This window comes from Drosophila sulfurigaster, chromosome 2L (genome assembly GCF_023558435.1).
Source record: "Drosophila sulfurigaster albostrigata strain 15112-1811.04 chromosome 2L, ASM2355843v2, whole genome shotgun sequence".
NCBI classification, from domain to species: domain Eukaryota; kingdom Metazoa; phylum Arthropoda; class Insecta; order Diptera; family Drosophilidae; genus Drosophila; species Drosophila sulfurigaster.
In genome coordinates, this window is record NC_084881.1 from 20,724,117 (window position 1) to 20,968,803 (window position 244,687).

The 244,687-nt window shown below is 38.5% G+C and overlaps 34 protein-coding genes and 4 long non-coding RNA genes across 60 annotated transcripts; 23 read left to right on the forward strand and 15 right to left on the reverse strand.

The window, feature by feature from the left end:
* The first annotated feature begins 11,060 nt into the window (after positions 1-11,060).
* Positions 11,061-15,500, forward strand: LOC133839355 (uncharacterized). The gene is made up of 2 exons (XR_009894095.1): positions 11,061-12,046; positions 14,886-15,500. It is a non-coding gene; the product is annotated as an uncharacterized LOC133839355 (long non-coding RNA).
* A 258-nt stretch (positions 15,501-15,758) lies between these two features.
* Positions 15,759-84,817, forward strand: LOC133839274 (zinc finger protein chinmo). Its single transcript, XM_062270701.1, is given in 6 exon segments — positions 15,759-16,026; positions 66,204-66,945; positions 73,526-73,743; positions 73,806-74,647; positions 76,082-76,229; positions 76,302-84,817. Coding segments are annotated over 5 exon segments (2,634 nt in total). The 5' UTR covers positions 15,759-16,026; positions 66,204-66,827; the 3' UTR covers positions 77,610-84,817.
* LOC133850822 (uncharacterized) lies at positions 28,545-32,119 on the reverse strand. The gene is made up of 2 exons (XR_009895707.1): positions 31,895-32,119; positions 28,545-28,900 (listed from the first exon to the last, which is right to left on the reverse strand). It is a non-coding gene; the product is annotated as an uncharacterized LOC133850822 (long non-coding RNA).
* Positions 84,818-86,824: 2,007 nt separating the features above from the next.
* On the forward strand, positions 86,825-88,504 carry LOC133839303 (F-actin-capping protein subunit beta). Of its 2 annotated transcripts, XM_062270733.1 has the most exons (3): positions 86,825-86,843; positions 86,928-87,060; positions 87,361-88,504. In XM_062270733.1, the coding sequence occupies exons 2-3, from the start codon at positions 87,058-87,060 to the stop codon at positions 88,186-88,188; spliced, it is 831 nt and encodes a 276-aa protein (XP_062126717.1). In that variant the 5' UTR covers positions 86,825-86,843; positions 86,928-87,057; the 3' UTR covers positions 88,189-88,504. The 2 variants fall into 2 exon arrangements, with proteins under 2 accessions (XP_062126717.1, XP_062126726.1); XM_062270742.1 differs by lacking the exon at positions 86,825-86,843 and having other exon boundaries at positions 86,912-87,060.
* A 483-nt stretch (positions 88,505-88,987) lies between these two features.
* Positions 88,988-91,714, reverse strand: LOC133839294 (transmembrane protein 87A). The gene is made up of 7 exons (XM_062270722.1): positions 91,545-91,714; positions 91,221-91,382; positions 90,871-91,154; positions 90,598-90,813; positions 90,418-90,538; positions 90,202-90,355; positions 88,988-90,148 (listed from the first exon to the last, which is right to left on the reverse strand). Exons 1-7 carry the CDS (start codon positions 91,572-91,574, stop codon positions 89,910-89,912), a joined length of 1,206 nt encoding a protein of 401 aa, XP_062126706.1. The 5' UTR covers positions 91,575-91,714; the 3' UTR covers positions 88,988-89,909.
* Positions 91,715-92,564: 850 nt separating this feature from the next.
* Positions 92,565-92,970, forward strand: LOC133839347 (general transcription factor IIH subunit 5). The gene is made up of 2 exons (XM_062270837.1): positions 92,565-92,723; positions 92,784-92,970. The coding sequence occupies exons 1-2, from the start codon at positions 92,689-92,691 to the stop codon at positions 92,968-92,970; spliced, it is 222 nt and encodes a 73-aa protein (XP_062126821.1). The 5' UTR covers positions 92,565-92,688.
* A 48-nt stretch (positions 92,971-93,018) lies between these two features.
* LOC133839346 (zinc finger HIT domain-containing protein 1) lies at positions 93,019-93,531 on the forward strand. The gene has a single exon (XM_062270821.1). The coding sequence runs from the start codon at positions 93,019-93,021 to the stop codon at positions 93,469-93,471; it is 453 nt and encodes a 150-aa protein (XP_062126805.1). The 3' UTR covers positions 93,472-93,531.
* A 250-nt stretch (positions 93,532-93,781) lies between these two features.
* On the forward strand, positions 93,782-113,367 carry LOC133839316 (reticulon-1-A). Of its 7 annotated transcripts, XM_062270796.1 has the most exons (7): positions 93,782-94,234; positions 94,278-95,419; positions 99,658-99,693; positions 112,094-112,301; positions 112,381-112,589; positions 112,651-112,756; positions 112,828-113,367. In XM_062270796.1, exons 1-7 carry the CDS (start codon positions 94,149-94,151, stop codon positions 112,892-112,894), a joined length of 1,854 nt encoding a protein of 617 aa, XP_062126780.1. In that variant the 5' UTR covers positions 93,782-94,148; the 3' UTR covers positions 112,895-113,367. The 7 variants fall into 7 exon arrangements, with proteins under 7 accessions (XP_062126780.1, XP_062126790.1, XP_062126736.1 ...); XM_062270806.1 differs by lacking the exon at positions 99,658-99,693; XM_062270752.1 differs by lacking the exons at positions 93,782-94,234; positions 94,278-95,419 and adding an exon at positions 99,035-99,246.
* Positions 97,117-98,868, reverse strand: LOC133839363 (uncharacterized). Its single transcript, XR_009894098.1, has 2 exons — positions 98,317-98,868; positions 97,117-98,245 (listed from the first exon to the last, which is right to left on the reverse strand). It is a non-coding gene; the product is annotated as an uncharacterized LOC133839363 (long non-coding RNA).
* Positions 113,368-115,261: 1,894 nt separating the features above from the next.
* Positions 115,262-122,965, forward strand: LOC133839283 (glycogen phosphorylase). The gene is made up of 4 exons (XM_062270712.1): positions 115,262-115,767; positions 120,322-120,850; positions 120,915-122,521; positions 122,588-122,965. Exons 1-4 carry the CDS (start codon positions 115,525-115,527, stop codon positions 122,735-122,737), a joined length of 2,529 nt encoding a protein of 842 aa, XP_062126696.1. The 5' UTR covers positions 115,262-115,524; the 3' UTR covers positions 122,738-122,965.
* Positions 122,966-127,015: 4,050 nt separating this feature from the next.
* LOC133835066 (uncharacterized) lies at positions 127,016-128,641 on the forward strand. Its single transcript, XM_062264928.1, has 6 exons — positions 127,016-127,527; positions 127,584-127,838; positions 127,891-127,938; positions 127,993-128,025; positions 128,105-128,134; positions 128,191-128,641. The coding sequence occupies exons 1-6, from the start codon at positions 127,016-127,018 to the stop codon at positions 128,573-128,575; spliced, it is 1,263 nt and encodes a 420-aa protein (XP_062120912.1). The 3' UTR covers positions 128,576-128,641.
* A 96-nt stretch (positions 128,642-128,737) lies between these two features.
* On the forward strand, positions 128,738-134,275 carry LOC133835057 (probable cyclin-dependent serine/threonine-protein kinase DDB_G0292550). 2 transcript variants are annotated; one of them, XR_009893511.1, is made up of 3 exons: positions 128,738-129,105; positions 129,168-133,181; positions 133,250-134,275. XR_009893511.1 is itself a non-coding variant. In XM_062264916.1 (2 exons), the coding sequence occupies exons 1-2, from the start codon at positions 128,763-128,765 to the stop codon at positions 132,191-132,193; spliced, it is 3,369 nt and encodes a 1,122-aa protein (XP_062120900.1). In that variant the 5' UTR covers positions 128,738-128,762; the 3' UTR covers positions 132,194-134,275. The 2 variants fall into 2 exon arrangements, 1 of the variants encoding a protein (XP_062120900.1); XM_062264916.1 differs by having other exon boundaries at positions 129,168-134,275.
* Positions 134,276-134,898: 623 nt separating this feature from the next.
* On the forward strand, positions 134,899-135,979 carry LOC133835070 (large ribosomal subunit protein uL4m). The gene is made up of 2 exons (XM_062264931.1): positions 134,899-135,652; positions 135,707-135,979. The coding sequence occupies exons 1-2, from the start codon at positions 134,976-134,978 to the stop codon at positions 135,924-135,926; spliced, it is 897 nt and encodes a 298-aa protein (XP_062120915.1). The 5' UTR covers positions 134,899-134,975; the 3' UTR covers positions 135,927-135,979.
* On the reverse strand, positions 135,917-137,010 carry LOC133835069 (NIF3-like protein 1). Its single transcript, XM_062264930.1, has 2 exons — positions 136,763-137,010; positions 135,917-136,705 (listed from the first exon to the last, which is right to left on the reverse strand). Exons 1-2 carry the CDS (start codon positions 137,000-137,002, stop codon positions 135,980-135,982), a joined length of 966 nt encoding a protein of 321 aa, XP_062120914.1. The 5' UTR covers positions 137,003-137,010; the 3' UTR covers positions 135,917-135,979.
* A 684-nt stretch (positions 137,011-137,694) lies between these two features.
* On the forward strand, positions 137,695-152,193 carry LOC133835060 (NF-kappa-B inhibitor cactus). 2 transcript variants are annotated; one of them, XM_062264921.1, is made up of 7 exons: positions 137,695-137,836; positions 138,625-139,578; positions 140,360-140,537; positions 140,634-140,844; positions 149,988-150,076; positions 150,142-150,399; positions 151,852-152,193. In XM_062264921.1, the coding sequence occupies exons 2-7, from the start codon at positions 138,791-138,793 to the stop codon at positions 151,921-151,923; spliced, it is 1,596 nt and encodes a 531-aa protein (XP_062120905.1). In that variant the 5' UTR covers positions 137,695-137,836; positions 138,625-138,790; the 3' UTR covers positions 151,924-152,193. The 2 variants fall into 2 exon arrangements, with proteins under 2 accessions (XP_062120905.1, XP_062120903.1); XM_062264919.1 differs by having other exon boundaries at positions 137,789-137,937.
* Positions 152,054-154,143, reverse strand: LOC133835061 (cell division cycle protein 20 homolog). Its single transcript, XM_062264922.1, has 3 exons — positions 153,664-154,143; positions 153,283-153,604; positions 152,054-153,224 (listed from the first exon to the last, which is right to left on the reverse strand). The coding sequence occupies exons 1-3, from the start codon at positions 153,973-153,975 to the stop codon at positions 152,275-152,277; spliced, it is 1,584 nt and encodes a 527-aa protein (XP_062120906.1). The 5' UTR covers positions 153,976-154,143; the 3' UTR covers positions 152,054-152,274.
* Positions 154,144-154,678: 535 nt separating this feature from the next.
* LOC133835074 (protein cornichon) lies at positions 154,679-156,020 on the forward strand. The gene is made up of 4 exons (XM_062264937.1): positions 154,679-154,978; positions 155,037-155,149; positions 155,430-155,573; positions 155,643-156,020. The coding sequence occupies exons 1-4, from the start codon at positions 154,829-154,831 to the stop codon at positions 155,668-155,670; spliced, it is 435 nt and encodes a 144-aa protein (XP_062120921.1). The 5' UTR covers positions 154,679-154,828; the 3' UTR covers positions 155,671-156,020.
* On the reverse strand, positions 154,753-158,170 carry LOC133835063 (syntaxin-5). Its single transcript, XM_062264924.1, has 2 exons — positions 157,194-158,170; positions 154,753-157,129 (listed from the first exon to the last, which is right to left on the reverse strand). The coding sequence occupies exons 1-2, from the start codon at positions 157,846-157,848 to the stop codon at positions 156,381-156,383; spliced, it is 1,404 nt and encodes a 467-aa protein (XP_062120908.1). The 5' UTR covers positions 157,849-158,170; the 3' UTR covers positions 154,753-156,380.
* Positions 158,171-158,454: 284 nt separating this feature from the next.
* LOC133835072 (BOS complex subunit TMEM147) lies at positions 158,455-159,602 on the forward strand. The gene is given in 5 exon segments (XM_062264934.1): positions 158,455-158,644; positions 158,725-158,863; positions 158,931-159,039; positions 159,102-159,184; positions 159,186-159,602. Coding segments are annotated over 5 exon segments (684 nt in total). The 5' UTR covers positions 158,455-158,570; the 3' UTR covers positions 159,465-159,602.
* LOC133835059 (uncharacterized) lies at positions 159,467-161,927 on the reverse strand. Its single transcript, XM_062264918.1, has 8 exons — positions 161,694-161,927; positions 161,487-161,632; positions 161,074-161,339; positions 160,863-161,016; positions 160,426-160,801; positions 160,068-160,369; positions 159,874-160,008; positions 159,467-159,817 (listed from the first exon to the last, which is right to left on the reverse strand). The coding sequence occupies exons 1-8, from the start codon at positions 161,843-161,845 to the stop codon at positions 159,693-159,695; spliced, it is 1,656 nt and encodes a 551-aa protein (XP_062120902.1). The 5' UTR covers positions 161,846-161,927; the 3' UTR covers positions 159,467-159,692.
* A 74-nt stretch (positions 161,928-162,001) lies between these two features.
* Positions 162,002-163,283, forward strand: LOC133835075 (glia maturation factor beta). Its single transcript, XM_062264938.1, has 3 exons — positions 162,002-162,172; positions 162,345-162,438; positions 162,518-163,283. Exons 1-3 carry the CDS (start codon positions 162,170-162,172, stop codon positions 162,835-162,837), a joined length of 417 nt encoding a protein of 138 aa, XP_062120922.1. The 5' UTR covers positions 162,002-162,169; the 3' UTR covers positions 162,838-163,283.
* Positions 163,034-165,154, reverse strand: LOC133835064 (zinc finger and SCAN domain-containing protein 21). The gene is made up of 2 exons (XM_062264925.1): positions 164,695-165,154; positions 163,034-164,642 (listed from the first exon to the last, which is right to left on the reverse strand). The coding sequence occupies exons 1-2, from the start codon at positions 164,824-164,826 to the stop codon at positions 163,416-163,418; spliced, it is 1,359 nt and encodes a 452-aa protein (XP_062120909.1). The 5' UTR covers positions 164,827-165,154; the 3' UTR covers positions 163,034-163,415.
* A 99-nt stretch (positions 165,155-165,253) lies between these two features.
* Positions 165,254-167,880, forward strand: LOC133835068 (ubiA prenyltransferase domain-containing protein 1 homolog). The gene is made up of 2 exons (XM_062264929.1): positions 165,254-166,237; positions 166,296-167,880. The coding sequence occupies exons 1-2, from the start codon at positions 165,791-165,793 to the stop codon at positions 166,932-166,934; spliced, it is 1,086 nt and encodes a 361-aa protein (XP_062120913.1). The 5' UTR covers positions 165,254-165,790; the 3' UTR covers positions 166,935-167,880.
* An 809-nt stretch (positions 167,881-168,689) lies between these two features.
* Positions 168,690-171,290, reverse strand: LOC133835062 (probable cytochrome P450 303a1). Its single transcript, XM_062264923.1, has 2 exons — positions 170,799-171,290; positions 168,690-170,110 (listed from the first exon to the last, which is right to left on the reverse strand). Exons 1-2 carry the CDS (start codon positions 170,881-170,883, stop codon positions 168,696-168,698), a joined length of 1,500 nt encoding a protein of 499 aa, XP_062120907.1. The 5' UTR covers positions 170,884-171,290; the 3' UTR covers positions 168,690-168,695.
* A 304-nt stretch (positions 171,291-171,594) lies between these two features.
* Positions 171,595-173,843, forward strand: LOC133835073 (uncharacterized). 2 transcript variants are annotated; one of them, XM_062264936.1, is made up of 3 exons: positions 171,595-171,658; positions 171,833-172,653; positions 172,712-173,843. In XM_062264936.1, the coding sequence occupies exons 2-3, from the start codon at positions 172,643-172,645 to the stop codon at positions 173,277-173,279; spliced, it is 579 nt and encodes a 192-aa protein (XP_062120920.1). In that variant the 5' UTR covers positions 171,595-171,658; positions 171,833-172,642; the 3' UTR covers positions 173,280-173,843. The 2 variants fall into 2 exon arrangements, with proteins under 2 accessions (XP_062120920.1, XP_062120919.1); XM_062264935.1 differs by having other exon boundaries at positions 171,627-171,697.
* On the reverse strand, positions 173,758-176,287 carry LOC133835058 (A-kinase anchor protein 10, mitochondrial). The gene is made up of 3 exons (XM_062264917.1): positions 175,982-176,287; positions 175,642-175,875; positions 173,758-175,511 (listed from the first exon to the last, which is right to left on the reverse strand). Exons 1-3 carry the CDS (start codon positions 176,007-176,009, stop codon positions 173,896-173,898), a joined length of 1,878 nt encoding a protein of 625 aa, XP_062120901.1. The 5' UTR covers positions 176,010-176,287; the 3' UTR covers positions 173,758-173,895.
* A 400-nt stretch (positions 176,288-176,687) lies between these two features.
* LOC133835056 (endoplasmic reticulum transmembrane helix translocase) lies at positions 176,688-181,552 on the forward strand. The gene is made up of 7 exons (XM_062264915.1): positions 176,688-178,894; positions 178,954-179,863; positions 179,925-180,121; positions 180,180-180,322; positions 180,384-180,516; positions 180,976-181,119; positions 181,185-181,552. Exons 1-7 carry the CDS (start codon positions 176,873-176,875, stop codon positions 181,302-181,304), a joined length of 3,669 nt encoding a protein of 1,222 aa, XP_062120899.1. The 5' UTR covers positions 176,688-176,872; the 3' UTR covers positions 181,305-181,552.
* LOC133835065 (gustatory and pheromone receptor 32a) lies at positions 181,485-186,672 on the reverse strand. 2 transcript variants are annotated; one of them, XM_062264926.1, is made up of 5 exons: positions 182,894-183,459; positions 182,161-182,840; positions 182,043-182,105; positions 181,897-181,986; positions 181,485-181,833 (listed from the first exon to the last, which is right to left on the reverse strand). In XM_062264926.1, exons 1-5 carry the CDS (start codon positions 183,297-183,299, stop codon positions 181,738-181,740), a joined length of 1,335 nt encoding a protein of 444 aa, XP_062120910.1. In that variant the 5' UTR covers positions 183,300-183,459; the 3' UTR covers positions 181,485-181,737. The 2 variants fall into 2 exon arrangements, with proteins under 2 accessions (XP_062120910.1, XP_062120911.1); XM_062264927.1 differs by lacking the exons at positions 182,161-182,840; positions 182,894-183,459 and adding an exon at positions 185,564-186,672.
* Positions 183,662-185,139, reverse strand: LOC133835071 (E3 ubiquitin-protein ligase RNF185-like). The gene has a single exon (XM_062264933.1). It carries the CDS (start codon positions 184,919-184,921, stop codon positions 184,067-184,069), a length of 855 nt encoding a protein of 284 aa, XP_062120917.1. The 5' UTR covers positions 184,922-185,139; the 3' UTR covers positions 183,662-184,066.
* Positions 186,673-188,171: 1,499 nt separating the features above from the next.
* Positions 188,172-191,092, forward strand: LOC133850574 (alpha-L-iduronidase). The gene is made up of 6 exons (XM_062286697.1): positions 188,172-188,443; positions 188,498-188,994; positions 189,053-189,467; positions 189,915-190,106; positions 190,160-190,917; positions 190,977-191,092. Exons 2-6 carry the CDS (start codon positions 188,532-188,534, stop codon positions 191,054-191,056), a joined length of 1,908 nt encoding a protein of 635 aa, XP_062142681.1. The 5' UTR covers positions 188,172-188,443; positions 188,498-188,531; the 3' UTR covers positions 191,057-191,092.
* Positions 191,093-191,383: 291 nt separating this feature from the next.
* LOC133850575 (coiled-coil and C2 domain-containing protein 1-like) lies at positions 191,384-195,105 on the reverse strand. Of its 2 annotated transcripts, none has more exons than XM_062286698.1 (6): positions 194,900-195,105; positions 193,210-194,820; positions 192,721-193,152; positions 192,512-192,663; positions 191,625-191,769; positions 191,384-191,562 (listed from the first exon to the last, which is right to left on the reverse strand). In XM_062286698.1, exons 1-6 carry the CDS (start codon positions 194,954-194,956, stop codon positions 191,437-191,439), a joined length of 2,523 nt encoding a protein of 840 aa, XP_062142682.1. In that variant the 5' UTR covers positions 194,957-195,105; the 3' UTR covers positions 191,384-191,436. The 2 variants fall into 2 exon arrangements, with proteins under 2 accessions (XP_062142682.1, XP_062142683.1); XM_062286699.1 differs by having other exon boundaries at positions 191,625-191,715; positions 194,900-195,104.
* Positions 195,106-195,372: 267 nt separating this feature from the next.
* On the forward strand, positions 195,373-200,529 carry LOC133850572 (ralBP1-associated Eps domain-containing protein 2). Of its 2 annotated transcripts, XM_062286695.1 has the most exons (7): positions 195,373-196,032; positions 196,099-196,530; positions 196,603-196,922; positions 196,983-197,800; positions 197,860-198,335; positions 198,950-199,033; positions 199,228-200,529. In XM_062286695.1, the coding sequence occupies exons 1-7, from the start codon at positions 195,883-195,885 to the stop codon at positions 199,783-199,785; spliced, it is 2,838 nt and encodes a 945-aa protein (XP_062142679.1). In that variant the 5' UTR covers positions 195,373-195,882; the 3' UTR covers positions 199,786-200,529. The 2 variants fall into 2 exon arrangements, with proteins under 2 accessions (XP_062142679.1, XP_062142680.1); XM_062286696.1 differs by lacking the exon at positions 198,950-199,033.
* A 791-nt stretch (positions 200,530-201,320) lies between these two features.
* Positions 201,321-207,219, forward strand: LOC133850571 (enhancer of mRNA-decapping protein 4 homolog). 3 transcript variants are annotated; one of them, XM_062286693.1, is made up of 12 exons: positions 201,321-201,567; positions 201,634-202,038; positions 202,108-202,316; positions 202,378-202,796; positions 202,863-203,116; positions 203,177-204,610; positions 204,680-205,023; positions 205,085-205,334; positions 205,393-205,633; positions 205,699-205,864; positions 205,923-206,430; positions 206,492-207,219. In XM_062286693.1, the coding sequence occupies exons 2-12, from the start codon at positions 201,668-201,670 to the stop codon at positions 206,682-206,684; spliced, it is 4,389 nt and encodes a 1,462-aa protein (XP_062142677.1). In that variant the 5' UTR covers positions 201,321-201,567; positions 201,634-201,667; the 3' UTR covers positions 206,685-207,219. The 3 variants fall into 3 exon arrangements, with proteins under 3 accessions (XP_062142677.1, XP_062142676.1, XP_062142678.1); XM_062286692.1 differs by having other exon boundaries at positions 201,652-202,038; XM_062286694.1 differs by having other exon boundaries at positions 201,878-202,038.
* Positions 207,220-208,657: 1,438 nt separating this feature from the next.
* Positions 208,658-212,276, reverse strand: LOC133841211 (GATOR2 complex protein Wdr59). Its single transcript, XM_062273599.1, has 6 exons — positions 211,797-212,276; positions 211,530-211,740; positions 211,179-211,462; positions 210,945-211,118; positions 208,963-210,891; positions 208,658-208,896 (listed from the first exon to the last, which is right to left on the reverse strand). The coding sequence occupies exons 1-6, from the start codon at positions 212,124-212,126 to the stop codon at positions 208,819-208,821; spliced, it is 3,006 nt and encodes a 1,001-aa protein (XP_062129583.1). The 5' UTR covers positions 212,127-212,276; the 3' UTR covers positions 208,658-208,818.
* Positions 212,277-214,414: 2,138 nt separating this feature from the next.
* LOC133841297 (uncharacterized) lies at positions 214,415-224,564 on the forward strand. Of its 6 annotated transcripts, XM_062274135.1 has the most exons (4): positions 215,436-215,578; positions 215,651-216,514; positions 216,577-217,302; positions 217,367-218,018. In XM_062274135.1, the coding sequence occupies exons 2-4, from the start codon at positions 216,476-216,478 to the stop codon at positions 217,496-217,498; spliced, it is 897 nt and encodes a 298-aa protein (XP_062130119.1). In that variant the 5' UTR covers positions 215,436-215,578; positions 215,651-216,475; the 3' UTR covers positions 217,499-218,018. The 6 variants fall into 6 exon arrangements, with proteins under 6 accessions (XP_062129864.1, XP_062129956.1, XP_062130119.1 ...); XM_062274053.1 differs by having other exon boundaries at positions 215,651-217,302; XM_062273880.1 differs by lacking the exons at positions 216,577-217,302; positions 217,367-218,018 and having other exon boundaries at positions 214,415-215,578; positions 215,651-215,885.
* On the forward strand, positions 221,191-223,905 carry LOC133841612 (uncharacterized). Of its 2 annotated transcripts, XM_062274349.1 has the most exons (4): positions 221,191-221,487; positions 221,550-222,275; positions 222,341-223,674; positions 223,728-223,905. In XM_062274349.1, the coding sequence occupies exons 1-3, from the start codon at positions 221,449-221,451 to the stop codon at positions 222,449-222,451; spliced, it is 876 nt and encodes a 291-aa protein (XP_062130333.1). In that variant the 5' UTR covers positions 221,191-221,448; the 3' UTR covers positions 222,452-223,674; positions 223,728-223,905. The 2 variants fall into 2 exon arrangements, with proteins under 2 accessions (XP_062130333.1, XP_062130247.1); XM_062274263.1 differs by having other exon boundaries at positions 221,201-222,275; positions 223,728-223,904.
* Positions 224,565-224,785: 221 nt separating the features above from the next.
* Positions 224,786-227,360, reverse strand: LOC133850320 (uncharacterized). Of its 2 annotated transcripts, none has more exons than XR_009895622.1 (3): positions 227,084-227,357; positions 226,841-227,011; positions 224,786-224,855 (listed from the first exon to the last, which is right to left on the reverse strand). It is a non-coding gene; the product is annotated as an uncharacterized LOC133850320 (long non-coding RNA). The 2 variants fall into 2 exon arrangements; XR_009895621.1 differs by lacking the exon at positions 224,786-224,855 and adding an exon at positions 226,289-226,765 and having other exon boundaries at positions 227,084-227,360.
* LOC133850319 (uncharacterized) lies at positions 224,798-226,260 on the forward strand. The gene is made up of 2 exons (XM_062286377.1): positions 224,798-225,961; positions 226,034-226,260. The coding sequence occupies exons 1-2, from the start codon at positions 224,909-224,911 to the stop codon at positions 226,148-226,150; spliced, it is 1,170 nt and encodes a 389-aa protein (XP_062142361.1). The 5' UTR covers positions 224,798-224,908; the 3' UTR covers positions 226,151-226,260.
* Positions 227,361-244,687: the final 17,327 nt, after the last annotated feature.

Sequence of the window (244,687 nt, forward strand, 5' to 3'; positions counted from 1 at the left end):
CAACTAAATATATTGACATTTACAGCCCTGCAATAAACGACGCTTTCAATGCGCTTTTAATACTTGCCGATCGCCATTTTCGCGCATCCAATGGGAAACCAGTTGTGAGTCCACGCTATTGCGCTCTCTGTCTAACGCACACGTAGCGACATACTGCAGTTCTGTGCGATAAGCGAAAGCGCGCAAAAGGAAAAAAACAAAACAAGAAGAATTGCAATGTGTGTGACAGCAGCCGTCTCGCTCGCACGCATGCGATCTTTGCGGCGAATGCTCAAAGAAAACTAATTAGCTACAAATTGGCAGACATGTTAGACAATTGCTGTTGTTGTTGTTGCTGTTATTGCTTTTTGCACATCATGTAATGGCTAAAATGATTGATTAACTCGAACTATGCCCCCCCCCCCCCACACTCCCTTCCTCTAACGGCAGATGCGCCAAATCAAGTCGAGTTCTAATTGTTGTTGTTATTATTGTTGTTGTTGTTGTTGCCCATTGCGGCAACTTAACCAAAGTCATTAATTTGCAATTAGTTTTTGAGGCAGCGGCACGCGTGGGAATTCAACTTGGAATTGGAATTGGGATTGGAATCGACTGCGATTTGCCTTTCTTACCACAGACACAGGGAAGGGGAAAGAATGAAGGGCAAAGCAAAGGTTCGCTAAAGGGCAGCAACAACAACAACAGCAACAGCAATAGCAAATGTTCATAATTACAAGCGACTTCAAACCCATCCCAAATGCAAAACGCTTTCTTTTAATATTCACAATTGCCTTTTCGCTCTTGTTTCTATCGTTTTGCCGCCACGCCTCCCCCGTTTCCGTCCCTCGTCTGGCCTAAGAGCGCTTCTTACACTCAATTGAATACTTCCAGTTGCTGCAAAACTTCGCTCCACATTTACAATTCATGCATAATAAACAAATAAAAAAATATTGCTGGCCACAGAATGCAGAACTTTTAAATACCCTGCAATGTCGTTCTGTTCTTAAATAAATAATAATTTAAATTTAATAAAATATGAATATATGTATGTATTAAAAAAATACAAATTAAAAGCGAAGAACAAAAAATTTAACTTTATTTCAGTTTCCCAACTTAACATTAATGATAATAAAAAGCTTATAATCAAAGTTATATATTTATGGTTAGATTAAAAAAAGTAAAAAGTGAAATCAATTTTATGGAAAAATAATAAATTTCCACAAAACATGAAAAGTTAATTAAAAGTAGCATCAAATGAAATCAAAATAGATTTTTGTAATTTATGAATTTTTCATTAATTTCACTTTCCATAGTTCTCAAGTTCAAGAATAATTTATGATCATCAAAACCATCTTTTAAACTATCCTTCCTCTGCACTTTACTGGGTATAAAGGCGCTGAAAATTTCGGAAAAACATTTGGCAGGCGCATCTTCTGCTGCCTTCCATTTCATTTTTGTTTTTCTGTCTGTTGTTTTTTTTCTGGGGGTTGCTCTAGCCATTAGATTGTGCAAGTTTTTCAACATTTGTTCTGTTTATTTTCTTTTTATTTTTGGTTGTGTTCCTTGTGTTTTTCTCATTCCTTACGTTATTTTTTTTTCTTTCTTTTTTTTTTTTGCATAAAATAAATATAAATAAAACATTGCCAAAGTGAAGGACTGAAATTGTTGTGGACATTTGGTGGATCGACTCATTTTGGTGGTTAGTTTTCTGCTGGTTTTTGCTTAATTTAATTTATGGTTAACCTTTTTTGAAGGTCTTGTAATGGAATAAAGTACTTACAGTTATGATGTGATTATGCTTTAGTTTCGTTTCCCCCCTCTTTGCGTATTCTTGTGTCTCGTAGCAGATGCTGCCGCAAAAGAAATACAATCGTATTTGACATTTGGATTTACACATATTTTTGTGATGACTGCAGCGATGTTGAGCGGAAATTCCTTATAGACAACATCAATTGATTTTGGGGAGTATTTATTGCAAATTAATGGCAATTGTGATTAGACCAGTTATCGATAGATTTATGGAAATATCGACAAGTATTGTCGTAGAATTGTTAGTGAGTAGGGAGACAATGAATAAAAGAAAGTAAACCAAATGTTTATTAAAAAAGTAAATATATCTTTGCAGTAAAGCTGGCTTTTATTTTAATTTATTTTATTGAAGTCAGTTTTTTTTTTAAAGCGTTCTGCCTAAGTTTTACAAATAATCATAAACATAAGTAGTAGTTTATGTTTTTTGTTTATAATTTATCAAATTTAAATTTATTTTTTAAATGTAAAAGTTTTTACTCTGAATGCTTGATTTTAAATTGCAATTACTGTATTACAATAATTTTTTTTACTCTATCAATATACTTAATCTAGACTTCGGTATATTCTTGTATTTTTGTGGTATATTAATTTGGTATATCTGAGTATTTTAGTGGTACATTAATTTGGTATTTTTTAATTGATACCGATTTTTATCTATTTTAATATTCTTGCGGTATATCAATTTTTATATTTCAAGAATAATACCGCTCTGTTTTGGTATATTTTTGTATTTTTCGGTATTGATATCTAACTATTTTGCTTATATTCAAATCTCATTCCTACTTTCTTTAAATAAACTGTATTTATTTAATTTTATTATATTATATATATATATATTATATTGGTTTATATATCATTTTTATAGGTATACAACAAATATTTTTTTATATTCCCTTTTTTTAGTTGCTTAATATTTCTTAACTTCATTTCAAAAGTTGGATACTTGACAAACCCTTAACAAATGTTTTTTTTTATTTTCTTAGTATTTCTAAGTTTTATTTTAAAGTTAATGCTTTACTAACCCTTAATAAAATGTTTTCTGCTTTTTTTATATTTTCAGATATTTCCTGCAACTATTCTATATTGATTTTCCTCTCATTTAAGTACTGTATTCAATAATGGTAAGTGAATTTCTATACTTTTTTCTTCTTACTTATTAATAATTAAGTATTTCCCCAAAGACTTTTAAACTCATAGTATGAATAAAGCACTTAGTTGTGCTTTTCCCAGAGTCTCAATTAGGAAAACCTTCTATTTGTATGTGTGTGTTTTTGCTTATGTTGCACACATTTCTTCAATGCCCCCCCAAATGGTCAACAATCAGCATCAGCAATCAGATTTGAGATTCCTATTCTTGGGCAAATTCTCGCAGCGGGTTTCCAAAGATTACATAATTGCTCGGTGGTTGCACACGATGTTGTTGTTGTTGTTAGTACATCTGTTGGCATTGCGTTTGATGGATTGCATTCTGAGTGTTGCCACACAGACTGACAGACAGACAGACAGAGAGAGAGTCGAAGGGGGGAGGGAGGTGTTGGGCGGTGGGTGGATGTTGCGTGCTGAGGCAGAGGAGCGAAGATCAAAGGCACAAAATAATTTACAGAAATTACAGCAGCAGCAACAGCAGCAGCAACTGCGCCATCAGCAGCATTGCAACATCCACAAATACACGCAGACAAAAGTGAGGCACACACACATACAGAGTGAGGCACACACACACACTCATAAATAGTTTGCGGCGAGACGCACTCCAAATTATATGCATTGACCTAATTTGTGTGACCGAAAAAACAACCAACGAAAATGTGTTGAACAATTTTTTACAGAATTGCATAGCATTGAGAGCGAGACAACTGAGGTGTGAGAGAGAGAAAGAGAGCAAGAGAGAGAGAGAGAGAGATTGAGTGATAGATAAGGCGAGTACCGAAAATCAACGTGCGTCAATTAGAGAGCGAACACAAAACAAAAAAAAAAACGAAACGCAGCGCCAGCCACCCACCGCAACTGCCACAGCAACCGCTGCAGCCACTGGCAGTTCAACAATTTTTGGAGTAGCTGCTGTTTCCGCATGTAAATGTCAAACGTGAGCTACAGTGAACTGTCCATGAAAGCGATAAGCGTTGTAAGTAAAGCAAAGGTTAAAGAAATAAAGAGACTTGAGTAGTGAAAATACTATTAGACTTTTTTCTGCAACACATACCTCACTTAACGGCCACTACTGGAAGAGGGTAAATAGGCCGCTAAGTTAAATGACGTTAAGCAAAGCAAATGAAAGTAAGTTTAGTCACTGTTAAGTAGTGAATGTTGAGAGGCGCAGAAAGAATTAAATACTGAAAATATTAAACATAGTTTATTCTTACTTCTATTAGACTTCGCTCTGTACTCTAAACTCACTTAACGGCCACTACTGGAATAGGGTAAATAGGTCGCTAAGTTAAATGACTTTCAGTAAACAAATGAAGTTTAAGTTTAAGCTTTGTGAAATAGTGAAGGTTCCAAATAGCAGACAGATTAACAAAATAAAATTTTTTTAAAGATTTTTCTCTCAAAGTTCTATAAGACTTTTCCCTGCACCCTCACTTAACGGCCACTACTTGAATAGGGAAAATAGGTCAATAAATGTTTTTAATTTCGAACTTTTCTCAGAATGATAGCAAAGCGTAATATTTAACGACTTAATAATGCCGCTTGGCGTATTTTTGTACACAATTTATCGTGACCGCTAAGTTGAAAGAAAATTTAAAGCGCAGAGGCTGTTAAGTGAAATTTAAATGTAAGTTAAACACTGAAGATTCATTATTTCAACTTTTGATTAATTTTGGTCCGTATGTTATACTTTTCTCTGCAATCTTACCTCACTTAACGGCCACTACTCGAATAGAAAAAATAGTGTGGCTGCTAAGTCGAAAGAAATGAGATTTAAATGTTGCTAAAATGTGCTTTAGGTCTATTACTACGTCTTTCCGTCTGTACACTTAAATGTTAACCCACTATCCTCTCTTTTTTTTTAATTTAACTTTCTTACTTTTTTGTTAATTTGTCTGGAATTAATAATGAATTAATTGTTCGCTTAGTGCTTAATTTTACTGTGATACTTTTATTAAAATATGTCTTGAATTTATATACATTTGTTCTGCATTTCCAGGACCTTAGATTTCCTCAAGATTTATCTTCCTTCTGCGTTAGTTTAGTTGGCTTAAGGCAGTCACTATACTTTTATTTTCTTAGACTTTGTACATATTTTTCAGTTGCATTTAGGCAGCTTTTGCTGTAAGTTTTTCTATAGTTTTTCCTCGTAATTTGCATGCGTAACCGCATCGCTTACCTTTTTGTCTCTCAACTCTCTGCAGTTGCTCCACTCTCCCCCCTCTTTCTCATGTGTCTTCTTCCCGCATGACATCACGATGCGTCGCATTGTCTGCCACATTTTGTTGCCATTGTCGTTGTTGCTGATGATATCGCGTATCTTGTAACTCGACTGCCACATCTGTCAGTTTTGTAGCTGCAACAAACAGCAGTCGACAGCAGTCGCGTCGTCACATGCGTGCGTGACCCAATTTTCGCCCCATTCCCCCTTCCCCACCCGCTCTTTCCCTATTGTTTTTCCTACCTTGCCTCGCTTCGCTCTAGTTCACAAATTGCCCCCCAAAAAAATGGAATCGCGACGCATTTGTTGTTGCATTCATTGTTCTCTCTCTCTCTGTCTCTTTTTTAGTCATATTTATCGATGCAGCTGGTCACACTGCGCAGCTAATCCTTCATTGTATGCAAATACCTCAAGTCGTTTTGTGTCAATTTGCCTTCTTTTTTTTTGTAGCCCAGTTCATTCACCCAAAGTGTAATAATCGATTGGCCCGGCCAAAAAGGTAAACAAAGTCGTAGTCCCAAGCTGCTTTCGGTTTGGAGAGAGTGAAGCGGGGAAGGGGAAAGCGACTGCTAAAGGTGAAAAGGCAATCAATGTCGTCGTCCTAGAAGTTTAGCTCTCCTTTTCGGTTTTTTATTATTTCATTTGATTTTTACTACCCCGCGTGCCGTTGAGCTGATTGTGCGTAATAGAGCGTTAAACTCTTCTCAAGCAACAGCCTTTTACAATGCTCTTTCCCGTCGTAAGAGTTGTATAATTTTATTACACGTTCCGCTGCGACGATGCTCACTTTCTTGGAGGGTCTGTCTGGCTGTCTGTCCGCCTGCATTTTGGCCTTTATCTCGCTTCATTTTAAAGCTGTGTTGCTCAGACTTGGCAGTGTCTTACACATAAAGAAAATACGTGCTTAAATCAAGAATAAATTCTTGGATCAAGATCGAAAAGTTCTTAAATCAAGATTGGAAATCTTCTTTTCAATCTGGAGTAAAACATTCTTGAATCAAGATTTTTAATCTTAAAATAAGATGTTTTTTAATCTTAAATTGCAAATTTATAATACAACTCTTTATTTAAGATTTTCTCAACCTAAAAATCTTACTTCACTTTTTTTTTTTTGTGAGATCAAAAAAATCATAAAGTTTTTTCAATCTAGCTTTTTTTCTCTGTGTAGATTATTGCTAAATGCAATTAATATATCACAAGAATCTGCTTTATATATCTTTCAGAGCAAACATATATTTGCTTGATTAACCGATTAAAAATCGACTATTGTATTTCATATTTGTAATCATTTTTGTTTGCTAGTCAATAAACAATTTCCATTTTTTAAATTATTTACTTTACTATCTTTATTATGTCGTTTTCAAAATATTTTCTTTTATTTAATTTGAAGATATGCTACTAAAACTTAAGTATTAAGAAATGGGTTTCTAATTTTTTTAACTCCAATTTAATTTTATTGTAAATTTAAAGTGAATTTCGAATTTATTCTAAGTACATTCCAAGAAAAGTTTGACCTAATTTCAATTGAATAATTTCTTCACTTAGAGTGTGCTTTCTTCGTCTTAATTTTCATAAATTTTCCAACTTGTTTATGCATGATTCTTTTTGTCGTGTTCCTGCTGCTTTTTCCTGCTTTATGCCTTTCTTTTTGCTGACTGTGAATCAGGACGCAAGGACGTTGAGAGCGCGTCCTGGCGCACATCTTGAAAATTATTACATTAGCATGAACGCTTCGGGAGGGTCGCGACAAAGGGAAACGCCGGGGAGGGGACAGGCTGAGGGTGCAGGACGTCTTTGTCTGCGTGGCGAGTGTGTAAGGTAGTAAAAATTATGTGTAAAATGTCCTTGAACCCCTTTTGATTTTGTTTTTTTTATTTTTTTTCTTGGTGTTCTGTTGTTGTTCTTGTCTTTTGTGCAGAGCTCTTTATTTTCCCTTCTCTCTCTCTTCATTGAGTTTGCTTAAGGATTATTTCGACTGCGTCATTGTTTTGAAATTATGCTGAAATTTTTACTCATTTTTATACAATATTTTCTCCACTCAGTCGTTCTTTTTTTTCTTCTTTTTTTTGGCTTTTCTGTGTCAACGTCACGAATCTCTTTCCCCTTGTTTTCCCTGCTGAGTCTCAGCGGGTTTTTTGGCGGTTTTCTTTAAATTGTTGTCGTTGTTCTGTGGTTTACTTTCCATCCTCCCGCTCTTGCTCCCCTGTTTGTAATACATCAATTTATGTTTTTTTTTGGTGTGTTTTTGCTTAGCTTTGATGTCAGTCAAAACAATTTTTGCTTCTTGGTTTTTGCGGTTCACTTTTTCTTCTGCCTTATTTGCGCTGTAAAAGGATTCGCAGTCAAAAAAAAAAAAAAAATGATTGTTAAAGGAAGATGACTAAACACTTGTTGATTCCAACATTTATGCTTCATTGTTTTCCCTCGCTTTTGATATCAAAGCTCTCTTTTCCAGCTAAGGCAATTTTTTGTTACCAGTTTTGTGAATTAAGAATGAACGTGTCACTGAATTGTTGAAGGATATGGGAAATGATTTGGCGAAAATACGAAAATTGTGAATGAAAGATGATATATGGGTTTATTTTGAGATTCAATTTAGAAAATTCTCAAAATTTTTCTTTTTTTATTGTATCAGTTTAAAGTTCATATGAAATATTAACTCAAATGATTTTTAAAGTAATAACAACTAATAATGTTTTAAAATTTAAACTGTTGTAATTTGTTTTTTACTAAGTTGTGTCATCACGACAGCAATTTAGCAACATTTTTGTACTTCACTACTTTACATAACCTCAAAGCACATTTTACAAAACATAACCTCAATATTAAAGTACTTAATTTTATTTATGTTATATTAAAGTTATAAAAATAAAACACTTATTATTTTACTCATCCTTTAATCTTCGCTTCTATATTAATTATTTTCATTTCAATTCCAAATTGTTCAACATAACCTCAATTGCACATTCATAACCTCAATGTCTTGCATTTACTTTAATAACATCTACTTTTCGTATGTGATTCGATATAAATTGTTGGTTAACAACGTCATATTATTTATTCCCCAAGCGCTCTTCACATATTCCCCGCTCTATTTCTTGCACTCTTCCATCTCTCTCCCACTCGGTATCTTGCTCTTCCTCTTTTATGTTATTACTGCAATTACTTGTTCTAATTAGCACAATTACTGCCCTAGACACGGTTCGAATTCCTAGCCCAACATATAGCATTTTTTCATTGTCAACTGTGCGAGTGTGTGTGTGTGTGTGTGTGTGTGTATTTATTTTAGGTGTATGTGTGTGTGTGTGCGATAACTGGTTCAAACCAATTGACATCGAAACAGCAAAAGAGCAACAAATAAAAAAGCATAAAACGCAGCCATTGCAAGCATCAAAATTTGGGCGGCAGCCAGAATGCGTAAATACACACACACATACATATAAAAGATATATGTATGTGTGTAACGAATACAAATTTAATGTGCGCCAAATGGCACAAAAACAAATGATATCATCTTATCTGAAAACGCAACGAAAAATCCATCGAAGCATTCAGCTTTTGCCAGTGCGAGCTTCATGAAAAATACATAAATGTGAGTAGTTAGCAAGTGTGTGTGTGTGAGTGTGTGTATACAGCAAGCTAAACAACATTTGTTTTTGTGCAATTGAAAAAGCTTTTCGGGTAGTAAGCGAAAAAATGCAGTATACACACGAAGAGCGATGGCAGGGTCACAAGCACACTCACGCACACACACACACATAACTCTACATAATTGCCAAATAGTGTATATAACGAGCCTACGCAGCAGCAGCGACGCAGCGTCAGCAGCAACAGCAGCAGTCAAAGTGCGAGTACATAACAAATAAATGCTAAAATTTCACAAAAACGCACACCCAAAAAAGCACACACACACACAAAGCAACGGCAAACGCAGGCTGCAAAAGTGCGTTCATTTAATGGACAGTGTGGGAGTGCGATAGAGAGCGAGAGCGAGAGGGAAGAGGGGCGCACTGTGGCCTGGCGCCAAAATGTGGAGCATATAAGCACAAAAAAAAAACTGTACATAGGCAGCAGCAGGATAGGGCAGCATAGCAGGCAGTTGAAAGTGCGTGCACACACTGCAAACGCGCAGCGACGTCGACGCGTCGCCAAAATACGCAATACATATATAAATACACGCATACGCACTCACACACACACGCACACGCATAGAGCGACATGCATGTACAGCGCAACGCAATACCATCATCATGCAATATACACGCATATAATGGCCTGCATTGGTGTGCGCGCAGCAAACGCACAAAGCTTTTGCTTATTGGATTTCTACAGCACGCAGCAGGCAGCAGCAGCAGCCGCAGCCACATAAGCGCCAACTCACAAACACACACACTGACGTACGCACATCCACACAGCACACAGAGTGTGGTGAGAGAAGAGCGCCAAAAAATAAAATGCTCTCGACGCTGCGCTTGGTTGCGCCGGCAGCGCTGCCGCTGCTCCACGTGTTTGTTTGGCATTGCGTAAACTTGCTGCGACTGCGACGTCGTCGACTAAGCAAAAGTTTTTTTTTTTGTGTGTTGTTGGTTCTCATTCTCGCAGTTTTTATTGCGGCTGCAGGCGGCAATAAAATGGCAGCGCCTCGCTTTATGTTTTGCGCGCGCTTTACGCTCTCTCAGAGAGAACGAGAGATTGCTCCATGCGCGCGCTCTCTCGCTCTGGGCTGGGGAAGTCAATTGCCGAAAAAGCTCAAAGCGCTCTCCACACTGCAAAATGAATGCGTATTGTTATGCTGTGTGTGTGTGTGTTTTTTTTTCGTTTTTGTTATTGTGCGTTTTTGCTTTTGTTTTGTCACTGGAAGCGCAGGAGAAACGAGTTTATTTTTTGCTCTATTGTCTCTTTGAGCGCTTTTCGCATTGAGTGCTTTTTGGGACGAGATCTTTTTGGATTTCGGCTGGTTAATAATCAACTTTTAATTAACAATAAAGGCGCACATTCTATTTTTTTTAATTTTTTGGGATAGTTTTAGATGGTTTTCTTGTAGACAATTGTAAATTAATTTGAGGAATTTGATATATTCGCTGGGAAAATCATTTGGGTAAAAAGGGAAAATTAAAACGCATTGTTTTGTACACAAAAGGATTCGAAAAGCTTCGCTAAAAGCAACAATTGCATCCTTAAAGAGTTCAGTTACCCCCACCCCCCAAGAATGAAAAGCAAGTTTGTAATTTCTGAAAGTATTTCATTTTTACCCACGAGTATTTTCCACATGAAGGAATCGAGGACTTCACGCAGTTATTAGCTCATGCGACTTATGCAATTTGCCTGCACACAAAGAGAGAGGGAGAGGGAGCGACAGAGAGTGAGCTAGCTAGAGAGAGAGAGTGTGTGTTGAAAAGTAACCCCCAAAAGCAAAACAAGAAGAAGTCCTGCATTGCATACACACACAAATCGCATGCAAAGTTGCAGCAATGACATCATAGCTGAATCAGCACAAAACAAGCTTTTAAAAGCTGCTGCAACAACAGCTTCGAGCTTCGTCAAAGGATTAATCTGATACGAAATAGAAATTCGCACTCAATTGGGAGACCATTTTGCACACACTGCAAGACCTACTGCATTCCAATTGGATTAAAATGGCAAATCAAACAACACATTGCACAGCCGCTGCGCAAGAGGGAGAGAGAGAGAGTGCTAAGAGAGAGATCCACAAGTCCAATAAGAGCATACTCACTCGCTCTCTCGCGCACACCAATGCAAATTCTGCATTTGCAAGCAAACAAAATCAAAAACAAAAGCACAAACACACACACACGCACACAGCGCAGAGAGCTTCAAATGCAAAATGGGCGCACTCTCCTCGCAGTGGCAGCGACAGCGACGTCAGGGCCCCAAGCAGCACAAAACTTGTTTTTGGCTGCGACAGCGAATGAAGAGAGAGAGAGCGCGCGACGCTTTATGCGAGAGAGGATTGTATGCGAGTGTATGTGTGTGTGTGTTTTTTTTCGCTGCGCTTTGCTGCGTTCGGTTGCGTTTTTCTCTTACTCTCTTGGAGCTGTTGCGCTGCTTGCGGCTGCTGCTGCTGCTGTTTGCTGCCTTTACTGCTTGCTGCTGCTGCTGTTGCTGTTGCTGGTGGTGGCTCTGCTCGCGCTGTCAATGTATGCGTGTGTGTGTGAGTGGTTGAGAGACGTAGCGCTGTGTGTATGCGTGCATTTTGTGCGCTTGTGTGCGTCGTCCGCCGCCGCCTGCCTGGTTGATAGGCCATAAACGCAATTTTTGAATTTCATGCTCGTCTATTCGGCGCTAGGTTTCGGTGGTGCGCAGCTCGCAGCAGCAGCAAGCAGCGTTCGTTGTGTGCATTTCTCGTCTCGTCTAACACTAAAAAAACAAAAAACATTTCCCCACAACGGCAACACGGCCACGGCAAATAACACAGCAACACTTTAGCAAGCTGACCACACAACCAACCAATTTTTATTAATTTTCTAAATTATTACGAACAACAACAACAACAACAACAATACTAACAACAAATATCAACAACAACATCAACAAAGCAACGACAAAGCGGAAATGCATAAAAAAAATAAATACAAATTCAGTTTATAAAAATTGCAACTCGAGTGCAAAAGCAAAAAAAGAAAAGTTTTGAAGCAGCCACGAAAAATTGTGTAAAGCAGAAAACTGCTTTTCATTTATGATTTAAGTTTAGTTTACGTTTGTGTTCGAAGCACACATCAAATCCAATCAAATCATAAAATAATATATAAAAATCAAAATTCAACCACACACATACGTCCAAGGCCGGCAAACAAATACAATAACAAATGCGTGTGTGTGTGCTGCGTATGTGTGTGTAAGTGTGTGTGTACATTTGACAAGTGATTGAAGGTAAATTCATTGTTTATTGTTGCTAATCAATGCAATGCTAAAAGTATTCAATATTAAAAAAAAAAAATCTAGCAACATTTTGTGGAAAGTTTTCCAAAAAAAAAGCAAAATTTTAATAACGAATATAATAAATGTGAAATGAAATAAAATACAAGTAAATGGATAAACGAATTAAATAAATAAAAAATAATATGTATAATAAAAAAATACAAAAAGAATTCAAATACAAATTAATGAAATAAGCTAACTAAATAAATAAAAAAATATTGTTACAATAAAAAAATATGCTAAAGTGCAGTTTGCAATATAAATGTGAAATTGAATAAGAACAAATGTTAAAACATTAAAAGACTTTTTCACAGTTCAAAATATATTTAATGCAACATAAAAATAATCAAATAAACATTTTCAAAATAGTTGTGCATTAAAAAATAAACAAAAAGTATTTAATTTTAATTTATAAAGACTTTATTGTGAATATTCTAAAAAAAAGAAAACTAAAATAAATGAAATTCCTTGTTAAAAATCATAAAATTGCAATTCAAAATGTTTTGAAGCCTCTTAGAAAAAGTTTGCTATATTATCGTACTATAAACTACAAATGTATCTCGCAGATACAATTTCAACTGTGCGTGAAGAACAAGCGAAAAGTGTCCCGAATTTCCGATTTCCCAAAAACTGCTTCAACTCGTTCATCAACTCAGTTCCGGGACAAAAATCCATACAAATGCAGTTTGTATCGATGTGTGTGGGTATCCTGAGTGCGTAAAATGAAATGTGTGTGTTTGTGTGTGTGTGTGTGTGTATCAAATGGGGTTGCTTGACTCGATTTGGATTTGATCCGCTGCTCGTAACTGCAACTGAAACTGGAAAACGCAAATTCGAAGCGAAAACTTTTATGCAGAACATGAAATCGTCTGCATTTTTAATCAAGCAACAACAATGCCAAACAACAACGACAACAACAACAAGAGGAACAACTACAACGATAACAAACAGCTATAACAATAACAACAGCAATCCATAAACAACCCTGCCACCCTTCATCCCGCTCCTCCTCTCTTGCTTGGGGCGCCAAGCAAAACTCGAACCCCTTTTTTCCACCACGTGATTGTGTGAGAGTGTGTGCATGTGTGCATATGTATGTGTGTGTGTGTATGTGAGAGTGCAACATGAAAACTGCATAAGTGCCACAGCAGATGAAACATAATCTGCAAAGACAACAAGTAGTAGAAACTAATAAGAAACTCTTTAAGAAAACCGAAGGAACAATTGCAAAAGTTAAATTAATAAAATATTGCACTCAATAAATAAAAGAAAATAATAAAAACAAAAATTTTAATAAATATTTCATATATTACAATAATAATATATAGAAATAATGAAGCAAATATAAAAATAAATAAATATAAAAACAAATATATATAATAATTATGAAATAATGCTATTAATAAATATATCATGCATAAAAAATAAGAAATAAAATAAAATAAATTAATTTACAATTTTTGAACATATTTATGGAAAAAAATAAAGATAATTGCATTAAAATGATTTTGAAATATTAACAGTATTAAAGAATATTTCACAAAAAGAATTTCCAACAAAAAAGATTATAAAATATTATTGTTGAACCCGATACAAATACATATACGAATACGACGAAATTTGTTGAAAGCATAAAATATAATTCTAAGAAACTTTCTGATAATGTAGCTCATTCATTTTGTAATTGAAATCATAGTTGACATAGGCAAATAGAATAGTTCTTTATAAAATTTGTTCAAAGAAATGTTTTTTCTATAACTATACCTTATACTAAAACATGATTTAATGTGGTCTAAGTTCCAAGAGATATATTTTAAAGAAAACCACTTTTTAGAATAGCAAGAAAATCAAATTTATATATTACAGCTAATAATCTTTCAACAAGAATTTTACAAATAATTCATTTGAAATTGTTTCACAACATTGTTTATGGTTTACTTAAATGAATTTGTCGCTGGTATTGCACATGCATATAATACGACTCCGATTAGAAGTGTTTTCCACATGCGCGATAAGAAGACATTGACAATTTCCTGATGCCACACACATGCCTGATGCTCAAGTGGCGCGTGTGTTGTGTTTAATGTTGTGTTGTTTCAAAACTGTAGTACAACCGACCATCAGAAAAGTGTCAACTCTTGGCAAGAGATTATGAATAGAAATTAGAGTAGAAAACAATTGTGTTTCAATGCAATGAGAGGTTTTTTTTTTGTTAAGATTAAAATGCGAACACTGAATATTTTAAAAGCTGATAAGCTTCAATATTTTGTTGTGACATTATTTTGCTCATGAATGAAATGTCTATACGGGCAATCTGTTAAACGGGTGATAATTCAAAATGCTAGATTAAATGGGAAACTAAAATTATAAATTTTTCAAGTATATTTTGCATATTGCAATTCGTATACGAAATTTCACAACTTAAGATCATAAAGATCCTGAGATATTTACAAGTTCCAGTGAAGAACTTGAATAATATAATAAATATAATATAAATTATATATATAATAAATATAATATATAATAATATAAATAATATAATAAAAAATATAAATACAAAAGATGAAATAAAACAAACAAGTAAATTCACTTTAGTTTTTTTTTAGACATCTCTTTCATCTTATAATCATAAAGATCCTGAGATATTTACAAGTTCCAGTGAAGAACTTGAATAATATAACAAATAATTTAAATCAAAAGATGAAATAAAACAAACAATTAAATTTAATTTACTCTTTGTTTCATTGAGTATCTCTTTAATCTTATGTTTTCTTTCCATATATATTTGCAGGTCCAAATGTCACTGTGAAAATGTCTGAACAAACTAATCACGACAACAAAACCAACAACAATCGACAGCAGAATCGGCGCATGCAACAAAATGCACACTTTGAACATTTAACTAACTAGACTACAAAAGCAACAACAACAACAAATAATAACATCCATTTTTATTATGTTCGAAAATGAATAACTAAACAAACAAAAAATGAACTGATTCAGAAACTTTTGTAAATGCAAAAAGCAACGCAAAAATTCAAATTGGCAAACATCATTTTGGGCTAAACACATAAAAAATTAAAACAAATACAAAAACTATTTTGGCAAGCTGCGTGCAAAAAGAGAAAATATATAATTAATAAAAAATATATAAAATTTTCAATTAAATAAAACACAATTATTTGGCAAACACATTGAGGAAATCGAAATCGGCAACCTACACACAACAACACCGTAAAGGAAATTCAACGAGTAACAAGCAAGGAAAACAACAATAATTAAATGTAACATTTAATTAAAAGCGACAAACAACAACAACAAATAGCAAAAATCGTCTAATTAAAAAAAAACAGACGAAAAACCGCAAAAATTTAAGCCAACAACTAAATTGGAAAACTCTTCAAAATTATTGGTTCGGACATAACGCAATACTAAACACAGCAACACAACATCAACAACAACAGCAACAAATAGAAGTCACTACAACAATAACAACTACTACAACAACAACAAGCAGCAAATCGTGTGTGTTAGTTTGCATAAAAATTTCGTTTCGATAACAAAATATATAAAAAACGTAAAAATTATTAAACTAAAAATATACCCCAAACAAAACAAAAAACAATTAAAATATATATTAAATATTTATATATATATATATATATTAATATCTATTTGCTTAAAAATTATATAAGCAAACTATTTGGTAAACATTTTGAAGTGTAAAAATCAAACTGCAAATCAATTCGAAAATTATCGAAAACAATTTTCAAAACCTAACTTTTCGGCATAAGTGCAGTGCAGTGTGCTAAAATAAACTAAAACAAAAAATATTATAATTAAATTAAACAAAATTTGTAAACATTTTTTACAAAAAAAAAAAGGAGAGGAACATTTTGGATTAACGCGAACATTTGCAATTGGATTTTAAGGTGAGTTTTTAAAAGAGATTTAAGATTTTGAAGTGTGTAAAACTTCTTTGCTCATGAAACAACTTTAGCAATTGTTCAGATTTTACAAAAAAACGTTATAAAATGTTCTTTAATATCAAATTCATTTTACACAAATCTTTTAAATTCAAATTCTTTTCTAAAAGAAAATAATCCTTACATTTCAATTAAGTTTTTAACTAGTTTTGCATATTTTCTGGGCAAATTTCTCGTAAAACTTACAATTAGTATTACATTTATAGTAGTATTTTTTTTTTTATGCAATTTAAATTTTCTTTTTTAAAATATGAAATTTAATTTTCGAAAATTAAATTTGTTTTAACCAGCCTTAAATTTTTCTTTACTCTAATGCTTCATCTTTGAAATCAATTGGTATTCCCAATTCCTGTCACAACTGCAGCCAACTTAATGTTAGGGTATAAACTGTTAGCGATCTGGCAACTCTTCGGTTGAGACTGCAGCGCAAGCTCAACAACTAACTTGATGTGTAATATTTTACGCATTTTCACTTATTACTTTGTCTGCCATTCGTCCCCTGCTTCTTCCCCCATTTTCAGCTCAACTTTTGTCACAGTTAGTTAAAGTGAACTTTTTCGAAAGTTTTTTTTTTCTTGCAAAGCTTTGCAAACATTTGGCAGACGCACTTTACGCACACATGTAATTGTAATTATAATTACATTTTGCTTGTAATTGTAATTTATGCAAAAAGACGAGTTGAAAAATGAGTTTATTCCATATTTTCTACGCACTTTTTTTTCGAGCCTTATGATTTATGAGCGTCAACGTTGCACATATTAATAACAATTAGGCGTCAAGTGAACGAACAGTGAAGAAGTGAAAAAAAAGCAAAAGTTGCTCACAATAACATTTTTTTGTTTGCTGGGTTTCTTTGCATAAATTAAACTTTTCTTTACGCTGCGATTGTCGCTGTTGTTGCTGCTGCTGCGGCGTCGCAGTCGACGTCACTGACACGCAACCCCCTCGCTCAGTCAGCGCTGCCGGCGTCGCTGCCACTTTGACCTACTTTAAGCGCAGCGCGTTCCAAATTTTTTCTTGTGCGTTGTGTGTACTATTTTATTTTTTTTTTTCGTTTTCATTGTGTTGCTGCTCTAACACATTGTTTGTGCAGTGCTAAAGCTGTCTCGCTTACGCACTGCGTGTGCTTAAATGTAGTTGTTGTTGTTGTTGTTGCGTTTTTCGTGGGTCTTCCGCATTTAATTAAATGCAACAACAATTTGGTAATTTCGAACATTTGCTTTATGCGTTTGCTTCTTTCTATTTTAGTGTTTGCGTGCGTATATTTGTTGTTGGCGTCCTCTTTGTTGCATTTTCACTTGTCGGAAGTGCGTTTTTGTTTTGGTTTTTTGTTTTTGGGGATTGGCCTCTCACCTCTTAATCAGTGCATCTCGCTCGCACATGCATTTGCACAATCGCTCAGTTCAGTTTCCTAGAATAGTCAACACACCACTATAGAAAGCTCACCCCACCCACCACACCACATTTGTCTCTCTTTCTCGCTCTCGCGTGTGCAGCGCAGACTGCGCGGTTTTCGGTCTGACGCAACGTTGCGTCGACGTCGACGTCGTCGTCGTTGTTGTTGTCGTCGTTTGCAGTTGCGCAAAGTGTGTGACGCAGTTGCTGCGCCTATGCAGTCGCCCCTCCCTCCCATTCCCCCAACCGAACTGAGTTGGTTCGTGTTCTGCTTCGTCTTCTTCTTTTACATCTTCTTCTTCTTCTCGTGCTCGTGCTGCTTTAATAATTGTGGCATTTTTTATGACCTGCCACTGCAGTTGCTTGAATTTTAATGTGGCTACCAAGAAATGCGATCTACAGAAAAAAAAACATATATAAAGCCCGCCAATAGTTGAGTTGAATTGTTGTTTCAGTTGTGCAGCTGTTGAGTTGTGTGGGGGGAGGGGGGAGGGGAGCTGTCATAATTGAGCGCGCTGCGTATGCACTTTTCATAGTAATAATAGTATACAATAACGAGAGCTTGTTTATTATTTAAAGTGCGCTTCCACCGAAATGTCAACAAATGATGCATCATTAATAATTACGACACTCAGAATACTTCAAGAGTCCACTCAAAGAGCACTCTCATGCATATACATACATACATATATAAATATGCAAAACTTTGCTGACTCTCTTTACTCAAAATGGCAGCCAACTGCAGACGCGTCTGCCCCACACACTCATTTACTCACTCACTCTTTCCACCCCAGTGCAGATAATCCAAACGCAAAAAGCGACGCCCATGAAATGCGTTTTCTATTTGTACACTCGCACACACACGCACACATGCATACCAAGTTAGGCTCACAATTGTACGTGTATGTGTGGGCAATGCATGCAAAAGTTTTGCGGGAGAGCGTGTGTAAGTTGGGAATGCGAAATAAGCAGAGAGCAAGTGCTAGTGTGAAAGCGAGTGCGAGTGAGTTGGCGAATGCGATTGCGTATGCGTCTGTGTGAATGTGTGTGTTTGAGTGCGTGTGTTGCTTTGGCGAAGTGGAGCAAAAGGCAACTGGCAACTGGCAATTAGCAGCTGGGGAATAAAAAGCTACATACAATAGTTTGCCAAAGCATTGCACATAGGCTCGCCATATCTACGAAAAAAAAAGTGTGTACACACCACACACACGCATACATCTATACGTATCAGCCAATGTTTATGTGTGTGTGTGTAGGTTTAGGCCTAGGCAACAAACTTATTTAAGTGCTACAACAACGAGCGAGTAAAACAAATATTTTTACAATGAGTGACACTGACAGGTTTTCACTGTACTTAAATAATATTTTAAAGAAATATTTGCTTTTCGCCGCACTTTTTGTTGCTATTATGACTGTGGATTTTTATAATGAAATTGTCTAGCATTTCGTTGATAAGCTTAATTAGCACCACATAAAAAAAGCGCTGAAACCTACAAAATGATATAAAACACAAAACTACGAAACTAACTGCAAGACTTAAACCAATGTTTGATGCGTGTGTCGTTTTATTTACTTATTTTTTTTTTGTTATGGGTCATAAAATTGCGTAGAAATTATAATGCTTATAAAATTGTAGTAAAAAATAAAAATAAGTTTGAATTGAAAATTCATTGAAAAGAAATTTTTAGAATTAATTTCAACAAAAATTAGAAAAATAATCAAAATATGTGAAGGTAATTATTAAAATATAATTCAAGCTGTATCGAATTACATGAAATATATTTAATAGTTTTGTTTTGACAATTTGGCGATTAGTCATAGACACATAAAAAAGAATACGTTCTCAAAGATCAAGGTTAGATCTTGTTAATTATTTGAAATTAACTCTGTAGACAGTTTTTAAGAAGTCTTCATCGAGGAAATATGAGCAAGAAATAAGTCAATTTGTCGCAATTACAACACAGAAATTGTAAAAAATGCGCTGATAATATAAATTTATATTGAATGCCCTCAAACACACACACACACCTACATTGAGAAGGGCGCAGCTAACAAATAAAACTACAGCTATGTATAGAGCTTTATATATGTATGTATAGAGAGAGAACTATTTACATATGTACACACTTGTCAGCCCATACAGAGTATGTGTGTGTGTGTGTATGTGTGTGCAAACGCAGCGCAAAAAAAAAATCATGCGTACACATTTTTGTTGTTGTTGTTGTTGAGTTTCGTTTCGTTTATTTGTAGATTGTGTCAGAGTCGCATCTAAATTATTGCGGCCTACAATTGGCTGAAAGTGCGTGCGAGGGGTTCAGCGGGAGTGGTGGGGAGGAGGGGGGGAAGCGGCAGCGGTAGCCGCTACGCTCTATCGCCAACGCCTGCACAGCAACGAACACACAAAAAAAAAAATCAACAGCAGCGATAGAAAAAACAAGTAAGAAAGTTACAGTCGAGTGTGCTCGACTGTGAGATACCCGCTACCCATTTTTAATAGGGGCAAAATATTGCGGTATTATTTCAAAATATACCGAAAATACTAAAAATACTAAAAATATACCAAATGGTATGTTTGGTATATCGATACAGCACACCATTCAAAATATACCATAGACGGCGCAATGTACCAGATTGTCAGCCAAAGCAACTAAGAGCCCTAGTAAGTAGGCGTTATTGCCCATACAAAAGTATTTCTTTAACAACTTCCACAATTTTTATCTGATCGCAACCAAATTTTCAGGAATGATAACTACTATAGCAATTATAGTATATACCAAAATTCGCAACTCCAGCTTTAAATTTACGCTTGTTATTCGATTTTTTTTGATTTCCGGGGGCGGAAGTGGGCGTGGCAAAAATTTGAAACAAACTTGATCTGCATGCAAACATAACAAATGCTGTCGAAAAAAAATTATAGCTCTATCTCTTATAGTCTCTGAGATCTAGGTGTTCATACGGACAGACGGACAGACACACAGACACACAGACGGACAGACGGACATGGCTATATCGTCTCGGCTGTTGACGCTGATCAAGAATATATATACTTTATAGGGTCGGAGATGCCTCCTTCTACCTGTTACATACATTTCCTGCCGGCACAAAGTTATAATACCCTTCTACCCTATGGGTAGCGGGTATAAAAACCTTGAGCTCGCACAACATAATTAAAAAATGTGCGTAGACACACACACACACACAGACACAGAGACAGACACGCATACATGCGTATTTGCAGCGCGCCAAAAGCTTTTCCTGCTTTTATAAATGACATTCACGCGCAATAAATACACATATACATAGCAACAACAACAACGAAAACGAAAACTAAAAAAAGCTCAACTGCAAATACAACAATGCGCAGCAAGAAGAAGAAGAACAAGCAGCAGTAGCAGCCGCAGCGAGCTAAAAATGGTTTTCGCCTCATTCACTCACCAACCGAACTATTTGCGCCTCTCTCCCTCTCTCTCACGCAGTTCAAAATGCAAAAGCTTTCACGTTCTCTCACTCTCACGCACTGTTTTGTGCGTAAGCTTTGTAATGGCAAACGCAAAAGCTTTTGCAGTTCGCCGCAAAGATCAGCAGACAACTGTCAAATGGCGTAGATCAGTTCTCTCTCTGAACACTGAACTGAACGAAGAGAGGGGAAGTTATATTTATACGAAGCACTAATAAGTCAATTAGTTCAATTATATTGTAATTAAATTAACCTAGTCTATTCAGCTAAATCAAGTCTTCACTTCACTTCACTTCACTTTTTTTTTTAGAATTTCCCTCAGAAATGTTTATTTAATTGCGTGAACCCTTTTGCTGCGTTTTCCCCCTCAATTTGTTTTTAATAACACCTAATTAAGTCAAGCTCAAGATACGTTATGTTAAACACACACTCTCGAAAAACAAAAACCAAAAAAAACAGAAGAGATTGACTACGTAGCTCTCTTCCTCTTGTTGCTTGTAAATTGGCTCAATCTTGAAGCGCCGGCGTCACCACTTCAAGTGTGTATGTGTGTGTGTGTGTGTCACATGAGATTCCCCATCGCACAAAATATGTATATGTATTTATTTTGTCGTTCTCGTCGTTTGATTTCTCCCCTTCCTTTGGCTCTCGCTTGAGCTCTTTTCATGCCCCTTTTTGGGACTCTTGGGAGGCAAGTGAAGCAAAGACGTTTGGAGTGCACTCGTCTCGCAAACACACACGAATACAAAAAGCACAAAAGAAAATGGTTAAGGAAATTAAAAAGCATAAAAACAACAGCAACAGCTTCCGTTAAAACAAAGCGCAAAGAATGCGACCAAAAGAGGGCCACCAAAATCACAACAACAACACAAGGAATGAGAATAATATCACAAAAAGGGGTTAAAAAAAAAAAAAAAAAACAACACGCAAGTCGTTCGCAGCATATGCAGCATTTACCGTTAGCAAAGGGGAATGCAACGAAAAGGAAACAACGAAAAAAAAAGAAGGAGATGGGGCGGCAACTCTGGTTAATTGCTGGGTTGCCAACGCTACGCGATGTATGCATATCCCAAAGCTTGTCTTTGATCGGAAAAGACTCATTTCATCGGCAATCGCGGGGGGGAAATGCGGAAACCACTTGAAGTGGAAATCAACTAAGAGTCGAATTAAATGCAGATAGCCGGGAAATGTGCTGGAAAAATACGAGAGATATCATATCTGAAGTGTGATTTCAGCAATAAATCATTGATTGATGTGCATATCAAAAATATTTGTATTATTTCAGACAGTTATCTTAAGGTTCTGGCGGGGTATTTAATCCAGAAAATTTTAGAAAATTGCTTACCAAATAATCTTTAATTAATCTTTATATTTTATTTTACTAAAATTATATATTAATTATATTATATTAATTACAATTTGATATTTTGGGATTTCAATTTTTATACTTTCATATGTTTCGAGTTTAACAATTTAAAGAATTATTTGTTTTAAGAAATAGTTAAGAAATGGAATTCAACATAGGTACTTTACTAAGTTGAGCTGTGAAATTTGAGAAATTTTTAATCAATTAAAGATAGAATTTTCTACTACAATTGATGACTCTAATATGTTAAGAATTTAAGCATTTTAAGCGAATAGTATGATTTATGATTAATTGAGAAAGTTCAAATGCGCTGATCATGAATATATCGAGAGTATTGGAGTATTGAGTATAGATAATTATTGCTAAAGTCTTAATTACAAATTGAAGTTATTTTTACTCCAAAATATATATAGGAAATCGAATATTATTATCCAATGGCTCCTTTTTTGTTTTGGGTAACAAATATCTTTAGAATTGTTAGTTAGTATTGAAGTAAGAGAATATTTAAATAGTACATTTACTATCATTTTATTATACAGAATCTAGGATTATTACCAAAGGGTTTATATTTTTATTTAGACAATTAAAGCTGTTCTTCAAATTTCTTTGCTATTTATTTGCATTACATTTTTGACTTATCAATTTCTACATCAACTTAACTGTAATTTTTCGAATTCAACTCTTTCTTTGCCACAATCTCGATGCAGTCTCGTATAATTTCACTGACATTGCATAGTTTTAAACCGTTTGTTTTCTTTGTTGTTTTTGTCGACCCTCTTGCACTTGCTCTTCCGCTTAAAGCCAATGAAATAGAAGCGAAAAAAAAAACCCGCTTAAGCTTTGTTTATTTCTGGCTTTTTTCGCTGTGCCTCTAATGAACTCACCAAAAAGAGTGCCCCCCTCCCTCGACTCTTTGCACCACGGGGGGCACTTGCAACAACGTCAAAGTGAAGCGTCGCGTTGCCGTGGCTGCATTTCGATGTGGTAATTAGAGTGGGTAACTAGGTGGCTGCCAGAGTTGCCCCCCAACTTCAACTATCTATCAGCCGGTCAGCCATGTGTGCAGTTAACCCTTGCCCTTCCCCTCACTCTCCCCCCTCTCTCTTCTTGCCATGTTGAGTGCACTTCAAAGTAGCAATTCAATTTCATGGTTACCAACGTTGTTGCCATCTTCTCTTTTGCTAACTACTTCTTTTTCTTTTTTTGTTTTGTTTTCTGTGTCTTTTTTCTTTGTCTTTTTTTTTGTATTTTTTCACTGCTTCTGTAAATCACGGCCATAAAATGCACGTGAGTGCAGGCCAAGAATGGTTTTATGGGCTCATTCACACTGCGCAAGGGCTCAAAACTGCATTCTAATTGGATCAGCCAACTGTCTAACTTACAGATACATTTATTACACTCTTCAAGTGTATAGGAAAGATTATTTTTTTGTTCAACTACGGGTTATATGGTATAAAATAAAATATTAGAAAAACCGCTTTACCAAAAGAAGAGTTATTAGGTTAATTTGTTAAACTATTTTAAAAATAATTTTCAATACTAAAGATTATATTTTTAAATTAAAAAGTATTCAATCTTCAGCTCTCTTCTATAAAATTAAATGAACTAAAATTCAGACTCTCATTACATCTCTTAAACTTACAAAAGAAGCTTTTAAAATAAAACTCTTTTGTGTAAATTAAAAAAATTAAAATTATATGTAAAAAAAATTAAATAATATTTTGTAAAGAAATGAAAAATTATGAAAAAATTAGGGATATTAAAACATTATCTGTGTTTTAAACAAAACTAATCTCTACAACATAGCAAAAAATAAAAATCTATAAAGGTCTTAAAATAAATATTTTTTGTGAGAATTAAAATATGGAAATGATAGGTAAAAGCATAAAACAATATTTTGTAAATAACAAAAAAATATACAAAAATTAGGTATATTAAAAGATTTTATATACTTTAAATGAAATGCATCTAAAAACATAGAAAAATGAAAATCTAAGGAGCTCTTAAAATAAAACTCTTTTGTGAGAATTAAAATATTAAATTTATAAGTAAAAGCATTAAACAATATGTTGTAGAAAAAAATATGAAAATATTTGGTATATTAAAATACTATTTTTTTCTTAAACAAATGCAAATTCGAGAAACAGTTCTGTGTAGCAAAATATTTTAGAGATAGGTCTAAGTCACAGTTTTATTTAAACATAGCTAATATATGCATTTAATATACCATTTCAAATGCTAGAGTATCAGATCTTCATAGTTATCTTTATTATACTTGTAGTTACAACAGTCGCATCGGCAGTCTCATTATCTCGATCAATGAAACACCTTGCAGTCTGGTGTCTCTAGACAATAGTTTTTGGTTTTATTTTTGGGCAAACGCACCCACGCATAACGCAAGCCACGAGGCCTGAGAAAATGCATAAATTTTCGAAAAAAAAGCATTTCGTAAGACTCCTCCACACTCTCCTCGCTTCCCCTCACTCTTCGTTCCACGCCCTCAACTCCACACTTTACAACTGCATTTCTCTCTTTCAGTCTCAGTCTCAGTCTCTGTCGCTGTTAAGTGTGACTTACAACCGAAATTAGGCAACGAAGCGTAAGAAGCAAACACGTTGCCAACTTGGCTTTGACTGTTGAGTCAACAGAGCGCAAAGTGGCCCAAAGCGGGGGACTGAGGCGGGAGGGGGAGGGGGATGCGTTAACTGCACTCTTGAATCTCCGCAGTTGACTTCGCTTTTGCCCAATTGCGTTACAGCCAACGGCAAACACTGTCTGCAATGCTTTAGATAAACATGAGGTTCGCTTTTGTGGTTTTTCACATGCAGACTTGGCTTTAAAAAGCAGCACAAGAAATGTGCATACTACAAAGAAATACTATGTTTCATACTATAAATAGAAAAGGAAGAAGTCTACTTAATTTGTGGCTAAATATATTTCATATATATATAAATTATAAGAAAGGAAATATTTTATCCAGAAACAATATTTATATTTTGAAAAAATTCAAATTGTATTTCAAAAAGAGGAATATTTTATCTAGAAATAATATAGAAATATGAAAAAAACTTAGTATTTTAACCAAAAAAAAAATATTGAAAAAAACATTATTTCTTGAAAAAAAAAAAGAAATCTTTTATTTAGAAAACAAATTTATGCTTTGAAAAATTTAATATTTTATGAAAAAAACTGAACTTTTTAAAATAAAAATATTTTTTGTAAATCAAATATTTCTTTTAGTTTATCCTTTTATTGCTCGAATTTCAAAAAAATAAATATATTATTTCTATATACAAATTTGAATCAAAAAATAATATTGCCAAATACTACAGTTCATCTTTTAGTTATGAAATAATGACAAAGAATGTTTGTTTAGGTAACTAAAAAAAAATTAAATATTAATATAAATTTTCTTTCAATTTCAATATCATTTAAAATTACTATATTTAAATTTCTTTATTTTTAGTTTATTTTTAATCCAATTTTAAATTCAAGATATAGTACTACAAAGTTTAGTAAAGAAAATTACAAAAAATTTTTTTTTAATTTTATTTAATGCTACAAAATTAAAGTACTGAAAATTTATACCATTTTGTATTAACTATTAATTGATTGTTCAAGATTTAAATAATTATAGCTATACGTTTTATTTGTGTTAACGATCAATTGATTGCTTTCAATTGTAACTAATTTTAATTTATCATGTATTTATTTTACTTGAAATATTTCAATAATGATATCTAAGCTGTTAATTTTGTATTTTTATTTATTTTACTTTAAATATTTCTATAATGATATCTAAGCTGTTAATTTTTGATTTATTTTACTTTAAATATTTCAACAATTATATCTAAGATATTAATTTTCTTTTAAATATTGAAATAACTATGGCTAATCTAAAATTCAGAAGTATTACAATACTTATTAAGACATTAATGAGAAACCCCCTTCAAGTGCTCTCTACTAAATAATTACACAATCTTCATAATAGTATTAAGAATTACACAACTTGAGCTTATTTCCGTGATTAATTTGTGGCATTTCCTTTTTGCATTTTCATTTTCATTGCAGGTAAGCAAAAGACTAACACAAACACAGACGAATCTTTTTGTGGCCCAACTAATTAGGCCTTCTAACCGCAAGAACGTAAGTCGACTTGAGTCCAAGGCAAGTCAAATTTTAGCCATTTGCTGCCAGGCTGCAAATTTCTCTTACTTCCTATGTATTTTGCACATTTTTGCATTTAGTCGTTTCTCCGTTTTAGCCATCCTTGTGTGTGTGTGTGTTGCTCCGATTTCTGGCCATAAATTTCGCAATTAACGACAAATGTCACTTTGTCTATGCGCCAGGGGGCTGTAGACTGTAGATGAGAGAAGAGACTGAGAAGACTGCAGGAGACTGCGCGTTAACCCTTCGTTGTCCCTTCCCCTCTCTCTACACTCTCAACTGAATGCTTTTAGCCTGGCCAAACGAAGCGTGGCTGCCTCCTTCTGGGTTGTTTTTCTCCCATTTGTGCCTCCCACTTACGGTCTGGTTGTTCGTCCTGCAATTGCATTAAAAAGCATAAATTTACTTTAGCATTGGACGTTATAAAATCCATTTATGCACTTCACTTGCCGCTTCTGCTTTTTGCCATTTCTTTTTCTCTTTTTCCCCTTTTTTTGTATTTGTATTTTTGCCAGGACTTGTTTCGGGTCCTGTGGCCATTGCATGCTGGTCAGATATTGTCCAGTCTCGGGCCTGCAATCTACAATAATTTCTGATTTCTTTTGCTGTCCCTTTTCGTTCTTGTTGTTGCTCTACAAAAAATGCCAATTTCTGCAGCTAGGAAAAAAAAACAAAAACAAAACACAGCACACAGTCTATGCAATTTTTGTAGGGTGAAGCAACAAACGCCCATTGACGCTGCCACGCCCCCATTCACTATACACTTCACTTTACTCCCATCGTGTGGCGCTTTGTTTGCTTGCCTCCGTTTTGCGTTGTGTTGATGATGATGAAGTTTAATTTAGACACGACTCGAGTGCCACAGCCACAGCCTCTGCTCCCATCTCTGCCTCGGTCGACGTCGACGTCGCCTGCAGGCTGCGGTGCCCGCATGGCTGAATTACCTCCCTCTTCCCCCTTTCAGCTGGCATTTTATTGCATGTCATGCCTCCTTGCACCCAACAACAACAACAAGAAGTCCAGCTCCAACTTTTTGCACAAACCAATTTTTGCATAAGCTTCTCAAATGCCGAATAATTTAAATACTCTTTCACAAGCTAAGGGAAAAAAAGTTGAAAATACGTTTATATATTTTGACAACTTTAAAGACATTTATTGAATTTAATTCAATTAGTTGTGGAACACTTTTAATCTTCAAAGAAGTAATTATTTATTTTTATACAAAGCAAACAAAAAAAGAATTGAAGAGTTAACTCTTCAATTTTTGTTGGAATTTTTGTTTTAATAATATTATATTGTATATACTTCAGCCACTCTTCAAATATAATCTATATTTCATCAACTATTGACAAACTTTGTTATTGAGTTCGATTATTGGATTTCTATATAATTCATTCAAATTACCTAATGTTCAGTTTTAATAATCAGTCATTCCTTATTTTTAAAATATTCAACCATTTTTCTTCAAGGAAAAACTAAAATATAATTTAATTAATTCTTGTCTTTTCTTATTGAATTTCATTATTGGAATGTTCTCAAAACAAAATTTAAATTCTGTTTCTTCAGAACAGCTTGTTTCAAGTTTGATTTTCAAAGCTTTAAAGTCGGACTTTAGAGAGAGAGAGAGAAAAAAATCTAGATTGAAAAAAGTAGAATGCAAATTTAGATTTAGATTTCTTGAAATAAGAGATTTAGGTTACAAAAATCTTAAATAAAGATTTCTATGCTAAATTTGCACTTTAAAATGATTAAGATAATAAAAATGAACCCGAGCTCTTATATTTTTCAAAGCTACTCTAAACAATTTATTAGTTGAAATTGCTTAATTTCAATAATGAAATTGAAGCGCAGCAATTTGATGTAATTTTGAAAAGTTTTTATCTATTTTCAATTAAATATTCGCTGAAGTTTAGATAAAAGTTGCAATAACAATAAAATCAAAAATTTTGCATAGTTTCCCCCATTTTGCATTCGTTATTTCTTTTTTTGCAATGATGCCGATTAGTCGCTCGCTTTATTTTAGCTTTTATTTTAGCGCATAGAATTTCCTTTATTGGCCAGTTTTGATATTTGTGCAGCTTGCAATTGGCCAAACAACGTTTGCAGCATTTCCTCTAAACCTTTTTTTTTGTGCTCTATGCATATTTATCGTTGCACACTTTTTACAACGCTCTTTCTCTCTCTTTCTCTCTCTCTCTTTCATATGTTGTCCATCTATTTCCATTGCACACTTGAATCCCTCTGTGTCCATTTCCGCTTTTGCTGTTGGCTAATATAATTTCGATATTTGGCTTTTTTCTCCTTTCTGTTTTTTTCTTCTTTTTTTTTACTGTCGCCTAAAAGTTCATTTCCTCTGCCTCCCCGAATGGGGCGTGGTTCAGCTTCAAAAAATACTGCACTGCGACTGCAGCGACAGCCCAAAAACAATTCGCAAACTGCAGCAACAGCATAAACAAAAACAAAACAACAAAACAAATATTACAACAAAAAGCAAAGAAATGTTTTTGTGGCGCTTCCTGTGAAATTTGTGTCTGGCGCTTTTTTTGTGTTGTTTGCTTTTGTAATTTGCTGGCTGTGCATGTGTGTGCATGTCGGCACATGTTTGTGCATGTATGCTTTTGTTTGCATGCGCTTTTCTACAGAATTTTCGGCAATATTCCATTAATACTTTTCCTCTCTCTCTCTCTATGTCTATCGCTCTTATCTTCTTCGTCTCGTGTTGTTTGTTTTGGGGCAGCTTTTGATAAATAAATTTGACGATAAAATGCATTGCAGAATTCGCTGCTTTTGTTGTTGTTTGTATTTCATGTTGTGAAATCGCCAGCCAGACTTAAACTGAGACTGTCGCTTGGCTCTATGCAGCATAAATAAATCATCAATGCATTGGGGGGGATTTATTTTCGGCGCTTGTTTTCAATTTATTGAAAGTCCCCCTACACGAATTTGCTTTATTCCCATTCTCTCTCTCTCTCTCTCTTTACTCTGTTTTCAAATTCATATAGAAGAATTGCAGTTTTGTGCAGGCAAACATCACAAATTTATTAGCAATCGGTTATGGAAATGCACGTGTCCAACTTTTCGTTTTTCTAAAGCATTTTTTGTGAAAATAGTTTTCACTATTGCACAGAAATTGATTAGAAAACATTGTAACATGGAAAAATATCCATTTCAAATAGTTATTGCGGAATAAATGTTAATTGTGGCATAAACCAAAGTAAAGTTAATTGAAATATATTTAAAAATGAAAGAAAAGCAAGAGTAAATAAAAATTCTTAATTGTTTGCTTGTTTATAGTGTGAAACGTAATTAAATTCTAAAATACCTAAATAATATGCAACTCTGGTAACACTTTTTCTGTTATGCAATCTGAACTTGAATGATGGAAACTTTTTCAGCAACTTATTTCAAGTAACAAAAAGTATTTCAAGAAAGTTTTTACTTCAGTTTTAATGCTGCATTTATTAATTATTTTTATTTGCAACTTGACATTTTAAAATACCTAAATACTTTGCAACTCTGGTAACATTGTTTGTTTGTTTTATTTGCAATATAGTGAAGGATTATGTTAGGAATATTTCCAATAGTTTTGTTCGGAAATAGTAAAATGAGTTAGTATTATAATTCAATATTTATTTCTTATTTTAAACTTCAAATTAAAGTCTAAAATACCCAAATACTTTGCAACTCTGGTCACACTTTTTTTCACTAAAATTAGAGAGATAATCCATCTTCATTGAATTTAATTTGAACTTTAAACCCAGACATTGCTTATTGCATTCCTTCTAGCTGCTCAATCAGCATCGCAATCACGATTGACCAATGCCAAATAGCAATTTCTCCTCCTCCCCCCAACCAGCCACGCCCACACAGGAAGAAGTTGTAGCAATTGGCTTCAGAACTCGCACCAGCAAAAACGAAACGAAACGAAACCAAAACTCTGACAGCCAATGCAGCAAATCACACAAATTAACTAGACAAAACTGCCGCAGGATGCCACACAAAATTCTAATGAAAAATACAACGTCAAGCGAGGGAGGAAGGCAAAAAGAGAGAGAGGGGGCAGCTATCTGCAATAAATGCTATAAATTGCTCAAGTGCACAAACCGAGAGTTGCCCGCAAAACAGGGCCAAAAGCGAAATGCAGGCAAATTATGGCCTCGAAAGAAGCGAAAGACAACAAGTCAGAAAGAGTGTGTATCAGAAATAGTAGTAGTAGTAGTAAAAAGGTAGTAGAATAGATAGTAGAGAAGAGAGTGAAGAGTAGAGAAAGGGCCAAATGAATTTTCACTCATTTCCTTATCGTCTGTGATTTCCTTGCCAGACAGTCAAGGCACACACACACACACAACATGCTGACAATTTTAAATGAATTTTCTATGCAGGCTGGCAAAGCTATCTAACTGCCACACCCCCTCCACTCCCCGCCTCCTCCACGTCTGTCGCATTGTCTGCCATATAGAGAGAAAGAAAAAGAGAGAGAGAAAAAGGCAAAAATGCAGTTTGTGTGTTGGCTGAAAGTTTTTTGCGCAAAAAATCAATGAAAGGCAGCAGAGGGTTGATGATGATCATGACGATGACGATGACGATGACGATGATGATGATGAGGCAGCATCAACGTTTTTGGCTTGTCATCATTATGAAATACACACAACAACCCTCGCAAGTGCACAGCTGACTGCAGCACAACCCCCCAAAACAAAAAACCAAAAAAAAAGTGAAAGAAAGCAAGAGGAACAAGCAAAACTGCAGAGCCCAAAAACCAAACTCAACCTCCCCAAAACAGCACCCCCAATATAAAAGCATAGAGAGAGGGTGAGAGGGAGGAAGGCAGCGAGACGTGGCCAAAAAAGGAGCAGCAGAAACTTTCACTTTTTGCAGTCGAGGAAAAAGCAACGTCGCCGTCATGCGGCAATTCGTTTGCAGTGCAATGCGCCAAAAAGCAGACACGAAGAGAGCCTCCGAAACAGAGAGAGAGAGAGAGAAAAGAGTGAGCGAGAGAGATAGCTAGGCAATGCAAGAGTTTTTGTTGCAATTATTTCATAATACGCGTGCTTATTTCCATTTCCATTTGCAAAGTGCAGCAACAGCAGCGGGCAACAAAAACTATAGCATACTTTGTGGCGCTGTCTAGGCAAAAGCGCCCTCTGGGGGTTGCAAATTGCAGCTAGCACATACAAACACACACTCACTCTAGGGAGGGGGTGGGCACAAAGCGAGTGAGAGTTGGGATGAAAACTTTTGCACTTCCCAGAGAGTGTGAGAAGGAGGAGTGGGCAAAAGAGAAGGGAGATGTCGGAAATGCTAACGCTTGGAAAAACTTTGCCACAGCTGGCAGTATGTGTGTGTTAGAGTGTGTGTGTGTGTGTGTGCTGTTGGGGGTTGCATGCTACGTGCACGAGTGTAGATAAAAATATTTTAATTTATTTTACTTGCGACTGCAGTGAGACGACAGCAGCAGCAGCAACTGCTATTTTCCTCTACTCTCCTCTCCTCTCCTCTCCCTTCCTCTTGCCTTGCAACTTGGCTGTTGCCGCAGTCGAGTTTTGTGGCGCTTCTTTTTGCTTTTGGGTTTCTGCATTCTGTCTGCATGGCTATACTGCATATGGCGCTAGTCTGCATGTGTGTTATACCCTATAAGTTTAAATAGACTGAAAAATGACTAGGCAGACGTCGAATCGATTAAGGGAAACATTTGGTTTACAACATTTTGTACAAAAATAAGATTAGGAACTTTTTCTTCATTTTTAACCTTACAAGATTGAAATTAAGGAGCATATTTGGTGTAGAAAACTTCAATGGCATATTCTTCAAATATGAGATTCTGAAATTTTTCTTGATTTTTTACCTAAAAAGGTTTAAATTATTTCGATATCTTAACTTTACAATAAAACACTTCATTTTTATATTATTATAAGCATATTACTAGCACAAATGAACTATGTTAGAACTAACTTTAATTATATCAATTCAAGAAATTTTTCTATTAATTCACTTTCAACTTGAAATTGAACTTTTAATCTAACAATCTCAGAGTTAAAGATTTTTCTTGAATATTTTCATTTATTTTTTCAAGAAAAATAAATAATAACACATCGCTCAATAAGTCCCCGGCCTGACATAAAGGGGGCAGTAGTAAGCAAACATCGATATTTTTTATGGATAGTGTCAATTATCATAAGCTCTGTGTAAAAATTTTACAACTCTGCGACCACGGGCTTTTAAGTTACAATTTTTAAAGTGAAACAACCTTTGAGTTTTTCTACAATATGGAAAAAAGGGAATTTCGTGTCCTCATTAAACACTGTATTTTGATGGGAAAAAATACGGTAGAAGCCGAAATTTGGCTTGATAGGCATTACCCGGATTCTTCTCTAGGAAAATCAACCATTTAGGATTGGTATAATGAATTTAAACGTGGTCGTGTGGTCACCGAAGACGCTGAGCGTAGCGGACGCCCAAAAACAGCAGTTAGGCCAGAAAATTTCGCAAAAATATGAAAAATGGTATTGGCCGATCGCAAATTAAAATTAAAGGAGATAGCTGATGCCTCAAAGATATCAGAAGGCTGTTTGTTTACGATTTTGCATAAACATTTGGATACGAAAAAACTCTACTCAAAGTGGCTGCCGCGATTGCTAGCACCGGACCAATAGCAACAAAGTATCGATGCTTTCGAGGTGTGTTTAAGCATGTTGAAGCGCAAAAGAACCGATTTTTTTCGCCGTTACGTAACCATGGACGAAACATGGATACACTACTATACTCCAGAATCCAGTCGTCAATCTTCTGAGTGGGTGGTAGCCGGTGAAAGCCGTCCGAAGCGTCCCAAAACACAAATATCGTCGGGTAAGGTTATGGCGTCCATATTTTGGGATGCATATGGGATTTTGATTATAGACTACCTGGAGAAAGGTAAAACAATCAACAACGAATATTATATAAAGCTCCCAGATCGACTGGGCCAAGCGATTTAGAAAAAACGTCCACATATGGCAAAGAAGAAACCGCGGTTTCATCAGGATAATGCACCGTGTGACAAGTCTATGGCAAGAATGCTGAAATTAAGCGAATTGAGGTTCGAACTAGTGCCACACCCATCCTACTCTCCAGATTTGGCCCCCAGCGACTACTGGCTTTTGGCAGATCTCAAAAAGCACCTCCAAGGCGAGAGATATCGATCAAATGAGGAGGTGATTGCCGATACTGAGGGCTATTTTGAGGATAAAAGTTCATCCTTCTACAAAAATGTCATCGAAAGGTTGGAGAAGCGCTGGACTGACTGTATAGCCTTAGATGGAAACTAAATTGATGAATAAAAGTAAATTTTTAGAAAAAAATGTGTTTTTCCCTCTCAGGCCGGGAACTTATTGAGTGGTGTGTTATTTGAAGTCAATTTGATTACTTAAATTACAATATAAATAAAATATAATATAACGAAATAATATACAAAATATTTAAAGTAAATTAGATTACCTAATTTACAATTTAAATTATTCTTCAAGAAATTTCATATTTTCAACTATTTCTCTATTAATTTGTTTCACATTTCACTTGGTTAACAGTCGTATAAATGCAACTATTTTTTATTTATTAGGAATTGAGAGTCTTAAGCAAATTGTTCTTGAATAATGACTTCTAACAAACATTACAAATGTTTATATTAAAATCTATTACCTAAGAAAAACACTAAAGTCTTCTACTACAGAATGAATATTCTGGAACATATTCTTATCTCAACTTCACCTAAGTTTAAGTTCAACTTCTTCATTTATTTCCCTTTTAAATTCAACTAAAGGGTATCAGCTCGTCGTGCACATTCCTTACCTTAGCTTTGGCAGCTGCATTTGTCGCCTGCAGCCAGCAAAACGAAACGAATTCCCCAACGAAGCATTTTCAGTCTGGACGTTTTTTGCATATTCCTTTTTTATGCTCTCTCTCTCTCTCTCTCTTTCGCTTTTTTTGGGTTTGGTTTTTGCCTTTGCAGTCATTTTATTTATCTTTGATAAAAGGTTTTAGTTTTAGCGTCTAACATGAGTGTACTTCATGTGTGTGTGTGTGTGATTTGGCCAGCGTCAATAGTGGCTTAGGTTAAAAGGTTTTTCGTTTAAGGGATTTTCAGCACGAAAATCGCTTGCAAAAAAATGTGTTGTCGATGCAACTGAAATTCAACTTGACAGCATGAAAATTGGACAGAAATACTATAAATGAAGTTTGGAGAATAGTTTTTAATTGAAAGCAAAATATTTTCAAAATTTAATTGATTTATTTGAGACTAAAAAAGCAGCAAGATTTAAAGTATAAATATAAAACACTTTGCAAAGAATTTATTCCCATATTTGTATTCTTAGCTTTAAGCTAAAATTATGTTATTTGACTTGATGTATTTAAGTAAAGCTAAGTATAACAATTTTGAAATAAGTTCTTTACATTAAGTCAAATAACATAATTGCAGCTTAAAAGTCAAGAAGACAAATTGTAAAATAATTTTATAATAGTTTCTTATGCAAATATCGAGTTCAGTCGTATAAAACATTTAATCAAATGCCAAATTATAAAAAGTAAACAACAACAATGCATTTTTTGCTGTCTACTTCATGCTTTTATTTATTCAAACTCGAGTGACCATAAAAAAAGGCAACAATTTGATTGTGACAAATGCCAAATGTTGATAAAAACAATTGATGTTTAATTTATTATGCACAATACACAAAAGGCATATAAAGCAAACATTTCTTGAAGAAAGCCACAAAATGCTGTGACTCAGTAAGTGGACGCCTACGAAGCAAATGCAACAACAACAATAACAACTAATAACAATAATAATAATAACAATAGCTGCAACAACAAAAGCACCCACAAAGCAGCAGCGAAAATAAAAAAGAAGATTGAAATTTTTGTAGATACTTTTGTGTTTATAATATGCACACAGAAGGTGGGCTATATAATGGGGCATATATAATAATATATACATATATATAAGCGCTGTGTTCCAGACGCGTTTGTCACGACTTTAGCTGACACAGACACACAAAATAAAAGCGAGAGATAGAAATGAAACCAAATAACAGAAATGTCGCATGCAATTTACTGCAAAATGTCAAAAAGGAGAGAAGAAAAAAGAAACATACATATATATTTCGCTTTGTCGCATGACTTTTACTTTTTACACAGACAGACTTATTGTATATATTATTGTTGTTGTTGTTGTTGTTGCTGCTGCTGATTGCGTGCAACAACTCGACAAGACTCTCTTCTGCAAAAAAAAAAGCGTCTCCCAACTTGGCAGCGCGCGTCTCGAAGAAAGCGAAAGTTATGACATTTCGCTGCCTTTTTTTTCTTTTCCCCCTTTTTGGCAGTCAACGAAAGTGTGACTCGCTATTTGTGCGAGTGTGTGTGTGTGTGTGTGTGAAATGTGTATCTACAAATTGCAGTTGACATAATATTAAATGGAGTGGAAATGTTCAAGATACTCTAACCACAACACTTGGCGTGCAAATTACTTTCCGCCAAGCAAAAGCTTCGAAATATTTTAAATCTGCTCATTCTTCGAAATATTTGTTTCATATTTATTTTATACAAACACAAATATTTCGAATTATTACTAAATTTTCAATTTATTTTGTTAGACTTGAAAATTATTTAAAATTTTTCCAAGCTTTTGCATATTACTTTCCATTAAGCAACAGCTTGCAAATATTTTAAATAACTCATTTTTGAGTCAAACAAAATAAATTGAAAATTTACTAATAATTCGAAATATTTGTAAAATATTTGTAATATTTGAAAATTTTGCAAAAAAAAATACCAAATTATTTTCATACAGTTTTTGTTTTTCAAAAAAATAAAAATAAAATAAAATTTAAGCTATTTAAGAAAACAATTATTTGAAATTGGAATTTTATCAGATATAAAATATTTCAAGAAATGGAAAATTTCAAATTCCATTAAATTTCTTGTAATCAAAAAGTATTTATAAACAAATTTGAATAATATTCTATGGCAAACTGAAAAAAATAGAGTTAAGAATAATACACAAATTTCCAGACAACAAAAAATATTTCAATTTCAATAAACTTCAATAAACTTTTTTGGTTTTTTAATTTTCCAAAACATAAATGATATGGCAGATTCAAAATAAATAAGGAGAAGTCAAAAAATTAATATAAAAATGTCAAAAAACAAAATGTTGAACAAATAATACTTTTTGTTGCTAAAACAATTGTACAAAAATAACTGATTCATATTTTTTACTGAGAGAAGATTTAATAGACAACATTTCTAAAAAGAAGACTCTTCGAAGATAAAAATAATTGTTATTCAAATTTATTTAGCTACAAATTATTTCATTTTAAATATATTTTGCACACACTCAGAGAAAAACTCTTAAGAAAAGTGCTACACAAAATTTAACTGGCAAATTCGCTTCACGCATAAATAATTGTGAGCAGGAAAAGCTGTCGAAAGATGTGTTCAACAAAACTACCTTAAAGAAGCAGCTTCAAAACACTCAGCAGACGTCTTAATATTTATTTATTACTCGCACTTACATGACGTATTAAATACCTCAAGCTTATGTGAATCACGTAAATGTGTTACAGCTTTCCCCTCTCCCCTTCCCCCCATTGAAAATTAACATTTGCGAGGGAAAAGCTGGAAAAGAAAAGCGAAGCGAAGCATCTGAGCTGTTTGCCCGCAGTTCATTGAGTGAACAGCGTTTCTCTTTCGACTTGTATGAATGAAAATATTTATGCATATAAAGCGCCAACAAGATACAGATACAAACACACACACACACATACACACAGATACAAATTCACATCTGTGTGTTGGCATGTAAAAAAGTAGCGTAAAAAGAAAAGGAAAAAAGGCAGCTGAAATAAAATAAAATAAAATTTATCTTGAACTTGAACTTGAAATGAAGACATCGAAGTCAACTTTTTTTCTCTCTCTTCTTTTATTTTTTTTGGAGGGGGAGTGGAGTGGAGTGGGAGAGGGAGAGGGAAAAGAGAAAGAGAAGGGGACAGCGACAACGACGTTTTGTCTGCTTTTGTTGTTGTTGTTGTTGTTGGTAAGACATTTAACGGCAATCTGTTGTTGTGGCTAAAGGCAATGATGATAATGATGATGATAATGATGATGATGATGATGATTGTGGATGCTCATGATTGTGATTGTGATTGTTATTGCTGTTGCTGTTGTTGTTGATGAGCAGCTCGTTAATGCTGCCATCTTTTGTTTATAATTATTACAAATGAAGCGCATTTGTTTAACTTATTTATTCACATCAAATGTGCACTGCGCAGTTTTTTTAATGCAATTACGAATCGAGTTTCGCTGCTCGACTTCAGGTTACTACGTAATATGCAAGAATTTAAAATATTAATATTACAATTTTCCATTATGTAAAAAAAAATGATATGATAACAAAAAAATAATATTGGAATTTAACTAGCAAGAATTTATAATCTAATAAAAATTGAAAATATTTAAATAATCTATTATATATAAAAGAAAAAAAAATATTGTAATTTATCTTGAGAATTTATAATAATAATCTAAAAAAATTTAATAATCCATTATATAAAAAAAATAATCTAGGAATATACATAAAAAATAATAATAAGAATAAGAATCAAAAATACTATTTTATAATACTGAATATAATATAATACTTGAAAAATAATTATAATTTACTGTACAACTTAAAGTTCTCTTAAAATTGGCAAGAGTTTATAATAAAATTAATCTAAAATATCAAAACAATCTATTCAATATCAAAAAGAAATATACTACAAAATTTACGACGGAAAAAGATTTAAAAGCCAATCCAAAATATTACAATAATATAAAAATAAATGTAAATATTAAGAAATTTAAATGACAAGAATTTATAATGAGAATAATTCATAATAATAATCTAAAATGTTCTATAGCCTATCATTTTAACGGCAAATATTTTTTTATCTAGCCAAATTTTATAGATATCAAGCTGATAAACTGCTTTATTCAAGGCCCACTTGCAAAGCTTAATTAGTATTGCTTGCATGAATGAATTTTGTCACTCGTTCTATAAATAAATTGTTTGCTTAAACAATTTAGTAAATTTGCACTATATATAAAACCAATTAAGCTTTAAAGATTAGAGTTATTGATTCAAATACGGAAAGGGAAAAAGGCTAAACAGCTTTTTATATAAAATTTATTTCGCTATTTAATTTTATTGAATGAATTAAAATTTATAAAAGGAATATGTTAAAAAGCTTGTATCAAAAATAACTTGATTGAAAACATTTTCATATTCTTAAAATAGTTTTGCTGAAACTTTTTTTAATTCACCGAAGGAATTGAAATTTAAAGAACTAAATTGTTAAATAACTTTTATTAAATTTCTTAACTTTATTTATTTCAAACAGATTTGTTGAAACAGTTTTTCGAATAATTCGAAATAGTAATTTATAGATTTACATTTTTCTATATTTAAAAAAAAATTACATTCTTATCCCCAATTGCAACAGGGTATCAAAAAAAAGAAAAGCAACAAATTTCGGTAACAGCAAGAGAGAAAAAAACCCGCATTTTTGCAGCCGCAATTTGCAATTAATTTGATTTTATTTTGTGTACATTTGTTTTGCACTTTCCTCCCCTTCCTCAGTTCCCCCCTCTGACCCCTCCAGCGTCACCCTTGCTGTCTGCCTTCTTTCATTGTCTCACACAGCGAATGCTTCTGCTGCTGCTGTTTTTTGTATTTTTGCGCTTTGTCTGAATGTCATCAGCTCAAAGTCGCCCAATTGTGACTTTGAAATTGCGCCAGACACACAACAAAACTGCAGCAACAACAACAGCAACAACTACAAGAGCAATAACAAAAACTTGTATTCGTTTCATTTGCACTGCAAAAAAGCAAGAGAGAGAGAGAGAGAGAAAGATAGCAAGAGAAAGAGGGAGAGGGTGAGAAATACAGCCGAAAATGGTTTTCAAAAAAATGTCAGTCAGAGTTGTCAGGCACAGCTTTGGGTTGGGTAAGCTTAGCTTAGCTTATAGAGGAACCCCCGAGGGGTGGAGGCGGGGGAAAGGAGAATTGTGTGAAGCAAAAACTGAATGCATACAAAATGTATTTCAATGAGATAATCGCTAAATTCAACAACTAAATAAAACGGCAAGCACTCAAATAACATATATGTATGTAGATAAAAGCTTCAAAAATGAAATGCAAAAATGCAAAAGCTGCATATTGTGTGCGAAAAAAAACAAATAATAATACTGAAATAATACCAAAAAATTTATAAATAAAACTAAAACATTGCCAATAAATTATTATTAAAAAATAATGAAAACAATAGTAAAATAATATAAAAATAAAAACCTAAAATTCATGAATACCATTGAAAAAAAATAATACCAACAAAAATATAATAATACAATGTAAAAAGAGAATACTAAAATAAAATAAAGTTAATACTAACAAAAGTATAAATACAATTTTAAAAAATAATACTAAAATAATATCATTTTAAATAGCAAAAAATAAATTTAAATAAATAAATAAAATAAAAAATAAAACTAATATATACAATCATTTTATAATTAACCAAAAATATATATAAATTTAAGAAAATAATACTAAAAAAAATATACAGATAAATACAAAAAAATTATAAATACAAATAAAAATTAATATTAAAGTAGTATCAAGATAAATTACAATAATATATATACAATTAAAAATAATATTCAAATTGTATCAAGATAAATTTTAATAATATATATAAATATACAATTAAAATTACAAATACAAGAAATATAAAAATGCAAATTCAAAAGTAAAAGTAAAGGCTGAAAAATATTTAAAATAATTAAAAATAAAAGGAGTATATTTAGCATAAAATACGTTAATAAATTTAAACTGCCAAAAGAGTTTCTCTTTAAACTTATTTGGAGAACAGAAAAAACTAAAGCTTAAGCGAAGATATTTTGTCTGGTCACTTGATACAACTTTTAAATGTTGAATCTATAAATTCCAGAAATGAAAATATGCTGTAAAAGAAAACGATAAGAATCTCTAACTTTATTTAAGACAAATTCATTCACTAGCAAAGTATCAGAAATCATGACTTTGAAAGCAACTGCAACAACCTTTAAAATCAAAAAAAATTCCCGTCAGCTTGAAGCTCTTAAGTTTATTTTTTTTAATTTTTTTGGCAGCTAAGCGCTGCTTACAGGGTATCTCAAAGATACTTCCGCAATGTAGAAAGAGATGGCGCACACATTTGAAGTAGCTACGCGAAAGAGATGCAGAAATAAAATAAAAAGCAAAATGCGCCAACAAAATGTATTTGTGTATATAAAATGACATAACAGTGCAAATAAATTTAACAAACACACAACAGCAAAATATGAAATAAATGACAAATTCAAATGCGAAATGCAAAAGTTCATAAATTAAATAAATAATATGAAATAAAAAAACAAAAACAAAAAAATAGATACTTTATGTACTTGACTTTATGCATACACACATACATATGTACATAAAATTGCACGACGCCAACGCAGCAGCAACAGCAGCAAAATAAAATAATAATTTGTATCTTGCGGCTGTGTACGAAAAATGTATCTGCAGCTGTCTATCAGTCGCGCCATTGTATCTATAAGTGTTTGTGTGTGTGTGCGAATGTTGATGCCGCTGCTGTTTTTTGTTATTATTGTTGTCGTTGTTGCTGTTGTTGTTGTTGCCGTTGTTGTTGCTTTTGCTGTTATTATTATGTATTAGCGTTATTATTTACTCGACTCGACTCGCGTATCTTTCGCTTCGCTTCGCTCTCTATTCGCTTTTCGCTGCTCGAAGCAGCGTAGAATGAAAGATTCGTGGAATTGGGACACTTGTGTGCAGTGTGCTGTCTGTTTTTTCTGTTTTTTGTTTCGTATCTGTGAGATACTTTTACGTTACTTTTGTTGAGTTGACTTTTTGCAATGCTGCAGCTAGTTTCTCTCTCTTTCTCTCTTTCTCTGCTTTCATTTGCGTCTGCTCTGAAAATATATCCACAATAAATATAAATAAATTGACTTTTTTTTTCGTTTTGCGCGTGGCTTTCAATGTCAAGCGGAAAATTTGTGTATTTGTATATTCGTGTTAATCGCTTGCACTCGTCTCGGTGCCGTCTGTAATTTTATTTTATAATCATTCCATTGCTAATGCGGCGTATGATTAATATTTTGTTTTGTTGTGACTGCAATTGACGCGCTTCCGTTTGGCAGCTGCAGAGTTGTTGTTGTTGCTGCCGTTTGCATATCTAAAATGCAAATAATAAATGAAAAATTAAAAACTTGAACAGCATTTATTTCTTTTTTTTTTTTTTGTGTTTGCCAAATACTCAGTCAAGATTGCAACCAAGGTCAGCAATGACGAATAACAGCAAAATGCGCTGCTGCTGCTCTTGCTCTTGCTGCTTTTTTGTACCAGTCACAGATCAAAGCAAACAGCGAGCGAAAGAGACAGAGCAAGCGAGAGAGAGAACCGAGTGTGTGTGTGCGAGCGAGATGGCGCGCTTTGAAATGCGCCTTTTTGGTTTCGCCGCACACACGAAAAAAGTAAATAATTTTATTTGTCAGTCACCAAGTCAGTCGGAGAGTCCGGGTTCTGTGTGTTTGAGCACATAGAGCTTCTATGGATATACCCAAAGCACACTCACACTCACACACACACACACGCATACACTTGCACATATGCACACGATCCGCATTTGTAGTTAAAGCAGCAGCAACAAAAAACTTTGCTGTTATTTTGTGCATTTCGCGCGAGCAACCAACAAAAAAATATTTATCGCACTCGTCGCAGGTGCCAACCAAAAAACACAAAAAAAAAAACAATATCTAGCCAAGCGAAAATCTACAATTCTACTAAGTTTAAGTGCTCAACTCAAGCGTTTAAAATGCAAAAACAAAACACAAAATATAGAGAAGTGAGTTAACAGCAATCAACATTTTAAATTTCAATTATATAGTTCCCATATTATACAATTAGACAACTGAAATGTTTGCATTGAAAAATTAACTGCATTTCCAGTGTTGCAAAATGCTTAAATACGTGTTTTAAGTGCTCAAGAAAACTGCAGTGCCTTCACTATTTGTTTGCTTAGTACACAAATATGAATTTCTAGTTTAAATACTATATTTACAGTGTTGTAAAATGCTTACTAACAAGCATTTCTCTCAAGATTGGTTTGCTTAGCACCCAAAACTATTTTTTTAAGTGTTGTAAAACGCTTGCTCACATGTATTTCCTTCACTATTTGTTTGCTTAGTACACACATATGCATTTCTAATTAAAAAAGTTTATTTGCAGTGTTGTAAAACGCTTGCTGATAAGCTTAGCAGTGCTTTTAAGTCGGTTAAAATCATGTCTAGCAAAATGCATTTTTACTTACTGTAGTCTCGTCTTAAATGTCAACAAAATTGACTAAAATAAAACTTTCATATTTTCATTTATAAATGTGCCACAAGGAATTGAATGTTTAACTAAATATAAGGTAATAAGGGCTTAAAGACATTTTTGATTTTAAGGGTACTTCTATTGACAGTGATGAACGTATTAGGGAAAAATAATGCAACAAGTGCTTTAAATATCTGTGTTTACTCTTAATTAGTCTTGTTTAGTATCAAGTTTATTTCATAGTTTATTTCACAGTTGCCAAGCATAAATTTCAGTTGCTTTTATCCACTGACCAGCGCACTAAGTTTACTCAATTTTATCAGAATTTTATGGGCATATTTCTTATATCTTTACAAACCCTAATCAATTAGCAACTATAATGCGAAAATCAGATAATGCATTGGTTTTTTTTTTAACAGTCATTCTTCATAAAGGTTATTAGCAAAAGAATAAAAATTGTGTTTTTTTAATTTAGTTATAGTTTTTGTTTATGCTTCTCAGAAATTAATTTGTATAGAAAGTTCTTATTTTTTTTGTATATTTAGAAAAAATTTTTTTTTTTAAAAATACAGTAGAGGAAATATAATTAAAATTATTTAGTTAAAAAAAATATTGAATTTAAAAGTTTATTAGAAAAAAATCAAAATTTGTATATAAATTAATTACCTGTTTAATCCATAATCAAGTTGCTTCAGTTACCTTTGCTTTTTTGTATGCCAGACGAAATAAAGGTAAACTACTTAAGTACTTGCTAAAAGCTTAAAGAGAGAAGGAGAGAGATATGACTATATTAGCGACATAACTCTTTTTTTGATGGCCGAGTCCGCTCGAAAGTCTAAAATTCCACTTGAAATTTTGCATATTTCACATTGCATTAATTGCTTAATTGATGCCAATGTGCAAAACGCGCATTTATTCAATTCATTCAATTTCGCATTCGCAGCAAGAATGACAGACAAAGAGAGCGAGAGAGAGAGAGAGAGAGAGAGAGAGAGAGATGAAGGCACACATTCATAGAACGATCTTGAAGTTTCATTTCTCACCTCCTCGCAAAGGCAGCACAAACAATTCCTGGAATTCCTTTGACTAACTAACACGAACAACTCATCGTTTCTCGTATGTTGTTGTTGTTGTTGATGTTCTTCTCACACGCGCAGCATACAAATTGCAAAGCAAAGCAAAGTAAACGAAAACAAAAGCAGCGCGGCGCCGAATATCCTTGAAAAAGGCAAAAGCCGATAATAATAATAATGGCAAAAGTAAACGCAGCAGCGGCAAAAGCTTGTGGCGCAGTCGCAGAGACTGCACAGCAGCAACAACAACAGCAACAACAGCAGCAACAACGGAAAAGATAAATCAAACAGTAACTAAACACTCACACTCACACACACTCATATACTTATACACTTACACGCGCACTCACACCGAGAGAGTGACGCGCAAATATGCAGCGCAGCGAGCAGGCGACAACAACTGCCAGTAAACCGTTTTTTCGGCAGTTTCATACTGATACCCTGTAAGCAAGCAAAGCTTAACAATGGGTAGCTTAGCAAGTGAGTGCATTAAGTATGTAAAAACAGCTTAATTGAAGTGTAACAAGTGTTATGTTACTGCTTAAAAAGTTGTTGATTCTTAAAGTTAATTTGTCTCAATCAAAATTTACAAAATGCTGTGTAACATAAACTAGAAGTAGACAAGAGTGAAGAATTGTATTTTTTCTTTGTTCTTGTGTGTTTATTTATGAACAAATTACATCTTGAACTTGAATTTAAACTTTATCAAACATTCAAGACTAAAACTCAACCGATTCTTGAGGTAATTCTTTAGTTAGATAAAGCAGAAACAAAATATTGTTAAGTTATAATGAAAATAACATATTTTTATAGGAGAATCTTTAAATAAGTTAATTTATTCATCAGAAATATTTCTTTTCGACTCTAGATTTATGAGCTTAACATTCATTTTAGACTAATTCTCCTCTAGTTACTTCTTACATATTATTAGGTAAATTAAAATGTTATATTCTACCAATAAAATATATCTCACTCATTTATTTTAGACTTAATTCTCCACGAGACTTAATTCTCTTTTAGACTTAACTCTCCACTAGTTACATCTTACATATTAAAAACTAAAACTCCGTCAATTCATTAGTTATATGAAAATGTTAAATTATAGTTATAAAATAAATCGAACTCATTCATTTTAGAATGTTTCTCCCCTAGTTACATCTTAAGCAGAAGCGATCACTCTTATTATATCAACTCATGATCACTTCGCCAAGTTTTACAGCGCAACTATGCGGCGAGCTTTCAACTCTTTGTGTGTTGTTATTGCTGTTGTTGCGTTTCATTTTTTTTTTGCAAACGCCAAATTTGCTGTTGTCGTCGTCGTCGTTGTTGTTGTTGTTGTCGTTGTTGTCGACTGAGCAAATAACTGCATTTGACCTTGTTTCGCAGTGCGCCTGTGTTGGTAACTTAGAACAAACAAGATATGCCGATTGTTGTTGTGTGTGAGCTGCTCCCTCGCTCTATCTCCCTCTTCCACGTTCTCTCTTCTCCACTGTGTGTTTGTGTGTGTAAATATATTTTTGATGCTTGTTTGCTTTGCTTTTAATATTCGCAGAGAACTCAAACTTGCTTTGTCCCAGTGTGTGCGTGTGTGTGTGTGTTCGTCTGGCACAAGTGTATTAATTCAGCTGCGCATGGCATTCACACACACACACACACACACGCAGACAGTGACTCAGCCAACGCCTGCATAGCGCAAAGAAAGCTTTTGTGAACTACAAAACTACATAGAAATGGAACCCACACAAAATACCGAAATTTCCATTAGCCCGGCATTTCTCACTCGCTCTCTCTCTTTCTCACTCTCTCTTGTTCCCGCTCTGCCTGCACTTTTTTTTTCGGCATTTTGTTTTTCGCTATGCTTCGCTTTTTTGCCAAAATACAAAATGTAGGTTAAATTTGCGGAAATCACGCGAGTGCGCAAAAAAAAAAAAAACAACAACAACAAAATAAAGAACCAAGAGGTATACAAATATATATAATGGCTATAAAAAAAATACGCAGATACGTGCGCAGATAGCACACACATACATATAGGAAATAATTTGACTAATTTGTTGTTGTTTATTATGATGTGTGTGTGTTTTCTGGGTCTGTTATTCTGTTTTTCTTTTTTCGCGCGATTATGCAATACACATACTACATATATTGACCGATAGTCATTCATTCAATTCAGTCACTCAATCACTACGTCGTACTACGACGTCACTCAACACTCGTCGTCACTCGAACAGGTGCTAAAACGTTGAGCTTCATTATTATTGTATCTGTTCTCGCTTAACTACTCACGGCAATCATCATTTTACGAACGCTTCTTTATCATTTCTCAATCAATATGGTTATTATGAATTAGCAATTTAAAGCACATTTAACATTGTCCATTGAGACAATGTCGCGCTCGTGTCATAATCAAAAGAAATGAATTAACTGTCTTGCATTCTAATTAGCCGCAACGCCATTTTTGCGCATTTCAATGCGTCCAATCAGAAGTGCACAACTGCATGTGCTACATACTAAATGCGTGTGTGTGAGAGTGAGATCGCAAGTTACTTTTGTGCTTGACGTCGTTGCACTGCTGTTGTTTCGCATGCGCTTTTTTGCAAGTGCGTTAGAGTGAGAGCGAGTGACTTTCACGACAACGATGATAATCGTCGGTGCTTCGGCTTCGGCTAGCTTTTGTTTCTGACTGCAATTGTATTCGGCGCGTCGTAGCGAGAGCGCAAGTTGTGCCGATCGTTTAGTTCGGTTCGGCTGCCTTTGTTGTCGCTGCAATTGATTCGCATGCGCTTTTTTCGCTTCGTTTCAAGTTCGTGCAATGCCATGAATTTTAATTCGTCGTCGGTTCGTTTCGCATCGTTTTGCAATGCACGAAGGTTAGTCAATAGTTGTTGTTGTTGTTGTTGTTGTGCTTGTGTTAATTGGCATTACATGCGCGGTTGGCTATTGGTCGGCATTGATTGTTGTTCGTGTAATGCAAGTTCGTGTAAGTTTGCATATGAAATGCATTCTGATTGGTTGGTGATTGTAAGAGAAGAAATGCATTAAAAAGTTACATTAAATATAAAATGCAGTAGAGATAAACTAATAATAATAATAATAAATAATATGAATGCAGTATTTTTATTATAATTTATATATTTTTGTATGCATTAATTGATATATTCCATTTAGCTACCAAATAATTATAGTATATAACTAATTGTACGATTTCTTCTATTTCTTTGCAGGTAATTTCACGTTTGCTTAATACATACTACAATACAAGTTGCCGTTTTAATTGTAAGTCTTATCGATTTTATTATCGTTGCCTATTATCATTAACATCCCCTGGCTTAGATTGCTTTCCCTTTTTCTCAATCTACTGCTTATCGCAGCATCATGTTGTCGAAGTAATTCCGGCACTAACATATGCCCAATTCCCGGCAACTGCAATTTCATTGTGTCGAATTGTTACTTTCGAGTTTGTTAACCCCACAACCCAGGGCAACCCAACTGAACCACCGGCTGTGATGCTGTTCAACAGCTGAATGCACACACACACACACACACACACACACCACCTCAACCCCATGGCGTTTCCTGCCACTTTGACATGCAACCACATCAACAACAACAACAACAACGACAGCAAAAACGAAAAAAATGCAATTCCTTTTGAAGAAAATTCGAGTGTAAAACGCCGACGTAGTTGGCAACCACCTAAGCTCAACACACGCTCGACTGGCCGTGGAAAAAAGAGGAAAAATCTCGGACACGAGACTGCAGCGCAGTCTGTTATCCTGCCTGTTGTCCTGCCTATTAGCTGTTCCCTTTTTGGGCACGTGCTGCAAATGCGCCGCTTGATAATGAAGCCAGTGTGCAATGCACACACGTTGCAACCCTCTCATGCCACAGTCACTGTGCCACCTCGATCCCAAGGGTCGAGTGGCGCCCAAGGGGTGAGTTGGCATGTTCGCATCCGTAATCCTTGTTTTGTGTTGCAGCTGCAACGTCATTCAAAAGCAACCCCCGACAAAACTTGCTTCAAGTGCAGCGCGGCTTGCAACAAACCTTTATACTTCTTCTTCTTCGTTGCTTTTTTTCCACTACGCGTCCAGTTAATTAAGCAACGTCGTCAGCATCTTTGTTGCAATTTGGCAAGGGTTGTTGTTTCCCTCAGTTTCCCTGGTTTCCCAAAATGCTGTTAAGCTGTCAAAATTGCTGATGTGACAGGCGTGTGCCATTGACGGCAACACAACACAACAGAATACAACAGAACACAACTAATTGCAGTTTCCACAGCAGCAGCAGCCGCTTCACTGAACTTTTCTTTAAACCGGTTTCGTCTTCAAAGCAAGCAAACCTTATGTCGCAATATGTTATTAAGGTGTATTTTACCTAGGCCTAGATCCCAAAAACTCTAATAAATAGGGTTGCTAGAGACTGGAAATTACATTTCAAGTGATACTTGATAGAAAGGCATTTGGAAAAATTTCTCGTTATGCAGCCATAAGCTGAAAAATCTTCTATTTAATGCTCAATTGAAGCGTATTCGGCTTAAAGATATTTGCATAAACAATTTAAGAGGCATATCTTCTAAGATCTCTGAGTTCGGTTGAGTTGGTTTTAATACGGTTGTCATATTAAAAAGATATCTACAGTGCTTTCGAAGTTAAAAGGTTTTTGTATGTGTATAACAATATTTTATTTCAATTTCTCGAGTTTTTAAGATTTTCTAGTAATTTTTTAAATGTTCGTGACTGATTATATTCCAAATATAAAGCAACTTTTTGTTTTCCTTAGTTTAATTAAGCTTGTATACCAAATTTCATATAGTTATGTGCAATGACTGTTGAGTTCATTGGGTTAACATTGACAATGATGCACAAAAGTAGGCTCTTCTGAAGCGCTGCTTTAAAATGTAATTCAAATTCCATTGCTTTCTGTCTAAAATTGTGTCAAAATTAATAAAAATTCAAAATTCTTCAAGTTTTATTGCATATATTATTACTTTTTAATTATTATAATGTTTTTGGCTACACATGCGCCATGTTTCAGGCTGCTCTTAAGTTTCTTAGTTAGTACAGCAACTGCACAACAAATTTCAACACTCTACACCATAAGCTGACTGAGTTCACTGGGTTAGTTTAGCTGTCCAAGTCTAATCAGACACTACTTTAGGTCTTTTATGAGTTGCCTTGTATTGTAAAACTTTGCCATTGCTTTTGCACCATATTAAATCGCCTATAAGAGCACTTTCGTTGGCACTTTTTGCCAAGCACTTGAATTCGATTTCATAAAAGTTGCAGCACAACACGCCACCTGACAACGCAAATTACAACTTGAAGCAGCAGCTGCAGAGTTTGTATCCAAGATGCTATTATTCTTGTGTATGTGTGTGTTTGTGTGTGTGTGTATGGGGCATGCCACAGCAAACTCCCAGAGCAATTCCAAAGCCAGCTCCAAGTAATCCCAATGGCTGCTGATGCTGCTGCGGCTTCTTCTATGCTCTGTTGCAAATCAACTCAAGTAAAAGTGTCAAAACAATACAAACGACGCACAAGCGCAAGAGAAAGAGATAGCTTAAGAAAGAACAAGAGGGAGAGAAACGAGAAATTTTTGTGGGGTTCGAGGAGCCGCAACGCACATAATTTATGCCCATGTAGCTGGGACCTCTTCGAGAATTGCGTTTTCCACACATAAAACGCAGACTGCAGGCCGAAAAACGAAATAACTGCGGAAAAATCAATTTTCTTTTGTTGCTTAAGGGTGGCTAAGACAAGCTGGCAAGGATAAGGCAGCAGCAGGGGATGTGTGTGTGTGTGCGTGTGTGTGTGTGCAGGGATGACAACAACAGCCCAACAACAACAAAAGCATAAACATGCTACGTATATTTGGCATTTGGGGGTTGCACACGCACTCGCACACACGCACACACACACACGCACTTGTGCAGCAAATTGTCACCCAGTTTTTGGCAAATATTGAACCAGCAGCCCTCGTTTGCCCCTCCCCGTCGTAGAGCCACAACGAGAGAGAAAGTGTAGAGAAAAGTGGAGCTAAGGCAGCGCTTTGAAGTGCAAAAGTGCAGCATAATTTTGGGGGCTAATGCAATTAGGCAATTATTTAGCGTCGAATAAAATACATACTACATAAAAGAGAGAGAAAGACATATGTACTATGTGTGTATATTTAGTAGGTATGTGTGTGTGCGTTGCGACTGCTAATTACTCATGCCGCACGCATTTTTGGCGCACTGAGGCGTATACACAATAATTTACAACAAGGCCAAAAACGTGCACTGAATGCGCAGACAGAGACGGCAGCTAAGCAACGCTGTACGCCAGACAGAGACAGTGCTACAGCAAGTCCAAAGTAAACAGTGAAGAAGCAAGACAGAGAGAGACAGAGAGAAAGAGAGAGCTAACTGCAGCGATATTACACAAGCGCCTAAAATAATGCTATGGCCAAAAAATGTCATTAAATGCCGCACCAAAATGCCTGACTGCCTTTCTGTGTGTGTGTGGGTGCGTATATTTGCTTGCCACTGTGTGTATGTGTGTGTGTGTGCCACGCAATTGCCAAACGAAATGTGTTTTGGGGCCTGGACAATGCCAAATGACGTCAGCAGAGTGAAAAGCACAAGTCAAAATTGTTGTTATTAAAAGGCTTCGAGCAAAGCCAAGAAATGGGAGCAGCTTCGTTATTGTTGTTGTTGCTGTTATTTTAGTTGTTGCTGCTGCTACTGCTGGGCAATTGAAAGCAGACGGCGGCAGCTGCTCACTAAATTTGTTGCAAGCCGCGCACAACTTTTGTTTTTTCTACCGAAACCAAAAAAATCGTTTGGGCACACAAACGTGACTGGAGATTGTGCTTAAATGGTGTCTTTCTCTCTCTCTCTCTCTCTCTCTCTGGTTCTTTCTCCCACTTTCTCTCTTCCTCCCCATAACAACTGTAATCGACTGACTTGCAGATTGATAAGGGTAAACCTAAGGGGGACATCAAGAATACTGAACAGTGAACGTCCACTTGGAATTGGAAATGTGTCAAATTGATGCGCAAAACGGACTGACAAACTGACCAGCAAAATACTGTTGAAATCGACGCAAAGATTGAGCTATTAAATGCTTTATATAGTACTTCGAACTGAAGCCCAAGGGAAGTCTATAAGTAGACAGTAGCTTTGGTTCTCTGAAAGTGCAATCTGAGCTACATTTATGCCCAAAGGAGTTGCACTAATTACTAAAGCTTCACTCTCATTATAACTTACATATGAAGAACTTTTGCAGCTTATTATTCTGGAGAATAAGATGAGAGATTATTATTTTTTGTGTTTTACAATTGACTAGACTTCAGTTGATAATTAGCTGGAAATCAGAGAATATATTACTGAAGACTTATATGTGAAAATGCATAAAAAATTACTTGAAAGATAAAGTAAAATAAAGTAAGGGAAATTATATGAGAAATTTAAAAGAAAACATAAACTCAAATTGCATATACAATTTTGTATGGAATTAATTTGCTTCAAAAGTTGTAAAGCAAACAACTTTGCCTAAAAATACAATTGAAGCTTAAAAAATGAATGCTCAAACAATCGCAAACTTGGCTAAAACAAAGGGAAGTCGTTAATCAGACGCATATATCAAAGTCTAAACAGGCTGCAGTTCAGTTCAGTTCAGTTCTGTGCTATGCTGCGTGTCCTTTGATAACCCTTAAAACAACTCCTTAAACTCCAGCTCCTTGTAATTTTTTTTTTTGGGCACGCATAGCTGCATTAATGCGTATGGAAAACAATTTTTTTTGTGGCGCTTTATTGAAAAAAAGGTTATGAATTTCTAGAGGGTTGCAATGTGCGTGTGTGTTCAGTAGTGTGTGTGTGTGTGTGGGAGTGTGTGTGTTGCTATTGAAAAGAAATTGAAGCGAGACTCGCGGACTCGCGATTTCTATACTATATATGCATATATCCTTTTTTGGTAAGCCACATTTTGCGTGTCTCAGTTGACGCAGCACCCACAAAAAAAAATTATGAAATTTAATAGCATAGAGTGAAAAAAAGGGTTCAGCTAGAAGCTAATGCCACAAAAGAGAGTTAAGAGGGGGCAGTCGATACTCCACTTGAGCTCTTTTTGGCCATACTCCAAATTTATTAATGAAAAGTCAAGTGATTTGCCTGCCAGACACGCACAACTCGTTAAGGGTTGTCCATTCAAATTCTCTCTCTCTCTCTCTCGCATTTTTTGGAAGAAACTTTAATCCAAGTTAATTCTCACTTTTGTTTATACTTATCAACTTGTTGCAATAGATCATTTAAACTTGTTTTGCATCCCACAATTGTTCAACAACTTTCGCTCAACACGCTAAATTAATTTCATTTTTGAATGTCACTTGCAAACAACAATTCTTAGTGACTCTCTAATCAAGCTCTAGAGTCCACTCACAAACAACACACATACACTTTTGCAATTGCCTTGAAATCTGATCACAACTGCATATAAAGCTGATAAAATTAATGGCAAGCGCTCTTGAGTTATTTTTAGCATCATATTTTGGACTTTTGTTTTTATCAAGTTGTGATGCAATGTTGCTCTTTAGCTTAAAGTTACTTGAAATTATTATTGTTTTTATTGCTTGTTCAACATTTTTTTCTTCTCTACTTAAATGCAGGCGTGTTTAGCTAGAATTTTGATTCCCTTGAAATGCACACAATGTATTTTTAGCAACATTATTTTAAGCGGGATTGTGATAAAATATTTGCGTCAGACTGTGATGTAAAATTTGAAAGCATTTGCGTAAGGGAATATTTTAAATTTGCTATGGAAGTAATTTAAATTTGTAGGAAGTTTTACTGTAGAATATTTTAAATTTTTACGTTGTTTATTTTCATTTTGAAAATATTTGAAATTTGTTAGCATTTATTACTATGCAATTAAACAGGTAATAATATATATGATAATAAATTTCAATTAAATAAGTAATATATGATAATAAATTTCAAATAAATTCCAAAATGAGAAATAAAGTAAATCTTAAAATCATTTTAACTATAGAAATATTTAAAATTTCTTAACTCATTTACTTTTAAAATAAGTAGTTTTGCAAACAATATGTTTGTTATTATTATAAAGGGTTTTAACTTTGCTTTGGATTAAAACTAAAGCCTTCCTAAACATTTTCTCTACATTTCTGACATCCCAAAACTTGATTCTTCTTTCTCAACTTTTGTGTAAGAATTCCTATTTCATATAAGCTTAATAGACTTGCCAATAACTAAGGACTTTGCTGGCAACCTTATAAGATGCATAAAATTGCAAAACTGCATTAATTACAAAATTCGCTGCAAAGTATTTCAGAAGCAGCAGCAAAATATTCAGTTCTCAGTTTGACTTTTGTTTCGACCAGCAAAACTTTGTTTTTTTTTTTGTTTTGTGGATGCCACAAAAGTTGTGTTGAAAAGTTGTGCATGAAAGTTGTGCTGCAACACACAAGCTGTTGCAGCAGTCAATGTCTGTTGCTGCTGCTTCTTGTCTAGTCAAAAATAGTTGCAGGTGAGTTGCGGAAAACTCAATACCCCGGGGGAAGGGAAGAGTTCAGTGGGGTTGCTTTCAGATCGCTGTTCAAAATTCAATGAGCAAAGTGCCGCATGGCTGTTGAATTTATTGAAAAATCATGATATGTGAGGGGGTAGAGTGGGGGTAGGGGCTGGGTTAGCTGACGATATGACAGCTTGAGTGAACTAGCAAAACGCGGCTAGACAAAAGCTGCCCAGACACGCATACCACGCAAAATATGATTTTTCTTTCTTTTTCTTTTTTTTTTTTTGCGTTGTCTACGCAGATGGACAGAGTTGTGGCTGAGTGAAAAGTGGGAGGAAGGGAGGCAGGGAGGCAGGGAGGCTGGCAGAGGGGTAGTTAGTGAGGCTGTTGTATTAGTCTGAGCTGAGCCTACCCCCAATGCTGATTGACGTGCCTTTTATTGATGCTCTTGATTGGTTTTTACCTTTTTACAAAAACACACATGCGGGTGGCGCACTCGCTACTCGTTACTCGTTACTCGCTCCATGATGCCATGTTGTTGTCCTGCCCTCCGCATGGTCGTTAGTTCAATATGTGTGTGTGTGTGTGTGCGTTGGCGTCTCGTTTCGAGTTATGATTTTTATTACAGGTAGGCAGCAGGCAGGCAGGTAACGCTGATGAATTGTGTTTGTATTTGAACGCGAATACGAATGCGAACTCGTATTTGCTTTGCCCATTCGTTGTTGTTAATTTTTTATGTCCTGCCTACCACACAAGTTTCCTTTCCCTCTCTCTCACTCATCTCACTTTGGACTGTTTGCGTTTTTAATCAAATGCTAAAAAAGCTGAACGCGTATCGTTTGTTGCTTGTTTAACTTTTATATATCGTAATTGCATATCGCTAGCCCGCCGAGTGAATAGTGTGAGTGTACTCGTTTGAGTGCTCAGTGAGTACTCAGATCGCTTCGCTTCGCATCGCGCATCGCATTGCAAACAAACTAATCAAATGTCTGCAATCGTTGCGCTGGCTACTTTCCACTTCCACTTCCGTTTCCGCTATCACTTTCTGCCCATCTTCTTCCTCACAGCTCATCCACACTGCTAATGCTTTAATCCTTCGGCTGCCAGGACCTTCGCTGTGCGTGTGTATGTGTGTGTGCTGTCCGCGTGTATTAAATCGATGAAGTATTAACGACTTAATTGCATGTTTGTTGGACATTTTGCAACAGCTTCTCCCACTGTATTTGTTTCTTCTTCTTTTTTTGTCGACCAATATCCTTGTTTGAAGTTTATGAAATTCCCGGCTGAAGCTGAAGGCGTTGCAGGCCTCTCTCTGTGCTGCTGACGGCAGCTCATTTCATTAAATGCGAATTCGATTAAAGTAATGGCTTTTTGAATACCTGCGTGGTTGCCAAAGACAGCTTCGTTTAGGGGAAGTTGTGGGAAAGTGTGGCGAGGGAAAACAACAGCTAAAGCATCGCATTATTAGGAAATTAATCATTTGATTTGCGTGCGGTGGATTCTCAATGAGAACACACAACCAAAACACACAGAGACACACTTTCGGTCTCACTTCGAAGACATGTTAACAAGCTGTTAATGCGATGCTTTTAATGCAATGTTAACTAAATGTTATTGGTAGACTTTAATATGAAGTTGAAATAATAGTTAAAGACGTAAATTTACAATAAAACTTATAAAGAAATGACTTTATTGACAAACTAAAGTTACAAATGAAAATCTGCTTTATTGGCTGTTAAGTGAAAGGGTGTTAGCATGCATGTTAACAAGCTGTTAATGCGATGCTTTTAATGCAATGTTAACTAAATGTTATTGGTAGACTTTAATAAGAAGTTAAAATAATAGTTAAAGCAGTAAATTTACAATAAAATTGATGAAGAAATGACATTATTTATAAACTAAAGTTACAAATAAAAATCTGCTTTAAGTGAAAGGGTGTTAGCATGCATGTTAACAAGCTGTTAATGCTATGCTTTTAACGGAGTGTTAAGTAAATGTTATAGGAATACTTTATGAACAAGATGAAATAATAGTTGAAGCACTAAATTTACAATATAACTTATAATTAACTGACGTTATTAACAAGTTAAAGTTACAAATGAAAATCTGCTTTATTGGCTGTTAAGTAAATACCATAGCAGACATGTTAACAAGCTGTTAATGCTATGCTTTTAACGGAATGTTAAATAAATGTTATTGGTAAACTTTATAAAGAAGTTGAAATAATAGTTAAAGGATTAAACTCACAATAAAACTTATAAATGAGCTACGTTAATAACGTGTTAAATGAAATCACGGAAATAGTTAATAAATAGTATGTTGAACTTGAAATTGAACTAATATTATATGTATAACATCAATTAGTTTTCTAAACTACTTTCCAAAATAATGAAATACATATTTTGAAATGAAATTGTATTCCTTTATAAGTATATACATACTACTGAGACTTTTATAATCAAATTAAAAATCCATTGAAAGTATATACTACTAATAATCAAATAAAGTAATAGGTATTAATAAAATTATATAATTCATTTAGAAAAAAATTAGGATACAATTACTGTTCATATTCTTAAAGATCTTTCAACTAGTTTCTAAACTCTCAAGATATAAATTTCTCATAAATAGCTTGGTTTAAAATTAATCCCTTCATTACTTGCCCTTTCCAAAGTATCAATTTCTCTGTAATTTTCACACTTCTATGACAGCCTTTAAGTTGTTAAAGATATCACTCGGTATTAGCCCAACTCATCGACAGTGTGGCAATCCCTTATCATATGCGAACGTTTTCGCTCGTTCCCCCAAATTGAATTTTGCGCTTTTGCGCGGCAGCAGCAAATTAAATAAAGCTCAATGACAAACTTCATTAGCCAAAAAATCAACTGGCCAAATGCCAAACAACAAAAATAACAATTTGCCTTTTAGTCTCTCTCTCTCTCTCTCTCTCTATCCAAAACGTTAGCGAGCTCGTTTACTTCTCCATCCACTCCATCAAATTGGAAAAATAAACCCCACTGAATGTTGTCTGAATCGGATTCGAATTCGGATTCGGATTTGGAATCGGATGGCGATTGACAATGCCTGGGCAAACGTTATGCTAAAAACTAAATTAAGATTGAAATGTAAAACTGAAAACGTTTTACACAATTATTGAACGCTGTTGGTTGAAGAGAACGAAAAGTGGGGAACGGGGGCAGGGGACAGGGGACAGGACTCTAGATCGTACAGCGAAAACCACTCGTGTTAACCCTTTGGACATTTTTGACGATTTGTGCGAATCAGTCGACTGCATAACTTACAATGCCGTAAATATAAATTCTAGCCAACGAAATGTTTTGTTTGTGCTTGGGGGACTTCCTTTTTCTGTACTAATGAAGGATTGACTCTGGGAGGCTTCGGCCCGCTTAATATTATCACTCCAGCATGCATTTTGTAAATGAAACTGACAAAAAAACAAAAAATGTAGAAAGCAGCCCCCAAAATAAAAGAAAATAGAAAAAGTCAATGTATGGAAATTTTTGTTCAATCACAAATCCAATGATGTTCGCTTCGACGCATTTTGACAGTTGCACAGCGAAGGAGAGCAGAGCAGAAGGGGGGATAGAGGGAGAGGGAGCGTGTGATGGACAGACTCACACACATATGGAGGGAGGTTTTAAAAGCGGGGTTTCGGTTTTGTGGTTGGGGGCTCACTTTGATGAATTCTCCTGTTCCTGTTGAGCTTGGTGAAACGATTGTTGTTTGTTTGAAAGGCTTCTGCTTCTTCTTTTTTCACTCTGCTTCTTCTTTGTACTACTGATAGGCCTCGCCTCTGTATTTGCCCATTGATTTGGCATTTTCTTCTATTCGATTTCTATTTTTTGTAGCATCGAGCCTTTGTGCTTTTTGCCTTGGCCTCGACCAGTGCATTGATTAGAATGTTTGGACTTGGGAGCACGTAAATATTTTTGCTTGCTTGTCAATTAGTACGTTAAGCTGTTGTTGCCCATGTCCATTTTCCATTGCCACTCGACGAGAGAAGCTCTCTCAAAAGGCTGAAGGCTTAAAAGCCTCGATTAAAGACAGTTTAAAGTAGCTGAAGTGCAGTTTTAATTTTGGGAAAAAACGTGCAGCAAATGTTGAGTACATTTCTATAGAAAAGAATGTTAATATAAATTTATCAATTACACTTTCTTATTTAACTACACTGAGAAATAATCTTGAAAGTTTTGTCTTGATTTGAGTTTTTGCAATCTTGATTCAATTTGAAGATTTTTTCATCCTGGAAACAAGATTATAAGCTTGATCTTCAAGATTTGGCCATCTAGATTTTTGGAGGATTTTCTATCTTAATTTAAGAATAAACTTTCTGGGTTAAATTTTAATATACAAACAATCTTGATCCAAGATTTTATAGTTGATTTTAGCAAGTTTTTCTTTATGTGTAAGTTTATAACAAATTTTCGAACTCTAATTGAGTAACAGGAAACTGAAATTCTTTGTTCGATTTGCTAATCGATTTTTTATCGATTTCCTAAAAAATTGTCAAACAGATAAGCGAGAACATAATTTTATGCTTCCAAAAAACTAATTTCAGTTTGTGGCTAATAGAAATTTAAAGGATTATTTATTCATATCTTAAGAAGACTGTCTATTCCTCGAAAAATAATATAATATTTATTTTTTTATCATTCTCTATTTAATAAAGAATCCAATCGCAAGTATTCGAATTTCATATAGTACAATTTAACTATTAATCTATAAGGTCATTCATTCTCTCTAGCTGTTTATAAGAACTGTACTTTCCTATTGTATTCATTTAAAATGCAGAAAATTAATTTTCTAATCCAATGGCAACTTCATTTGCTAATTAGTTTAATTTGATGGTTGACAAAGCTTCAGCACAATGCTTAACCGCATTGAATAAATGTTTTAAGTCAGGTCAAGGCGGTCAAATTTTCAATTACCGCTGTGTTAATCAAGTGACACTCTTTGACGTGTCTTCTATTTGTGTTTTTGGCCTGCATAAAACATAAGGAAATGCATTTGAGCTGACAGACAGTTCGGACAGATGGACGGATGGTCAAACGCTTTTCCTTGTCGTGCTCAACTTTGTGACAGCCTCCAAAACGAGAAGACAATTTGAGCTGTCAGTCAGGTGTGTGTGTGTGTGTGTGTGTGTGAGTGTTGGTTTGAATGGCAATGAGGGTCATCAAGTTTGGGGTCGACAAGTTGGGTCAGCAAGGAGGCGGCGACACTAAAACAATTGCGCATACGCCGCATTGTACGCGCGTGGACTGCGTGAAAATTGCAACATTACCGCATGTAAAGCTAGAAAAGAGAGTGAGAAAGAAGAAGCTTCGTTGCTGCTCTTCAGCTGTCGCAATGGCTGTCGAATGTGGCGTCTGTTTTGTGCGTCTGTCTGCCTGTTACCTTTTTGACATTTGATTGAGATTTGTTATCGGCGTATTCATCAATGATATATACAATAAAAATACACCGAAAGTGGGTGGCACAACTCTTGGGCCAGACTGCAAAACAATCGAGAAAGAGAAAAAACCTGCTCACACATTCTGTCTGCTCGTCTCTCTCTCTCTTTGTCTCTCTCTCTCTCTCTCTCTCTCTTTCTGCTCCCCGCTCTGAAATCAAACCAAGGGCTGGCAATTCACAGTAGTTATCGTGCGGGGCCCAGTGACATTTTTAGGCATTTGTTCAATACACCAGGATACGCTATTCCAAAAAAAAAAAAAAAAGCAGAACAAAAAAATAGCAGTGAAAACAAAGGCAGCAACAACAAGCAGCTGCTGTTTGAGCTGTGGCAGCTCCCGGCTCGACATTCGGCTCGTTGGCTGTTGCTGTGTATTTTTGCAATAAACCTGGCCAAAAAGGGAGGAGAGAGGTGGGAGGTGGGCGGTGGGCGGTGGGGGAGGCAGGACGTTGCAAACTGGCCATGCGTACCTTTCGATCCTTGTGTGACATTTGAATTCACCGAATGAAAATAAACTCGCTGGAAGGAGACAGAGGAGGGCATAGAGCCAACAACTCGGTGTGCGTTGAATTTCTTTTATAGAAGTTGTGACTCCCCCTCTTCATTGCCCCCATTCCCTCGCCTCGCTTTGCGTATCTATTTTTTAATTTTGCTGACGAGGCACATGAGAAAACATACAAACGCCATTGTTCCTCGTCCACAATGCACATTCCATGGGCCTGGTCTGGCTCCTGACATGTGTGCGTCTCCTGCTGATAAGCAGCAACAGCAGCAGACGTCCTCCCTTTCCCCTTTCCCCACTCTCTTCACTGCCCACTCTTCGACACTTCTTGTCCAGCTCAGCCGCGAAATGAAAAGTTAAACTGTGTGACGCGCTTCAGATGCGTGGCAAACCCCACAAAAGTGCCAAAGGATTCAGAATTCTTCACTCTGAGTATAACTCAGTTTGAGGGATTGGCATAGAGCAAGAGTTAAAGGGGAAAAGGGGAGGAGGAGCAGGCAATGTGGGCTGTCTTTCGCTTTTGGTTTTGGTTTGGCGTGATGAATATTTACTGCGTGCGCTAACTGCTAACTACCTACAGGTATTTTCATTTTTTGACATTTTTAATTGGGTTTGAGCAATGCACACTCACAACAAAACACACACCACATACTACACTCGGTAAACTGACAGTTTTTTTTTTGGCGCTAGCAACTTCCGGAAGTTTGGAAATGTGAACTCTTGTTAAAGTTGCAAAAATGAATTTTCAAATAGCGAAAATGTACAGGAAGTCAAAGGCAATAAATATTTAAAAATTATTTAAAACAAGCTCGAATTTAAAAATAAACTGAAGAATGACCAACATAAGATTCATTGAAAAACACATTCTTAATATTAGAAATTGAAACTATAATAAATCTTAGCTTTTGCAAACTGTATTTCCAAAAAGAAGAATAGCTTGACATATCTTGGAAGCAAATACAGTAAATATTTAACAATGCTTGAAGACAATACTAAATAAAGTTCATTACCAAAGTCTATCAAAATGATGAATAACATTTATATTAAAAATAGAAATTACTAACAAAATATTACTATAGCTTACTTAGTAAAGCAATTTCCAAGTACTATTTTTTGTCATTTTTAGTTGATAGCTAATAATAAAAAAATATTGTATTCCCAAATGTTACGAAGAATATTTAATTCATAAAAAGAAATTAAAATTTAATGATCAACTTTGTTTAATGTAGTTTTCTAAATATTGTAAATGGAAAGTACAAAATTTAATCCCCAAATATTATGAAGAATATTTAATTCAAAAAAAGAAGTTAAAATATAATAAAATATAATCAATGTATATTTGCAAATATTACAAATAGATTATAATTAAAGATTCATTCCTTGTATCAAAAACTTTATGGTATATAGTTTATATACAAAATATGTTGCCTAATTTCACTTTAATTAACCATATACTTTATTCTTTTTCTATTTGCAAATATTGTAAATATATTATAATTAAAGACTTTTATCTTTGTATAAATATTTTCCCTAATTTCACTTTAATTAACCATATACTTTATTCCTTTTCTACTTGCAGGTAAATATGCATTGCCCACACTTAGATTCTACAAATTATTCCCACAACTGCTGCATTTCTGCTGTGTAAGTGACCAAACTACAATCAGAAACATAAATTCAAAGCACTGCAACACATTCCCATACTAATTATGTTTTCATAGGCAATTAATTGGTTTCCCATTTAAAAAGGGATTCTTTTTTACGTACAAGTAGAGCAGGCAAGAGCTATGACAATTACAATTACCAAAATGGTAATTGCGGGCAAGGCAAGCGTATCTTAAAGATACACACGTACTCAAAAGGGTGTTTCCACTTTTTAGATACTTGCTTTTTTTCTGGGTGTGCAGCGAGGCGTGAACTGAAATGCAACAATAACTGTCTAACTGTCAACTATTTGTGTTAACTGCGTTTGCTTTCGGTGGCATCATTTATTACGCTCATCATGCACTTGCATTTCCTATTCGACCCAAAAGTGCATTGCATAACTAATTTGTTGAAATGTTTCGAGTTTCTATTTTGTGGAGCAGCCAACTGAGATATTTACATAACTAAACATGCAACAAGTAAAGTAGAAATATAGATATAAATATAAGTTATTCATTTGACAAGTTTACATTTCAAATTTCAAATTTTAAGATATAGTTAGCTTAGAAAAGAATAATTCTTCAGCAAATGATTCTTTTTTGGTAATTGCATTCATTACAATATGAAAACCACCCACAAATGTTGCTTGCAGTTCTCCTTCTTTAAATCAATATATGCATGAAAAGTCAGCACCCTTTCAGGCACCTTTTCCGCACATTCCTTCAACAGACTTTCAATCAAATTAGTCAACCGACAACAGATGTCGCTTTCAGCATTATTCTTGGAACTCGCACGAGAAGTCAAGTGATTTGGGGGATGAGTTTGACAGGTTGCATCAATTATGCAATGCAAGAAACTCACTTGGTATTGTGCAACCCGACGACAGATGGCGCTTTGAGACTATTTAGACGTGCCTTCTTCTCAGTCAATTGCAGCATTCGAAAATTGTGCAATAATGCCACACATAATACACAAAGTAAACACATGCTACACTAATATGCAATCGCTGAGATTGTTATCAAAACAGTTGACAGTTGTTTTATCTTCTGCAATGTTGCAACAATACATGCACCACGGGGTGGCGCCACCGTTAACTGTGCTGCGATTATGCGATACTTGTCATATTCTTAGAAATATGTATATTCTGAGATATTCTTATGCCACATCTGCAAAGACTGCAACATGTTAGCGCAGTTACAACACCTTGCAACAAACTTTAGCCCGCAGCAAGCACTTGTCAAGTGCAGCAATTGTTTTGCCACACATTCGCCCAAAAAGGGTGCAAAGTCTCACAGACTTCAGTCTTCAGTCTGTCTTTGACAGTTGCCGCAACTTGTGCGGTAATCTGCCTGCAGCTTCCTGCCTCCAAACTTGCCACAAACACACGCGGCATGTTCAAAGCAAATGAAGTGAGTGCGCCTTCTGTACTTGCCCCCTTTTGATGGCCACGCCCTCTTTTTATTATTGTCTCAATTGTTGTCTCTCAAGCGAAGATCAAAGGCAAAGCATGCTAAAGACATTTCACTTAATATTGCGGAATTAGTTGGGGGTTAAGATTAAAGATTTAGCTTTTTTATTAGCTCTAGTATTTTGGCTTTTATTGACTAGAAAAACTTGTGGAAAATATAAATTGTAAAATATAATTGTAGAGTTTTTAAAAAGTGAAATTAAAACAAAATTTCTAAAATTGAAGAACTTTTTAAAGACAAAAATTCAACTCAATTCGCATTTAAAAAAAGATTGCCACAATAAAAGTAAATAAATTTCGTCTGAAATAAATAGTTTAAAATTTCAATATAATATTTCATACAAAACTCATCTACGATTTTTATTTCAAGATAGTCTTAAAAAAAAGGGTAAACGAAATTCAAAATGTTGTTGTTCTTTGATGAAGAGGCGGAAGTTCAAACACACGATTTGTTGGAAGAATTGCAGTTTGTATTGATAACAGTGTTGATAATATTGATGTGCATATTTCTGTGTTTCTTTGTTATCAGCAAATTGAAAAGATTGCCAGTCATACAGGTAGATATAATAGTATATAAAATATAAAGAGCATACTCTATCCTGATGCTTGAACAGATAAAGCTGCATCAAATGGAAGAGGCGCGAAGTAAGTGAGACGTGAGAAACCGCGAGAATGCGAGAAGTGAGAAAAGATGAAGACAAAAATGCAAAGAAACTGACATTAAATAAAACAGTGCGTCATTTGTTTGAATTAATTGCCATTCAAATCAAATTAAGCGAATATAACAAAAATAAAAGACAAGGCGACAACACGTACAGATGAAAGACAGAGGGGGAGAAAGAGATAGAGAGAGAGAGGAGTAGCGACACACTGCAACTATCGAAGCATGAATCACACGGAATCGAATATCGCAAAATAGTGCACAAGGTCAATTAGTTGAAATACCAGAAAAATATAACAATTAAATATTGAATTTGTATTTCTTTTTTTTTTTCTTTTTTTCGTTGTTTATTTATTGACATGAAGTTCGATTTGAGTTCGATTTCGATTTCGATTTGGATTCCAATTCGATCGTTGTCGCATTCAATTTGTTTTTGTGCTGCATTTGCGCATATTTCTATTTCCAACTTTATTGCGTAATTTCTCAGTTGTTGTTTGGTTTTTGTTTCTTCGTATTTGTTGTATTAGAAAAGTGCGTTGTCAGTAGTTTAAAAAGCGAACAACCCCGAAACGCAATCCCTTCCTGTATAGAAAAACAATAATAAAATCATAATAAGAAAGAGCAAGAAAAAAGCTGCTCAACTTCTTTGTGTGTGCGTCTTCCAGGAACACATTGCAAAGCTCTTTGTGTGTGTATGTGTGTGTGAAAAGGATTTACGCGTTCTTTCGCACATACAGAGATAGCTCAACAGATACCTGAGCTATTTTGCCAAAATAAAAAACAACAACCACAACACAAACAAAACAAAATAAAAATTCCAGCTTCGAACTCCCTTCAGGTGTCGTCATTTAAATGCCCCGAAAAGCTAAAAGAACTCAACGCAACTTTTGAGAATTTGCTCTATTTTTTCATGTAGTTGTTGCTTTCATTGTCTGTGCTTTGTGTAATTGAGAAATTAAAAAAGCATTTGAAATGCAGCTGCGTAATTTTTGTTGTTGCTCAACAAGTACAGTCGCATGCAAAGCACTCTCTTTTGACATAGGCCCAAGTTGAGAGCTTAAGGGAAAGGTCTTTGTGGCAAAAGGCAGCACAAGATGTAAAGGCTAGATAGCAAAAGCGGATTATGACGAATGTGAGGAGAAGCAGGGGCAAAATTGAAAGAGTCGAAAGTACTAGCAAAGTGCATAGAGGAGTAGCAACAGGGAGATTGCAAAGAGAAGCACAGCACAAAGAGAGTCACAGTTAATTCAAATTGTCGAGCTTCTTTTGCTATCTTTACTAGTGAACGTAAGCTGGACTCCCGCAATAAGTGCCATCGTATGTTTTTCTCTTCGCACAGCTAAGCCTAGCTCGTTGCTCTTAAGCACTTGCCTAGTTAAGCACGTTTCTCTTCGGCACTTTGTGTGGGCAGTTGATCATGCTGGGCTTCAATTAGCAGCGCGCTTACTCATGTACGCTGTTAAGCAGCTGCCTCTGCATTGCTGTTAGGGCTATGTCAAAGTCCAGCTGTTATGTTAAGCTTAGTCCGTAATAAAGCGCTGCAGTTAACAGCGACTTGCAAACAGCATTCTTGCATAGCCATGCAGAGTGGCGTGACCATAATGTTAATGTTAATATGTTGCTCTCTTTGCATAGCTGTTAAGGCAAGCCCTTAGTTTAACCTTTAACTGCCTCCTTTACAAATAGAAATAAAAGCAGTCTTATAGCTGTAGTCCTTGAAAGCATAAAGAACCCCTTGTTAAAAGTGGCAAAGTCAAAGTTTTAATTTACTGACTACACCCAATGACTAACCAATTTCGATGCTCCGCAACACTCAAACACACACAGTGGCAAAATATCCGCTACCATTTGATCAAAAAATTCCCGCTGCCACTGCTGCTACTTCAGTTAACAAAAAGAAAGAAAAAAAAACAACGCAGAGCAAAAGCAAACAGGCAACAAAAAATAAAAGCAGCCAAAACTGCAAACTTCCCAGGAATTTCTTAATAGCTTTTTACCGATATCTTTTTTGGGGCCAATTCAGTGAGCGAGCGAAACCGTTGATTTTATAAACACACATACACAACGTTTGCCCGAAGGCTTGAAGGTTCTGGCTGCTACGTAGGAAAGAGACAGAGAGAGAGAGAGGGGGGGGGGGACTCAGTTGCGCGGTCGCATTTTTCTAACGATTAAACAAATTCGAGGAAAAAAAGCGCATCTCATGCAACGCGCAGCCGCAGCCGTCGTCGCATCTTCTTCTTCTGACTTCATAGCGTCCGTCACCTGCAGTTTCCAGGAATTGGAATTGACCACAACAACAACAACAACAACAAGAAGGGGAAGAAGCCAAGGCTAAACACGCAATGTTAGCAGATAGAGTGAGAGAAAGAGAGAGAGAGAGAAAGAAGGAGAAGTTGTTCTGGTTGCAACGTCGGCATTTTTGAGCGCCTAATTCCAGGAATTAAATCGTATATCTTTTGCGGGCCACTCTCTAAATGCTCGATTAATTTCTAATAAATTGGTTGCCAATGCCACAGGAAATGCTGCAGTCGCAGTCGCAGTTGCCAACACACACACATACACATGTGTACATATATTTATATATAGAGTTACCTATACAGTTGCATTGCGTTCGATTCGCCTCACTTTGAAATTTGAGGCTCGCAAAACTTTTTTCTTGGAACTTGCAAAAGCGATAGATGGCGCAAGAGAGAGCGAGCAAATGAGAGAGAGAGAGAGCTTTCTGTGCTAGAGAGCGAGCTTTCAGGTTGTTGCATTTCAAGCTAGGAATTATTATTAGAAAAGCGAAGCAAATCTGAGAAAGTGCAAAGCAGGCATTGGATTTGTCTTCTTCTGAGACATTTCCTTACAAACGACAGCAGCAGCAGCTACAAAAGCAAAAAACAACAACTACAAACAGCAGGCATGCACAAAAGCAATAACAACAACAAAAAATAACATCATAACTAATCAGAAATTTTCTCGTCATTCTCGTTGCAGCATTTGTCGTGTTCGGAGTGCGCGTCCTGAATTTCAAACTGCTTAGAAAAACACACAACAAACTAAAAACAAAAAGAACAACAACAACAAATCCGACAGCTCTCATTGCAAGCGTGTGTGTTGTGTACATATGTGTGTAGAAATCTCTACAACAACACACAAATAATAATAATAATAATTTATTTATAATATATTCTTATTATTATTATTATCGATCATCTTGGATAGAAAGCATTTGATGCGAAGAAAGTCAACGCACCACAAACTCAACAAACAACAATTGCAAAATTCCCTTTGGCTAAGAATTTGCAGCGGCTACTTGCAAAATATTATTATTATTATTATCATTGCTTTTATGCAAAGTCCGCTAAATAATTCGACGAAATTCCATTTTGGCAACATTACAAAAATCACAAATCGAAAGCAATTCGCAAAGATTGAGACGCATCACAAATCAAAGAGCAGCTTCTTCCATTTGCTTTGGTCGGTAACGGTTCCGGTTCCGGATCACTGTCATCATTATCATTCTTCCGTTCTTATCAAACATAATAACGACGCCAACAACAACAACAACAATCGAGCGAGTGTAAAAGAGCAACAAGTTGAAGAACAACGGCCTGCAACATGGATCCGCAACAACAGTTTTGCCTCAAATGGAACAGTTTTTCCTCCAACTTGGCAATCACATTCTCCAATCTATTCAAATCGGATCTATTGGCCGATGTCACATTATCCTGCGATGGTAAGTCGACCCTTATTTACTCTTTACTATTTTACTATTTTTATGTGAAGATAAAATTCAATTATTTTTGATTTTTGTCGATTCATTTCGACAACTAACACAATGCCAATTGGGTTTACAAATGAATTGCAATTCAAAAAAAAGTTATATAGAAATAAACCCTATTTAACTTTTCATGATTTGCAATCTACTTTTCAATTTAAATTGTTTTTCTATGTAGTTTAGTCTAAAATATTTTAGTCTAGTAATTGCTTCGATTTCAACTAAAAATGCATATATGTATGAAAATTGGGGAATAAAATTGGATTTTTTTTAAAATAGTGAATTTAAGGAAATCTTTTAAATTTTAGAATATTTGTGTATTCTTTTCATATAAAATTTAAATTTTTATTTACAAATATTAGAAATTTTATGTATTTACACAAAGAAAAGAAATAAAACAAGGAAGCATCAATATTATATTGAAAACATCGATGCAAAATTTTACTAAATCCAAAGAATAATTTAAAATCCGTAATATTTTAGAAATTTTAGATAAAAGATAGGCTGCTTGACATTATAACGATTATACTATAAAAAGAATTGCTAGTAATAATCTGTTATAAGGAGTGTTTTGATTAGGCAAGTTATGATAATATCAAATTATATTTAATTTCAATTTATTTCACATAGGAAAAACGCCTAAAATTATGTTTATTTTGTGTATATTAGATGATTCAAGTCAATAAGCTCGAATATTTATAATTAGTTGTTCATTAAGAAGAGATATTTTTCGGAAATATATTTCAAATAAGTCCAAATAATATAGTGATCAACATGAAAGTAAAAGAGTTATGCAGTTAGCAATAAATAACTTAAACGTTGTACAAGCAAAATATGCAAAATATTTAAATGTTTTGCGAAATTGTTGGAAAATGTATTTCAAATAGATTCGAATAATTCAATTATTGATTATATTAAATGTTTAGAGAAATTGTTGGGAAATGTATTTCAAACCGATTCGAATAATATTAAAAACAAAATAAGTGTAGAAGAGTTCTGTATTTTGCATAAATAACTTTGAACACTTTAGTAAAATATTCAATTTGATTATACTAAATGTTTAGTGAAATTGTTGGAGAATGTATTTCAAATAGATTCGAATAATATAAATTTGCATTTTGCATAAATAGCTCAGTCTTTGTTCGCTTTAGTTGAGCTTTAGATGACTGAGACACCTGCGTCTAATTCCGAGTCCTGGAAGAGTTTGTTTGGGCTGCAATCAATAAATTGACTCGCTGTGTTTATGTAATAAAGCAAAAGCAGTGGGAGCAGACAGCAGACAGACAGACAGACAGACTAAGGAGACAGATAGAGAGACAGATACGCAGCAAAGAGACAAAGATAAACAGACAATGAAGACAGACGCACATAAATTGAGTTGAGCTGCTTTTTTTTTTGTTTTGCCTCCAACTCCCCTCTATACATAACTTATTCTTGGCTAATAAGCCGCTAAAGTGGCATAAAAGGCGAAAAAGCGACCGGCAAATTTAGCAAGCGAACAGACATTGATTTTTCCTCTGGCGGAAATCGGATAAGAGTGTGTGAGAAAGAGGAAAAAGGAAAAGCGGGAACACAAGCCAAAAGACGCGCTGCCACATTTTATGGCTCCGTCTGTTGCTGTCTGTGTTACCCCAAATGTGTGTGTGTGTGTGTGTGTGTGTGTGTGTTACTATTTCATTTACAGCATTTTACTACAGTTTTATGGCGGCTTATTAAATGAATATAAATGTGGGCGAAAGCCACGCGGCCAAAGCATTTAGCCCAGTTACTCTTGTTATGTATAGCCGCAAGTACATATCAAAAAATCTTTGTATATATATAGTATATTTATATGTGGGACAATGTGTACGTCTTTTGGGCCAGGTCAGTAATTGTTTGAGGGTTTCTTTTTTTTTTTGGTTTGTTTGGCGGCGCTTGCTGCTCATTTTCATTGCCGGGACCTTTGTTGGCCTTTTTTATGCACGCATTTTGATTTGGGTTTAAATATGCCTAAACACCCAAAATCCCGTCTCTGTGTGCGTGTCAGCATCTTGGGCGCATGTATTACTTAGGCTTATGCTTTTATTGGCAAATTGTTGCGTCTATCTACGGTTTTAAAGTCGCATCTTTAAGGTTAGCAAAAATTGCGCATACGCCCCGCTTCACATGTTCGCTTTTTGATGTTCTTTTTTTTTGTGGGATTATGAATCATCAGACGTGACTGCGTCTCTAACTCTCCGCTCCAAGGGATTCCACAAATCCTTGCCTGTCCCTGGCTAGCCAAAAATACAAACAAACCAACAACACGAAAATAAAAAGCAAATGGAAGGATAAACAAAAGCCCTACGTCCGTTTTGTCAGCCATATCAATCGAAGTGCTACTACTTTTGATTAAAATTTCCAAAAACTCGGTGAGCCTTTTGAAAAAATTCCAAAAAAAAAAAATGGTCGCCAGGCAACTGAAATTGTTTTTTTTTTTTTGCTGCTTTTAATTGTGGTTTTTAATATTTCGAATATATGAAGAATTCATATATTCATGCTATGTTTGATTTCCCTTTTGCTTTATTTATTTTTGCAATTTTATTCGGATTCAAATCTGTCTCTTTTTTTTTTGTGGTACATTTCGAAATGAAGCATTAAATATTTGCCAGCCCTTAGCGTATGTTTTTGATTGTTTTTTAATATGCACATGTGTGTGCTTTGCTTTTCCACTTCTAATAGAGAAAAAGAGAGAGACTGAGGAAGAGGGAGAAGGAGGACTGCATTGGTTTCGGGCATTTTCAGCACTTGAGAAATGAGCATTTTTACGAAATGAACATTTGCTTGGCCTTGGGCCATTTCTCTTCTCTACTCGAATCGAATCCAATGTCTGTCTGCGTATTCGAGCTGTTGCCTTATTTTCTTTCCTTTTGGGGTTGCTTTTCATATCTGTGATTTTACAGCCATTAACGAGTATTAGGTGTACTAATGGATTCCAGCATTTTTCACTCCATTTCGCATTCTCTTTTTGCTTCGTTTTCTTAGACAAAGTGAAGGAAAGAAAAAAGGCTTTAATTTTAAGCTTCAAGCTTCGAAAGCACATTAAAGTTCGTATAAAATGCTTAACTCAAAACTTTTTGAATATCAAATACTTCGTTTACTTTATTTGCACAATAATAAAGGATAAAATCTATGAATAAACTTTCGCTTTTATTTAATGTATAACTGTAAGCTTGCAAAGCATATTAAAAGCTCTTCATAGTTCATATCAAATCTTTACATTAAAACTATTCAAATAACGCATATTTCCTTCAATTGATTGTTGCAATGATCAAAGATAAAATAGTTCACCTTTAATACTAAACTTTGAAAGCACTTTAAAATATCTGAAAAGTTCATCTACTATGCTTAACTCAAAATTATTTGAATATCAAATATTTACGCGATGATCAAAGACAAATTTTTTAGAATAAACTTTCATTTTAATTTAATGTTTAAATGCTAAGCTTCGAAAGCACATTAAAAGCTCTCCAAAGTTTCTTCAGAATCTTTAAAGAAAAACTATTTAAAATAGCAAATATTTCTTTAAATTGTTTGGCGCCATGATCAAAGATAAAATTCTTGAAATTGTTTTTTAAATGATTCAATAAACTTTCACTTGCCGACTGCGAACTTTGAGAATATTTTCAGCGTGTGTTTGTATGTGTGAATGTGTTCAATCAATAAGATATCGCACTTAATCTACCACTTGTTCTAGGAGTATCAGCATAATAACCTTGAAGTGTTTATGGTTGAATTAAAATTCAGCCATCGCGACATTCTATGCATTTCACAAACACATAAATGAATCATCGTCACAACTTATGCACGATAAGATTAGAAATTTTCCCCAAAACCAAAAAAAAAAAATAACGAAATAATAATAACCGCAAACAACTTTCAATTGTTGTCATCAACTTAATCAATTTTAAGAGTGCACTTAATACAAAATCAAAACATATTTTTCAAGAGTCGCGTGGAAGAATTCTAAATCTCTCTATATAGTATACTATATACTATAATTTATATACATAATATGTTATATACTTATATAGAAACAGAACGTAAACAAGCGCAAACAATTAGCATTGGCTTTGTTGTTGGTATTTTTTTTATTTCTCAGTTTGTTTATCAGCTCAGCGCGTATGCATATAGAAATAGTAGTATGTGTAGGGTCTTTCATTTATTTCTTTTTATTATTTTTTGCGTTTTCTTTTTTGGGGCATTTGTGACCCAATTTCTGTTGTATCAAGTGTTAGAAATTCGACAACAAAAAATAAAGAAAAACAACCTGCAAAAATAAAACGAAATAAAGATTATAATCAACAACAACAATTGGCGATACGAATGCAGTTGTATGCGTATTATATAAGAGCTTGAGAGTTTAAAAAACCTTAAACCGAATTTGTGAAACGAAAGTATTCCAAGAAAGTTTGCAAATTTGTGTCACCTTATGATTAATAAATACAATTTACGTATTTTTGCATTATGAATTTCTCTTAATCAGTTCGATGCTTAAATATTCTGCGAAATTTCTGTAGTTGGGGAATATTTTTGAAATAACTAATCAAGGAATGGAAATTCCTCAAGCTTTACATTGAGGTAAATATTAAGTAATCCAGAAAAAACCCTTTTATTTGTTCTCAACATAAATTACGCATATTTCCAGAAGTTCTCTCGCTCTCACTTTTCTCCTTTTGATTTCATAACAATAAGCTGTATTCGCTTTTTGCTGATTGTGGTTGTTTTTTGCCTTATCAAAAAGCCGTGCGCCGCGTGGCGAGTAACCAACGAAATTGACACACATTTCTAAAGAAATATTTCGTCGTATGGCGACGCTGCATTTGGTGATTAGATTAAAGACGTGCACACTTTATAACATATTTAAGTAACAACCGCCTCGATGTGTGTTGTGTGTGCAGCTGCGTCGCAAGTCATATGCGTCGTATGAGTATTGTTGTTATATTTGTGTTGCCAAAAAAAAACTTGTGAGGCGTAAATAAGACACCTACAAACACACTCTTGGCTCCCTCGAGAGGAGAGAGAAGGAAAGAAAACGAAGATGACTCCACTGCGTGTCTGTCGTTTCAATTTGGCTTAAGTAACGCGTCACCAAAACACAACAAGTGCCCCATAAAGTCAAAAAGCGCCCCACACACACACTCAAACAATTCCCCAGTTCTGTATTTGCTTCTCTGTGCTATCTGTGTCGCTTTTGTGTCTTTGGCCAAAAAAGTAAAAGCGTGAAAATTGTTGTGAAGCACACAGAACTCGAGACCCAAAAAAAAAACCTTTCCTCGTTCCTTTGCATCGTGTACATAACAAAAGCGAGCGACCGAGTCAAGAAAACACATAAAAATATACTTATACAGCGAGCGAGGGTGAGGAGGGAGGGAGAGAGGGGGAGGAGTTGCCGGCAAAAAGGGATATTGCGTATACGCCACAGTAGCAGAAGCAGCAGCTGGCTTTGTGTGTCACAGGTACACACATACATACACGGAGACAGCAAGAAGACGACGGCCAAGACGTTGATGTTGACGTTGAATAATAACTCAGACACACACACATACATACAGTTGCCAAAAGCTCTTAGCGTATGTGTGTGTGTGTGTGAGTGTGCTTAGTCAAGAGCAAGGAAATCATTTCCTTGCTGACTTTTATTATGCTTTTCCCTCACAGTCAGTGTTTGTGTGTGTGTGTGTGTGTGTGTGACATGATTTTTACGAGTTCAAGGTCTCTAAACGATTTGCGCTTGCGGCGCCACCTGTTGGCTGCATTTTATAGCTAGTAACAGCGACCCGCCCGAAAGTATGCTTTAATTTCTATATATTACAACATTTGCAGTGCCGACAAAACAAAATCGACTTGAAGCAGTTTCGTTGTTTGCTCAGCTTTTTGAGTCTGCATAAAAAAATGAAAGCATTCTTGATAACAAGTCAATAATGTATTAAATATAGTATTCTTATTTAATACATTATTGATGTTTGATGTTTATTATTAATACAAAAAATTAGGTTGGCGTAATGATTAACTTTTCGACAACATTTATTTTAAGTAATTCATGATGAAGTTTAAAAATTGAAATAATTTTGTTGTGCCTCAGATGAGCTGCTTAAAAAAGTATTATTTGTCAATGATTAATGTATTAATATAAAATACGAAATTATATAAGTTATAATTCAATGCCACATAACAAGACATTAAAATATTCAATGAATTAGCAATATTTAATTAGCTTAGAATAGAATTATATATATAATAGATAGCAAATGTTCTACAATTTGAACAAGTTAAGCAAATACAGTTCCCTACACTTCTTTCTCTTCAATATTAAAACAAATACAGCAAATAATTTATATTCATTCACATTGAATTTAATCACATTGTAAAGTATATAATAAATATCAAAGGTTCTACAATTCAAACAAATTAAGCAAATACACTTCTTTTTTTTTCTCTTTAAACAAATTAAGCAAATAATTTATATTCGTTTCATTCACAATGATTTTAATCGGATTTTCTTCACTCTTTTTCTTTATAGGCGCCGTCTTTAGGGCACACAAATTAATCTTGGCAGCCTGCTCGAAAAAGTTCGCCGACCTGTTCGAGAACACGCCCACAAATGGCCAGTGTGTCATCATACTGGAGGCGACAACGCCGGACAACATGGCCGCGCTGCTCGAGTTCATGTACAAAGGCGAGGTGCACGTCTCCCAGGAGGCGCTCAACAGTTTCCTCAAGTCCGCCGAGAGTCTACAAGTAAGTATCTTTTAAATACTATCCATTGAAATACTTTGTCTTACACTCTTGCTTCTCTTCAGGTCAAAGGACTGTCCACTGAGACGGGTCGCTTGGCGGCGCAACAGGCGCAACAACAACACATGGGCGGCGACAGTTCGCCGCTCGATTCGCCGACGGGTCGTCGCAGCATGCGCAACAGTTTAAGCGGCAGCAGCGGCGTTGCCATTGGCATTGGCGGCAACAACAACAACAACAACAGTGGAAGCAACAACAGCCCTGGCATTTCCGGCAACAATGGCTTGAGCCTGGCCGGCGCCCTCAGCGGCATGGCAGCCGCTGGTGGCATGGCTGCAGCGGCAAGTGTGGCCGCCAGCGGTCTCAGTGCATTGGCCACAAGTGCTGGCGCCTTGGATCGTTGCGGCAGCGCTGGTGGCAACATCATTAGCGGCTCTGTTGCTGGCGTTGGTCCACTCAGCGCTGGCGCCGGCGTTGGCAGCGGCAGCGGCGGCGGCAGCGGTGGCAATGGCGTTCATCTTGGCGGCAACAATGGACCGATCAGTCTGAGTGGCAGCGGCGCTGGCGCCGCCATGCATTTGGGCGGCGGTTCAACGGGCAGTCTGAAGCAAGAGTGCGATTCGCTGATGCATCCCAGCAGCAGCTCACAGCTGGGCATGGCCTATGTGCCGCCCATGTACCACCGTCCCATGTCCTTCAACGAACCGCTTCGCAAGCGCGCCCTCCGCAGTCCCTATGCCGAGCAGGAGCTGCGCGGCAGCGTCCTCCGCGATGGCTCCAAGAACTCCTCCGAGTGCCCCAGCCCCATCAACAAGCAACCCTACCATCGACCCTCGTCCAGCGCCAGCTCGACAGCGCCCACCGAGGCGGACACCATGCACTCGGAACGCGCCTCGCCACAGTCCAGGTAAGTCGGCGGACTTTTGTTGTGCCTAGTAAACAAAAAGTAGTACACTTCGTTGATAGTTGAGGATGTAAGAACAGTTCCGTTTATATGCACCAATATCTCTGAGAATTTAAGGACCAATATCACTAAATGTGCTGGCAATACTCACATTTAATCTTGCCTTTCACTTTGCTCGATTTTATTTCACAATTTAAGCCCATCCCATCCACACATCCTAAATACCTTCGTTTTATGACTACGTTTGACAGTACACATATTAAGCTTATATTATATATAATAATATATATGCGTTACAAATTATAAATGCATTAAAAATATATATACAGTAACAAATTGTATATGGATTATGATGAAACAGTTTCCCAGCTTGAATATTTCCTTTTCAATTTTTCAACACTTTCAAACGAAAAGTGTGATAAAAAATCTTACATTTGAATAGTGCAATTCAAAGATGTGTAAAGTGAAATAAGCTCGACTGTGATATAAGTGAATGTAGTTCAACAAATTGTGTACAGGGTCTCACGCAGTCAAATGTTCTGACTTGTATAGTTCTTCAGTGCTTCGATTTTAAACATATATCGTGCCCTTCACAAAGGAATAAGAGATGTCCAACAATGATTTGGATAAATTTCTTACATGGATCACAAAATTAGTAAAGGGTCTCGCAAAGTTCAATGTACCCACCTTATAGTTCCTTTTTATAAATTTGTGCTCACTTTTACTTCTATGTCACTTGTGATATGATTGTATCTAGACAGTATTGTTGGAAGAAGTAGAAAGGGTCTTGCAAAGTCAAATATGCTAACTTTTAATTCTGTAGTCGTAATTTCATTATCAATTTATATATAAGTGGAATCATCTCGCTGCTTCTTCTATTTCTGATTCTGATTCAAATATAGTATTGCTGAGAAAGATGTGAAAGGGTCTCAATAAGTCTAGTGTGCTGATAGTTTTTGTGATTTTTATATTGTAAATCTCTCATAGTGAAATGATCTCACTATTACTTCTATTTATATTGTAATTCAAATATAGTTCTGCTGAGGAAGGTGTACAAGGGTCTTAATAAGTTTAGTGTGCTTGTTAGTTTTTGTGATTTTTATATTGTAAATCTCTCTATTTATATTGTGATTCGAATATAGTATTGCTGAGAAATACGTAAAGGGTCTCACCAAGTCGAATGTGTTTGATAGTTTTTGTGATATAGTGCGATTCAAATATAGTATTGCTGAGAAAGGTGTAAAAGGGTCTCAATAAGTCAAATGAGCTTGATAGTTTTCGTGATTTTTATATTGTAAAACTCTTATATTGTGATTCAAATATAGTACTGCAGGGAAAGGTGTAAAAGGGTCTCAATAAGTCAAATGCGCTTACTATTTTTTCTACTCTATTTGTTGTAAATGGATTGCTAACGCTCTAATCAATACACTATTGCAGCAGGTATGAGAACCACAGTCCCAGCACTACGGCCGGCAATGGAAATGCGCCGAGCGGCCTGGATCGGATTGTGAAATCGGAACGCAACAATGGCAGCGCCAACGAGGCTAATGACGATGAACGCGAACTGATGGACGAGTCAACCGATGTAGGATACCCTCATATACGCAATCGAAAATCAGATGCATCAAGCTCAAATTTCCTTTCGATACTTTTGCAGAATGGTGCCGAGGATTTGCGTGTGAAATTGGAGAACTCAAACTATTCGCCGCCACCCGCCAACTCGAACACCTCGTCGACCACACCGAATGCGCTGCTGGAGAACCTGAAGAATGCGGACGGATCGCTGTCGGGCAATTTGGCCGCATCGATTGCACCCGCTGACATGTTGAACGTGTGGAATGCCACCAAGATGAACAACAAGAACAGCGTGAACACAGCGGACGGGAAGAAGCTGAAGTGTTTGTACTGCGATCGCCTTTACGGCTACGAGACGAATCTGCGAGCACACATCCGGCAGCGGCATCAGGGCATCCGGGTGCCCTGCCCCTTCTGCGAACGGACCTTCACACGCAACAACACGGTGCGGCGGCACATTGCACGGGAGCACAAGCAGGAGATTGGTTTGGCGGCGGGCGCAACAATTGCGCCGGCGCATGTGGCAGCAGCGGCGGCGGCAGCGGCGGCCGCGAATCATTCACCATAGGAAGCGGCCGCAACGGCAGCGGCAGCAGTAGTCATGAGCGCGCACAAGGAGGCGGCGAAGCAGCGTAAACGTAAATCACTCAAAATGGCATTGGAGAAGTGCATGCAGCGACGCGATGCGATGGCATGCACTGAGGTAGCGGGCGGCGAACAGGGGGGCGTAATGGGCATGGGAGGAGCAGGAGGAGCAGGAGAAATGGGCGAAACAACAACAACGACGGCGACAGCGGCAGCGGCTGCGGCAGCGGCAGCAGCAGCGACTGCAGCAGCAGCTGCGGGTCTGCTAAGCTTTGAGCATCAAGAGATCGCAATGCAAATCAAAGCAGCCATGGCAGCCGAACAGCAGCAACGCGAACGAGCCGAAGCTGAAGCAGAAGCCGAAGCGATGGACACAACGGCAAACACAACAGCGAACACGACGACGACGACGACATCAACAACAACGGCGACAACAACAACAACAACGGGCGAAACATCAACCACCACCGATGAAGGCAGCGATGCCGAAGCCGAGGCTGATTTGAGCGGCAACGAAGCGTTGCCGAAGGCCACAGCCATGGATATCGATGAGCCCGAGTCGGAGCTTGTTGTTGTTGAGCCAAAGATCGAACCGTTGTCGGACAGCGAACCCGAAGACGAAGAAGACGACGAACAACAGCAGCAGCATCATTATGCAGCTGCCGCTGTGATGCCCATCGATGAGCCTGTTGAAATGCAGCGCACGCCCACGTCCACGCCCACCAGCCAAATGTTGATGATGGCCCATGAAGCGCCCGCTTTGACCTCTACGCCCAAGGTCAATGTGGATGTGAATGAGCAGTAAATGAGAAGAAGAGAGAAGTAGAAGACGAAGAAGAAGAGGAAGAAGCCCCCACCCGCCCACAACAAAAAAAATGAAAAACCAAAAACCTATAACGAATTGAATGCCACAATTCAACAAATTGATTGATTAATTGATAGAGAGTGATTGAGTGATTTACAAAGAGAAAGAAGAAGAAGTTTACGTTACGCGCTACGAAAATGATGATGATGAAGAAGAAGAAGAATGACTACTGTTGCAACTGTCGTTGCCCTCGGAGACCACCTATAACAAAAAAAATGCAAGTCCCAAGCAAATCGCTTGGGCAAAAATGTCTACTATAACTAACTATAACTAAATACTAACTTTATGCACACAACAAACACACACACACACACACAACACACAAGTACACAAAGGCAGTATTTGATGTTCTTTTGATGTTTATTATTTTTGATTCCTTTTTTCTTCGACAAAAACAGACCAACAACAACAACAACAATGCTAGCGAAAAATGAAAATATAAATATTTTTAATTTATTAGAAGAAAGAGTCTATAACACAAATCCGGCTGAAAAATCGTTTTCAGTGTGCTAAGAAATCGTCTCAACAAAAAGAATAGTGAATGAAAAAAGAAACGGAAAATGAAACAAACTCACTAGACTCGCTTTGCTTTCATCAGGCAAAGGGTCGAATGAGCTAAATGAGCGAAAATAAAATATGAAAAGAAAGAAATATGAAAATAGTTATGCTTGCACAAAACAAAAAAAGTTTGAACGTTTTTGATTGGTAGCTGAAAATATAATTGTTTTTAATATACTTAACACAAACATATATATTTATTATTTTTTTGAAGAAAGTATTTCATTTTTTTTTTAAAAACACTGCAAAGTTGCCTCAAATCAAACATTAAACAAAAACAAAAACAAAAACGAAACAAAAAAGGAAGAAGAAAAAAAACGAGAATGAAAATACAAAATAAATACTTAACTGAATTTAAATAGCTGCAAATCAACAACTATAAACTACAAACTACAAAACAACTACAACAAAAACAAAAACAAAAAACCAAAAAACAGCAACAACAAACTACAAAGCAACAATAGCAACAAAACCGCAACCACAAGTACCTGCAATAAATAAATAGTATAAAAACAAAAACAAAACATAAAATATTGAAATCGAAAGAAAGCATTAAAAAATCGCCTGCGTCGTCAGCCAATTTGGCATTTTGTTTGTCTAGTTTTTTGTAAATAATTTTATTAAATTTATATAATACAATGACAGCAAAATGCAGTTGGCTGCCACGCCCCCATGCTGTGCGTTCACATTGCTTTTAAACAACAACGTTTTTAATTTACATTACATTTTTCATTTCTGTTTTCTTTTCACCATTTAGGGCCTCAAAATTTGAACAATCGAAACTCACGCACAACTTTTGGCCAAATCCAAATGCAAAAAAAAAAACAAAAAAGGAAAATTCTTATGTTTTTAATTTCAACATTCAAGCAACAGAAGTAAAAATAAATATATAAACAATTGGTAAATTGGGTGCCTATAAACAAAAGTAAATTAATTAAACAACTATTAGTGAAATTTTATAAAGAAAACCTAAAGAATAAAATCTAAAATAAAAACGTATATATTTAAATAAAAAAAAAAACAAAGTAAACAATTAAAGATAGTAAAAGAAATGCAAAAAACGAGAAACTTGTTATAAAAAGAAAAACCACTCAAAAACGTTCTCAACAAACTTGAATGAAAAGCAACAAACAATTAAGAAACAACAACAAAACAGAACAGAAAACAGCAATAATTACAGCAAACAAAAAGAATTACAAAAACAAAAATTCAAAATCAAAAACACTTTTGGCACACCTTTGGAAAACATTTTTCATAACCAAAAAAGAAAAGAAAATTATGATTTTACCCCACGAACCACAAAAAAAAAACAAAAAAAAATGAAAAACTTTTCTTAAATTCAAAATTCAGTTCTTTCGGCTTTTATGATTTTTGTACAAGTAAGAAACAAAAACAAAAAACAACAACAACACGATGAAAATGCTGTAAAAATAATCTGAGAAATCTTGTTGTAAACGCCTTAAATAAACGCAAATGGGCGTGTCAGGCACTGTAAATACAAACACACACACACATGCACACACACACACACCAACACACAGTTTAAGGATCAGTTGTAAAATGATATAATATTGATGTAGGATCTAGCATATATATATATTATATATATAAATATTAAGCGCATATGTAGGAACACTTAGGCTCGCCAAAAGTTGCTTGCAAAAAAAAAAAAAACAAGATTAGGGTTTATGTTCATGTTTAAGTTTCCCTTTTTACATATTGGACACAATAGTGCAAGTTTTTCTTTTACATAAACTACAGGGTGATAAAAACACACACACACATAAACAATAGTTAAAAACAAATAAACAAACACACACACACAAACACTCAAATAGTATTCAACGGAATGATTTAAGCAAATAGCCAAATGTTAAAGATCTAGTTACATATATCAAATGTTAAACATGCTCTCAACGATTTTTGAGAATCGCAGAGAGCGCCGCCGACACACACACACACATACACGTACACACACATTTCCCCCCTCCCGTTCTTACTTACGTAATCTACCCCAAAAACCAGTTTGTTCTGTGATGTGCAACGTTCAAACCACGTTTGGCGTTGCAAAGTTTTTGTTTTCTTTATTTTTGTAATAATTAAACTAATAATATTGTATGGTTTTCCCGCATGCTTAACACACTAAACTTAACTAACTAACCGTATATAACTCGAACAGCAAAACAACAAAACAAATCAACAACAAAATGAAAGAAAAACATTTAATGAAACAAATTATGATAAACGTAATTAATTGCAATAATTTACTTTAAAACGAAAGATGAAAATAACAAATTTATTATTAATAATAATAATCCCACCCCCCCTTCTCCTTCCCCTCCTTCTGCATCCCCCAAGCAACCCAACCACGTTCCATTCGCAAGCAGCGATTTGTCTCTCAGCAACGTTCTCTGGAGTCTGAATTACATATTATTTTTTAAGTACGTTGTTGTTGCACTCATCGCCCATGCTGTGCGAATGGGGGGCGTGGCATTTGTGGGTATGCTGCTCAATTGAAAACAAGAGAAATTACATTACATTTTCGTTTTTTAACAATAACAATTATTATAATAATAATAATGATAATATATTGTGTGTATACAACATAATACAAAGTAAATTAATTTTTTAGGTTTCTTTTGAATTAGAGCTTAGTTTTATATAACGACTATGTTTAGACTTATGTACTGCAACTTAATTGTATGTATGGAAATCAAACTCAGGAACTCATATACCTCAGAAACTACCTCTTTGTTTTTTATTATTATTATGTGTTTACTGCAACAAACAAACAAACAAACAAGAAAACATCAATAATAATAGTCAACAAGTCAAGCTAATTTGAAGATGCTACAAAACAGCTTTAGTTCTTAGTAGATTTTTTGTTTAGTTCTTAACTCCTTAATAATAATGATGATGACTAATCTTACGTAATATGCAAAAGACAACTTGCACACACACCAACACACCAACACACACACACACACCAATACACACATGCAATAGCAACAATATCGAACTGCAATAGTTAACTAAACTACCTCAATGGGTCCCCATAGACTGCGCATACTCGTAATATTCGAAATGAAACAAAATGAGAAATGAAAACTTACAACTTAATACTAAATGCAATTTTAATTTCGTTTGTAAAATGGTGACACACACACACACAGAGACGCTAACACACACACACATACACCCACACACACCTTTTGGCTTATAATTTCGAAATATTTACAAAAACAACAACAACAAACTTGAGTAAATCCTTATAAAATTAGAAGAAAAAAACTTTGGCAGATACTTTTTTTAGATAGGTTTTTGTAAATATGCGCTAAATTACACACACACACACACAAAACAAAAAAAAACACACACACACATTTAATGTAAACATTACAGCAAATTCTTTGGCTATAACTATAAATAACTATACGACAAAAACGAAAACAAAAACAAAAAAAAATATTAAAAATATCGAGAAAAATTTTACTATGTATGTGTAGAGGCAAATAAGGAAAAATGTGTATACATAATTTTCGGCAAAGCAACTAAATGAGGCAAAAACAAAAAACAAAAAAAAAACACACACACACATTATATTAACTAAATATGTAAACAACAACAAAATACAAAGAAATTATTTTAAGGCTATAAAAATTATGAGAACTAAAATAAATTTCACAAATTAATCGTAAAATAACGGTAAATAACGGTATACTTTTGCTAGAGCTACGCGTAACTGTTCAAACAAATTTTGTTGACAGCCAAAAAACATAAAGCATAAAAACATAACATAACTAAGAATTGAAATTGAAATTTAAATTAACAAAAAACCTATATTAAATTCACAATTCAATTCACGAAAGCGAAACCCAATGGTTATAAAAACAAAACAAATGTAAAAAAAAACAAACACACGAAAATTGAATTCAAATTATTTAAATGGAAATTCTTTCTTAAAGAATTTCGTCGCATGCATATAAGCATTAACATAAACAATTTTAGGCTTAAACTTTCGGCTAAATATTAACAAACAACACAAAAAACAAAAAACAAAAAAATGGGGAAAACAAAAACAAAATTACAAACATATTTTTATGTAAAACTTAACACGAAAACCACATTTGGCACTCGCAGAATATATAAATGAAAATTACGCAAAACTTTGCATAAATATTTATTTATAGCGTTCAGCTAATAAAAATTATAAAAATAATGATAATTTTAGGCCCAACTTTCGACAAAAGCGGCCTAAAATAATTTCTTTGTAAAATATGTTTGCACACAACTACAAAATGTAAGTGAAACACGAAACGAAGCGAAAAGAGAAAACAAAACAAAACAAAAGATGATTGCATAAGAAATATCTAAATTTAACAACAAAACACAAATGTCGCCATTTTGCATTTAGAGCGTTAAAAGTTACAAAAAAAAATGCTGCCAACTCACTTCAATGGAATTTATCGATAACACTTTATCGATCGATTTCATTTGAAGTGAGTCGAAGGCAGAAAACAAGCTAAATACATTTTCAAACGCAAAAAAAAAACAACACTTTTAATGTACATAATAAAAACAAAAAAATATTGAAGAAATTTAATAATGAAAACAAAAAATGCTAAAAACAAACTTGTGTATGTATCATATATGTAATTTTTGTGTTTATAATTGTTTTAATTTTCCTTAATTTTCAGTTGTATAAATTAATTTATAAGAAATATATTAAACGAAAGTAAAAAAACAAAACAAAACAACATTGTAAAACTTGAATATGTGTAATGTGCACAGGTACAAAATGCTAAGTTTAAACAAAATAAAATACAAATTATGCAAATGAAAATGAAAAAATTATGCTATAAATTTGATGAAACAAAATGAAAAAAGCAAAACACACACACATAAATAGCGATCGTTGTAAGTAATTTTTGTTATATATTTTTGTTAGTACTTGTTTTCTATTCTATTAATATTTAGTTGAATAACAGAAAAGTGAAAGAAACAACAACAACAACAACAACCTCTTCAACAACAACAACAACAATAACAAGCCAATTGTACTTATATCAAGCATACACAACAATTTCAATTCGAGTTTTCCTTATTTTGTTAATTTGCTCAAAAGAAATACAAAGAAACAAAAACAAAACGAAAACGAAAATGAAAATAGAACAAATCGTAGGATTCTGCGATTTTAATTTCGAGAGTTTTTTCCTTTACGAAATATCCAAGTTATTTGAAATAACTATAAAATGAAATATCAAGAAGCTGAAATTGAAATTGAAATAAATTTAAGTGTCAAAATGTATGTAAAAAATATAATATATTATTTTATTTTAAACATTACCTTTTATGTTGTACAATTTAAATTTGTTTAATCATCACAACAACAACAACAACAACAAAAATTGGCTTGTTTCCACTTTTTAATTTTTAATGTTTATGTTTAAAAACTAAATTTATAATACACAAACACACACACACACACACACAATATATATACATAAATATATATTTACGTAAATGCTAAATTAATGCAACTAAATAAATGTTAAAAACCAAAAAAAAAAAAAAATACAAACAATTGGCAATTTTAATTGGCTCTAAATTCGAACAAAATTTATAATAATTATAATTTCAATTTTCAGTTCTTTTTTTTAGCACACGGAAACACACACTTAAGTATATCGAAAGAATTAAAAAAAAATAGTAATTAACAATTGAAAAACAGAGTAATGCAAAATGTGTTTAGGCCTAAGCGAAACAAACAGTTCAGCAGTATACATACACATACATGTATACCTATATATGTATATATACATAACATATATATTAGATTTATACCCTGTGAAATCGGTGTTCCACACACACACACACACTCACACTCGTCTCTCTTTCCCCTTTCTCTAAATGTGTAAATCAAGTTGTTGTAAATTTGTCTAAACGAAAATCGAAGCGAGTACAAATTAAATTAAATATTTTATTGGTTTCCTTAACTTTTCATTTATTTCATTATATTTAAATGTAGGTCACACATAAATGAAAAATATATGAAAAAAAAGTAAAAAAAAATTAAAGCAAGCTATACAAAAAACTTTTGGAACAATGACAAGTACAAAATTTCAGGTAATACAAAATTTAGCAGTTAAATTAAATTAAATTAACAAATATATTATGAGAAAACGTACAAATTTTTCGGCATAAAATATAACATAAAATAAAAATGATTGAATGAATGAAATGTTAGACTACAATTGCCAAATATTTGGCAAATTTGGTGTGACTTTAGAATGATTCAGTTACTGGCAAAATGAATTTAATTTAATTTCCTTTTTTTGGTTTCAAAAGTGGAAATATTGCAACAGAACTTGAGTTACACATGCACATAAATTAAACAATGAAAATTTGAGCAATGTGCTGAACTGCAAAGTGTGCAAAATTAATGCATTCAAAATGGGAAATTACAAAAAACAAAAAGGTTTAATTTTATTTTTAAGGAATGAGCAAAAGAAATATTCAAGACAGTCCACATAATAAGAATGTACGCTAAAACTAAAAAAAAAACTTACTTATACGATGTATAGAATATACATGCCTATAAGTTATAAATTTAAAAACGAAAAACGAGAATAGTTTTTAAAAATGAATATGAAAATGAAAATAAATCCGATTGGAGCAAACTCAGGGCATTATGAAGACTCACGACGATGTATACATGCATTTAATACAAAAACCAAAAACCAAAAAGAAAAGGAAAACAACATTTTTTCGATATGTATTAACATTAATGAATAAATGATAAACGATGTAATAATCATGCAAAATGGATTATGAACAACTCAGGTATTAAATATTAAATGAAATATTTTTAAAAATCAAGCAAAGAAAACGACCGTCAAAGTCAACAATTTCAAAGTTGTGCAATATTCTTAAAGTTTTCTAAATACGTAATAGTATTAATCAACTAAAAAACTAAAACAAACAAAAACGAATGGCAAAAAATATTGAAGATTGTTCATAAGAAAAGACAAAAGAAAAGAGTTTGGCATGGGATTTAGCTGGGTGAGAAGAGAATGGTGAGTTTTTGATACATTCAAGTAAATACTTATATTGTCTACTTGTTTATTGGAATCTTATGTTAGTATCAACCCACAGAACACATCACAACAACAACAACAACATCAAGCAACACCAACACACACACACACACACGCAAACACACACAGACACTCATACACACTGACACAAAATAGTGAAATAAATAGCTAAATGAAAATGAGTTTATATAAAGAAGGAAAACATAAAACTGTGATTACATTTGATTGTCGATGCGTTGATAAACAAAAAAATGTTGCATAATTAATGAAATACGAGAAAAAAAAATACGAAATGAATAATTGAAATGGAAATGGAAAATGAAAATACATGAAAACCGCTTATGATTTTTCAGTTTAGTTTTTTTTTTGTATAACGAGTATTGGCAAATTGTCTATAAAATGCAAATATGCATAACTAAATAAATATTTACTTAATTAGCCGAAATATTGAACTTCAAAAGAAATACAAATTATATTTACGTACTTGTACATTTATTTGAAAATTAGAAAATAATTAATTTCATATGCAAATTATTTTCCAGACTATTTCATTTTTACATAACTTATATCTCTTAACAATTGTACGATCTACGATTTAGCATTCAATTTAGTTTACGTTTCACTCAACAAAACAACATTCTGTATGTAGTGCACTTTAGTTAAAAATTAAAGTCTGAGATTTTACATTTATATGGTCAAAGTATACACCTAATTAAAAATATATAAAAATAACAAAACAAACTTAAAAACCAAAAAAAAAAAACAAAAAATACAAAAAATATTAAAATTGACTAAGTTTATGGTTATTGAAGAACAACAATCTCAAGAACACCCACAAACGCATACATTTGTATTTGGCTATACATGTGTATATAAATGAAAACCAAATTGGAGAAAGGGTGTAACTAAGTAAACTGTATTTTCACACTCTGTGCGTATGATTTCAACATATATGTATATGGTATCTGGAATATGTGCAAGCGAAAGAAACATTTAAGACAAAAACGGCTTAAATATATTTTTAACGACGATTCGGATTAAAAAATTTACGATTATGGCATAAACTTTTGTGTAAAATATAAAATCTAAGCTATACAAAACAAAACATATAAAAGAAAAAACTCACAGAAAAAAAAACGCATTGTAACAAAAACTCACACAGCATGGAAATGGGGAAAACAGATAATGAGCATAAAAAGTATATGAACGAAAAATCTAAATTCAATAAACTTGTTGCTAAAATATAATAAAAGAAAAAAATCACGATTGTTTTATTTACTTCAACTGCAGCTGACATAAATTCAAATGCCTTAATATCGCGCGAACGAGCCATTTCGATACGCCTTGATATCTCTCGATACTATCGCTGGTTATACATATCGTACTAACTTATCGTAGTGGATTATCGATACTGACACGCCTGTATCGCGCGGGTCACACTAAATGCTAAACAGCTGATTAGCTGTGCACGCAACCTGTGAATGGTCAGACGCCATTGTGTTACGTGCTGACGAATCGAGTAAGTGCAAATTTTGTTATTTATCTGACGAATTGTTTGTGCATTTTCGTTAATCTATAAGTGTTAATTGTTGTGTGTTTTAAGGTATAATTAAATTGCAAAACAACACAGTAATAACAAGGAGGCTCAAGTGATTGCAAAGCAGAATAGTACGCGCAAAAAGGAGACGTAAAAATCAAAAGAAATCACACAGTCACAGTCCCAACATAAAAAAATGGTGAGTAATACAAAACGATATCACATCAATACAAATTCGAATTATTTCGGCGGTGACCGCCCTGCTGCGACACTATAACCATGAAAGTGCACATATGGTGCGCAAAAAGAGACAAATCGGTATCAAGAATTTTTGCCCATCGGCCTGTGACCTAAAACGTATGCCCATATATGGTTGTATTCGTGGCGTGCCGGTTGTTGAATGGAAAGGGGAGAGTGGTTTGTGAGTAAAGGGGATATCAACATGAGTCAATTTCAAATATAAACAACAAACATAAATGCTTTTCGCTGTGTCTTGTAGACTGAAATGCAAATGGATTGTGCACTGGATCTTATGAGACGACTGCCGCCTCAACAGATCGAAAAGAATCTGATTGATTTAATCGATTTGGCGCCCGATTTGTGTGAGGATCTGCTGTCGTCGGTGGATCAACCGTTGAAAATCGCCAAAGACAAGGAGCATGGCAAGGACTATCTGCTGTGCGACTACAATCGCGATGGTGACTCGTATCGTTCGCCCTGGTCCAACACTTATTATCCACCGCTGGAGGATGGCCAGATGCCATCGGAACGTTTGCGTAAACTGGAAATCGAAGCGAACTACGCGTTCGACCAGTACCGGGAAATGTACTACGAGGGCGGCGTCTCGTCGGTGTATCTGTGGGATTTGGATCATGGATTTGCCGCTGTGATATTGATCAAAAAGGCGGGCGATGGCAGTAAAATGATACGCGGCTGCTGGGACTCTATACACGTGGTGGAGGTGCAGGAGAAGACAACGGGCAGGACGGCGCACTATAAACTGACGTCGACGGCAATGCTGTGGCTGCAGACAAATAAACAGGGATCGGGCACAATGAATTTGGGCGGTTCGTTGACCCGACAGACGGAGCAGGATGCAAATGTGAGCGAATCGTCGCCGCATATCGCCAACATTGGCAAAATGGTCGAAGAGATGGAGAACAAAATGCGCAATACGCTGAATGCCATCTACTTTGGCAAGACCAAGGATATTGTGAATGGCTTGCGAAGCACACAATCGCTGGCCGATCAGCGTGATCAGGCGGCCATGAAACAGGATCTGGCTGCAGCAATATTGAGACGCAATGTCAAACCCGAATCGAACTGAGCTGTTAAGTTGTTGGCGCCCCTTAAACAAAAACCCGAAAGCGAAAGGCATTACAAGTATATATACAAAATAATAGGGACAATTCACGACACTTGGCCGCGTCATTATTCAAGATTTATAAACTATATACGCATTTCTAGGCATTAAATTTGTTAATGAGAGAGAATCATAAATGAAATTGTTAAATGAGAAAAACGTATTAATGTAAATTTCCACATTTCCCGCCCCATGTTGCAAATTGAAGTCCACATTTGAATGTTTTGTTTGCCCCAACTAAAAAAAAACGAAAAGAAACAACGCGCCAACTTTAACCGCCCTTTAGACACAGTATCTTTAAGTATTTGAGTATTTGTATCTGCGTGCATAGTGCAACATTAATTGTATCTGCAGCAATTGCGATTGTAATTCAGATTCAGATGCAATTTGTTTGCTTATGGCATTTTTTTGATTTTCTTTGGAAACGTTTGCTGCGTTCGAGTATAAATAATGTGTTTATAAATAAATCAAATATAATAATTAAATATGTATGTATGTATGTGTATTCTAAACAATAAGAAGCTCGAAGCATAAATTTTACATTATGTACTTTTACTGAAAACGCTCTGTATTATGTAAAAAATACACATTACGTACCAAACACCGAAACAAGGAACTTTTAACTATTATTCTCTCGCTTCATTTCATATTCAGCTTTTTAAAAATTCATAGAAGTCATTATAATGCACTACATTTTTTAATTGCAGATACAAATTTGTAGATTTTGTTGCAGGTGATAAATAATTAATCAACATTTGGGTGATTTTTTGGTATGGCTATGCTTGTTTATTATTTGTTATATGAAAAGATCGCAAACTACGCTACATTGTATGTATTTAAATAAGGTAAGTGATTGTTGTTGATCTTATATACTTATAATACATGGATACAAATTCAATTGTAGTTTATTTTATAAGTTATATTGCAACATTTCTTTGCCGTGAATCGTTTCATTTCGCTTCCGTTCTTTTTCTCCTTTATCAAAATTTTGTTTATATATATATTAATTAATATTATTTCTTGTTTGTGTGTGTGAGTGGATGTTATCAAGTATTTACAAAGAGTGCGACAACATTAATGCCACACATTGTTGATAGCAACACCTACAAGTGTGTGTGTGTGTGCGTGTGTACTATATTTGTTTAGAATGATAAAAAGTTTACAAGTACTAGAGTTTTTTTTTTGTGTTTTTCTTTATCATACCGAAGAATTGTTGCACGTTATTTGTCACGCTAAATATCTACAACTTAAGCTAGCGTTTACAAATAAATTACGATTTATTTTAGGAGCTCGATAATAAGATTAAGATTTTTACGCATCACCATTTTAAGATTTACGATATTACATACAATATTTTACACGGGCTGCTCGAAAATAAACCCTGTGACCAGACCAGACATTATTCTGGATAGCTGAAGGTGAGGGTGAAGGAGTTGACTTGAGGTTGAGGCTGGAGAAGAGAGAGAGAGTTGAAGAGCTGGGGAAGGGAGGGTAAAAAACAGCCTCGATTGCCAACCACAGACTGCGTCAGGTTGTTGTCCAGCAAACAGTTGCTCTTCGTTTCTCTTTAGTGCGTGATTTTTGTTTTCTTGTTTTGCGTTTTGATTAATAAGTCATAAATAAATGTGTGTGCATGTAAACACAACATATGCAAAAGTCTCTTAGGTCATACAGCCAGCTGCAGCTTATTGCATTTTGGAAACTTCAAACTTTGTGCTGATGATCTCCTCATCGGAATCGATTACCGGCAACGGCGTGTCGCCCATTGCCGATGGTATATTCTCCTCCACCCAACGCAAATCATCCTCCTCATTGGTTGTGGCGGCTGTTCGTGAATTATTCGTTGGTGTTCTGCTGCCACCATTCTGATGTGAACTTCGCATCTTAACGCCATAGGCATCGGCCACAAATTGATCTTCTTCATCTGCGAATTTAAGTGTTTACAAAGTGATAACTTTAATTCTGCATACCGCTTACCATCATCGTCCTCATCCTCGGGATTGTCAAGCAGCGGCGTGAAAGCATAACGCTGATTATTGTTTGTGGGTCGCCAAAGTATCATGATGACCAGCAACAGTACCGAGAAGAGCATATGCCAGAAGCAGGTCTCAACCCAAATATCTTGCCAACCCTAATTGGAAGTGTAAACTGTATTGGAGAGTAACCATAAATCAAATCGGATTGTAAACTTACAGGTGTGCAAGCTTCGGTACGACGCAAACGCAAAGCAAATAGCATAAAGATGACGGAAGCGACAACGGCGAAGATCAACGTATTGGTAAAGTGTCTATACAGCAGTAGTTTAACCATGTTCCTGCAATAAAACATATTGATAAAGACATCGTTCAGCTGTCGCTTAAGTGCCAAACAAACCTGCGCAGACGCAGTGTCCTTGTGGTCTGCACTAGTGATGTGAATATCCACCAGAAGATGCCGCAGTCCAGCACCATCAATGGAATGGTGGCCACCAGCTGCTTGCTGCGATCGCCCTGCACCTTGGTGATGCGCAAATAGCTCTCTACACAGGCGAGTAGAAAGTACAGCGCTCCAACACCCACAACTCGATGCAACATGGGTCCCAAGCGAGGTCTATAAATCAAGATATGGATCAACATTGAAGTGAAGTATAACATTCAATCAACTAACTTGACAATGCCAAAGCCCAGACTCATAATAATGACAAGCATACGAGCCAATGTCCTCTTAGCACACGAAACAAATTCGGCAACGATTTCGGCGTGATACACAGGATAACCAGTGTTGGCCACCGTTTGATATTCGGCATAGAAGAAGGCCTTCTCAAGCATTCCGAGTAGAATGACTCCGCCAATCCAGAATTGTATGCGCAGCAGATCACGCCACTGGGCAAAGGAGACAAATAGCCAGATGATGCCAAAGAACACATACACAATGCACATGGTCAAATAGAACTAAGGAGAAGAAAGTGTTTACAATGATGTGATAAAGTAATGTTTTTCTTTATAGCTTTAGCTTACTGGCAAGAAAGGCCAATCCGTGGCAGAAATATACCCATGTGGACCCCAGTAACCAATTTGTACGGTGGCCTGGAACTTTTGTCCAGCTGGCGTTGTGATTATCGTCAGCTCCAGCTCATAGATGCCATTATCCGGTATTGTGGCAATGGGCTTGGAAGTCGTCTGCAAATAGAAATTTGTGTTTATCAACAAATGCCAAATACAAAATGTGTACTTCGTAGAACCAAAAAAGAGAATTACGATAACTAAAGTTGCTGATAACGTCAGCATATTTCTACTTTTTTGCTGTTGATTTTGCCCTTTTGTGAGTCATTGTGAATTTACCGAAAATGGATTTTTTTCCCAGCGGCGCATTTTGGTTTTGAGCTGTCACAGCAGCTCCCAGTGTCTTGTCATTCAACACTATCAGATGGGTGCAATTGATTTTCGTTTGTGTCGTTTGAATCACTTCGCTTAGACTGATATTTTGCTGGGCACTCGGATTATCGTTGAGTTGCTTCAGCTGCAAACAAAACAAATGATAAATAAACGAAGCGGAAGAAAAGGTTTCAGTTTCATGTTGCTTACAAAACGTCCATCGAAGAGACAAGGATGCTTCGTCAGCTTAAAGTTGATGGTTAATGGAACAACTTCTTCTGAACCGCATTGAACTGCACGTATGTGTGTGTGTGAGTTAGTGGTTTATTTGTTTGTGTGCGTGTGTGGGCGGGGGAAAGAGGTGAGAAAAGTTGTTCAGTTAAGAGCGAATTTGTCACGTTGCAATTGTGTGTGCAGTGCATTACTAACGTTTAATGTAGATATTTGTGCCACCCAGCAATGGACGCTGATCTATGAGTGGTTGCAGATCCTAAAATTATAGCATATTAAATGTATTCATATTGTTTTCATTACTGTTTTTTTATTGGTACCTGGTCTATTAGCAAATTGAGTATACCAGGATCAGATTTGCCAGCCGCCAGAGTGGCAGCAAGCGCAATAAGCGCCAGCGCGACTGTAAAATGTTTCGACATTATGTATTGTGTACACACACACGTTTGCAGCTGCCAAATAAATAAATATTTATATGATTTTTTTCGTTGCTGGCTGGCTTTACGATTTTAGAACAATACTGTGAGCTATCGCGTATCGAGCTTATCGATTGTTATTGTTTATGCGCAGTCGAAACGATTGCCGGTGTCCACCGACAAAGCCCTAACACATGTTAACCCAACATGCATTCAAGCAATTGCATATTGTGCAATTTAAAAACGTTTAAATTCATGTGAGAGAAATTATATTAATTTTTTAAACAAAAAACAGCTGTCAATAAGCAAATTGCACTTGACAACGTTTCGCTGTGAATGGCAAGTTGTATGAGGTATCTTTTGAGTTGCAAGTTGCGGTCACACTGGCAGAATGAATAGTCTTTTTTAGCATGTTGGATTTTTACTTCGCCGCGCGCTATTAATGATTTTAATTGCCATAAACAATGGTAAATGTAATGAAAGGTGTACTTGTGGAATGGTAAATATGTGTTTTTATTGTTGGTTGATCAAATTATAACATATTCTTCGATTGGTGCAGTGATCCGGCTATGAAACAATTTTTACTGCATTTAGACGAGAAGCTGGCGTTGGGTCGCAAATTTATCATACAAGACTTGGACGAAAATCATCTATTCATCTCAACGGACATTGTGGAAGTGCTGCAGGCTCGTGTGGACGACTTAATGGACCGCATCAGTTTTCCGCTGCACGAGAAAGACGCCTAAAGCACGTACAACAACAAACCAACTCAAACTACAATCAAAATCAAAATCATGACAGGACGCGAATCGCATCGCATCAAAGATGCCGAAAAGAAACGTGTCTTGGACGAAGCAGCGCGGCAGCGACGCGCGCGCAAAGCTCTCGAAGCGTTGGAGCAGGACAATTTCCAAGATGACCCACATGCCGATCTCGTAATGTCAAAGAAGTTGCCCAAATTCCAGGACAGTATCAAGAACAGCAAGGAGAAGAAGGGCAAACGGAAAGGTGCTGAATATTTTCGAGCCAAGTACCGCAAGAATTTCCAACAGCTGCTGGAGGAAGAAAAACAAAAGCCCAACTACGAGACTGCAGCAGCTCCGGCGCCAAAGAAGCCCGTGCGTCATTTTTGCGCCGTGTGCGGCAACTTTTCACAATATTCGTGCACAGCATGTGGCACACGGTATTGTCGCGTTCGCTGTCTTCGCACGCATCAGGACACCCGTTGTTTAAAGTGGACCGCATGATTTTGGTTGTAATGCAGCAAAAGTAATTAGTGGTAGAATAAATTGCAATAAACAAAACAAGTAACGGCAGTGTTTTATATACAAATCAACGATTGATGAGTGGCAGCAGTTTAAAGCTCAAAAAATACCTTGCAAGAAGATAGTATTTTAATACAAAAATATTGCATTATTGCTCATCGGTTTAACTTTCATATATCGATAGCAGCAGGCCCAGTGTTGTCAACCGTACTAAAGTGTACATATTATTTGTTCCACATTTTTTTGCGTTACGCCTTGCGGTCACACAACCGCGCAGTCTCACATCATTTTTCAAACAGCAGAGTTGCGGCGCTCCGTCGAACGTATTGTGTGAAATTAAGTTTAATTTGTAGTATCTTAACGGCCACTGCAGCAGTCGCGAAATTCAACCAAAATAGGAACTGACGAAAGTGCTTTCCCAATATTTTAAACGTATTTAAAATCAAGCTATAAGCAAAGCTCAACGAAGGTCAGCAGCCAACGACAAACAGCCGGTCGTGTGCGTGTGTGTGTGTATGTATGTGTGCGCACATATGAATTAAAAAAAATCCCAATCAGAAGAAGAAAAAAGGATAACGACACCACAATCGAACAACTGACTGTTATTAGATAATTTATTTAACCAAATAATACAAAAAAACATAAAACAATTCGAAAATATGGATAACAATTTTGCGGAGCTTAAAAAGGAGGCAGCTGCGACAGCTGAGGACATTTTCCAAGCAGCCAGCAAAAAAGGTGACAGGCGCCTACGACGATTTGCTCGGCGATTTCAGCGGTGATGGCAGCAGTGCAGTCAACGCGGGCAGCGCAGCTAACGTAAGCGCAAGCAGCGACGGCGCGCAGGACGATAATGCGCACACCGAACACTATTTTGCCAACGAGCAGAAGAACGTGGACTTCGGTCTCGGTGACCCGCAAGCATTTGTGCAACGCATGTCCGCTGGCGCCAAGGAAGCCCAAGAGCAGCTGGACGCCAAGTTTGCCGCTGCCCAGCAAAGCACAGTGGATGATTTCAGTGATTTCCTCTCGCAGGCAGGCAAAAACACCAAGCAAGGCATCAGCGATTTGACCACTGACTTTATGAACATGGAGCGTGGCTACTTTGGCGATTCGGCACCTGCTCCAGTTCCAGCTCCAACAGCAGCTCCCGTTCCAGTTCCAGCTGCAGTTCCAACTCCAGCTGCAGTTCCAACTCCAGCTGTAGATCCAATTCCAGCTGCAGTTCCCGCTCCGGTTGTGGCTCCAACTCCAGTTGTAGCTCCAGTTCCAGTGCCGGCTGCAGTTCCGGAACCGCAGCAGCAGGATTTGCTGGGCAGCTTCAGTCAGCCAACTTCCGCTACGCCGCTGCAGCCTTTTGAGCCCACAGCGCCTGCTAAAACCAATTTCTACGACGATGACGATGATGATGATGTTGTTGAAGATAATGATGATGATGATGATTTGTTGAGCAAACCCGCTGTGAGTGCTTCCGCTGCTGTGCCTGCTCCAGTCTCTGTGCCTGTGGCAGCTGCTGTTGCTGCAGCCAACAAGGACTCGGACACAGATTCGCCTTCCGTCTCTTATACAACGTCGCCGGCCAAGAAACCCATTACCGATGCCCTCAAGGAGCAAGACAATGACAAGTTTATTTCTTCGGAGGATTTGTTAAGCGATTTCAAGGAGGAGCCACGCATTGCCACGCCTCCAGTGGCAGTGGCAGTAGCAAAGGCGGCAGCGCTAATCACCGATCTGGATGATGACGAGGTTGTCGCTAAGCCAACCGTTCCGATTCCATCTCCAGTGGCAGCCAAAGTGGAACCCAAAGTCGAGCCAGTCAAGTCCGTGCCCAAAGTGGAGCCGCCCAAGCCGAAAGCAGCAACACCACCACAACAACAACAACAACCAAAGATTGTGTCCGTCGAGGAAATCTTCTACAAATATGGACTGGGTGAGTGGAGACTTAGAAAAGCTTAAACTTTGTTCACATTTCCAATACGCTTGCAGCACATGTCTAATTCGAATAGTATTCTAATTCAGTAGTCTTGTAATTATCTAATTAGATTCGAATGCTCTTGCAGCTGATGACTGATTAGATTATCAACGAGATTGCCGGCAAACCAGGCACGCTGCAAGCGTATTTAGCATATAATTTAACTGTCTTATCATTTGTACCTAATTTGTTTTTGTATCTGACTAGTTGTCATTGTTTTATCATTGTTTCGTTTTATCCTCTCTTAAATGCCGCACCTTGCATCAACATCAACGTCATCATCAGATGCTCTGGTCACTCTGTTACTGAGCTTAGTTTGTTGTTGTTACGTTACTTAGTCATTGCCTTTTTTTTGTTTTGAGTAGCAGTAAACACAAGCCGCTTACCCGCTCTCTTCTCTTTCTCTTTTTGTTTTGCGTGTTTTGCCTCTCCACATGATGTCATCGGCATCCAGTTTGAGGCAAAAATAATTTCATACTTAAATTTTATTTAATGTACATGCCAAACAAACGTAATGTATTTGCAATGGGTATTCGCAATTCTTGCATGCCTTTCTACCTCCCTCCCCCTTCTCCCACCCTCTTATTGAGAGCTTTTGACTGATCGAAGCAGGGGAAGCTGGGAAGGCAATCGTCATCGATTTGACGCGTGAGTCACGACCTCTCTCTCGATCTATCGAATTAGTCAATAAGCAACTATTTTTTTGTTTTATATTTGTGAAAACTGAATGTCGCAATTATTTTCATCTTATGAATCAGCTGCGAGTTGTGTTCAAAATTCATAATTTTTCTGTTGGGTTTTATTATATTTTTTGTTTTAGTCTGCAAATCTTTGTAGTGCTAGCATGTGTGTGTGTATGTGTACATTCTAGCGTGTGTCCATTAAAGCAATTATGGGCAAAACAAATATAACAAAAATAAATAAAATAAAGCAAAGTAGACTGACGGCGAGCCGAGCGGTTGCGGCTGTCTCGCTCTATTGTTGCTTGCTACTACTATTTCGGATTGGATTTTAGTGCCCTCCATTAATTTAAGCCTTTCGTCTGCATAATCCAATTGTCTGCTTGCACGCTGAGAAGAGGCCGCAAAAAGGGGGAAGGGGGGCAGTTGGGGTGCCGCTTCACTGCGCAAAATCATTTTAATATCGTTTTGCTCCTCGTTTTCTCCTTTCTCCTACTCTTTCAATTGCGCCTTCATTTTTGAGGCGGTGAAAATTTTCCAATTAGTAATGTGCTGTACAGCTGCAGTCGCCGATGAAAATGCCGTTGCTTTGTCTTTTTGCTATTTTTATTACAAGTACATGCTAAGTATTTGATTTTGCTTCCTCTCCTTTTCCAATTGGCATTGACTTTGCTTTGTCTCAGTGTGTGTGCGAGTGCTTGTCATCGACCCAGCTGGAGGCAGCATTTCTTTCGATAACGATACTGATTTCACGTCTTCTACCAGTTGCTTTTCGCCGTCTCTGCTTTTGCCCTATGCATCGCACGCATGTATGTATGTGCGTGTGTGTGTGTGTGTGAGAGTGTGAGCATCAGCATCAGTGCTGTAAATGATATTTTTCCGTTACATCTGGCTTCGTTGTTTTTTTTGTGATCGATTGTGGGAGAAACTTTGTAAGGTGCGCAAGTCGAAAGAATTTTAATTTACGATATTAAATATTATTAAAAGTAATATTCTCTATTCCTGATCTTTGAAATATTATAAGGATAGTCTTTTCAAGCATTCTATTACAAATTATATAAAATACTTTATTACATTACTTTCATAATTACAATGCGCTTCCACTTTTTATACTTATTCTGTAATCCTTATCTGTTTTTTGCTACTGCTGTTCGCAAAGTTGGCATCACTGAGGCGCCCTTTGCTTTGGCTTCCCTTTCTCTCTTCCTACGCTCTTTTCAATGCTGTCGCTTAGCTCAGACTAACTAAGCTGGCACTTATCAGCGCCTTTGCTTTGCGTTTATCGCCTGCCTTGGCAGTCAGTCAGTCAGTGGCCACATGTCTATCAAATGGCAATCAAGTGCTTATGCATAAATATAGACTTCATATCGTCGAGTAGTTAATTACACACATACGAACAAACAATTGCATACACTTTGTAAGTGTGTATAAGCAGCATATGCTGGTGTAGTGGAAAAAAGTGCTATAAAAACTGATCCAATTGAGTGTATTTACGAGGCGTAACGAATTTGTGAAAGTTCCCTAAGGCGACACGCTGTAAACAAAGTGTGAATAATACTTAACAATTGTTGTAGACACATGCTTATATACAAGTATATTCTGTGAGGTTTTTGTCTTTGTTTAGTTTAGCGTGATCAATATGCGATGCAACGGGAAAACTGCGTTGTCAGATTCCACATTGCACAGCGTGCACTCTTGATCCACATAGAATCCATTCGATCTCTTCTTCCTTTAATTTCCCTTTACTCTTTTCTCTGTGCTCTCTTTGAACCTCATATGTTCTACTTGCTAAATCAGGTCATGAATATTGTGTTTATACAAAAATGTATCCCAAATGTATCACATCAAAATGTGAAATTAAGCTGACATATTTGGGTCAACGTTTTTGGGGAAATAGTTTTCGCAGAAAGAAATCTGCCCAATGACGCATAAGAATTCTAGGTTAATTGCACTTGGCCCAAAGAACTTCCGCATTGCCGAGAGTTGCACAACTTTTCTCCCACTTTCATAATAGTTCCATATTTCGCATCGTCAGTTGGATGCTGTTCAATCGCATCGATTTGCTCTCGTAACCAAATACGAAAATCAATTTGATTTATGACCACTGCAAAAGAAAGCAGCATTAACTAACTTTACTTCTTAAAGAGACGCGTTGTCAGCTCATTGATTTCATACATATATAAATTTCACACTGCAACTTCCCCCAAGGTGACAACTCCTCATCAGGGGGTTGACTGCACTTTGTTGCAATCCACACCCAAAAATACGAAACGCCGCCGTCCGGTAATTTCCGGGCCTCAGACCCGCCACCCACAGTGGAGAAACAAAAGCAGGCAGCGACTGGAGATGCAATTCGACGCATGCGTTATGCGTTTGGCAAACGAAAGTCTCCACGGCTGTCGTCTCTACAAAGCTCTCTACACTCACCTCGCTGCTGGTCAGCTGCAAGTCTGTCTGTCGTGTGCCAATCGATAGACCATAAACTTTTGCACTGAGCTTGAGCTTGAGCTTTTGCTATGCGGCTGTTGTTGTTATTGTGGGGTTCAGGGCTAAGCGCGGTTGCTCAACCCACAACTAATCGATAATTCGACTCTTACATTGCGCTCGCTCTCGCTCTCTCTCTTTGCTGCGCTACTCTCTCACTGCGGCGTCGTCGTTAGACGTAAGTTGGGCTTTTGTAGTGCTAGAAGTCTGGTCCTTTGTGTGGTAGGTAGGTGACCGACAGGCTTTCCAAAAAAGCTTACGGTCTCCGTTCAGTCTCTGAACGCGTCGTGTGCTTGCTAGACGGAAGCAATTCTTTCTCCAACAAAATAATATTCCGTAAAAGTTCTCAAAACGCTACGTCGTAATTTGTGTATTGCCCTCTCGTTCGCACGCGCGCTGTAGTTTTGTTTGTTGCCCCCACAAAAGGAAAAAAGAAATACAGAAAAATACATATAAATATAAATACATATACTGCAATTTTTACAAGCAAGTGCTGCAGTAATTGAAATTGTGTAAAAGTTTTAATAAACAACAACAATAACAAAATGTGCACAATTGGCGAAACCGGACAAAATGGCGTCTGCAAGCAGCGCCCATTGATTTGCTCCATTTTGGATCCCAGTAAGTTCCACATTCTTAATACACACACACACACGCACACATCAAAAGCAAAAACAAAACTAACCTCTGTCAATGGGTGCGGAAATGTGTCTGGAATTAAATGCAAATGCGTTGTATAATACTTCTTAATTTGGTTTTGGTTTTGGTTTCGGATTTCTTTTGTGCTCTTTATTTTCCTTGCATGTGTATTTGTAATAATTTGCTTCTTCTTTTTACGCCTGCAAGCGCGCTTTCATCTAACATTCAAACACCGCCTAATGCACTCTTAATGCGCTCTCTTGCACGCACTCGCTCTCTCTCTCTCTCGTACTCTCTCTATGTCTTACACTCTCTGTCTGCCTTGCACAAACACAAACACACATACTAAACGCTAACTAACGAAAATCAATATTGTCAATCGCCTATTTGCAGATGCCTGGTTCAAGCCCGAACGTTTGCACCCGCAAGGTAAGTCTCCAGCGCCTCTCAAACTGCGACTTGCCGTGAACTGCTTGCCAACTGTAGTGTGGGCCATGGGCAGTTCCTGCACAACTGTGTCTTCAATATGCGTTCTATGCGCATTTCCCTAATGATGTCAGCGTCGCCCCCGCCTCGCCTAACTTACGTCTCCTTTCCGTATGCCTCGCCTTAAGCCTAAAAGTATACCACACTTTTTATTGTCATTGTTGTGCACAAGTTGTTGTCTGTCTGTCTGTCAATCTTTTGTAATTGCGCTCAGCTTGCAACCCTGAAAGATTGCTCAAGCGTATTCATATTGTTCAGAGTCTCTCCCCCCGCCTTTCTACTACCCCAGTTGTTGGTGTTTTCATTGATTTGTATTCGACACGCCTTGCAAAGTGGACAGCGCCTAAGAGCGCACTACACAATATTGTGTATACGCCGCATAGTGGACACAAAAACGAGCCACGCCCCCTCGCAATTAGTAGGACTGCAGTTCAGTTACCTCAGCTCGCGTTGGCACCGAAGCGGCAAAAAGCGGCAGCAGCAGCAGCGTAATCGGATCGCATGCTAAGCGCTTTCATGCAACCGTCAGTTGGCCATATAAATATGAAAAGTTTTCACTGCTGCAAGCTGATATGGCTGATGGCAGAGGGAAGGAAAGGGGAGACGGGGGCAACCCCTTTCACACGAGGCTCGCATGCAATTGGCATGAGACATACTCTCTATATATACACACAGTAGTATACAGTTTACAATTTAGGAGGTATAGCTAAGCACCTACTACATTACACATGTCAAATTGTCGCAGTGCATTTCATCAGCTTACGAAAGCGACGATTAACTGACGTCTTCTGAGCTTTGCACCCAACTGTAACTGCGAATATAAACCCCTATAAAACACACACACATACTTTTAGTATATACTTTAATCGCGTCTGGGAATGAGCTGTACATTTTCGTTTCGTACTTCACAACTCGAGAACATTCGCAATGTGAGCTGTGCAAATATATTTGTAGTTATACTGAACATATCAAATTGCTGAGTTAATAGAACAAACAGTTTCAAATAGCTAAACACACAAGTAACGCTCCAGGTTAAGCGGTTATGATAATTTACTATAGAGATTTCTAGTTTCTTTTATTATTTTTATTAAATACGAATTAAGCTGAATCATTGAATAATTACGAGAAATTCTGTTCGTATTTAACATTTTAACATCGATAATGGCAACTCCATTTAAGAAGTGTATCAATTGAAATTTAATTACAAATTTCAATTTCATATTTCATTTAATTGCAGTTAAGGAATTGTCAATAAATGCAACTTCATTTAAGTGTTCATCCAATATACATAAGTGCATCAATTAAAATAGAAATGCACTAAATTCAAATTTTCATAATTCAGTTAATGAAAAGGCTATTAATAGTAGATAATAACTTGCTCTTCTTTATTATTCTATTAAATAAAGGAATTATGTACTTTATTTAATCTTGAAATTTAAAACTTAGTTGTGTCTAGTCATTCAATTCATTTCAAATTCCCTTTTATGACTATTAAATTCCCCTAATTTAGATATAGTTCTCAAATCTTCAGCACAATCTCAATTAGCCTTAACTACTATTTCACCATTTTAATAGTATTTCTATTTTCCACACATATACCGTTATTCTTGACTTGGCTTTTCAACACTTTGCATACAATTCCACCCCCGGTGAAATCAGCTCACCTGCGGCTTGTTTGAAGCCACCCGCTTGGCTGGCATTAAATGGCTCATAAAAGCCATTTCTCGTCTCGATTTTGATGTGTACTTATGCCCAATTTGGCAACCGACCGCTACTTGACAATTAACAGCAGTCGCCTCTCAACCCTCGGCAGCAGCGCAGGTTGCAAAACTGTCGAGACAGAAAGACAGCAAGACTGCCCACTGTGCGAGCACTCAATGCTCCATGGGCATAGCAGGCAGTCAAACCCCCTTTCTCTCCCTCTGAATCAACTGTGAGTCACTCAACCCTCACTCAATTCTACAGCAACAACTGGTCTGGTCTTGACCATAAAGAAAGCCCCGAAAGCAACGTGTCTGAACTTCTAAACAGCTCAAGCCTGTCCGTGAAATACTTTTTTGCTTACAACGAAAATAGTTTGCAACAAAAAGAACTTGATAATTATTTGCAAACTTGTTGGAAGAAATCTTGCAGCACTTCTAAATGAAGAGAATAGATAATTTTAGAAGAGATCATTAAGAAAATGTGTGGAAGAACTTTTGGGATTTACTTTCTACATTTAGAAGGTTGATAATAGAAATTAATATAATATTACAGCACTTCTAAACGAAGATAATAGATATTTGTTAAAGAGATCATTAGAAAGTTAAGAAAGGCTTTGAATGAAATACGTTAGAAGTGACAAATTGGAAAATTATGTTTAGAAAGTAGAGATGATAATATAAATATTTGGAACTGCTAAATATTGAAAGTATAATGAAATTAGGGGAATGATATTTATAAAATTTTACCTTAGTAGAAAATTTATTAAGAATGTATAAAAAAATGGTATATTTCCATTTATAGATTAGTTGTAATTGGAAAAAAATAAAATAGGCTGAACATGTCTGAGATTGATTAACTTGATTGCGATTATATGAATTGTCAGTTGAAATTCATGTTGTTAGCTATGATGATAGCATAGTTAACTATAGAAATTTCTGACTAAATGTCCGAAATACTTTAAGCAAAGTTAATAACAACGCGATAATGCAACTTGCGAATTGAAGGTTGCTGCTGACTAACGATATAAATATTCAATGCGATTAGTCCAATTTTGGTCATGACTGCATGCAAGTTTTTTATGCACAATGAATTTCAACAAATGTTTTTAACGAGTCTAATGCTGACTAAGAACACAATCAAGTCGTTGGTTTAGTCAAGTCCAACCGGCTTTTTTTTCTTATTTGCTGCTTTTGCCGGCCGGCTTTTGTTATGGTTATATGAATGGCCAAAAATAGAATGGGAAAGCAAGATAAAAGGAAATGCTTACGTGCCTTACGTGTTGAGGCCGCCAACTACGCTACGTGTCTAATTCGACCATTATTTAATATATATATAAAAAAAATATATGCAGTACACACAATAAATGTATACATACTTATAATATGTATTCTACTTGATTCCAGCCAAGCGAACTGAATGAACAACGCGCATTAGATCATCGCAATTTTCGCTGGCAAAGAGAAAAAAACACATAAAAAAATTTGCATTTATGTGCGAAACAGATTTCGCCAATTGATAACTTGAATCAATAGATAAAAAACAGAAGGTTGTCTGATATTGACTCATCGACATTTAAATACGCTAAAACAGGAAATCAAAATGAATTAATGTTTAGAAGTTTACAGAATGGAATACTACTACATATATCTAAGAAATTGGAATATTATTTGAGACAAAACATTTCTTGAGAAGAAAATATCAAAATTTGAAAGTTTTACTTGAAAAACAATCAGTTCTGTTCTGCAATTATTCCATTTCTTATAAGTTCCTATAAAAAAGAAACTATTGTGAAATTTTCTTTTAGTCATCGATCACTTCTTAAGACAGCTTTACCAAAAGGGTGACTCCCTTGTTCATTTCTCTACACAATTCCGAACTTGCACTCGTGTTATCAAAAATATACTCTTCTTATCTCTGCCGACTGCAGCGCCGTACGAAAGTGAAATCAAGGTCTAGGCAACGCCTTTGATAACGAACTGTTCTTTCAGTCATGTGCCATGTGAAAATAGTTGGAGAAAATAAACGCCGACGTCAGTGACTGGATTTTGCTGTGACGTCACGTCTGGGGCATGACTATTAAAATATTCCCACGCCTACACACTACAAAAACGAACAAGACAAGACATTTAAAAGCTAAATCGAATTTGGCGCGTCTAATTGACAAGCAGTGGAAAGCTCAGCGCTGATTGAAAGCAAGCAGTGCAGCAGCAGTCGAACGTAACCTTGAAATTGTAGAACAGCTGCAGAAGGGGAGCATGTGCGTGAGAGATTGAGAATGAGAATGAGAAAGGAAGCATGGCATCTGTAGAGCTTGATTGTTGTTGTTCGCACTGATGTTTGCTGCTGTCATTGTGTATGCAGCTCTGTCTCTCTATAGCTCTTTCTCTCACTTATTGTTTTTGCTTTTAATTTCTTTGAGCACTTGGCTGCTCTTGCTCTACCTTGCGCCCGGCCGGCGAACTGCGACTCGTTCAATATTTGCCTGCTAAATTTAGCTTTTTAGCTGTTTCTCAGCCATTGTTGTTGTTCTTGTTGATTTTGTTTGGTTTAGTGAAGTATTTTGCGGATTACGTTGTGGGCTGCAGCTAGACGTAGAGCAAACAGCAAAAGCAGTCGCAAGTCGTAAATGTGAGCTTTTGCTGTTTGTATTAAGCTTAAGGGCTTTGCTATGTGCAAAGCTTGCTAGCACAGCTGATCTGCGTAGCTGCAAATCTTGGCTGTACTTGCCAGCATCTTCTTTACGTTCCTTTACACGCTTCCTCTCTCTCTCTCGCTCTCTTTTTGTCGCTCTCTCAAAGTGTACCTGCCTTGCCAGCTGCTGCTTACCTGCGCTTTAGCTGCTACTGCTTCTGCATGCAGCGACATGTCGCTTGCTGAGGGATCGCTACCTAAGTGCAAAATGCAGACTACAACTACAACTACAATGGCTGGCGACAACAATGCGTGTGCTGAGAGTGAGAGAGCAACCCGAGAGAGAGGGCGACGCTTGTTGCTCTCTCTCGTGCGCTCAGTGATGTGTGTTCTATGCGGAATTTGCCGTAGCCAAGGCACACAAGGGGTGCTTATAGCCCATATGCCCCTATGCCTTGGTTTACCTATAGCCCATATGAATGCGATATATACACAACGCACACATGTTCAAGTGTGTGCTTGTGTGTGAGTGTATGTACACCTATATACTAGAGCTAAGGCAATGCTCGCCCTGTGGCTGAGCGCATCTGAAATGAATTGTGCTCGGTGCTCGTAGTTTTTAGTTGATGTACGGCCTTTGTCAACGTCACACACACTCAACGTGTTGTTCGAGTTTCGTTTCGCATAACGTCGTGTTTTGTCTCCGTAAGCAACATACTTGCAACTTTTGTGTCTCTGCCACACATGGTTGCCGACTCGCGTCGCTTCGTACCGCGCCATCAGCTGTTGACCCCGCTTGGTCTTGCCACTCAGCCCCCCTCACAGCCCCTGGTGACAAGCACCGCCGTAGCCAAGAACAAGACAGCTACACAAATACTTTCGATTCTTTGGCATTTACACTTCTCGACAAGGGAATACCAATATCAGTCTATATATAACGCATGTGTTTATCTATATATATGCACACTGCATATATATCTAATTGTGATTATCAGATATTTGCACTTATATAACTTTCTCGATCTGTCAGTTGTCGCTGGCCATATTTCATAATGTCTTAAATCAATTTCTACGTGCCTATCGAATTTGTTAACGCATACACTCAGCGAAAAAGTGAATAATAGCGAAAGTGAAGAGCATCTTAAATATATAAATAAAGAATACGATCATAAGCATTATACCAAGAGTGCTATTAAAAACACAGCACCTTAAAGTAGACTGTAAAACGGTAATTTAAATAAACCAGAAAAAAACTACAAAAAGTTCGCGATAATTAAATTTGTCTTTTAGTAAAATAAATCAAACAAAACAAACTACAAATGATTTCATTTTAAAAAACAGTTTTTCTAATTGAATTTAAATCCTTTATTTGCACGTAATATCTGTCAATACTTTCGTCATCCAATTGTGTATCAACTTTTTCGCTGAGTGCACTGTGGCACTTATCTATCATGCAGTTGAGCGATGCGTTGTCGCTTCGTCTATTTTCATATCAGTGGCGAAAAGAAAAAGACGAGCCACTTCTTTCGGTTCTCTTTGCTGGCTGATATTTCGACAAGTCATTCGCCACCTATATAGAATATAGAGGGACGATAGAGGGGGCTATATAATCTGAGGTCTGTTGGCGCTGGGTTCGCTGATCGTGCGGTCGATTGCCTCGTTTCAGTTAACGGTTAATGTTAATGCCGGCCCGTTTGGCAAATATCGCGTGTGTAACTTCCTAATTCCGTTTCGTTTCGTCCCGTTGCAGTTGTTTAGTTCTAGATATATATACAAATATATATATATATATATACCTCTATATATAATCCTAATTCATACTACAAATATATAAGAAATGGCTGCCGCTTTAGAAACGCTACAGGCGCTACTGCAAACACTGAATGAAATCAAAGAGCTGCCCTTTAATCGGGAGTCTTGTAAGTACTTTCCCTGCAAATCGGACATTCCATTTAAGAGATAATCCCCTCCTTCCTCAGTCTGTCAGAAATCTTGTCACGTTGTTACCAATGGTCGCTCTGATTTATTTATAAACATTTCTTTCTTGTCGCCAGAGAGAGAAGAAATGACAAAATTTGTATTTAAATTTTCCTATGTTAATTATTTATTCGACTCTACAGACTTTCCTATCACCTAGTTGAAATACTTTTGGTTTATCTTTGAAGCACATTTTGATTTATACAAAAAGTATTTTGTTATCTGCAGACTTCAATAACTTAGCCAGCCATTTGTACTTGAGAACTCATTTCGTTTTCTATTATCAATAATTTACACATTGATTGGGTATTTATTCGTTTCCGTTCTGTGGTTTGTGGAAGTGTGTAATCTCGATTGAGGTTTATATTTGAAGAAGATTAACTTTGAACTAAATAAATTGAAATCATTGTTACATGTGTGTATTCTATTGTCAACTGTTCTCACGATAACAAGAGATAACATTTTATTGGCTCAAGTATTATTTGTGTAAGATTTAATGCACTTGCATTTAATTTCTTTTATATACATATTTCTAAATATTTATATTATTATTATTTTATGTAGAGACTACATGTTTATCAGAATTTTAATCAATTTCATGTATTTAGGTCTTCGATGTATTGAATACCTTTAATAATTATTATAAGATGAAATATTAGTTATTCGTCACTGCAGTGTATTTAAAAGTCGCATTCGCCCAAGTGCATGCTGCATTCTTTTATTAGTAGACGTCGTTGTGTCTGTGAGTGTGTGTGTGTGTGTTTGTGTCTTCAATTTGATTGTTGCCCGCTGCTGCTGTGGTGACTTTTGCTCTTGTTGCAATTGCTGTCTTCGTTCTCGTTGTTGTTGTTGTTGTTGTTTCTCTTGTCGCATTTCTTATAATAATTGCATTATTTCATTGGCTTTTTATTGCATCTCACATTTGCTGCGTGCTGCGCAGCTTATGCAATTTCGTTTGCCGTCCCCATTTTTGACAATGTCAGGTGCAGAGATTTTATACGCTGTTCATTATTTACCCCGAATACTAAATACTGAATTGAGAATTATGTCAGCTTGCCTCGTTCTTGCTGCCCACACCCGATAAATTACCCCGACTCTCTCTCTCTCTCTCTCTCTCGTTCACACTTACGTTGTTCGATTTTGGGCGGCATGATATCATTTGAAGCAAAGCTTTATTATTACTCACTCGCCGCGCCAAAAAAGAAGCAGCGAAAAAAATAAACGCAATACATAAATCTGCGTTACCAACGAGGGGGTTGCTGTTGTATGCTATGATGTCACTATCATCATCATTTACAAATGTTCATTTCATTCGTGGAGTAATACGTAGTTTGTTTTGGTTTTGCGTTGCAGTGGAAAGATAGTTCATTGAACAATTGTAGTTGAAACTGCGCAGCTTTCCAGACATGAACAGTGCTGCTCAAACTGTAAGCAAGCAGTGCATTGACCACACTACCTTTGTTGTTGGGCTGCATTTAATTAGCTACCCAGGCGTTGTGTTATTGATTCACAATGCAATTTGCTGAGTGCGTTCACCACACTTACACCGTTACACACTAACACCTATAGTTTGGCTATTGTTCGTCATGCTTGAAGCACATTTAGACATGTTGGGTCGCACTTTATGAATCACACACAACATCAAATCCCATCGAACGCCAACCGCACCCACTACGTTGAATACAACAAAACCAAAAAAAAAACGTAACTCAACTCGAACATGAACATGAACTTCGGGCTTTTGGCCGAGTCATCGGTTGAGACGTCGCGTCGTCGTCGTGTGCTTGACACGTTGCTAATACATTCTTACGACGCAGCGAAGCAAGCGATTTCAATGCGCCTACGTAGTCAAGTTTGACATGCTGGTCTGCCGCAGCGCAGTTGTCGTTGTGGTTGTTGTTGCTGCAATTGCGCGTTATCTTTTTACTTTCATGCGCTTGGATCGCGCTCTCACCGTTGGCGCTGCTCTCTTTTTGCTCTCTCTCAGTTGCTCTCTGCATAAACTTGCTCCATTCCAGAAAACTTGTTTGTCATGCAAGCGCGTAGCGCGCTTTCTCGCTCTTACACACTCAAGCTCCAATGCGCAAGCAGTGGCAGCGCAGCAGCAGCAGTGACTGCGACGGCGACTGCGGCTTATTGGTTTGTTTGGTGTTTGAACTTCTTCCAGTTCTTTTACTGCGTTCAGAGCAGACGGCGGTCCGCAGTGTCGCCCCTCAAGAGTCCAATATATAAATTACACGATAGTGTTTCAGTGTGTGTGTTTGTGTGCATTAGCCAAGTTTAATTAGTGCTAGACACGCTAGTTCCGTTTTGCATACAATTTGGGCGCCAACTTTAACCCCGCCCTCCCCCACATAAATAAAAAAAGCGTTACAATGGCCGGTGGCAGCAAACGTTACTCACGCAACAACTCTAACGGCAACTTTCAACCACTTCCCGAACGTGGCCCAGGTAAAAATGACAACAACAACAGAGCATAGAGCTTATCACCTGTCTTGTCCACTTTGATTTACCTCTGAGTGTTATCTATGCTGCTGCTGGTGCTTCTTCTTCTGGTCGTCGTTGCCGTTTGCCAACGTCAGCAGCGGCGCCAACGTGGCCATTAAATCGCTGCAAACCCAAAACAGACGTCAGCAGCAGCAACAACATGAAACCACGACGACAGCATAAACTTTTTGCATAATTTGAATTTTATTTTCGGTGTCTGCGATCGTTTTTTGAATGTGTTCGATTGCCACGTCGTGAGCACAACAACAAAACCATATTGGAAAGGTGCAAAGCCAACGAACTCGAGCTGGAAGAGAGCTCAGCAACAACAATCAGCTTTATATTCCCATATACATTTCGAGTATTCCATAATTTAATGCATGCACTTCCAATTTGCAGGCTATCTCTGCGAGTGCATGTATGCATGTGTGTGTATTTCTGTGTGTTTTGTCTTGTCTAATTCAAGGTTATCAATGCCGCGTGCCAGCTACGCATACAGAGGCAAACACACTTAAGTGTGTGTGTGTACGAGATGTGCACGTGATAATTAAAGCACATAGATAATCACGCACGAAACTCATTAATTTCGATCCTCCTCTGCACGCAATCGTATTTGCTCGGCAAGGCAACCGAAGACTCTCCTCTCTAACAATGGAAGGTGACAAGTCAATGAGCGAGTGGGTGCGCAAGTGGGAGTGGGGGTAAGAGCGAGAAGGCTAGTAAACACAGGACGAGAAGACAGAGACAGGCATAAAGTTTTTATTGCTGTTTACACGATGATTGGAATACAGGAAGTTTTTGTTTGCGCGAAAGGAAGAAGGAAGAAAATGACAAAGTGTTGAGCATAAAAAAGTTTCCAACTTCATTTATGAATGTCATGCAAAAAGTTGCTTGTAACATTTGATAGACAGCCAGCAAAGTTTATTGATTTACATGCGGAAATCATTTTATTTGTAAATTTCAATTTAATTTCATTTATTTGGAATAACAATTTTAGCTTTGGTAGTTCTATCCTACTAAAACTTTCTCTCGCTATAAGTAGCCAAATAATCGACAATTCTAATGCTCACGCTGATGAATTTATGACGCACATCTATAAAAGAGACAGAGGGAAACAAACACTTGTCTCTTATCTAGACAATTTCATGCGCTTCTTCTTTTTCTTGGACGGTGAGAGAGTCGATTCCACTTCACTTTCAGCACAAACTTGTTTCAGTTGAGTTTCAGTGCAAACCAGTTGCCAGTATTCAGTATTGCCCCCACTTCTTCTTCGTTCTCATCGCTCCCTCCTTGGCCCTTTTGTGGAGTTGACATTCCAGTGAGAAGGGATTGCATTTATAAACAAGCTTTCAATACGCTTAATTGGAACAAAGTCTCTTTTCAATTGATAAAAAAGACGCAACGCAAAAAGAGGAAAAACTTTCTCTCGCAGCGCTTTCTTTATAATGCCAGACAGAAGACAGACAATACGTATCATATACATGGGTATACTCGTATTGTATATGTGTCGGTGTATCTCTTATGCATGCTGGTTAACATGCTCTCGTGTCTTAACCCAGTTTCAATTTGTAGCCCTCTCATCATTGTCTCCTTTCTAATTTGCCGTCGATTTACATAACCTCCAAGCGATTGCCGCTTGGCAACTGCCTTAGGCGGCACTTCTCTCTTCCTCTCCCACCTCCCCCTGTGGGCTGTAAAACGGGTTTCGTCGTCGACTATTATAATAACCCGAAACTGATATTTGCTTAGCTGTATCACTTGTAGTATTATTCACCAAAAGTCGTATATCCGCTATGTAGCTCATCGGGAAGCACACGGGAATGATTTTGAGCAGTCTCTCAAAAATCTCGTTTATTTCGCGTGGGTTTTTCTCTCTGAATGCATTTTCCGAATATTGTATTCGACAAGCAGCTGTGATTCCTCATGCGAGAGATGCCAAACAGCCGACTCAACACTTAATTATGCATTTCAATTTTCTTCTACAACAACTAACAAACTGTTTAATTACAACAAGTTGACTAGCAGATACCCTATGCTTTGATTTATTACATGAAGAATTTACTTCAAACGCATGGTAAAGTAAACAAACGCATATCAAGCAGTGTACTGCTTGAAATACTTATTACTTAGAAGGCATTTATGATGTTTGATAATTTGTGTTTTTGGTATGGAAAATTATATTTAAAAAAATTACAAATATTGTAAAATTTAATCAATATTCTAGATTTTTGTAATATATCTTAGTTGATATAGTGAATCATCTTAAACTCAATATTCAAAGAAAACACATACAAATAAAAATACATATATTTAAAATTTACTAGTTCCTTCAACTATCTCGCTAGCAAATGTTTATTTTGCGAGGTATAGTTAACGAAATAATAAAAAATATCTTTGTTCCGACAAAAACATCCACAATTGAAAAAGTGCTTTATAAATAGAAAGAGGAAGCAGAAGTAGCGACGAGAGAAAAACACATCTATACAAAATTGTGTTAAATTAATCGCATTTCAATGGCCCGTCAAGCGAATTGTTTATTGTTTAACGAGTTAAACTATTTATAGGTGAAACCAATTGAAATCCATTATCCATTTCAATTTCAATTTAGGTAAAATTCGGTTTCGATGAGAGCAATGAGCGGGTGCATTGACTGCTTATCGTCGTGTCTCAATTGAAAGGGAAGGGGGACTAAGAACCATTCTACAATTTATATTTACGCATATATCAAAAAAAAACTTTTTGTTTTAGTTGTATAGATCGCTGCTAAGCGTTCCGATTCATATCCGTTCCGCACTTGCGCTCTTTCAACTGATCTTTCTCTCTCTCTCTCTCTTTGCTCTCTGTGAGTCTTTTGGCTTTTGCTCTTTTGTCCGGCGCTGGGGTCCGGACAATCCCGAACCGTAATGCGCACAGACGGCAAATAAGATTGTGTGTCTAGTATAAAAGTTGGCAACGAACGGCACGGCGCGGCAGATCACACGAAAAATCACGAACCCGAAAAGAAAATGTCGAACAAAATCTGTGAGTGTGTGTGGGGGAGATTTAGATATATACATACATTTATAAAGAACTACATATACTATCTATATAGTATATATATAATATATATGTGTGTATTAGCTGTGGCTAATAGTGGTGTATAGTGCTAGCAACAACAACAACAATTATTACCTGCAAGCGGCGGCAGCGAATGCATTGCAATTTATGCTACAAAATGTTCGTGTATCTCAAAGATTGCATAATTGCTGCTCAGCCAAAAGATATACATATTGTACACCGACTACATACACATATAGACAGCTGGTCTTAACGATCTATGAGATCTTCGTGTGTGTATGTGTGTGTGTGTGGGCTTTTGTATATTTTGGTCGCACGCAGTCGCTTGTCAACTGTGATGAAAATGAAATGGCGTCACGCATGTAAAACTGTAGAGGTGCTCAAACTGTAACTTAGTCTACTCGACTGCTTGCCAAACTACAATTTACTCTACTCTACTGCTTGTCAAACTGTAACTCATTCTCTCCTCTCTTTGTTCTTCTTGCAGTGGAATCCCTCATCTACTGGCGTGATGTGAAAAAATCAGGCATTGTTTTTGGCGCCGGCCTGGTCACCTTGGTGGCCATCTCCAGCTTCTCCGTGATCAGTGTGTTTGCCTATCTGTCGCTGCTCGCACTCTTCGGCACCGTCGCCTTCAGAATCTACAAATCGGTGACACAGGCCGTACAAAAGACAAACGATGGACATCCCTTCAAGTGAGTGTGACTTTTTTCTGTCACTATTTTCGCAATGATAAATATTAACGTTACTCCTCTACTCCTCCATCTTTTGCAGAGAATATCTGGAACTGGATCTGACGCTGTCGCAGGAGAAGGTTCAGCATATTGCCGGCGTGGCTGTGGCCCATTTGAATGGCTTCACTGCTGAGCTGAGGCGTCTGTTTCTGGTTGAGGATCTGATCGATTCGATTAAATTCGGTGTCATTCTGTGGGTCTTCACCTACATTGGCGCCTGGTTCAATGGCATGACTCTGGTCATTCTGGGTGAGTCTGAAAGAAGTTCCATTCCACTAGACAAAAACTAATTTTCTTCTTTCTTTCATAGCCTTTGTCTCGCTGTTCACCTTGCCCAAGGTCTATGAGAACAACAAGCAATCGATCGATACCTACTTGGATTTGGTGCGCACCAAGTTGACAGAGATCACCGACAAGTGAGTTAAAGCAGTAACAGCTCCAATCTGTTCCATATAACTAATTCTATTCTATTCTATTCGCTTTGCAGAATCCGGGTGGCTATTCCCATTGGCAAGAAGCCTGTGGCTGCAACTGAGTCCGACAAGGACAAATAGAAAGCAACAACATCAGCATCAGCAACTGCAACAACATCAGCAACCGCAACTAACAACAACAGCAGCAGCAGCAACAACATGTTTATTTATTTATTAAGCATTATTTGAATGGTTTAATATTCATCGGGGCATAACAAATAAATACATATTTAATTGTATAACTACATACATACAACAACAACCACAGCAACTTGCAATGTAAACCCTAAATAAAAAGCTAATCAAAGGAAAGAAATCGATAAAGCGGAAGATATCAACTCACATCGTAGAAGTTTCAACATTGTCCAAGTGTCTTTAAGTTTTTAATCGAACGAAAAGTAAACAAGTATATAAACAAATCAAAAAACAACAAAAAAAAAACACAGCCACAGCAATGCAATTAAAGTTTCCTCGGTTCCAATATGATTTCCTTTTTTTATGCGAAATTTTTAGCGAAAACAAAACCCAATTAAAAAAAGTAAAAAAAATAAACACATTTTATAATTTAATCAATTTAGTTAAACAAAATGCATAATTAGCAAGACTATGCAAAAAGCCTTTCAACAATTGTACACCCATTTTTATTAGCAACTTTTTTTCTAATTCAACTCTTTTTGCTTTAGTTCTAATTATAATTTTTGTTGGTATTTTATATAAAATATCAAAATAAAAAACAAATGAAGTAAAATACGAGATATTCTTAAGTGAATTTCCTTTGTTCGCTTTTGTTTGTAATATTTTTATTTCTCTTTTTTCGTTTAGCAATTGTATCAAATTTAGGCTGTTCGTCCTTAAACCCTTCGTCCCTCCATTCAAAGCAGTTTCAAATGCAGCTGCAACTCGAGTAGAGATTGGACCAAATGTGCGAGCGAAATCGAGTTGCACTGAGAGGGAAGAGCGATAGAATTTCAGATTGGGAAGAAATAATACTTCCTCGAAAGCACATTCGATAACTTAAACAAATTGCATATTATAAATAATAACAAACAGCTTTTGCCTTGTTTTCATAAACATTTACTTATGTACAACAATTAATTTGTAAGCATTTTACATCGTAAAGAAAACACACACAACTTAAATCAAATATTTAATGTAAATTTTTTGTGTAGCACAGCAAAGTTGAGTTTTATTGCGCCAACGTTTTAAGATCATCATAATCATTGTAGCTTAAATGTTTTTATTGTAACTATTTGTTGCTCATTGTTAATGAAATATTGAAAGTGAAAGATTTATGTTTGAGTTGCTTTCGAAAACGTTTTTACATCCAACAAATATTATAAAAGATAAAGAAAAGTCAAGTGCAGCTAGAAAGCAGAAATGTTTGTAAGGAAAACTGATAACTTTTTTAGGCGTCGTTTTTTCTCCCGTATAATAAACAATAGATATTTTTGCATATTATGTAACACTTTAAAATGATATTTCTATATATATATATATATATACTATATGTATGTAAATTGTAAGTGAAAACATGAAAAATCATCATGAAAGCGAGAAAATAACGAAATTTTTGCACGTGCAAAGAATTTCAAGATAACGATCTTCATTTACATAAACTCACATATATCACATAAATGTGCAGTAAGTTTGCTATATGATAGACAGCGACAACAATGTTCTTACTTATTACATTTAAAAGAGAAGATCAAACAGTTGATATGATCGTCGAAATTTCAAATAAAAATAAACTAATAAAACTAATTTACTTTCGCAATCGTTTCAATCATGTGCTCGTTAAAAATCAAACAGCTTTTGTCAGTGAACACTTGTGAGTGTCAAAATGCTGCTCTGTGCCGTCTAGCAATTGGTTTGCAATAGCAGTTTCGAAAGCTTAACGCTAGAGGGCGTGCTATATGGGCAAACGCAAAGAAAAACAAAAAGCATGAGACGACAAAAAATAATAAACAATACGCATGTATGACCTTCGTACAAGGTGACTGGGACACAGTGCGCGCGCGAGAACGATACGTGAGTATGCGAGAGCGAGAGGTGTGTAAAGAGCGCAATGGAAGCATTGCATTCAATGCATTTAACATTAACATAAAAACTTTTTGTACAATGCCTAAAATTGCAAAATGACGCTGACAACGGAGAATTTGACGCGCTGATAAGACAAAAAACGCAGAGTTGTTTACTAGAGCGCCATCGAGAGAGAGCGAGAGAAAGCTTTGCATGAGAAAACCGAGAGTGACCAGCTGAAGTGTTTGTAGTGACGGTAAAATACCCTGCACGCTAAGAATATACCAATCACTAATATACATTCATTCTTTCAGCTGTGACCTGTAGCTGTTGCTTGGGCGTTGTATGCAGTCAGTATACCCAACAGTGCTGCAGCGAGAGAGCAGCGAAAGCTCTCGTGACTAATAACGCATGCGAAAAGTGCACGCCGCCTGAGAAGTGCTCCGGATTTAGCAGCGAACGGTTGTCTGTGGTTTTTGGTCGCGCATCGTTTACTTATTTCGCTGTTCGTCGCGTTCACAAGTTCACGTCTTTACGTTCTGTGTGTGTGAGAGTGACAGAGAGAGGGGACTACACGCACCCACGCAGCATTAGCAGCAGCAGAAGCAGCGGCAGAAGTAGAAGCAGAACCTAGTGACATATAGCACCAGTGTAGCATCTAGCTCAGTTAGCAGCAGAGAGTCAAAGGCAAAATGTCGAAGCCACAATCGGACGCGGATCGCAGGAAGCAGATTTCGGTGCGCGGCATCGCTGAGGTGGGCAACGTAACCGAGGTGAAGAAGAACTTCAATCGCCACTTGCATTACACTCTGGTCAAGGATCGCAATGTGTCCACGCTGCGTGATTACTACTTTGCTCTGGCCAACACCGTCAAGGACAACATGGTCGGTCGCTGGATTCGCACACAGCAGCACTACTATGAGAAGGATCCCAAGGTGAGCGAGCCACTTTCCCCCCATCCCCTTTATTGATTATTTCTGCTGGCATTTTCCATGGTGGTGAAGAGGAAAAAAACCTAACCCAACTTTTGTTGCGCCTTTGACCGAATTATTTTCTGTGGTGTCCAAAAAAAAAAAAGCAGCAGCAGGTTTTGATTTGATTTTTTTCCTTTTTGGGTATTACGACATTCTTATTGCGCGTTGCACTTTCAATACGAATTCTTTGCGTTCTCTCTCTCAATTCTTGCATTGGCCAAAAAGAAACTTTTGGTTTTCATTTTATTTCGTATTTTTCATTAACTTCTCTTTTATTTTTGCATTTTTGTTTTCGTCGCTCGCCCCGTTTGCTGCTGCACAACATTCATTATCATTTGCCCATTTTTATTTTGCTTGCACATTTTGTTGTTGCCGTTTCTTCTTTTATTCTCTTTTTGTCATTTTGGCTTTGCCTTTACCTAATTGCCTGCATTCAATTTTCGGCTGAAGTGCAGTGGGACGAGTGCCAAAAACGTGTGAAGGCGATCGAACGCTTCAACTACTTTCACTACTCGAAATTGAAAATACTCTTCTACTCTATAGTACTATATCGCATCTATACTATAGATTGACATCGTGCTGAAAAGCCGGTGGCCCCAATGCTATGTATATTGCCAGACCAGCTGACTAGACCCCCACTAACCCGCTCTTCTCCCTTCTCTATCAGTTACTAGCTACATAGCATAAAGGGGGAAAAACAACAAAATATTAATAGCTTATGTGGGCAATCAGCAGCTGTCTCACACGCACACAGACACACATCGAACACGCAGTTTTAAAGTCACCTAAAATATGAGTTCTACATTAGCTTTATAGGAATTTCTATGCCCTGTCACTTTAAAACACGAAAGAGTTTGAAATGCTAGGAAACAAAATATTTAAAAAATATAAAACTTGTATTTTTCGAAATATAATAGCAATTTTATTAAAAATGAAAGTTTAAGCAAGACGTCAAATTACAACGAAGCATCGTAAAAAAAACCAAGATCTTAAAATCAAATTTGTCCATTCCTATAAATTTAATGTCTTCATAAATACTAAACTTAAACTTGTCTGGAAAATCTTTCTAATTATTATACAAAAATTAGTTTATGTTTTATTTTTTTTACTCCACAATAAAAGTTTGTTGAACAACGAATTTACAGCTGTTGTTTTGAGTTAAATTGCTTAAATCATTTTAATTGCTCTGAATTTGACTAACAATTAATTCATTTTTTATGATTCATGAGTGTTGTAAATTTTAAAGAATTTCAACAAACAGCAAATTGTTGGAAGCATATATTTATCAATGTATGTTCATATTATAAATGTGTGTTATAGCGAATTTGCTAGTCGGATAGACTAAGATAGGTGACTTGCAAGTACAACTACAACTAGGCCTCTCAGCTGACTTTAATACGAGTCAAACGAAAGCTTCAGCCGCCGACGAGACAAATCTAACTAAGATACACACTCACACATACACACACTCATACATAGAAACAATCAATCACGTGCTGCAGGCGTGCGAATTTCAGCTGTCAAAATGAAGAGAGCGAGAAAAAGACTGAGAAATAGAGTGAGCAAAAGGGGTTGTTGGGGGGCTTGGAAATTTGTCCTTGCCTGAATGTCAGTGGGTAAAAGTTGTTCAATCACTTTCAATTTTCCATACATATGTATCTTTGAGATACATTTGCATAGCAAATAGTTTTTTGGGGGTGACCAGCACCAGCTGTTAAATACTCGATTGACTACATATGTATATAGAGTCATAAATATTTGTCAATTTAAATATATTAAACTGCAGCGCTACAACAATAGCACGAAGATGAGTGAGAGCAAGACAAGAATGAATAGATATAGACAAGATATATTGTACATAATATAAGGCCTAACATAGTGTCGGATTGGCGGACAAAACATACATTGTAGATACATATTTTCAAGGTCAATCAAAGGTTATTAACAAAAGCGAGAGTCGCTCGACGTTCGGCGCCATCGTCGCCAGCAGGAAAATTTTCATTTATTTTATTTTTTTTTCCGTATTTCTTTCGCTTTTCGACTGGTGTGCTAGTTTCTCATGTAGTTGTTTATGTGTGTCTATATGTATTTGTATTTGTATCTGTATCTGTATCTGTGTGTGCGTCGTTGCGTATTTATTTTGGTTCCATAAAAATAACGACAATAATGAAAATTTCCATAGGGTTCATTCGTTTGTTCGCTGATGTTTTGATGTTACACTTTCATTAGGCCCTTACATGCAATTAGAGCACGCAACGAGCCAGTGCTTTGATCCATTGTATCTCACAGATACGTCACAGCAGTAACAGATACTTATGCTAAGGGCGACAGCTGCGTTGTCTGCGACAAGTTTAAACTAGTTACACTTAAAACTAATTGAATGCGATTCTTCAATGGTTTTATTCCACTACTTCTTTCAATTGATGAACTCTACGCGTTCTTCAACCAATTGATGGCAGGTCAATTGGGGTAATCGAACTTTATGCCAGCCGAAAAAAAAAGTAGCAAGTGTTTACTTATAGATCAGAATTTGATTAAATTGTCATTTATCAGCGAGTCAAGGTGTCAATAAAGATAATTTCACAAACTAAACTTATTTACAAAATTGAAGATTTACAAATCAATTTATATTAAATTTAATTTCGAACCCTAAAAATAGCAGTTAGTATTTCCGTGCTTATATGAATGTTTGCATCATATCATTTACTTTATTCATATGCACATAAAATGTATTTTCATTAAACGAACTCATTTTGTGAAATTCGCATGTTAATAGTTATAAGCGACATTTGAGGGGTTATTCGTTTGAGCAGCTGTTGGAAACTCAATTAGCTAGCGTTCTCGCCTTATATAACCCTTATATGGGCAATAAATAATAATACAACTCGGGCATATGCCCGTTAATACTTATATAGGTCTAGGTTCGATTACAGAAGTGCAAACAAAACGGCATTTTGTTATCATAGTTTTCGCGACCGCAGCAGAAAGAAACATATGTTCAGCTCTCTCTTTCTCTCTCTCGCACCCTACTGCTCTCTTTTTGCACTCTCTGGGCCTGATTAATAATTTGTTATGGCCAGAACGCTATCGATATTAGGGAATTACTTGCCTAATCTCCCCCATAAAAATATCTATCTACCATAGTTGTATATTCTATATTGTAAGTGTTCTTTGTTAATGGAAACAAACAGGAAACATGTTTGTGCTTTACGTTACACTAATTAGTTTTAGCATTACCTAAAGGCATGTGAACCCTTTGAACCCTATTAAAAAAGGAACTGATGAGTGCATAGTTGATATGGTTATCAAGTGGCGCATAGAACTATATTATTTGCTGGCGACAGTCAACGACGATGATTATGATGATGATGATGATGATGTCGATGTCGATGCTGCTGTCGTCAAAACAAAACACGCAACTCAAGATCACATTAGCACTGACCAGAGATGCAATCAGATAATGATTCAACTAACTATGTGCATTCATTCCATAGATAGTCCCAGTGCATAGAAACATGTCTTCACAGCATGTGCAATCAAGTGCAATCGGAACAAAGTAATGCCCCTCATGCCTTATGCCTTATGCCTCTATCTATCAGTGCAGCTAATCAATCGTGATCGTAATCGAACCGCATCGAACTGGTCAATGTAATAGCCATCCAAACTATTTATAGTTATGAGCCTCAAATTAGCAACCGATTGATAAGACGACGCTTGCGACTATATAATTTGAGCTAGGTGACCTTCTAAACAAAAAATCACTGGCTAAACATATGTAGAGTATTCCCCCCTAACTGGGTAAATGGGCCACCTAATCACGCTTCCAATCAGCGGCTGTACAGCTGTCTTTACAATGAGCAGCTGCCTCATTAGAGCAAACTACAAATCTATAAATTGGGTGAACCTTCAATTACATTACTTAATGCCATGTGCTGTTTACAGAGTATTTACAGGTCGAGAATATATTTCTGACAATTTAGTAGTTGAAATGATGAAATAATATTGTTTTTTCCAGTAAACATATATATGCAAAGCTAAAGTTTCCCATGTCATCCATCTAATTACAACATTCTCAATATGGATAATGTTTGTCTTATAGGAAATTTTCTTTCTTAAAACACAACACATTTTAAAAATTATAATTTGAAAACAATTCTTATTTGTAAAATCATTTTAACTTTGTTATAGGGTATCTTCAAGTCAAGTCTAGCTCAAAAATACAGAAAACTTGCTGATAAGGATTATTTAAAAAGCTTAAACATATAATATGAAGCAAATACAATTTACTTATAAGTTTCACGATTTATAATTTAAATATAAATTCTTACAGGGTATCTTTAAGTATCATAGTTGTATCTTACAGGGTATCTTAAAGAATATTACTTGACAAAGTTATAGTTAAACTCTACTACTTAATAAAGTTATACTTGTATCTTACAATGTCCAACTTTATCAATAACTTCATATTTATCCCCGTACCAACTTAATATATAATTTCTCCAATTAATTTTGCAGCGCGTCTACTATCTGTCGCTGGAGTACTACATGGGCAGATCGTTGACCAACACCATGATCAACTTGGGCATCCAGAGCGAGTGCGAGGAGGCCATGTACCAGCTGGGTCTGGACATTGAGAACCTTGAGGAGATGGAGGAGGACGCTGGTCTGGGCAACGGTGGTCTCGGTCGCTTGGCCGCCTGTTTCCTCGACTCGATGGCCACTCTGGGTCTGGCTGCTTATGGTTATGGCATCCGTTATGAGTACGGCATCTTCGCCCAGAAGATCAAGAACGGCGAGCAGGTGGAGGAGCCCGATGATTGGTTGCGCTATGGCAACCCATGGGAGAAGGCACGTCCCGAATTCATGTTGCCCATCAACTTTTACGGTCGTGTGATTGATACACCCGAGGGCAAGAAGTGGGTGGACACCCAGAAGGTCTATGCCATGCCCTACGATAATCCCATTCCCGGTTACGCCAACAACCATGTGAACACGCTGCGTCTGTGGTCCGCCAAGTCGCCCATCGACTTTAACCTGAAGTTCTGTAAGTCATTTATGGGATATCCAACCTTAATCCTTAACTAATCCAATTGCTTTGCTGCTTGCAGTCAACGATGGTGACTACATTCAGGCCGTGCTCGACCGCAACTTGGCCGAGAACATCTCGCGTGTGCTGTATCCCAACGACAACTTCTTCGAGGGCAAGGAACTGCGTCTCAAGCAGGAGTACTTCATGTGCGCTGCCACCCTCCAGGATATCATTCGTCGCTACAAGGCTTCCAAGTTTGGCTCTCGCGAAGCCGTCCGCAACACCTTCGATCACTTCCCCGACAAGGTCGCTATCCAGCTGAACGACACGCATCCCTCGTTGGCCATCCCCGAGTTGATGCGCATCCTCGTCGACGAGGAGCACCTGGAGTGGGAGAAAGCCTGGGACATTACAGTGCGCGCTTGCGCCTACACCAATCACACTGTGCTGCCTGAGGCTCTGGAGCGTTGGCCCGTCTCCATGCTGGAGTCGATTCTGCCCCGCCATTTGCAGATCATCTATCACATTAATTTCCTGCACATGGAGAATGTGAAGAAGAAGTTCCCCGAGGATCTGGATCGCATGCGTCGCATGTCTCTGGTCGAGGAAGATGGCGAGAAGCGCATCAACATGGCACATTTGTCGATTGTCGGTTCTCATGCCGTCAACGGTGTCGCCGCCATTCACTCGCAAATCCTCAAGGATTCTCTGTTCCATGACTTCTACGAAATGGATCCCAAGAAGTTCCAGAACAAGACTAACGGCATTACCCCACGTCGTTGGTTGCTGCTCTGCAATCCCGGACTCTCCGACTTGATCGCTGAGAAGATCGGTGACGAGTGGCCCGTGCATTTGGATCAGCTGGTTGCCTTGAAGAAGTGGGCCAAGGACCCCAACTTCCAGCGCAACGTGGCTCGCGTCAAGCAGGAGAACAAATTGAAATTGGCCGCCATTCTGGAGAAGGACTATGGCGTTAAGGTGAACCCCGCCTCCATGTTCGACATCCAAGTGAAGCGTATCCATGAGTACAAGCGCCAGCTTTTGAACTGCCTGCACATCATCACACTGTACAACCGCATCAAGAAGGATCCCACAGCCAACTTCACGCCACGCACCATCATGATCGGTGGCAAGGCTGCTCCTGGCTACTATGTGGCCAAGCAGATCATTAAGCTGATCTGTGCCGTCGGCAATGTGGTCAACAACGATCCCATTGTTGGTGACAAACTGAAGGTCATCTTCCTGGAGAACTACCGCGTTACGCTGGCCGAGAAGATTATGCCCGCCGCCGATTTGTCCGAGCAGATCTCCACAGCCGGTACCGAGGCTTCGGGCACTGGCAACATGAAGTTCCAGCTGAACGGTGCCCTCACCATTGGCACCCTGGACGGCGCCAATGTGGAAATGGCCGAGGAGATGGGCTTGGATAACATTTTCATCTTCGGTATGACCGTCGAGGAGGTGGAAGCCCTCAAGAAGAAGGGCTACAATGCCTACGACTACTACAACGCCAATCCCGAGGTCAAGCAGGTGATCGATCAGATCCAGGGCGGTTTCTTCAGCCCCGGCAATCCCAACGAGTTCAAGAACATTGCTGACATCCTTCTCAAATACGATCACTACTATTTGCTGGCTGATTACGATGCGTACATCAAGGCGCAGGATCTGGTCTCCAAGACCTACCAGGTAAGTTACCTCACATTCCTCTCCACGCAGATCGATCTCTAATCGAAATCTCCAACTATTTTATAGAACCAAGCCAAGTGGCTGGAGATGTCCATCAACAACATTGCATCGAGCGGCAAGTTCTCATCGGATCGCACCATTGCCGAGTATGCACGCGAGATCTGGGGCGTGGAGCCCACCTGGGAGAAGCTGCCCGCACCCGAGGATCAGCAATAAATCAATTAACAACAACAAGAATAACTTCTTTTTTGATATTATATTTTATTATTCGTGTGTGCTTTACTTTTGTTAAAGTCCAATGTTAGGAGCCAAAATGCAACAACTAACAACTAAAAACTATATAAAAAGAGAGAGTTTAAGCTAGCGCTAAGATGTGAACATCGATCGATCGGGCTCATTGTTAAATACTACATATTTTATTTAATAAAATTTAAACAAATCCAATTGCTAATCTTCAATCATTGATGGAATCAACTTAGCAAACAAAGCGGCGACTACAAAAACACGGTACCTACTAGTACTATATTGCCATCGTGACCTCAGGAACACTTTCAAAGTAAACAAACAAAAACAACAAATTAATATATAAAACAAAAAACATTTTAAATAAATTATTAACGAAAGTAATTACAACTTAGTGCAAAGCTTTGTTAGATATGATTATGATGATATGCGTGTTATAAAAAACCTAAATAAATACAAACGTTCAACTGTTACGAGTCTAGAAAAATCGATTTATTTAAACAATTCATCTACAAGTCAAGCTTGAAAAGATTTGCCACACATTTAATATATTTATCTTATTTATATCAAGTCAGCATTTTCTTATTTTTGCTTTTAAATATTGCGCCTTTTCGCTATGCTACATTTTTTTTATTGTCAAAACTTCTTGAGCAAGGTGAGGAAATCACAAATTGCAGGATAACTCGAGAGCCACAAGGACGATTTGAATATCCTTTGACAGAATAACAGACCTCGCCAATAGGCGTCGGTTGGCACAGAGCACGGAAGGATCAGACAGGATAAGACCTTAATATACGCTATTTTTACTATATAAAAAAGTCCTTGGCTGTTCGCAGGATATTCGTCCTTTTTAGTATGCCAATCGGCTTTGTTGACAGTAAGCATAATATCTCTAATAGGTAGCGGGTAATCAAGCAAACCAGTGAAATATTGATTACTGATATTTCGTATAAAAAATGACCGCATTGAAGAAAGTGTGTCACAAAACCTCTATAGGGGAGTGGTGTCAGCCATAGAAAAATGCAAAGTCATCTTCCCAATCTTAGAATACTTGGCCTCGTTTTACCCCCTGCTCCCCCTCACCATTCATGTTCTCATGACTTGGAACTGTCCACCCCGCTTCACCTCCTTCTGCCATCAAACAGCTTCGTTGCCTAAACTTAGTACTCAGGCAGAGCGAGTGAGCTGCATTGTTGAGTGCACTGTCTCCTGAAGCTGAGTGGTGTGTGCTGAGTGATGTGTGCTGAGTGATGTAAGCTGCATCGGAGATTGGTCGGCTGCTCCTACGATCCATAGCTTGCTCCGTTGTTAAGGGAAGTACGAGACACAAGTGCTTGCTGCTGATTTATATTCGCCGGGTATTTCACTTAATGATGTCAGTTTTCGTGACGGATTCGGATGCGGTGGCAAGACCCTCTGTAAAAAGCCACTTGGAGCAGCTGAACTACCAGGCGAACATAATAGGGTAGAACGTGGATTTAATAATAAACGGAGTCAAATATGCTTTGCTGGCATTGGTCAAATTTCCAAGTCGCGAGTAAGTCTTTGTGGATCCTAAGAGCGAGAGTATGAGAGCTTTAATGTGATTGGTCAGAATTGAAAACGTTACGAAGTGATTTTGTCTGCAGCTACCTACTGATCACTTATGCTAGCCTAGTACTAGATAAGAAAATTACAAAATTTTTGGGTGTGATTCGTAGTGAAAAGCGATGAGGTGCAGCTGAAATACCAGGAGAACATAAAATAACTGCAGCTGGATTAACCACGTTGTATGTTAGAACACTGAGATCCTCTCAAAGCGGGAGCACGTGGTGCAATTGACTTTCTGTATAATTACTTGCTGCTGATTTATGATCTCCTGGTATTTCACTTAATAATTTTCATTTAATACAAATCCATTGTAATATTAATACTTACCTAGGAGAAATATTTATATATTTTTTAATTTGTTCAGTTTTCTATATTGTTCCTTACCTCATTTTATTGTATCTTTTCTTTATTAAAAGACTTATTTCTTTTTATTACTAATTACATTTAAAAATATCAAATTACATGATGATTTAGGTATATCTAGGGAGTTTTAATCAGATACAATCCAAGGCATATGGTAATAAGCATTCTGAAGCTGCAATTCATAGACAAATTCTAATTGAAAATTAAACAATTTTTATTTTAATTGCAAATATTCCGTTTTGAAAAGCTGGCAACCTTATCATCACGGCCATGAATATCATTTCAAAATTTTCGTCAACTTTAGAAGATCTCAAAAACTAAAATTTTCGCTAGCTTGTGGGCAGACGAAACGAATGGATCAGGAGTACAAACTCTTATTGAATCACCAAAGTATCACGAGTAATGGAACAGTTCACGTCAAGGTTTTTGCAGAAAACGCAGCAGCAAGAAGACGCCACAGTGCCAACAAGAATACGTTGCATGCAACAGCTTTGTGTTGACATTGAGGCGAATGACAAGAGAACGCTACAAGGAGCAATGATGCCCATTGATAACTTATTAGGTTATCTACACAATGACAGTAAATTCGAGCAAATGCATGAGCATATGCAGGGATCAAATCTTATTTACAATCTAACTACGCCAAGTCTGAGCTCTGGCTATGGCGGTTACGAGGTATCACAGTTATCCGGTGACAACAATTCATCGCCCAGCGAACTCATCACAGCACTGAGGTCCGCGATCGAAGCTCTCGAGAGAAGCCCGGGTGCCAACGAGCAGGTTGGCGATGCCGCAGCCACCAGAATGGAAAGTGACACCAGAGAACCGACTTTCCCATTGGAACAAAGATCGCCACAGCCCACTGGCAATAACGAACTGCAAGCACTGACGGATCTGGTGCGTCAGACAATGTTTCGACTGGACAACTACATGGCACTGCAGGCCGAGCAGCAGACGCAGCAGCTCGATCTCGACCCGTACCTGATGCCAGAGTTGCCAGCAAATCCACCAAGTTTTATGAATCCTCTAAAGCAGCTTAATATGTGGCAACAGCTGAAGACGACGCCGTCCAAGGGTAGAGTTAAGCGCACAGTGAAAGTGATGCCTGTGCAGCCGCTGGTCATCATGCCGCCAACGCCTCCGCCACAGTCGACGCCTGCCCCTGAACGTTACCGTCTGCGACCACGTAAAAAGCGAGCTACTGCTGCTGCTGCTTCTACGATTGAAGTGCCAAAGGAGACGAAGCGGGACAGCGGCACAACGATGTGGTGTCCTAGCAAATACTGTCAACATTTTTGCGGTGTCAACTGTGCTCCAAACTTCAAATCGGATGACAGTTTTATGTGTCCGCATCATCATCAACTGCACTCCAACCAGGACGCTATTCCGGGTAAGACAGTGCGTTGTGCAGCGGGCACTAGGCATCAACAAGAGATGTTGGAGGAGCATCTTCCACAGCCCAGTGAGCAAAGCAGCCTGCTCGATGACTGGTATGAGACGGCGCAACGCAGCCTTGCCGAACTGGAAACGGAACAGAATAATTATACGAACATGTCAAGCTGCGACAAACTCCAACAAACCGATTCTTGTGAGACAGTCAGTGAAGCCACGGACACCGAGAATCTGCAAACCAAGGACTTCATTGCCACCACAGACAAAGGCGTCAATACTACCAGTAATGTAGAAAAACCAATGAAGCTGGTGCGCATTTATAAGTGTTCCGCACTCCAGGCGAAGAAAAGTTCGAGCAAAAGCCAAGGCAAGGTCAGGTTTGTCAAGGATACGGTGGGCAAGAGCGAGACTCCCTACAGCAGCAGCAGCAAGGAATCAACAGCAATCAGGAGAACACCAGTAGCCCAGAGAACATCAGGAGGTGCCACATCCATGGCATCGACAGCAACTTCAGCTTATCCCAGGAAAAGTTCAGAACGTGCCAATCAGGAGGCAACTATGGCACAACTTTCGTGGCCTGCGCTTACCAAGCTGCGTGTGCTTAGCACAATGAGCGAGGCCACCGAAGACTCCCTAAGGCGTCGCTGTAGGCCATCGGAGACGGCCAGGTTTCAGCAGATGCTCGAAGAGGAGGAGCAGAAAGCCAAGGAAGCCAAAGCCAAGGAGTTTGCCAATCGCTTCGGCCGCAGCAAAGGCGGCGCCATTGCCAAGTTCGATACGCTGCCAACTTATCCCAGCGGCTGGACACAGGTTGCCATGATGGAATAGTCAAGCTTGGAGATTGTGTGACAAATTTAGTACATTTGGAATTTCATCAGCCAGTAGGGGGGGCAATGGATTGAATATATGCCGAACACAATCAAGTTCGTGGATGAAAGCAGGACGCAAAATCGTGAAATGGCGACAGGCTTAAAACAGGAGATGGAAGAACCAGTTCAGCTGCAGGACCACTGCGGGGAAGAACAGATAGCTCCGACACCGGGACAGGAACAACGTCAGCACAAAGAGAGCATAAGTTCTTTTGTACCTTCACAGCACGGCAACGGACATGCTTTCGATCTTGGCAGCGTTGCTAACTTAGGTTCTTCAATTCCAATCAATTGTTGGCATCGATTTAATGCGCATCCGTCAACATGGCAAATGGAAGAGTTACCTAAAATTGATCAAGAAACGAGAAGTTATGAGTCCAACGCACAGTGTGCTTCGCAATCACAATTACCCCAAGCGGGTTCTACCTGGCCATCTAATGAGCAGGTTTATCCAGCCCAAAGCGCATCTCAAGGACAATTCAGGACTTATGGCAGCCCGATGGTGCAACAGCATCAGCCTAGGCCAACCATCTTAGTCATAGTCGTCAAGTAGATACAACTTTGCTATCCAATTATATTTCCAATTTAAAGTCAGTCACTGTTAGCAAACATGGCGAGTCTTCTGGAGGGGTTCCTGGCGTCGCCTCTGGCGGAGTTCATGGAGGAGCTTCTGGCGGAGTTCCTGGCAGAGCTTCTGGCAACTATCAGCCGCCCAAACCTTATCCTATGACGGAATATCAAGTTAATTATCAGCCGTTGAATCTACCTAATGGCTACACTTTGGCATCACGTTATCCAATTGGTGGCTATCAGAAGGGAGGTTGGACCGGCCAAGCCCCTCAAAGTTTTCAGCGTTCCAAGTAAGCACAAGTTCTCAATTAACGTTCAGTCTTATCATTAGTTGCTTTGCAGCTTGAAAAGTTATGGCAGCAATCAGACTCAAGCAAAGTCCGTTGAATAGTAAGTCCGAATTTAATTCTCCATTTCGACCCGAGCTCATAAATCTCCTCACAGCGCTCCTGACCAAAATCAGATCATAAACCTTAGGTAAGATAACAAGATTGAAAGAAAATAATGTAATTAGTGATATCCATAAATAAAATTAATAAACTAACCGTTACTACAGAGACACCGCACAAGCTCACAGCTCAAAGGGGTAAGATATCTTTTAAGCTGTAGTATAACTTTTTAACAAAAAACCACACCCTGCAGATCTGATTCTGGACAAGAACGTAAAAATTCACATGGTTGCTGTTGCTGCCCACGCCAAGATACAAACACCAGAGCAACGAATGAAGAAAAGGATGAACAATGCTTGTGTGACAACAACTTGGGAGCATTGGAAAAGACCCTCGAGAGTTTAATTCCTAGCGATTCGTGCATTTGCTATTTGGCAAAGAATGCAAGGAAAAAGCGCAAGAAACGCAAACAACTTCCGTTCAATGGTCGATTCGCGAATCCTCCATTTGTCATCGAACCCAAGCCGAAATTTTGCAACTGCTGCTGTCACAATCCATGTAGCTTTCATTTCTGCAACCAGAGCAACAACAACAGCTGCTGCAACAACTGCTGCAATCCATGCTGTCCCTGGTGCTGAACTCCACATAAATTGTTCCGTCTCAAAATCCCCAATTCCCACAAACAAAAAATAAATTAATTAAAACAATTTCAAACAAAGTGTGCCGTCAACTTTACAAAAATGAATTCAAATATTAATAAATTTCGTAGGAATCTGAACTTTTACTTAGCCTAAGGCGGGAACTCACTGATGAACTAACTTAACTATGGTGGCACCACGCAAAAAGAAACATTCCATCAATCAGTTGTTGCTACGTCGCGCTGTGAGTCGCACAAAACCCTCCAAATTACCAGTTAGTGCTGCCCAAGGCGGACTTCCTTTATATGATGTGTACGAACCGCGGTGTGGCATCTCGGTGCGACCATCGATCGCCAGGGACTCGCATTTAGTGCACATCATGCAGAGCAGTCTCCCCAGCAAGGCGAGGAAAATTCGCAGCAGACGCAACTTTCGCAGCAGTCCGCATCGGAATACGGAGAGAATGTCTTCGGAAGGAGGGAAAAAAATCAAGACCCTATTACAACCTTGGCGAAAGCTGCAGCAAGTTGGTAAGTAGCTAGAGAAAGACCAATAAACAGCTCAATCAGAAACCTTTCGTCCAACTTTCTAGCAATGCCATCAAGCCACAGCATGAAGCCACGTTCCCGTGCCAGTTCAGTGGGATATCCCTCTAGCTGGAATTTTGAAACTCCGCGGAACGAAAACGTGATCATAATGCAAGAACACAATCAACATACTAGGAAGCCCTTGGGTCGATTTAACGATAGCAGCATCCAATGCACACTGAAGAGTAGCCAAACAAGAACACGCTCAAAGGGTTCGGCACAGACGCAAACAACTTTGGACCCCGATTTGCCAACGGAGAATTCTTCTCAAATCGAATTGAACAGTCATCAGTTGCAACAGCGTCATTTATCGCCCACAACAATTGCAGAAATGAATAGGCTTTTAATTCGAAATCCATTGGTCCCAAAGACTTCCAGAAAACCAGAGATGCAACCCCATCGTGTGTTTAGCGGTGATGCAAGTTATAGTATTCCTTCATATCAAAAGAAGAAAAACTACGGTGGTTATACACCATCAGAAGTTAGTTCCGAAACGATGCGAAAATCCATGGACATAGAAACCCAACCTTCAGAACGGTTGAGTCGTATTGAGAAAATCAGTTTGCCACCCTCGACAAATGGTCGCAAAACTAAAGTGAATCATTGGAATTCGGGCATGAAATGCGCGTGCGCAGCCACCATAAGCAGAAAGAGTCGACCTGCTTGCAATTGCGATGAAGTCAAGAAACCTGGCGGAACTTGGAGACTAAGACTTGCCTCAAGAGATGAATTAAAGTCTTATGAAGAAGCCGAGATGGTCGACACCTGTCCAATATCATGTGGGGAAAATCGTCACACAATGGATCTTTCACAATGGGATCAAGGAATACGGCCTTCAGATCCGTATAAAAAAATGCGGCGTTCAGGACAGTATAAAGAAAATGAGCTTTCAGAAAATTCTCAAGATTCGGAGCACTCAGCATCTGAGATGGATGAAAATAAAAATTTAATGAGGACAGGCGTGCCGGAACACAGGTCCTCCTCGGGCTTATCCAAAAGGAATGTGGGCTTTGAGCACGGACAATTCAATTGTTGTCAATGTGCTAATGCCGAAACGCAAACTCTGCGAAAGGGTTCCATGGCCGGAAAGAGTTCCAAAGAAACTGAAGACTTCAAAGATTGCAACTGCAGGTGCGACGATCAAGAGATTATAGCGGAAACGGAACAAGAACTCCCCGAAGACACGGCCCTTAAATCTCCAAAACAATCTGATATGTCGTCTGAAGAACGTGGTTCAAGAAGCAGAACGAGCAAAAAATCCCTTGATTCGGTGAAATTGAAAAAGAGTACTTCGAATAAGTCACTCGATTTGGATAATTCCAGCCGAAAGTCATTTAATGCGGATAAATCCCGAAAAAGCCTAAGCTCAGTTGAAGATGATTTTGAAAATCGAAAATCATATTATGAGAATAAACCTCGAAAAAGTGCAAAGTCAACTGCTGATGATTTTAAAAATAGAAAGTTAAACTATGGGGATAAATCGCAAAACAGCTCAAGTCCGAATGCGGATGATTTTGAGAACAGGAAGTCATTTTATGCGGATAAATCGCGAAAGAGCGCGAAGTCAACTGTTAATGATGATGAAAATCGAAAATCGTTTTATGGGGATAAATCGCGAAAGAGCTCAAAGTCAGTTGCTAATGATTTTGAAAATAAAAGATTAGTTTATGGGGATAAGTCACGAAACAGCACAAAATCAACTGTTAATGATTTTGAAAATAGAAAATCATTTAATGGGGGTAAATCCCGAAAGAGCTCAAGTCCAACAGATAAAGGTTTCGCAAATCCAAAGTCATTTTATGGGGATAAATCCCGAAAGAGTTCAAGTCCGACAGCTGATGATTTTGAAAATAGAAAGTCATTTTATGGGAATAAATCCAGAAAGAGTCAAGACTCGAGTCCGACAGGTGATGATTTCGAAAATCGAAAGTCATTTTATGGGAATAAATCCCGAAATAGTCAAGACTCAAGTCCGACAGCTGATGATTTCGAAAATCGAAAGTCCTCTTATAAAGATAAATCCCGAAACAGCGCAAGTCCAACTGCCGATGATTTTAGAAATTCAAACACAACTGGGTTAGATTATGGTAACCTGACTTGTGAATATCCGCAATGCCCAGCTTGTTGCTGCTGGAATCAATGTTGGAACAACTACCCCACTTGTCTATATAATCAGTCGTGTTATAGCCAACAACAAGATGCGATGAAGAATAATTATCAAAATAGAAACAATTATCAGATGACCTGCAAATGTGCTACAGCAACAACGCAAACTTCATATACCTCAAAAGTATTACAGAAAAACCGCAAGGATGCGCAAAAAGATCCTCAGCATGCTTCTGAACCTGATGATCCCCAGAGAAATCGACGTGTTAGTTATACCGGCTCGGATTCTAGTCCAACGTCTCAGGAACCCACAGCTGCTGAAGTAGATAATGCTAACAAAAATTCTGTAAGAGAAAAGGTACCAATTGATTCGAAAAATGAGGAGGTTAAATGCAACTGTAAATGCCCCAATTGTGGAATTCTATTCAATACCAAACCAAATATGAAAGCAGACAAAATATCGACACATAAGAGAAACAGCAATGCGAGGCCTGAAGCCACAACGATTTCAGATAGCAATCAAATACCAGTGCGACCTACAACCCCTGAGAATACAACAGTTCCAACACCATTGACAACTCGAACCATGATAGGTAGCGACAAAAAGTCAAATGAATTTAATAACAATACAACTGAAAACTGTCGCACCAATCCCAGATGCATTGCCGCTAACTGCGGTCAAAGTTTCGACAATTCAAATCAATTCAACAATTCCAATGTGTCTAATGCGGCTATAGATGAAAATTGCAATGTCAATCAAATAATTGAGATATTGCAGAAGACAGTTGTCGGATTGGAAGAACAAAAGAAAATATTAAGTCAAGCGGTGCGAAATCTAAATACAAATCAAAACAATTCTAATAATCTTGCTGAAGATTTCCCAGATGAAAACGATGAGGGGAAATTACCCCCACGAAAAAGATAGAAACCGTTTTCCGAATGATACTGATGGCTATACTGTGAATAAATCAAAAGATAAAAACAGTAAGATCGGCAAATATTGGCAGCAATCACAGAAAGCTTCATCCAAAAAAAATACGACTAAAACGAAGTATGCGGATTGCTATGAAAACTGTCCAGGATTGCAAATGAATGGATTTAATCCTGATGACTGTCCATGCAACACTCGGAGGCGCAGTGGCAGCGCTTACCCCAGCTTTGAAAAGGGCAAAAAAATATTGCTACAACACCTTCAATTTGGGCCGATTTCTTAACACAAACCGATCAGCTTTGAAGAATATTCTTTTAAAGCCTCGGCAAAAGAGTAGGGAACCAACTTTGCATCAAATATTTAGCGAGGAGCCTTGTTTACAGGTTCGACAACATAGTGAGTTCTTGAATAACAAGAATTTAAAATATTTGGATGTTCCAAAACAGAATAGCTACGAACGAAATATTTTAATAGCTTTTGAGCAAAAGAAAGCTGCATTGGAAAAATGCAAAGAACAAGAACTATATTATGACGAATCTTCAGATTGTGAAGATCCAGAGGAAATAGAGGAAAGCTGCTGGAATTCCAAATGTAAGCGTCGACAGAAAGAACAATCTGAACAAACAGATCTATCTATTCGATATGCAAACGACGACAGAGATAGTTCTGATTGTGGGTTGGCTTTCTGTAGAGCACGCAATGTCTCTACTAGAAGGAAAACAAGGCACATGGATTCATTTAATATATCTACCAAATATAGCAATAGTAATTGTGGCTGCAACAATCAACCTCATCATCGAGGCATAACCAAGCGAGTAGACCCAATTGTCAAATACTCAATTCAGCATTTACCTGATTACAATGAGGGTCTCCCAAGGTCAAGTAAAAATACAGCTTCACATAAATGCTATTTTCGGAATAATGATAATACATCGAGGAAAACTCAACAAGGCAGAAGTCCAAGCGAGGCTTCTAATTCCAGGTTAGTTTATAAAGATCAACAACAACGTAGAGAGCAGTCTTCAAAATATCAATGTTTTTGCGAAATAGATTCCGCCGCTTATAAAAACAATACAAAAGTATTGGACAAATGTCACTGCCCAAAGATTGCTGAACCACCAAGGCCCTCAAAAACGTCAAAGGATATAGACAACAAAAGATCATCAAAAGAATTTAAGAAGAAAGAATCATCAAAATTATTTCCACTTTGCAAAAAGGATAAAAAAGATGAACCCAAGACCCCTAAGCTCAAACCCTCAAGGAATTCAGTAATCATTAAGAAAAAGTCATCAAGCATATTTCCTTGTCGCAATAAAGAAAAAGAAGAAAAGCCAAGCACTTCAAAAGAATTGAAGAAGAAAGAATCATCAAAACTGTTTCCACTTTGCAAAAAGAATAAAAAAGATGAACTCAGCACTCCAGAACCCAAAACCTCTAAAGATTCTGTGGGTATAAAAAAAAAAGGATTCTCAGGTCTCTTCCCATGTTGCAGTAAAGCAGAGAAAGTCACGACAGAAAAGAACATCTCAAAAGAACGACAGAAAACCTCAAAAGAATCAGTAGACCTAAATAGGAAAAAAACTTCAAATCTCTTTTCTTGTTGCAATAAGAAAAGCAAAGAAAAGCCAGAGCCAAAGACTTCTGAGGATCTTCACAAACCTAACCGAAAGAAATCCCGGATATTCAAGTGCTTCATTCAAACAAATAAAGAAAAAAAAGAGGAAACTGATAAAGAGAAGAAGCCAAAGAAATTGTCACCGAACCTCTTTGCATGTTTCAGTCGAACAGATAGGCAAAAGAAAGAACCGCAAAACCACCCTGATCAAGAGAAGAGTCCAAAGATAAAACGATCTGGTCTGTTCACGTGCTTCAATAAATCAAATAAAATGCCTTCACCAAAGGAACCAAAGACATCGGAGGAAACTGTTAAACGACCAAAACCTAAGCAAAAATCAAGTCTCTTTCCTTGCTGCCATAAACCAACAAAGCCAGCCGAAAAGTTGCCACCAAAATCACCCGAGGACCATGAAAAGAAGCAAAAGCCAAAAAACATTTTTCCATGCTGCGCTAGAAAAACGAAAACTCTCCCTAAAGAATCGAAAAAGTCAGAGGAAAACGAACACATTTCAAAAGCAGAGCTGCCTCAAGAAAAATGTTCTTGCGAAGATTTGCCAAAAGAAATTCAAAAAACTAATCAAGAGTGCCCGTGTGACAAAAAAGTTGAACTTAAAGTGCTTTACGATTCGAGCTACAGATTTGGAAAGAATCGAAGCGACGTTGATAACAACAACACAGACTGCGAATGTGAATGTGAAATAAATGAAAAAGTCAGCTTACCGCCTCTTCAAAATCAAAACGCCGTACAGAACAACACAGACCGCGAATGTGAATGCGAAAAAAATGAAAAAGTCAACTTACCGCCGCCTCACGACAGTCACAATAACTTCTTCACCATGTTGCAATAGAGTACGCCTTTTGGCAATCCTTTTATAATGCCAGTAGTTGGCCAATCCAAATCGCACATAACAAATCAATTAATAAAATTCACTAATTTTTTTTTTCCCGGTCACAGTCTTTTGATTAGCTTTCGATGGAAAGTCTGGTTATCCAATGTGACCGCTGGATAGTTAGACCAAATATACCAAGTGTTGCTGGCTTGCAAATATACCATCAACGCTCATGTTCAGTTGGTATAGTATAACAATCGGTCGACAAAAATCTATCGATAAGTCAATAACATCAACAATTGGGCCTGTCCGTCCTTAATTGTTGAAAAATGTTGAATTTCTTAAATAAAACGCGACAAGTGTTGTATCCCGGTGTGCGCAATCTGTCAAACACGCTTGCAGCTCACCAAAGCAATGTTAGCTCCGAAACGACAGCAGTGGCGGGTGATAAAATTGCAGTACCAAAACCGGCGCTAATTTTGCCACAGAACTACAAAGATTATGCGCCGGTAAACAAGAACAGTGCACGCCAGGCATGGATTGAGAATGTGGATGCTGTGAAGGAGCGGAAACTGGGTCTCATCGAACTGCATCCCGATGTGTTTGCAGCTCAGCCGCGTGTCGACATCATACAGGAGAATATCGAATGGCAGCGCAAGTATCGTTATGTAAGTCTGGCGCACACCAAAACACGCGCCGAAGTTCACGGCGGCGGTCGCAAGCCGTGGCCACAAAAGGGACAGGGTCGCGCTCGTCATGGCTCTATACGCTCGCCACTGTTTAAGGGAGGTGGCATTAGCCACGGTCCACGTTCGCCCACCACACATTTTTATATGCTGCCGTTTTATAAACGTGTTTTGGGTCTAACCTCGACATTGAGTGTTAAGCTCGCCCAGGATGACTTGCATGTGATTGAAAACGCTGAGATTCCCACACGCGATGCACAATTTCTGAAGGATCTGATAAAGGAGCGCAACTGGGGACCCTCTGTGCTGATTATCGACAAGTAAGTTGGTATCAAATGCAAAATTTTAAATAAACAATTTGTTTTGCTTTGCAGGCAAGATGAGTTTCCGGAAAACATTTGCTATGCCACCGATTATCTGGGCTACGTGAATCTGATGCCTGCGTATGGACTGAACGTCTATTCAATGCTGAAGCACGACACTTTGGTACTGACTGTAGACGCCGTGAAGCATTTAGAGCAGCGTTTGCTGTACCAACTGCATCGCAATGATGCAACGAGCAAGGGCGGCAAATTCAAGTTGGATCAAGTTTAAGTTTAAGTTGCGATTGTAATTATATAACATTAAATGCGTTTGTTAAACCTCAACTACTGTTGAATGCTCTGTGCGCCTTGAGCATCGCCTCTGATTACTGTTTGCAAGGGATCTTTATCCTTTTCCGATATAAACAATTCACAGGCGCCCTCAAGACGTTCGCTTAGAAGCGCCTTAAATTCCTTAAGATATCCACGTTCCGAGTTGCTGTGGTTGCACAACAATACTGTGGTACCATTGTGATTGAAGTCGAGTAACTCATGATGCGACATTTCACCCGTAATCATCACATCCGCCTGCACACCGCGCAACAGCGATCCTCCAGAGCCGGCACAAATGCCCACAGTGCTCACTTGTGATTTCGCATGGTGCTCTACTGCATAAGCCACATGGACGCATTGCTGTATGTGCTCCTGCAGCGCTTGCACCAACTGCGAGATGGTCATATTTGTGTCCACTAAGCGTCCCGATCCAGTCCCCGGTTCGGCACCTACCTCAGGAACCAAAGGCTTTATGCCCTTGATGTCCACAGCCTTAGCCAGCCAATCGTTTACGCCACCCAACACCTTATCCCAGGCGGTGTGTGGAGAATAGAGCGCTATGGAGTTCAGTAAACACGAGGCAACTACGCGTTCCTTCCAATTTGATTGTGTGATCCGCGTCAGTGGCCGAAAAATTGGCGGATGATAGCTAATTATCAGATCCACATTCTTCTCCAGAGCTTCGCCCATAACGGGCTCTGTGAGATCATTAGTAAGCAATAAGCGCTGCACTAATTTCTGCAAATAGAAGAATTTATTACTTTAATAGTAAAATTATGTTTAAGAATTATTTACATTTTTAGTTGGCTCGATCAGCAGTCCCACGTTGTCCCATTTTTCAGCCAGTGAGGTAGGAGCAAAGCTTTCTAGCTGTTTCACCACCTGCTCAAGTTTCTGTCCACTAAAACTGGCCATTTTCCGCAGACTGCCCACACAACGTAACATAAAATTCTTTTTTCTTTTATAAATTACAATTTCATGAAGCTGTACGCACAATAAATGTAATAAATAAAGCTCTACGCAACACTGGCACATTATTGCACTTTCCAGCCCTGGTATCAGTTTGGCGCTCAATTAATACAAGTTTAGGTAGCACTGAAATATTTAATTATAGCTCCAGTTCCTCACAAAAAATTGGCGCTCAATTAAAAATTCAACTGTTGGCTTGTATTGCGCATTTGTATTATTGTTGCAATTTTATGAAATTGTACGCAATTATTAAAAATAAAATAAATTCTTTCACAAATAAAGATAGCCGATGGCGATGAAGTCTCTCGTATTATGATCTTGGCATCAATAATGATTAGTGTGATCGAATGACTCATTTTTGGGTTTTTTGATTGCACAAAAAAATACCTCGAGATTATCGTGATGTCCTTTGACTTCTTATGGGTCATGTGCTCTAGAACCATAAGATGTACATATGTATGTATGTATTTGCCTTTTCGGCATTCTGGTCGTTTATTCCAGTTTTGTGCATTGAACGTTGCAGGTCGGGCGCGGAAATACAGAGAGCGCACGGTAAATATAATGTATTATGTTATTTAGCAATGTTGCTGCTGTTGCCATCGCCGTTTTCATTGTTACATGTTTATGTATACGAACTTAATATATTTAAGAAAAATTTAAGATTTTAAATATTACACCATAGTGTAGCGAGAGCGTAAATGACATATTTTGTTTGTTTGCGGTCACACTTAAAGAACCGAACGATTTGCTCTTCGCTATTTTAGAGCAGATTGACAGCACCGTTTGCTGCCACAAAAAGCTTTTATACAAATACATAAAGCGCTTTTTGGGAGCTTCAACTTTGCTTTTATTGTTGCATTTTTAGTGTAATTTTCGACGTGAAGAAATCGAGACGTTCGTGTGAGTAGCGGAGTCTTAATTTCCTTGCAGCTTAAGCGAAACGCGTATATAAATGTGGAACAGCATGCAAATCGAATTACAATAACAAGCTATTCCGAAAGGTGTGTGTATGTGCCTGTGTGTGTGTATGTGTGATAAAGAAAAATATTTATAAATTGTCAAGAGCAAACTGCCATTTTCAGTCGAAGAGAGCAAGTAAAACATACAAAATTTAAAAAGCAACAGCGCAGAGTACAATTTTGTGTGCATTGAAGCTGTGTGTTTGTGTGTGGGTAAACGAGTGATTCTGTATGAGTGCGACACGAAAACAGGTGTATTCATGTGTGTGTCTACATGTATAGCTGAAAAAGAAAAGCAACAGCAAAACAAATAAATTGATATGTGAAATTCTTATAAACATATATTACTGCAAAAACACACAACTCCCCATAGAGCTACTGAGACGTTTATTTTTGATGTTGCGCCAATCTCAACTCTGACATACATACATATGTATGTAGATATGTGCGATTGTATGCTTGTGTACTCGTAATCTCGTCGTTCCGTTCGCTGTTATTGCGTTTTCACTTGTATGCGAGCACAATACGGTTGTCTCACTTCCACTTCCAGAGTGTTCGAGAGAGCGAGAGAGAGACGTTTAAGCGCAGTTACGCGAGAGCTCCCATAATTGTTTGAGAGTGCATGTGTGTGTGTGTGGTAGAGTGTGAATGTGTGAGTGTTAGACAAGGCTTAAAAGCAAAGTTCAGCGTGAGAATTTCCATCCAACTTAAAGAAGAAATTTTTTGCAGAATCGACGACAGTCAAGCAAAAGCACTAAAAGCGGAAAGTGAAGCAAGCAAAATAAAACATTAATTTTGCGGCTATCGAGCAGCAAGCAACAAATTCAATAAGAAGAAACACTATCGAAATTCAAGTAAAAGGCCCAAAAGCAGGCAACGCGGCAACAAGTTCAAAATGTGGAACCAAAAGGCAACAGCAGCAACAAGTGATAATAACAAGGAAAAGGCACCAACAACAACCACCACAACAGCAGCGGACGATTGTAGCTGTGCTGCTGATGGTGTTAGTGTTGCCAGCACTGCCAATCCAGCCAGTGTTGAGCAACAACCCAAAGTGCCCGCAGCAATTGAAAATAACAGTAAACAAATAACAGCAACAACAACAAACACAACATCATCATTTGGCGGCAGAAGTAACGAGAGCAGCAGCAGCGAAAAAAAAGAATTAGCAGCACAAAGCGAAACAACTGATTCTGGTTTCATCTCTGGTCCGCAATCAACGCAAATCTTTAGTGAGGAAATATTCGAAGATAACGACGAAGAGTCGTCATCGGACAAGGGCCAACAAAAACCAGAGCAACAGCAACAACAACAATTGGGTAAAGATAAGAAGCCAGCAACGGCAACAGTGTCGGATTCGGGCTTTCTAACCGAGGAAATTGAAGTCTCTGGAGAGCAGCAGACAGAGCAAGAGCAGGAACAGGAGACGGAAATGCGCCTCAAATACAATGTCGACAAGGGCACCAAGCAATGGACGGTACAATCGAGCCTGGCCAGCGACGAGCCTATTAACAATCTCAATTCAGCCACAACAACTGCCAATAATCCCCCCAGCAGCAACAATACAACAACAACTGGACGCAACAAGAATGCAGCACAGACAACAACAAATGTTGGACTCAATAATAGCAACATCATGAACGCATGGGAGCAATTCTTTCAACAGAACGACGATGGCGACACGTGAGTATACCTTCCAAGTATTTCCGTTTAAATTGACACCCAAAAATATTTCATTGCGAATTAGGAATTACCCAAAGAATTTGTGTACTATAAATAGCATTGTCAGCATGAGGAGCAACCGACCTGATTAAAGAGATAGGGAAATCCTATAAAAAAATCATTTACCATTATGAAAATCCCATGCTTTGCCCTTTGGCCTACGTCTCAGATAATGGGCAAGACTTGAACTTACTCTTAAATTGTGATAACCGGGGGATTCTTGTAAAATCTTTGAGAATTTCCGAAATCTTAGTACTTCCCCAAGTTTTGTTTAAATAATATTTTGCATCATAAAGGCCAACTAACATGAGCTGTATATAAAAATAATACAGAGTCTTAACAATTTCAAAAACTTGGATCTATTAAAAGATAGACTACGAATAAGTCTTGTGGACATAGAATATTCAACACCGGGTTATGCTCTTAAAACAATGTCAAGTCAGGGTGCTTTTTCAACAGAATTTCGCACACAAATTTCTACTCAGTGGGGGAGACACATGAATCACATGAATCCAAAGACAAAAGAGGCAAGTTCAGAGACTCTGCCGAGACACATGTTAGTCAGACAGTCAGGGGTTTTCCTGGTATGCAGCTGATCGTTATAGTATTTTACCTGAGCTAAGCTGAGCTGAGCGTACATTGAACAGGGTTTTACGAGGCAAAACAAGTGGGAAATGTGCAGGTAAACGATCGATCGAATCAACGACTTAACCTTGCACTTTCTTCTCTGTCTCTCTAACAGTCCATTGCATTTGGCCTGTATCTCTGGCTATATGGATGTGGTTGAAGCCTTGATTCGCATGGCACCGCATCCATGCCTCTTGAATATCCAAAACGATGTAGCACAGACTCCACTCCATTTGGCTGCTCTAACCGCACAGCCAACAATTCTGCGCAGGCTTCTTCTGGCTGGCGCCGAGGTGAGTCTATCTTTCAATCTATTCAAATATTTGAATTGAAATTCAGCTAATCAAGCAATCAATCTACTAATCAATCTCTTTCTTCCATCTGTTTAGCCCACAGTACGTGATCGACATGGCAATACAGCCCTCCATCTATCCACGATCGCGGGCGAGAAGCAATGTGTGCGCGCTCTGACCGAGAAATTTGGCGCTAGTGAAATTCAGGAGGCGCATCGTCATTATGGCTACCTTTCAAACGATAAGGCAGTCAGTTCACTGAGCTATGCCCGCCTGCCCGCTGATCTGGAGATGCGCAATTATGATGGTGAGTGAAGAACTATAACTCTCAAGAAGTTTCCATCATTCTATGGGAGAAGAAGCAATGTATTTCCACAAAAAGTCTTTAGGAATGTATTGAAGCCTTTGCGATTGCACTAGAATATAATTTCCAAAAGTCTGCTCTATATAGTATTCGATTATTATGGTTTTTGGCAGTAACATTTGAAAGCATTTTGAAATGCTGCCAAAAAATACCTTAACATAGTATAGATCTATATTTTAGCTGTCGCCCGCCATCGGCTAGCCACACTGCGAGACACAAGTCTGCGATGTATCTAGAGATATATATATATGTGTGTGTATAAATATAAATAAATATTGTACATGTTCAGCATGTGATCTAGGCGAATATGAATGCCTGCTTTTTGCCGCCTCTGTCTGAGCAGATGCCAAAGAATTATAAAAATACATCGGCCTCCGCCGTCGCAACATTTTCGCGAGAAAAATGTTTTTCATTGGGTTTTTGTTATTGATTTTCAATATACTGTATATAGAGAATTTTCCTTGCCGCCCGCCTTGACGTCAGCAAATGTGTCGGCATTGTTTATAATCAATTGCAATGGCAATTGTGATATTTTGTGGACGGAGAACTAAACTGAATATGATTACGAATACGTTTATTCGAGGCGCGGCCTTATTTCCTTATTGATTATTTAATTTGTAAACGTTCAATCCGATTATTGATTTTCAACAGGTACCAAAAGAGAGGTGGGAAAAATGTGGGTGTTATTTCGCTTCCTATTGTCTCGCAAAAGTTTCCCAATCACAACTCTCGAAAGGGAAAGAAAAGAAAAAACAGAAAATGAAACTAAGCCGGAAGAAAGTAAAAGTCGACGTTGGCCGTTGGTAGCTAGCTTGTGCAACTGTCGACGGCCAAAAAGGTTAATAAACTTGTACTTGTCGTGAGTAAAGTGAGCAAAGTTTGTGGGCGTTGCAGTTGTATGTAGCTACAGAGTTTACTTTAACCTTTCGCTTCATTTGTTTAATCGATTATTATTTTGGGGATATGTTTAACCTTGTTAAAAATATAACAACAACAATCGAGCCGAATTGGCCATCGTTTTATTGTGTGTTGTGTTGTGTTGCTTTAGCATTCGCAAACATATGGTGAACAAACATTTGGCAGCTGCTTACAACCGGACAAAACCGGTTCGCACAAACACACTGCAAACAGCTGCTGACCGAACCCACACATACTCTTACACTCTGTGATGTGGTCTATATATAAACTAGCAGACATTGCACATAAGATGCGGAATTGGTTTAGGTTTATACATATATATACATATGTACATATGTTTAACTGTTCGTCGAGTCGGCTGCTTCAATGCAGACAAACTTGCCAAAGAAAAAAACCAATGAAAAACCGATCATAAAATGAAGACGACTTGCAAATGCGCTTGCCAACCATTTGAAATAATGCTAAAGATGCCAAAGTTCAATTTTAAATATTTGGGAAAATTCTCAAATCATTTTCTTAGAGAGTTTAATATATTTCATAGCTAAAAACAATAGCTAAACTCATGGTAAATTTAGAAATTTTGTTTACAATTAAACAAGCTCAGTCATTTTGTGAGAGCATCCAAAAAACCAACAAGCGAAACGATGACACGATGACGATGACGACGACGTCGAAATGTTTCGCCGCGACTTATTTCAATTTTTTTTTTGGGTTTTTCCAAAAACATCAACCGACAGTTGCGATTATTTCCGAATATATCAAGTAATTTAAAAAATGTAAGGGAATGGAGGCTTTCAGAAAACCATAAATGCAATTACTATTAAATTAGATTCCTGCAAGTGCGTAAATAACATAAAAATTCGTAGAAAGATTAAAAATAGCGACTAAAAAAAAGTGAAGAAATTCTCAGAAGAAATTAATAAATTTATTTAATCATAAAGAAAAATAAATGCGTACAATTTTTTTTTTTTGTGTGACGTAATTAAGACCAGGATGATGTTAGTTAACATGACTGTTAGTTAACATATGTTGAGCAGACTTATTTATAGACTGCGCTTTGTCTAAATTTAATATGCCATTTTGTCTTGCACTTAAGCGAATTTGCAAAGCAACAAAAACGATGTGTCGAGAAAATGTGGAAAATGTTACGAAAATAGTCAGCGCTTTTCCTTACACATTTTCGCGCTGGCCATAGGCCAAGACTTTAAATACTTATAAAGTAAATATGTCGGCAAAAATAAAACGTTGGAAATTTTGTGCCAATTCTTTTAATGTAGCAGCATCTCAGACATCGTCTGTACTTTATTGAGTATATATTATATATAATTATAGGCAACCACATATCAATCTCAATGCATATTATACTTATCAGCTTTTTGATAATTTTATTGCTTGAGGTTATCGCGTTAAGAACGACCCCAAGAGCGGTTATGCTTTTATTTATTTAATTGTAAACATTTTATGCTGGTCATTAATATACCCTATACTTTATAGCAACGCTATATATCTTAGCTGAGTTGTAAGAACGAAAATTATTTCTTTCAGTGCATATGCAGGTGTGCGAATACTTCATTATGCATTCAGCTGCAATCAGGAGAAGGACGGGGAGCTGTAAAGTATTGAGGGTGGAAAGTATATTTAGATTCTTAAAGGCAGTCGGGTTTAAGCTGTAGTCCGACAACAGGGTATATCGCGGTCGCTTAAATGCTGTTCTGGAATCGGAATAAGAATAACTGCTGGAAATTCCCAGCTATTTCTGGCCTTCAGCTCTTTGGCTGGAGCAAGGACAATTTGCTATTTAATATTCTTTCATTTGGCTTTCATTCACGCGCTCTCGCACACGCAACCCCAATATCGAATTAGTTTCATATTATGCGACTGTATAAATAGGTGCACGCAAGGGATTAATTATAAATAGAATATATACAATATTGGAATACATTTTGTTCAGTTATTTTGGACTGGCTCGTTTTGGTCATAAACCAGATTATATCGATTATGATTCGGGTCGACATTATCAGCAGTTGTATATAGAACTTGATTTTGATTTGATTTGATTTGAATTCGCAACGTAAACACAACCTGATATCATCTCATTTAAGTAAAGAAAGATACTTATGACTTCTGTTAGCAATTCCCAATGGGTTTCTCTTTCTTTCTCTGTATTTTCGGAGTGCTAATCACAACAATCTTATCGCCATTGACGTCACCCCTCTCTCGAAGCACATTAAGGGAATTTCAGAACGATTAACAAAACTCTAACAATCTGATACGTCGACGACGTATAGATCTGTTGTAAATATGGAAAAAAAAACGGCCCACACAAAAAAACCCCAAGGAAAATGTGTCTCATTACAAGACATAAAATGTGACCTCAAAAATCCCAAGATAGCCCAAAAATGGGAAAACATTAAATAAAACCATATACAGCAATATTAATTGCATAGATTCGTAATCCCCTTGGCAACTGAAACTGACTAAACCTTATCGAATAAACGGCGAATAGACTCGTAAATCCCAAAAAAAACCCCATTGGTGGTCGTCTATTATTGTGGTTCGCGTTAAATACAGTGTCCGGTAGAAAAAGGCTATCTATATGATAACTATTATCACTGGTTTTACCATTACCATATTTTGTTGCTGTTTTTTTTCGTGACTTTTTGTTTAGGGTATTTCCCAGTTTATAAAGAAAGTTTGCGTTAATTGATATGAAGTACTTGAGAGAGTACTTCTTACAAAATGGGTCTCGAAAACCTTAACCGAAGTTTGAGGTATGCATAGCGTATTCCCCATTGTCGAAAATTTATCTTTCTCTTTATGGTTTGGGGCCAACATGTGTTTTTCTAACGCTATCAGAGTGACTTGCTTCTCCAGTTAATGGTAATGGGTAATAGGTAATGGGTGTTGGGAACTGCGCACACACATGTACTCGACAAAGTCGACTATATTGACTTAGATAGTACGTAATTGAGTGGGGAATGCCGTCGAACTGTGGATTGATCATTCGATGCGACACACATATCGTATAGAGAGAATGTAAGAAACTTAATTAAGGAAACTGGAAATGGAAATTCAAGTTGTAGTTGCATAACAATTGCGAACGCAAGCTGCCATAAATGACAAAGTGATGCTTGATCCAGTTATCGATACCGATAGCAACAGCTATCGACTTTAAATAAATGTAAATAGCGCAAGGAAGTTGTAACTTCAGAAAGCAGTTATCGATAACAATTGCACTTGCAGAGCTTGTGAGTTATCGACTTTATATAAATGTAACGCGTTTAACGGAAATGATATCTTCAGGAACATATTTCAATATTTACTTTTAATACTCGTATCGCGTTTCATCTAATCTGTTCTAATGACGAACCGACAGACAGACAGAATGACAGGCAGTCGGCAATATGCGACCATGTCCGTACGTAAACAAACTGGTTTAACCCACAACAGTTAACGTCAATAAATAAAATAAAAATATTACTCCGTTGCTTGTTGGTAATGCTTTATTAGCTGCCAATGACATTTACATTTGCATTACAACAACACGTTAGTCAGCAGCAGCGTCTCTAGACAAGGTCAGGCCGGGCCTGATTCCCTCTCCCCAAACCGATGAATAAAGCTATTATAACACATATGTGTATATATTTATAGAGAGAGAGGTATTATGAGCTCATTGCAAGCACTGCTTAACGGAAGTTGCAGATCATAATAAATGCTACTTTATATGGACGAAAACAAATGAATCTTCAATTTGAATTGCAATTTCCACGGTGTGACACACATCGAGTGTATTGAGTGAGTTTTATAGAGACGCCTACATGGCGTATGCGTGATGGGGTAAACCCCCGTAACAATTGTCAACAACAACTTTTACCAGTCTTTATCGGCGCTCCCCGCATTATCAGCCCAGGTAGTCAGGTAGTCAGGCGTCAGGCGAGCACTTGACAATGCCATTTTTGGAGCCAGCATTTTACAGTGTCTGACCTCTTCGCATTGCGGGCTTTTCCCACATTTGCCTTACTACAGAGGCATGTGAGGTATTAACTGGTGCCAACACGTGGCACGATCACACCTCCCGCGCCCCCTTTTCGCTTTGCTTCCTATGTGATCGTCGCGCATTTCATTTGCATTTCGTTTAAAAGAAAGTCAACAAACGGTTTAATGACATAACCAAAGCTTGAGCTCGGCTTACAGTCGCATTTTTTTTTATTTTTGGCTAAACCTCAAGACTTTCATTGCTAAATGGGCAAGTAAAGTACAACAAAAAAAAATATGGAAAATCCAAGTGGTATTTAATAGTGCTAAATTGTCTTTTTGTGTCATGCTTCGTTTGCCAAATGTGATCTTGGGTTTTCTGTGACAATTAGTCGCTTGGGATTTTCACTTCATTTCCACCCAGGTGAAACTTTCCAGTCACAAAATTGACATAAATGTGGCGCCGCCAGAAGTCTTTAAGTAAATACCCATTAACGACATATTGTTCGCTCGTTGTTTAAACAGTTGTGCATTGTCTTTGCCAGACAAACCCAAGCAGAGTTTTCGTTTTCGACTCTATTGCGTTTTAGCCTAGGTAAATCCCCAATCCCCCACTGGCCTGCTTCTTTGTAATGCTACCGAAATACAAATAATACCAAATTTCTTAGTATACATAGTACACTTTTTAAAAGTCTAGCGAATTATTCGATAACATAACCTTTTCCATTTAATAATAACAAATTGTTTTCGCTTTTAATATCGGAGAGTCTTAACGGAACTTATTTGTTTTGTTCAAGAAACCGGTTAAATGAATTCATATTGCGATAAACCTATTTCTCCCTAGGGAGAGTACATTGCCCCTTTGCAAGGCGATTAAGATTGTTCCATAGTCGAGCGATAAATAAATACGATGCTGTGCTTTTCCAATGATTAAATACACTACCAGATGTTTCTCGAAACATGAATTACAAGCAAGTAAAAAGTCTGTAGTCCAAAGTGCTCAGAACTCTGAAATAAATTCAATTAAAATGCTTCTCCCTTCGCCGATCATAATGAAATTTGTAAAAGGTATTTGGAAAATATTGAAATGACGCTGGCAGTAAACAATATTACATCTATTACACGAGTATACAAATATAGCAATAACAATAATTCCTTCAACAATAGGGAATTCCCAACCTATTACAGACAGAGAGTCAATATTTTTCTTCGATTCAACAATATAATTGATAATGTACTTAAGTCAATTTCATTGAGAATGAATTTGTTTTCTTATTCTGAAGTATGCATTCACAATCAAGACCCGAAATCTAATGCAAGCGATGACAATCGAAATTGACAGTTATCGATATGCAAAGCATAGCGATCGATGTCGTTGTCGCTGCCACAGATAATGGCTAAAACTTGTTGAATTATTTAACGAAAAAAAAAACAAAAAAACAGATGATACAAGTAGATATTAAATTTCATATAAACAATGCGAATTTATGATTTAATTATGAATCAATGAACTGTTCAATTGCCACTTTGCTGAAGGACAAACAACCAAACGAAACTGAACTGAACTGGCCAGGAAAATAAACGAGTCGTCAAAAATACCAAACAAACAGCTGCCAAGAATTCAAATTATAATAATATAATAAATTAATAAATATAAAAGAAACAAAACAAAATTGAAATAACGCTTCGGACAATGAGCACAATTAATTAAAAATGAACCAAAGACAAAGGGAGCAGAGGGAGCTACACACAAAAAACACAAAAAAAAACCGTCTTTAATATTTGCGCTGTCAATAAATTTGTGAACTTTGCGACTCGACTTATGGGAGTACTTTCAACTGCGCCGTGGGTTTTTTTCGCCCGCTCTTGAGGTCGCGGCATGTGCAAATATCATATGATATAATGGATCAGGGCAGGGAGAAGCGAGTGGGATGCACGATGACAGAACAATTGAATAATTGCAAAGAGTGCGACAACAATTTGGTTTTTCAGAGCAATTCGAAATGCGTTTTCGTAACGCCTATTAATTGCTTGAACTCACATTCGATTAGCGTTAATATTACTATTTGATTATCTGATTTCAAGTTTAACTGCTTTTATTTCAGCTTGATTCTTTTTTTTCCATTTGCTGTGTTTGGTTTTTTTTTTTTATTTGCTGGGGTCTCGCTGGTTTTAACTCTCAGACTTGTTGGCAGCCGCAAAGATAGAGCTTTAGATTATACTCTTCCTCCTCGCCCCCCTTCTGCACTGCCATCTGATGAGCTCAGGTGTTGGCTTGGAACGGATTTCGTATTTGAAATCCAAGGCGCGTGACGCAGCACAGCTTGGGAATTCCCCAAGTTTGAAACAAACGTTTGTGTTTAATATTTCATATTTAATATATTTGAAAACACAAAACGTGTGTGTGCACATAAATAGTTATATATACATATGCCAGATACTGATATATATATATGTAGATAGTCATATAACATATTTATGTACAAGTTTATAAGTCTTTAATCGTATGCTAACGATCGGCACACAAGTTTTGGGCCACAATGGAACTTTGCTTGCTTTTACTATCGAGTTTTGATATAATCTCGCCTCCTCCTCTAAACCCATGGTAACCACCTCAGAGATGCTGGGACTGTGCTGTGACTTGAGCTCCGAGCTTTGTCTCTGCTCGTGGCAAGATCGCTCCGTTTGGCTCACACGATGAAAGAAAGAAAAAAAATGTTGTCATCGTTTATATTTAAAACTTGTGACACAATTGTTGTTATTGTTTGTAAGCCCGCGAACTGGACTGCGGCGATAGACTAGCAGAGAAGAGACCGACCCGGCTTTAACTTTCTTGCCAAGATTTCGGCTTTCTTTCGCCGGTGTTGGCGCTGCTCATAAAATGTATTGAAATGAACAGCAAGTATGTATGTGGATAGCGACTTTTAGTCAGATTGATTCATACGCGATTTATATGTCTAGTCATTTGAGTTAAATCATACGCGTAAATACCTTTGACTCAGCGCTACCTTCAATCATCATCAACATCAACATCAAACGCGGCATGATTAATTAGATTCTAAAAACAAAACGACGCAACGATAAATCCCAAATGCGCAGTTATCGTGCTGGCAATGCGCATGCGTAACGATAACCACAATTATCGTTTTACAAATATGAATGTAGTTGGCAACGCGGACGCTTAGCTTATGAAAGTTCTTGCGGAAATTAAATGCAAAACAAGCGGCACAACTGTAAGTGTGTGTGAAAGTCAATCAACAGCACGTGTAGCTCTAAAACCAATAACAACAACAACAGCAATAGCAGCACAACAGCAATAACAATAATGGCTACGTCAAAGCAAAGCAAAGCAAAAGCTGTGTTGGTTCATCTGTATGCGCGATCAGACAGCGGGGGCTCAATTCGAGAATTTTTTTTATTTATTTTTATTCATTTTTTTTCTTTGGTTAAGAGTGTCACTTCAGTAATACTACGCGTCAAATGTCAGTTGAATTATTGCAGATTTTATTTTTTCATTTCTTTTTTTGTTTATTTTTTTTCAAACGTGCAAATTATGTGCAAACATTTTTGCTCTTAAAACGTTAAACCAATTTGAACTTGAGCAAACTTGTTGGCCGGTCGGTTGCTCCAACAAAATTCAGCTTGTTTGGTTTGTTAACTCTTTTGTTGTTGTTGTTGTTGTTGCTGTTGTTGTTGAGGCTGTCGCTTTTTATGCCACTGCTGGTTTTTTTGACTTTAGTTGTTGACTTTGTTGCTGTAGCTGTTATTGCTGCTGTTTTATTGTGGGAATTTCTTGGGTTTTTCAACGCACACCAATGCACACGATACACACTTACACACGCATTCGACACTCGTGGATATGCTTATGTATGTATGTGTGTGTACATTGTCTCCATATGGCAAAAGCGTTCGCACAGTTGACTCCCCTTTTCGCCTTCACTCCCCTCACAGTCTTGTCTACCTCGCTGCGCATCGTTGCTGTTGTTGTCGTAATCAAAGCTTTCGCGTTGTTTTTGGAATTTTAAAACGCTACTTGCTTAACAACAACAACAACAACAGCAGTAACAGTTGAAGTGGCAAAGCTTTTTCATGAAGCGCTTTTGAAGAGATCGTATTTCATTCATAAATGGAAGCTTAAATGTACAATGGGATTGGCAAATTAATTAATGACTTTAATTTCTTGTTATTTTCAGGTGAACGTTGCGTACATTTGGCCGCTGAGGGTGGACACATTGACATTTTGCGCATTTTAGTATCACACGGAGCCGACATTAATGCCAGGGTAAGATTATCTGCAATAATTATGAAAGTGAAAAAGATTACTAAGTATGAAATTTTTGTTTGCAGGAGGGAAAAGGTGGACGCACACCACTGCACATTGCTATCGAGTACTGCAATGAGGATCTGGCCAACTTTTTGCTGGATGAGTGCGAGAAACTGAACCTAGAGACAGCCACATATGCCGGACTAACGGCATATCAAGTCGCAAGCGTATTGAATAAGTCACGTATGCAGAACATACTCAAGAACCGCGGTGCTGAGACATTAACGCCGCCCGATAGTGATTGTGACAGTAGCGATATTGAAGATTTAGACGATACGAAGGTGAGCGTCACAGTCTAAAAACAAAAAATCCAAGTAAAGCTAAATCAATACAAAAATCAAAAAGCATTCATTGAAAAGCATTGAGACACCCATAGTAGCATTAGGTCTCAATGCAAAAACAGCTTCCAAAATGTTCAAACAAAAAAATAGAAAGAAAGAGTAGAACTGTAAAATACAAACAAGCTGAACTGGTATTCAGTTGATGAAAATGAAATGAATAATTGTACTGTAACACTTATGTATGTATTGTTAATTCAACCAAAAAAAACAAACACAAAAAAAAAGAAAAAATCTAAATCAAGGGAAGCAAACAAAATCAAGAAACAACAAAAAAAAGAACCAACCAGAAAAAGAATATAGCAGCATAGATAAGTTAATACATATATTATAACCAACTACAAATTAGACATGCTCTATGTTTTAGTAGAGCATCGATTGAAAGCTGAATGTTGCCCACTGTAAGAATCCACCAACAAAATAACGAACAAAATGCAATATACATACAACATTATCTCTAGATTAAATGTAAACAAAAAGAAAACGAAGATATATCCATCTTTCATCTGTATACATATGAAATATTATATTTATGCTGTTATATGACGTAACTGTCACCTGCCCCTCTCGTCCCCTCCCCAAACATCTTCTAACTGTTGTCTAATTTAAGCTGTCTATGTAACTTGATGTTTGTCACTCTCTATCTCGCTGTCTCATGCGTGCGATTCTTTAACTATATATCTATCTGTACTTTTTATCTGTGTGTCTGCGTCTTGTTTGTTGTGTATAAATGTGTGTGCGTGTATGTGTAATATATAGATATGTATAACTAAAAATAGATCTAGAACTAGAACTATACAAAATGTATTTACGTGTTTTTTTTAGCAGTCAAACATGTTGTTTTGGCTTCTCTCTTAACTTTTAACCACTTATCATCATAAAAAAGGAAACAAGAAAAGAAAAGCAAAAGAAGAAACTTGAACCACATAACATTAAATATGCGCTAGTTAATTAAGTTAGTTAAATCTAATTGATGTGTTTTAATGTTCTCTGACTGAATGAATTATGTTTGCAAAAATAAAACATTTTATTCGAAAATCCAAATTGTAATTCTTTAATCGGCCACAAGTAGAAGAAAAGTATATTATACTATATCTAGTACTATGTAAGTATGTATGTTCTTTTGCATGTCTATAGTTCTTATTGTTTACTTCGTTTCTTTTGTTGGTAAATTCTTTAATTTAATTTCATTTCTAAGCAATTTTAAATGTTTCTTTTGAACGATGGATATTTATGCATAACTTAACAATTTTAAATATTTTATTTCTAAATTTTTCGATTTGAATTTTTTAATTAACGTATACTAAATTTAATTTCTTTTATTTTATTTGCTTTGATTCGTTGTGCTGCACACACTTAATCTTTTGTTTTTCTTCTGAATCTTGTGTCTTACAGATGTACGATCGTTTCGGTGATCCGCGCTACTTTGTCAGCTATAGTGGCGGTAATCCTATGACAGTGGCTTAGAAAAGTATGAACATGTATTTAATTCAAATGATTCCGAATGGTCAGCCGAAAATCCAATATTCCCACATGCAACAACAAAACGAAGCTGAACAAATGAACAAACCCGATTAATGCAACGAAAAGCAACCGATTTCGAAATGAAATACATAAGGTTTATTACAATATAAAAGTATGTGTCACATAAATAAAAACATAATGAAATACACATAATAGAAATGGACATTCTTAAATTAACAAATATAAGCTAAATCAAAATGCATCAAACATCAATTGGTGTCTTAAAATTCCTAGTACATTAATTTTTAGCTAGTTAAATATTAGGTGATGAGACTTAACGTCCTTAACGTAGTCCTAACGCAGACTCTGACGGAAAACGCTCTTCTTGGCATTGCTATTCACACTGGCCACCTTCTTGGCCGCCATTGGATCGGGTGCAAAGCAATTCCATAGACGCAGCGTTTCATCCGCGCCAGCACTAATCACTGTGCTGCCATCCGGGGACATGGCCATTTGCAGCACACGCGACGTGTGTCCGGTTAGATCCGCCTGCTTCACCATCGTTGGATACTTCCAGATGGTTAGTTGATTGTTGGCAAACCCGTGTGCCGAGATCAACTCCTTGTAGTGGCGCGAGAAGAGCAGCGAACACACTTGCGATTTGGAGTCCACCGACTTAATAAGCGAACCATTGTGCACATTCCAGAACTTAATGCAACGATCCGCAGTGCCACCTCCCGAAGCGAGAGTATTCGTCTGCCAGGGACACCAGGCTAAAGCGCGCACAGCCGCCTGATGCTCCGTGAATTTGTGAAGCGGTTCCTGTGCAGTGCCCACTCCACTGCTGCCCAGCGACCAGACATTAACCAAATTATCGTTGCCACCACTGGCCAAATATTTGAAGTCGGTGGACCACTTAAGCCCGCACACTTCCTGGGCATGGCCATTCAATGAGGATAGTTTGTGTTCTCGTGAGCGCACATCATGATGGATAATGGTGCCGTCACGGCTGCCCGACGACACTAGATACGAATTCCATGCCAAGGAGCCAACTCGAGCACCATGACCGTCCATCACACGTAGACGCTTTACTTTGGAGCAGTCCCACAACTCGACGGCGCCAGTGCTGTTGCCAATAGCCAATATTTGACCTTCTTGGATCCAGGAGAGCGCACATGCGTAGTCGCCCTCCTCGTACTCGTTGAGCTGCTCTATATTTCCAGTGGCAGCATTCCACAGATATACACAATTACCCAAAGCGACGGCCACAATATTATCGCCACTCCAGTCCATCAGATTGAGATCTAAAGTGAAGCGAGATTAGCAGATGTGCATCAACGAAGTTACATAACTCCCACTTACAGTAGTCGTTGATAAAATCGGGAGCATCAAGTATGCGCTCCGAGGTGGTTGGAATGTAACGTGATCCGCTTTTGGTCGATATGGGCGTCTTCAGAGAATAGACAACCTTTAGCGGATTCGTGTGCGATTCAGGCGCAGCAGGTGCTTTGTTCTGATAGCACAAAATGCGTCCACTCTTGGCGTTGTCTCCACTCACTTGCGCTGCTTCTGTAATAAGCTTCTGGTGATCACTCTTGGGCGCCGATGCCTGTACATTGTTATCGTTGTTGCTGCCCGTGGCTTGCTCATCGTTCTCCTCGTCTGACTTTTCATCCTTTTTCACCTGCAGGGGAAGCAATTAATGTGTGTTCCAGGCTAAATCGCTTCGTGAGAAATAATTACCAAATAGTGCGCGAGTTCAAAGTTAGTTGCCGCTCGATTTGGAATGAAACGATCGCCGCCTCCCGGTGTCTTGGAAGGCGTTGTCATGGATTTCTTTGCTTTGGCTTCAGAGTTCTTGCCGGGCGTCTTTGTCGAAGCCTGGACACCGGAGAAACTAGTGTTATAGGAGACGGAGAGCACAGAACGTGTGGTGTTTGCACTTCCATTCATGGACGCCTCCAGCTTCTTCTTCCAGCGGGGCGCAGGACCACGCGTGTCCCCGTCCATCACTAGGGCATTTTGCAGGTCACTCACAAAGTTAAATTGCGACATTTTTGAAGTTGTGTATGTTTTACTTTACTAAATTACTTAACTATATTGTTACTATATTAAAATCACAAGTTTTACGTTATTTGCTGTTTATTATTTGACTCGTTTGTAGGACGTGTTGCTTGTTTGAAGCGTCGAGAGAAAAGTGCAATGGCGGTTTGGAAATGCCGCGGTATGAAAATCGCGCCGTAAAATTATACCAGGGCTGCACACTCTGATCGCAATATTGCACCTGCAATTTTGAGCACAGCGGTTACTGTTGCAACAGTAATATTGCATTAAATCAAAATAATAAATTATTAATAATAATGTTTAGCAAAATCGCAATCAAATATTATTTTATTTGAATTTTTTCGCAAATCATTTGATTTGAACGTGTATGCAGTATTTTTTTATCGATATGCAGTATCGCGCACAAAGCATATGTGCGATATTTGGTATATTTTGCAAAGTCATGCTGAAAACAAGAAATTAAAAATAGTGAGACCGTAAACCGTGCATAGCAGAAGAGCTATTTATATTCGTTTTTGATTTCGCAATTGGCGGGAAAATTGGTAGAAAGACCAAGTGATGAGATGAAATGTTGAAGACGATGTGTTTTTTGGAAAACACGGATATAGCAAACTATTTGACGCGCCGTTTTCGAAATATCTTGCTCTTTTTTGGCGATAAAATGTATATTTTAGAGATGTAGCGTGTGGCCACACCCCATCTCCAATACAGCTGTCATCATCGCCGCACGACTCACCCCTCAGTACGTTTCTGTAATAATTTTGTAAGAAAAAATTGAAAGCGAGTTAATTTGGATTCGATTAAAAGGTGCTAGCACAGTATTCAACAAACCACAACAAACAGAATGGCCTTCAACTTTACCGCATTCACTTATATTGTGGCGCTAATCGGTGATGCATTCTTAATATTTTTCGCAATATTTCATGTCATTGCGTTCGATGAACTGAAAACAGATTACAAAAATCCAATTGATCAGTGTAACAGTCTAAATCCGGTAAGCAACTTAGTATACACTTTTTTATTACCATATTTAATGACATTTTTGTCTGCAGCTGGTTCTACCGGAATATTTGTTACACATATTCATTAATTTGTTATTCCTCTTCTGCGGAGAATGGTTCTCGCTATGCATCAATATACCTCTGATAGCCTATCACATTTGGCGGTAAGTTAAAGGGCAAAAGCTTCGATGGGTATTTAAAGATAATATCAGATCTGTGCCCAGCAGACAGTCATTATTCAACAGTTTTCGAGCCGCCGGCAACATAGCTGGTTTGAGCTGAGCTTTGTACTTCGTTTCCCAAATATTTGACTTGGGTAATTTATAAGGGACATTTTTGCAAGGTCGTTACGCTAGGGGGAAATTTTTTGCTCTTCTGTTTTTGTTTGTATGGGATATAAAACCTCACAAATCTTGACAAATTAATAAATCATAATTGTTTTAGGTACAAAAATCGCCCTGTTATGTCCGGTCCGGGTCTGTATGATCCCACCACGGTGCTGAAGACGGATACGTTATCTCGTAACATGCGAGAAGGTTGGATTAAGTTGGCTGTCTACCTGATTAGTTTCTTCTACTACATCTATGGGTAATTATAAATGTTTTATAAATCGTGCTGTCTCGCCTAAATATGTATATTATTATTGGCTAATTTTAGCATGGTCTATTCGCTCATCTCAACATAGAGGGTAACGGGCAAAGCTGTGTGGGGATCTCATTGTTGTTTGGCACCAGCGCAGCGCATTAACTACATCCTCTCTCTCTGCATCGTTAAAGTCGTCATAAACTAGTGCATGTGTGGCAATCGGTTAAAAACAAATCGAACAAATATTTCACGTGTAAATTCAGAGTTAAATTCATAATGCGATAGATCCATAACGAAAGACATCTTCGACATAACGTTAATATTCTGTGTATTGTTGAAGACTTCTAATGTTTTTTAATGATTAATATATTATTACTCTTTTTTTAATATTGATTTGCATTTTGGTAGTTGAAGCCTGAAAGAAAATAAAGTAAAATTATATTAAATTCATTTCTATTTCTTTTTAAATTACACATAGCTTCAAGGAGAGTGGAATTTTTGATTGAGACGACCCTGAAGCTAACCCGTCATATCATATTCATCGTAAAGATTACGACTCATACCTTATCAGCCAACATGTGAACAAGATAAATTTAAATGCTAACAAAATTGTAAGTTACTATGCTTGATAATTGGTTTATTACATCATCGAAATGAAATCGAACTTGGACTTTTGTACAATTCAAACTGCATTCCCATTAAAATATAATATAGTATTATTATTAGCAATGTATTCACAATAATTTATAATTGAATAGTGAGGGACGAGTGGGGCGGTGTGGAGGACAAGGTCGGGGTATTTAGCATTAATTATGACATAAAGACAACAAAGAACAGAAAGAAAAATATCAAGACACCGAAAATCTTAATCATGAGCCAACGATTCTTTGAAACGGACTGAAAGTATTTGAGAATTTCGCCATGCGCCGCCTCAATATTCAGCTCCGCGTCCGCCACATTGGTATCGATGCGTTCAACAATCTCCTCCTGCTCTTTGACCATATGCGCCAGCTGCTGAAAGATGCCGCCCAGTTCCACAATGGTCGATTCAATATTCTGCATCGTTTCCGCTCGCTGTTGCACATATGTGTCGGACTCATCGTAGATGGCCAACTGCTGCTGCTGCTGCAAATGTGCTGGCGTTGGACCAAGCAGTGGTGAGGTGTCGCTCATATCTATGCTGACTGCTTGATTCTCCTCGCTGAGCAGCAGCGATCCCTGCTTCGCCGTCGACGGTGAAACGGTGTGTGCAGCAAGTGGCCCAGGTCCTTGGCTGAATTGATCGCGACGCGTCTTCTGATGCTTGAGATTTTCGGTGCGCACTTCCAGTATCTGTTTGAAGTCGGTGCTCATGCTAGCCAGCTTGGATTGAAGTGCAAGCACCATGTTAGAGGAATGTGAGACCAGATGTTTGCCATTGCTGGTGCGTCGTTGATCCTTGGAGATGTCCTGCAATCGGGCAATCTGTTGATTCAAGGCATTCAAATCGCCCTTAATGATGTACGTCAACTCTTGGATCTCTTGTGGTCGATCATCGAAAAGAGTCTTCTTTTTGGCCACTGCCAAGAAAGAAAAAGAAACTATTAGTTAAGAGAAAGTTTGCGAATAGTTAGCTTTACTTACACATGGTCAACTTCTCCAGCTTGGCATATGTGCTGGCAATGTTCTTGCCTATGAAACGTGCAACCATCATGAACTCGGAGTAGCTTTGCACCTGTTTGGCCTTGCGGGGATCTCTTATATTGACAGCTCTGGTTATGTTCCGTGACTGTAGCGAACGTATCGCATTTGCAAATTCCCCCGTGCGATCTCTGGCTGCCATTATGAAGACTTCCTGCTGCGGTTCCAAGTCCAAATCAAGTTCACCCTCTGGCTGTACTCCAAAATTATCGAAGTTATTGTTGTCGCCTTGCTGCGACTGTAGCTGTGGATGATTGCCAGTGACAACGGCAGCAGCGGCGCTCAGGGGTTGCTGGATAAACGAACGTAGCGCCTGTCCCGAGCGTGACGAGATGCCACTGAAGAGATTCCACTGGCCACGCGCTGCCTTGTTGTATTTGTCGTCTGCGTCGACGTCGGCAGCAAATTGCTGCGCTTCGCCAATGTGTATGGCAGCCTCAAGAGTTGGCTGCACGAATTGCTGCTGCAGCCCTGGTTGGATTAGCGTTGAATGTTGTTGTTGCTGCTGCTGCTGCTGCACCAAAGGAGGTTGTGGAACACTGCTGTAACTGCTGGTGTATTCCTGGTCCGTTTGCTGATGGCGACGTCGAGTTTGCATCTCATTGCAAGTCAAATAGCGCTGTTTTTGTTGCTGCTATTGTTATCTGAATTTTGTGTCGTTGACGTTGCCTTTTTGCATTCGTCATGCACTTGTTTTTAAATGCTTGTAATTGTTGTTGAACTTGCGAAACTCTCTTTCAACTTTATGAAATTTGCAGTGGAACGCGCTGATTGACTTGTATGCACCCAGTTTCTTATGCATTAATTTTTGGGATATATTAGCAATTGAATTTGGCAATTTTTAATTATAAAACGCTAAATATTTTTGCCAGAAAGAAAACTCACGAACGCACACACACACACACACTGTCAAGCCAAATTCCAGATGACAGATGACGTGTTGCTGCGGTAGTGAGCTACCAACGCATTTCAAACTAAAAAATATCAATTAAAAATTGTATTTAATTACCTATGCCTCATACTATCCAACCTTCTAAATATTATTTTCAACCCACTTTATCTTAATATAAATTATTATTCAATTGTTTTTGTGATATGAACGGTTATATATTACGATTTCAGATTTTATGGTATAAAAATACCAAATTGGCGGAGGTGGACAGCCCCACCGGTAACTCTTCTGACAGCTGCTCATACTCTTGTGCTGCTTCTTCTTCTACCTAGTGTTTTTTCATTTTCATTGAGGTCTCGTGTGCCAATTGTAAAATTAATTAATGTTTTAACTTAATTAAATAAATATCCGTTGTATTATCAAAGAAAATGACGCTCTATCACTTTGGCAATTGTGTGGCGCTATTAATGCCCTATTACTTTACCTACAAATACTCTGGCTTGTAAGTTACAAATGCCGCTCCCCCAAAATAAACTGTGTCAATCAATAAATTACAATTGTTACCCCCATATATTTTGTAAGATCTGAATATGGTGCATTCTGGAAGTGCGTGCAGGCAGGATGCATTTATATATTTACACAACTCTGTAAAATGCTAGTTTTAGCCACATTCTTTTACTCGGATAATTCTTCCAATAGCGGGGAGTTTAACTTCTTTGCGGTAAGTTTAAAATTTAATTTTTTTTTAAGTGTTATCTGGATTTATTGTTATAAAAATGTCAAAATAGGAAATACTGCGTTGCAGTGTGGATATGGCGGATCTTCTCGGCTTTGCTTTAATTTTAAGCCGTATTCCCGGCAAAGGCCATTCTAAGCTGATTACCGCTGGATTGGGATGTAAGCTAATTGGATTCTGGTTGGAGCTCGATGGAAAATTAATTTCTCTTTATATTTTCTAGGGGCAACCGCAGAGGTAATATTGTCGCGTGGCATCATGCTTTGGGTTGGTGCTCGTGGCACCGAATTCAGCTGGATATACATTCAAAAAATGCTTGGAGTCTAATGTACTGCTAGTGCAGCACTTAACCACTGCCACCTTGATTTGGTTGTTCACTCGGCACGATCTCAACAAGGCATTAAAACCGCTGGTTTCCATTCTTCTGGCGGTTACCATCTTTAAGGGCGTCTGGTTGGAGGGTCTGTTACACATTCTCAGCATTGGACCGTGGTCAGCGATTGCGTTCAAGGCGCTAGTTGCCGGCATCATTGGATTCTGTTCACTGAATATTTACGCAGGCCTCGCCCAGCAAATTGGCATTTAATCTGCACTTGCATATTTAATATACATGTATTGTTTCATTTATTATTTGTGTTGGTTGTCACGGGTTTTAAGTTAGGTACACGATTTTGTAATGACAACCAAGGAAAAAAGCTTAGAAAATTACAAGAATGTTAATGAATTATAGTTATTGTATAGCGATGATAACAAAAATCGACTTCTTACAAACGAAAAGAAAACAAAAAGACACTTCTCTTAATACACATACTAATTAAATACGATTATTTGCCGAAACATTTTCGATGAGCTTTAAGGAATCTGGGCCCAAGGCAATGGCATCCATTTCAAGTGTTCCCAATTTTTTTGAGATCCGAATGAAGCCATCGCGTGAAAGAGCTGTAAGGGTGAGTATATTTTAATTGATAAGATAAGATTTCAGTGTTTTAGCTTACATAACAAATGACTAAAAGCTAGTGCGGCTTTAAAACGGTCTGGAAATGATTTGATAAACTTGTCAGCATCAATTGACTTTAGATCCGGATTATCACGCCATATCGCTAGCAAATCCATCATAATGCTGTATGAATCTTTGTGAAATAAAAGTTTAGGAATAATCAAGGCATTAACTATAGTTGAATTAAACTACCGAAATCATTACGCTCAGCACACTTAATGTGCTCGACTGGGTTATTATTAGTGATGTTGTTGCTAAACGGCTGCAACTCCAGGGCAAGTAGTAAATTGTCCTGTGGTTCATCTAACGTTAATATCGGCGGTTGAGAAGAATTCTCTAATTGTTGTGGTAATTGAACAGCGTTTAAAATGTTGCTGGCTAAGGCATCGTTGTAATCGACATCAAGTATTGCTCGAAGTGTGTATTCGCAGTCCGATTCACATTGTTCACTGCTCAACTGGACTCGTTCTTTCAATACATCTGGAAAAAGGATACTGAAAACCAAGCTACTTAATTATACCAATAATTAATCTATCCATTAAGTTCTTACCTCTGTTTAAAGCTATTTAGCAACGTAAAGCATTGCTTTACAGGTTTTGGTTTTTTATGCACTGTATTTGCATTAGCTAAATCTTCGTAATATTTTATTCGATTCTTATGGATTTCCCCACGCGAAAGTTTAATATAGTTATCAATTTTTAATTTTAATTTACGTGAATTTCGCCGATTTAATTTTAATGAATTAAAGTTAGTTGGATAAATAGTTGATACCTCAGCTGTTGGTGCTGCATTGTCCACAATCTCATCAAAAAGATGGAGTTCTTGCAGATTATGCTGATTTTGCGAATTGATAGAAATATTTGTTAATGTAGGTTTTTTGACACTTAACTCTGATGATTCATTAGCTTCGGGAGATTTGCGTTTCACTGCAATATATACAAATATTAATAGTGCACAATAATAAACATGAATAAAATAGTTATGTACATGAATTTCTAACTGGTAGAAACTGTTGAAGCGCTTCCTCATCCATCTGACCAAGTTCGCCAAAGCCATCATTCCCCACGACTTCTGCGATATCGAACTCAGCTACTGTCAGTTTTTCAGTGATGCTAATATATTGCTCGGTTGTAAAAATAGCCTACATAATTTATTACATTTAAATCCTGTTTTAAAGAAATTATAGCTTCAAACGTACTTGCTTAATGTTAAGCAGTTGATTCTCGTCGGACCAAAATTGCGATTCATTTAGCATATTTCTATAGTAGTCCATATGATCTTCGTCCAATAGCTGTGGACTCGCGATTCTGGCACGTTTCGACACACAGACGGTTCTAGAGATCACTTGCTTGCGTTTACGCCTCACGTAAATCGAAGAAGCACGTGTCGAAGAGGAAGCCGCTACGACATCGTCGAATGCAAAGTTGGTGCCCTTGATTTGATTTAGCAAACGTTTGGTGTCGTCTGATCGCAATGAAGAAAATAAAAAAAATAATTGATTGGACCATACGACTAGTGAGCAGGTGAAGAATTTGTATAAAGCTTTACTATGTTTGGACGCAAACGTATCCTACCCTTCCTCACACCCGGGTACCGGGTATATTAACTTACTCAGTAGTGAGGACACCTGATGGTTGTATATGAAGCTGACACCAATAGTAAGGCGAGCAATGTCGGAGAAAGCCACACTTCTTTTGCATAATTCATTTTCATCATCACTGTTCTGATTGTGTTCTATTATGTCCTTAATTTGTTTGCTGGGATATGAAAATCCAATAATTTCATCCCAATTGGAAGGTTTCGAAAGTAAGAACTTACCAACAGTTGACAACGTTTGCGGATCTAATTTCATCCAGTGCCAAATGCTTGGCAGATTGAGTAGTGGCCCATTTGTATTGGCCGGCAATCCAACATGGTCGCAACAACTTATTACTTTCTTGCAAACTGAAGTTATAGTGTTTCAGCGCCATTATTAATTAATTCATTTTTGATTTCCCGACTTCATGAAAAAGTGGGATGAAGTAACGGTAAAATTATGCATCCCTGGCGGCAAAACGCCAATCATAGTGTGACCCCACTGTTACGATCTGTAAATAGCCGATAGGCTGAATGCGGATTTAGGGCATTTGGTCATAGCAACGTGCGGTCACACTGGATAGTTTGTTATTAAAACAGTACGAACAGGACACAAAAAAAAAGCGAGCGTTTTAATTAAATTCTACGCAGTCTTTTTTATCATTCCCTAAAATAAAAACTCCCTTTCGTTATTAAGTGCCAAGTGCGGCTTTATCTACATGGTAATTTGTGAAACATAAATTCACACATTCAACCCATCTTCTGACAAATGACTAATAGTTGTGTCTAAAAAATTGTGAGCGGGTGTGGAATGTTTGTGATTGTTGTCGATACGAGACGATAAGGGAGGTGCTTTTTTCATTTTAATTTTAATTATTTGCAATGCATTTCCAGGGTGATAACAAAATATGCGACATTAGCAATGAAGTGCTGGAGGAACTGAAGAAATTTCGCTTTCGCAAGAGTCAAACCAACTCGGCGTTAATATGTAAATAACAGAAAATATGTCATTGCCTGATGATTGGCATGGCAACAGAACTTTGATTGACGAGTTTTTTACTTTGCAGTAAAAGTAGACAGGGAGAAACAATTGGTGGTGCTGGACGAACTAATTGATGATATATCCGTCGAGGAGTTGCAGGACTCCTTGCCAGGACATCAGCCACGTTATGTGATATACACATATAAAATGGTGCACGATGATCAACGCATTTCGTATCCAATGTGTTTCATTTTCTACACGCCGCGCGACAGTCAAATCGGTCTGCAAATGATGTACGCCTGCACGAAAAGCGCCCTCCAGCGGGAGGTGGACTTAACTCGCGTCTACGAGATACGCGAACTCGATGAATTGACCGAAGAGTGGCTACGAGAGAAGCTTAAATAGATCGATAACGCCGAGTAATCAGTGTGCATGAGGTATAAAGCAATATTTTACAATGTAGTTTCTCTCTCAAAATACCATTAAAACAAAAACACTTACATATTTTAAATGGAGCAAAGCCAATACCAACGATAACGATACATACCAATACCAAACAAAAAAAAGTAACAAAACAAGAAGTCATTTTTTTCAACAAGACATGCATTTATATTGTAATATCAGTATATAGTTGAACGTGTGCGTGCATATGTAAGTGATTTAGTTGTGCATTTAAGCGCGAATAATAATGAATATAAATGACATTAATTAACAATTAGCAATGATCTTATAGAAGCTGTGCTTGCCAAATTTATGTATATTTATTGTACAAAATGAATACAAAGCTAACATGACAAACAAACAATTCCATTTTATATTTACATACAACACACGTACGTATTAATATACATAATAAATACATACACTCCTTAAATAAAAGTGTTCATATTATCTACAAAGTAATTTCAGTTTAGTTCCTTTAATACTCGCTGATTATAGAGCAAAAGTATTTTATTCATATAAGAATATTTTAGTATTATAAATTAATAGTGCAAGCGTTGCGCCGCCGTGTGATGCAGCATTGTGTAGCGACTCTCACTGGGCGTCGGTGGAGGAGGCGGCGGCGGAGCAAGCATGTGCGCCATGGCAGCCATGCCCATTTGATGGGTGGCCGCGTTTGGAGGTGCCAGATGGTGCAGCTGCAGTGCATCGTGATGATGCATAGCTGCTGCTGCAGTGGCTGAAGGCGTTGCCGCGGGATGATGATGCGGATGATAATGATGGGTCATGGGAGGTGGCGGTGCAGGCGGTGGCAACGGTAAATTCAGCAGATTATTGTGAGCTGCATGGCTGCGAAAGTGTAGACTTAAGCTCTCCGCTGTGTTGTAGGCCTTGTCGCAGTCGGGGCACTTGAAGAGGGCATGCTCTAATGCTGTATCAAGACCCACAGGATCAGTGTCGATGGCCTCGTCATCATCGTCATCCACGATGTCTTGCTCAGTGCCCGCATCCAGTGGATGCAACTTGAGTTTGTGAGCACGCATGTCGCGACGCCTGCTAAACGATTTCCCGCACACATCGCAATGATGATTCTTAATCCCGGTGTGCGTAATCATGTGCTTCGACAGATCACCAGCCGTGTAAAATGCCTTCTGGCACAGCGAACAGATTTGATCACGCACGCCGCTGTGTATCTTCTGATGTGCCTGAAAGTTGCCCAGCGCTGAGAACTGCTTGGAGCAGATCTCACACTGGAATGGCTTGTTTCCGGTGTGCGTTCGCTCGTGTACCTTAAGATTGTGTTTCTGGGCAAAACGCTGAGCACAATAGCTGCAGGCGTAGGGCTTCTCACCGGTATGTGTGCGAATGTGTTGCGTGAGCTGGGCGGCACACTTGAAGCTCTTGTGGCAGGTAGCGACATAGCAGGTGTGTGGCAGTTTTGGTACCGGCTTTGGACCGCGTTTCTTGTGACTTTCGGGCGGTTTGCGTTGGTAGCGCGATCGACGCTTGCCGCGTTTTATTGCATCGGCTCCGACGTCTTCGTCGTCACTGGAGTTGAGCGGATGATTGGCTTGCGGCATTGGCTTAATCTCGTTGGCCACGAATTCAGTGTTAGTGGCCGCATCGTGACGCCAGGACTCGTGTAATCCCAGATATTGACGGAGTCTCATATCACTATTTTCGCACTCCTGCTGAAAATGATAGGCGACACCCAGCCGATACAGACAGTTGTTGCAAATGCCCACTGGCAAACCGTCAGTCTTATAAACCTGTATTATAAAATTAATAAAAAATATTTTTGTGTTTGCTGAGAAAGCTTACACGGATTTTGGAGCACATCATCAGCATCTGTGAGGGCATCATGGCGAAATCGGTGCTGTAAATGGAAGTTAATGGGTTCGGTGCCCCTTCCTCTAAGCAGACGCGACATATTTTGTGCACATTAAAATCCATATTATTGCAAAGTTGCTGTATTATTCGAATGTAAACATTTTACGTAGTTGTCCAGCAGCTGTAAAGTAGTTCGCTTCAGTGGTGCAGTAAACAACAACAGCTGGCATTCAGCTAAAAACGCAGTGTTGGTAAATGGTAAAACTTTATTTTTCAAAAAATTGCAGAGTAGGTATATAAAACGGTGGACTCGTTTTTTTAAGCTGGAATTTTTCTGAAAAAAAATATTCGTAATTAAAATTTAATAAGAGGGGAAAATACTGAATGATTTAAAGATGAATGAAACATAATTGTTGAACCACAAATAGGGCTTTTTATGAAATAAAGAGGTTTAGGTATCGATGACTGCAAGCAAATCGACTTTTGTCGTAACACATCGATATTTGGAAAAGTTTATCAATGATGTATCGATAGTGCCATAGATGTTTCTCCACCACTAACGCTCTCTCGCTCTACTCTCGTTTAACACACAATCGGCCATCGCTTGCAAAATAAATAATAGAAAAGAACACACAGAAGTGAAATTTAATTAAATAAATAGTATTTATTTATGCATCAATCGTTGTGATTGACATATAGCAAATCGAAAATATATAGCATACATGCAATTTATTTGCAGTGGTGTGGCGTGGCGCAGCTGGAGGCTTAAATAGGGCAGCGGCGTGGCGAGGCGGGGCGACGGAAGGCGAGTGTAAAGAAGCAATTTGTGGATTTGGAGCACGCAGGCTGTTTGGTGAAATTTCTGTTGTTGTTGCAGCGCCACCTCCTGCCCACAGCGCGCACACACACATACACACGCATACATCGCATACAAATACAAGATGCTGTGTATACAATATTAGCGACGAGGAAAATTTATGCTTTTGTAAACTAAACAAAAGCTGTGAAATAAACGAAACAACAAGCGGAAAGTGGAAGCTGGTGAATGCAAAGTTTAGAATTCTTCAGTCGGTAAACAGCGCATGCAATGGCAACAAGTCAAGAGCAGCAACAGCAGCAAGTTGCATCAGCCACAGGGGCAACTACAACATCAGCAACAACAACTCCACTGCTAAGACAACGACAGGCAAATGGCGGTAACAGTCACGAGACGGCTTTAAATGGCAAAGCAGCAACAACAATTAACGACTACAATTCCGGTACTTTTATGAAGCTGAAAACCTACTTGCTGGCGCTGCGTCCTTGGTCGCTGTCCGCCAGCTTGGTGCCCACATTGCTGGGCTCTGCGTTGGCTTACCGCTCGCAGTGGTCAGCGGACTTCTCGCTGGTCACGTTCTTTCTCACAGCATTCACAGTGGTCACCGTGCACTGTGCTGGGAATGTGGTCAATACTTACTTTGATTTTATCAAAGGCATCGACAAACAAAAGGCTGACGATCGCACACTGGTCGATCACATACTCACAAAGGATGAGGTGAGTTTGTAAATTATCTTTACTAGCTCTGCACATATTTCATCGCTGTTATTTTAAGGTGGTTTCACTTGGCGCTATTTTATATTTGGCTGGCTGCGGTGGCTTTGTGCTTCTCGCCGTACTAAGTCCAGCTAAAATGGAACATTTGGCTTTAATTTATTTTGGCGGTCTATCATCGAGCTTCCTTTACACCGGCGGCATTGGTTTCAAATACATTGCACTCGGAGATCTGGTCATTTTGGTGCTTTTTGGTCCCATTTCCGTGCTGTTTGCTTTCATGTCGCAAACGGGTCATGTGGACTGGACTACAATGGGCTATGCCATTCCACTCGCTCTCAACACGGAAGCAATACTGCATAGCAATAATACACGCGATGCGGAAAGTGATGGCAAGGCGGGCATTGTGACGCTGGCCATACTCATTGGGCGCACTGCATCGCATGTGCTGTATGCGATGTTGCTATTCACACCTTACTCACTGTTCTTCATCTTTGGACTGAAGTATTCGCTTTGGTTCCTGCTGCCGTTGATAACTCTGCCGCAGGCATTTCAAATCGAAAAACGTTTCCGGGATGAGCAGACGATGCATGTGGTGCCCAAGCAGACGGCGAAGCTGAACTTTTTCTTTGGCATCCTCTACATCATTGCCTGCTGTTGTGCCCAACAGTTGCCGACGTTTGTTTGGCGCAAGCATTAAATGCAACATTTTGGTGTGGAGATGGCAACGTCTTTGAAACAGTTTTTGCAACAGTTTTAGGGAATTTCATTAGTTGTAAATGTCTTGTTTTATTTTTTTAATTTGACTTTAGTGAATTGTTTTGTATGGAATTTGTAATTGTATTTGCCTCAAGTTTGCAGTTGCACAAAATGTTAAAATGCTTTGCTAGTCTCCTAGTCTCTAAAACTATCACTACAACTACAACTAATACAAAAAGCTACAGCTAAAGCTAACTCTTAATTATTATTACTAGAACTGAACATATCCATCAGAAGCTCTCGACCCTTAAGAGCGTTGACTTAACTTGATCATACACAAACTTTCACTTTTATTTATTTCACCACAATCTTTGAAATCGGAATGTATCGAAGCCTCTAGTTTTTATATATATAGTATGATATGTACTTAGGTACACACTCTTCCTCTCGCGCGTTGGAATATTGGACCAATATCGTTATAGCGTCGGCGTGTGCAACAGAATAATTAAATCATTAAATGGCCTAGATATATATACTATTACACATACATACACTCACACACACACACATAAATATACATACTTATACATATATATTCTAAAGTTAATGTTACTTTATAGAAATGCTTGATAAATGTGCAATTAAGTTTACGACGAATGGACAATGTTGGCTTTGCTTTTTGGTGTGCAGCAATTGTTAGCGTTTTTACATACACACACACGCGCATATTTATATATATATATTTCCGCATATATACATCTCTATAAATATATATATATATATATATATATAATTAGATCATGTAAGCCCAGTGTCTAGAAGCAGGCTCAAGAGTGAGAATATAAACACAAAAAAGACAAAACTTCATATTTTAAAATGAAACAAAAAAAAAAGAACAAGTAAAATGAATAATGCAAAATCGTATATATATTATATACAGAATGAATCGCCAGAATCTGAGCGAGCAACAATTGTTTTCCAAGCATAAATCACAATACCTATGCGTATAAACAAATAGCTTTAAATACATCTGTACATCAATAACAATAACAAACACAAACTATTTGTGTATTCATCGATCGGATCGAAGCGAAGCGAAGGCAAGATGTGAAATGTCTATTGTTAAATTATGGGCATTTTCCAAAAATACGAAACGATTTGAAATTCATTTTGTGCACTGAATGCTGTAAACAAACAAATCGTTTTTCATATATTTGTATCGGTATTTGTATTTGTATTCGTAATATTAGTGATTAAAACGAATGAAAGGAAATATCGTTAATTTTGTAATTTATATGCTCACACATGAAATGCTTTTGTTGTTTGCTGAGAACGTGCAAAATATCGAGAGGCCAATTATTAAATTGATTAATGTAAAAACAAAACAAAAATCAAAAACAAATCAACTAAATGACAATTTTGTAGACTACTTAAAAACAAGAAACAATACCAACAAGAATGAACAATAATAATTATAGTTATGAGTATATTGAGAGAAGATATTGCAAAAACAAACACTTAGAGAATGTAACTGAATTGTGTTAGCTACTTTATGTGGAATAATTAAAACAAAAATGGGATTAGTGGATATAATTCGATGTGAACAGCAATAATTCATTTATTTGTATGAAACTGATAGTTTGAAATTGAAATGTGCGGCGCGCAAATGATTGCAAAAGTTATCGATAGACAACTTCGATATGCCCAACACACATTTCTCGATTGGCAGCAGTTAAAATATAAATTTATTTGTTACTTTGTTTTAGCTTACTCTGGGCACTAGCAGAGCATCATATGGTTTCACTGCCGCCGTGGCGCCTTCCAGAGGCACTTCCTCGGGCATCTGGCCGGGAATGGCAACCAGTTTGAAGTGCTGCAACAACGTGGTGGTAAACATGAACAAATTCTGCCGTCCCAGCAGATCCCCCATGCAACGGTGACGCCCAAAGCCGAAGGGATTAAAAGCCTCTGGCAACTTAATTTGTCCACCAACCAAATAGCGTGTCGGATCAAATGACTCGGGCTCGGGGAAATCTGCCGGATTAATGAGCATGCCACGAAAGCAGGCAATCACCATAGTATCCTTGGGTATCTCGTAGCCACTCAGCCGCGTGTCGCAGACGGCACGATGTGGAATGCCAAAGGTGTGCAGCATGAACATGCGTACCGCCTCCATGGTAATGGCCTCGCAATACGGTAATTTGGTACGATCCGACCACTCGGGTATGCGTTCTAAGCCAACCACTTCCTTGATCTCGGCGTAGGCGCGCTCCTGTATCTCGGGTTGACGTATCAAATGCATAAAACAGAAACCCAAACTCTTGTTCGTTGTCTCCGAGCCGGCGAGAAACATGTCCAGGCAAATGGCCAGCAGACTCTCGTCGCTAAACATGACGCTATCGCTGCTCTCCTGGGCCCTCAAATAGCTGTCCATCAGATCACGCGGCTCATCATAATTGCGATACGTGCTACGATGCAGCTCAATCTCCTTGCCCATAAAGGCATACAAAGCTCGGTGACTCTGCACGAAGCCGTTGTAACCCGAGTAATCGGGCGCTATGAAGCGCAGCAAGGGAAAATGACTGAAGAGTGCACCGACCATGTCAATGTTCTTGAACAGCTCAAAGAATGTCTCCAGCAACTCGGTGATTTCCGGCGAGCCGGGTTCATAACGACGTCCGCTGAGCATGCACCAGAGAGTGTTCAGTACATAAACACTGGTCAGATCATGCATCTCAATCCGCGCCTGCTTGCCACCAGCTGCGGCAAGGCGAGTACGCAAATCCTGCAACAAACAGCTGGCCTCGTTGTGCACAATGTCCACCATGCCGCTGCGTGCAAAGCCAAAATTCTTCAGATGCCGCAAGATGAAGCGTCGCTGCTCCACCCACATCTCGCCATCGGTCAGGAGCACGCCCAGCCTCGAGTTAAAGGTGCGCAGGCGATAGAAGATGCCATCCGGACGACCGTCAATGTCCTCATTCGTCATCATCTCGCTGATGGCCTCGTTGGTATATGCAATCACCACTTTGTCCTTGCCAATCTTTAGTCCGTAGTAGCCATAGGCATTGACATAGCGTCGCGCCAGCTCATCGATCACCTTGCAGAACATTCCGAGGCGCATGCGCAGCTGCGAGATCTGCAAGGCGCTGCCCACAATGGGGTACCATCTGGGTCCTGAAAGTTGCGAAGAATAGGGGTAATTTTTAAGTTTATTTTGATTAAAAGTACACCTGGCCCTCGCTTAACACGGGGGTTACGTTCCTAGAAATCCTCGTATTAAGCGAAACATAGATTCAGTACAAAATAAGGGGTTACGTTCGCAAAATTCAAAATTGGCAGCAACAAAATTTTGTAGTGTTCAAATTTGGTCTGTTTATATTAAAATTGCATACATTTGTTCAAAATTAACCAAAAATTATTATGTATATGTCTTTAATAAATGCATAACATTCATATTTTCAAAATTAAAAGTTGGTATTAAATTAAAAAAAGTACGAAGATCATATGTTTCTATTCATTTTAAATTTAAAATTCATTTGGTGGCATTTATAGTATTAGACAGTTTATTTCAACATGTTTCTTTTTTGGAGACTCCTTATCAAAAAAATCGTGTAAGAACGAGGCTTTTAGCGTGTTAAAAGGGGGGATAGGAGCAAATTTGTAACCGTGTAAGACCGAGTTCGTGTTAAAAGAGTCCGTGTTAAGCGAGGGCCAAGTGTACTTTATTTAGAGTATTTTAAAATCTTTTAGAGACCTGCGTACCTTTAAATTTGAGGGTGTTGGGATTGTTTTATAGTTAGTTATGTTATATATATATATATATGTATATAAATGTCAATCAATCTGGGATCAATCTGCTTACCTGGTGGAAACTTTTGCGGCTTGCGCACGCCGCTCAGCAAAAAGAGCAGCACAATTGTGGCAAAGAAGATCACCGAGTAAAACATTTTGTTGTGGGTAAGCGGCAAGTGTCAAGTGTTAAACGATGATGCAACTTACGTTGCAAACTGTTGGCTTTCACTTTCCTTTGGACTCTCGACTGTTGCGCAATCTCCGCAACAGCTTGTTTGTGCTGCAATTCCACTTCACCTTGTTATCGGCAATGTGGCAAGTAGTAGACAGGCAGGCAGTCAGGTGGCAGACAGTTTTCTCACTCGCGACACAGATTTTCGCGAAGTCGTCGAAGTTGCACGCTTCGACTAAAGCCGCCGCCTTGGCGGCAGCTTCCTTATATAGCATATGCATAACGAAAGCTTTCTTTCTCAGACTGGATTTTATTTGATTTAAAGTTTTCCATTACACATTTACTGCTGGACACACAGCTTAAAAGCACAGCTTAATGCACAACAAATTATTTACAGAGTCGAGCTTTGACTTCGACTTCCTTCTTTGACTGACCCACTTTTCGGGTTTCCTCATCGTTAGCCTAGATAACAAACCTATTTTTATGGGATAATAATAAATATGCATAAGTTTATCTTATCGTTGTAGCTGCATAACTTTAAGTTTCTGCTTAAATTCAGTCACGATTCTATATTTAAAATTTTTTCCATTTTGTTTTTAATTAAGAAATTTTAAATTTTCCCATTGTTCATTTGCAAATCACTAACTACAAAATAAAAATAATAATATACAAAATATACATTAAAAGCAATAGAATAATGTTGGAGTTATCCAAGTTAAATAGTTGGAAAGCTCCTTTTATAGTGGAAACAAGCTAAAGTGAGTTTTGTTCTCGTTATTAAATTCGTTTATAATAAAGTAAATATTATAATTAGTTACTCTAACATATCAGAGTTTCTTTTTTTTGCATTTTATATTTAAATATAATTTTAGTTGAGAATACTAAATTTAAAATTATATTTTTCTACTTCTTTTCTTATTTACAATTTACAGGGTATACTTCAGTCACGCACTCCTTTATTAATTCCGCATCAGTTTCAATTTCACCGCTTTGCCATTGATCGCTTGGTTGCCTTGAACCGTTAATGATAGTAAATGAAAAACCACTTCGCGTAGTATTTGGCGATTTTCCAACTGATGCCAACGTATTTTCCCAAATATTTCTGTGGGTGGGGGAGTGGAAAAGTGTTGTGACCCAGTGGCATGGTCAATGCCATGCACAAAGTTCAACTTTGTTTGTGACCGCAACATTGAAATTGGCGCAAACAATAATCAACGGAAATGGCGAAAGCAAAAACGAAATAAACGAATTAAAAAAATACGAAAAACAGCAAAAACGAAAAACATAAAGAGGAAAACTTAAACTTGGCCAAAAACATTCGCAAATTGGTAAATTGGCAATCGCGAAAACTAGTTGCAGGAAAACCAAACGAACCCGTTTTGGTGGCCGAACACAAAGTCGAGCCTGAAACAGAGACCGCGAAAGCTGTTGAGGCTGTGGCCTAGGCCGAGGCCGAGGCTGGAGCTGGAGCTGAGGATGTTGATGTCGTCGCAGTTGTCCATTATGTCATAAGGCTGAGTGCCGCCAGCAGATCGCGGAAAGCAGTGGGCGCATATCCAAAAAATAAGCGAAAAACAGCTCGTTAGCTCGTTCAAAATGCAACTGCAGCCAGCAGTGGTTAAACTGGAGCCAGCGAGGCAGAGCTAGAGGCATTCAACTGATGCATAGAAAGGCTGCACATTGAAGTGCTGGCCACGCAGCTCAACGGACGTGTTTAGTTAACAGTTAATAGTAACACAGCAATGGGTTTTCGGTAAACAGCAAATCCTCTCAAGCGATTATTCATAGTTCACAATGAAACTCTATTTCAGTGTGGTTCTCTTTGCCGTCATGGGTCTGGGTGCCATGTACATGATGCATCTGCTGGCACAGGATTGGACACGCATACGTCCCATTCAGGGCATCACGAATTTGGCTGGGCAGGCGAGCAACGCGTTGAACCTGCAGAATCTGGCCGGTCAGATTCCCCAACTTGCGGGTCAGATACCCAATCTGGCCAGTCAGGCGAGTGCCGCCTTGAATCTACAGCGTGGCAAGCGAGGCACGTTACAGCGTAAGCAGCAGGCTGTGCCGGGCATTGACTGGAAACGCATCCTGGCACGCGATCCTTTCGAGTGTCTGCAGTCGCTCATCTGCCAGCTGATGTCTGGGGCCGAGGCGCAATCCAGTGAGGCGGAATTATTGATGGACTTCTTGGAATCGTCGCTGGAAATGGCGCCTGCTAAGATTGGACGCGCCTTCAGTCGTGGTTTGGCGTTGCGAGGCAACAGCGAGCGTTGCTACGACGAGTATCCTTTCTGCTTGTACTCAGCCAAAACAATGCTGCGCATCCTGCGCTGGTTCAGCGAAACAAAGAGTCCGCCGATGGACGAGGAGTAAATGCATACACCCAACAATAGAGGTTATTAGTTGTACAATAATTAATTAGATTTAAATCCATCTCAGTTATATGTAGAACACGTAGTTTATATGATCAGTATAGCAAAAGTTTATTATTTTTGTAACAATTTCAATTTGCAAAAATATTTATTATGTACTCGTTTATGCATAATTTGTGTTATCTGCGTATAATCTATGTTTATACATATAGTATATATAAATCAATAATCAAATGCGGAATGAAATAAGATACATATATCTGGAACTTAGCATTTAGTTTATGATGTAGGAAACTTGTATGACAGTGTAAAAGGCGAGTTAGTGTTTAGGTGCTTTACAATAACGAATGAGAAGACAGAAAGTTAATTCGATCAATAATTTAGCATCTTCGGTTAGTTTTCACAGATTTTGTTCATTGGTTTTTTTTACAACAGTGTAAAGTAAAGAGAGCAATCTTTATAGAGTTTAAGAGAGAGCGTTGGTTGCATCATTTGTGCACGCATTTGTGACACAGAGATTCTTCATCAAAAGTATTTGAGCGCTAATAAAATAATATGAAAAACATATTGTGCTTACAACTAAATAAATATTGCGAAATTTCAGGGGTTAATTCGATTCAATTGTTGCGCTGTAATGTCACGCTGGTCACATCTTTGACAATCATTTCGGCCACCTGCCAGGCGATCTCTTCCTGCACATTATCCTCGGGCAGATTGACCAGCTTACGCATGGCATTCTTCACGCTCAGCGACCAGGCAGGTGTCTTCGATGTGCTCACCGCATCCACCGCATCGAAATCTCGTTCATAGCGACCAAGTGAATTAACGTGGCCGAACTTGAGTGCGCTTACCGGACGTTGCCACAGCAATTGGGGATTTGTCAGCTGCCTGGCATCAATATTCATCATGTTCGCTGTCGTTGTCTTGACCGGTTTAGCATGGCCAGTGTCTAATCCAGCCAGCAGCGTGTTATGCTGCGAAATATGCGTGCAGTCGGACATAGACATCGTTTTGCGATGACGCTGCTGTTGCTGCTGTTGAGGCGACAACTTCGGCGTGCGACGCAGACTCAATCTGTGTTGCAGGCTCGAACTATCGGGCACATCCTCGACAGGCACTTGAGGGAGCGGCGACATCTTGGCCTTCAGCTCATTCACATAATTGTCGAAGATGTGCGATTTGAGAAAGTTGGTAAAATGCTTTTGCTCCAAATACTTGGCAGTCACCAACAGTGCCAAGTCAAAGGCATGTGCCAGCTGCCCAGGTGCACAGATCGCCTGCTCGACGCGCATGCGCAGCTTCTGCGACATCCACAGACGGCACTCAGACTGCAGCGAGAAGTAGCGTTCATAGATGATCATGGCATCCGTTTGAGCGGCACGTTGTGCCTGCTCATCGTAGCTTTTGCGAAAATTGATGGCAGTTATCCAGAACTCCAAGCATTCGCGCTCCTGCTGCTGCTCCAAGTACTCGGTGAGATAGAACAGCGCCAGCTCATCGTACAACACATCGTATATGCTTAACGTGGACCCTTGACCCTCGATTAGCTCCACACAGTATTTGCAGTAGTAGCTGCTCTGCAGGAAACCTTGCAGCTGTTCGCGTTCCAGCTGCTGCAGGACATATTCACGCGCCTCCTCGAAGCAGCTGGCGGAGATGGGCTGCGGCGACTTGCCATCCTTGCTGCTATTGTCCTTGCCACACAACAACAACGAGATGTGCGCCAAGATGACAATGGGCAACTCCAATTGGTGCGGCGCATTCACAATCAAATACTTTTGATAGATGGCAATGGCATCGTTCATGCTCGCCGCACTGATCGACTGTGATTTGGGTGGCTTCTGGTGCATCTGTTTGTTTGTCTCCGCATAGATGCGACTCTTCTCGTCATCGGTGAGTGGCTTGCGCATGGACAAGTCGCACAGTGTTTTCAATTCAGGTACATCGTTCTCCTCGGTCTCCTCCTCGGTGACAACTGTTGTCGTGGTTGTTGCTGTCTCCTCAGCTTGTTGTTGCGCCACATCGACAGCTGTGGCGTTGCTTTCCGAAGCTGCACGTTCGTGTTGCAACTGCGTTAGTGCCGCACGTCGAAAGTTCTCAATGTCCAGATAGAATTTGATTAGTGACAGTGCATTCTGTGTCTCCAGATATTGTACAAAGTAACTGAGGCAATCGGGTTCGCTCACAATGGCTGCCAGCGACATGGAGAGACGCGAGTTGTATTTGAATATATCTGAAAAGCAATAAAATATGAGTGATAAGCGTCACTTGAATGCGCAATTTATGAATAATGCTGTCCGGAAATAACCAAGTAGCACATTTTACATATATATGTGTGTTCATTAATGGCATTGCCTCATTACCTTCATCGGCGACAAAATTTAGCAAGCTTCCATTGCCCAAGCTGACTGCATCGCCCGCTGCTGCTGCCGTCTCCATCTTCTCCTCCTCCTCCATAAAGACTTCATCACAGAAACTTGTTGTCGAGCGCAATGAATGACGTTTTTGCGCCGCTGTCGCAGCACAATCGACCACATCATCATCGTCGACGCCACTAGCATCCACCAACGTCGTATCGTGAGAGCTGCGTCGGCGGCCTATGTTTTGTTATTGTTTGTTTGTTTGTGTGCGTAAGTAAAAAGCAGAGAAGAAGAATTAACACCCAAAACGTAAACACAAACACGGGAAAGTTTTGCAACTTACTCGTCTGCCTTTTGATGTATTTCAGCATTTTCACATTCTAGTCGCTCTCAATTTTGAACCAATTATCAATAATTTGTGTTTTTAATTATGATAATTGGCTTTAAAATAACTGAATTATTAACTCCGTAATTTAATTGTGAAAAGTTGAATGTAGAGTTGGAGCAAACACCAATGGTGAAATCTATGAATCGATCCTTACAAAAAATTGTGAAACATGAATTATTTTTTTGTAGCCGGGTAATTTTAAAAGAAATTCATCTAATATTAAACAAATTATTTTTTTGACGACGAATTCAGACTATTTGTTTCTTAAAAAAGAAAGAGCTTTCTCAAAGCTGTTTTATTTATCGCAGTGTGACCTCAAGCATAATTTTGAAAATATATTTTGTAAGCTGTTGGTATATACCGATATACATTAATATCTATAATCACCGCTTGGTAACTCTTTTTTAAAGTTTATTCAAAATGTAAAGGGCGCGCCTTTTTAAATATCTTTCTTTATCCGTGCTTTTAAAAAAATCGGAGTTTTTTGGTCCACACCATGCGATTTTTCTCCTCCGATAATTAGATTTTCACTAAGAAATCAATTAAATGTTTTTAAAATTTTAATTGAATAATGCAAAAGCAGGGCTGCCACTCAAGGCTTCCGATTGTGGTAGTGTTTCTCGATAAGTTATCGACCAGTGTGACAACGCAATAATCACTTTTATTCAGATGCACACACTGCAACGCAAGCAGCTGTGCGACAACGTTGCGTTTTTTCTCTAAATTTCACGAAATTTGTGTTCTTATCAAAAAATAAATAAAAAACAACAAAAACGCAATCGCGGGAATCACACGAAGGTTAGAATTAAGGAGTGTCTGTAAAAGACACATAGTATAGCGACACCGATGAGTGTGGCAGCACCAAGAAGCGGCGCAGCCGGCGACAACAATAATAAAAATCAAAACTCAAAACTGCCTTCAAGTGCTCTGGATGATCTCGTACAATATGTGACGTTGCATGTGCGCAAGCCAACGCCGTTGAGTGGCGTGGTCTTGCCCTTTGTCCCACTCTATTTGACCGCATTTTATCTATGGATCTACGTGTACAAAAGCCACGACAGTGAAACGCCGTCCAATGCAATCGAAAAACCGCCGGGCGCTGAAGTTGATTCCCCTGCGATAGATGGAAACGAGGGAGCTGCCTGGAATGATATAGGTTTTATTGCCGTGGTGGCCATAGCATTTCTGCATGTCCTCACACTGCTCTTCTGCTACTGGAGCGTTCATGTGCTGGCCTTTCTCACCTGCTCGCGTGTCAAGCAGCCGGCGGCGGGAGTTCTGGCCAAAGTTGTTCCAACTGAAAACAACGGCAACTCAAAGATTGTGCCCATACGGAGTCTAAAGCTAGAGGACGGCACTCTTCAGTACTATCTGGTATTCCAGAAGACCAAATACGTGTGGAATGATGACAAAAAGACATTCCGTGCTGTCGAGTTCCCTGTAAATCAACTGCTAAGCACCTATGCCAACTCGTATGGACTAGAGACGGAGGAGGCCATTAAAACAGCAACACAGACGTATGGCAACAATGAGATGGATATGGTTGTACCTGAGTTCCACGAACTGTTCGTTGAACGCGCCACGGCACCGTTCTTTGTATTCCAAGTATTCTCTGTGGGCCTGTGGTGCATGGATGATTTCTGGTACTATTCGCTGTTCACGCTCTTCATGCTGATTGCCTTCGAGTGCACGATTGTGAAGCAGCAGCTACGCAACATGTCAGAGATACGCAAGATGGGCAACAAACCGTATTTCATCTATGCGTTGCGCCAGAAGAAATGGCGCCAAATTGGCAGCGATGAACTTTTGCCCGGTGATCTGGTGTCCATTACACGTTCCCAGAACGACAACATTGTACCCTGCGACGTGGTCATTCTGCGTGGCAGCTGTATTGTAGACGAGAGCATGCTGACTGGAGAATCGGTGCCGCAAATGAAGGAATCTCTGGAGTCACTGCAGCAACTCGACAGCGAACTGGATGTCGAAGGCGATGGCAAACTGATGGTACTTTACGGTGGCACCAAGGTGGTCCAACATACAGCTCCCAGCAGGGAATCGATGCGTGCCCCTGATGGCGGCTGCATTGGCTACGTCATACGCACCGGCTTCAACACCTCCCAGGGCAAACTGTTACGCACTATTTTGTTTGGAGCCAATCGCGCAACAGAGAACAATGCTGAGACCTTTGCTTTTATTGCCTTTCTGATGGTGTTTGCCGTCGCAGCCGCTTCGTATGTATGGGTCAAGGGCAGCGAGGATCCCGAGCGCAATCGTTACAAGTTGTTCCTTGAGTGCGCCTTGATCCTGACCTCGATTATCCCTCCAGACTTGCCCATTGAACTGACGCTGGCTGTGAACACATCGCTCATTCAGCTGACGAAGCTATTTGTGTTCTGCACGGAACCTTTTCGCATTCCATTTGCGGGCAAAGTGCAGATCTGTTGCTTCGACAAGACAGGCACGTTGACTACCGATAATCTGATGGTCGAAGGCATCGCTGGACTCGCACCCAATGGCAAGTGTGTGCCCATTGATGAGGCTCAAGATAGCACCATACAAGTGCTTGCCTGTTGTCACTCATTGGCGCTGCTCGACGATGGCTTGGTTGGTGATCCACTGGAGAAGGCGGCACTCGCCGCTGTGGACTGGAACCTGACGAAATCCGATAGCGTGATCCCGAAGCGTGGCAAGCTGAAGCCGCTGCGCATTGTGCAGCGTTATTACTTCAGTTCTGCGCTGAAACGCATGTCAGTGCTCGCTGGTTATTTGATGCCCTTCTCTAACGATGTGAACTATATTGGTGCCGTTAAAGGTGCGCCCGAGGTTATTCAGGGCATGCTTAGGGAGGTACCCAGCGACTACGAGAAGGTTAGCTGCATTTCATTTGTATTAGCTCACTTAGTAAACATTTCTTGCATTCCTTTTAGATCTACTTGGAGTATGCACGTCGTGGTGCTCGCGTCATGGCGTTGGGCATCAAGGACTTTGGCACACTGAATGGTCAACGTGTGCGGGAACTTAAGCGCGATGAGGTCGAGTGTGATCTAACTTTTGCCGGCTTCGTCATTATCTCTTGTCCCATGAAACCCGACTCGAAGTCAGTGATTAAGGAACTCGTGCAGTCCTCGCACAAAGTGCTCATGATAACCGGCGACAGTCCGTTGACTGCTTGCCATGTGGCCCGAGAGCTGCGCTTTACGACCAAGAAGCTGGTGATACTGACGCCACCACAACAGGGACGCACCGAAGACTGGAGCTGGATGACTGTGGATGGGGATCGCAGCTACGCATTGGATGACAGCAAGTCACAGAAGAACATTGCCATGCTCTTGTCCACCAACGATCTGTGCATTACGGGCGAGGGACTGCAGTATTTGCAGCAGTTCCACAACCAATACATGCGCCAGTTGCTGCCCCAGGTGACGGTCTGTGCACGCTTTGCGCCCAAGCAGAAGGAATACATTATAACGACGCTGAAGCAGTTGGGTTACTACACGCTGATGTGCGGCGATGGAACCAACGATGTGGGCGCCTTAAAGCATGCCCATGTAGGCGTCTCGCTGTTGACCAGCGCACCTGTGAAGCGCAAGCGCACTGAGGAGGAGCTGCAGCAAATCAATGCAGCTGCCACAGCCGCTGCGGCCGCAGCTCAGGCGCAGGCCAATCAACAATTATCACCACGAGAGCGTGCAATGCGCCGCCGACAGGAGCATATCAATCAAACACAGGCGCGTCTACAGAGCGCCTTACGCGATATGGAGGAGCAAACGATGGTGAAGCTGGGCGACGCATCCATTGCAGCGCCTTTCACCAGCAAGTTGTCATCGATTACGTGCGGCAAGTTTCAGTGCACTTATCTTAAAAAGAATCATAACTAATCTATTACTTGACCTCACAGTGAATCACATTATCAAGCAGGGACGCTGCACGTTGGTGACCACGCTGCAAATGTTCAAGATTCTTGCATTGAATGCTCTTATTCAGGCCTATTGCCAGTCTGTTCTCTACATCGATGGCGTCAAGTTTAGCGACACACAGGCCACCATGCAGGGCATTTTTGTAGCTGCTTGTTTTCTGTTCATAACGCGCTCCAAGGTGAGTTCTGTTTATGCTTATTGTAGGCTGGTTTTCAATGTGTTTTCTCTGCTTGCAGCCCCTGAAAACACTATCGAAGGTGGCACCACTGCCAAACATCTTTAATTTGTACACCATCACGACGATTCTAACACAATTCGCTGTGCACTTTGGAGCACTTTACTACCTGACCAGTGAAGCATCGGCGCTGGCGCCGCCCAGGTGAGTAAAGTCTTCGTAATATATAAATATTTTCTTTATTAATGTTGTGTTAATTGCACAGAGTGGGCAAGGTAAAGCTTTATATTGACATGGACAATGAGGAGAAGACCAAATATGATCCGAATATTGTCAGCAGCACGGTCTATATCATTTGCATATCGCTGCAGGTTGCCACTATAGCCGTTAACTACAAGGTGCGTAAATTTAATGATAATTTTCTATATAACAGGTTATAAAGCTATAGTCGAGTGTGCTCGAGTGCTCGACTATTAAATATAAGTATATAGAGTACAATATATACCAGATTGTCAGCAACTAAGTTCAGATTGCAGTAGGAGATTTTTTGTCATACAAAAGTATTTAATAAATAAGTTATTCAATTTATATCCGATCGCAATCAAATTGTTAAGAATCATCCTGTAGGCACAAAGTTACAATACCCATCGACCCTATTGGTAACAGATATAGAAATTGCAAATACTCGTATTATATATACCAATAGACGAAATGATTAATACGAAAATCAATCGCAAATTAAAAATGTTTATTAATTGATTGAAATAAGTAATACAATCTATTCTAGTTAATTCCATTTCATGTGTCTATTATATCTCCGAATAACTTCATTTATTAACAAATCTCTTATTCAACAGGGTCATCCGTTTATGGAGAGTCTGCGCGCCAATCGAATGCTGATGTGCGCCATTGGCGCCTCGGCTGCTTTGGTGCTTTTCCTCACCACTGGCGCCGTGCCCGGACTGACGCAATTCTTTGAAATTGTGGATTTCCCGTCGAATGTAAGTTTCGCATTTCCACTGTTATACTTTGACACTTTTATTTGACAACAATTTCTACTTTGCAGTTCCGCGTCACATTGCTCACTGTGCTGATTGTTGACATCGTTGGTGCCTTTGCTCTGGATCGCATTTGTTCATTCCTGTTTGGGGAGACGCGTCGCAAGTCCAAAGTCCTCAACTGTTAGAAGTAGCATTAATCCCCTCTAGTTAACTACAACAACTACAGACATGCAGCAAATTTGCATTTTGCTCTTAATCAACATCAAAAACGAAATGTTGAAGATTTTCATAAATTCATAAGTTTTCATTTGACTTTTCGTGTGCCCTGCAACTCGTATTAAAAATTGTGTGTTTTTCGGCGTCGGTTTCTTAAATGTTAAATCATAAACAAATGAAGTGAATATGAATGCAAAAGAGAAACAATTAAGTCTAATTTATGAATATGTTTTATTTTTATTATTTGCAAAGTTTATTTTTTGTGCATTTGCATTTTGATTTTCCAAGTTGTGCGTACTAGATATGCAATTAGTAAAATTGACGTAAGATTTGTAATCTAGTTAATAAAATGAAACAGTAAACGTTAAATATATATAATCATAAATCTGATTAGTTTTGAATCTAAACTTCGTTCTGCACTTGCTCCTCTAACTTTGAATCCTCAAGCTGCTTAAACTGTATCAAGATGACCAAGTATGTGGTTACAGCCGAAAAGATCTAGCAGAAATATGAATTGAAATATGTTAAACTATGAATTGTGTTAAGAAGTATTATATTCACTTTAAAGAGCGTGGAGTTGTCGATGGCAAAGAAACCATAAGCAGTGAATTGCACTTCCTGCTTGATGCTCTTGGTGAGAAACTTGTCGATCTTTTAAAAAAGAGTATAAATTAATAACAGTAACGTGAATGTTAGATGTAACCTACAATATTCTGGAACTCCTTGCTCTTGCCGTAGACACGCGCCAGGATCTGCGATGTGGAATTGGCCTGCAAACGAAAGGAAATTAACAATGAGAGGAAGTTAGGAGAATTCACAGCCCACCTCGTAGGTGGTGGCTCCACAACTGCGCGACAACAAGGCCAACAGAGAGGTGTGCAAACAGAGCCAGGCCAGACACCACTGCAGAATGTGGGCGGAGATGATGCCCTTGTTGTTGGTGATCTGCACAAACAGATTATACCAATTGGTGGTCACCGTGTAGAAGGAGTAGCCGAGAAAGCAGACAATGATCAGGCTGCAGCACTCGTTGATGCTCTTGTAGATGCGCAACAATTTGTTGTGCGTGCGATAAATGAAGAGCGAATCCTCTGGAAAGTGCTCCATGTTCGACACCGCCGGCTGACGACGACTTTTCTTGGCCAGCTTCTGCTGCTGCACATAAGTGAAGGCATTCAGCAGTTGATTGACGAAATGAAAGCGAATGCAAACGATGCGCAACAGAGCCGAGGCAAACACTATGTACGTGGCAGTCAGGCCATTCTGAAAGGCGTAGAACGCAATAAGGATGTAGGACGTGGGAGTAATCACACCCTTGACGGCATAGATGCGTAGCACCATAATGTAGGCCTGGCAGCAGACGATGACCACCAGAAACTTGACCGAGAAATGGCAATTGTTGCTGAGCACAACGCCAAACTGACGCAACACTTCTTTGTCCAGCTTGAGTATTTCGTTCATGATCTCCAGCATGCTCTTCGTGTTGCGTGCGCAAACAAAGACGGCTAAAACATGGGAAGTGGATTAAATGGAGCTTGCTCGAAACTCGAAAACTCACTTAGAGTGTAGGTGAAAATACACAGCAGCAACTCGATCCACTGATTCACATTGTCCGTTTCCCGCAGCGAGAAGAACAACTGCGCCGAATTGGGCGTAATCAGGCTGTAGATGTTGAAGATGGTCAGCGCATGGACGACGCCGCGCACAAAGAACGAATAGAACTCGTTGGTCTTGCTGGGCGGACCCACCTCATAGCTGGACAGTTGCTCGTAAAAGGGCAGCAAACCGCTGGCCTTTAGCACCGAAAGAATTGTGCTGATGTCCTCGAAGACGGGATTATCGTTGGACACAGCACGACGAGCAAATGCATCATTCGACAGCTGGGAGCGAGGATGCGCTTGGCGATGGGTAAACGAACGTGACTTGTGCGAATTCATTTCGATAACCCAAGTGTTTGGACTCATCGCCGACTGGACACTGTCGCCGGTTGTCCAGGATTTCACTAACTAGATGTGGCCAGTAAGTGGGCGTGACAGCGGAGCGGGGGAGCTGAGGGCAACGAAAACGATTGAAACGCACTCGTGTCTATCTTGATCTGGGATATGGTCGAGGGGCCTGTGGGGCTTATGCTTATCGGGTAAAACAGGCGACAGGGTCCATTAAAATAATTAATTTAAATGTCGATTGTATGAGGGAAATTCAATAACGAGTACAACAAATGAGTGTTTTTGAGTGCACTCATGCGAATATTTATGAGTGCCTCAAGTTAATGCGGAAATAAGCACCATTTGAAAAACACTCAGGAGTACTTATGAGTATAGTCATGAATGAGCCCAGAAATTTGATTTGCGTTCATCAAAGCACAAGGCGAAAGGATTGTGTATATGTAAATAATGAATTATAGATAGTAATTGTATTCACGATCTCATAATTGGTTGTTGGTTGTGCTTAGAGCACGAACCCTTTCTCCGTTACTGCCGCCAATTGTGTGTAGCACGCAAAAAACATTTCAAATGTACAATTTGTTGTTGTTAAAAATATCCGAAAGATACAAATGAAATAAAATTTACAGACAGCAAAAACGTGAAATCACCACAAGGAGAGTCAAATTGCTGGAATTTTGTGGGGTAAGGATAAGGGACGACGACCATGCTCCTGTTCTGCATATTTAGCATTGACTTCCTTCTCGAGTCTTTTGGGGTATTGTATCCATTGTGCTGGGAACAGGTTGCTAGGCAAATAGCAGCCAACAGATGCAGATAAAGGCGAGATATAGAAATAGTCTGGACAGTGTCTGCTCATCCTCGTATTGTGTGGTGCCACGATTTGGAGGTGCCGGACGTAGTTCGCCCAAGTTAAGCGTTGATGTAAAGAAGCCGAAAGGAAAAGCGCCAATGCCAAATGAAATGTGGAAGCCATCGCCAAAGCCGAATCCTCGGAAGCCTGGTGCTGGCTCTGGTTCTGTTCGCTGTCCGGCGGGACGTGGCGGCACCTTATTGCTTGGATCCTCCTGGCGGGTGCTATTCCGACAGTAGAGCGGTATAACTTTGTCCTTGTCGACGGCTGCCTTGCAGACGGGACAGAGTTTGTGATTGGGTCGCGTTAACAGCCACTGATGCAAACAGGGCCAACAGAATAGATGGCCACACATGCTGACCACCGCATCCTTGGCTGGGTCCAAGCAAATATTGCACTCGTACAACGATTCATGATGCTCCTTGTCATTATTGTTCTCATTGCTCGCTCCACTTGCACTGGATGTTGCTGTCGCTGTTGTTGGTGTCGTCGTTGGCGTTGACGTGGACGTGGATGTCGCTGTCAACGAAGGTGTCGCTTCGGATCCGCCAATCTCATGCGCTGCTAATGCGCTGCCGGTGAAGGAATACGATGTTGCACGTTGGCGTAGTTCCGATGTGCTTTCAGTTTTATCCCTGGCCCAGCCAATATTGTCGGTATCGACGGTGTTGTTGCTGTTGCTGTTGGTGTTGTTGACATCGCCCAAAGCTGTTGCTGTCGCTGACGATGACGTGGTGGGCAGTTCTGGGGCCGAAGCTGGCGCTGTCGCTGTTGCTGTTGCTCCGTCCATGCTGCACGTTGCTTCAAATGTGTTTGGACAATGATTCCCGCTTGGCTGGATTGTGATTGGATGCGTGCTCTTCTAATAACGTATCATATGCACACGTCAGTTAATTTATATGCTCCACAAATGTTCACAAAATTGTCACTAATTCTAATATTTGTAATTTACATTTAACTTGCAACAATTTACAATTTTAACAAATTAAAAAAATATTGTAGTGTCCGAATCTTAACGATTGAATTTCCAAAAATTAGTTTGTAGTAAACTACATATGTAATGCTGACATTTCATTACAAATATACTATAAATTGAAATGTATTAAATAATTCATGAATACATTCCAGAATGCATCTTAGTCTCAATTGAATACATTTGTGAATGCATTTAAAAACATATAAGCAAGTTATTTATTGAATTCGAATTCAGTGATATACCTTGTATTCATGAATATACATTTATATTTCACGAATATTCATGGATACACTTGTGAATATACAATGATATTATGCACTTTCGTTCATTTTTATAAATACACTCTTGGAGTACTCAAGAAAAACTAATTCTTTTGCAAATTTAGAATAATGAATACACTTAGATACACTCATGAATAATTTGAGCTTCCACTCACTTTTCGTGCTCTATACTTACCTCCGATGCGAGGCAATCAAAGGAGCTGCAGATGACGGCCATAATGATGGTCTCGGCCAGAACCCAAGCACATGACAATCCGATAGTGTCGTATTTCTTGCGCAGTTGAATGGGCGTAGTCAAGGTGGAGAAGGCGAGATAGCTCTGGTTGGTGACCGTGTAGAAGGCGAAGCCAAAGTAGAAGAGCAACCCAACACCAGTGATGGAATTCATGTTCTCATTGATGTAGCGAAACTTGCAGAAGATCTCGATGAGATTGCTCAGCTCCAGCCAATCATCTTTGGTGTACAACTGCTTCTCCTGTCGCGTGAACTCATCGAGTCGCACATTGAGGAACTCAATGCGCTGAGCCAGACACTTGAGTATGACGCGCAGATACAAGGCAAAGAGACAGGAGTAGAGCATCTGCATGCAGTAGACCACAATCAGGATTAACTCTCGCTTGGCACTAATGTCGCTCTCAAAGTGAATGTAGTAAACAGCAACCAGGACAACGCTGGAGCAGGCGAGCACCAGCAGAGTGCCAACATAGCGACAACTGTAGCTGGCCACATAGCCATGGGAGACCAGGTACTCATCCAGCTGACAGAGATCGCGTATGGTGCGATAATGCTTGGATGCATTGAGGACACTGGAGACCACAATCACCGTGTAACTGCAGATGCAGAAGAGCGTCTCAATCGTTCTGTTGATGTCCTCTGTGTCGCCTTGAAGATGCTTCATCAGTTTGTATTCGTTCGGTGAGAAGAGCACATCCTCGCTGAAGATGAAGCCACTGATCAGCATTATCAAGGCCACAAACCGTCCATACAGTTTGCCGATTAAACTTATCCGAAAGCTGTTCAAATGATCGCCACTGAAATGTGGCAACAGCGCACACAGCTGACTGGGGATAGCCACAATTAACAGATCATGCAGGATTTTCATTCTACTTTCGACTGAACTGAAACAAGAAACTGACTATGGTTGCTTGAGTAAGTTTTCATTCTCTGATGTCATTTATGGTGCTCATTACTTATAAATGATGCCATTTGTAGGTAATAGAAAGCGATTATAGACCTTCATAAGCTAACACAATTTTGGTAAAAGTTTTAGTACCCACTTGACGATCTCTTTTGTCTTTTGGGACATGGAAACTTGTTTAAAACTGTTAAGTAGATTTAAATTTTAATATGCTAATATAATACTATTTTGTAGGAATTAAAGAAAACAAGATTAATGTAAGCAAACATATTTAAAATACAATGAATTAAGTTTTCAGCAAGTCCTCATAGAAGTCTTTAAAATCATCAGCTTGTTAAATGTTATTATAATGAACTCTGTAAATACCTAGCACTTGAATGCATTAAAATTTAATACATTTTCATTGCAATAAATAAGAATAATAAAGCCGACAATTAAGAACTCAAATGTAGACCCTTAAAAGGCGAGACAAATCGTTTTGGCATAAACAAACAGGACGAGGGAAAGAAAGAGATAGAAAATGGAGGTGTGAGCATGAAAATGGAATAACTTGGATAATAAATTGAAAATTCATAGCCCATAAAAGGACTTGGAGCAGCTGCTGGTCGAGAGGCATGACAAAGCGATTAGGCCATAAGATGTGCGATAAGCTTTTTGGCTAAGCTTTCGCAAGGGTGTTGTGTATACAATAAAATATAATGGTGTTGTGGGTGAGTATGCGTCTGTGTGTGTGTTCGTTCGTGTGGTGTGTAATACCTACCCCTTGGATGTGAACATGTAATTGTTATATACGAGTACGAGCATTATCGCCCTACGAAACATATTTGTCACACCTTTCACACTCCTCTGCCAGAGCGCATAGCTGGAGGAGAGCCAAGATGTGACTGTGTGTGGATGTGACCATGGATGTGACTGTCAATGTATGTAGTTGTATAGTAGATGTGAATGTGGATTGCGATGTAGATACCTGCGCCTTGTGGCACGCCTCGGCAGAGTTTTTATAGCCGCTCTCGATGAAAGGGTATTATAAGTTGATGTCGACAGTCTATAAAAATAAATACAAAACTGAGGAGAAAACAATAAAAAGAATATATTCAAATTTTTCTAAGAATTTCAAAATGATCGTTGTGGTAATTAACAGAGTATTACAAGTTTATATGAAGGGTTATAAGGTTTGTTAGTAGGAATATTAGCTGTCATTAATAATTTTAATCGATACAGTTGAAACATCGAATAGCTAGACTATAGCGCAATGTGTACATATGTATGTAAATTAAAATGTATATTTCAATTATATTATATAGTATTTCCATTAGTTTCTCAGAATACGATTGAACTTTCTAGTTTTATACATATGTATGTATGTTCATATGTATACTACATTATTATCACACTATATTAACACAATTCCGTATAGAAAATAGATTAAGCAATATTATAAGTTAAATTTGAAGTGCAAAACTATCTATTTTATTCCCAAAAAGTTGCTTAGCAGGTATCTCGCAGTCGAGCAAACTCGCTTGGAGCTTTCTTGTCTGGTTTCCACCCCTAATGAGGGATTGCAATTCTCAATCAATGCGGCGCGCCGGCAAACGTTTTTTTTCTCCATTTCCTCTAGGTTGTTTTTTCCTTTTTTGTTTGTTGGAGTTGTTGTTGGGGAGAAACTGGCACGCTGTTGCTGTGACTGCGACTGCGGCAGAGGCAGAGGCAGAGGCTGCTGTCGTCTCCCTCGGCTGCTGCCGTTGCTTCTGCTACTGCGGCTGCTGCTGCTGCTTTGGCTGTGACGTCACGACAAGGCCGTGGTCAACGGCCAACGGCAACAACAGATACAGAGATACAGACAGATGCCGAGGCGCACTGGAGCAAGCGCTGCTTATCACCAAGCAACATCGAACAGAGAATTGACGCGCAATAATAGTACTGCAAAAGGCAAAAAAACAAAAACAAATATACATAAATAATTCGTTGTAGATTAATTCGACTAGAGGTAAATTGTGAATTAATAATGTGGCTGCTGCTGTGGCCCCTGCTGCTCTTTGCTGCCCTGGGCCACGCCCACTACACAACAAGCAGCGATGTCGTCGTCTACCATACGCTGCCCCACTTCTGGACGGGCGTCGGCTTCTGTCCCGCTGGCGAGATTAGTCACACAGGCATTGCCACGGCCCTGACGTCGCCCGCTCTCCAATTGAATCTGCGACAGATTGGCGCGTTGCCCTTTGGAGCCATCACACACATACGCATCCATTGGCTGCTCGAGCTGGTGCAGTTGCTCGAGTATAGTACGGATGGAGTGCCGCGCTATGATTACGACAAGTTCGATGCGTTTGTCGATCTGCTGCAGGAATTGCGACTGTCGCCGGTGCTGGAGTTCATGGGCAATCCAGGTCAGGTGTTTACGGCAAATCCCGAGCGCAACTGGTTTCTCTGGGAGCACTTCACCAAGAGTCTGATCAACCATCAGCTGGGTGAGTTTGAGTAGATGACGATTGCCGTTTCCATTCTCATATTATTCTCATTGTGTAGCTCGTCATGGTGCCGCTCGCTTGTCCAGCTGGCGCTACGAGACATGGAACGAGCCGGATTTGCTCAACTACAACCGCATCAACTTCACCGCACAGTCCTATCTGGAGTACGTGCAGGCCGTGCGTCGTGGCCTTAGCAAAGCTGGCGGCCGTCGCAAATCCAAGCGTCAACAGCAACTCTATCGTGCGCTGCGAGGTCCCGCGGGTCTCTTCAAGGCGGAGCAACGTCATCCGCTGTGCTGGCAACTGCTCGAGGTGTGCAACGAGCAGCTGGCCAAGTGTCCCATCGATATACTCACCTATCATCGCAAGGGCATCGATGGCAGTGCAACGGAAATACTAAACGGTTCGCTGGCGTTGCTCGCTAAGATCTATCACGACTATCCGCAGCTCCAGCAGCTGCCAGTGGCCAATGAGTGAGTGTCGAAGTCGGTTTAAGGGTATGGGAGGTATTTAATAGACTGAAAGTTTAATAACTTGATCGGTATATCCATGACAGTTAAAAGGGAGCGTAGTTACGTGCCAAGACTCATTTACAGCTGTGAACTTTGAAATAGCAGTGCGACAGACAGAAAATTACACAACGATTATAAAATGGAACATAGAGATAAGAAACAAGAAGAAACCCCGTTAAATTTATTTCCTTTTTCCTGTATTTTCATATATTTACGCAAGAGCAGAACGTTTTGTGGGTTCTAAGAACAAATTTTGTTTAGAAAATTGAATGAAAAATCGCAGTTTTTATTCTAGAGTCTTTAAACCTGGACAACACATTAATAGCCTTTATAGGATCTGATAACCAACTACATACATATGTAAATAACAACGGTGTGGAACTTGTTTAATCGCTTCTTCTTTCCTAGCGAGGCGGATCCCGTTTCGGGTTGGAGCACGCCCCGTGAGTTCCAGGCGGATGTGCGCTATGCAGCCACCTTGATGTCCACAGTGATGCAACACTGGCACGCCAAGCTCGCTGGTGGCGTCATGGATCAACTGGAGTCCATAAGCCATGACAATGCCTTCCTCAGCTATCATCCGCACGAGTTTCAGCAGCGGTAAGATTCGAGCACTTCCTCTACTCATGAGCTAATTCGGTTTTCTCTCGTAGCACATTGCTGGCGCACTTTCGCATGAATGAGACGCAACCTCCGCACTCGCAGTTCATACAGAAGCCTGTGTATGCCGCTCTAGGCATGCTGGCCAAGCTGGGCACACGCGCTGCGGACCTGGAGCTCGTCAACATGGACAGCAAGCACAGTGTGCAGGTGTTGCGCAGCATCTCCGGCAACGGCGTGGCCCAGTACATGGCCACCATCTTTCTCAGTCCCGAGCAGGCGGGACCACAACTGACGGCCTATCATCACAAGTATACGCTGAACATGTCGATTGCCAACGAGTCGGCGTTCATCACGGAGCTGCTGGTGCCGCACAGCACAGATCCGTTCCGTGTGTGGCAACAGGCCGGGAGTCCAGCGTATCCGAATGCAACACTGCGGGAGCAGATGCGTCGAGCGCAGACACCGCGACTGTATGAGACGGGCCCCATTTGGCAGTACAACAGCGAGCTGGTGGTGAACTCGGCTAGTCTGCCGTTGCCCTGGGTGATGCTGTTGCGCGTCTGCTCGGCGGCGTGGCCCAAATTGAAGCGACCCCAGCAGCTGGAGATTGTGGCGATCACTGGGCGTGAGGTCTTCATCAGCTGGAGCGAACAGCCGCGCTCCACGCAATGCCTAAAGAGCTACGAGGTGTGGTTTAGGGCAAGTGGCGACACAGCTGCCTCCGCTGACTGGCAGCAAATCTCGCTCGGCTGGCATCTGCCGTATCCATCGTTTCAGTATGCTCCCGGTCTCAATGGCAGCGTCAACGGTGAGTCAAGACATCAATTGTGCAAAGTCAAAGTACTAAATTCAGTAATCTTGTAACAGGTTTCTACAAGGTGCGCGGCGTGGATGTCTTCAATGAGCGCAGCGCCTTCTCGCAAATTGTCGAATATCTCGAGTTGTAATTTAACACACAATTGATGAGCACACAAAACAAGAAATCATAATGTAATAATGGTTATTAACATATCGCTCATATTAGATGCAAAACATAATCAGGCTTTAATTGGCCGCAATGCGTCGTCGCTGCTGCCGCTGCTGCTTCTCCTCATCCTCCTTCTCCTTCACTTGAACTGTCGTCGATCTCTCTGTCTGGAATGGAACTGAACCTGGGGCACAAATCTTCAGAGAGGCAGCGAAGCAGCGCGAGGCGCCTTGCCAACAATTCAAGTATTCTCATATACATAAATATTTATATAAATATACATATAGTACATAACGCGTGTGTTTACTGTGTGTGTGTTGAGTAATAGTTAAAGCAAAGCCAGGATTAAAAGTTGTCAGTTTAGCCTTCGGCATCCAGCACCAGCCACTTCTCGTTGATGTGCTCGATCTGCTTGGTCAGTATGGGATTCCGCACACGCACCTTAATCTCCAGCTTGCCTCCTACCTGCTTCCTGCCCTCCATCAGCTGTAATTGAGTAAACCGAAATAATCAAAGTTCTATTCAAAATTACTAAAATATACACTCACATCATAAGTGTCGTGTATGTCGCACTTGGTCTCCAGCGGCGCCAGCTTCACATTTACGCTGCCAATCAGAGTGTCGGATCTCAAGAATCCTCTGAAACAACATACGGGCAGTTTACGACTTAGTCCACAACAATCAATACTGCAGCTGCTTAGCGTTTTATGTGTGTGTTTATTTATTGATTTTATTTTAGCGACATTTTTTTGTGGCGTAGCATTGAGCGCGTTTCGAAATGAGTTGGGATTTGGCAAAAAACATATTTATTAAAATATCTGAATAATGGGTTTAATGTCTTGCGATGGATATGTGTTTAGCGAAGCGGCAAAGCTTTACAGGAAAACAAAATAAATTTAAGGATGTAGGCAAATTAAGCCAGAAAAGCAAATAACTAAAGTGGTCTAAGAACAAAACTAAAAGTGAAATAAAAGCATGCCATCAATTAGGAATTTAGTTGAAGTTTTATATGAAAAGTTTTGAAACAAATGAACAAAACTTGCGATAGATGAAAATACTTTACTGTCTTTAAAACCAATTTAAATCCAAATCTACTTTATATTTACTATAAAAAACAATTTCAAATTAGTTGATTGAAAGAAGATTTCAATTAAGACTTTAGTGAAGTAGTGATATAAAAGAGTTATATTAAATTATCAATTACTACAAGAAGTACAATTACTATAATTCCATTCTGTATAGCTTGCGGCTTAGAGATTGACAGTATTATACGCCACAGAACCTCAATGAGTTCTACTATATCGAACTTTCGCTTCACCTTGGTTAATTGATATGCGTATGCGTTTGGCATTAGTACAGATTAATTTCGTTACAGCAGTGCTAGTAATTGATTAATAATTCAAAAGCAAAAGCCAATCGCAAAGGCGGCACTCACCCTCGTGAATAGATCTCGAATTTAACGCCATGACGTTTGATGATGCGATTAAACTGTCGATTGCCCCGCTGGATATCAACCTTGAAGCGTTCATCGTAGTCCGGACTATCTGTGTCTTTGATCACATTCGTTTTAGCTCTGAAGAACTCATCCTACAGTGCAACAGAAGTTAATATAATGGTAAACTACAAGAGACATGAAATACTTGCATTCAACAGAGGATATTCAATGCGCACATAGGTGTCCACATCCTTGGGATTTGCCACATTATAGTTTAGACCACGCACCACAACAATTTCGAGTTCATTGTCCGTCAGATCCGTGTTGCAGTGCACAATGTTAAAGGAACGCTTCTCGTAGTGGAATTTGGGCAGTGTTTGATTCTTGCGCTTCGAGTAACGCACCAAATCCAAATCCTTTTGCACTGTCAGAGCGAGATTCTCGAAGCGATTCATTCCTGCCACATCGCCCATGGCCTTGTGGTGATCCCTCGTATTCTTGCACATCATAAGCTGCTTGGCCAGTTGCTCCTCGATGCGCACACCAATCTCACAAATGTCATCGCCCGGATCACATTCCTCGGCTGCCACTATGGCGAACGATGACTCCAGATTATCGCGCTGCGAAGGCGGCACAGGCAGCTGCAAAACAATATTCATTACTAACGATTCTTATCATTCACGAAGTACTCCGCTTACTGTATTCAGATCAACGGGCAACCCGCTGCTTGCCGCATTCAGCAGCGACTCAAAACCTTTGTAGATCTTCAAGTATTCCTTGGCTTGATCAATTTCACCCGCTTTCTTAGCTGCTATGGCGGCCAATTTGAACTCCCTTTGCCGCTCCAGCAGCAGCTTCATTTGCTGCTCGGCCAGATTGTTCTTGTGCTGATTGCCCGAGGTGCGTGTCGTCAAATCCTTGGAGGGCGATGGCGCCGGTGCTCGGCGTTCTGTTGTTGGTGTCGCTGTGGTCGAGCTACTGGGAGTGCCGCCAGCTGAAGTGCTGGCCGTGGCGGGTGGTGATGTGGGTGACATGGGTGGCGTCGCTGCTGGCGGCGGCTTAGCTGGCGCATCAGCTGTGGGTAGCGCTGGAAAACCAGGTGGTGTGGGCAACTCATCGTAGGCCACGGGACGCCCAGCCTTGTGCTGCTTGATCGCATCTTCATACTGCTTTACAATACGTCCAAAGCGACGCGCTTTGCTCGTGTTGTTCTCCGCCTTGGCGGCTTCTTCCACGGACTTGTATTTATCGAGACGCTGCTGCAGTGCTTCCAGCATGGACGATGGCATCGTCGAGGGGGCTGCAACCGCTGATGGCAGAGCTGGTGCTGGAGTTGGAATTGGAGCTGGGGCAGCAGCAGGAGCAGGAGCTTCACCACCTTGCAACTTGGCCATGAAGGCTAAAAATTCAGCTGGTGGTGGCGGCATATCGCTGAGATCAACCTCCTGGCCATCCTCGCACATCTTGACAACCACATCGAACTGCTTGACGACGCGCAGAAACTGTAGAGCTGTTTCTGTGTCGCCACTCCGCTTGGATTGTACTGCAGCTGCTTTGTACTCGCTTTGGCGTTGACGCAACTCTGCCACCAAAGGATTTGCTGGCTGTGTGGGCGTGGCAGGAGCTGCTGCTGCTGGAGGAGAAGGAGAGCTTGGCGTGGGCGGCGCTGGAGCAGCACGAATTGGTTTCGGCGGCTCTGGATCAGCTTCTGCTGCAGCTGGTGCTGCTGGAACATCGCCTCCTGCCGGCTTCACACTAACCTCGGGCGGAATGTCGTCCACATTGATGGGCTTACCAGCAGCCGATTGCTTTGCCAGATCCTGCAACGTCTTCAGTCCTCTCGCATATCGTCGCGCCTTGGCTGCTTCACCCGCTGCTTTGGCATTAGCTTCGGCCTGCTTGTACATGTCCAAACGCTGTTTGATGATACTCAATGTGTCTACTGTGGTGGTGGGCAGAAAGGTTTGCACTGGCTCTGGGTCTGCAGCAGGGGCAATAGGAGCTGCTTGTTCCTCCTCCTGCTCTTCCAGTTCGCCTCCCGTGATGCCCTGCAATTCGCCCAGCAAATCAGTATCGTTCTCAAGGGCATCGTCGTCATCATCGTCGCTGACATCACGCATGCTGTCTGCAATCATTTTGTCCAAATCACTGTTCGGCATTAGTTTTGCCTTTGGCTTTGCTTTGGGTTTTGGTCCGCCACCACCCGCAATTGCTGCTAGTTCGGCTTCCAAATCACTGTCACCCGCATCGTCGTCGTCACCGTAGCCAGCGCTGGGATCAAAGTCATCTGGTATTTCCGTTAAACCAAACTAAATAGTGGACGAGGAAATCATGAGTCATAAAAATAAATAGACTGTCAGTGGGGGGAAGTTTTTTTTAATTATGTACCTGGGACAAATCGTGTTGACGACGCTTTGGTGGCTCGGGTTTCTTGCGAGAGAACATTCTGAACTAATTTATTGCAATATCCTTATGTCTATGACTAATGTGTAGGCACTATAAATCTTTTTGTTCACGCCAGATTAAAAACCTAAATTGCGTTGTAAGCGAAGAGCACAAAGCGCAGACAATAACAAAATTGGTTGTTATCGAAACTAAAGATGAGCGATTATACAGACTCCTATTTACATTCACTTTCATTCAATAAGGTATCGACTTACTACTAAAAATCGTTTAACGCCTTTCTGTAAATATGGACTTTAGTTAAATATATAATAATTAAACAAAATCTAATATGTATGGGCAGAAATTAGGAGTGTCGCAGATCAAACACATTTATAATCCAAGTGGACTTGTTTATCGCAACTGTTCTAATTGGACCAGTTGATATCGACCACCACCACTCGTGTTATTTATCGATGAAATTGTCATCACAGTGCACAACAGTTTGCGAAAAATTCGTGTAAAAATTTGCTATTGATTGGACAATTTGTTGGTTTTTAAGAAAGGCAAAATTCAATTTTATCAAGTTTGTTGCCTGTGCCGAGTCATGCATTAGTGTGCGCATTCAAAAAGCTGGCTCTGGTGCGTGCGTTGTGCGTGGAAAACGTGTCCAAGACCGTTCAATTTGAGTGTTTCGTCCGTTTTTTGTCTCGCACACTGGCCATTATTTTTCCTCGATAGGCGCCGAAGGCAGCGACGTCGACAGCGACAACGACGACCGACGAGGAGACGATAAAAAAGCATTGCGGCAGTTGCGGCGGGGAGACAGCAGCACCAGTTTTGTTTAATTAAGTGTTGCAGAAATAAACAAACAGATTGGCATTTGTCACACAGTGAACGAAGAACGGGCGTGGCTAGAGGAACTTGTTAAGAACAACAACAAAAGTTAAACGAGCGCTGGAGCAGCAAGCAACAAGTAGGCGGCTGGAATGGAAGAGGTAACGCTGACGGAGCCCGAAACACGATTCTATGGCGAACTATTCCAATGCTGCGACGTGGAGAATGCCGGCAAAGTGCCGATGCTCAAGGCAACCGAATTGTTTCGCTCAGCGGACATTGCCAACGAGACAGTGATTGAGGTAGGTCCAATTAAATTGTTCCCCAACTCGTGCCTGGCTAATTATGACATATTATTTCATTGTTAGATCACTGCCTTAGCTGGCATTCCGTCGACGGCGCTGCACATCTCACGTGCTCAGTTCTATTCATGCCTCAAGCTCATTGCTGCCCATCAGGCAGCAATGCCGTTGCGTCAGGAGCTAATAGCGGCCACAATGCCGCTGCCATTGCCGCATTTCAGCTGGAAAGAAGCTGCGACAACTGGTTGCGAGAATGGTTTGGGTGCACTGCCTCCGCCGCCGCCCACAGATCGTCGCAACTCACTGCGTCGCAACTCCCAGCAACAGCAGCAGCAGCAACAACAGTTGGAACAGTTGCAGGACACGTCGGATGTGCCCAGCACTGATTCAGAGGTGGAGCAAAACGAGTCAAGCTGTGGCGGCGATTTCGATGAGCTGGCTGGCGCTGCACACGATGTGGGTGCTGTTGTCAGCAGCAGCAGCAGCAGCCGCGAGACAGTGCGTATAATTAATCTTATCAAAAAAGCTATGCAAACAAGCTCAATTTATTTACTTTTGTTCCTCTGTTAGCAACGTCGACGTGGCGCTGGCAACGGCGGCTCACCGGAAGCGTGGAGCACCAATAGCGACAGTCCAACGCCCACGAACAGCGTGGCGGAGCGCCCTTGGGCACAGGATACGCTGTGGCAGGGCTTACTGGGCGACGAGCATCGCCAGCTGCTGGGCACCGAGGAGGAGTCGTCGGATCGCCACAGCAGCGATGAGGATGACAACGAAAATGAGCTAATCACCATTTATCAAATAACCGCCGAGCAGCGCGAATACTATAACAAACAGTTTCGCGCTGTGCAGCGTGATCCACACGGTTTACTCTCTGGCCAGGCAGCGCGGTAAGCTTCAACGTAATCACATGCGAATTGATGCCTATTAATTCCACTATTACTCTTTAGTGTCTTCTTTGAGAAGAGCCGCATTCCTGTCGAGGAGCTGCGTCACATTTGGCAGCTGTGCGACGTGACACGCGACGGTGCTTTAAGTCTATCCGAATTCACAGCTGCCATGCATCTGGTTGTGCTGCGTCGCAATAATATTCCCTTGCCCAGCAGCTTGCCTCATTGTCTGCATCCTCAAGTGCTCGCGGCGGCAGCGACAGCAACTGCAACATCAACAACATCATCCTCATCGTCGCTGACCGCAACGCACATACCTCAAGAGCCGCCTGAGGCTGATCTCCTGCATCTGAACGATGATGACGATGACGAGCATACGGACAATACGATTATAAGTAGCTCGCAGGCGAATAAGTCACGTGCTGTCGCTGCAAACAACGAAAAGAACATTATGAATCTGAGCAGCATCTCGACTTCGAGTCAGGTGAGCAACAGCAGCGGCTCGCGACGAGAGGTGACTACAACGACGCCACCATCTCTGAAAAATCGCAGCATTTCCAATTCGCCAAATGTTGAAAAGACAAGCACAACAACATCAGCAGCAACTTCGGGCGGTGCTGCAACTGCCGGAGCAGCAACAGCAGCTGCGGCGGCCACAAACGATTCCAGCCAATGGACCAAGTTTAGCGAATCTCCCACGACAACGACAGGTCAAGTTGTAGGTGCAACTTCTACTGTGGCTGCTGCCGCCAACACTAACGCAACCATTTCTAGTCCGGGTCTCAAGCCAGCGCTGTTCGACATGAAACGTACTGCTCAGGATGTGGGCTCGAATCCGCAAATCTTGCATCCCGTGCCGCTGCGTGTAACGCCAATAGGTGAGACTCTTTGATGCAATGGCAAAACTGTCAAAATACTTATTTTTGTTGATTTGCAGGCACAGCTATTGCTGCCACTGGTGAGCAAGCGAATGCTCAAGCAGTTGCCGCAAATGATATGGATGGGGTGGTCGTGTTGCGCGAAGAGAGCCCCAAGGCTGCAGCCACAATAGCAGCAGCAACAGCAACAGCTGCAACAACAACGACAAACAATCAAACGTCTACAACGCATCGGGATCGTGATCGCGACTCCATGCAGAGCAGTGATCTGCGCGCCATTCAACGTCCCCAGGCTAAAAAGCTGCCAGCTAAAAACATTGGCGCTCTGCCGCCGCCGCCTCAACGGGAGCCAAGCATTGGCTCCTTGGGTGTCAATGAGCCACCAGAGCCACAAACGGTAACAGCGTTGCCCATGGGTTATGCCAAAAAGGAGCCGCCACCTTTGCCGCCGCCAAGACCACATCGACACACACGCAGCAGCAGTCTGGACTTGAACAAGTTCAAAATGGGCACAGCTGCTGCACAGCAGCCAGAGGTGAGTGCAGCTGTTAGTAGATGTAAGAAAAACGGGAGCAATAATCTTACTCCAGCTAAGCACATTCAATTAATTTTAGAGAGCTTCCATTAATCTAATGATTACTGAGATACACGAATCGCCTTAAATATTAAACTACTTAGTGCAGTGCTTTGTCCGCTTAACTATATTTCTACATTCTATCGTTCACAAGTCATCTACTTTTATTCCATAAATGCATCGAGCTTGCTTTGTGGTAACATAAATGAATGCACACATTCATTATTAACTCTTTAATAATATTACTGAAGAAATTCGTCCGCTTAATAAGTAAACTAATGTTGTTCTCATATATAGTAATATTTTCATTATTTTCATTATTTATAACAGTTATTGTTATTATAATTCTGCAGTGTTTTGCGTTCTTAAGTTGTCGTGGTGTTTTTATCATATAACCAACTGGAGTTTGATATGCTTGAATAATAATTATTATACATCTGCATATTAAAGCATTTGTATGCTGCAGCAATATACATAAGTGATTTCGGTGTACCGAAACAATTTACATGTAACTCGTGTTTTTTCATCATTTTGATGCAAACAATTTTTGTAATATAAACCCTACTTTAATTAAGATAACCGCGCAAGCCAGCTTCGATATGCAAACCTCAACGGGTTTTGCCGATTTCACGCACTTTGCCAACGAAGACGCGACTGTTGTAAGTGTGACATTGAAACCATCTCTCAATCTTGAACTTGAACTTGATTTTGAATTTGATACTTGCATCCGCAATTGGCTGTAGCTTTTACTAGTGTTATGCGTCCAAAATTCTGTAGTTTAACTAATGATTTCAATTCATATGATTTTCGTTTATGACTATACTAATAATGCATTCCAAACTCAATATTACAGTTGGATGCGAGCAGCAGCAGCGCTAATGCCACAGTCGCTGCCTCGATTGCCGAGCAGCAGCAGCATTCATTGCCACCGGTGCCGCCGCCGCCTGCTTTTGTGCCGCCCACGCGCATCTCGCTGCAACAGACACAGCAGCGCATCTCAGCATTCGAGGTGTATCGCAAGCCGCAGACACCGGCACCGTTAACGTCGACATCAACTTCAACGGTGGCAGCACAGTTGCCCAATGCGGAGACCTTTGATAAACGTGTGTCGGCCATAAGCGATTCGTTGCGCCACGTTTCCTTCAAGCAGAATCAAACGAGCACCACCGAGTTGCTGCAACGTCTGCGGGAGCAGAACAATTCGCTGCTGCATCTGTGCAACGATCTCAGTGACGAGCTGCTCAGCGTGCAGACCCGCAAGGAGGAGATGCGTCTCAAATTGGAAACTCTAGCGGCTGCTGGTGGAGCTGCAGCCATCGAGGCAGCAGCAGATTCATCGATGATGGCGCCAATGACGGCGAATGTGACTGGTGGCTCAGCCGGCTCGTCCGGTGGCCATACAAATGTTTAAAGTGTTTTTTTGTTGTACTTGTTTCTGTTAGTGTTGTATGCAACACACACACACACACACACACACACACACACATATATATATATGAGAAGGAGGCATCAACAGTTAATGCGAATTTAGTTTTGCACGCTGCTTGCATTTTTTTTGCTGATTTAATTGTAGGCTAGTTCAATCTCAAGTAATACAACAATGTATGGAAATTGTCATGCGCATGCAACAAATACCACAAAACCATAACAATAACAATAGTGCCGCCTCTACACACACACACACACAAATTATTTATGCAGGCAGATCAATTTATGTATACTTCTCGTTAGCGCACTTAAAGCTAATTGAATTAATTGTTAAAGATAAATGTGTAAATGTAAAAATGACAAACGTTCGCTTTAAAGAATATACTCCACCACACGCCACTCCTCCTTAGATGATCGATTTGGCGGCCACAAAGTGGCAACGCAACAATAACTCATTGCTAATTTTGCATTTCTTTTTGGCTACAAACCTAATAAATCACTATTTAATCTCTGCTATTATATTAACACTTAATTTGCACGAAAGGCAAACAAAAACAATAATTAATTTTGTAAAACCTCGAAACCTGGTTCCATTAGGAAAACAAAACGACCTTCTCACTCATTCCGGCAATGAAAACAAAATTTATAATGTTTAATGTGCTAAAAAACAAAAAAAGAAAAAAAAACAAATAATTGTAACGCTCCTAAGCCAGGCTTAAATGTTTAAGTATTAGAAGTGAAAACTTATTACCACAAAAAACATAAAAAAAAACAAAGAAAAAATTAAACATGAAAATTTAAATTCCTTGGAAACTTAGCTTAGGTTAAGTTCTATTCCACAACTATTTTCTATGTATACACAAATTGATATTATGTATATTTATCAAAATTCTTTAGGCATTTGTAAAAAGTATAAACACAAATGAAAAATCCAATTTACATATTTAATTTACCGGACCAGAAGTATGCTATCTTCGAATTTATAAAGATGATATATACCATACACGAATATCATCTTTTGAATATGCGTGCGCATTTTCTTTTTGCATACTTAAAAACCTATTTAATAAATGTACGTACGTATATATGATTTTTCTCATCATCAAACAACTGATAATAAATCTTCAACTTGTTAAACATTTTCAAAGATTTACAATAATAATAACAAAAACTAAATGCAGTGAATGGAAAGAAGAAAAGAATATGAAAACAAACAAAAACGAAAGTGATATTAAGCACTATGTAAACATATTGTTACGTTGCAGCGTAATTAATGCGTATTGTTTTGAGGGATATACATCTATATGAAATGAAATGATAAATGTATTAAGTTGATGTTACAAAATGCTAAATGCAATAAATATGTATATGCTGTATAAGCAAAATGTAAAAAACTCGATACACTTTGTTTTTGAATTTCCCCCGCAAGAACTGTTGAATCAAAAAGGCAGCCCTGCTTCGATAGACAATTAGAGCTTTGCGATAACGGACGCAGCATGTTATCGATTGTGCAGCATTCGCCGCTACACATCACTAACGCTTTGCGGCATTGGAGCAAATTTTCGCAAAATTTGCCATACGATTTTTACGTGTGCATTTGTTGAAATTGATTTCTTAAATGGTGTAATAGGCATTAAAACAATTTGCTCCGTGCGTGCGTAATATTTGTGCGCATCTTTTGCACGTTTGTGGCTACCAAAAAAACGGCAAAAGCAAAGCCAACAAATCGCGTGCAACTGGCGAAGAGACTACTGCTGAAGTGCAGGTTAGTTTACGTTTACACAATGGGTTTGATTTATAATACTGCTGCAGTCGATAAGTAAATATCTAGATGATGGTCTCTTCCTAGTAAGTTTTATGCGTCAATGTTAATCGCGCTATTTGCGCTCGCACATTTGCCAATCTTTCGTAACCCGCCGTCCCTGCCATTGCAATCATCAAGGTGTGGCAAAGACAAAGCAGTAAAGCAAGCGAGCACAGCAACAACAGTAGCTACAGCAGCACCAACTACTACTAAAGCAAATACCAACACTGACGCTGATTTAACGGCATTAACGAGCAACAGTAATTTGCAGACATCAACAACTACATCAACATCATCAATTCTAATTAGAACCCGCCTCAATATGAGCTCTAGCAACATTGAACAGGATCAAACAACGGAAGCGAAAGCCGGCGCTGGAGTCATTGTTGCCGCCAATGGCAATCAAGTGGATAACAAAAAGATCGAAGTCATGTAAGTTATAATTCGGTTGGCTTAAAAATGTTGATCCAGTTCTGATTATACGTTATTTGTTCATTGCAGCAACTTCAAGCCATTTGCCAAGCAATGTTGTCATAATATCAAAACGAATCATACGAAAATCTATGGCTGTGGCGGAACTCATGTTCACGGCTCCTCCAAGGTCAAACTTAAGAACGTTGTCGACTACAAATGGGAGCACAAATACTACTATCCTGGTCACTTGGTCGCAGTGCATCGCGATGGCAAGCATTTGGCCTATGCTATCAATGGTATGTACTTAAAATATGGCATTAATTACATTATAAATATTTTCTTTCTATCTCTGTATAGTAAACAATAAAGCCACCGGCATGGAAGGCATGGTGCGTGTGTGCAACACCAACACTAGCCAACGTGCTCTCATCAAGGGCATGAACGGTGAGGTGCTCGATCTGCAGTTTGCCCATAGCGAACGTGATCGCATCTTGGCAGTGATTGATGTGAGCTCAATGTTTGTGTATAAGATCGATCTAATCGATGGCAGTTTGTTGTGCAAACTTGTGCTCAAAGTCGATGATCCCATTGCAAATTATACCCCTGAATTTGACATGGTCTCGTGGTGTCCGTATATCACCAGCAGCCACAGCAGCAACGCAGGTGGCACTGTTGGTGCCAGCGGAGAGGAGGAAGATGAGAACCAGTTGTTGCTGTGGTCACGTAGCTCGCAGTTTCAATGCTTCCATGTGCGCATGATTGTGTCCGAGCATGGTGTAAGTTGAACAAAATTATAACAGTTTAAAATGTTCAATTAATTTGTATGTATTTTTATATTTTAGCGCGGCCAAATACAGCCAGCTGCTTTGGAGACTGGCTATTTGAAGATCGAAGAAGATTCATTAATCACCTGCGCTGCACTCTCGCCCGATGGCACCACTGTGGCCGCTGCTTGTGATGATGGCGTTGTGCGTTTTTATCAGATCTATTTGTTTGATGTGCGCAATCATCGCTGTCTACACGAATGGAAGCCACACGATGGAAAACGCGTCTCCTCGCTTTTCTTTCTCGACAACATCAACAAACCGGTGGATGAGTAAGTATTCTATCAATGTCTTCTATACTATTTGTTTACACTTCTAATTTGCGTATGCAGCGCCTATTGGCAGTATGTGATCACCACCAGTGATTACAACACTGAGATTAAATTGTGGAACTGCTCGCTGTGGGAATGCCTGCAGACGGTCAATATTGAGGCTAATATTCCAAGGCCAACTCTGGAGCCATGTAAGTTTATTGCCGGCATTGATCGCAGCGCTGGCTATCTGGTCATCTCAAGCATCGACTCTCTGGCCGTCTATGTGATGCAAATCAACAGTGGCGGCGCCTTGAATAGCAGCCTCAATGATCAGGCCAGCGATAGCGGCGACTCTGAGAATGGCAATGTTTCGGCCGGTGCTGGCAGCGGTAGTGTAGGCAACAAGGACGCCGTTGCACGCATCCAAAACGTGGCGGAATTCAAACTGAGCTCGGGCATTTTGTCCTTTTCAATTGTGGATGCCAGTATGCGTCAGCTGAAGACCACCAATGAAAACTACTATCAGTTCGAGGATGACTACGATGATGATGATGATGATGAGAATAATGCGACTACTGATGCGCTTGTGGTGCATATGTTTGTTGTGCAGGGCAAGAGTCTGCAAGAATGTCAGATTATCTATCAGCCTTGTGCGGCGGAGAAGATAGAATGTAGCTTGACCACTAGCAGCAACAGCAACAAACGCTCGCTCACACCCGATGATGGGACAGCCACTCGACTGTTGCATGTGGGCGACATTAAACAGGAGCCTAGCTCACCGCTCAATAGCAGCAGCAGCTCCAGCGCTATACCGCTGGACGCACTCTTTGCGAAGCCAAAACGCAACTCGGGTGGCACCACAACGTCCTCTGTGGTTGCCGTCGCTGTTGCTGCAGCGGCCGCTCCGTCAGCCATGCTGCAGGAGCCTTCCTCGGCCAACTCGGCGAACAAGTCGCGTTCTGCTTCGCCATTTAGTAGTCTGCTGAATCTCATGACACCGGACGCATTCAGCGCCACCAGCAGCAACAGCACTACAGCCGTCCTCTTGGCCACTAGCAACAGCAGTGGCGGTAGCAACACAACTGGCACAGATGCCATCAACACCACTGCTGTCGCTGCCGCCGCCGCCGCTACCGTGAATGCAGAGCAGTCGGAGATTAATAGCCACGTGCTGAACACACTGCGTATGTTGGCCACGGTGAATGCCAAGGGCACGGATACATCTAATGCTAATCTATTGAATTTAATGAACAATACATTGATTGAGGATCGAGAGCAGCAGAAGCTAAAGGAAAAACTGGAGGCACGTAAAAAGTTTATTGCCATCGATCGCAATCCGGAACGCAATGTGGCCGAGAATTTGGCCAGCGGTGGCTCAAGTCCTAGTCGTGAGGTGCAAGAGATTATGGCCACCCAGGAGGATGCAGATGCTGATGATTATGAACCAGAGTTGGAGAATTTGGAATCAGACGAGGACAATAGTTATTTTATGCTCTGCAAAGCCGAAAAGAAGTAAGTAATCAATGGCTAAGAAAAATTCTGTTTTGGCTTTCTAACTAAGATATGTTCTATAATCCCTAGGAAGGAGGAAGAGTTGGCCAATGCATCGCCATCATTACTGCAAGCGGTGGATGAATCTGCGGCCAATTGGTTGCCCGATGCATCGTCGTCTAAGTTGCAAAGCGCGCCTACTAAGAAATCAGCTGAACTGCAAAATGCAGCACAAATCATGTCACAAGCGGTGCAGCACAAGAATAATGGCAACGTGCCACCGACGCTGGGTGGCAGCAACAGCAGTGCCAACAGCAGCAGCAACAATAATACATCAAGCACTTTGAATAGCAGCAATAATAGCAGCCACAATGCAACGATCGAAAATGCCGCTGGCAATGCGGAAATGAATGCGAAACTGGAACAATTATTGGGTAAATATGAGATGCAAGATTCAAGAGATTCATTTAACATGATCGATTTGACTTTTTGAAGATCTGGTCAAGGCACAATCGCAGCAGTTGAATAAATTAGAGCATGAGGTGAACAAGCTGCAACAGCAGCAGCAACAACAGCAGCAACCTGGCAGCAGTAGCAGCAGTGGCAAAGCAGCTGCATTGCAACCAAAAACTGTCAACGAGCTGGCCTATAAAATTGAAATGCAATTATGCAAACTGATGGAACAATATCTAAAGCGCTACGAGAACGAGCATAAGCGGCGGCTGGCCGAATTTCTACACGAACGGTAAGCAGAGAACATTTCAAGGATATCAATCTTTTATATATATTGCTTTTCATCATAGTGAGAATCAAAATCGCGTAATGCGCGATTCCGTGCTGCAGGTGCTTAATCAATATGTGATGAAGCACTTTACGGACATCATTGGCAATGTGCTCAACATGGAGCTACAACGGCACATACTGCCATGTGTCAGTGCCAAAATGGATCAGTTACAGAATCAAATGCAGCTAGAAATGGTGCAAAAATTGAGTGTCTTCGACAATTCCGTGAAAGAGAACATTGCCCAAGTGTGCAAGAGCAAGGTAAGCAGTCCCATAGAACGAACCTATTTTTAAGTACAGCAATTAAATGTGAGTGTATTATCTAGCAATTTCTGGATGCCTTTGGCAAATCGGTGCTGATAGGAGTGCAGACGAGCCTGCAAACGGCATTCATAGAGTCCATGAGCAGCACGTTGATACCAGCCTATGAGAAGTCCTCGCAGAGCATGTTCAAGCAGCTGCACGACGCCTTCAGCGTGGGCATCAAGGACTGTGAGTGCAGCAAATGCATTATTTTCTTTAGTTACTAAATTGCATTTTTCATTTGCAGTTATGGTAGAGTTTAGTGCGTATCTGCAGCATATGCCGCAACCGCAGGGTGAGGAGCTGAGCAACAAGCTGGGCCTGTTGAAGCAGCTGGTCGAGACCAATTTGCTGAAACATCGCAATGAATTAACCGACGCCATGCTCGAGACACAGCGCGAAGTAAAGAGCTTAGAAATACTGCTGGCTCGCCAGGTACAAGAGACCATACGCACTGAATTGCGCAAGTATGTGGATAGCCAGAGCATGGCCATGAGATCACAGGCAGCCACTCCGGCTCCGACTTATGATCTGCGGGATAGCATTAAGCAATTGCTGCAGGCGGGACAAATCAACAAGGCCTTCCATCAGGCGTTGCTGGCTAACGATTTAAATCTGGTGGAGTTCACGTTGCGTCACACGGATCGCATGCAGGTTTTTGCGCCCGATGGTTGCCGGCTTGAGCAAAAGGTGCTGCTTTCTCTTATTCAGCAAATTTCTGCCGACATGAGCAATCACAATGAGCTTAAACAGAGGTAAGCGGAATAGATGAATTTATTGGCTTGGGAAGTGTTTTAATAAATTTGTATATTGTAGCTACCTCAATGAGGCACTGCTGGCCATCAACATGTCGGATCCCATAACGCGCGAACATGCGCCGAAAGTACTCTCAGAACTGCATCGCAATTGCCGCATGTTTATTAAGAATTGCCCCAAGAGTCCGCAATGCAGCAACGTTCGCCTCCTCATCGCAATGTGCAGCGCCACGTACCGTGATCAGTTTAAATGATATCACGAACAAGTTTTTCCATCCAGTAGTTGGCAATGACAACCTTTTTTGATCCCCCAAATCCCATGCACAGATCCCTAAACACGACACACCATACATAACTATATAGACAACAAGAGACCGACCATCGTTTTGTAGTAAAGCAACACACACACATCCCGCAAAGAATCGTCTTCTAGCTCTAGCTTTGCCCTTATTTTGACTACATAAGCGGAAAAATATCCCTTTTTTTTCAATTTCGTTACTATTTGTTTTGTGCGTATTTGTTTCTAGTATTTCTTAGATATCTTATTCACATCTCATGTTCTTGTCACGATATATATTGTCTTTTTCCAGTTAAGCAGTAAACAAAACAGAAATCATAATAATTACGAAATTAAGCTGAAAAGAATCATTCACAGTGATTAATATTTACAATAAGTTTAATAATATGTATTTAAAATATTGAGTATTTTTTTTTGATTTCGTTTCTTTTGCGCGCTTTTTTATCGATAGAATTTTTTCCATTTCTTATGACGCTTATTGAAGATTAAAATAGACACGTTAAAGCAGAGCTATAGAATTACATTTTAAAACAATTACTAAATATTTTCAAGATACGAACGAACTTTTCCAAAAGGGACAATTATGATGATTGCGAAAAAAAGAATTACAGAACTGCAACTAAATGCGTAAATATTAAGCTAAGCCTAAAAAAAAATTTATAATAATAAAAAAAAAATATTAAATACAAATGAAAATATGCGATTCATTACACTATTTTATATCAGGATACATAGAACAAAGGTAAGTAGCAAATTAAAGAACTTCAAAAAGACAAAAATATGTAAATATTTTTGCCAGGTAAGTATCAAAAAGGATTAACAATATCCTTAAAATTTCAAAAAAATGTAAGTATACTATGTCCGAAAGTGGTGACAATTCTAATTGCTGTGAAAAACTGCCAAATCCGCCGGTGAAATACCAGGCGAACATAAATTAGTAGCAAGCAATAATACAGAAAGTCATTATCTATTGTGGTTGTTGTTGGACATTTCCAGTTGTCACGAACGGGAAAAAGTGTCAAATCATGAAGTGAAATACCAGGCGAACCTAAATTGGTAGCAACAATACAGAAAGCCAATTGGAACAGAATTGACCAGTAGGTCGCCGAAGACAAAGTCACTTCGCTATGTTTTTTATTCTGACCAACCAAATGCAAGCCCTCTCTCGCACTTCCGCTCTTAGGATCCACATACAAGAGAACACTTACTGAAAAATTGACTAATGACAGAAACGCATATGTGACTCCATTTCTAGATTGATCCACGTGCCACTCAATTATGTTCGCCTGGTATTTAATAGGGGGTCTTGAGATCCACTCAGAAACCGTCACGAGCTGCTGACAAGTGTCGCTGCACTTAGTAGTGTAGTCTGCTCTCTTAATTTTTCTCTGAGCACTAAACTCATTCAGGGAAGCTGTATGATTGGAAGAGGAAGGTGGAGCGGGGAGGACAGTTCCAGATAGTGCATGGTGAGGGTGATTGAGGGGGATAAGGTTAGGCCAAGTACTCTAAGATTGGCAGGATGACTGTGCATTTATGGCCGACTTCACTCCCCTAAAGAGGTTTTGTGACACACTTTCTTCAATGCGGTTATTTTTCGTATGAAATATCAGTACTAAATATTTCATTGGTATACTTGATTACCAGCAATCTGCACGGGGTATTATAATTTACCAACATTAAATATATAAACTTGGAATTATAAAGTATATATATTGCTGATCAGCCAGACGATATTGTCTGTATGTATTTATATATATATATAGGTGTCCGAGAGTATAAGAAATAGACACCTCAATAGCATTGGTGGTGTGGCAGATCAATTGTTTTAGAACTTTGCTTAGAATTTAGTGCCCGACATTTTTCGTATCGTTTAGTACCTTTCGATCGTATCATGTTTGCTGCTGATGATAATAAGAGCGTGATGGATAATTACAGACGTAGACTATATATTTGCCGATACAAAATGTGGTCTTAGAGACTAAAACAAAAACAATTATGTGTAGGTGGATTTTGATTTGCACAGCGTAAAAAGTGTTTACCAAAGCTACACTTAAAGCTAGCAGTGTAATAATAGCACCATGTGGTGATCAGCTTATCAAAGCGAGCAGTTCCGAGGTGCGCTGCAGGCAACGACAGCCACAGCCCGCGGCACAAACACTGTGTTTCTGTGGAAAATAAAAAGATCATCAGTTATAGTTGCAGTTATCTTAAAGAACTTTAACTTTACACACCTCGAACCACTGCATCATGTGCTGCATGTGCCCGCCGTGGCCGCACGAGAGGCACGCATTGGCCGCTCCACGTACGGGCAGGCAGCAGAGCGTGCAGAAGAGCACGGGCCGCTTGCAGGGCTCACATTTGGGAGTTCGCTTAGGCTTTGCACAGCCGGAGCACTCGGTGACAAACTCAACGCCCTGCGAAGGCGGAGGCGCGTGTAGCGTATGTTTGAGAACTAAAGCACGCTTGGAGAGCAGCTGCCAGCCAAAGAGTATGTCAGCATAGACGCGTTTAAACTGATCAAAGAGCGGCATGCGTGTACGCTTAATCAGCGAACAAGCATAGGCATCCGTTTGTCCAAATGTCATCAGGCAATTCAGTGAATCCGACCACGAATTGCTGCGCAGCTGTTTCAGCTGCTGCAGATTGCCGGCAGCAGTGCGTGATTGTGTCGACGACTTAAAGTCCAATGGCAACACAGTGTGATAAGGCGATAGCTGGGCATGCAATTGACTGGGCAATCGGCAGCTGGGCACATCCTTCAGATCGCTGGGCGCTGCCGGACACTTGTCAAAGAGGCAGGCCAAGAGTACCGCTGTCTGCACATCGCCAGCGCCTGCGTAGTGCATGATTAGCGATTCCAGCAGTGATTTCTTAAACGGATCCTTGTGAAACAACATTGGACAGTTCATCCCCAGCTGTTGGCCAGTTGCTGGCGGCGTTGCAATGAGCTCGGCCAACAACCAGATGGGCAACAAGTCTAGCCGGCCATGGGCACGACAAATCTCGCCGTTGCGTCGACAGGTGTCGGCAATGTTGCGCTTGTCCAGCGTAAATTCGCGCGCCATCTCGCGATTAATGTGCAGCAGCTGGCTGGCATCGTAGACATGGACAACGGGCGTGGTGCCATTCATTTGACGCATCACACGCTGCTTGCCCGGCTTGCCGGCAATCATGCGCTCCTGCAGATAGAACGAAGCATTCGCATCTCGTTGCGTGGTAGCCATCGCATTGCCCAGCAGGCCGCTGCTATTAATGGCACTCAACGTACGCGGCGTGATAGCCTGATGCTGACGCAGTGTTAGGCGTTTGGTGTTCAGCACCTGAGCAAAAGTGGTCAGCATGCCGATGGCATTGAAGTGAACGCCCGAGGTGCGTGGAAATGGAATGCAGGCATCGTGCAGAGCACTGGACAATGCGCCCTCCAAGCGTGGTGACTGCAGCAGCAATTGGCTGCGATCCGCTCCAGCGCCGACGCCGCTCACAGCCGTCACACGTTTCTTCATGGCCGCGACCAGAGCACGCAAACATTGCTCGAGGCAGCTGCGGGATTTCTTCACCCGTTGCAACGCATTCGAACGCAACACCTTGAGCAGCACGGCGCTGACATCGCTCGATAGGGTTGTGCCCTGGCATAATTGAAAATCGGGCGGCACATTGGGGCTGGGATACGAGGTGGGGAATGTCACCTGCAGTATGACCGTGTGATCGGCTGCACAGATCTTGAAGCAAGCATAGCGCTTAATGGCATCCAGCATATCCACATCCACATTCGGCATATTCGTGTTCAGCAACGAGAACTCGTGATGCAACGAACACGTCGGTTGATCCGTCAACGAGCGCGCTATGTGCGTCTCCTCGCGTCTCGTATAGACTCCGCCAAAGCTGGGCGAACGTGCCATGGGAAGTGCGTTGCCCCCAGCAACACCGGCTGCATCCAGTGTGGCCACAATGGGCAGCGAAGCCGCTGCCATGGGACGTGGATGTAGCGTATGCAGGAATTCTGGTGGTGTTAACGCGCGCAATTCACTCAATTCTGGCTCGTATCGTGGCGTCGACTCGCTCTCCTCATCCTCATCCGCTGAGGGTTCGCATAGCTTGAGCATTTGCTCATCGATCTTCCACACACGCAACGTGCGATCTCGCGACCAAGTGACCAGCTCCTAAAATCAGTCGTTAGTAATGTTTTTGATTGTAATTATCGAGCTATTCTTACAATTTCATTAAAGTTCTCGCGATTGGGACGCCAGGCAAAGTCCAGAATGACATCCGTGTGACCCACAAAGGAGCAAATCGGATCCGTTTGCTTGCTGTTGCTCCAGAGCAGCAGACTATTCTCGCCACGACCCAAGTGCGGCACCACAATGCTGACCAATCCGTTGCCAATGGGCTAAGGGAAAAAATCGAAAGTTTCAACTAAAGTTGGGGAGAACAAATGACTCGCATTTACTGTATATCGGGCTCGCCACACGGGCGACAGCGTGGTGATGATCTTTTCGGCACGACGCGGATTGCACACATCAAAGTACTTGACAGTGCCGTCCTGACTGGCGGTGGCCAAGCACGTCTCGCGCATGTGACTCCAGTTGATGCCATGCACACGATTCAGATGCGCGGTAATGTAGTGTGTTGGGCAGCTGCCCTTGCGTATGTCCCAGATGCGCAAGTCACCATCGTGTGCAGCGGCGAGCAGGTTGCCGGAGACGCGATTGAAACCCACTTGGGTAGCACCAGCTAGAAAAGAGAGGCACATTTAAAGCAACTGCACAATGAATGCCATAGAACAGCGAGCTATACTCACACATGCAGACGGCATTCAAGGAGAGCGCCGGCTTGCGAGGATCGCGCAAATCCCAGATGTGCGAAAACGTGTCAATGGAGCAGCTAACCAACAAGTTGGGATTCTTGCCATGCCAGTCGATGTCCGTCACTGTGCGCGTATGACCGCGCAGCGAGTTCTCATAGTAGGGCTCAGCGGGTCCCCAGCGCACAATGTCAATGTTTTGACTGGTCTGAAAAATACAAAGATGGCATTGTATGAGCTGGCATTAAAGCTGGCATAACTCACCGCTATGGCGCAGTACTCTCGACGACTGGGGCAAATGGCAAACTCGGCCACGGACACATCGTACTTGGACTGACGCTCGTGGCGACGCAGCGTGCCATCATCTTGGCCCAAGCGCTGCAGTGCCAAATGACCGCGACCCGCCAACAAGACCCATTGGCCCGAGTAGTCCACGGACATGGCGGTGGCCTGTGAATCGCGGTGCTCGTAGCATTTGTTGCTCTGCCTAATGATGTACGTCTGCTCGGAAACTCCGCCAACGCCGCCTCCAGTTCCTCCACCACGCTCCCCACCGCTGCCGCTACCAGCTCGCAGCGTCTCTGTTGGCGGCATTTGGTGATTTTATGCTGTTGGTGTGTGGGGGGACAACATAAGGTGCGAAATCTAATGAATTTTACCAACTAAAAGCACGAAACAAAACGAACTGATAAGCGATAGAGAAAGAGACGATGATGAACACGCACAACGATAACAATAACAAACTATTACACTGAGCAGTGTGACCGCCCTCGTTTTTCAAATATCATTTTTTAGTTCGTATCGTTTTCTGCATTACCGATATTCAACACGTTATAATCCAAAAAACTATCGAATTTTCAAATGCTGCAACAACAACAAATTCAACAAGTTATCAATAACAATTTTTAAAAAAATACGCCAAGATGTTCAAAGCATTCGACTACGATTTTCAGTTTATTGGTGTAAGTGCATATGCCAACAAAAACAAAGTTGTGAATTGGTACGTTTATTTTTAATTTTAATTGTTACTAGTCTTATTTGCTTTATATACAACGGGGAATTTAGCAATAACTTAAAGCTAAAGCATCGTAGTAGTTCTAATGTCTCATCCTCTTTTATTACAGAAATCCAGCTCTCTTTAAGCTGCTATACTACTACTAATATTCTAGTGGTTGGGTTATCATTCAACGTTACAAGGCAAACCTATAATTATAAATGCTTCTGTGAATCAGTATTTCAAATAAATTGTTTAAACACAAAAAGAAACGCCAAGAAGATGGACGCACTCCCTCGCGATAGTCAGTTGGAAGTAATCAAGAGCTTAAACCTGGATGATCAAATCGCGCTATATGAAGCTCCCAAGAACGAAAATGTGGGGTTGGCCTGGAAGGATCAACATATGTAGCTTTTCACTTGGTTCTTTTAACTATGAGAAGTTTGAAGTGATGCCTGAATTGTTGGACGTGTTCCTATCCAACTGTAGTGCAAGAGTTCAGGAATTAAAACTGGAGATCATAAAATTTGACTTTCCCAAGCGCTGAAATCACTTAAGTACAATTTGGAGTTCGTCGATGGCCAGGGTGCTCAAGAGAATGCAATTTAAATAATGGCAACCCTATTTCCTAAGCTGCACAGTATGAAGGCCTTTGGTGATTTCAATTGCAATGCTCTTGAAATATTTGCGTTAATTGGACTTGAGCAAATGCTGGCAAGGTTTTTCTGATTGAGATAGTCGCAAAGAGATTGCCAAGTGTCAAATGCTGGAAGAGTTGACTCTGAATACAACTGATTGGGATCTGGAAGCTGAATCAAATTGATTTATTTGATTTTAAAATCTGGTCTGAGGAGTCAGATTTCTGGCAAACTGTTGGCAGCTGTCCAAAAGTCGCGATCTAGCATTTGTTTGCCTTTCATATCTGGCCCGGTGGGGTTGCAAATTGTAATGTTAAGATACATACATATGATTGGGGTTTTTTGGGGTTTCCCTTGCCCAAGCTGCAGAAACTTTGCTTAAGAGATGCATCTAATTATGTTTTAGCTGAGGTTTTTAAAAATCGTGCCATGGACGTACATATCGTTAGTAATTGCAAAAATTCTTATACATATGTACATGACTACGCTTCGTAAAATGCGTAACTTGCGCCACTTTTGCATAATAGGCTTGCGGAATCAGTTTACTATCGAAAACCTATGCGACTTGATGAAGATTTGGAAACAGCTGGAGCAAATTGACATTAATATCTAGTCCAGGGAGGCAGAATTGTGGCAAATTGTTGCCTGTTGCCCAACGCTAAAAACATTAAATATATTAAACACGCTTTTAGGCAAAAAGTTTTTTGAAGTTAGCCGGTAGATCATGGAAGAGACACTTAACAATCGATCTCAGTCTTTAACATTGAATTGCGGATATGCATACGAAAATATGTTGGTAAGTGAAAATGTTGATCGAAACAAATATATCTATAAATAGATAAATTGATTAATCCTTGCAGATCCTTCAGCACTTTAAGCATTCACGATTGAAGCTTACTTTTGAGCCTTTCAAACAGTATGACGATGTCGATTACAATTTCATAGAAATTCATTTTCATCCTTTGCAATTATCCTAACATCACTATATGATATTTTTCCGATATGCTGGGCCATTTAATTTCTATAATAAAGCCATGATGCCTTATTGTAAGTATACATTTAAACATACATATTTCTATGTAATAATTATATTGAGGTAAAGTATTGCCAGTTGCCAGTAACTATTTGTCTAACCTTATTGCGATTTTTTGGTGGTTTCCCTAATCGCAGCATGAGCCTCGGTATTATATTTATGTACTAGAATATACTGAAACATTGTAGAGTTCGGACTACCGATACTCTGCATGTTTCAGTCTAAGCTTATCGATATCGATAGATATCGGAATTTTCGGGATTTCTGAATCACAATTTCATAGAATGCTGCAATTAAAACCAGAATTTAAATAATAAAATGTGAAACTAAAAACGCCAGGATGTTGGACGCACTTAATGACGATTGTCAGTTGGCAATAATCAAGTACTTAAACCTATTCGACCGAATCGCACTATATGAAGCCACCAAGGGCACTTCAAATCGCTTAAACAAGAATGTAGCCTATGCCTGGAAACTTCAGCTTAGCTTTATACTTGATTGGAGGGACTATAAGAAGTTTGAAGTGATGCCTGAATTGTTGGACGTGTTTCTATCCAACTGCAGTGCAACAATGCAGGAATTAAAACTGGACGAAGTAAAATTAGACTTCCTCAAACGCTGGGAAAGTTACACATTTCCCCGCATGAAAACACTTGAGTACACATTGGAATCCGGTTATCAGGCTGCCGATGAAGCAATTCGAACAATGGCAAAGCTCTTTCCTGGACTGCATAGTTTAAAGCCTCATGGTGATTTCCATTGCGTTGTGCTGCAGAAATGGACGCAGATGCGTAAGCTGGACTTGAGCAACTGGTGTTACTATGAATGTGAATACGATTGGGTCAAAGATATTGGCAAATGTCAATTGCTTGAAGAGTTGACACTGGATGACTGTAGGATTGGGTCCAACAATTATGATGACCTCATGGCGTTGCCCAAGCTGCGCAAACTTTGCTTACTGAGTGCTTCTGAAGTCGAATTAGCCAAGCTTTTTGAAAAACGTGCCGTGGACGTACATAGGATAATCTTTAGTAATGATCGCCCAAACAGACACATGACTACGCTGCGTAAAATGCGCAACGTGCGCCACTTTAACATGATGGACATCCAGAATCATTTCTCTATCGAAAACCTACGCGACTTAATTAAGATTTGGAAACAGCTTGAGCAAATTGACTTGATTGACTTTACAATCTGGTCCGGGGAGGCAGAATTGTGGCAAACAGTTGCCAGTTGTCCAACGCTTAAGATTCTAAACATCTTAAACACGGATATGAGAAAGGATTTCTTTGAAGTTGGACGCCGTATCATGGAAGAGACACTAAATAATCGTTCTAAAACTTTAACATTGAATTGCTACGACGCACACTACGAGGAGTTGGTGAGTGAAAAATGTAGATTGAGATAGACTCATATTCTCTATAAATAAATATCAATTGATTTATCTTTGCAGATCCTTCAGCACTTTAAGCATCCACAGTTGAAGGTAACTTTTGAGTCTTTCAAACTATATGACGACGACGATATATGTTTCTTAGAAATTCATTTTCAGCCTTTGCAATCATCCAATCATCCTAATGTCACTACATGATATTTTTTTTTCCCAATATGTTGGGTAATTTGATTTCGGATAATAAATAAATGTATGATGCCTTATTATATATAAGTATAAATTTTGTCATATATGTATTAATAAATAAATATATAATAATAAATTTAAGTATACATACATACATATTAAGAGAACAAAAGTATGAACATACCTCCAAATATAACAAAATAAATTGGAAAATTTATTTTTTGGTTTGTTTAATTATATTCATACTACATATACAACATTAACTATAGAATCTTATTAAATAAAATAAATTTCAGTGATTTAATAAGTACTTGTGACATTTGTTACAATCATTTGAAATTAAATAAAACTAAACCAACAAATCGAACTGATAAGAAAGTGTCAATAAAATCAGTATTAAACTAAACAGTAGATTTTAAAATGAACTATTTCATAACCCAGAGAATACCGAAATGGCCACACTGGTCGGATTATCAACAATGGACCAGGGCTGCTAAACACTATCATTCATATGATTGGCACTGTATTGGTAAAGCCTATTTATTTCGATAACTGATAATAACTTTGTGTGATCAAACATAACAATTGTATACAAAAAAATAAAGTAAATTAATTACGGAATGAATTTGGACGTACTCAACAATGATTGTTGGTTGGCGATAATCAAGTACTTGGATCTTACGGACCAATTTGCGCTATATGACGCCATCCAAGGCGTTTCATATTGCTTGCACTCAAGTATGGTCTATGTCTGGCGACATCAAATTTCCTGCAAACTAACTGAAGTAAACTTTAAACAGTTTAAAGAGTCGCCTGAGATGTTGGATATTTTCTTAGCCAGCATTAGTCCAAAAGTGCAAAAATTACATCTGAAGTTTGTCACAATGGATTTTTTTAAGCGCTGGCAAAATTTGACATTTCCCAGCATGAAAATTTTGGAGTATTCATTCAATTGCGGCAATTTGCTTTATGGTGACTATGAAGAAGCAATTGATATAATGACAAAGATCTTTTGCCCCAAAGAGATCGCCAAGTATCAGCGACTGGAAGAGCTGACATTTATATATGATGATATATTAGCAATGAAGTTGCGTCAGCTGGCGAACTATAATACAAATAAACGCCATGATATCTTAGTGGAGCTACTAAAGAACCGTAGCAAGGACATTCGGAGGATTATGTTTAAAGAAAGCATCAGCCAATATAACATGTGCACATTGAAAAAACCGACCAACTTGGGCCAATTGACTTTGGTTGAATATTGTGGGATCAATGATGAAAAACTGCTAAAGCTGATTGCGAATTTAAAGTACTTAGAGCAACTGGATTTCATCGACTATAATATGAAGATTAGTGAGGTGTTGCTGTGGCAAATTGTTGTAACTTGTCCATCACTAAAGATTCTGACTTTATCGAGCGTGCTGATGAATTTTGAATATGGCTATATTTACATGGAGGACGCACTGGACAATCGCTCTCTGCCCTTAACGCTGTATTGGGACAACACGGATGCAAATGAAGAGCTGGTGAGTGAAGTGGAAATAGGAGAAACTGTCTTTTCATCAATATGAAATTGTTATATTTTTGCAGATTCGTCATCACTTCAACCATCCAAAACTAAAGCACTATTTTTCCCAGTTAAAATCGGATTTATTCAGTTGCAATATGATACAAATTGATTTAAGAACTTGCAGTCCTAGTAAAGTAATTCATAATGTCTAAGTTTTTTAGTCACTAAACCTAAGGCAATATGTTAGCAAAAATCATTTAATTAGATATAAAATATTGGTATTTCACATTCACACACTATCAATATTGAACCAGGGCTGCCAATCTGTATGATTCATATTATGGCACGTTACAAGTTATCGTTATCGATAGCTAGTAATATTTGTTTTATCAGACGTTCCATTTAGATGTTAACGAATTTGTTGATTAATTAAATACGCAATGAATTTGGACGCACTAAACGAAGAAAAGCCAGAAATGTTGGACATATTTCTGCCCAGCACTAGTGCAACAATGCAGGAATTGAAACTATAATGGGTTAAAGAGCTGTTCCTCAAACGCAGGCAGAATTTCACATTTCTGAACATGAAAGCACTGGAATGCACATTAAAGAGCTGCGATTGGAATTATGGTGCTGATGAAGCAATAGAAATAATGATAAAGCTCTTTTCTGGACTCCGTTGTGTGAAGACTCATGATGGGCTCCGTTATGATCGGCTGCAGAAATGATTGCAGTTGGTGTGAGAATCTTAATGGACATGAGTGAAATGAACTGAAATGATGCGCTCATGGCGTTGCCCAAGCTGCATACACTTATTATGTCTATGAACGCGATGACATTTTGGGCGTGTTGCTGAAGAAGCGTGGCAGCGACATACATAAGATTACTTTTCCCGATTGTATCGGGAAATACAGCATGACCACATTGTGCAAACTGATCCACTTTTACCAATTGACATTGCTTGAAGACGATTGTTATACAGGCGAAAATCTACGCAAACTGATTACAGATTTATGGCACTTGCAGCGACTGGATATCATCGACCAACGGGTGATGTTGAATGAGGCAGAGTTGTGGCAAATTGTTGCCAGCTGCCCATCGCTAAAGATCCTGAATATATTAGGCATGCAGTTGCACTATGATTTCGTTTTCAGTCCTTAGCATTGTATTGCCACAACACAGATGAAAACGAAAAACTGGTGAGCAGTTGTCTTCTATGCAGAAAGTCTTCTGCTCTTAAGTATTCATTTCATTATCCTTACAGATACAGCGTCAATTCAAGCATCCAAACCTGAGGTTTTCTTTTATGCCTTTAGAACCGGAGAACGTCGGCTGGAATATGCTGCGAGTGCATTTGAAACCGTTGGACCTATCCTAAATTCCAAAATGTGATACTTTTCACTAATGAAATTTTCAAAAATTACAATTACAATAAATGATTCAAAACACTATTATTTGATATTGATAATTATGATTTTATTATGATATTATTTAATATAACTAAATCTAGTCCGCATACATATGCAGAATGAGAGTAAAATTGCTATTTTTATGCCACCACAGAAATATTTCGAATAAGTCACAGTGTGACCATAACATATAATTTATTTAATGCCGTGTATGTCTATAAAATAATTTGAAATTTTTTTTTTTTAAAGTAACAGTAATTTGTATTTCCCATCGTACTATGTGTTATGAATATTACCATTAATATAAAAATATTAATTAAACGCTATGCCCAATTAACAACGCTGGACAAATCGAAAAAAGTAAGTAATACTTTACCAGGGCTACTAAAAAAACTTGACTTATAAGCAAATAAGCAATAATCTTAAGTCTTGTGTATATCTGGAAAAAACACTCTTCAACATTGAATTGCGGATATGCAAACCAAAATAAGTTGGTAAGTTAAAATGTAGTATCATACAAATATAATTATATTGTGGTTCCCAGTTGCAAGTAACTATTTTAACCTTATTGCGATTTTTGGTGGTTTCCCGCATCGAAGCATGAGCCTCGGTATTATATTTATATACTAGAATATACTGCAACATTGTAGAGTTTGGACTATCGATATTCTGCATGTTTCAGTCTAATCTTATCAATATTGATAGATATCGGGATTTCCGGTATTCATGAATCATAATTTCATTGGAAGCTGCAATAAGAACCAGAATTTTTATAATTTAGTCTGAAACTAAAAACGCCAGGATGTTGGACGCACTTAATGACGATTGTCAGTTGGCAATAATCAAGTACTTAAACCTAAATGAGCAAATCGCACTATATGAAGCCACCAAGGGCACTTCAAATCGCTTAAACGAGAATGTAGCCTATGCCTGGAAACTTCAGCTTAGCTTTATACTTGATTGGAGGGACTATAAGAAGTTTGAAGTGATGCCTGAATTGTTGGACGTGTTTCTATCTAACTGCAGTGCAACAATGCAGAACTTAAATCTGGACAGAGTAAAATTGAACTTTCTCAAACGCTGGGAAAATTACACATTTCCCCGCATGAAAACACTTGAGTACACCTTGGATTTCGGCGATGACTACACATTTCTTTTCGGTGCTGTCAATGAGGTTGCCGAAGAAGCAATTCGAACAATGGCAAAGCTCTTTCCTGGACTGCATAGTTTAAAGACTGATGGTGATTTTCATTGCGTTGTGCTACAGAAATGGAAGCAGATGCGTAAGCTGGAATTGAGCAACTGGTATTACCATGATTATGAATACGATTGTGTCAAAGATATTGCCAAATGCCAATTGCTTGAAGAGTTGACACTGGATCACTGTAGGATTAAGTCCAGCAATTATGATGACCTCATGGCGTTGCCCAAGCTGCACAAACTTTGCTTACTGAGTGCTTCTGAAGTCAAATTAGCCGAGCTTTTTGAAAAACGTGCCGTGGACGTACATAGGATTATCTTTAGTAATGATCACCCAAATAGACTAATGACTACGCTGAGTAAAATGCGCAACGTGCGCCACTTTAACATAATGGACATCCAGAATCATTTCGATACCGAAGATCTACGCGACTTGATTAAGATTTGGAAACAGCTGGAGCAAATTGACTTGATTAGCCTTCATATCTGGTCCGGGGAGGCAGAATTGTGGCAAACTGTTGCCAGTTGTCCAACGCTTAAGATTCTAAACATCTTAAACACGGATATGAGAGAGGATTTCTTTGAAGTTGGACGCCGTATCATGGAAGAGACACTAAACAATCGTTCTCAAACTTTAACATTGAACTTTTACCACACATACTACAAGAAGCTGGTGAGTGAAAAATGTTGATTAAGATAGACTCATATTCTCTATAAATACATATCAACTGATTTATCTTTGCAGATCATTCAGAACTTTAAGCATCCACAATTAAAGGTATCTTTTGAGCCTTTCAAACTGTATGACGACGACGATATAAATTTTGTAGAAATTCATTTTCAGCCTTTGCAATCATCCTAATGTCTCTATATGATATTTTTTCCCCAATATGTTGGGTAATTTGAGTTCCGATAATAAATAAATGTATGATGCCTTATTATATATAAGTATAAATTTTGTCATATATTAATAAATAAATATATAATAATAAATTTAAGTAGACATACATACATATTAAGAGAACAAACATACGAACATACCTCCAAAAATAACAAAATAAATTGGAAAATTTATTTTTTGGTTTGTTTAATAATATTCATAGTACATATACAACATTAACTATAGGATCTCATTAAATAAAAGAAATTTCAGTGATTCAATAAGTACTTGTGACATTTGTTACATTGTGAATTTAATAAAACTAAACATAAACAAATCGAACTGATAAGAAAGTGTCAATAAAATCAGTATTAACTAAACAGTAGATTTTAAAATGAACTATTTCATAACCCAGAGAATACCGAAATGGCCACACTGGTTGGATTATCAACAATGGACCAGGGCTGCTAAACACTATCATTCATATGATTGGCACTGTATTGGTAAAGCCTATTTATTTCGATAACTGATAATAACTTTGTGTGATCAAACATAACAATTGTATACAACAAAATAAAGTAAATTAATTACGGAATGAATTTTGACGTACTCAACAATGATTGTTGGTTGGCGATAATCAAGTACTTGGATCTTACGGACCAATTTCTGCTATATGACTCCATCAAAGGCGTTTCATATTGCTTGCACTCAAGTATGGTCTATGTCTGGCAACATCAAATTTCCTGCAAACTAACTGAAGTAAACTTTAAACAGTTTAAAGAGTCGCCGGAGATGTTGGATATTTTCTTAGCCAGCATCAGTCCAAAAGTGCAAAAGTTACATCTGAAGTTTGTCATGATGGATTTTCTCAAACGAGGGCAAAATTTCACATTTCCCAGCATGAAGATTTTGGAGTATTCATTTAATGGCGGAAATTTGCATTATGGTGGCTTTGAAGAAGCAATTGAGATAATGACAAAGATCTTTTGCCCCAAAGAGATCGCCAAGTATCAGCGACTGGAAGAGCTGACATTTATTTATGATGATATATTAGCAATGAAGTTGCGTCAGCTGGCTAATTATAATACAAATAAACGCCATGATATCTTAGTGGAGCTACTAAGGAACCGTAGCAAGGACATTCGGAGAATTACGTTTAAAGACAGCATCAGCCAATATAACATGTGCACATTGAAAAAACCGACCATCTTGGGCCAATTGACTTTGGTTGAATATTGTGGGATCAATGATGAAAATCTGCTAAAGCTGATTGCGAATTTGAAGTACTTAGAGCAACTGGATTTCATCGACTATAATATGAAGATTAGTGAGTTATTGCTGTGGCAAATTGTTCTAACTTGTCCATCACTAAAGATTCTGACTTTATCGAGCGTGCTGATGAATTTTGAATATGGCTATATTTACATGGAGGACGCACTGGACAATCGCTCTCTGCCCTTAACGCTGCATTGGGACAACACCGATGCAAATGAAGAGCTGGTGAGTGAAGTGGAAATATGAGAAACTGTCTTTTCATCAATATGAAATTGTATATATTTTTGCAGATTCGGCATCACTTCAACCATCCAAAACTAAAGCACTCTTTTTCCCAGTTAAAATCGGATTTATTCAGTTGCAATATGATACAAATTTATTTAAGGCCTTCGCAGTCCTAGTAAAGTAATTTATACTGTCTAAGCTTTTTAGTCACTAAACCTAAGATAAAAGTCATTTAATAGATATAAAATATTGGTATTTCACATTCACACACTATCAATATTGAACCAGGGCTGCCAATCTGTATGATTCATATTATGGCACGTTACAAGTTATCGTTATCGATAAATAGTAATATTTGTTTTATCAGACGTTCCATTTAGATGTTATCGAATTTGTTGATTAATTAAATACGCAATGAATTTGGACGCAGTAAATTATGATTGATTGATGACGATAATTAAGTAGTTTAATATTAAATCAATTGTCACTATATGAAGGCAAAGGCCATTCAAATCGCTTGAACTCAAATGTGTTCTTTGCCAGGGAGCATGAGCTTTGCCTTGAACTGAATCCAGAGCACTTTCTGAAGCTTGAAGAAAAGCCAGAAATGTTGGACATATTTCCGTCCAGCACCAGTGCAACAATGCAGGAATTAAAACTAGAATGGGTTACAGAGCAGTTCCTCAAACGCTGGCAGAATTTCACATTTCCGAACATGAAAACACCGGAATACACATTAAAGAGCTGCGATTGGAATTGTGGTGCAGACATAGAAATAATGATAAAGCTCTTTCCTGGACTTCTCTGTGTAAAGACTCATGATGTGTCTCGTTATGATCGGCTGCAGAAATGGATGCGCAGTTGCGCAAACGCGTTGAACGAATGGTGTGAGAATCTTAATGGACATGAGTGCTCCGAAATCAGCTGTTGGAAGAGGTGACACTGGCGTGTGATTTTCATTGGTCTGAAATGATGCGCTCATGGCGTTGCCCAAGCTGCATACACTTACTAATTATGTGTATGATCGTGATGACATTTTGGGCGTGTTGCTGAAGAAGCGTGGCAGCGACATACATAAGATTACCTTTCACGATTGCATCGGGAAATACAGCATGACCACATTGTGCAAACTGATCCACTTGTACCAATTGACATTTTTGGAAGACGATTGTTATACAGGCGAAAATCTACGCAAACTGATTACAGATTTAAGGCACTTGCACCGACTGGATATCATTGACCATCGGGTGATGTTGAACGAGGCAGAGTTGTGGCAACTGTTGCCAGCTGCCCATCGCTATAGATCCTGAATATATCAGGCATTCAGTTGCACTATGATTTCGTTCTCAGCCCTTACCATTGTATTGCCACAACACAGATGAAAACGAAAAACTGGCGAGTGTTGTGCAGAAAGTCTTCTGCTCTTAAGTATTCATTTCATTATCCTTACAGATACAGCGTCACTTCAAGCATCCAAACCTGAGGTTTTCTTTTATGCCTTCAGAACCGGAGAACGTCGGCTGGAATATGCTGCGAGTGCATTTGAAACCGTTGGACCCATCCTAAATTCCGTAATGTGATACTTTTGACTAATGAAATTTACAAAACTGACAATAACAATAAATGATTCAAGAGACTATAATTTGAAATTGATAATTATGATTTTATTATGATATTATTTAATATAACTAAATCTAGTCCGCATACATATGCAGAATGAGAGGAAAATTGCTATTTTTATGCCACCACAGAAATATTTCAAATAAGTCACAGTGTGACCATAACATACAATTTCTTTAATACCGTGTCAAACGTAGGCATACTATACACACATGTCAATAAAATAAAAAGTTAGTTTGTTTTAAAAAAAAATAACAGTAATTCGTATACCCATTAACATACAAATATTAATTAAACGCTGGACAATTAACAACGCTGGACAAATCGAAAAAAGTGAGTAATACTTTACCAGGGCTACTAAAAAAAACTTGACTTATAAGCAAATAAGCAATAAACTTAAGTCTTGTATATGCCTAGAAAAAAACAGCCTTTAACATTGAATTGCGGATATGCATACCAAAATATGTAAGTTGGTAAGTGAAAATGTTGATCGAGATAAATATATCTATTAATAGATAAATTGATTAATCCTTGCAGATCCTTCAGCACTTTAAGCATCCACGATTGAAACTGACTTTTGAGCCTTTCAAAGAGTATGACGATGTCGATTACAATTTCATAGAAATTCATTTTCATCCTTTGCAATTATCCTAACATCACTATATGATATTTTTCCGATATGCTGGGCCATTTAATTTCTATAATAAAGCCATGATACCTTACTGTAAGTATAAATTTAAACATACATATATCTATGTAATAATTATATTGTGGTAAAGTATTGCCAGGGTGCAAGAAACTATTTGTCTAACCTTATTGCGATTTTTGGTGGTTTCCCTAATCGCAGCATAAGCCTCGGTATTATATTTATGTTCTAGAATATACTGAAACATTCTAAACTTATCGATATCGATAGATATCGGAATTTTCGGGATTTCTGAATCACAATTTCATAGAATGCTGCAATTAAAACCAGAATTTTAATAATAAAATCTAAAACTAAAAACGCCAGGATGTTGGACAAACTAAATGACGATTGTCAGTTGGCAATAATCAAGTACTTAAATCTAAATGACCAAATCGCACTATACGAAGCCACCAAAAGCACTTCAAATCGCTTAAACAAGAATGTAGCCTATGCCTGGAAACTTCAGCTCAGCTTTATACTTGATTGGAGTGACTATGAGAAGTTTGAAGTGATGCCTGAATTGTTGGACGTGTTCCTATCTAACTGCAGTGCAACAGTGCAGGAATTAAAACTGGACCACGTAAATTTGGGCTTTCTCAAACGCTGGGAAAATTACACATTTCCCCGCATGAAAACACTTGAGTACACATTTGATTTCAGCGTTGTCAATCGGGTTGCCAGCAATAAAGCAATTCGAACAATGGCAAAGCTCTTTCCTGGACTGCATAGTTTAAAGACTGATGATGATTTCCATTGCGTTGTTCTGCAGAAATTTACGCAGATACGTAAGCTGGACTTGAGCAATTCGTGGCACATTAATACGATTGACTACGATTGGTCCAAAGAGATTGCCAAATGTCAATTGCTTGAAGAGTTGACACTGGATGACCGTTCGATTGGGTCCAGCAATTATGATGACATCATGGCGTTGCCCAAGCTGCACAAACTTTGCATACTGTGTGCTTCTGATGTCACATTAGCCAAGCTTTTTGAAAAACGTGCCGTGGACGTACATAGGATTATATTTAGTTTTGATCACCCAAATAGACTAATGACTACGCTGAGTAAAATGCGCAACGTGCGCCACTTTAACATAATGGACATCCAGAATATTTTCACTATCGAAAACCTACGCGACTTGATTAAGATTTGGAAACAGCTGGAGCAAATTGACTTGATTAGCCTTCATATCTGGTCCGGGGAGGCAGAATTGTGGCAAACTGTTGCCAGTTGTCCAACGCTTAAGATTCTAAACATCTTAAACACGGGTATGATTGAGGATTTCTTTGAAGATGAACGCCGTATCATGGAAGAGACACTAAGCAAACGTTCTCAAACTTTAACATTGAATTGCTACAACGCACACTACGAGGGAATGGTGAGTGAAAAATGTAGATCGAGATGGACTTATATTCTCTTTAAATAAATATCAATTGATTTATTCTTGCAGATCCTTCATTACTTTAAACATCCACAATTGAAGGTAACTTTTGAGGCTTTCAATACGTATGACCTCATCTGCAAAACATTCGTAGAAATTCATTTTCAGCCTTTGCAATCATCCTAACATCACGAAATGATATTTTTTTCCCCAATATGTTGGGTAATTTGATTTTTTGTTCGGGTAATAAATAAATGCATGATGCCTTATTATATATAAATATAAATTTTGTCATATATTAATAAAAAAATAATAATGAATTTAAGTTAGATACAGTGTTGCCAGAGTCGCTTTTTCCCGTCAAATGCCAGCGGGAATTCTGGCTTTTTTTTTTTAACTTAAATCCGCTTTTTAGATCCATAATTATTTTTTTTCTGAAGCTGTTCTGTCGATGCTTGCCAACACTTTTAGTGACAAATCGATTGTATAGTGTTGTAAAGCAACATGGAAACAATGGAGTACACAGTGGATGACTGTGATACTGATAGTGATCGTGCCGGCGAAGAAATAGCAATAATGTCAGAGCTAATTCCTGGGATGCATAGTTTGAAATCCGATCATACTTTCTATTGCGACGCTCTGTCCAAATGGACGCAGTTGCGTCAACTGGACTTGAGTGAATGGTCATCAGATTATAAAACCTATCTCCTAAGAAGATTGCCAAGTGCAAGTTGCTTTTACCCGATTGTGTTAGGGACTTTAATTTTCATCATGATCTTATGACGATGCTCAGGCTTCACACTTACCGTACAATAATGATGATATTTTAGCTAAGATGCTAGAGAAGCGTGGCAATGACATTCAAATTATATTTACCGATTGCATCGAAAAGTACAGCATGAACACGTTGCACAAACTGAGGAACTTGCGATAATTGACATTGCAGGAAGAACATCATTTCACTAGCGTCTATAGTATTTCGAAGGATTTATAATGAACCAAATTGTTCTTCTTCAATTTTATGAAGAGCAGTATTTTCGGGAATTTCTTTAAAAATTTTTATTTTAAGACCTTAAATCATTATTTTGGAGTCTGTCAATTATGCAATGTTATACATACCATTAATCTTTTGAATCCATTTGTTGAATTTATTAATGATTTGAAGCATAAACTGTTAAGCATTGGTATTCTAATTATGATTTGCCTAGATACCTACACAGAGTGCGGGATTTAATGAGTTTCTAAATCGAAAAGTCGGGAAATTCTAAAAAGACCAGCGTAGCACAGAAACTTGTTTCCATCCCTAGCATTGCCTATCAACAACCATCAGCTGATGGTAATCGATACATTCCACCAGAACCTTATCGATTTCTATAACCTCCACCGCACCAAAATTCTCGGTCACTTTCCATTAAGTTCGATTGTAACGTTCGCTCCATATAAGAAAAAACTCGGTTTTTCTACGTTCGCCAGCTATCGATAACGGACGTAGAAACATCGAACACACTTTTTGGGTAATCACGCGATATTTAATCGATGTGATAATAGAAAAGAGCTCACCACTCAACAAACAGCTGACAATTAAGTGCGCCAAGGTATGAAAATATAAATAAAAAAATATATTTTGCTTTTTAGAACAAATCTTAAGCAATCTTGTGAAGTAGCATTCGCGAAGAAATGTTAGTTGAGTTGTGGGAGGAAAATTTTATGGCATTGAGGTCTTCGCGAAAAACCCACACACATATGTATATCAATGTGTGATAAGTAAAAAGTATATGTATGTATTTATGTAAATATTACACAGCAGCCAGCAATTCTACTTACAAATTGCCTATCTTAAATTAGATCTTCCTCCACATTGTCCAAAGACATTGAAATTTAAAAAAATTTTCCATTTTACAAATGCGCGTAGTTTTTTTAATTGTTCGTCAACTTTTGCTTACATTTGGACTGCTGGCGGTCATATTACAAAACTTGCCCATATTTTCCGTTCATGGTGGTGAAAACGCCAAAACGAGATTAGGTCGAACGTAAGAGAATTGAGTGACATTGGAAACGGGGGATTACCTTAATTTCATAAGACGTGGTATTCGCATTTGTACAGTTAAATTCATTATTAAATATATAACAATAAATATATAACTATGATGGAAACCTTCAACGGCGATTGGTGGTTGGCAATAATTAAGTACCTGAATCTAGAAATCAGTTAGCTCAAATGTTATGTTATATATTCCTGCAAAGTTTGAAGAGATGCCTGAGTTGTTGAAGGTATTTCTGACCAGCATAAAAGCCACACAGGAAATGCAACTACACTGAGTCAAACTGGAGTTCCTCAGACTTTTGGAAAATTACACTTTTCCCAGCATGAAAACACTTAATAAAAGTGGATTGGGCAAATGTTTCTAATGCAGACGCCGAAGAAGCCCAAACAATTATGACAAAAATATTTCCTGGACTACAGAATGTGAAACCATCTCTACATTAAAATTAATTGATATTATTTGTACGGTGATCGTTTGTGAAAAAAGACTCAAATGCATAAACAAAAAATTCGCGATGCTTGGTTGGATGATCCCAAAAATATCTTACACAGCTTCATATTGGTGAAATTTTAAGCAATTTGCTTAATGAAACCGTAAAATAATTAATGTAAAAATTTAATAATTTGTTATTCAAAACTAACGGCTTTTTTAATTTACTATTTTATAAGAAAACTAGATATATTTGGCTACTTGTTTTTGGCTTTCCCCACCAAGAGTTAACAACTCTGATGCAAAGGGACATTGACCGTCAAGCATTCTTCCCCTCCCTATCGTATCCACTCTTTAGCTCTTCCGTCCAGCTGAGTCCAATGTGAAGCATTTCGTTTATCAGCAGTAGGAGACAACGACGTCGACAACAACGACGCAGCGTGAGTGCGCCTGTCACTTAAAGCAAACATATGTTTCGGTACAAATTGAACGAGCGACCGCAACAACTTCAGCTTTGCTTATCACTGCTGATGATAGCAGCAGCAACAACAAACAAACGAAAATTAACAAAACCTAAATTTAAACACGTCTTGTTGCGGTTAGTGAAAGGCAAAGGGCGAGAGCAAGTCGGAGAGCGACAATGACAGTGACAGCAGGCGAAAGAGCGTGCGTTTCATTAGCTGCAGCTGCAGTTGCAGTCGCAGTCGCTGCGATGCTGACTGCGGTCGTTTGGCAAGGTTAACAGTGCATTCGTTTGCAGCGAGGAAGTGCGATTGGGAGTGGGAGAGATAGAGAATGGTCGCCCTGTACACAATGAGTGTGACTAGAGGCACAATATGTACCAACTCAAATTACCATTCTTTTTATCATCGATATGCATGTCAATCTTCATACCACTTTCTTGATATTATTGATTCGCATTTTAAACATATGTATGTACATATGTACATACGTTTATCGTTGAATGTTTATTATCGATTGCTTATACGCACACTTGTGTAAAAGTACATACATATATGCATGTGACTGTGTTGGCAAGCTACTTTTGCCATTCCGACTCCTCCTCAGCTTCCCACCTGCAAGTGGCGCTGGCGCCAACGTCAACGTCGCTGCGGCGCGGTGTGAACAGGCAAAGGCAAACAAGCAAATAAACAAACAATCGAAGTGCGGACGAGAGTGCACGTGTGTGTCTGTGTGTGCGTGTGTAGCTTTTCGGTCAAGCTTTTCAAAAGGTTGCCATATCTATGTGAGTATGTGTGTATAGGAAAGGGAGAGTGTGAGTGTGCATAGCGTATACGAGGGTTGCTTGCCCTGTCTGTGTGTTTATATTCGAGTGTGAGTGAGCTGTGGTTTATTGTTGTAGCTGACCTATCCACCACTGAAGTGGGAGAGCGAGAGGGGAAGAGAGAGAGAGAGAGAGAGAGTCCGCTGCGATGGCGCAGCAGGAAACAATTAGCTCTAAATAAAATTTCAAAATAAGCAACTGTTTGCGCTTAAATCCGGTGGCCAGAGAGCCAACTAAGCGAGGCGTGTGTGCACGCGAGGGCTTTTAGGCCCAACAACAACAACAACAACAGTAGCAACAATCAGCACATAAATAGATACCATGCTATCACTTAATTACGGTATTTAAATGAGCAACAAATGATATGATACAAATAAGCATACCCACACACACAACCGAACACATCTACACCGACACACAGGCACGACATTCGCTGCAAAGTATGCAGTATTTTAATTGTTAATAATAATTTTCGACAAGTTCGAATCACATGCTGTTTTTAGTAGTTTCAGTTGATAGTTTTGATGGAAAATGTAATTGAAAATCGAAAATAGAAATTTTTGTAGGCACAAACGAAACGCTAATTGGAATTGTTGCATTATGCACAAATTGCAAATGGCAGCCGCAGAAAATGCTAATTAAAATGTATGCAACATATTAGCCACGCATCCTTCTTTTTTATTGCAGCTTGTTTAGCTAACGAAACGAGCAACGTAAATAATTTAATTAACCAATATATGACAAAGCGTTCGCAACAACAAATACACAACAAAAAAATTGCATTCCAATTTAGCGGAACTATCTGCAATCCATTTTCAATTGCTGACCCAATTAGCACAAATATTTCCCTCTAAAATACCCAAAAAAATATATGTACTATATATTCAAAATAAAATAAAATGTTTTACAGAAATGTAGTAAAATTCGGCAAAGCGGCCATAGGTCAAATTATGCATAGATAAAAGGTTTTCAGGTCGCAAAAGTTTCGTCGACTCCCCGGGAAATGGAAAATAATTTTCCTGTTTGTGTTTAACATTTCAACAAATTTAATCCGTTTGGGGCTTTAATTAATGCGCTTGCTGTTTTCATAGAATTTCTGCACATTATGTTTTAAGCAACAACATTTCGCAAATTATTTCCACAAGTTTCGTCGGTATTAACAAAATACAAAAAAATCAGAGGTGAGAGCTTCATTTAAACATGCGGTTTTACTTTTTTATGACTTTCCAAATCCAAGCTGATTTATTTATTTTCACATAATAGCATTTTCGTGGAAACTTCCGATATTTGCAGATTGTGAAGCTCAGTATAAGTTCGGATATCAAATTGTTTTATATTATACTATTTATATATTTAATATTTAACCCTTTCGGGACGGGGTTTTATTTCGAAAACCAAGATAGTTAGAGAAAATCCTTTTTCAGATTCTGAAAGATGACTAAAAATAATTATGTACTGCATACTTGGAAATCCTGAATTCGTTCTTTTATCCTGGGACATATAATCCCAATCCGAAGATATTCACCGTTACTTTTTTGTTTACATTATGAAATAGACACTTAAAACTGTGTTTGGGATAATAATAAATATTTACGGATTTTAAAATTTTGTTGTGTTAGAGTATAATAAAATGAATTATTTTTATTTTTTTTTTAAACAATAATTTTTGTATTTCTTTATTTATTTGTTTTTAATTCTCGTTTCATATATTTTTGTTTAAATACATAAAATTGAAGCAATATTAATATATATTAATAATTAAGGCAGCAGCCGTAGAAATATAATTTTAATTGAATTCTGTGTTCATTTATTTATTCATTCATTTAGATAAATTATACTGAAAACTCAATTGGCAAAAATAAAAAGTATTTAACGCACTGCAGTATATTCGGAATCAAAACAACATAGGTACAATTAATAAAATACAAATTATTTTAAGAATCAAAAATCTAAAATAACTGCATTTCTCTTAAATGCTATTTAGTGTTGAATTCGTCTAGCGAGAGTTTAAAAATGTTTCAATAATAAAAAGCTTTCAATGGATATGTTTTTATTTTGTTTTGTGTTGGTTTCTCTTGGCGCTTGTTTTTTAGTTTACTCTTTTATTTTGTTGTTTTGTGTCCTTATTCGCATCTAGTGCAAACATAAGTACGAACATAGTTTTAAATTTTCGTGCTAATGAAAACGAAATTCGCAGCAGCAAAGCGAGTGAGTGAGAGAGAACGACAGAGTGAGAGATACACATGGGCACACACAAGTTCACAACTGCACACACATTTATACAAACACGCAAATTATGCAAACGGCCACCGCAAATAACATAAATTTCACAAACTCGGCGGCCCAAAACGCACCTGACGAGAGAGATGAAGAGGAGGAATAAAGTGGTGGGAGTTGGAAAGAGAACTGAAGAGAGGAGTCGACACCAAAACGACGACAATGAAGGTGTTTGGCAACGTTGTCGCATAGAAATGCTTTCCAACAACTGCATTTATGAATGCATGTAGACACACGCACATACACAGGCATAAATAAACGTATTGACAAATACGCGTATGCCAGTGTGTGTGTGTGTGTGAGTCTGCATTAATCAGCATTTGTGTGTGATTTTGCGTATTTAAAGCGCGAATAACTTCATATAAGCAACCGCGTTTTTATTTCATCTCCTTACAGCAGCTTTTTTCTCTTTTTTCTTTTTCTTTTTAATAACAAAGGCAGCTTACGCGAGCTGACAACATTGTCAATACAAATACACAAAGGGTTATGGGAGAAGCAAGAGTGCGCGCGAGGAGTCAGATGCGGATTCCAGGGCCAGAGAGCCGATGAGCTTCACAGAGTTGTCAACGGCAGCGTCCAATTGGCGTAAATTTGCATTGGACAATCAAAAGAACAGCGAGAGAGCTTAAAACTGAACGAAGAGCGAATGCTCTCTTCCAGTTTCAACGAAAGTGCGAAGTAAACGTAGATCAAATTATCTGTTTAGTGTTCATTGAAATTGTGTCGGCGATACACCAATTAATTTATCTTAAAAAAATTTTAAATAATTAAATGGTGAACACAAAATCGTGTTGTCGGTATGGATAGAGTATAAATAAAAATCAGCGGCAAGTGCTTAAAACTAAAGATCAACAAAGCGCTTAAAGTTATGGCCTCTGTTTTCCACAGTGCCTCGTGTGTGCTTCCATTGCATTGCATTCCCTTCCCTTGCCATCCAGTTTGCCCTTTCGCCCGCAGCTACTTTTTCTCATAAGTTTCTGACATTAATGCGCTTAATTAAAGCAGCGCTCGAATGTCAACAACAATAACAACAGTAGCCCCAACGGGTGCAAGACGTCAAGGGAGCGAGTGAGAGGGCACGACTTACATACGCAATTTGCATTGCTCGCTCGCTCGCTCAGTCATCACGTAAACAAAATGTCAGGCGAAAAAAACTGCAATCGCTGATTTTTTTATGTTCGTGTTTCGTGTGTTTGTGAGTGTGTGTGCACTGTTGAGCGCGCGGGATTAAATCAAATCAAATTGAAGCGACGACAAAGCAGAAAATTAAACTGCAAACTACGCGCAGAAGGAGATTTTGCATTCCCATTCAAACAATGCAATACAAATTGGGTCAAAGATCAAGTGGAGCTCAGCGTCGCAGTAGCAGCAGCAGCAACTACAACAACTACAACTACAAAGATTCCAAATAGAGTTGTGCTGCGACGACGACGACGACAATGACGATGACGACGCAGCGGCGCGTGGCTTGCACATGAAATGCAGTAGCAGAGGACGACTGCAGAGAGAGCGAAAGCGGGAGAGAAGAGCATAGGTCGCCTACCAGCCATGATGGATATGCACACAGCGAGAGAGGGAAAGTGGGAGACATAGAGTCAGGAAGCAAGACGGCGCAAGAAAAAGATTAAGAAATATGCGCGTCAGTTTTCTATGGAGCGGCTTCCATTGTTGTTGTTGTTTCTGGGATTCATGCATGGGCATGCATATGCAAGAAGACGACGTAAAAGAAGGAGGAGATGCAGAAGGAGAAGAGATTGCAACTGCGGGCGCTTTGCTTGTCAGCGCCACAGCTGTGACTAAGCGGCGCATAACTACGAGTCAGAGTTTGTTTTCCTCTCTCTCACTATTTTCGCTGTAGCTACGTCTCCGTCTCCTTCTTTCTTTTGCTTTTTTTTGCCTATGCATTTTTCACTCTTTTTGGCATGCTCGTAGGCGTTGATGATACCACCAACAACATCATGCAGTAAGGCAAGGCATCCACAGTGGGCAAAGAGCTTTTGAAAAGGCGTTGAAATATGCTTGGGAAGCATGGAATCAAAACATGGTGAAGACGAGAAAGGAGTTCAATTTAAGTGAACATTCCATGTACATATGTAAGTAATTTATAATTGTGTATTTTTAATCCTACTTAAATAGATATATATGTATGTATGTATACTGTTGCATAGAACAAAAAAAGTACTGATTATAAGACACTCCATTCCATTTACTACTTTACATTTATTACATTGGTCACTTACGCAACCAAAAATATATTAAGGTATTTAATTATGAATTTTTTGAAGAGCTGGATTTTAAATCGCATTGAATTGACTTTATTTATTTGATTTTATTATTTTGAATTTACAATTGCATTGAGTCGAGTTGAACTTGAGTTTGTACCACAGTGCGCACAGCAACCGTTGTCGTCGCCAGTGAGAAACCATCAAACTGCAAAACTGCACGAAAATATGCAAAAACGGCCAAATGATTGCGGCTCAGTTGTGCTCACTGCATCAAGCGTTCCATCCATTCCAGTCCCTCTGACAGACTCCCTCGTCCCCCCTACCACTCTCCCAAGACCCGCGCACTATTCTCTTTTGCTGCCTCTTCGCTGTGTAGGTCGACGATTTGAACTCTGGGGCATCCACGGTACCCGAATCCGACTCCGAATCCGAATCCGGGCATGCATGCAACGAAAATGAAATTAAGTCAAGACGGTAGTCACATTAATCGACCGCACAGCCGTGCCAGCAGCTCCCCTTTCTCCTCCCCTTCTCCCCCTTTTTTTCTCACTCTCTTTCTCGCTTGGCTGTTGCCTGTTCCTGGTCTGCGACCCACTGCCATTTCCTCTGCTTCTGCCGCTGCCGCCCACCACTTGACAGCAGCGGCTTTTGCTGGATTTATTTTCCCTTTTGTTGTTGGCCTTCTTGTTGTTTTTGTTGCTGTTGCTGTTGCTGCCGTTGATTTTCACTTCTTAACAACAATTAAGCGCGCACATAAGTCAAAACCGCAACAACAACATTTACAACAATGGGAACAACAAAATGGAGCACACACAAAGTGGAAAAAAATAAAATACAGAAAAAATGAAATCCGTTGGCGTTTAAATTGCTGAACTTGCAGATATGCTGTAGATTTTTTTTCAAATTTAAATAAAATTTAAACCTTATTTTACTCAACTCTATTGAACAGACCAATAATGTCAATTAAATTTGGAATACTTATTAATAGATTAAAATTTGGATATAATACTAAATAGTATTAAAGTCTTTGTAATGAAAACTTTTAAAATGAAATTCAAACTGCAATATTATGTTATTTAATAATGAATCTAAGTTGGTTTGAGAAAATATTACGAAATTTAAAATAAATTACTTTTAATATAAGGACTCAATAAATCTGTGATATTGTTTCACATATCTCAAATACAATATAATCATAATAATCTGCAAGAAATCAAAAGTTCAATTGCTTTACTTATTTTGTGATTCTTTAAGAAATTTAAATTTAGAAAATCGAGAAATAAGGTTCACTCAAAAATTTATAATTATTTTATATATTGCCATAATTATCTCTTCACGATTTTTATAAGATTTTTGATAGCAACTTTTTGCTTTGTTTATCAAAAATGCTGAGGTTGAAGCCTTAGCCCTTTAATGGCTACAGGGTATAATAAGCGGTCAGGGCAGTGGCAAGTACTCGTCGCACATAGTAGCAAAAAAGCCATTTCCTGCAAACAACTGCCGTCGACAGCCACGCCCACCTATCGCCTACCCTTGCCACTCACTCACTAACATTTTTAACAGGAGCTTTAAAATTGCCGCATGTCCCCTGCCCCCTGCCGCCCCCGTCCCCTGTCCCCCGTCCCCCATGCCCAAGAGTGCTCCTCACTTTTACCTATCATTGCAGTTCATGTCGCCCATTGAGCATCGACCGCACAAATAATTGGAACTTAGTCTAGTTGAGGAGGGAAGCTCAGGGCAAACAATCAGGGGAAAGTTAGGAGCAGGGGCGGGGGCAGGGTCGGGAGTGCTACCAGACCCAATGAGCCATTGCCGCAGCCTCTTGAAGTGCATTATCGTCGTTCTTGACGTTCTTTTTGGGAGGGGGGAGACATAGCGAGAGTGCGGGAGAGGGAGGGGAGTGACAGTCAGCAGCATCTTTTGCGGTGAAAGCAGCCACACCGCAATCCCCTTGCCCCCCCCAAATGTCTATTCTATTGTCTCGCCCTGCGGCTGCATTGAAACCCAAAATACGCACACTCAATCATCGTTTTTGTCTTTTTAATGGTGATTCTCTGCTGCTTCCACTTTGTCTTTAGTCTTCAGTATTCTTTCGTTTTTTTGGTTCGTTTTTCTGGGGCACGGCGTCACTTTGGCTGCCAGCCACATAATTATTGCCATTAGAGTGCGTCTCAATTCAGAGCAGAGCAGAGCAGCGAAGAGTTTTCCAGCAGCAAGACACAAACGACGCGTGTCATTGCGGTTTGCCTGCACAGTGGGTCAATGCAACAGCAGCAGCAACAACAGCAGCAGCAGGCAGGAAGAGTGCGGCAGCAGCCAAGGCTTGCGGCAAGACCTGCTCAGGCCACAATTTAAGTGGCCTAGGCCCAAGTGAAAGTTCTTGACAATTGTGCATCATTAATATTGTCTATAGAGCTGCTGTTGCTGTCGTTGCTGCTGCTGTCGTTGCTGCTGCTGCCGTTGGCATTGCTGCTGTTGCAGCTGCTAAGCGATTGCAAAGTTGGTAATCGAAATTGGAGTTGGTCTCCGGTTTGTGGTGTCAGAAACGTGGCATTGCTTTTTGTTGTAGTTGCCCAGATATGGCCATGAATCGCTTGTTGCATGCAACTTTAGAGTGAAATCAAAAGCTTCCAGTTGAAGCCACCTCTTTTTGGGGTCATTTCACATTTGGGTGGGCATCATGATGGTCTTTGCCCCATCACAAATGGGGGCCGGGGGAAACTAAAATCACTTCATCAGCAGCAATCAAATGAGTACTCAAAGTTGGGTAATTATTCAGCTGGACATGAAATATGAATGAACTCTTGCAAACAAATGCAGTTTCTTTCAAACATCTTTTCTTACATTTTGAATGAGTAATTATTATTAAATGTAGTTTAATAAAACCAAAAGAGTTATGTGAACAATAAAGAGACGAATAATGAGCAAGCATATGTTAATGAAGAGTGGAAAGTTATAAGCCATTTGATTGGGAATATTTTTCAAATACTTTCGATTACTCTATTACTCTATTAGAACTACATTAAAATTAGTTATATATTTTCATATTCTAATTTAACAAAATATTCTGAAATGCAAAAAAAAAAGTATGCTATTTTTCTGTGATCTATTTTTTGAATACCTAAACATTTCTTTTACTACAGTATTTATGATTCCTGATGAGATACAAAAAGTTATCAAGAAATATTATTGTATATTCGGTATATCTATTATATGTTAATACTCTATGGTATATTTTGAATGAAACACTTCATCAACATACCAAAGATCACATTTGGTATATTTTTAGTATTTCATGGTATATCAATTCATACCTAATGAGTAGCGGGAATCTCAGCTTTCCTACTTGTTTTCACTCTATTAAACCTTTAAGCAGTCTCCTAAGAATGTTGTATTTTTTTATACATATTATTTCGTGCTTCACAACGCATCAGTATACTCGTATATATTTTTAAATCCAGCCCACAGTTATTAACCAAAGACTCATTGCTTATGCCACTTGATGATATACAGGAACAAAAACACAGCTGGCAATAACAGATCGATGGGAATTAAATATTTATGAAAAACAAAATGCTAAATATAGTCTAACAAAAATATAATGGAACCCTTGGGTGAGTGATTAAAGGTGGGCAAATAAAAATGTAAACTGTTAAGCTTATGTCTGACCAATTGCAAAGTTGATAACAAGTTTTAAAGGCCACAAAAAAGGTCGAAATGAAGTCACTCTACAACGAGCGGATAGCTGACCTCAACACAACAAACACAACACACACAGACACACACACACACACACACATACACACAAATACGTCACACACTGATATTGAAATAGCATTTGGCTTTGGGCTGATAACAACATGATGGTCATAATGAAGAATGTCTTCATTATTGTTGTCGCCCTGAAACTTTATCTATGTGTCAATTTATATTTGTTCGACGAGCCATTATATTTATTGCCGTTGAGTGTGTGTGTGTGTGTGTGTGTGTGTTCTCGTGTGTGTGTGAGTGTGAAGTGTAGTTTGCATGTTTGCGTCTACATCTAATGAATAATAAATGCGCCTGGTAATCGTAAACGTAGCCGCACTTTGACCTTTGCCTTTGCTGCTGCTGCTACTTTGTCTCGTCGAAACAAAAAAAAAAAGAAATACTAAAATGAATTTTTGTTTTCATCCTAATCGCATTTACTCATAGTTTGTCGTATTTGTTTGCCTTAGTGTTTATCACTGATTTGACTGAGGGGGGCGTGAAACATTTTACTTCTGCTGCTGAACTCTGAACTTGCCTCTTCCCCTTCCCCCTTCCCCTTCCGCGCTTGTCTAACAATAACTCGCAACGCCCTTTTCAGCCGTATAAATGATGTTCTACATGCTAATGCGCCATAGACGAAGGCTAAATCCATTTGCTGTAATTTCGGTTAATGTTATTGGCCTGGCCAAGCTTTCGGCGCTTTAGCGTAAGTGCGCATTAATTATTTGCATAACTTATAAACCAGCAGCTGCCCCACTGTGCTTAATCACAGTGTTTGATATATTTAGACAAAGCTATTAATAAGCAGCTGCAACGCTAAGTGGCAACCAACTGAAAACACGAGTTTCAAATAAAGGAAAAACCAAATCATATAATTTCTTAAAAAAATCTTGATAAATCACAAGTGATAAAGAAGGAAGTGTTGAAGAAAAAAATTGGAATGAAATACAGATGTTTATCAAAGATTTTTCAGATAAAATAATTGTATTCGAAGCACTTGAAGTTTTATTGAAATTAACTTGGAATATTGCTTAACACTATAGAAGACTATTCATTGCTATTCTAATATTTAAGTAGTCAATCTTAATAGTAAAAAAGTGTGAGAAAGTTATTTCATGAATACATATTTGGTTTGTAAAATATTTACATGATTTTGTTTCAATACTTGAATTTTTATTGTAATTTATAATATTCATAATATTCATTATGAAAATATTTATTAAAAGTACTCATTTAAACACTTCCAATATATTGTTGTTTATCGATATTAATAATAGGCCACTCTTAATTATAGCAAGTTTGAAACCTACAGTCGAGTGTGTCGAAAAAAATATAGCTCTATCTTTTATAGTCTCTGAGATCTAGATGTTCATACGGACGGACGGACAGACAGACAGACGGACATGGCTAGATCGTCTCTGCTGTAAACGCTGATCATATATTATAGGGTCGGAGATGCCTCCTTCTACCTATTACATACATTTCCTGCCGGCACAAAGTTATAATACCCTTCTACCCTATGGGTAGCGGGTATAAAAGCCTGTAGAAACATTGAACCATAAATACAGCTTACATTTTTGTAATAATTATTTACAACATTTAAGACAAAGTACTTTAATTTGTAATATGTGATTGTTACTTTAATACATTTCTTTAATAGTAATTTAATTGTAATATTCTTTATTAAAATATTCATTAAACCAGCATTTACAATCCATTGTTGTTTATGGATAATAATTAATAGGTCACTCGTAACAATAAAAAAAAGTGAAGAAACCTTTTTTCATAAATACATATATGTAGATTACATTCTTTTACATGTATTATTTGCACAATGTAATGCGATGAAAAAATGTGCATTTTTAATTGTAATGTGATCTGATAAGAAGCAATTATAATAATTTAATATGATAATTGTGTAGCATGTTGCTTATTAACCTATTTGATGCCATTTATTAATGAAGCTAAGAAACTTTCATTGAATTAATGCATGCGAACATTCAAATTTATCGACGCACACACATATATACATTTTGCCCAGACTAGACATTCCTATCGCTTAGCTTAGTGATAAGTAAGCGATTTAAGCTTTTCGCCCCGTTTCTTCTCTTCTTTTCAATTATCGCAGCGAGTTGAGAAAATTGTGCCTTCGCATGCAAAAATCATAGCCTACTTTTGTGCGTTTTTGCGTTGTTAAAAGCCTTTTATACGTTTCTCGTTTCTTGTTTCTTGTTTCTCGTTTCTCGTTTCTCGATTCACGTTTCTATTCTCTCTCTCCCTCTCTCTCTCTCTGCTTTCTTTTGCCACTTCTTGTGCTTATAAGCAGGTCAATCAACTGTCAATGACAGTGCATGAACCCCTTTTGGCTATTGTGGCGTTGTTGTTGTTGTTGCTGTTGTTCTTGTTGTTGGTATTTAGTTTACAGGCTTTCGTCTGGTTTTGAGTTGTTTTCGCCTTTCTCGGGTTTTTTGGCCGCATTTGTGAATTTGTCTTTGACAGCTGGAAAAAAGCTTTTGTGTGTATTTTCTGCAAAATGCATTCCGAGCCGCCGGTTCAACGCCCAAAAACACGCCCCCAAACGTTTTGTGTTTGTCACTAATTTGACAACTATATCGCTACACACACACATACATTCTCACATTCTCACACGTCATACACACAATCGCAAACATTGCCAAAATATTGAAACATTTCTGCTTTTGTCTCTTACACATTTTTTTTTTTTTTATTTGCCTTTATAGATTGTTTTACATACTTGTTTGTTCGCTCACACAGATAAACACACTCACACACACACAGACACACACACAGACACACACACGGACTCACAAATATGTTGGGGAGATATGCATATCTATAAATTGTCTATATGCATGTGTGTGTATGTGTGTGTATTTTGTGCAGCCAACGACAACAACAATAACAAAAAATTGTCAAGATATTTGTCATTTAGTCAATGACATTTATTTTCATGTTCTTTGCTTGTTTTTTTTCTCCTCTTTATCAACACCCTGTAATTGACATTTGTGGGTGGTGTGCTCTTGAAGTAAATATGTTAAGTGAATTATCTACATATTAAAATTGCATACAAATATTCCACATTTCTTGAAGATAGTCATACTGATTTTTCGTGTTGTTTTGATGTATTTTAACACTATAATATTGTTTAGGATTTGCCTTTATCTTAATTAGTTTAAGTATTTTTATTATTATTTATCATGTATTTTAAGATTTTCCCAAATCTTAGTTAAGATATTGCATATTTATATTTGTCCTTTTTTGGTATATTTTCAATAGTTCGTAGGTTAATTAATTTGTTAAAGGTTAGTTAATTTGTTAAAGGTGCGCTCTTGAAGTAAATATGTTAAATAATTTATACCTAAAACATTCCGCATTTTCCTTTGTTTAAAGTCTTCAATCAATATAATATTATTTAGAATTTGTCTTCATTTTACTTAGTTTCAGTATTTTGTTTGGGATAGTTTTTTATCTTTTGCCTAAATCGTATTGAGGTTATTGAATATTTACTTTTTCTTTTTCTTTTTTGGTATATTTCCATTACTTTTCTGTTTATAAGTATTTTAATTAACATATTCGGAATTAGTTCATTTGTTGGCTAGGTTTTTTCACATTAAATAAATATGTTAAACAAATTGTCTCCAGAAATTTAAATATAATAAGAATGTGCAACATTTTCCAAGCTATGTTACTTAAATCAATTTAATAATACTACTTCTAAAGCATTTATTGTGATTAGCTTATTATATGTATATAGATATATAAATTTTATTTTTTAGTTAAAACAAGATCTCTTTTATGATTTATATAACTTATATTTTGCACATGTTTAATGTATTATTGCATATTTAATATTGGAATTTCATTAAGATGTAGGTTAGGTTTACTCTTGAGGTAAATGACTTTAATAAATTTTCTACATTATCAAATTGCATAGAAATATTCTACTTAGAAATTTAATAAATGTTTCTAATATTTTAAAAGTTTTCAATATACATAAATAGTTCATGATTTGCTTGGTTATATTTCATATTTCTTAAATTGTTTCTCACAGGTTTTGGTTAATATATAGACAGCTTATTCATAGGGTAGCTCCAGTCAAGCATTATCATATGCAGCTTGTTGAGCTGATATATTTGTGACTCTTTTTTTTTGTGTTTGTTGCTCAGCATGTTTTGTTTCCACAATGCGACAATACCCAATGCTGCTGTCCATTGTCGTTACGATTGTTTGTTGCCTGGTGTTGTTGCTGTTGTAATTGAAGCATGTAATGCAAGCGCACCCCGCCCTCAAGCTGCGCCCTACAAGTCCCAACTGAGAAACAGAGAGAGACAGAGAGAGCGGAGCCCCCTCTTAACTTGTCACACAAAAGCTTTTGGGAACATTTTGGCAACTGCTGTTCTCGATATATAATGACCTCGAGGCAACAGAAATACAAACGAGCTTTGCCTCTTGGTTGAGTGCACTTTGTCTACATGTAACTATGTGTGACCAAGCTACTGTTGTTGTTGTTGGTGTTATTGTTGTTGTTGGTGTTTGCTCAACTACATAATCATCTATTAGTATTTACATAAAACTACACTTGTTTGCATTTAAGCGGCAAGCGCCAAGCGGATTATTCTCTGCTCTGCTCTGCTCTACGGAAACAACACCAACAACAACAGAAAAAATAGAAGAAAAATCCATTCCACAGAGTCAAAACCATAAGTAAAATAGATTTCTTTTCTTAGCCACTGCATATGGGATTTCCTATGCAACAATTGGCAAATATATTTATTTTCGTGCTGTCTGCTCAAGTAATTGATGTATTGTACTATTTGGTATTAAGAAAAACATGTGGCAAGTCAGACTTTAAGTCCCTATTAAGTCGCCTTTTAAGCCAGCTTTCATTCAGGCGTTAAATACATATGAAAGGGAAAATAATATATAAAATTATTATAAGATGCTTACATACATTTTTGTTTTCTTCATATTTTTACGCTTCAAGTGTCTGTAAACAAACACTATAAAATTCAGCTTTTCCAATGCATTTGCTTTTGTCAATACACTGTAAATTTAACGTGAAAGCAACTTTTGATTATTTCACACAATTTGCAAATAAAATGTATTTTTTTTTATGTGTAACTTGGCATGAAATTCTAAATTAAAATTCAACTTTATTTGCTTAAAAGTTAAACAAATGATAAACTCAAATATTGTAATGTATTTTTGTATTGCAAAATGTATTTATTTATTTTCAAATATTATATCTGCCTTTTGGTTAAACAATAAAGAATTTAAAATAGTGAAATTTCGTAACGACTTTGTCAAAGGCAAATAGCCGAAATACTTTTCTACTTAGTTTATTGTGTTTTTAGATTATTGCTGCCATTGGCAAAACAGTCGCAAAGTGCCTTTGGGGAGTTGACACAAAAATCACAGACTCACACACATACTAACAAATAAGCTGCAAGTTTTTGTGTGTAGCTGCAACATTGATAAGCCTTTGCTTCACTATCATCTGTCCATCTCGATGCCTGTCTCATTCATAATTGAAGCACAAGTTCAGAGCCTATGCAATCCTTATTTACATATCTAAGAGCGAGTCTGGTCAATGTCTCAATAATATCTGCTGGAAAATGCAATGCAAATATTTTCCATTCTCGTTCTATGAAATTTAAGCATGAATTTTAGTTATTTATTGTCTGGTTTGTTGTTATCAATTGTGTTTTGCTGCTGCAATTGCTTGTCTCTCTGCGCTTCTGGCAAATGCATTTTAATATTTCAGCATTGAATTTGTTATGCAAAAATGTGTGTCTATCGCATCACTCAATGCGATTACATTGCACAACACAGAGCACGAGGGCACGAGGGGAAAACAGAGAGAGAGGGAGAGAGAGAGATATGTGAAACTCGTGTATGTACATGAGGGAGAATATTATGCATACGCCGTGTTGGTTATGGCCACATAATTTAGCATTTATTATAACATATTATTATGATGATTATGATTATGTTATTTAATTTAATTTGATTTCAGAAGAGATTCTTCGTTCTGTCTCTCTCTTTCTCTTTATAGACATTCGCATTCGCATTCGCATTCGCTTTCTGCCTGCCTCTGGCTTATATGTTAAGCTCTGTTGAGTGACTCTGTGGCAAGTGTTTGGGATTGGGTTCTTTTTTTTGTTGCCACTCGAAACATTTTGAGGGTAGTATGCGTGTGTGTGTGTGTGTGTGTGCGTGTGGGTGATGCCAAAATGTCTTCGATAATAGAAAATATAATCAAAGCGCTATAAAAATGACATTTAACATGCGGCGTGCGTCGCCAACGCGTCTCGTCTCGTCTTCTCTTCATCTCCTCTCATCGCTCACACGCTTCATCTCGCCTCTTCTGTATGCTTGGGGTTGTCTTTGGGTCTGGTGCGGTTTTTATTTCATTTCACTTCGTTGAGGGTTGGAACTCAATTTACTTGAAAACGCATCAAACAGCAAATTTTATGAATTTACAACGTTTCGGTTTTTGCTTCCCCAAAAAAAAAAAAACCGAACCTACCAACCCTATGCTCATGTTATACACATTTCTTCTTTTTTTTTCTTCTGCTGCTGCTCTCATTTTTCGGGGTCACTGCGGGGCGACAATTGTCAGGCTGTGTGTGTGTGCGTGTGTGTGTGAGTGTGTGGTGTGTCATGTAAGTGTAATAGAAAGCAAAGCTGA

Bases quoted from the DNA above. Each gene is read 5' to 3' on its own strand.
- LOC133839294 (XM_062270722.1), bottom strand. From the start codon at position 91,574: ATGCGCCGCTGGGAAAAAAATCCATTTTCG. The intron at 91,383-91,544 runs GTAAATTCACAA...TTCTATTTGCAG, and splicing joins GGGAAAAAAATCCATTTTCG to ACGACTTCCAAGCCCATTGC. The intron at 90,356-90,417 runs GTAAGTTTACAA...ACTTCCAATTAG, and splicing joins GTACCGAAGCTTGCACACCT to GGTTGGCAAGATATTTGGGT.
- LOC133839347 (XM_062270837.1), top strand. From the start codon at position 92,689: ATGGTAAATGTAATGAAAGGTGTACTTGTGGAATG. The intron at 92,724-92,783 runs GTAAATATGTGT...CGATTGGTGCAG, and splicing joins AAAGGTGTACTTGTGGAATG to TGATCCGGCTATGAAACAAT.
- LOC133839346 (XM_062270821.1), top strand. From the start codon at position 93,019: ATGACAGGACGCGAATCGCATCGCATCAAAGATGCCGAAAAGAAACGT.
- LOC133839316 (XM_062270796.1), top strand. From the start codon at position 94,149: ATGGATAACAATTTTGCGGAGCTTAAAAAGGAGGCAGCTGCGACAGCT. The intron at 95,420-99,657 runs GTGAGTGGAGAC...GCCTATTTGCAG, and splicing joins CTTCTACAAATATGGACTGG to ATGCCTGGTTCAAGCCCGAA. The intron at 112,590-112,650 runs GTGAGTCTGAAA...TTTCTTTCATAG, and splicing joins CATGACTCTGGTCATTCTGG to CCTTTGTCTCGCTGTTCACC.
- LOC133839283 (XM_062270712.1), top strand. From the start codon at position 115,525: ATGTCGAAGCCACAATCGGACGCGGATCGCAGGAAGCAGATTTCGGTG. The intron at 115,768-120,321 runs GTGAGCGAGCCA...TTAATTTTGCAG, and splicing joins ACTATGAGAAGGATCCCAAG to CGCGTCTACTATCTGTCGCT. The intron at 122,522-122,587 runs GTAAGTTACCTC...ACTATTTTATAG, and splicing joins TGGTCTCCAAGACCTACCAG to AACCAAGCCAAGTGGCTGGA.
- LOC133835066 (XM_062264928.1), top strand. From the start codon at position 127,016: ATGCCGAACACAATCAAGTTCGTGGATGAAAGCAGGACGCAAAATCGT. The intron at 127,528-127,583 runs GTAGATACAACT...AGTCACTGTTAG, and splicing joins ATCTTAGTCATAGTCGTCAA to CAAACATGGCGAGTCTTCTG. The intron at 127,839-127,890 runs GTAAGCACAAGT...GTTGCTTTGCAG, and splicing joins CAAAGTTTTCAGCGTTCCAA to CTTGAAAAGTTATGGCAGCA.
- LOC133835057 (XM_062264916.1), top strand. From the start codon at position 128,763: ATGGTGGCACCACGCAAAAAGAAACATTCCATCAATCAGTTGTTGCTA. The intron at 129,106-129,167 runs GTAAGTAGCTAG...CCAACTTTCTAG, and splicing joins GCGAAAGCTGCAGCAAGTTG to CAATGCCATCAAGCCACAGC.
- LOC133835070 (XM_062264931.1), top strand. From the start codon at position 134,976: ATGTTGAATTTCTTAAATAAAACGCGACAAGTGTTGTATCCCGGTGTG. The intron at 135,653-135,706 runs GTAAGTTGGTAT...TTTGCTTTGCAG, and splicing joins TCTGTGCTGATTATCGACAA to GCAAGATGAGTTTCCGGAAA.
- LOC133835069 (XM_062264930.1), bottom strand. From the start codon at position 137,002: ATGTGCCAGTGTTGCGTAGAGCTTTATTTATTACATTTATTGTGCGTA. The intron at 136,706-136,762 runs GTAAATAATTCT...TTCTATTTGCAG, and splicing joins TGATCGAGCCAACTAAAAAT to AAATTAGTGCAGCGCTTATT.
- LOC133835060 (XM_062264921.1), top strand. From the start codon at position 138,791: ATGTGGAACCAAAAGGCAACAGCAGCAACAAGTGATAATAACAAGGAA. The intron at 140,538-140,633 runs GTGAGTCTATCT...CCATCTGTTTAG, and splicing joins TTCTTCTGGCTGGCGCCGAG to CCCACAGTACGTGATCGACA. The intron at 150,400-151,851 runs GTGAGCGTCACA...TGTGTCTTACAG, and splicing joins AAGATTTAGACGATACGAAG to ATGTACGATCGTTTCGGTGA.
- LOC133835061 (XM_062264922.1), bottom strand. From the start codon at position 153,975: ATGTCGCAATTTAACTTTGTGAGTGACCTGCAAAATGCCCTAGTGATG. The intron at 153,605-153,663 runs GTAATTATTTCT...CTTCCCCTGCAG, and splicing joins TTGAACTCGCGCACTATTTG to GTGAAAAAGGATGAAAAGTC. The intron at 153,225-153,282 runs GTAAGTGGGAGT...GCTTCACTTTAG, and splicing joins CGATTTTATCAACGACTACT to ATCTCAATCTGATGGACTGG.
- LOC133835074 (XM_062264937.1), top strand. From the start codon at position 154,829: ATGGCCTTCAACTTTACCGCATTCACTTATATTGTGGCGCTAATCGGT. The intron at 154,979-155,036 runs GTAAGCAACTTA...TTTTGTCTGCAG, and splicing joins AGTGTAACAGTCTAAATCCG to CTGGTTCTACCGGAATATTT. The intron at 155,150-155,429 runs GTAAGTTAAAGG...TAATTGTTTTAG, and splicing joins ATAGCCTATCACATTTGGCG to GTACAAAAATCGCCCTGTTA.
- LOC133835063 (XM_062264924.1), bottom strand. From the start codon at position 157,848: ATGCAAACTCGACGTCGCCATCAGCAAACGGACCAGGAATACACCAGC. The intron at 157,130-157,193 runs GTAAGTAAAGCT...CTTTCTTGGCAG, and splicing joins GCTGGAGAAGTTGACCATGT to TGGCCAAAAAGAAGACTCTT.
- LOC133835059 (XM_062264918.1), bottom strand. From the start codon at position 161,845: ATGGCGCTGAAACACTATAACTTCAGTTTGCAAGAAAGTAATAAGTTG. The intron at 161,340-161,486 runs GTAAGTTAATAT...CATTGCGATCAG, and splicing joins TCAGGTGTCCTCACTACTGA to ACGACACCAAACGTTTGCTA. The intron at 160,802-160,862 runs GTACATAACTAT...TATATATTGCAG, and splicing joins TCTACCAGTTAGAAATTCAT to TGAAACGCAAATCTCCCGAA.
- LOC133835075 (XM_062264938.1), top strand. The intron at 162,439-162,517 runs GTAAATAACAGA...TTTACTTTGCAG, and splicing joins AACCAACTCGGCGTTAATAT to TAAAAGTAGACAGGGAGAAA.
- LOC133835064 (XM_062264925.1), bottom strand. From the start codon at position 164,826: ATGGATTTTAATGTGCACAAAATATGTCGCGTCTGCTTAGAGGAAGGG. The intron at 164,643-164,694 runs GTAAGCTTTCTC...TTTATAATACAG, and splicing joins TGATGTGCTCCAAAATCCGT to GTTTATAAGACTGACGGTTT.
- LOC133835068 (XM_062264929.1), top strand. From the start codon at position 165,791: ATGGCAACAAGTCAAGAGCAGCAACAGCAGCAAGTTGCATCAGCCACA. The intron at 166,238-166,295 runs GTGAGTTTGTAA...TGTTATTTTAAG, and splicing joins ACATACTCACAAAGGATGAG to GTGGTTTCACTTGGCGCTAT.
- LOC133835062 (XM_062264923.1), bottom strand. From the start codon at position 170,883: ATGTTTTACTCGGTGATCTTCTTTGCCACAATTGTGCTGCTCTTTTTG. The intron at 170,111-170,798 runs GTAAGCAGATTG...CGCAACTTTCAG, and splicing joins GCCGCAAAAGTTTCCACCAG to GACCCAGATGGTACCCCATT.
- LOC133835058 (XM_062264917.1), bottom strand. From the start codon at position 176,009: ATGCTGAAATACATCAAAAGGCAGACGA. The intron at 175,876-175,981 runs GTAAGTTGCAAA...AACAAAACATAG, and splicing joins ATACATCAAAAGGCAGACGA to GCCGCCGACGCAGCTCTCAC. The intron at 175,512-175,641 runs GTAATGAGGCAA...ATTGCTTTTCAG, and splicing joins AAATTTTGTCGCCGATGAAG to ATATATTCAAATACAACTCG.
- LOC133835056 (XM_062264915.1), top strand. From the start codon at position 176,873: ATGAGTGTGGCAGCACCAAGAAGCGGCGCAGCCGGCGACAACAATAAT. The intron at 179,864-179,924 runs GCAAGTTTCAGT...TTGACCTCACAG, and splicing joins GTTGTCATCGATTACGTGCG to TGAATCACATTATCAAGCAG. The intron at 181,120-181,184 runs GTAAGTTTCGCA...TCTACTTTGCAG, and splicing joins TTGTGGATTTCCCGTCGAAT to TTCCGCGTCACATTGCTCAC.
- LOC133835065 (XM_062264926.1), bottom strand. From the start codon at position 183,299: ATGAGTCCAAACACTTGGGTTATCGAAATGAATTCGCACAAGTCACGT. The intron at 182,106-182,160 runs GTGGGCTGTGAA...TTTCGTTTGCAG, and splicing joins GTGGAGCCACCACCTACGAG to GCCAATTCCACATCGCAGAT. The intron at 181,834-181,896 runs GTGAATATAATA...TATTTCTGCTAG, and splicing joins ACAACTCCACGCTCTTTAAA to ATCTTTTCGGCTGTAACCAC.
- LOC133835071 (XM_062264933.1), bottom strand. From the start codon at position 184,921: ATGGACGGAGCAACAGCAACAGCGACAGCGCCAGCTTCGGCCCCAGAA.
- LOC133850574 (XM_062286697.1), top strand. From the start codon at position 188,532: ATGTGGCTGCTGCTGTGGCCCCTGCTGCTCTTTGCTGCCCTGGGCCAC. The intron at 188,995-189,052 runs GTGAGTTTGAGT...CTCATTGTGTAG, and splicing joins TCTGATCAACCATCAGCTGG to CTCGTCATGGTGCCGCTCGC. The intron at 189,468-189,914 runs GTGAGTGTCGAA...CTTCTTTCCTAG, and splicing joins CAGCTGCCAGTGGCCAATGA to CGAGGCGGATCCCGTTTCGG.
- LOC133850575 (XM_062286698.1), bottom strand. From the start codon at position 194,956: ATGTTCTCTCGCAAGAAACCCGAGCCACCAAAGCGTCGTCAACACGAT. The intron at 194,821-194,899 runs GTACATAATTAA...TCCACTATTTAG, and splicing joins GTCAACACGATTTGTCCCAG to TTTGGTTTAACGGAAATACC. The intron at 191,563-191,624 runs GTGAGTGTATAT...ACTCAATTACAG, and splicing joins ACATACACGACACTTATGAT to CTGATGGAGGGCAGGAAGCA.
- LOC133850572 (XM_062286695.1), top strand. From the start codon at position 195,883: ATGGAAGAGGTAACGCTGACGGAGCCCGAAACACGATTCTATGGCGAA. The intron at 198,336-198,949 runs GTGAGTGCAGCT...ACTTTAATTAAG, and splicing joins CTGCTGCACAGCAGCCAGAG to ATAACCGCGCAAGCCAGCTT. The intron at 199,034-199,227 runs GTAAGTGTGACA...TCAATATTACAG, and splicing joins CCAACGAAGACGCGACTGTT to TTGGATGCGAGCAGCAGCAG.
- LOC133850571 (XM_062286693.1), top strand. From the start codon at position 201,668: ATGTTAATCGCGCTATTTGCGCTCGCACATTTGCCAATCTTTCGTAAC. The intron at 202,797-202,862 runs GTAAGTTGAACA...TTTATATTTTAG, and splicing joins TGATTGTGTCCGAGCATGGT to CGCGGCCAAATACAGCCAGC. The intron at 205,865-205,922 runs GTGAGTGCAGCA...TTTCATTTGCAG, and splicing joins CAGCGTGGGCATCAAGGACT to TTATGGTAGAGTTTAGTGCG.
- LOC133841211 (XM_062273599.1), bottom strand. From the start codon at position 212,126: ATGCCGCCAACAGAGACGCTGCGAGCTGGTAGCGGCAGCGGTGGGGAG. The intron at 211,119-211,178 runs GTAAATGCGAGT...TTTTTCCCTTAG, and splicing joins TGTGGCGAGCCCGATATACA to CCCATTGGCAACGGATTGGT. The intron at 208,897-208,962 runs GTGTGTAAAGTT...TATTTTCCACAG, and splicing joins ACATGATGCAGTGGTTCGAG to AAACACAGTGTTTGTGCCGC.
- LOC133841297 (XM_062273800.1), top strand. From the start codon at position 219,498: ATGTTGGACGCACTTAATGACGATTGTCAGTTGGCAATAATCAAGTAC. The intron at 220,569-224,432 runs GTGAGTGAAAAA...TAATCCTTGCAG, and splicing joins ACACATACTACAAGAAGCTG to ATCCTTCAGCACTTTAAGCA.
- LOC133841612 (XM_062274263.1), top strand. From the start codon at position 221,370: ATGAATTTTGACGTACTCAACAATGATTGTTGGTTGGCGATAATCAAG. The intron at 222,276-222,340 runs GTGAGTGAAGTG...ATATTTTTGCAG, and splicing joins CCGATGCAAATGAAGAGCTG to ATTCGGCATCACTTCAACCA.
- LOC133850319 (XM_062286377.1), top strand. From the start codon at position 224,909: ATGTTGGACAAACTAAATGACGATTGTCAGTTGGCAATAATCAAGTAC. The intron at 225,962-226,033 runs GTGAGTGAAAAA...TTATTCTTGCAG, and splicing joins ACGCACACTACGAGGGAATG to ATCCTTCATTACTTTAAACA.